The sequence below is a fragment of the Indicator indicator genome, chromosome 25, assembly GCF_027791375.1.
Source record: "Indicator indicator isolate 239-I01 chromosome 25, UM_Iind_1.1, whole genome shotgun sequence".
Taxonomy (NCBI): domain Eukaryota; kingdom Metazoa; phylum Chordata; class Aves; order Piciformes; family Indicatoridae; genus Indicator; species Indicator indicator.
In genome coordinates this window covers 2,329,666-2,607,489 of record NC_072034.1, presented here as the reverse complement: position 1 = coordinate 2,607,489, position 277,824 = coordinate 2,329,666, and the positions used below count along the sequence as shown (strand labels likewise).

The 277,824-nt window shown below is 54.1% G+C and overlaps 4 protein-coding genes across 6 annotated transcripts; 1 reads left to right on the top strand and 3 right to left on the bottom strand.

Moving 5' to 3' along the window:
• The first annotated feature begins 41,664 nt into the window (after positions 1-41,664).
• SLC4A4 (solute carrier family 4 member 4) lies at positions 41,665-162,733 on the top strand. 3 transcript variants are annotated; one of them, XM_054392255.1, is made up of 25 exons: positions 41,665-41,737; positions 58,522-58,701; positions 92,845-92,980; positions 98,670-98,830; positions 106,297-106,476; positions 109,403-109,498; positions 112,071-112,147; positions 116,588-116,745; positions 120,533-120,620; positions 121,348-121,502; positions 122,232-122,345; positions 125,188-125,362; positions 127,381-127,514; positions 133,255-133,526; positions 135,213-135,241; positions 137,087-137,326; positions 139,646-139,759; positions 140,684-140,845; positions 144,357-144,535; positions 146,808-146,880; positions 150,746-150,814; positions 153,700-153,873; positions 155,719-155,880; positions 160,851-160,930; positions 162,628-162,733. In XM_054392255.1, exons 1-25 carry the CDS (start codon positions 41,665-41,667, stop codon positions 162,731-162,733), a joined length of 3,387 nt encoding a protein of 1,128 aa, XP_054248230.1. The 3 variants fall into 3 exon arrangements, with proteins under 3 accessions (XP_054248230.1, XP_054248228.1, XP_054248229.1); XM_054392253.1 differs by lacking the exon at positions 109,403-109,498; XM_054392254.1 differs by lacking the exons at positions 109,403-109,498; positions 162,628-162,733 and adding an exon at positions 159,014-159,110 and having other exon boundaries at positions 160,851-160,894.
• Positions 162,734-169,109: 6,376 nt separating this feature from the next.
• Positions 169,110-177,085, bottom strand: GC (GC vitamin D binding protein). Its single transcript, XM_054392359.1, has 12 exons — positions 177,019-177,085; positions 173,529-173,598; positions 173,045-173,177; positions 172,748-172,959; positions 172,261-172,393; positions 172,051-172,145; positions 171,668-171,797; positions 171,348-171,550; positions 170,469-170,601; positions 170,287-170,384; positions 169,528-169,660; positions 169,110-169,435 (listed from the first exon to the last, which is right to left on the bottom strand). The coding sequence occupies exons 1-12, from the start codon at positions 177,083-177,085 to the stop codon at positions 169,382-169,384; spliced, it is 1,461 nt and encodes a 486-aa protein (XP_054248334.1). The 3' UTR covers positions 169,110-169,381.
• A 3,944-nt stretch (positions 177,086-181,029) lies between these two features.
• On the bottom strand, positions 181,030-184,765 carry NPFFR2 (neuropeptide FF receptor 2). Its single transcript, XM_054392376.1, is given in 4 exon segments — positions 181,030-181,825; positions 183,400-183,499; positions 184,434-184,459; positions 184,461-184,765. Coding segments are annotated over 4 exon segments (1,227 nt in total).
• A 7,991-nt stretch (positions 184,766-192,756) lies between these two features.
• Positions 192,757-260,978, bottom strand: ADAMTS3 (ADAM metallopeptidase with thrombospondin type 1 motif 3). Its single transcript, XM_054392284.1, has 22 exons — positions 260,910-260,978; positions 260,013-260,040; positions 254,238-254,629; positions 232,512-232,668; positions 214,060-214,265; positions 212,793-212,876; positions 211,798-211,954; positions 210,883-210,988; positions 209,426-209,569; positions 208,246-208,378; positions 207,527-207,640; positions 206,687-206,832; positions 206,009-206,184; positions 205,323-205,456; positions 204,007-204,130; positions 202,927-203,007; positions 200,893-201,056; positions 200,014-200,179; positions 198,609-198,741; positions 197,329-197,536; positions 196,311-196,428; positions 192,757-193,337 (listed from the first exon to the last, which is right to left on the bottom strand). The coding sequence occupies exons 1-22, from the start codon at positions 260,976-260,978 to the stop codon at positions 192,757-192,759; spliced, it is 3,621 nt and encodes a 1,206-aa protein (XP_054248259.1).
• Between the last annotated feature and the right edge of the window lie 16,846 nt (positions 260,979-277,824).

Below are 277,824 nucleotides of genomic sequence, written 5' to 3'. Positions count from 1 at the left end.
AGGTGGTGGCCAGGTGGGTTTCAGCATCCCATGCTCTGGTGGGTTCTGTGTAAAGAAGCAGACTTTCTGGAGCTGAACGGAGCTCTGTGTTCTTGGCTCTCACCAGAGGCTGCTTTGGCTCCTGGCCCTCCAGCTTGGACACAACCTGAGGGGGGTGAAGCCAGCTTTCACTGCTCCCCAAAGCTGGGGTGCTCCAGCCACCCCACAGCTCCCTTGCTGCTCACCCCACTCAGAGGGGCTGGGGGGGCTGCTGGTCTGGGGGTCCCTGAGAGAGATTGTGGGGGAGTTGGGGAGGGGGACACTGGTTTCCAGCAGAGGGCCCCCGAGCAGCACCACAGCCTCAGGCAACAAAGCTCCCTGCCTGGAGCTGCTGCTGTGTTTCTGGCCCCGGGGCTCAGGGGCTCCTTGCAAGCCTGCTGCTGCTGCACGGGCTCGGTGTGGTGGTTTCGTGCGTGGAGGAGGTGCTGCTGCTGCTGCTGCTGGAGAGGCAAGGGATGTTTCTGCAAGGAAAGATGAGCCTTGGGGAAGATGCACTGCTGCAGCTAAGAGCCAGGCAGGGCTTGCTTGCAGACCTGTGCAAAGCTCAACCTTCTGTGGCTTCCCAGGCAGGCAGAGCACAGCACTTGCTGCCACAGATCACATGGAGGCATAGAATCACCGAATTGTCAGGGTTGGAAGGGAGCTCAAGGCTCAGCCAGCTCCAACCCCCCTGCCATGGGCAGGGACACCTCACACCACAGCAGGTTGCTCACAGCCACCTCCAGCCTGGCTGCAAAACCCTCCAGGGATGAGGCTTCCACCACCTCCCTGGGCAACCTGTGCCAGTCTCTCACCACCCTCCTGAGGAAGAATTTCTTCCTACCATCCAATCTGAGTCTCCCCACTTCTAGTTTTGTTCCCTTTCTCCTGGTCCTATCATCACCTGACACCCAGAACAGAATGGGAGGGGTTGCAAGGGAGATCACCCAGTCCAACCCCCCTGCCAAGGCAGGGTCACCTGGAGAAGCTCACACAGGAACACAGCCAGGTGGGTTTGGAAGGTCTCCACAGATGGAGACTCCACCACTTCTCTGATCTCCAGCCTTCCAACCTCAAGTAGAAATCTACTGCAAGAGCTCTTGGGGTGGATACAGTGTGCTGTCCCAAAGCATCAAAGTACTGGAAGGTACCAGAAGCAACCACCCCAGACAGTGAAATCCCCATGGCTCTTCTCCTTTTTGATGTGAATGAAGAGACTGTTGTGGCCTAGATGGCTCTCCAAGTGGTCCAGGACTGCTCACTGCTCTCAGGCAGAGCTGATCCATAATTAATGACAAGCACATCAAGCACACATCACAAACAAACCCCTGGAGCCTCCAGCAGTTGATTTTTATCTTACCTCAGCATCTCATGCTCCTCTCTCCTTCACAAGATGAAAGTGGGACCCAGTGCAGGGGAAGGTAGCTGGAATGTGGCAACTGGGGCCATGAGGATGATCAGAGGGCTGGAGGTGTTTAAGGCCAGGCTGGATGAGGCTCTGGCCAGCCTGATGTAGTGTGAGGTGTCCCTGCCCGTGGCAGGGGGGTTGGAACTGGATGATCCTTGTGGTTCCTTCCAACCCTGACTGATTCTATGATTCTAGGAAAACCTCCCCTATAGGGACAGGCTGGGAGAGTTGGGGCTGTTTCAGCCTGGAGAAGAGAGAAGGCTCCAGGGAGACCTTAGAGCCAACCTTCCAGTATCTGAAGGGGCTCCAGGAGAGCTGGGGAGGGACTTTTGACAAGGGCTGGGAATGCCAGGCTGAAGGACAATGGATTTGAGCTGGGAGAGGGGAGATTTAGTCTGGAGATGAGGAAGAAATTCTTGACAATGAGGGTGGGGAGACACTGGAACAGGTTGCCCAGGGAGGTTGTGGATGTTCCATCCCTGGAGGTGTTCAAGGCCAGGTTGGATGAGGTCTTGAGCAAGCTGTGCTGGTGGGAGGTGTCCCTGCCCATGGCAGGGGGTTGGAACTGGATGATCTTTTAGGACCCTTCCAACCCAATCCATCCTATGGTTCTATGAGTTTGCTGCTTCTTGCCCAGGGTGTGGTTTCATGGTGGGAGGGCAGAGAGAGGCATCAGGGGGCTGGACCAGGGCTCTGGGAAGTCAGCTGCCCTCTACATGCTGATGTCACAGCCAAGTGAGGCAGGGCATCTGGAAAAGGCAGAACCTGCTCATCAAGTTCCAAAAGATTCACTTCCCTTAGACCTTTAATAACCAGCTGCTGAGCCACTGAGTTCTGCCTCGATCTCCTGGGATGGAGAGGGATGGACAAGTCCTGATGCTTGGTGCCCTGAACACAGGTAGGTAGGGAGTACCAATCTGAGAGCTGCAGAATTGGTTTGTTGTGGGTGCCCTCAGAGATCAGTGCTCTTAGACTAACTCAGCTGAAGTGTTATGGACTGCAGGGCAGGAGGTTGTTCTGCTGGGTTCAACAGCCAGAATGAGCTGTGTCATGGAACCATAGAATGGGTTGTGGGGGAAGGAAACTTAAAGATCATCCAACCCCCACCAGCACAGCTTGCTCAAGGCCTCATCCAGCCTGGCCTTGAACACCTCCAGGGAGGGGGCATCCACAGCCTCCCTGGGCAACCTGTGCCAGTGTCTCACCACCTTCCCTCTCAAGAATTTCTTCCTCATCTCCAGCCTCAGTCTCTCCTCTCCCAGCTCAAAGCCATTCCCTCTTGTCCTGCCACCAAGCCCTTGTCAAAAGTCCCTCCCCAGCTCTCCTGGAGCCCCTTCAGATACTGGAAGGTTGCTCTTAGGTCTCCCTGGAGCCTTCTCTTTCCCAGGCTGAACATCCTCAGCTCTCTCAGCCTGTCCCCATTGAGGAAGATCTCCAGTCCTCTGATCATCTTTGTGACCTCCTCTTGACCCCTTCCAACAGTTCCATGTCCTCCTTGGTTTGGGGGGGGGGGGGGGCACAGAACTGGGGCCTTTCCCAGCATCCCAGCACAGCTTTGGTTGGCAGAAACCTTTAAGATCATTAACCCAGCACTGTCAGGTCACCACTGAACCACATCCCTCTGCACCACACCAACATCTTCCTGGGGAAGTAGTTTTATCCTCCAAAAGTTCCCAGCTTTGCTGGAATTCCTCCTGACTCCATCCAATACAAACATTTTCTCTCTCAGCAGCCTGCACCGAGCCCTGGAAGTGCAGGAGCTGCCAGTTTCCATCTAGTTCAGCATCTCCCCTGACTGACAGTGCTGTGGTCAGCAGCAGCTTCCGAGGAATCCACCAGAAGTGCTACAAGATGTATTTATGGAACAACCTGCCCAGGGGGGAAAGTTTTCCCCTGCCAGCCCCACTGAGCATGAGCACTTTGTATCCTCTCCTCTTCCCCTTCCTCACTTGGGCTCTGCTCCTCACCCACCAGCATGTCAAACGCTGCCAAGGACAACCAGCCCTGGTGCCACCTCACAGGAAATTAATTCCTGGCTATCAGTGGGCATTCAGGTGGAGGTGGCATCCTGTTGTGTGCCCTTGTGGAGGCAGGGTTTTATGGCCCTGCTGGGGAGCAGGAGGTTGGCTGTGGCTGAGGCTGTGGGCACACCTTGCCTTCACAAAGTCTTTGTGTGCAGGGCTGAAGCCAGCAGACTTGAAAGGCAGGTTTGGAGAGGCAGCCAGAGGCATCCCAAACAAACCCTGCTGTGCTGCCTCCTGTGTGAAGGGAGAGCTAGCAGGGCTCTGGTCCTGAGGGACAGCCCCAGCTCCCTTGGTCCAGTCACACAGGACCAGGGAATCATAGGAAAATGGAAACAGAAAGCACATAGGAAATAGAATCATAGAGGAGGCCACCAAGATGGTCAGAGGGTGGAGAACCTCACCGAGGGGACAGGCTGCAAAAGTTGGAGCTGTTTCAGCCTGGTGAAGAGGAGGATCCAAGGAGACCTTAGAGCAGCCTCCCAGTGCTTAAAGGGGGCTGCAGGAGAGCTGGGGAGGGACTTTGGACAAGGGCTGGGAGTGACAGGAGGAGGGACAATGGCTTTGAGCTGGGAAAAGGGAGACTGAGGCTGGAGATGAGGAAGAAATTCTTGACATTGAGGGTGGTGAGACACTGGCACAGGTTGCCCAGGGAGGCTATGGCTCTCCCCTCCCTGGAGGTGCTCAAGGCCAGGTTGGATGAAGCCTTGAGCAAGCTGTGCTGGTGGGAGGTGTCCCTGCCCATGGCAGGGGGTTGGAACTGGATGAGCTTTCAGGTCCCTTCCAACCCATTCCCTTCCTATGGTTCTACGAATTGCTGCTTCTTGCCTAGGGTGTGGTTTCACAGTGGGTGGGCAGAGAGGCATCAGGGGACTGGTCCAGGGCTTTGGGCAGTCAGCTGCCCTCTGCATGCTGGTATCACAGCCAAGTGAGGCAGGGCATCTGGAAAAGGCAGAACCTGCAGGGGGTTGGAACTGGATGAGCTTTTTAAGGTCCTTTCCAACCCAAGCCATTCCATGATTCTCTGAAGAGGTCCATCCCCACCAGAGGTGGGAGAAGGCAGCTGCAGCAGCTGGGGTTTGCTGTTGTCAGTCACAGTGAGAGGCAGGCTCCTGAGGGCATTTCACCTGGGGGCTTCTCTCTGCAGAGTGCACTCATTCTCCGACCTGGCCCAGGTTCTTGAGTTAAGGACTCCTGCAAATTATTTCCATGGGGTTTTAGGTCATTAAGTAAGTGTAGGGCTGGTGTACTTAAAGGCTTGATGTAAAATTGTGCATCCTGATGTCAAAACGTTTCTCAGGCAGCAAACTGGCTGCAGAGGTTTAAGATGACAGCATTTGGAGTTGCAGTGAGTGGTGAGGAAATGGGATTGGTGTGGGGGTGGTTCAGATTCCTTAGTTTCAACAGCCAGCTGCTGAGGACCTTCCACCAGGGGCTTTCACTGAGGGATTTAAGCACCTGAGGAAGGCTCCTTGGACCCTCATTAGCTGTCTAAGTGGCCAGAAGCAACAGCCATCTGAAGTGGCTAACTTGTCTGTTCCCCAGGAGCTCCCCAGTTCCTTCATGGCTGGATGTGAAACTGAAGGTACAAAGCAACTGGAGTTAAAGCATGGAGAGAGCAATCCCTGACTGAGCCACAGCCTGTGCCTTCCCTGGTGAGATCACAGCTGGAGTGCTGTGTCCAGCTCTGGGCTTCCCAGTTCAGGAGGGACAGGGATATGCTAGAGAGTGTCCAAGGGAGGCTATGAGGATGCTGAAGGGACTGGAACAGCTGTGTGATGAGGAAAGGTTGAGAGGCATGGGGCTGGTTAGTCTGGAGAAGAGCAGCCTGAGAGGGCATCTTATGAATGTTTATAAATATCTGAGGGGTGGGGGGCAAGGAGAAGGGGCCAGACTCTTTTATGTGGTGTCCTGTGACAGGACAAGGGGCAATGGACACAATCTGGAACCCAGGAAGCTTCACCTCAACATGAGGAGAAACTGGAGCAGGTTGGAGCCTTGGAGCAGGCTGCCCAGAGAGGTTGTGGAGTCTCCTCCTCTGGAGACATTTCAAACTGACCTGGACGTGCTCCTGTATGACCTGCCCTGGGTGACCCTGCTCTGGCAGGGGGCTTGGACTGGATGATCTCCAGAGGTCCCTTCCAACCCCTAACAGTCTGTGATTCTATGATTTGGAAGAGGGGAAGGTGTGTGGTTGGTTGGGTTAGGACTTGAGCATCCAGAGCTTCTCCAGTGAGGTAGTGCTTTGCTTTTATTCATAGAGGGGCTGTCATTAGTGCAGGGGAAGCACAGTTCCAAGCCATCCAAGTCATTGCTGTGCTGGCAGCCACCCACTGAACACCAGCTGATGGCTTCACACGAGGTACTTAAAGAATTTCATTTATTAAAGCGAGCAGGGGCGCTCAAACCCTGACCAATTCATGTGCAGCCCATCTGAGAGCTCTCAGGAGATCACTGAACGAGGGGGGGTGAGGGGACAGTGGCTTAAAGACAATTCCCTGTGTCCAGGGGCTGGGGGGGAGGGGGAAGCACAGAGGTGCCAGCAGCCGAAGGGAGAGGGGGAATTCCACTCCTGCAGTGATCTCCCTACAGTCTGCAAGTGCTCTGTGGTTTCTGTCACTGCTGCTGCTGTGCCTGCCCAGTGCATTGTGCTGCAGGACTTGGACGGGTGACAGGAGGGGAGCTCGGTGGCTGAGGAGCAGCTGAGGAGGCAGTTGCCGTGTGGTAACGCTAAACCTCGCTGCAGAAGGGGAGTTCTGCCTCTGCAGAGCCACAATAGCCCCTTTGTTCCCCTGGCTGCTCTGCTGATGGATGGCTGCTCTGCCACCTCCCTGTCAGCCCTTCGTGGAGCCTCAGCCTTAACGATCTCCTATGGACCTCGTGGGGATGCTGAGTGCCAGAGCTCCACCAGAGTCGGGGTATTGGTGGTAGCTCCTATCTGAAAGCATCTTTCTAAAGGGAAATAGTGTGGATAAAAGCGTGTGTGAGAGAGAGAGGGAGGAGAATTAAGCCAAATTAACACCACTCATGGGGGCAGCAAAGGCTGGTTGGTGATAGCTGTGTCCAAGAAGGACATGGAACTGTTGGAGTGGGTCCAGAGGAGGCCACGAGCATGATCAGAGGCTGGAGAACCTCCCCTATAGGAACAGGCTGAGAAAGTCAGGGTTGCTCAGCCTGGGGGAGAGGAGGCTTCAGGGGAGACCTTAGAGCAGCCTTCCAGTACCTGAAGGAGAGCTGAGAAGGGATTGTTTGCAAGAGGTCATAGTAACAGGACAAGAGGGCTTTGAGCTGGAAGAGGGGAGACAGGCTGGAGAGAATGAGGGTAGGGAGACACTGGAGCAGGTTGCCCAGGGAGGTTGTGGATGTCCCCTCCCTGGAGGTGTTCAAGGCCAAGTTGGATGAGGCCTTGAGCAAGCTGTGCTGGTGGGAGGTGTCCATGCCCATGGCAGGGGGTTGGAAGTGGATGATGTGGCCAGCAGGAGTAGGACTTGCTCTGTATTGTGTCCCAAGATGCTCCCCAAGTTGTGTGGTTTCAGTGGTGGGGCTCCTGCCATGTGTTCCCTGTAGGTCTGCAGCCTGCACTGAGATCCTGTGGGGAGCCTGCTGCTCCATCCCCACCGTGACTCCATGATCCTAAAGGTCTTTTCCAACCTAAACCGGTCTGTGGTTCTCTGACATCCCTCTCTGTGTCCCAAGGCAAAGCAGCCACCAGTTTCTTTGCTGGGTGGCAGCTGGGCACCTCCTGTGCTGAGGAAGAGGGTGGCCGTGAGGAAGGATTGTTGGTGCAGGGAGGGGTGGCTGTAAAAACGCAGCCGGCAAGTGAAGAACTGATGGGAAAAGTAACGGGGATAGCTTTGGGGACACCCCAAAGCTTTGCGTCGGCAGAGGACTGGGATGGGGTTCCCAGGGAGCCAATGAGGCAGCTCTGGGGACACCCCTGCGTTGGCAGGGGGGGTGGGATGGGGGTTCCCGGGGAGCTGTGCTGCACCGACCGCTTCTCCTCCGTCCGGGGCTAGCCTCTCCCCTTGCTCCCCCGCACCCCGAGCACCTGCCCTGGTTGGGGCTGGGGGCGGAGAAGCCAGGCGGCCCCACGGCCCCACCAAGCCCCAGGCTCCCCCCTTCTCTAGACTCCTCCTCCGGCCTCCTGGCCCCGTGACGCTGCGAGCGGCGGCCGAGGAGGGGAGCGGGGGATGGGATGGGACGGGATGGGAGCGGGCAAGGGGACGTCCGAGCTTGCGGGCGGCTTTAAATGCGGCGGGACCGGGGCGGGAGCCGCTAGCACAACCCAGCCGCCGCCTCCGCTTCACGCTCGGCCCCACCGCTCCGAAGCCACCGGCCAGGCAGGGCAGAGGCAGGGGGGTGCGTGTGCATCTACGGACAGGTACGGAAAGAGCTGCGGGAGGGCGGCCATGCCCCGCACCGCCCGCTGAAGCCGCCCCCAGCCGCTGCCCCGCCGCCGCCTCTGCCGCCGCTGCTGCTGCTGCTGCTGCTGCCCCGCAGCCCCCGCCCGCCGCCAAGCTGGAGGAACGCCGAAAGCCCGAGCCCCGGAGGTGAGCAGGGGAAGAGGGCTCGATGGGGAAGCGCAGTACCTGCCCGCCCGGCTCCCTCTCTCCCGCCGGCTGCTGCCGCGGAGCCGGGGGTGGGCAGCGGGAGCTGCCTGGGGCGGTGGGGAAGCGCCCGCAGCCCGCACAGCCAGGCAGGTTCCTGCCCCTCTCGTCCCTTCCTGCGGGGTTTGGCTCTTTAGGAGCCCGAGGCTGGTGCTGGTCACTTAGTGGGAACTTCGTAAACGCTTCGAAGTGTTTGAAAACTTTCTGGTTCCAGCCCATCTTCAGTAAGCTGTCACCAGTCCAAGGGAGCAGTCCCTGCTTAACGCGGGGGACAAAATGACCTTCGAGGGTCCCTTGCAACCTGCTGCGTTCTGTGATTCCTCTGTGAAATCTTCATTCCTCCCAAGTTCTTGATGTCCCACCTGGTTAGCGTGGCCACCTAGGGTGTTTTCCCAGCTGAGACCGGGTCCTTGCTGATTGTTTTCCCTCTTGTGAGAGCTTCCTGCTAAGCAATGCTAAGCCCAGAGCTGCTCTACTGCAGAGCACGCATGGAAATGAGAATTTAATCATCCTTTTGTTCCCGTACCTATTTTCAATTTTTTTTTTAATTTTTTGGTGTTTTATTTTTGCGTACAGCAAGGTTAATTATTAATGGATTTCCCCTTGGTTAGGGGTGCATCCTTTTAGTTCTTGGATTCAGCCTACTTGAACATGCCCGGAGCTTCCTGGTATTGCTCAGTGTGGGAAAAGCTGCCGCGGCTCTGTGCTCCGAGGAGAGTGTGGCTGTGCCTTTGCCAGGAGCTCCGTCTGATCCTCCAACCAGGAATATTGCCCAGTGCTCTGATAGTCAAAAGGAAATCACTCATTCGGAGCAAGGTACAGAGGCGTTACTCCCCCTCCCCCCAAAAAAACCAACAACTCCACCACTGAAGGCTCCCAAACCCCAGCTGCTGGTTCATGCCAGGCTTAATTTTGTTGTAAGATGCAGAATGAACGACTGGGGGTTGTTTGTGTGCCTGTTGACGTGCTCCACACGGAGGTGAGCTGGTTCCTCACAGCCTGCACTCTCGCTTCTCTTGTCGGCCGTTCAGTGCTGGAGTGAGAGCTGGAAGACCTCTCCCTGCTAGTGCCTTCTGCTGAGGCAGATGGTGGAGGTCAGCTTCAGCTGGTGGGGTTCTCAGGAGCTTCACCTGGGAGTGTCAGTGTGATCTGGAGGCTGAGTCCTCTTCAACCTGCAGTGATGCTTTCTGACTCCCCACCCTTAAATGCAGACATGAATTAAACCCAGGCTTGGAAGCTTTTAGAGCCAATAGGGGAAGGATTTGCTTGTAACTTACCCTTCACTCCTGCTGGGTGTGAAATTCACAGCTGGAAAAGCAGTAGCTGGGCTTTTAAAGAGGGATGAGGTTTCTCCAAGCTGCCTTTCTAGGCTTCCAAGGAGCTGGCAAGTGTAGAGGAATGACCCACAGCCTAGGAGGAGCTGGCATGTGGTGTGTTGCTGCTGTCCAGAGTTGAAAGTGGGGTGAGAAGGAAATCTAGACCAGCTTTTTCTTTTTTTTTTTTTCCTTTCTCAGCTGAGGGGAGGAGGAGGAGGCATGAAGTTTCCATTTGTGTGCACAGGGCATTCCTAGCAAGTTAACACCCTGTACACATCCCTGTGGCTCCCAGCGAGGTCCAGCAGGTTTTTCTGCAGCTCACAGCTGTGAAGAGTTTCCCTTCAAACTTCCATGGCAGGAAGCTCCTGGAAGCTCCTCTGCAATCAGCCCGGTGTTAAGTTGGGGTGTTCCTCACAGCAGGTTTTTTTGTAGAGTCATAGATTGGTTTGGCTTAGAAGGGACCTTAAAGATGTTCCAGTTTCAACCCCTGCCATGGGCAGGGACACCTCCTGCTAGAGCAGCTTGTTCAAAGCCCAAGGCAACCTGGCCTTGAACACCTGCAGGGAAGGGGCTTCCACAACCCCCTGGACAACCTGCCCCAGGGTCTCAGCATGCTCAGTGTCAATCATTTCTCTTCCTTCTGTCCAGTCTGAGTCTCCCTCCTTGAGTTCAAGCCATCTCCCTTTGTCCTGTCACCACAGGCTGTGTTCAGCAGTCTGTCCCCAGCTTTGTGCTCAGCCTCTTTAAGCACAGAAAGGGCAGCAGAAGGTTTCTCTGGAGCCTTCTCTTCTCCAGGCTGAACAACCTCAAGTCTCTCAGGCTGGCCTCACAGCAGAGGAAGAGTTTGTAGAGGAGCTTTCAAACTGTGCTTTCTGAGCCCTGCTATGGGTGCAGGGCAAATGCTGGTTGGTGATGTGTTAGCTTGATAAGAAAAGGTTGAACTTGTGCAGCAAGTGAAGCAAAAGCATCCCTGTGAGGTGGGCAGACCTGGCAGTGCTTTTGCTTCCTGCCCCACGGGTGCCTTGCTGCTGTGCAGAAGTGTTCTTCCAGCAGTGGTGGAGGAGCCCTTTGTGCTTGTGTCTGAAGGGCTTTTGACTGTGCTGCCTGCTTGGTCACCCCAGTCAGGATGAGGCTGGAAGGTGTTTTGGGTGAGGCTGTGGATGAGGCTTGCTGTGTGAGAAAGGCAAGAGTCAAGCTGTGTGTGTTTTTTCTGCTGAGGCCACAAAGAGCTGTGTTCAGGGGGTGGTTCTTAGAGAGCTGGGGATGGTGTCCTGCCAGAGAGAAGGAATTGCAAAGGGGAGGTGTTGCCTTGCTTGAGCAGAGGTGCAGTGGGTGAAGTTGCTGCTTCAAGGGATGTGTGAGAATGGTCTCAGGCTGTGCCAGGGGAGGGTTAGGTTGGAGATGAGTTAAAACTTTGCTGCAAGCATGGTCAGGGATTGGAAGAGGCTGCCCAGGGAGGTGGCAGAGTCCCCATTCCTGGAGGTGTTCATGAAACATGTGGCCATGGCACTCAGGGACATGGTTTGATGGCCATGGTGGTGTTGGGAGGAAGGTTGGACTGGATGATCTTGGAGGGCTTGGAGTGAGTGTGTGCAAATAGTTTATTGCTGTGAGTAGGAGAAGTGGTGCCTGGGTGCATGCACTTCAGCCACCCCAGCTGCTGAGGGTTTGACAGTCTTCAGATTTTTTGTGCTTTTAATTCTTAGACTGATTCCACTGTTCTACACATCCCTGTCCAAAATGTTCCTGCTTCCTGCTCAAATTCCTCCTTCTGGATTTGGAGCATCAGAGGACTTCAGACTGGGTTTGCTGGGTTGAAACCAGTGAGCATCCTGTCCCCGCTGCTGTGGCATCAGGTCCTCTCCCCTGTGAGGCTGATAAAAACAACTTCATTGCCTCAGATAGCATCCTTGTCACGCTCCACTGACCTGCCTTTCCCATATTTTCTTAGATTTAGAATTTGGACTCTTGCTTTCAGCAAATTAAAAGCTTTCTGATAACTCCTATCAGGTTTGCTTGTACAAAGTCAATTAGCTGCGTCCGGCTTCACATCCATTTAGAGGGCTCAGAAGTGCTCTTTGTGAACCCAGGAATAGCAGCTTGTGGTTCAGGTTGATAAAGGAGCCTGTCTGCATCTCATTGTGCTCCTTCTGGTGGAAGAGAAGTGTGGCTTTTGTGCTCCTTCTAAAGAGCAAACTGGAAAAGGGAGGCAGTTTTTGCTCTTAGCTTCGTTCCAAGCCGCAGTGAGAAATGCCTTGGGAATGTTGCTGGGCTCCCTGCTTTGAGAAGGGCAGGGGAGGGGGTAAAGGGTAAAGCAGAGAGGGAGAAGGACAGCTGGAGAGGGGATAGCAAAGGCTGCAAAGATGCTGAGGGGACTGGGACGGGGCTACAAAGATGCTGAGGGGACTGGGACGGGGCTACAAAGATGCTGAGGGGACTGGAAGAGGGCTACAAAGATGCTGAGGGGACTGGAAGAGGGCTACAAAGAGGCTGGGGGCACTGGAAGAAGGCTACAAAGAGGCTGGGGGCACTGGAAGAGGGCTACAAAGATGCTGAGGGGACTGGAAGAGGGCTACAAAGAGGCTGGGGGCACTGGAAGAGGGCTACAAAGATGCTGAGGGGACTGGAAGAGGGCTACAAAGATGCTGAGGGGACTGGAAGAGGGCTACAAAGATGCTGAGGGGACTGGAAGAGGGCTACAAAGATGCTGAGGGCACTGGAAGAGGGCTACAAAGATGCTGAGGGGACTGGAAGAGGGCTACAAAGATGCTGAGGGCACTGGAAGAGGGCTACAAAGATGCTGAGGGCACTGGAAGAGGGCTACAAAGATGCTGAGGGCACTGGAAGAGGGCTACAAAGATGCTGAGGGCACTGGAAGAGGGCTACAAAGATGCTGAGGGCACTGGAAGAGGGCTACAAAGATGCTGAGGGCACTGGAAGAGGGCTACAAAGATGCTGAGGGCACTGGAAGAGGGCTACAAAGATGCTGAGGGCACTGGAAGATCTCTCTGATGAGGAAAGGCTGAGAGAACTGGGATTTAATAGGCTGGAAAAGAGCAGCCTGAGGGGGATCTCATCAATGCTGATCAATACTTCCAGGGTGGGTGGCAGGAGGATGGCACCAGGCTTGGATCAGTGGTGCCCAGTGACAGGACAAGGGGTGAGGAACATAAATGTGACCATCAGAAGTTCCTTCTGAACATGAGGAGGAACTTCTGTAATGTGAGGATGCTGGAGCCCTGGAGCAGGCTGCCCAGAGAGGTGATGGAGTCTCTATCTCTGGAGACCTTCCAAACCCACCTGGCTGTGTTCCTGTGAGACCTTCTCTAGGCAGTGGGGAGAGGGTTGGTCTGGATGATCTCCAGAGCTCCCTTCCAACCCCTCCCATTCTAAGATGCTGTGATCAGCACTAAAATTATCCAGGTTGTGGTCAAGTCCCACGACCCTCCACAGCAAGGCTCCCTCACCCCTCTCCTTGAGCTTTGGGTTGCAGCAGCATCTCATTTCCCCTGAGTTAGCTCAGGATTGTGTGCAGTGTGTAGCAGTGCTTTTTGTTGCTGTGGGGCAGTGCTGAGGACAATGAGCAGCACCCATAGCTAGTGATGAAGCAGCAGGTGCTGTAAGGAGAAGGCTACAGAGCTTCAAGTTTTGTTGGTGAAATCCATTCTGCAGCTCGCTGGAGTCCTCACTCCTGGGGAGATCTCTACCATCAGCTCTAGACCTCGATGACTCAGTGTCAAAGAGTGGCTCCAAGGAGTGGCCTTAGTCTTTCAGGTCAAAGCTTGCATGGAGATGGAGCTGCCAGATAGCAGGCTGAGGAGGTAACGGGGAGGCCTTGGGAATGAGTGTGTGGTGCTAGTCGTGATGGAAAAGCCTCCTGGGGAGCAGCAGCATTTAGTGCAGCACCACCAGCTGGCCCTTTGGGCTCTAGGAGAAGGCTACCTGAGGACCTGCTGAGTCAGGTAGCCCCATGGTATCAGTTGGCCTCTTGGGTCTCAGTGACCTGATGTCATTAAGTGAAGAGATGGAGGTGTCTGGGAATCCCAGGCTCACAGGATGTTAGGGGTTGGAAGGGAGCTCTGGAGATCCTCCAGTCCAACCCCCGTGCCAGAGCAGGACCAGAGGATCCAGCACAGGTCACACAGGAACACATCCAGATGGGGCTGCTGGAAAGTCTCCAGAGAAGGAGACTCCACAACCCCTCTGGGCAGCCTGCTCCAGTGCTCTGTGAGCCTCCCAGTGAAGAAGTTCCTCCTCATGTTGAGGTGGAACCTCCTGTGCTGGAGTTTCTATCCATTGCCCCTTGTCCTGTCACAGGGTGCAAGTGAGCAGAGCCTGTCCCCTGCCTCTTGACCCCCAGCCTTCAGATATTGATAAACATTGATTAAATGCCCAGTCAGTCTTCTCCTGTGCAGACTGAACAGCCCCAGGGGGCTCTCAGCCTCACCTCATAGGGCAGTGCTCCAGTCCCTCAATCATCCTGCTAGCCCTTCCTTGGACTCTCTTGACTAGATCCCTGCCCTCCTTGAACTGCTTCTTGAATTACTTCCCTGCACATAGTTTCTCCCATAAGGAACTCCTGAAAACAGGTTTTTCTTACCAGAAAAATCAGAAGAGGTGATTAGATGTCCCCCCCAAAAACCAGAATCCTTTGGAGCTGTGGCTCAAAGGAGCTCCCAACGTGTGAATTCCAGGAGTGTGTGCTGGTAGCAGAGCTGACTCTGTTGTAGAAGTGGAATAAAAGGCTGGAGTGGGATGAGTTTTGTTTGCCTGTTTGAAATATGTATTATTTGTATAGATAAATGTGTGTGCAGAGAGAGAGAGGAGGGCTAAAGATGTAATTACTGCTCCTAAGGAAACCCTTTAAGGGTGGGGAATGTTCCAGATCACAGCATTTGAAACCCTGCCTCTCTTATCACCCTTTGTTTATAGGGTCAACAGCTATCTGTCTATTTTGCTACAATCAGAGATTTGCAAAATGCTCTCTATTAAATTCTGACTTGAAATAAGCCTTAATTGCCCTTCCCTGAGCACTGACCCCATACTTCTTTTTTTTTTTTTTTTTTAACAAGGGCTTGTAGTGATGATCTTTCAAGTCCCTTCCAACCCAAACCATTCCATGAATCATCTCCAACTACAAACCTGAAGTTGTTTGGTGCTAATTCTCCAAATGTCTTCTTTTTAAGACTGAGGATCACTAAAATCACTTTATTGTTAATGATAAGAATTAGTATTACTGATAAGAATTATTGTTGGTGATAAGAAGGCTGCAGAGGGACTGTTCCCAAAGGCCTGCAGGGACAGGACAAGGGGCAATGGTTTGAAATGAGAGCAGAGCAGATTGAGATTGGATGTGAGGAACAAGTTCTGTACCAGGAGGGTGGTGGAACACTGGAAGAGGTTGCCCAGGGAGGTGTTTGAAGGCCCATCCCTGGAGGTATTCAAGGTGAGGCTCAGCAGGGCTCTGGGCAGCCTGCTCCAGTTGGAGATGTCCCTGCTGACTGCTGGGGGGTTGGACTGGGTGACCTCTGAGGGTCCCTTCCAACCCACTGCATTCTGTGAGTGTGTAACCTTAAGCCAAAGAGCAGGAGAGGTTTGGGGGTGTCCATCTGTGGAGGTGCTCCTGTGTGACCTTGTCCAGGTGAGCTGCTTTGGCAGGGGGTTGGACTGCATCTCCAGGGCTGCCTTCCACCCCCTGCCATTCTGCATCTCCAGGACTCACCTTCCTTGCCCTGCTGATCCTTTGGCTGTCTTGTGGTGCAGAGGCAGGACCTGCCCTTTGCCACTGATGCACCAACTGCAAGATTTCTTTTTTCTTTTTTTTTTTCCTTTTTTTTTTTTTTGTTGGTCACCTTAAGCTTTACTTTTAACCTTTTTTTTATTCACTGAAGAACCTCTGGAAGGTTTCCTGACCTCTTGAACGTCTCAAGAGGAAGTCTGGAAGGGGTTTAGTGATCTGAGCGTCTCCTTTCAACTCTTAACCTTGAACAGAAGGTTGCAACAGTGAATTGCTTTTATTGTCCCTGTGACTATCTAACACTTCAGGCACATCGTCAGCCCTCCTGCGTAAGCGCCGGAGATCTTTCATCGAGGTCGTTAACGGTGAGGAGCCTCTATGTTTAGAATGGGGTTGGGAAATAGCTGCCGAGTAGCTGAAGGAAAAGTGTTTGAGCACATTAAACCTGCCTCATGGGCCGGGAATGGAGTGAAAGTGGCTTGCTGCCCTGCAGGAGCTGCCTGCACACACGTTGGCTGAGGTCTCAGAGGTGGGGGGCAGTGGATTTTACCCCAGTTGTGTACCACCCAAAACGTGAAGGGTTTACTGTCACCTCCTGGTCTGGCAGTGCTGCAGTTTCCTTCCAACACCCTGTGCACAGCCCTGCTCCTCCCAGAGAGCTCCTGCAGCTTTGTCTGCAGCTCACAGCTGTGAAGAGTTTCCCTTCAAACTTCCATGGCAGGGTTTTAAACCTGGAAGCTCCTCTGCAAACAGCCAGGTGTTAAGTTGGGGTGTTCCTCACAGCAGGTTTTTGTGGATTCATAGATTGGTTTGGCTTGGAAGGGACCTTAAAGATGTTCTAGTTTCAACCCCTGGCCTTGAACACCTGCAGGGAAGGGGCTTCCACAACCCCCTGGACAACCTGCCCCAGGGTCTCAGCATGCTCAGTGTCAATCATTTCTCTTCCTTCTGTCCAGTCTGAGTCTCCCTCCTTGAGTTCAAGCCATCTCCCTTTGTCCTGTCACCACAGGCTGTGTTCAGCAGTCTGTCCCCAGCTTTGTGCTCAGCCTCTTTAAGCACTGAAAGGGCAGCAGAAGGTTTCTCTGGAGCCTTCTCTTCTCCAGGCTGAACAACCTCAAGTCTCTCAGGCTGGCCTCACAGCAGAGGAGGAGTTTGTAGAGGAGCTTTCAAACTGTGCTTTCTGAGCCCTGCTGTGGGTGCAGGGCAAATGCTGGTTGGTGATGTGTTAGCTTGATAAGAAAAGGTTGAACTTGTGCAGCAAGTGAAGCAAAAGCATCCCTGTGAGGTGGGCAGACGTGGCAGTGCTTTTGCTTCCTGCCCCACGGGTGCCTTGCTGCTGTGCAGAAGTGTTCTTCCAGCAGTGGTGGAGGAGCCCTTTGTGCTTGTGTCTGAAGGGCTTTTGACTGTGCTGCCTGCTTGGTCACCCCAGTCAGGATGAGGCTGGAAGGTGTTTTGGGTGAGGCTGTGGATGAGGCTTGCTGTGTGAGAAAGGCAAGAGTCAAGCTGTGTGTGTTTTTTCTGCTGAGGCCACAAAGAGCTGTGTTCAGGGGGTGGTTCTTAGAGAGCTGGGGATGGTGTCCTGCCAGAGAGAAGGAATTGCAAAGGGGAGGTGTTGCCTTGCTTGAGCAGAGGTGCAGTGGGTGAAGTTGCTGCTCCAAGGAAATAGCTGCTGAAGGAAGAGTGTTTGAGCATGTTGAAGCTGCCTGATGGCCCTGGAATGGAGTGGAAGTGGATTGCTGCCATGCAGGGACTGCAGGCACAGAGTTTGCTGAGGTCTCAGAGCTGGTGTCAGTGGATTTTGGCCAAATCCTTCTTAAATGTGCATGGTCTGATATCACCTCCAGGTCTGACAGTTCCTGCATTCAGTGGACAAAGAGCACAGCTAGAGGACAGCAGCCCTGCTCAACAGACCAAGCCTGTGTGTCTCTGCAGGCAGAAACAACAAACAGTGAAAAAATAGATGGGCACTTTGTTCTCTTCTGTGCCCAGCTCCAGAGCCTTAATGGCACAACAATGCAGCCTGCAGTGCCCTGGGAGATGTTCCACAGGGGTTGTTAACATCTCATGATTTCTAAGGCTTGGGGTTGTGAGTAATCACCAAGTTGGAGGAGCATTGTCCTGGGCTCAGCCCGAGGGTGGTGTTGGGCAGAAGCTGTGCCAGGTGCCTTTGTGGTGCCACTGACAGGTCAGCTTAACCAGACACTGAGGTGAAGGGGGCTTCATCTGGAAGTCAGGATCTGTGCCAGGTGGTCTTCACCACTGCTGATGCTGCAGCAGGCTCTGAACTGGTCCCTTGCAGTCTGTCGAGGTTCATTTCTGTGGGGCTGCTGCCTTAACCCTAGCAAGCCCTTTAGCACAGATGACTTCAGGCCTTGAAGCAACTGAACTGATGGACCTTCAAGTCCATGCTGAAGTGCTGGGCTGGTTTGAGTCATGTGTGAGTAGTTCTGCTGAAGGGGAGAAATGCATGGTGAGATAGTAGAGTGAGCGGAGAGAACAGATCAAACAGGGTCGCAGGGGTTAGGAACAAAGTCTAGATTGCAGCCATAAGCTGCTCCTGGGGTGGGGTTGGAAATGAGTGGAAGACCAGTGCAAAGTCTTCAGGGCATCTTTGATAGGGACCTGAAGGGTGGTGTTGGAGAGAGGTGGTAGAGCAGGATATTTATTTAGGATGGAGTATTTCCCTTTGAAGGGATCTACAGCGATCCCTTGGTTGCTTGGAGGTCCTTCAACAGATCCCCAAGGTTCTGTTCAAGCTGAACATCCCAGTTCAGCTGCTTGGGTTGTGTGTTCTGTCACCTTAGCCCTGCCAGGTGGCATCACTGCTTGTGGTGGAAAACCCCCCTGAGCAGGCAGATGTTTAGCAGTGTTGGCTTTCAGTCCTTTCCATTCCAGAGAGAGTTTGTCTCGGGTGTGTTGCTGGCGCGTTCATCCCCAACGTGTGCTTGGAAAGAGAAGTTGCCTCTCTCTTCAGAGCAAGAGGTGATTCTGCAGGCCTGTGATACATGCAGAGATCTTCCCACACCTGTAAAGGCTTCTCAGGGTGCACTTGGTGTTCTCTACCTCTTTATGGAGTGATCAGTTTAGGTATGGGAAGCCCCAGTTGGGTTTTAGAACAAGAGCAGGCTGTCTCCCGTGAGGTGGCCTTCAAGGGTTGGTATGTTCAGGTCAACCATACCTAGGGAAGGGCATTTTCACATCTTCTTTGGGTGCATCAGAGTCCTGAACATGCTCTTCTGTGAGACAGAAGAAGTGTTTCAGTTACTTGAGTGGAGGAAAAGCTGAAGATGTGCCTGTTCTGAAGCTTTAATTTGGCAAAGGCTGCATTCACCTGCCTGATGCTTCACCCTGCTTAATGCAGGGGGCTTGGAAGAAGAGCTAAAATAGAGCTTGAAACATTAAACTGAGAGTGGACCCAGAAAAAAACAAATAGAGTGCTCTTCTAGCTGGTGTGTTGGATGGAGGGAAAGGCCAGACCCATCTGAAGAAGGTTCAGCTAAGCCCTGAATGCAGAGTGAAGGCTCAGGAGATGCCTTGGGTCGCTCAGGTGTGTGACTGACAATGTGTGAGAGCAAAGGCTCAGGAGGGTTGAGAAGGAAAGGAGGGATCTGCCCTGTGCCAAGCTCTCTTTGTCCCTGGCAGTGTCACTCTTGGGTCTGTTGAGTAGGCTTTGGTGTGCAGAGCCTGGTGGCTGAGAGCTTCCCTGGCTCCAAGGCTGGTGGTGTGCCTGGGGAGCATCCATATGCTGTGCTGGGTAAGGGTGGCTTGGGTCTAGCCTGTATGTGGGACCTTGCTGCTGCCCAGTGCCAAGAAGGCTCTGCTGGGCTTTGTGGCAGGACTTGGATTTTCTACCTTAGCAGGGCTCTGAAGCTGAGCCTGAGAGCCTGCTAGTGTGGAAAGAATGTGAGCAAGCCTGGGCTTGAGCACAGACTTGAGCCTGTGCCCCACTGACAATGTAGGCAAGCCCAGGCACCCTTCCTAGACTATTGTGGGCACTCAACTGCAACCATGATGCTCTGACTCCTCAGTTTCCTGCCTTACTCCTCATTGCAGGAGGAGCAGGCACGTAGCTGTGGTCATCACACTCTAGTTTAAGCCAGGATGGGCTCTCTGGAGCTGTGAAGCCGCAGGAGCTGCTGCAACAGAAAAGCCTCCATGCTTCCAAAGTTTGGGTTGGATCACCCATCCCAGCCCTCTGCCAAAAATGGGATGTATCAGTGTGTGTGTGGAAAGGGAATTGCTCTGCAAACCAGCTCCATGGAAACCCCAGCTCTATCTTAACAGCATCAGAATCCTCTCCAGACTCTGCATGAAGGGAGCTCAGGTCTCCAGCTTTTAAATTAATTACTGAAATTAAAGACCAAGCTTGCAGAGCCCAGAGCCAGTGCAGTTGACTGAACACTGATGGGGGGAGGGAGAAGTTAATTTATTAAAAAGCATTTGCAAAACCAACTTGAAGCTCATTGTGCTCCAAATCTATCTCCCAGCAAGTAACCTGGATGCCCTCTGAGCCTTGAGTGGTGGTGAGCTGGGGGTGTGCAGGGATCTTCTGGAGTTCTGTGAACTCTGGAAGTTTCTGTGATCCCTTTCCTCTAGATGAAACCATCTTGTTCAGAGAGCAGGTTGGGTTGGAAGGGACCTTAAAGCTCATCCAGTGCCAACCCCCTGCCATGGGCAGGGACACCTCCCACCAGCCCAGCTTGCTCAAGGCTTCATCCAGCCTGGCCTTGAACACCTCCAGGGAGGGGACATCCACAGCCTCCCTGGGCAACCTGTGCCAGTGTCTCCCCCCCCTCACTGTCAAGAATTTCTTCCTCATCTCCAGTCTACATCTCCCCTTCTGAAGCTTCAATCCATTGCTTCTCATCCTATCACTACAAGCCCTTGTTAGAAGTTCCTTTCTTGAACCTGTATCTGCTTTTTTTTTAATTCTAAATGCTGAATGAGACCTCTTTGGATTAAGGATTCCTGGTGCCATAGCACCTTGGGGACAACCACTCAGCATTTAACTTGGGGATGTGGCTTGATGGCCATGGTGGTGGTAGGCTGAGAGATGGATTTGATGATGTACTCTGCCTTGGTGTGTCCACAGCTGGAGTATTGTGTCCTGTTCTGGGTCCCTCAGTTCAGGAAGGACCTCAGGAATCTGCTTGGTTCTGGGTCCCTCAGTTCAAGAAGGACCTCAGGAATCTGCTTGGTTCTGGGTCCCTCAGTTCAGGAAGGACCTCAGGAATCTGCTTGGTTCTGGGTCCCTCAGTTCAGGAAGGACCTCAGGAATCTGCTTGGTTCTGGGTCCCTCAGTTCCCTCAGGGAGCTGCTTGAAGGAGTCCAGCCAAGAGGCACAGAGGTGGTGAAAGCCGTGGAACATCTCCCTGCTGAGGACAGGCTGAGGCAGCTGGGGCTCTTCAGCTTGGAGAAGAGGAGCCTGAGGGCTGCAAGCTGGAGCAGAGGAGGTGCCAGGGGAACATAAGGAAAAACTTGGTCACTGTGAGGGTGGCAGAGCCCTGGAGCAGGCTGCCCAGAGAGGTTGTGGAGTCTCCTTCTCTGGAGTCTTTCAAGACCCACCTGGATGTGTTCCTGTGTGACCTGCCCTGGGTGCTCCTGCTCTGGCAGGGGGGTTGGACTGGATGATCTCCAGAGGTCCCTTCCAAGCCCTGACATCCTGTGATTCTGAGTGTGTGTGATGAAGGCATCTCCCAGGTCCTGCTCTGAGACCAGAGCATCATCTTGCAGAGCTGTTAGCAGCAGTGCAGCACCCAAACCCCACCTGAATGTACTCCTGTGTGAGCTACTGGAGGTGATGCTGCTCTGGCAGGGGGGGTTGGTCTTGGGTGATCTTTGGAGGTCCCTTCCAACCCCTCTCATTCTGTGATCTGGGAGGCCTTTTCCAACCAAAACACTTCTCTGCTGGTCCTGGGGAGCCTTGACTTGTAACCCAGTGACCCCACAAAGAGGTGAGTGTGCTTCTGGACATGACCTTTCCTTTGAAGTTCTCACTGCTACCTGTGACGTCTTGGGGCTCTGCTATCAGCCCCAACTCTTTTTTTTTTTTTTAATTTTATTATTATTTTTTTTCCTTCTGGCCTCTTCCTGGAGCACTTAGCAATAAAGAAAAATAAAGGCAAGATAGTGGGTGCAGATAAGTGGGGATTTAATCTCCCTCTTACCTTTACACAGCCATGCTGCAATTAGGTCCCTGCTCTTTGTTAACAAGTCTCACCAAGAAATTAGGTGGTGACCTGAAGATTGATGAGCTGGGCTCAGCAGGTAGCTGGGTCTGCCCAGGGCATTAATAATGTGCCAGCAGCTAGGGTTGGGATGCCTGGGACTTGGCCACAGTCACCCCAGGACTTACCTTTTATCTCCCTTGTTTGCTGAGGCCCTTATCAGCCAAAGGACAAAAGGCAGCTTCAGAGCCAAGCTCTGTTGAAGATTAGCTTGAGCTGGCCACCAGTGTACACCTCTGGTGGAATGAGTGAGGTGTCCAGGGGAAGCTGGCAGCCAAGTGAGGGGAAGGGCAGGAGCCAGGAGTGCTGGTGGGGAAGGCTCTCTGCTGAGCTGGGGAGGCTTGGGTTGGGCACAGAATCAGCCAGGGTGGAAGAGACCTCCAACATCATCCAGTCCAACTGATCACCCAACCCTAGCTCATCAACCAGACCCTGGCTCTAAGTGCCTCATCCACAGTGTATCAGAGGTTGGAAGGGACCTCAGGAGATCATTGAGTCCAACCCCCTGCCAGAGCAGGAGCACCCAGAGCAGGCTGCACAGGAACACATCCAGGTGGGGTTGGAAAGGCTCCAGAGAAGGAGACTCCACAACCCCCCTGGGCAGCCTGCTCCAGGGCTCTGTAAACCTCACTGCAAAGAAGTTTCTCCTCATGTTGAGGTGGAACCTTCTCTGTTCAAGCTTGAACCTGGTGTTCCTTGGCATATCACTGTGCAGCACCCAAAAGAGCCTGGCCCCCTCCCCTTGCCCCCCACCCCTCACATATTGATAGACATTGATCAGATCCCTCTCAGCCTTCTCCTCTCCAGACTAAACAGCCCCAGGGCTCTCAGTCTCTCTTCACAGGGGAGATGCTCAACTCCCCTAACCACCCTCCTGGCTCTCCCTTGGACTCTCCAGCAGGTCTCTGTCTCTCTTGAAGTGGGGAGCCCAAAATTGGATACACTTGAACACCTCCAGGGATGTTGACCTCACCACCTCCCTGAGCAGCCCATCCCATGTCAACAGAGTCATCCAGGCCAGCAAGGACCCTTGAGATCATCAAGCCCAGCCATCTCACCAGCTCCACCAAGGCTGTCACCACATCATGACCACCAGGTCTACAGGGAGGGCTTTCAAACATCAGGAGGAAGCTCTTGACAATGAGAGTGGTGGAGTCTCCTTCTCTGGAGGCATTCAGAACCCCCCTGGATGTGTTCCTGCATGACCTCCTCTAGGTGATCCTGCTCTGGCAGGGGGGTTGGATCTCCAGGGGTCCCTTCCAACCCCCAAGGTTCTGTGATTCTGTGGGAAACACTGGAACAGGTTGCCCAGAGATGTGGTGGAGGTCCCATCCCTGGAGACACTCAAGGTCAAACTTGATGGGGCCCTGAGCAACCTGCTGTAGCTGGAGGTGGTAGGGAGGTTGGAGTAGATCATGTCTAAGGTCCCTTCCAACCTAAGCTGTTCTGTGGTTCGATGTTGGTGCTCCCTGCAGGGTGCTTGGACCTCTGAGGGTCCCTTCCAATGCACTCAGTGATTGTAGCAGCTACAGGGAGGCCAAGTGATGACCAAGCTGGGCAGGTCCTGCCTCTTACCTTCCTAGCTTGGCTCTTGTGGACCAGCACACAACAATTTTCATGCTCTGATTAAAATCAGCCTTCATGTGGGGTGTGTAAACATCAACTGTGGCTCTTGAATCACAGAATCAAAGGGTTGTTTCACTTGGAAAAGCCCTCCAAGATCATCCAGTCCAGCCAGCAACCCAACACCACCATGGCCATCAAACCGTGGCCCCAAGTCCCATGGCCACACATTTCTTGAACCCCAGGGATGGGGACTCCACCACCTCCCTGGGCAGCCTGTTCCAACCCCTGACCAAAAGATGCTTTTGAGCTTAGAGTTCCTACAGCAGAATTTGGAGCTCCACAGAGGTCAGGAAGAAGGGCAAAGAACCAGGGAGCTCTTCTGGCAGAGGCACCATTCCTGGAGGTGTTTAAAAGCCATATGGATGAGGAGCTGGGGGAGATGGTCCCCCAGTTGTGTAGGGGGAGATGTTAGGTCATGGTTGGACTCACTGATCCTGAGCTCTCTTCCAGCCAGGCTGTTGTGTGACCTGACTAAGCCTATTTTTGGGCTGCTCTTAAGTGGATGTCATCTGGAGGACAGTCTTGTTAAAACTTGGGAGCTGCCTGCTCAGCAGTTGGGTTGTGTGCTCTTGGCTGTGGTTGGAGGAGACAGTCACTCTGGCCTGAGGGCATCCAGAACCAAATTAAGAACACGACTCTCCCAGGAAGCAAAATGCCAGTCCAGAGGCAAGCTCATTTTGCTGGTGAGGTGAGCTTGAACCTTCCCAAATGGCTCTGGCTGTATGCAGGCTCATGAGCTGCCTGCTTGTGCCACTCTGCTTCTATGCCATGTCATGTTCCTCCTGCCTGCACAAGCACCCAGGTCACTGCTGGTGACTAATGCTCCCAGAACTCAACCATGTGCCCCATGCCTGCTCTGGGCCAGACTCTTGTTGAGGGCTAATTGATAGTCTGCAGGTTCAGTGTAAAGATCAAGGGCTTGGTCTGCTCCTCACTGGCACCAGCTGCTGAAGCCAAGGTGCTAAGTGGGTCAGTGCAGGGCATGGCTCACCTGGCTCTATCAGAGGAGCTCAGGGAAGGGCAGGGAGGAGGAGCTGTGCTCCACATACCAGTGACCTGCTGCTTGACTTGGGGAGTGTGCAGTTGATGATTGATGGCCATGCTGGCTGAACATCAGCCAGCAGTGTGCCCAGGTGGCCAGGGAGGCCATCCTGGCTTGCATCAGCAGGAGTGTGGCCAGCAGGTCCAGGGGTGTGATTGTCCCCCTCTGCTCAGCACTGGTCTCAGGAGGGTTTCTTGCAGTCTTCCCTTGTGTTCACTTGAATCCTGGGTTCAGTTTTGGAGCCTTCACTCCAAGAAGGACATTGAGGGGCTGGAGCATGACCAGAGGTGGACAGCAGAGATGGGGAAGGGTCTGGAGAAGAGGGCTGGGGAGGAACAGCTGAGGACTTGTTTAGCCTGGGGGAGACCTCGTTGGTCTCTACAACTCCCTGAGAGGAGATTGCAGTGAGGTGGGGATTGGGCTTTGCTCCCATGCAGCAAGTGCAGGACAAGAGGAAACAGCCTCAGGTTGTGCCAGGGGAGGCTCAGGTTGGAGATTAGGAACAACTTATTCCCAGCAAGGGTTGTCAGGCACTGGAAGAGGCTGCCCAGGGAGGTGGTGGAGGGGTTTAAAAGAGGCCTGGATGTGGTGCTGAGGTGGCTCAGCAGCAGTGGTGGGGTTGTGAGCTCTGGGTGAGTGGTTGGATTGATGATCTCCACCTTGACAGCTCTGAGATTGCTTCTGTGCTTTCCCTGTAGGTGCTGTCAAGGGAGCAAACGTGTGGGTGGGCTCTTCTGAGTGGCCCTGGCAGTGAGGTCCCCTGGGCTGTCCTTCCTGCCAGTGGCCCCCAGTGCTCCATCACAGCTATTTGCCCTGCCTGTTGATCTTGGCAAACCCACCCAGCAGCCTGCTCCTCTCATTCCATGGCCTGGAACTTGGAGTAGCACAAGAGTCTCCCAGCCTGGAAGGCTGGTTAGTGACAGGCAGGGATCAAACCCAGCTGCTGGTGTCCCACCAGCCTGACCCCAGCCCCCAGAAGGCACCAGCAGGCTCTCCTTCAGCAGGCCTGGGGCTCTGCTGTGCCAGTGCAGCGAGGAATTGTCACCTGCAGTCACCTCCCTGCCCAGTGTCCCTGCTGGGTGGCATCTGTGAGGGGCATGCAGCCCTGTGGGTGCTTTGCTGAGCACTTGGTGTTGTGGAGAGCCAGAGTGGCTCCTGGCTTTGGTGGTGCTGTGGGCTGGCATTGATGTTCTCCTCTTCCTCTGCCTGGAGCTGAAGGTGGTGGAAGTGATGAAATTCTTCTTGGGTTCAGTTTATTCTCAGCTGGCTTTCAAATCACTTGCTTTGGCTTTCCCCTGCCCTCCCTCCTCTTCCCTCTGGAAGTGTTTCTTCATCTTCACTAAACTTGCCCTTGGTTGTTTGTTTTTTTTTTTTTTGTGTGTTTTGTGTTTGTTTGTTTCCCAGCCCCCCCCCCCCCCCCCCCCCCCCCTTCCTTTTGTTGTTGGGGTTTTGGGGTTGTTTTTCTGCCTCCCAGTGCAGCTGTGGTGGAGACCCAGAGTGGGTGTTTGGCTGCAAATGAGTTGTTTGCATTCCTAGCTATCAAGCCTGGCTTAGTTTTGATTGACTATTATTGAATTAGCATTTTCTGCCTGTGCTGGGACTGATGCCCGTGACCTTCAGAAGAGATTTTTGTGTCATCCCCTCCTCCCCCCTTGAGGAGCAGTCGCTCTGAAGCCCTCTGGATGAGCAGTTGCCACTTGAGGGGGAGGTTAGCTTGGAACACTGCAGTCTCTGGAGGCCCTCTGGTTTCCTTGCTTGTCTCATGGGTTGGTTTTTTTTGGAGCAGTTGTCTCTCCTTGCTTTGGATGATGTGCTTGTGCTGACATGGGATGGGGTGGCTGCAGCTGGACAGCACACACTGGAGCTGCAGGAAGGATCCAGAGGGACCTAGGCAGGCTGGAGCAGTGGGCTCAGGAGAACCTCATGAGGCAAAGTCAAAGATCCTGCACATAGGCTGAGGCAATGCTTGTTATCAGTCCAGGCTGGGGGGGGTGAGATTGGGAGCAGCCCTGCAGAGAAGGATTTGGGGTGCTGGTGGGTGAGGAGCTGGACAGGAGCCAGCAATGGGCACCTGCAGCACAGAAGGCCAAGGGCAGCCTGGGCTGCATCCAAAGCAGTGTGGCCAGAGCTGGAGAGAGAGGATCCTGCCCCTCTGCTCTGCTCTGGGGAGACCTCCCCTGCAGCACTGTGTCCAGTTCTGCTGTCCCCCACAGCACAAGAGGGACATGGAGCTGATGGAGAGGGTCCAGAGGAAACCATGAAGATGATCAGAGGGCTGGAGAGCCTCTGCTGTGGGACAGGCTGAGAGAGTTGGGGGTGTTCAGCCTGGAGAGGAGAAGGCTGCAGGGAGACCTTAGAGCAGCATTTCAGTACCTGAAGGGGCTCCAGGAGAGCTGGGGAGGGACTGTTCAGAAGGGGCTGAGGGGTAGGATGAGGGGCAATGGTTTGGAACTGGAGCAGGGCAGTTAGGTTGGACATCAGGAGGAAGTTCTGCACAATGAGGGTGGTGAGGGTGGAACAGGCTGCCCGGGGATGTGGTGGAGACCCCATCCTTGGAGACACTGAAGGTCAGATGTGATGTGGCCCTGAACAACCTGCTCTAATTGCAGATGTCCCTGCTGGCTGCAAGGGGGTTGGTCAAGATGACCTTTGGAGGTCCCTTCCACCCCACTGCACTCTGTGACTGTGTCCTTTAGGTGAGGAGCACACTCCAAGAGGCTGGTGGAACTCCATGCTGTGCTGCTCAGCTGTGCCCCACGTGCAGCCTGAGCCCAGGGTGGGAGCAGATTGCTGAACTCATCCCTGTTAGCAGCAGCCCTTCTGCTGGCTGTGAAACCAGCAGCTCCTGAACCTGCTGAGCACTTGGGAGTGCTGAGAGCTGGCTCAGGATGCTGGGACTGTGCTCCATGAAGTGCTGAAAGTGCATCAGCTCCCTTGGCTGCTTCCATGATGTCCAAAACGTTTCACCCAGCCAGGCTCTCTCTGCCTCTGCCAGTGGAGCTCTGTGCTGGATCAGCTGCTGCCTGTCCTTCTCCCAGAAGGAATCACAGAATGGTCCAGGCTGGAAGGGACCTCCAAGGGTCATCCAGTCTGACCCTCTCACAGTCAGCAGGGACATCCCCAGCTAGACCAGGAAGCCAGCACACATTCTGCACCACGGGCTTGGCTGGGCTCTGCTCCTGCCTCTTGGTGGCCCAGGGTTTTGGGATGCTTTCAGAATGCCTTCAGTATCTCAAGGATACTTGGGAAGGTGGTGGGGAGGTGAAGGTGCAGCTTGAGGAGTTGTGTGTTTGAAAGTAGGAAGTGGTGCCAGAGAAGGGCAGCAGAGCTGGTGGAGGGTCTGGAGAACAGGGCTGGGGAGGAGCAGCTGAGGGAACTGGAGGGGTTCAGCCTGGAGAAGAGGAGGCTGAGGGAGACCTCATTGCTCTCTACAGCTCCCTGAGAGGAGGTTGGAGCCAGGTGAGGGTTGGTCTCTCCTCCCTAATCACAGGTGATAGGAGAGGCAATGGCCTGAAATTGTGCCAGGAGAGGGTTAGGTTGGAGAGGAGGAAAAATTTCTTTGCTGCTAGAGTGGTTAGGGATTGGAAGAGGCTGCCCAGGGAGGTGGTGGAGTCCCCATCCCTGGAGGTGTCCAAGAAATGTTTGGCCATGGCACTTGGGGCCAGGGTTTGATGACCATGGTGGGAGGAAGCTTGGACTCAATGATCTTGGAGGAACTTTTCAAGCAAACCAATTCTGTGATTCAAAGCCAGCAGGGAGGGAAAGGGTCCAGCCTGTAATTCCAGAGGGGAAGCTGAGATCCAGGCTGGTGTGAGGCGTTTTGTGTTGCTGGGGGTGTTGTGGTTGCTGCCCTGCAGGAGGGCCTTTCCCCCAGCAGAGTGGCCTGGGAGGATGAGGGGTGCAGGAGCTGCTTGGTGGGACTGGGAGTGCTGGGCTGTTTTCCCAGGAGCTGAGCAGGTCTGGGTTGCTGGTGGCACTGGGTGTGCTGCCCCACCCCACATTGTACACACTGCCTGTTCTTGTGCTGAGTGGGAAATGGACTTAAACCCAGGAACTCCCAGTCCAGATAACCCTTTTCTTCCAGAGGCAGGCTGGCAGGGCTCAGGCAGCAGCTCACACTCTCCTCTCCCAGTAGCAAACTCTGAGTCAGGGCCATGCTGCCCATAACTTGCTCCTCTGGGGGCAATGTTCAGCAGGTGCTGAAGAGCTTCCCACAGCTGCTGTTTCCTGCTCCAGGTTCATGCATCCCTGTGTGGTTATGTGGCTGTGGGTGCAGATCCCCTGTCTGGCACTCCTGCAGTGCTGGTGGACACCATGAGCCAGCAGTGTGCCCTCATGGCCAAGAAGGCCAATTGCATCCAGGGGAGGATCTAGAAGTCCAAGGGAGGTGCTCCTCCCCTCTGCCGTGCCCCACTGAGGCCACATCTGAAGTATTGAGTCCAGTTCTGGCCTCCCCAGCTCAAGAAGGACAGGGACTTGCTGGAGAGGGGACAGCAAAGGGCTGCAGAGATGCTGAGGGGACTGGAACAGCTCTGATGAGGAGAGACTGAGAGGATTGGGGGTGTTTAGGCTGGAAAAGAGCAGCCTGAGGGGGATCTCATCAATGCTGATCAATACTTCCAGGGTGGGTGGCAGGAGGATGGCACCAGGCTTGGTTCAGTGGTGCCCAGTGACAGGACAAGAGGCAATGGGCACCAGCTTGACCCTCAGAAGTTCCATCTAAACATGAGGAGGAACTTCTGTAATGTGAGGGTGCTGGAGCCCTGGAGCAGGCTGCCCAGAGAGGTGGTGGAGCTCCATCTCTGGAGACATTCCCAACCCACCTGGAGGTGTTCCTGTGTGACCTTCTCTAGGTGACCCTGGCTTGGCAGTGGGGTTGGAGTGGATGATCTCCAGAGGTCCCTTCCAATCCCTACCATTCTGGGATGGATTCTGGGGTTCTGGGATTGACTCTGGGATTCTGGGATTGTGACCTTCTCTAGCTGCCCCTGCCTTGGCAGGGGGAAGTTGGTCTGGATGACCTCCAGAGGTCCCTTCCAACCCTTCCCATTCTTTCCTGCTGTGCTCAGTTGCTTTGGAGGCCTTGTAGCCCTTTCCCAGCCGTGTGCTGAGCTGCTGCAAGCTGCCTGCCTGTGATGCTGCAAGGCTGTGATGCCCAGTCCCATGGCACAGCACAGACCTCTCCCCAAGAGCTCTTCACAGGAGGCTTGGACAAAGAGCAGCAGCTCCTCAATAAAACAGGAGTGGTTTTAAATAGAGCCCAGGCTAGAGGAGGAGCACCTGGAGACAAAGCTCTCCAAAGGGAGCCCTCTGCAGCAGCTTCCTCTGAGCTTTGTTGAGCCTCCAGTCGTGCACTGAATTATAGATCTGTGGTGTGCTGCCTCCTCTGCTTTAAGTGGGGCAGATGTGTGCTGGGCAGGCTTGAAGTCATCTCTTCATGTCAAGCTGCTCCTCTAGTGTGCTCTGCACCACTCCTGCCTCCTGCCTCTTACCCATTTTGGAGCTGCTGTGGGTTTAGGGTCATGGATTGGAGGCTAGGAACAGTTTCTGTACTGCGAGAGAGGTTAGGGTGGACATGAGGGAGAATTGTCTTTGCTGCAAGAGTGGTCAGGTGCTGGAACAGGCTGCCCAGGGGGGTGGTGGAGTCCCCATCCCTGGAGGTGTTCAAGAAGCTGAAGATGTGTAGCTTTAGGCTGTGGTTTAGTGGTGGTGGTGACTGGGTTATGGTTGGACTTGATCTTAAAGGTCTTGTCCAACCTTAATGTTTCTGTGATTCTGTGATAGAATCATAAAGGTTGGAAGAGAACTCTGAGCTCCTCAAGTCCAACCTTCTACCCAACACCTCCAAGACCACTACAGGCCCTGGACTGCCATATCTACTAATTTGTTGCACACCTCCAGGAATGGGGACTCCACCACCTCCCTGGGCAGCCTCTTCCAATCCCTGACCACTCTTGCAGCAAAGAAATTGTTCCTCCTCTCCAACCTAACCCTCCCCTGGCACAATTTCAGGTCATTGCCTCTCCTTCTATCACCTGAGACTAGGGAGAAAAGACCAACCCCTACTTTACCCCAACCTCCTTCCAGGGAGCTGTAGAGAGCAAGGAGGTCTCCCCCAAACTTCTTCTCCAGGCTAAACACCTCCAGCTCCCTCAGCTGCTCCTCCCCAGCCCTGTTCTCCAGACCCTTCCCCAGCTCTGTTGCCCTTCTCTGGACCCACTCCAGCTCCTCAATGTCCTTCTTGGAGTGAGGGGCCCAAACCTGACCCCATCACTGGAGGAGAGTCTTCTGCAGTGCCAAGCACAGGGGGGACAATCCCTTCCTTTGCTTTTTCCAAGCACATTTTGAAGCACATGAAGAATATTTTCATGCCCAAATTGAACTCTGCTCTTCTTTCTTTTTTTTTCCCCCCCTTACCCATTAGCATGCAAAACTGGAGCCCCAAATTAATTGTGGAGATAAGGAAATGAAACACAGACCAGTAAGAAGTTGCCTCTGAAGCATTAACAACTGTCACCAAAAAATCCTGCAGGACAGGAGGTTGTCAGGGGAATAAATAGCAAAAAAAGGCCAACCAGAACCCCTCCCCAGTCAGATCCTGGAGGCTGGCTAGAAATAATGATCTCTCCCTCCTCTCCCTCCTCTCCCTCCTCTCCCTCCTCTCCCTCCTCTCCCTCCTCTCCCTCCTCTCCCTCCTCTCCCTCCTCTCCCTCCTCTCCCTCCTCTCCCTCCTCTCCCTCCTCTCCCTCCTCTCCCTCCTCTCCCTCCTCTCCCTCCTCTCCCTCCTCTCCCTCCTCTCCCTCCTCTCCCTCCTCTCCCTCCTCTCCCTCCTCTCCCTCCTCTCCCTCCTCTCCCTCCTCTCCCTCCTCTCCCTCCTCTCCCTCCCTGCTGAGTGTGGCTTTCAAACCTGACACCATTCTGCCTCTGGAGAAAAGGCATTTTTTGGTGTGTGTGTGATTTATATTTCATGGCTTTGGAGCAAAGGAAGCTACAAAGGTGTCTGGTTTGTGTTGGCCTCAAACAGATAGCTTCAGAACATTTGCAGCCCCACATCACTTCTTCCTGTTGACTTCCACATCTCCTGAAGCTTCTACGTCAGTGCACTCTTGAATTCCTTCCAGAGCAGTCTCTTGACCCTCTCCTGGCTCCTAGCTGCATGCAGCAGGTGTCAGGCATTGGAACAGGCTGCCCAGGGAGTCCCCATCCCTGGAGGTGTTTAGAAGCTGTGGAGATGTGGTGCTTGGGGCTGTGGCTTGGTGGTTTCTTATTTATCCACCACTAAATGCAGGCAAAACCACATCTAGGGTTGAGTGCTCCCTAGTCTCAGGTGACAGAGTGAAAGGCAATGGCCTGAAATTGTGCCAGGGGAGGGTCAGGTTGGAGGTGAGGAAAAATGTCTTTGCTGCAAGAGTGGTCAGAGGCTGCCCAGGGAGGTGGTGGAGTCCCCATCCCTGGAGGGGTTCCAGAACTGCGTGGCCATGGCACTTGGGGCCAGGGTTTGATGGCCGTGGTGGGCTTGGCCTGAAGGTTTCACTGGGTGATCTCAGAAGGCTTTTCCAACCCAAACAGCTCAGGGGTGACCTCATAGTGGGCTTCCAGTACCTGAAGGGGACCTACAAGAAACTGGGAAGGGACGTTTTACAATGGCTTGTAGTGATAGGATGAGAGGGAATGGACTGAAGCTTGAGAAGGAGAGATTCAGGAATGGATTGAAGCTTGAGGAGGAAAGATTGAGGAATGGATTGAAGCTTGAGGAGGAAAGATTGAGGAATGGATTGAAGCTTGAGGAGGAAAGATTGAGGAATGGATTGAAGCTTGAGGAGGAAAGATTGAGGAATGGATTGAAGCTTGAGGAGGAAAGATTGAGGAATGGATTGAAGCTTGAGGAGGAAAGATTGAGGAATGGATTGAAGCTTGAGGAGGAAAGATTGAGGAATGGATTGAAGCTTGAGGAGGAAAGATTGAGGAATGGATTGAAGCTTGAGGAGGAAAGATTGAGGAATGGATTGAAGCTTGAGGAGGAAAGATTGAGGAATGGATTGAAGCTTGAGGAGGAAAGATTGAGGAATGGATTGAAGCTTGAGGAGGAAAGATTGAGGAATGGATTGAAGCTTGAGGAGGAAAGATTGAGGAATGGATTGAAGCTTGAGGAGGAAAGATTGAGGAATGGATTGAAGCTTGAGGAGGAAAGATTGAGGAATGGATTGAAGCTTGAGGAGGAAAGATTGAGGAATGGATTGAAGCTTGAGGAGGAAAGATTGAGGAATGGATTGAAGCTTGAGGAGGAAAGATTGAGGAATGGATTGAAGCTTGAGGAGGAAAGATTGAGGAATGGATTGAAGCTTGAGGAGGAAAGATTGAGGAATGGATTGAAGCTTGAGGAGGAAAGATTGAGGAATGGATTGAAGCTTGAGGAGGAAAGATTGAGGAATGGATTGAAGCTTGAGGAGGAAAGATTGAGGAATGGATTGAAGCTTGAGGAGGAAAGATTGAGGAATGGATTGAAGCTTGAGGAGGAAAGATTGAGGAATGGATTGAAGCTTGAGGAGGAAAGATTGAGGAATGGATTGAAGCTTGAGGAGGAAAGATTGAGGAATGGATTGAAGCTTGAGGAGGAAAGATTGAGGAATGGATTGAAGCTTGAGGAGGAAAGATTGAGGAATGGATTGAAGCTTGAGGAGGAAAGATTCAGGCTTGAGAAGGAGAGATTGAGGAATGGATTGAAGCTTGAGAAGGAAAGATTGAGGAATGGATTGAAGCTTGAGGAGGAAAGATTCAGGAATGGATTGAAGCGTCAGAAGGAAAGATTGAGGAATGGATTGAAGCTTGAGGAGGAAAGATTCAGGCTTGAGAAGGAGAGATTCAGGAATGGATTGAAGCTTGAGAAGGAGAGATTGAGGAATGGATTGAAGCTTGAGGAGGAGAGATTGAGGAATGGATTGAAGCTTGAGGAGGAGAGATTGAGGAATGGATTGAAGCTTGAGGAGGAGAGATTGAGGAATGGATTGAAGCTTGAGGAGGAGAGATTGAGGAATGGATTGAAGCTTGAGGAGGAGAGATTGAGGAATGGATTGAAGCTTGAGGAGGAAAGATTGAGGAATGGATTGAAGCTTGAGGAGGAAAGATTGAGGAATGGATTGAAGCTTGAGGAGGAAAGATTGAGGAATGGATTGAAGCTTGAGGAGGAAAGATTGAGGAATGGATTGAAGCTTGAGGAGGAAAGATTGAGGAATGGATTGAAGCTTGAGGAGGAAAGATTGAGGAATGGATTGAAGCTTGAGGAGGAAAGATTGAGGAATGGATTGAAGCTTGAGGAGGAAAGATTGAGGAATGGATTGAAGCTTGAGGAGGAAAGATTGAGGAATGGATTGAAGCTTGAGGAGGAAAGATTGAGGAATGGATTGAAGCTTGAGGAGGAAAGATTGAGGAATGGATTGAAGCTTGAGGAGGAAAGATTGAGGAATGGATTGAAGCTTGAGGAGGAAAGATTCAGGCTTGAGAAGGAGAGATTCAGGAATGGATTGAAGCGTCAGAAGGAAAGATTGAGGAATGGATTGAAGCTTGAGGAGGAAAGATTCAGGCTTGAGAAGGAGAGATTGAGGAATGGATTGAAGCTTGAGAAGGAAAGATTGAGGAATGGATTGAAGCTTGAGGAGGAAAGATTCAGGCTTGAGAAGGAGAGATTCAGGAATGGATTGAAGCTTGAGAAGGAGAGATTGAGGAATGGATTGAAGCTTGAGGAGGAGAGATTGAGGAATGGATTGAAGCTTGAGGAGGAGAGATTGAGGAATGGATTGAAGCTTGAGGAGGAGAGATTGAGGAATGGATTGAAGCTTGAGGAGGAGAGATTGAGGAATGGATTGAAGCTTGAGGAGGAAAGATTGAGGAATGGATTGAAGCTTGAGGAGGAAAGATTGAGGAATGGATTGAAGCTTGAGGAGGAAAGATTGAGGAATGGATTGAAGCTTGAGGAGGAAAGATTCAGGCTTGAGGAGGAGAGACTGAGACTGGAGAGCAGGAAGAAACTGTTGACAGTAACGGTGCGGGGGAGACCCTGGAACAGGTTGCCCAGGGAGGTTGTGGCTGCCCCTTCCTGGAGGTGCTCAAGGTCAGGTTGGGTGAAGCCCTTGATCAGCCTGGACTGGTGGGAGGTGTCCCTGCCCATGGCAGGGGGCTGGAACTTGATGATCTTGAAGGTCCCTTCCAAGCCAAACCCATTTTACTCTGAATCTCTGAAGCTGTGTGGCAGGTGTTGGGAGCTGGCTGCTCACCTCTGGAGGTTCATCTCTCCAGCACTCAGATGCTCCTGATGGAGCTTGAGGGAAGTGTGGAGCTCTCCATGCTGGGAGGTCTGCAGTTACAGCTCCATGGTTTCCTTTAAGAGAAGGAAATAAACCCAAACTAATGTTATCAGTTTTCTAGAGCTGTGTCATTTTATGGTGGCAATCCAAACACCATAAAACAATGGCTTCAACTGCTACACCTAGCCAGGGGCCAGTGCCAAGGTCCTGCCTTCCATTCCCCTCCCTTTGGGTGATGTTACCTTCTGGTTTGTGCAGAGGAAAGCTCCAGTTTTATTCACTCTTCACTCTTTTCCCTAGGGAGTTATTTCAGTCTTTGTTTGGAACATGAAGAGTTCTCCTGAAGCTGTCAGATTTCACCTGAAATCCAAATGGTGGCACTTCATGTAGGGAAATAGTTCGTTAGCTTGGAAGCTTGAGGAGGGTAGCTTGAGGCTGGAGATGAGGAAGAAATCCTTTGCAGTGAGGGTGGGGAGACACTGGAACAGGTTGCCCAGGGAGGTTGTGGATGTTTCTTCCCTGGAGATGCTCAAGGCCAGGTTGGATGAGGCCTTCAGCAAGCTGGGCTGGTGGGAGGTGTCCTAGGGGGTTGGAACTGGATGATCTTCGAGGTCCCTTCCAATATCAACCATTCTATGAATGAATGGATGAATGAAAACCTTGCCTTGGCTTCAGGAAGGGGCTCCCCAACCTTCACCTGGCATAAACCTCTTGATGCTCAGAGGTCTTGAAGACAAGATTTGGTCAAGAACTGAGACTTTAAAGCCTGTAATGGGGCTTGATGTCAGCCCCTGAAGAGGAGGTGATTTGTGGGGGCTCTTGAGGGGCTCCCCCTCAGCCCCTTGGCTTGCTCCTCCTCAGCCCCTTGGCTTGCTCCTCCTCAGCCCCTTGGCTTGCTCCTCCTCAGCCCCTTGGCTTGCTCCTCCTCAGCCCCTTGGCTTGCTCCTCCTCAGCCCCTTGGCTTGCTCCTCCTCAGCCCCTTGGCTGGCTCCTCCTCTCCTCAAAGCCCCTTCAACAAGTGTCCTTCAGTGTCAATCAATGAAAGTCTGATGTCACTGTCATGCCTGAGAGACAGGAGCCAGCAGTAGCAGCAGGAAATCTTTGACTGTGAGAAGAGGAGCACTCCAGAGCCTGCAGTTGCTCCTGGGTGGGTAGCAAGAGGATAAACTTCCAAAGCTTCCTTGCTTTCTGCCCTCTCCTCATTTCACTACAGCACCTGTGTCATGTTCATCGTGGTCCAGCACCTGCTGGTGGGTCACTGGAGCTGGCAAAAGGATTTGGTGCTGCAGGCAGCCCCAGCACAACCTAACCCAACCCCAGGCTGGGGATGCACTGCCAGGAAGCAAAGGGAGCTTCAGCACCTTGCTTGCACTTCCAGGTTTTTAGCCTTCTGGCATTTGTAGCTGTCTCATGCTTCAGTCCAGCAGGTGATTGGTGTTGCTCTGGGGCGAGGAGGTTCTCCATGCAGATAGAAAGGCTGCAGGGAGGGGGATGAGCTGAGCTGAGTCTGCATCTGCTCTGCTCAGTGGCATCCTGCAAAGCAGGCATCTCAGGGTATTAATTCCCTGTTGATTATCCAGAGTTGTTTTAAGAGAAGCTGGGGTTTATGGTTGGATTTAGGAGCATTAGAGTTGCAAGTTCCCTCTGCAGACAGCAGAGGCTTCTGCCCTCCCCCTGCCTCTGCTGAGCACAACCTTTTGCTGAGGAAGCATGGCAAGCAATGCTGCTTTCCAGCTGACAGGGGAAAAGGCATCCAAGATCAATTTGGCAGCTGGTTCTGCAAGTGCATCAAGCAGAGTGTGGTCAGGAGCTCTTCCTCCTTGTGTGACACAGCCCAGATGTGAGCAAAGCAAAACACATCCAACCCCTGAAAGGAAGTGCTCAGCTTGGGGCTGTTTATTCAAGCCTTTGCTTACAGGCTGGGAGAGCATCAGCTGGGACCAAGGCTCCTTCCCAGGTTCCTGTTTACTTGGCCACTGCCATGGCAATGCCTGAATGCTTCCCAGGTTGCAGAGAAAAGAAAGACTGGCACCTCTGTCACCCTCCAGCCCCTGGCAGAGGAGCCTGTTGAGCTTCTTGACTCCTTCATTGTCTTTGGGATGCATGTGGAGGTGCACTCACACAGGTCTGGCATCTGACTCCAGGTGAGACTCTGAGGACAGGCTGAAAGAATTGGGGCTGGTCAGTCTGGAGAGGAGAAGGCTCCAGGGAGGCCTTAGAGCTGCATTTTGATGTCTGAAGGGGCTATAGGAAGGCTGTGGAGGGACTGTTGAGAAGGGCCTTTGGTGATAGGGTGAGGGGCAATGGTTTGAAGCTGGAGCAGGGCAGGGTTAGGTTGGACATCAGGAAGAAGTTCTGCACAATGAGGGTGGAGGAATCCTGGAACAGGCTGCCCAGGGTTGTGGTTGAGGCTCCATCCCTGGAGACACTCAGGATCAGACTTGATGTGGCCCTGGGCAGCCTGGAGATGTCCCTGCTGCCTGCAGGGGGGTTGGAGGAGATGCCCTTTGAGGGTCCCCTTTCCAACCCAATGCCATCTGTGAAGCTGTAACTTGAGTGGCTTGGTGAGGCACCAGATGCCACCATCAGAGAAGCCTTTGGTGGCTTTTCTCTCTCCTCAGGTCCAAGTGCTGTGAGCTTCCAAGTCTAGCTGGTGGTTGCCTTGCTCCATCTGTGGAAGGCTGGCTGATGCTTGTCTCACACAGTGTTGGTGGGGAAGGACATGTCTCAGTCCCAGGAAGGATGCTGAATACCAGCTTGGTTGTCCTGAGCAGGTCCTTGGTTGTCATCTGAGACCTTGTGTGGAGCTGTGTTCCTTGTGACCCGTGTCATGCTTCCTTCTGCAAGCTCAGGTCATGACACCCAGCAGCAGAAACCCAGCTGATGGGGAGGGGCAGGTGGGACTCTGAGCTTGTTCCTTAGCAGCACAGTGGGGAGCTGCAGAGGTCCAGGATGTCCAGACAGGGGAAGCTGTCAGAGGCTTCTCTATCATGCTCTTGACATGGTGCCAGGCTCTGAGGAGCAGATGTGGGGTTCATTCTGCACACCTAGAAGCTCTTCTTACCTTTGCCTTCCCCACCACTGCCTGCAGGAGCTGGGCAGGGGAAGCTGGCAGGTAAGAGCTGGGGGGCAAGAGATGGGAAGTGAGAGCTGAGGAGCATGAGCTGGGTATCAGGATGTGGGGAGCCAGAGCTGGGTATCAGGGCGTGGGCAGGCTCTGAGTGGCAGTGCAGGCACTCCTGGGGTGTCAGGTTTGACCCTCAGGAGCCTGGTGCTGCTCTGTGACCTCCTGCCCTCCCTGCAGCCACTGAGGTGCTCTGTGCCCTGGCTGTCTGCAGAAAGGTTGCTCTTCAGATGAGACTTTCCCCTGAGCTCCTTGCAGGCACAGAGCTGTCTCTCAGCAGCTATTATTTTTGTTTTTCTTTCTTTTCCTTTCCACCCCTCCTTCAGCCCAGGGTTTGCTGAAGTGTCTTCCTGGTTGCAAAAGACTCCAAATGGGGCAGAATCATAACAGGGCAGCAGCAAGTGAGAGCTCTGCTTGCTTTCTGCAGCCAGCTGCAGGTGTGGCCACGGCAGCCCTGGTGCCTTGCTGAGACACCAGCCTCCAGCTGCCCTCCTCCCTGGGCACCAGTTAGGAAGCTCTGGAAGTGGTGGCAGTGCTGGGTGCCAGGGGTTGGGTGGCCGGGTGGTGGCAGCACTCCATCTCCTGCCAGCCACAGACCTCTCCTCTGCTGCTCTGCTTCCTGCTGTTTCATTTCCTTCACTTCTGCCCCTTTTGTAGGGATTTTTGGCTCCTCTGGGACGTCCACCATCCCTACTGGCATCAAACTGGTCTTGTCCTTCCTGCATGCAAGCCAAACTGCCTGGGACTCTGGTTAGGACACCTCAGACCAGTTCTCAAAGTCATAGAATAGAACCATAGGATGTTCTCAGGTGGAAGAGACCCATGGGGACCATCAGGACCCCAGCTCCTGACTCCTGACAACCTAAACCTCAGCACAACTTGAGGCTGCTTCCTCCTGTCCTACCATTTGTTCCTTGGTTGAACAGACCAACCCCCAACTGGCTCCAACCTCCTTTCAGGGGGCTGTAGAGAGCAACGAGGTCTCCCCTCAGCCTCCTCTTCTGCAGGCTGAACAAGCCCAGGTCCCCCAGCTGCTGCTCCACAATTCCACAGAATGCCAGGATGGGAAGGGACTGCAAGCTGTCCCTGCCCATGGCAGGGGGGTTGGAACTTAGATGCTCCTTGAGGTCCCTTCCAACCCTTCTATGGTCATCTTGGTCCAGCATTATTAGAGAAAAACCCCAAGGGGCTGAAATATTTCTCCCCCCTCCCAGTGCAGGTTCATAAAGGGACGTTTTCCTTGCTGGATTTTTTTTTTTTTTTTTTTTTTTTTTTTGCCTGAAGAAATCCTTGCAGTAATCCGAGAAGGGCAGAAAAGACCAAGTCAAGGGAGGTGGTGCTTGGGAGTCTAATCACTAAAACTCCTCGGGATTAGCGGTGGGGGCACCGTGCCAAGGCGACCCAGGGACCCAGGCTCTATTCCTGGCCCTTTAAACCTCCTCCCCGCCCCCTGCCCCAGCTCCTTGGGATCCACTCCCTGCGTGTGTCAGGGAAGCAGCAGCCCTGGCGATGTGTCCTGGGCAGTTCCCCAGCCCTCTAGCAGCTCCTCGGCACAGCTGCTGATAGTGACAAACGGAGCCGAGGCCGGGAAGGTGTCGCTGGAGGGAGGCTGAGGCCGGGGAGGGGATGGGGGGGAGCCTGGGGTCCGTTCCTGCTGCTGCTCAGCAGCGGGCAGGGTGATGCTGGGAGGCTGCCAGCATCACTCCTCTAGGCTGGAGCAGACACTTCGCTGGGGTGGGAGGCTCGGGTGGATTTGCAGCACTCTGTTCCTCCCAGGTGGTGGAAGCTGCTGCCTCCTTTCTCCTTTTTTCCTCCCTGTCACCTCTCCCTTGAGCCTGCTGCTGCTCAGTGGCTGTGGTCTTGGGCTGGTGCTGGTGGGGTGCAGAAGCTGGCCTCGGGAGGTGGTGCTGACTGCAGGCTGTGTGAAGTGTGGCTTGCACACCCCCATGCTGAGGAGCCTGCCTTTGGTGGTGCCCAGGGCAGGGAGGCAAATGCCAGGCCACGTCAGGAGAGCCTTGGTGGGAGCAATAAAGCTCCTGTGGTCTGTGTCTGGGGCTGCAAATCCAGCCCCCATCTGGTGCAGACGTTTGCAGTTGTGTTTACAGCAGGCAGCTACTGTGCTGCTTTTGAGGAGGAGAAAAGTCAAATAACACAAAGAGTTTGAGTCCTTCCTTCCCAAGCCTGCCTGATGCTCCTGTTTCTAGAAAGCAGTTACTGTGCTGCTTTTGAGGAGGAGAAAAGTCAAATAACACAAAGAGTTTGAGTCCTTCCTTCCCAAGCCTGCCTGATGCTCCTGTTTCTAGCAAGCAGCTACTGTGCTGCTTTTGAGGAGGAGAAAAGTCAAATAACACAAAGAGTTTGAGTCCTTCCTTCCCAAGCCTGCCTGATGCTCCTGTTTCTAGCAAGCAGCTACTGTGCTGCTTTTGGGGGGAGAAAAGTCAAATAACACAAAGAGTTTGAGTCCTTCCTTCCCAAGCCTGCCTGATGCTCCTCTTGATTTTGAGCTCTGGGGCTGTGTTCTTTGCTGCCATCCAATAAGGCAGATCAAAAATGTGTATTTCCAGTTGGGTTGGAATCTGACCTGCTTTGATTTGGCCTTTGGTTTGGTTTGGTTTGTTTTTCATCTGTGACATATTTGAGCTGCAGGCTAAGGGCCAAGGATGAAGGCAGTTGGTAGCGAAGGTGCTTGAGGTGGAGGAAAACTTGGCAAAGGTGGGAGAAATGCTGCTGGGCTGCACCTTCCTGCTGCTTCTCTGTGCTTCTGCTCTTTTTTTTTTTTTTTTAAGTGCTGTTTGTGGTTCAGGTAGGGGTTGCCATGCAGGGTAGAGATCCTGTGACACTCTTGACTCCTTGCTTTTCATCCAGTTTTTATCCTGCTCAGATTTTGAATCTGCCCTTCAAAAAAAAAAAAAAAAAAGACCAACTCCGTGAAGTGTTTGCTGGAGGATCCTGTGGGATCAGGAGTGGTCAGATAGGGATGTGAGGAAGTTCTGAAGGCTTTGGCTCCTTCTGTACTGAGTTTGTCCCTATCCCACCTGGGGAATTGAAGGGAGAGGAAAATTTATTTGTTGCTATTATTTTATGCCTGGGTTTTGACCTCTTTTTTTTTTTTTTTTTTTTTTTTTTCCCCCATTGTTAGGAGAACAGGCACCAGCTTGGTCTGCATCAGAAAGCTTCCACAGTGAGGGTCCAGCAGTGAGCAGCAAGCATGTCCTAAAGCCTCCCAAGTGATAAAAAAGGAGATGTTTTCATCCATCCAGGGTTCTTTTCTTTGTTATTTTATCACTTTGGTACTTGCTTGGCAGAAGGGAGGTTGCAGGTGACCCCTTGGAGCAGGGAGAAGGGACCAGGGACTTGTTGGGTAGGTGAAACCCAGCAGCATGAGGTCTGGGGAGCAGCAGCAGCAGCAGCAGGGGAGGACTCTCTTGGCAGAGGCATGAAATTAGGATTCTCTTCTTTCCTCTGCTGATCAGGGGTGGAGAGAGGAGAGGGGAGGAGGAAGAAGGCAACTCCTAAAAGCCACCCCAAAGTGGATGGATGAATGAGTGAGTGAGTGAATGGGTGACACACAAGTGAGAGGGCTGTGATGGTCTGCCTGACTGTAGCTGGGTCTCTGGGGATAATCCTGGTGTGGCAGCTTTCTGTAAGGCCACCATGTGACACACAGCTTGCCTCCCAGCCCACAAGGGTGCTTTGCTGGTATTAAGGGGCTGGCTGGAGGCTGGTCCCCCCCTCTGCACTCCTCTGGGTGTCTATGTGGAGCCTGCAAGCTCGCTCCTGGATGTGCTTCTCGCAGCCTTGGCCTTTTAGGAGGGCTTGAAACTGGCATTCCACAAACTCCTGCCTCTGTGTAGGCAACCCCAAGCTTGCCTGTGTGCCACTTTTGGAGGGAAGAGGAAAAAAAAAAAAAAAGGAGGAGGAAAACCCCTCCCAAAAGCTAAAGAAGAAGGAGGAAAAAGCCCCAAAGCCTTGTGGCTGGGATTACGTTTCTCACACCTGTCACCACTGATGCCCTCTCAAGGTTAGAAGTGCAGCTCCCTGAGGCCAGCTTCAACCCAAGCCCCACTTGAAAGAAGCTCTATGAAGAAACAGCAGGCACTGGAAGGAAGACAGGAGCACCCCCAGGACCATGAACAACAACAGCTTGCAAGTTAACCTGCCCAGGAGCTGGGCTGGATCCAACAGCTCGCTGCAGGAGAAGTCTGAGCATTCCTTTTTCCTTTTCTATTACTATAGGATGGAGGACGAGGCAGTGCTGGACAGAGGGGCTTCCTTCCTCAAACATGTGTGTGATGAAGAAGAGGTGGAAGGTAAGAGAGCTGCTTGGGCTGCTGGGGAGGGAGGGTGCCTTCAGCAGCCTGCGTTTGCACCCCAAGGTTGGGCACAGCAGAGCAAAAGGAGGGGCAGCCTGGTTCTGCCCAGCAATTAATCCTCAAATGGACTCCAACCCTGATCAGCTCCATCAGGGTGGGACTGAATTTTAAAATAAATCCTCTTTTTTTGGTCACTTCCTCAGCCCAGGTGTGCTGCTGGCACACCTTCCCACCTCCCCCCAGGTCCTCCTTGCTGTGCCTTGCATAGTGGTTGTGAAATCCTGGGGAAAGGGGGGTGGGGGGTTGTGTCGGTGTGAGCTGCAGGGTTTGCTGTCCTATTTGCATGAGGTTTGGGCAGTGCTTGCACTCCTGCAGTGCACTTGGGAAGGGCTGGGATAATGCTGGGCAGGTGTCACAGCTGGAGAAAGGGAGCTGGGAAGTCCAGCAGAATTCCTTGGGGTGGACATCAGGCAGCAAGTAGCTGGTTTGGGGTTTTTTGGTTTTGTTTTGTTTGTTTGTTTTTTTGGTGTTTTGTTTGTTTGTGTTTTTGTTTGGTTGGTTGGTTGTTGTTTTTCTTTTTTTTTTTTTTTTTTTTAGCTTAGAAGACATAAAGATAATTTTATTTATTTATTTTCCCCCCCTCCTTGAAGAAGAACTTTTTAAGAGCAGTTTACTCACTGCTCCTTTTGGAAGTGTGTTGTGGATTTGTTTTGGTTTTTTTTTTTTTTCTTTTTAATTATTTTCTAACTGCAAAGGTTGTGAAACCCCAAAGGTGGGAGGGGAGGGGGAAAAATTCAAGGAGTTTAGTTGAAGGTTTGTTTGTGGAAAAATTTATTCAGCTGATTAGGAATGAATTATTTGCTGCAAATCCTCTTGGTGGATGAGGGATCTGTTGGCTGAGTGCTTGATAAAAGTGTGGGGGAACAGGAGGAAAGGAGGAGAGGGACCTACCCTACCTAGAAGGGAGAGGAAGGCAGCATTTCACCTCCCTGTGCTGGCTGAGGTGATGAGTTCAGTCCCATTTCCTTCTCTGCTGGCTGTGGTGTAGAGTTACAGCTGTGGTGTTGGCAGCCCTGAAGGACTGAGCAGTGTGAAGGGAAATATCTTCCCCCTGCACCCCAAAAAGATGAATCTGAACCCAGCCAGCCACTCACACCAGCCAGTTCCCTGGGGAAAACCTTTGGGCTTTCACTGCCCTGGATGCAGTGCCAACAGCAGCCACACTGCACTGCTTGCAGGCACAAATCCAGGCTGGGGGCAGAGCAGCCCTGAAGAAAGGCTGGGGAGGTGCTGAGCAGCTTCCCAGGAGCCAGCAGTGCCCTCCTGCAGCCCAGCAGGCAGCTGTGTGCTGGGCAGCAGGGCAGGAGAGGGTACTCTGCCCCTGGGCTCTGCTGGAGAGTGCAGAGTCCTGCCCCTGGGAAGGAGGAATGAACTGCAGCAGGACAGGATGGGAGGGAATCTGCTGGAGAGCAGCCCTGTGGGGATGGACCTGGGAGTGCTGGTGGAGAACAAGGGACAGCAATGTGCCCTGGGGGCCAAGAAGGCCAAGGGTGTCCTGGGGGGCATTCAGAGTGTGGCCAGCAGAGCCAGGGAGGTCTCCTCCCCCTCTACTCTGCCCTGCTGAGACCTCATCTCGAGCACTGCCTTCAGTTTTGGGCTCCCCAGTTGAGGAGGGACAGGGACCTGCTGGAGAGGGTCCACCAGAGGGTTAGGAGGATGATGAGGGGAGTGGAGAGGCTGAGGGACCTGGGGCTTTGTAGTCTGGAAAAGAGAAGACTGAGAGGGGATTTGATCAATGTTTATCAATATCTGGGGTCAGGAGGCAGGGGACAGGCTCTGCTCACTTGCTCCCTGGGATGGGACAAGGAGCAATGGATGTAAGCTGCAGCACAGGAGGTTCCACCTCAACACAAGTGGGAAGTTCTTGACTGTCAGGGTCACAGAGCCCTGGAGCAGGCTGCCCAGAGAGGTTGTGGAGTCTCCTTCTCTGGAGACTCTCAAGGCCCCTCTGGATGCATTCCTGTGTGACCTGACCTAGATTGTATGGCCCTGCTCTGGCAGGGGGGCTGGACTTGATGATCTCCTTGGGTCCCTTCCAACCCCTGCCATCCTGTGAGCTGTGATCCTGTGACTCTTCTCTGCTGAGACCCCTCACCTCCTGAAAGGAGGTTGCAGTGAGGTGTGGGTTGGGCTCTTCTCCCTAGTCTCAGGTGACAGAAGGAGAGGCAATGACCTGAAATTGTGCCAGGGGAGGGTTAGGTTGGAGAGGAGGAAAAATTTCTTTGCTGCAAGAGTGGTCAGGGATTGGAAGAGGCTGCCCAGGGAGGTGATGGAGTCCCCATGCCTGGAGGTGTTCCAGAAATCTGTGGCCATGGCACTTGGGGGCAGGGTTTAGTGGCCATGGTGGTGTTGAGTTGAAGGTTGGAGTCAATGATCTTAGAAGGCTTTTCCAACCCAAACCACTCTGTGATTCTATGAGGAAACACCCTCAGTGTCATGAGCTCTTTGGCCTCTCTTGCATCTTCTTTCCATTTCTCTCCCAGCTATTTTTTTTGTTGTGCCTCTCAATCACAGAATGGCAGGGGCTGGAAGGGACCTCTGGAAATCATCAAGTCCAAGTCAAAGGTGGATCAGATTTCTCAGGAAGGCTCTTTTCAAGCTGCTCTGAATTTCCCTAAACCTGTAAGGGGGAGAAAAAAAAAAATCAAAAAGGGCAGCAGAAGGCAGCTGGCAGTGCAGTGTTTGGGCAGTGGGGCTTGAGGAGTTGGCAGAAGAGGATGGGAGATGCTTGGATGCTCTTAGGAGGGAGGCTGCTTCTGTTGCTTGTGGTTGGGTTTGGTTTTCAAACAGATGATGACTGGGTTTGGTTTTCAAACAGCTGAATTCTGCAGTTGTCCCTTTGAGCACCCTTCCTTTGGCCCCTCCTGGAAGAAGGGAGGGAAGGAGGTGGTGTCATTTGATTGGCAAGCTGCTGGTGTGTCTGAGGTGGAGATCAGAGCTCTGAGTTAGGTTGTCCACCCCCTCCTTTGGTTGTGTAAGGGCTGTGGGGCAGAGGGAAGGGCTTTGCTTTTCAAAGGGGGGGTGGTGGGTGGGTTTTAAAATGAGCTTTTCTGGTCACTAGGATGCTGAGACACCAGCTTGGGGCAGCTGTGGGGCATGGGATTGCTGAGGAAGTGTGATGTGAACAGGAACCACACACCTGAGCAAAGCATGGCCTGCCTCCAGAGAGGGCTGAATGCTTCTCCCAAGGTGGCATCTGAGTCTGGTCCTGGGCTGCCCTGTGCAGCTCTGCTTTATTTGTGATAGCAGCTGGGGATGTTTGGAAATTGCTTGGTCCCAGCTCACCTCCCACTGCCCTGATCAGAGAGAGGGCTCACTTGATTCACTCAAGGCATGGGGATTAGGAAGAGCTGCTTTGAAGCCATCCCTGGGCTGGGGCAGTGGGCTGCAAGGGTGCTGAGGGGACCAGAACAGCTCTGATGAGGAGAGACTGAGAGGATTGGGGGTGTTTAGGCTGGAAAAGAGCAGCCTGGGGGGAATCTCATCAATGCTGATCAATACTTCAAGGTGGGTGGCAGGAGGATGGCACCAGGCTTGGTTCAGTGGTGCCCAGTGACAGGACAAGAGGCAATGGACACCAGCTTGACCCTCAGAAGTTCCATCTAAACATGAGGAGGAACTTCTGTAATGTGAGGGTGCTGGAGCCCTGGAGCAGGCTGCCCAGAGAGGTGGTGGATCCTCCATCTCTGGAGACATTCCCAACCCACCTGGCTGTGCTCCTGTGTGACCTTCTCTAGGTGACCCTGGCTTGGCAGTGGGGTTGGAGTGGATGATCTCCAGAGGTCCCTTCCAACCCTTACCATTCTGGGATGGATTCTGGGATTGACTCTGGGATTCTGTGATGGATTCTGGGATTGACTCTGGGATTCTGGGATTGATTCTGGGATTGACTCTGGGATTCTGGGATTGATTCTGGGATTGACTCTGGGATTGATTCTGTGATTGATTCTGGGATTCTGGGATTGATCCTGGGATTGATTCTGTGTTTGACTCTGGGATGCTGTGCTTCTGATACTGCCCAAGATTGACCTGGTGAGGTGAGGGACCTGCCTGGGGCTGGTCTAGAGGATGGAAGGAGAGTGGGAGTGAAGCTGCCAGCTTGCTGGGGGGAGGGAATCAGGCTGAGGCAGTGCCCCAGGCTGCAGCCCCTCTGCCAGAAGTCCATCCCCACCCACAGTGAGCACTGCACCTTCCTTTCCTTGAAGGCAATGCCATCCTTGCTGCCATGCCCCTGCTAGGAGTGCTGCTGTGTGACATAAACACATTACTTAAGAACCAGTTTTGCAAGAGGGGAAAAGCAAAGCTCCACCTTATCCTTTGAGATAAGGTATTCTTGGCTCCCTAAGCAGAACTTCCCCCGGGGCTGGCTGCTGCCCTGACCTCATGCTGGGGAGGAGGATGCTTGATTCCCAGTCTGACAGCTCTGGCTGGAGCACTCTGCCTGCCCTGCCCTGCCTGTGCTGGGAAGCTGGGGGACCAGTGCTTGTGGCAGGTGGTTCTGCCCTGGGTTTCCACACAGCTTCCAGGCTCAAGGGCTTGAGAGTTATCTCCTAGGTAGCACTCTTGTGGGAGTGAACTGAAGGGGGGGTGTGAAAAAAAAAAAAAAAAGTGCTGGGCCAGTGGAAACTTTGCCATGGATCCTGTTCCCATGATGAGATTTACTGCAGGGCTGTTGGAACAACTTTCTGCAGCTACTTTCTTTCCCCCCCCTCCACTCTGTAGCTGCCTGCTTGCTCCTCACACTTTTTTTCCTCCCTCCTCCTTGCTTTCTATTCTTGACCCTGTGGTGTCTCACTCCCAGCTGGGTGATGCCATAAGCCTGAAGATAATCACTGGATGGATCAATGAGGAGAGAGGCTGAGAGGGTCAAGAGAGCTGTGAAAAATCTTTATTAGCAGCAGGCAGGAGAAATGAGCTGTGTTTGCCCAGTTCTTCAGCCTTTTTTTTTTCTTTTTTCCCCCCCCCCCTTTCCACACCCTCTCAGCTTTTGCTCACTGGCTGCAGGCAGACCTTCTCCCCTTGCAGGAGCAACCACAAGCCCTGGTTCCTATCAGCCAGAGTTTCTAATTGCTTCTGAAATAAATGTGATTTAAAAATGAATCAGATGAAGGCTCAGCACAGAGTGTACTTCATTAATGTCCTCTGGTGCCTTTCCTTCCCATGCAGAGAGGGAGAGAGAGAGGCTGGGGGTGTGTTGCTGTGATGAAACTGAGTTTGGTGTTGCTTGTGCAAGAAAAAAAAACCCCAAACAACACAAACCCTAAATGGTGAGGACTCAAAAAGATGAAAAATGACAAATAAAGAGCTTTTTGCCCCTTTTTTTTTTTCCCTGCCACAGCTTGGGGCTGGCAAGCAGAGGCTGGGAGCTGAAGGCTGCCCCACACAGTCAGTTCAACCAGGTTTGGGTCTTCTCAGCTTTGTGAAGTAGCTGGGTGAAAGAGCTGAGATGAGCTTCTCTCCAGCTTTTCCTTCCTCAGGACACATTGGAGGGCACTGCAGTGTGCTGCTGGCTGGGTTGTCAGAAATGGGAAGGTCCAGGGGGGGTGACTGCTGCAGACCTTTCTCACTCATCTCAGGTGATAGAAGGAGAGGCAATGGCCTGGAATTATGTCAGGAGAAGGTTAGGTTGAAGAGGAGGAAAAGTTTCTTTGCTGCAAGAGTGGTTAGGGATTGGAAGAGGCTGCCCAGGGAGGTGGTGGAGTCCCCATCCCTGGAGGTGTTCAAGAAAAGCCTGGCCATGGCCCTTGGGGCCAGGGTTTACTAGCTGTGGGTTGGGTTGCTGGTTGGACTGGATGATCTCAGAGGCCTTTCCCAACCCAAACAATTCCATGCTTCCATGAAAATGGTCCAAGCCTAAGGAAGAATTTGGAGCAGTTGGTGTGCATGGGGGTTAATGAAGTCAGCAGAGCAAAGGCTGTGGGGGCTGTGGCATGTGAATCCCTCACAAAGTGGTTTGCTCAGAGCTTTTGGTCACTGCTATCACTTCTGAGCCAGTGCTGGCTTGATGCAAGGCACTCTGAATGTGCTGCAATTGGATTCCCTGCAGGGGTCTATGTCACAGTCACAGAATGCATTGGGTTGGAAGGGAGCCTCAAAGGTTACCTTGTCCAACCCCTCTGCAGGCAGCAGGGACACCTCCAGCTAGATCAGGCTGCCCAGGGCTCCATCATGTCTTGAATGTCTCCAGGGATGGGGCCTGGACTGCATCCCTGGGCAGCCTGTTCCAGGATTTTCCTACCCTCATTGTGCAGAACTTCCTCCTGATGTCCAGCCTGAATCTGCCCTGCTGCAGGGTCAAACTATTGCCCCTTGTCCTGTCACTAGGACCTCCTCACCATTGCATGGACACTGCAGATGTCTTCCTCCTGCTGTGAGGAAGCAGCATTAGCTTTGGAGGTGCTGGCTGTGTGAGGAGGGGGCTGGTGCTCCCCTGCTCCCAGCTGTGTGAGCCAAGCTGTGCTCCAAGCTGAGAGGATGAGGAGGTGACTCTCCCTGAGGGGGTGAGAGGCTGGCTGTGCAGGCAGCAGAAGGGCAGAAGGTGGTGCAAGGGCAGCTGGGTCAAGCTGTGAGCTGGGTGCCTGCAGCAGAGGGCAGGTGTGGTGTGCTTTGAGGTGGTGGTGAGCTTAGCCCTGGCACATGCTGGGAGTGGAAGGTCCATGGCACTGAAGGGAGTTGTCTCCATCCCAGCCTGGCTTTTCTCTCTCCCTCATCAGTTCAGGACCAGGCATCAGCTCTCTGACCTGCTGCTCACATCAATACTGCTGAGGGCTGTGCTGATGAGGAAGGTGGCCTTCAGGTGGCACCTCTGGTGGGAGCAAATTCTCTGAGGGCATCTTTGTGGTTCCTGGGGCTGCTGGTGCCTGCCCCTGGACATTGCCCAGCAGTCCAGGCACAGAACCACAGACTTGTTTGGCTTGGGAAGCCCTCTAAGGTCTGACTTCAACCTCCAACCCAACCCCACCATGACCACTAAACCCTGGCCCCAAGTGCCCTGGCCACAGGGTTCTGGAACCCCTCCAGGGATGGGGACTCCACCACCTCCCTGGGCAGCCTGTGCCAATCCCTGACAACTCCTGCAGCTTCCCCTGGCTGGGTGTGCTCAGGACAACCACTCCACAAGGATTACTTTTCAAGCCCTCTCCTCTTTTGTGTTGCAGTTTCCTTAGATGCTGCCTGCAGGCAGGTGGTGGAGTTGTGCACCTCCACATGAGGGCTTGGTCCTCTCCTGGGTCATTCCAGTTGGGATTCAAGTCCAGACTGGTTTGATTGTCTTCTCCCACCTGTTGTATGAACCTCCTTCTGCCCAGCAGCTCTTTGTAAAGGTACAAAGAAGAGGAGGAGAGGAGGCTCAGGGGAGACCTCAGTGCTGTCTACAACTACCTGAAGGGAGGTTGTAGCCAGGAGGGGGTTGGTCTCTTCTCCCAGGCAACCAGCAGCAGAACAAGAGGACACAGTCTCAAGCTGTGCCAGGGGGAAGTTTAGGCTGGAGGTGAGGAGGAAGTTCCTCACAGAAAGAGTAATTAGCCATGGGATGTTCTGCCCAGGGAGGTGATGGAGTCCCCATCCCTGGAGGTGTTCCAAAAAAGCTTGGATGTGGCACTTGGAGCCATGAGTTAGTTGTCAGGAGGTGTTAGGTTGGACTTGATGAGCTCTGAGGTCTTTCCCCACCTGGTTGATTCTGTGGTCTGCCCAAGCTTTCAGAAGCTGCTGTGGAAGAGGGCTGCTGGGGTGGGAAGAGCACTGAAAGAGCAGCCAGCTCTCAGTGGTGTCTGCTCTGAAGTTTAGGCTCCAGGTGAGGAGGAAGCTCTTCACAGAAAGAGTAATTAGCCATGGGATGTGCTGCCCAGGGAGGTGGTGGAGTCACCATCCCTGGAGGTGTTCAAAAAAGCATTGGAGGTGGCACTTGGAGCCATGGGTTAGTTAGTCATGAGGTTCTGGGTGATAGGTTAGACTTGATGACCTCTGAGGTCTTTTCCAACCTTGTTGATTCTCTGATTCTACAGCTGTAGTGGATGTGACAGTTGAGGATGGAGGTTGAGGAACCAAACAACTTCTGTTCACCCTTCAGGTGTGAGTCCCACTTACCCTGCCTGATTGTTTGGGTTTGTTTTTTTTGTTGTTCTGGGGTATTGCAAATTCCAAGGTAACACAAAATAGAGTGAGGAGGCCCAGCCTGGGTGCACAAGACTGTGAGAACTTCCTTAACTGTGAGAGGAAGCCTGAGAAGGGACACAGGAAGCTTGGGCACTTCCTTGAAGGAAGTCTTGTGCTGCTGGGGAGGCATCAGGAGGTCTTTGTTGTTTGCATTCCTTCATGGTGCCCCACTGGCAGCAGCTCAGCCTTCTGGCAGCCCCAGATCTGCCTTGCAGAGCACACCATGGCCTCCCCTAGGTTAATTTTAACTGCAGCCTTGGAGTCAAGGTTTGCTTGCAGCAGGGCTCTTCCCATGCTGGTGCAGTGGTGCAGAGCGGTGAGGACTTCCCAGGGGCTGCTTGGCACTGTGCAAGTTAAGGGAAACAGGGTGGGGGCTTAGGGAGAGCTCTGCCAGGCTGGTTGCAGCTGCAGGTGTTGGACTTGGTGGCAGCTGCTGGGCTTGGTGGCAGCTGCTGGGCTTGGTTGCAGCTGCTGGGCTGGTTACAGTTGCAGCTGCAGCTGCTGGGCTTGGTGGCAGCTGCTGGGCTTGGTGGCAGCTGCTGGGCTTGGTGGCAGCTGCTGGACTTGGTGGCAGCTGCTGGGCTTGGTGGCAGCTGCTGGGCTGGTTGCAGTTGCAGCTGCAGCTGCTGGGCTGGTTGCAGTTGCGGTTGCAGCTGCTGGGCTGGTTGCAGTTGCGGTTGCAGCTGCTGGGCTGGGTTGCAGCTGCTGGGCTGGGTTGCAACTGCTGGACTGGGTTGCAGCTGCAGCTGTTGGGCTTGTCCCCCATCCTTTGCTGTTTGTTGTTCAGGCTTTGGACAATGTTCCTGCTCCATGCAGTCAGTGGTGGTGGTGTCCTCAGGCTTTCCCAGGACTGTGGTGTTTGCTCTTGAGTTTAGAGCACAGATTTCAGTGGTGCACCTTCATGTTGCTTGTGCTCAAGCAGCAGCCACCCTCTGGTAGCTAGAAAGCGGTTTTGAGGCTCTTTCCCTGAAATAAGGACAGGAGTTTAGAGGCACTGGAACAGGTTGCACAGGATGCCCCTTGCCTGGAGGTGTTTAAGGCCAGGCTGGATGAGGCCTTGAGCAAGCTGGGCTGGTGGGAGGTGTCCCTGCCCAGGGCAGGGGGTTGGAACTGGCTGGTCTTGAAGGTCCCTTCCAACCCAAGCCATTCTCTGATGCTATGACTTGGCTGCTTTGGTCATTGCAGCACAGCTCATGCTTATATTGGGGAGGGGGTGGTCTAAGACCTACCTGAATCTCTGAACTTGATGGAGCCAAGCTTGGTGTGCATTTAGTCAGCCCTTGGTAATTCCTGAGATGGAAAGATGGAGAAGGAGCTCAAGGTTTCCACCCTGGAGGGGCTGCTTTGGGTGGTCACTGGGGACAGAAGTTTAAAGGAACCCTGCTCAGTGTTTAAAGGAACCCTGCTCAGATGCCAGGAAAGCCAAAGGTGCTCTGCTTGGACTGAAAATTGAGCAGTCCAGCAAGAGTCCTCTCCTCTGCCCTGTTCCCCAGGGCTGTGTGTTTTGGGGGTCTTCCCTTCCTTCCCTGCAACCCAAGCAGTGCTGGCCAGATTAGATCAGATCAGGGCAGGACAGGTTGGGTGGCACCTGTAGAATCACAGAACTGTCAGGGTTGGAAGGGAGCTCAAGGCTCATCCAGTTCCAACCCCCTGCCATGGGCAGGGACACCTCACACCACAGCAGGTTGCTCACAGCCACCTCCAGCCTGGCTGCAAAAACCTCCAGGGATGAGGCTTCCACCACCTCCCTGGGCAACCTCTGCCAGTCTCTCACCACCCTCATAGGGAAGAATTTCTTCCCAAGGTCTGATCTAAACCTGCTCTCCTCTAGCTTGGATCCATTCCCCCCAGTCCCATCACTCCCTGACACCCTCAAAAGTCCCTCCCCAGCTTTCTTGTAGCCCCCTTCAGATACTAGGAGGCCACAAGAAGGTCTCCTGGGAGCCTTCCTTTCTCCAGCCCCAACTCTCCCAGCCTGTCCCCACAGGGGAGGTTCTCCAGCTCTCTGCCCATTCTTGTGGCCCTTCTCTGGACATGTTCCAGCACCTCCATAACCTCTGATGGCTCTGAAGAAGAGAGAAAGAAAAGCAGCTTAAGGTGTTGTGGGTCAGAGCCTGGCAGTGGCTTATATAAAGCTCAGGGAGAGCCCCCAGACACCTTCATGCTTCTGTCCACACCATGTCCACTCCTGAATTCCCTGCCAGTGAAGCTTGAGGAGGGCAGATTGAGACTGGAGATGAGGGAGAAATTCTTGCCAGTGAGGGTGGGGACACCCTGGCACAGGTTGCCCAGGGAGGCTGTGGATGCCCCCTCCTTGGAGGTGTTCAAGGCCAGGCTGGATGAGGCCTTGAGCAAGCTGTGCTGGTGGGAGGTGTCCCTGCCCATGGCAGGGGGGTGGAGCTGGATGAGCTTTAAGGTCCCTTCCAAACCATTCAATGAATCTCTGAACTTCCTTCTGTTTTCCTGCCATGGAGCAGCAGCTTGTAGCTGCCATCAGTCTTCTGAGCTTCATCTCCTGATCCCTTGCCAGCACAGGTGGGTGAGTGGCTTGCCCTGCTCCTTCTTAACAGCCAGGGGTTGTAGGATCTTCAAGAAGTCAAGTGAAGACCTGCTGTCATTTTTTTTGGTCATTTTCTCTCCCTGAAAGCCTTGGCTTTGTGAGCTCCATCTTCTAGAGCCTCCCTGTTCTCCAGGGCACAGTGCTAGCTCCGTGCTCCACTGGAGCAACCTCTGAATCCTGTTAGGAATCTGGCAGTTCAAGCCTGGGTCCTTGGCTGGGAGTGAGCAAGTGGAGGCTTGAAACTGAGAAGTGCACCTTTTGACAGATGTCTGGGGAGACTTTCCTTCTGCTAACTATAGACTTGGTACACAGGAGCCCTTTAAAGGCTGAGAGGTCACTTCATGGAAAGATCTAACTGACCTTCTGAAGGTACTGAGGTCCTAAACCCCTGAGGTTCATAGATTCATAGAATGGTTTTGGGTTGGCAGGTGGATTTTCCTACTGACCTCACAGGAACACCTGGAGAGCATCCCAGGGTTGGAGCACCTCTGCTATGAGGACAGGCTGAGGGAGCTGGGGGTGTGCAGCCTGGAGAAGAGAAGGCTCCAGGCAGACCTTAGAGCTGCCCTCCAGTCCCTGAAGGGGGCTGCAAGGAAGCTGCAGAGGGACTGTTCCCAAAGGCCTGCAGGGATAGGATGAGGAACAATGGATTGAAATAAGAGCAGAGCAGATTGAGATTAGATGTGAGGAAAAAATTCTGCTCCATGAGGCTGCTGGAGCACTGCAACAGATTGCCCAGGGAGAGTGAAATGAGAGCAGAGCAGATTGAGATTGGATGTGAGGAACAAGTTCTGCACCAGGAGGCTGCTGGAGCACTGCAACAGATTGCCCAGGGAGGGAGTTGAGATCCCAGCCCTGGAGATGAATATTTAAGACCAGGCTGGAGAAGGCTGTGAGCAACCTGCTCTAGTGGAGGATGTCCCTGCTGGCTGCAGGGGGCTTGGACTGGGTGAGCTTTGGGGGGTCCCTTCTAACCCAACCCATTCCAGGATTCTGTGAGTCCAACCATAATTGTTGGAGCTCTTTAGCAAGCTGCTTGACCAGAGTGTCCCTCCTTGCTAGCAACTTCAGAACAGTCAGCTGAGCTCCCCAGGGGCTTTGCAAATAACAGACTGCTGAGCTCTGTGCATGGATGGGGCCAGAAGCTTATCAAAATAGCTCTTGCCCTATGCACTTTCCACTGCCTCTCCTCCCCACCACACATGCTCTGCAGCCCAGCAGCACCTCTGAGGTGCACAGATCCCCAGCAGCAGCTCCTCAGGCCAGCAAGCACAGATGACACATCAGAAACGCTGAATTCTGGACTCAGAATGGGTTGAGTTGGAAGGGACCTTGCAGATCATCCAGCTCCAACCCCCCTGCCAAGGGCATGGTTGTTGTGGAGTTGCTGAAGTATATCCCAAAGCACCTGGGAAAGGCTTCTGAAACCCTCCCAAGTTCTCAAAGGCCAACAAAAGGCTGAGGGAAAGGCTCCCTGAGTCAAGTGAGTTACTTTCTAGCCAGCATCATCTAGGCTGAGCTATCAGAGGTTCACACAGGAGCATCTCCTGCTGCCAACAGCTGCCCAGGACAGCACCAGGCACTAATTTGGCATCTCAGGGAGCAAGGAAAAAAACCCAAAACAACCAACAAAGTGAAATCCAGGGTCAAGCAAGGTCCAAAATCAGTGACAGAAGCAAAGGGAGGTGCCTCTGGTGCCTCCAGCCCAGGGAGAAATGGTTCCCACCTCAGAGGGGATGGGCAGAGCCACACAACTGGAGACACAGAATGGCTTGGGTTGGAAGGGACCTTAAAGACCATCCAGTCCCAACCCCCTGCCATGGGCAGGGACACCTCCCACCAGCCCAGCTTGCTCAGGGGATCATCCAACCTGGCCCTGAACACCTCCAGGAAGGGGACATATGATCACAGAATCATTAATGCTGATGGAGAGCTCTAAGATCACATCTGCAAGGAGAGCTCACAGAGCAACCCCTGAAGGGATGAAGGAGCTCTGGAGTGTCAAAGGAAGCAGGAAAGCTGTTCCAGCAGCTGGGAACATCATCTCTAAGGTGGCAGATGGCTGTGTGGGGACAGAGGAGGGGACCCTTCCCTCAGCACAAGCAGGAGGTGCAGGGCAGGGCTGTCCCTGGAGAGGGATTCTTCCAGCCAGGATCACATCCCAAAGGCAGGAGCAACAGGCTGGGGGTGGGTGCAGTGTCTGTGTTCACGCCGGGGCCTCCCCTGAAGCACTCTAATGCTGTGGCCAGCTTGGTAGCAGACACACATGGTGGTAAGCCTGGAGCCTTAATGCTTTAATGTGCTGCCAGCAGAAGTGGGCAATCTGTCTCTAATCTCTCACCCACGTGTGCCCAGGACACATCCTGGAACACGCCACAAAGTTGTATGCAGGCAGGCAAACATCTGCACCACTTAACAGCTTTCCCCCCTCCTGCCAGGGACAGACTTACTTAATGCTGCTTTTTTTTGTTGTTGGTGGTGGTTTTTTTGGGGTGTTTTTGGATGCTCCCCACCCCCTCCAGCTGCCAGCCTGCTGGGGGAAGCCAGGCAAGACCTTTTCCTTTGCTGCAGCCTCGCAGTGCTTGGCAGCTGTTTGCATTGCTGCAGAGGCTGAGAGAAACTTCTAGGCTCCCTTCCCAAGAAGGAAACAATTGACACATACTCTGAATGCCCTGGCTTGCTGAGACACTTCCTCCTCACCAGGGTGGCAGAGCTTTTCCCATGAGAACCACTGCCTGCAACTGGGGATGGCTGAGAAAGTCAGTGTGGTGCAGACTGCTCCCTCAGCATGCAGCTGCTGGGCTGGGGAAAGACCTCCAAGCAGCAACCCAACCCCACCATGGCCACCAAACCCTGGCCCCAAGTGCCATGGCCACAGGTTTCTTGAACCCCTCCAGGGGTGGGGACTCCATCACCTCCCCAGGCAGCCTCTTCCAATGCCATAGAATCATCAGAGAATGCTTTAGGTTGGAAGGGACCTTAAAGGTCATCCAGTTCCAAGCCCCTGCAGGGGGAGTGGGGTTTCTATGATCCTATGTCCCCTCCCTGGAGGTGTTCAAGGCCAGGCTGGATCAGGCCTTGAGCAAGCTGTGCTGGTGGGAGGTGTCCCTGCCCAGGGCTCAGAGCCTCATCCAGCCTGGCCTTGAACACCTCCAGGGAGGGGACATCCACAACCTCCCTGGGCAACCTGTGCCAGTGTCTCCCCACTCTCTCTGTCAAGAATTTCTTCCTCATCTCCAGTCCCAATCTCTCTTTTCCCAGCTCACAGCCATTGCCTCTCATCCTGGCACTACAAGCTCTTGTCATGACCCTGCAGATTCCTCCTGGTAGTCCAACTCCTGCTCAGCCTGAACCCAACATGGGCCAGTTACCAGTTTCCTCCTGGGGTCCGTTTTGGGTGCCCACCAGCCTCCCTGCTCTCCTCCAGGCAAACTGATGAGTTTTGTTATTTTTAAGAGCTGTTTTGGTTGGCCAGGATTTCCCAGCACTCTGGGGGAGCCCTGCAGGTCCAAGTGGCACTCTCTGTGTTGTAAAGGAGAGTGGGATGGATGCTGGCTTCCTTGGGCTTGCTAAAACATTATCCCCTGGAGAGGGGCTTTCCATCAGGGTGTCTAGAGACAGCCCAAGGGGGAATGGTCTGAAGCTGAGAGAGAGCAGGGTCAGACTGGAGCTGAGGAAGAAGTTCTTCAGTATGAGGGTGGTGAGACTCTGGAACAGGCTGCCCAGGGAGGTTGTGGCTGCCTCCTCCCTGGGGGTATGCAAGGCCAGGATGAAGCCCCTCAGTGTGGGATGCAGCTCACCAGGTGCCTTGCCAGCACTGCACAGCTTCCTGGCCAAGAAGGTGGTGTTGGGATTGCAGCCAGATTCTTGCAGGGTGAGTGGCAGCAGGGAGGTGCCTGCCCTTTGGTGTGAGACCCCCAGGCAGCTGGACTGCCCTACAGAGCTGGTGGCCCAGAAGGACAAACAAATCACAGGGATGATCCATTGGAAAGGGGGGATGCTAAAAGTAGCACTAAGCAAGCCCCAAAGTAAGCCCTGCTTAGTTTCAAATCAGCTCAAGAAATAAGAACAAAGGCCAGGCTGTCACATGCCCACTGCCCTCAACTCTCCCTGGGCCCAGGGGGTGGCAGGGGCTGGGGCTGGCACAGCAGCAGGCACAGGACCTCCATCCTGACCAGGCCAGTCATGCACATGGGGCAGGAGGCACAGGCTGTGGACACTTCCCTTCAAGGGATCCTCACAACCATGAAGTTGTGAGGACTCTTCCAGTCCTTCCCACACACTCACAGAACCACAGAGTTGTTTTGGCTGGAGAAGATCTTTAAGACCATCCAGTCCAACCAGCAACCTGAGATCACCACTGCCACCAAACCCTGGCCCCAAGTGCCATGGCCACACCTTGCTGGAACCCCTCCAGGGGTGGGGACTCCACCACCTCCCTGGGCAGCCTCTGCCAATCCCTGACCACTCTTGCAGCAAAGGAATTTTTCCTCCTCTCCAACCTAACCCTCCCCTGGCACAATTTCAGACCATTTCTTCTCTTTCTATCACTTGAGACTAGGGAGAAGAGCCCAACCCTTACCTGGCTCCAACCTCCTCTCAGGGAGCTGCAGAGAGCAATGAGGTCTCCCTCAGCCTCCTCTCCTCCAGGCTGAACCCCCCCCAGCTCCCTCAGCTGCTCCTCCCCAGCCCTGTTCTCCAGACCCTTCCCTGGATACTCCCCAGCTCCTCAGTGTCCTTTTTGGAGTGAGGGACCCAAAACTGAACCCAGGATCCAAGGGAACATGAGGGAAGATGTTTAGCCCAAGGTGGTAGTAGTGCAGAAAAGAAAACATTTTGGTCACAGTCATCATACAGAAGACTTGGGAGGTGTTCAGTTTGAAGTGGAAGTCTTTGTGAAAAGGAGCTGGGAGCAGAGGAGCCTGAGGGGTGACCTTGTTCCTGCTGATAAAGAGGTGCAGGGCAGTGTCAGGAGGATGGAGCCAGGCTCTGCTCAGGGATGTCCAGTGACAGGACAAGGGACACTGGAGGAAAGCTGAAGCAGAGGAGGTGCCAAGGGAACAGGAGGGAGAACTTTGTCACTGTGAGGGTGGCAGAGCCCTGGAGCAGGCTGCCCAGAGAGGTTGTGGAGTCTTCTCTGGAGACATTCCGAACCCACCTGGATGTGTTCCTGTGTGACCTGCTGTGGGGGATGGACTTGATGATCTTTGAGGGTCCCTCCCAACCCCTGACATCCTGTGAGCCTATGATCTGCCTTCCAACCTGAGCCATTCCAGGACTCATGTTGCAGTGGATTTTGGAGGCCTGTAGAGAAGGAGGCTGCACAGCCTCTCCTCACCTGTGACACCTTGCTCAAAGGGATGTCCTTGCATGCTTGCAGTAGGCTGCACACCAAATCTGCAGGAGGGGAGGGTTTGTGCTTTTTTTTTCTCCACAGCCAGCTACAAATATCATCCCAGCAGGTGGAATGCATCTGAAGAGCTGTGTCACCACCAGTGTGGGGACCACCTGTGGGGTGTTTAGCCTGGAGAGGAGGAGGCTCAGGGGAGACCTTATTGCTGTCTACAACTACCTGAAGGGAGGTTGTAGCCAGGTGGGGGTTGGGCTCTTCTCCCAGGCAACCAGTGACAGAAGGAGAGGACACAGTCTCAAGCTGTGCCAGGGCAGGCTTAGGCTGGATGTTAGGAAGAAATTCTTCACAGAAAGAGAGATTGGCCACTGGGATGGGCTGCCCAAGGAGGTGGTGGAGTCACCATCCCTGGAAGTGTTTAAAATAAGACTGGATGAGGAACTTGGTGCCATGGTTTAGTTGATCAGATGATGCTGGGTGATTGGTTGGACTTGGTGATCTCTGAGGTCTTTTCCAAACTGCTTAATTCTGTGATTCTGTGGTCTCCTTTTGGTCTCCTTTTGCTTTCCTTTTGGGCTCCTTTTGGGCTCCTGGTGGCTCAGGAGGACAGAGTAATTCTGCCAGAAGCTGATCTTTGCTGTGCTTGCCTTTCCCTAGGCCACCACACGATCTACATCGGGGTCCACGTGCCCAAGAGCTACCGGAGGAGGAGGCGGCACAGGAGGAGAGCTGGGCACAAAGAAAAGAAGGAAAAGGAGAAGATCTCTGAGAACTACTCAGACAAATCAGATGTGGAAAACGCTGATGAGACCAGCAGCAGCATCCTCAAGCCACTCAGTGAGTACTGCTCCCTTCACTACAATGCTGCTGCTCCCTGGTGATCTGCTCAGGGAGGAGAAACCGGATCCGTCCAAACAGGCATCTCGGGTTGCAGGCTCCCAGTGGCCTCCATCAGGTGCTGCCCAGTGCCTGCTGGGGGCTGGGGCAGACATTTCATCCCTGCCTGTCACCTGAGGTTGCCCCTGAGCTCATGCCAGCCAGGAAGGGGCCAAGTTTTGCAGAGCAATTTGACACTGCCTGTAAAGAGATAGTGTGAGGGAGGTGAGGAGGTGCCTGGGCAGATCTGTTGCAGCTTCAGCCCTGGCTCTCCAGAATTCAGCCACTCTGTGGTTTCAGCTGGAAACAGACTCCTGGGAGGAGGTTGGTGAGAAGCACCAAGACCACTGTGAACTGTTAGGGACAAGTTCTGTACCAGGAAGGTGCTGGAACACTGCAACAGGTTGCCCAGGGAGGTGTTTGAAGGCCCATCCCTGGAGGTATTCAAGGTGAGGCTCAGCAGGGCTCTGGGCAGCCTGCTCCAGTTGGAGATGTCCCTGCTGACTGCAGGGGGGTTGGACTGGGTGACCTCTGAGGGTCCCTTCCAACCCACTGCATTCTGTGAGTGTGTAACCTTAAGCCAAAGAGCAGGAGAGGTTTGGGGGTGTCCATCTGTGGAGGTGCTCCTGTGTGACCTTGTCCAGGTGAGCTGCTTTGGCAGGGGGTTGGACTGCATCTCCAGGGCTGCCTTCCACCCCCTGCCATTCTGCATCTCCAGGACTCACCTTCCTTGCCCTGCTGATCCTTTGGCTGTCTTGTGGTGCAGAGGCAGGACCTGCCCTTTGCCACTGATGCACCAACTGCAAGATTTCTTTGGTCACCTCAAGCTTTAATTTTATTTTTTTTTTTTAAACTGAAGGACCTCTGGAAGGTTTCCTGACCTCTTGAGCATCTCAAGAGGAACTCTGGAAGGGGTTTAGTGATCTGAGTATCTCCTTTCAGCTCTTAACCTTGAAGAGAAGCAGGGTGGGACTGGCTGATCTCTGGAGGTCCCTTCCAGGCTGCCATGTTCTCTGATTCTGTGTGGGTTTTCTCCCTTTCCTTTTGTTCAGCCTTGCTTCTGGCCTGATCCATTTGAGCTGAGGGGTTCAGTGGCATTTTCGTTTCCCCTCTCTTGTTTCTCCAGGCTCAGTGCATTTTTGCCTACTCTGCCTGTAAAAACCCTTCAACCTTTTCACCTCTCTCAGCATTTTCCCCTCCCCTGGTCTTTTCCTCCTCCCTGAGCTCTTTGCACTGATGTAGTGTTGGATGGGGCTCACCTCACTGCCACCCAGCATTGCAGGTGTCCCCTGCATTTCATACTTCTTCATGTGGAGCTTTGCCTGCATTGTTCCCTGTCTCAGGTATCCAGATCCTTTCCCAGCTGTGGGCAGGGACTTGCTGCCCTGTGCTGGTGGCCAGATCCTTTTACAAGCTGCCACAGTTAATTTAGAGCTCTGTAAAGGATAGGACCAGTTCAGGTTGCTGTCCTCAATTTCCCATCTCTGTGTTACCTCATAGCCCCAGGGTGTTTGGTTTTGGGTTTGTTTGTTGTTTGAGGTTTGGTTTGGTTTTTTTTTTTTTCCTTTCTGAAGCTCTTGTCTTCAGAGCTGACCTGGATTGTTTGTTTTCCACCCCTTTTTTTCTTTTGGTTGTTGCTTTTCTTTCCCACTTCTGCCTTGTATAGTAGTGCCAGAAAGTTCTGCTGCTTTGCTTTTGACCTTCTGCATCATTCATAAATGGCTCTTTAGTTCCTCTTCAGTTGGAGGTCTCTTCCAACCTGGTTGATTCTATGATTCTGAGGAGATCTTGCAGCAGCCTTCCAGTACCTCCAGGCATGGGGACTCCACCACCTCCCTGGGCAGCCTCTTCTAATCCCTGACCACTCCTGCACAAAGAAATTTTTCCTCCTCTCCAACCTAACCCTCCCCTGGCACAATTTCAGGCCATTTCTTCTCCATCACCTGAGACTAGGGAGAGCCCAACCCCCACCTCACTGCAACCTCCTTTCAGGGAGCTGTAGAGAGCAATGAGGTCTCCACCACCTTGGCTCTCCCCTAGCCTGCTGTGCAGTTCTTGAAGCCCAAGTGAGTCTCCAAATGAGTTGGGGGCTGTTCAGCCTGCAGAAAAGAAGGGTCTGGGGACCCTCATAGTGGCCTTCCAGTTTCTCAAGGGGCTTCAGGAGAGCTGAGGAGAGACTTTTGATAAGGGCTGGGAGTGACAGGAGGAGGGACAATGGCTTTGAGCTGGGAGAGGGGAGATTGAGGCTGGAGATGAGGAAGAAATTCTTGCCAGCGAGGGTGGGGAGAGACTGGCACAGGTTGCCCAGGCAGGTTGTGGTTGCCCCCTCCCTGGAGGTGTTCAGGGCCAGGCTGGGTGAGCCCTTGAGCAGCCTGGGCTGATGGGAGGTGTCCCTGCCCATGGCAGGGGGTTGGAAGTGGATGAACTTTGAGGTCCCTTCCAACCCACCCTGCTCCATGAATCTCTGAACAAGATGGCTTCATCTGGAGGAAAGGAACCACAGAAACCTCCAGAGTTCACAAAGGATCCCTGCACACCCCCAGCTCACCACCACTCAATGCTCAGAGGACATCCAGGTTGCTTGCTGGAGCTTTAAGGTCCCTTCCAAGCCAACCCAGCCCATGGCTGTGCAGTGACCTCCCTGTGTAAAGCAGCTCTGTCAAAAATGAGGCTTTGGAGCCACCCTGCCTGGGGACTGTTTTCCAAGGCTCTGGCCAGTGCTCTGTGGCTGTGGCTCTGCCTGGGATGAGCTCTTTGGAAACTCTCACTCCATCTCTTGAAGAGCCAGGAAAGAAATTGGATTGGTGAAAAATGCCAACCCCACCGGCAGAAAGAAGGCTTTGGGCACACCCCTGGGCTGTGCTGCATCTGCTCTGCTGAGTAGCTGCCTGGATGCCAGTCCTGAGGCTGGCTCCTGCTATTTATAGCTGCTGGCTTAGTGAACCTTCAGGGTAGACACCAAGCCTGAGCCTTCCTAAACTGATGTTTAAATATCCTTGGTTGAATTAATTCAATCTCATTAGGGATGGGCTGTCCCACAGATGGACTGGCAAGTTCCCCTCCTTGCTGGAAACCAGCTGGCATGTTCCCAGTAACACAGGATCCTTGCCTGCTCCAAGCTGGGAAGCAGTGCCAGGAATTTCATGGATTGGGTTGGGTTGGAAGGGACCTCAGAGATCATCTACTCCAAACACCCCACCATGGGCAGGGACTCCTCTCAACTAGACTCAAGGCCCCATCCAACCTGGCCTAGAACACCTCCAGGACCTCCAACTAGATCAGGTTACTCAGGACCCCATCCAGTCAGACCATCCCTCACTCCCTGCTTCTCTCCCCTCTGCTTTTCAGACCATCCCTCACTCCCTGCTTCTCTCCTCTCTGCTTTTCAGACCATCCCTCACTCCCTGCTTCTCTCCTCTCTGCTTTTCAGACCATCCCTCACTCCCTGCTTCTCTCCCCTCTGCTTTTCAGACCTTCCCTCACTCCCTGCTTCTCTCCCCTCTGCTTTTCAGACCATCCCTCACTCCCTGCTTCTCTCCCCTCTGCTTTTCAGACCTTCCCTCACTCCCTGCTTCTCTCCCCTCTGCTTTTCAGACCATCCCTCACTCCCTGCTTCTCTCCCCTCTGCTTTTCAGACCATCCCTCACTCCCTGCTTCTCTCCCCTCTGCTTTTCAGACCTTCCCTCACTCCCTGCTTCTCTGGGGTAGTGGCTTTGGTGGTGTTGGGTTGATAGTTGGACTGGCTGACCTCAGAGGTCACTAAAAGTCCTCATTCACTTCCTAGAGGTTCTCTCACAAGGTCTGGAGAGGAGGAGGCTTAGAGGTGACCCTTAGCACTCTCTACAGCTACCTGAAAGCAAGTTGTAGTCAGGTGGGGGTCAGGCTCCTCTGCCAGGGCAGGACAAGAGGGCATGGGATGAAGCTGTGCCAGGGCAGGTTTAGGTCAGAGATGAGGAAGCACTTCCTGACAGCAAGGCTGCCCAGGCCCTGGGATGGACTGCCCAGGGAGGTGGTGGAGTCACCAGCACTGGAGGTCCTCAAGCAGGGCTTGGATGTGGCACTTGGTGGCAGGGTTTGGCTGCTGTCATGGTGCCAAGGTCATAGGCTGGTCTAAGAGCTCTTTTCCAGCCTTAGTAATGCTCTGAGGGCTTTCCCAACCCAAACAGTTCTCTGTGAGGCAGCTGGAGCATGCCTTGCTCTGCTCCCTGCTGCTGCAGGCAGCATGTTCAGGGCCCAGGTGAGGCAGCTGCAGGGGCTGAGCCAGCAGTAATTACTGCTGGGGGTGCAGGCATGCCCTCTGCCTGGCTGGGGGCCCCTTGGGAGCAGCTCCTGGGGTGAGTAACCTGGCAGAGGGCCTGGGAAGGTGCTGAGGGGCAGGCAGGCTGTGGGAAGGTGCAGGTGAGGAGGTCAGCAGTGTCTGCTCTCACCCTGCAAAGCCAGGGGTTGCATAATGCAGGGAGAGGCTGCCCATGGCCTGGGCTGGACATCTGACTGCCCAGGGTAGAGCTGGGTTGGGGACCTCCTCCTGGTGGGTCAGGCTCCTCTGGTTAGGAGCCCTTTGACCCCTGGCAGGTTGCCTCACTCTGTGGGGTCAGGGAGCTCTCCTGCCTCTCTCTGTCCTGCAGAGGACACAGAGCTGGAGCTGTGGTGGGGAGGGCATTTGGGGGTTGATGGGGGGTGGGTACAGGGAGGAGGCTGTGACCTCAGGAAGCCCAGAGGGAAGGAAGGTGAGGGGGGAGGTGGTGGCAGGAGAGGCTACCTGAAGACACAGCTGAGAGGACTTCTTGTGGGTGTGGGAGTGACAGGAGAGACAAAAGAAGGTGCTTGAAGCAGCACCAAACCAGCATCCTTTCCCAGGATGTCAGTGTGGCAGGGTTGGAAGGACCTGTGGAGGTCATCCAGTCCAAGCCCCTGCCAAGGCAGGGCCACCTGGAGAAGGTCACCCACTGATCTACTCCAGCTCTGGCTGGGACATGTTCTGGATGATGTTTCTCCTCTTCCTGTGGCTCCATTCCAACTCCAGAGCCTCCCAGCTCCCATGGAAGCACTTGGGTAGGACAAAGGCACGTCATGATCCAAGGTTTGGTCCAGATGTGAGCTGCCACCCCAGGCAAAAGCTTTCTTCTTCTCCTTGGCCTGAGGGGAGGGCTCTTCTCAGACAGCTAATTAAAAAAACTGCTTTCTTTGCAACACCTCTTGCCTGAGTGTTGGCTTCTTTTCCTTTTCAGCTTGATGCTGCTCACACAAAAGGCTTCTCCTGAACACTTTGGTTTGGTTAGAATCATAGAATCATAGAAGGTTTGACCACTTTGCACTTCCTTGCACAAAACATTGAGGTAAAAATCCTCCATGGCTGAAATTGGGCTTGCAGCCCAGAATGGTGAGGACCTGCCTGGTGTGCTCTTGCTTTGCCTTTGCTGTGCAGTCCTCAGAGCTGATCCATGTTTGTGCATCCCTCTTTGGATGCAGCAGAATCCATGGCTCTGAAATCAGAGAGTCCTAGAACAGCTTGGCTTGGGAGGGACCTTAAAGCTCATCCAGTTCCAACCTCCTGCCATGGGCAGGGACACCTCCCACCAGCCCAGCTTGCTCAAGGACTCATCCAACCTGGCCTTGAGCAGCTCCAGGGAGGAGGCAGCCACAACAACCTCCTTGGGCAACCTGTGCCAGTGTCTCCCCACCCTCACTGCAAAGAATTTCTTCCTAATTTCCAGCCTCATCTCCCCTCTCCCAGCCATTGTCCCTCATACTCTCACTCCAAGCCCTTTTTGTCCCTCCCCAGCTCTCCTGGAGCCCCTTCAGGTACTGGCAGGCTGCATTAAGGTCTCCCTGGAGCCTTCTCTTCTCCAGACTGAACAGCCCCAGCTCTCCCAACCTGTCCCCATAGGGGAGGTTCTGCAGCCCTCTGATCATCTTGGTGGGCTCTTCTGGACCTTATTCCAACAGTTCCATGTCCCTCTTGTGCTGGGGGCCCCCAGAGCTGGAGGCAGTGCTGCAGGTGGGGGTCTGAGAGGGACAGTCAGCCTCAGAATGCTTTTGTTTTGTGGTGGGTGTGAGTGATAGAAAACATTTGCACTGCTGGGCACTTCTGCTTTGGCTAGCTCCAGGTTTGCTCAGTTGAGAGTGGTCTTTGCTGGGGTTTCTTCACCAGATTTCTTTACCAGAAGGCCAGATGGGAAGGGGGACCCCCAAGGACCATCTGGTCCAACCTTTCTAGGTGCTAGTGGAGTTGAAATGAGCTGGCCCAGCAGCCTGTCAAGTTGGGGCTTCAAAGTGACCAGTGAAGGGGACTCCACTGCTCCCTTGGGAGGTGATTCCAATGGCTTTATAGCAAAAGCCTCCCTTGGCCAAAGGGGACACCACTGGTGGTGCTGGATGGAGAGGAAAAGACCCCAAATGTACACTTGCTGTTGGCTTTGGAGCCACAGGGCTGCAGAGCTGGTGGATTTCAAAAGCTTCTTCAGCTCCAGCTTTGCAGCTTCTTCAGTTTAAGTGCCAGCAAAAGTGCCTGTGGGAAGTTGGTTTTATTTTTCCCCCTGGGGCTGTCTATCCTTTGCCACTTTGCCTCCTCATGGTTCAGGAGGCACAAAGGCAGGGCCAGTTCCTTCCCAGCCTGGGGAAGACCTTCCAGTGGAAGCTTGCTGTGCTGATCTGCTGTCTTGAACTGATAGCATGTGCTGCTATAATTACCTAAGCCACCTTAATTCTGGGCCTTAAGTCTGTTCCCTGCCTTCACGTGAAACTGCTGAGGGACAGAAAAGGCTCAGGAATTTTACCATGGGGGGGGAATAAAGAGAAAGAAAAAAAAGTCTCATTTAGAAGCAGTTTGATTTTTAAGCCTGAGATATTTCATCTGTAGCTGAGAAGGGCTGAGCTGTGTAGGTGATGGTTGGTGCTGTAAAGCTGCCCTCTGGGGATTAAAGTCCACTCCAATCCCTGGGGACAGTGTGGGAAAAAGCCATGCCAGAGCTCCTGGGTTCCTCCCTGTGTGCATGGCAACAGCAGCTTGGAGCAGTCCAAAGCTTGTGCAGCAGGGCTGGCCCCTGAGCCTGGCAGCTCCTTCAACCTTGCCTTTGTGTCTCATTCCCCCCTTCCCCCCAGGGAGGTTTCTGAGTCATGGCTGGCTTGGGTCAGATGGGGCTCAGCCTCGCTGATGGACAGGCAGAAGGGGGTCCCCAGCAGTGTCAGAGGGATTCTGAGGAGGGATTCTGGAGGTGTAGAATGGAACCAGACAAAGTGCAAGGTCCTGCACCTAGCTCAGGGCAATCCTAGATAGCAGTCCAGGCTGGGGGGGGTGAGATTGGGAGCAGCCCTGCAGAGAAGGATTTGGGGTGCTGGTGGGTGAGAGGCTGGACAGGAGCCAGCAATGGGCACCTGCAGCACAGAAGGCCAAGGGCAGCCTGGGCTGCATCCAAAGCAGTGTGGCCAGAGCTGGAGAGAGAGGATCCTGCCCCTCTGCTCTGCTCTGGGGAGACCTCCCCTGCAGCACTGCATCAAGTTCTGCTGTCCCCCACAGCACAAGATGGACATGGAGGTGAGTCCAGAGGAGGTCCCCAAGATGATCAGAGGGCTGGAGAACCTCTGCTGTGGGGACAGGCTGGAAAAAATTGGGCTGTTCAGCCTGGAGAAGAGAAGGCTCCAGGGTGACCTTAGAGCAACATCTCAATATCTGGAGGAGACCTCCAGGCAGGCTGGGGAGGGACTGTTCAGAAGGGGCTGTGGGGACAGGATGAGGGGCAATGGTTTGGAACTGGAGCAGGGCAGAGTTAGGTTGGACATCAGGAGGAAGCTCTGCACAGTGAGGCTGGGGAGACACTGGAACAGGCTGCCCAGGGAGGTGGCTGAGGCTCCATCCCTGCAGACATTCAAGGCCAGACCTGTGACATCTGACACCAATCAGCTTCATTCTTAGCTGGGCTGGAGGCTCTGGGCCCCCTCTCCTGAAAACACAACCAACACAGCTTCACAGCTTGCTTCAGTTTGGAAGGCACCCTCAAGGGTCATCTTGGCCAACCTCCCTGCAGTCAGCAGGGACACCTCCAACCAGATCAGGTTGCTCAGTTTCACCATGAATGGAGTCCAGGGATGTCTCCATCCCATCCTTGGGAGACCTGCTCCTCTTTGTGCAGAGCTTCCTCCTGATGTCCAACCTACCACCTGGATTTCCTTCTCCAAGCCCTGCTTTGCGTTTCCTGTTGGCCCTTGTGAACCTCCTTGACCTGTTCCTGTGGGACCATTTAGGTACTGCTCCTTGGCTGAGTTCTTCTCAAAGCTGGGGTCCTTTCATTTGCTTTTCCTTCCCAGGCTCTCCAATCTGCTTGTCCTTCCAGCAGAGCTGTTGTTGTAGGTTTGTCTCTAATTTCTGCCTTCTGCACTAGGAAGGGGGCAGGAGGCACTGAAACATAGCTTGCAGCTGAGGTGAGCTGGCAGAGGGTAGGGATGGGCAAAAGAGGGGCTCCCTGAGTGCTTCTGGAGGCATGGAGCCAAGCATCTCTCATCCCAGGAGATGCAGAGAATGATGCCCATGACCTACTAACCTCCTCCTGAGGCTGGGCTCCCGGCTTTGGGAGAGGAGTGCACAGATGGCTGCTCTCTGGAGGGTGGCAGATGCTGCTGCTCTAATGAGGAGGATCAGTGGAGGGTTTAGCAGGATGGTGGTGAGTGGTGTGGGGCTGTCTGCAGAGCTGCAGGGCTGCTCCCTCCTCCCTAGCACCAGGGGCTTCTTGGGCCCTTGCCCTTCTTCTCTTGGCACCCCTCCTTTCCCCCCTCCCATCTCTCTCCTCCTCCAGCTCAGGCTGGCACAGGGGGGAGGGTTAGGATTGCACAAGGAGGCTGGGAGGGAGGGAGATGATTATGAAATGTGTGGAGGGGAGAAGCAGAGATCTTGGGGCCAAAAACCTGTTTTAGTTGGATGCCAGGAGGGGTTGGCATGGCAGAATGGGGGCTGTTAATAACAAGCAAAACCCTTCAGTGGTGTGAGCTGCCTCCTTCCCTCCTGCCTCCCTCCCTCCTGCCTCCCTCCCTCCTGCCTCCCTCCTGCCTCCTTCCCTCCTGCCTCCTTCCCTCCTGCCTCCTTCCCTCCTGCCTCCCTCCCTCCTGCCTCCCTCCCTCCTGCCTCCCTCCCTCCTGCCTCCCTGCCTCCTGCCTCCCTGCCTCCCTCTCTCTTCCCTCCCTCCCTCCTGCCTCCCTCCAGAACATCTCTCCAGGGGCTGCTTGGCTGGGCTCTCAGCTTGCAGATGAACCCTGAAGCATTCACTCTGCCCTTCCAAAGGCTTTGGAGGAAGGAAGGCTCCTCAGGCTGAGGCTTCTGCACCCGTGGGGCTTGTCCAAGGACCCACTCCTGGGTTTGTCTGCCTGTCTGGGTGACTGTAGGGCTGGGGAAGGTGCTTTGAAGCTGCTGGTGGGTTGGAGCAGGTGCTGTGTGGTGGAGGTGTCCATGCCTGGAAGAGACACCAGCTTATCAGGAGGCAAGAAGTGCCTCTCCTTTATCTCTTCTGACTCTTTTATCTCATGGAGTCTCTGATAAGCCAAACTGAACTCTCTTCACCTGTGACCTGAAGGACTGGAAGCCAAAGGGGCACCACCAAAAAGGAAATGGGAATGGGACAGTGCTGGGATTTCAATGTCACACCTCTGAAGAGTGGACAAGCAAGGGTGGGGAAAATGCCTCAGCCCTGGGCCCTCAATCACTGCAAAGGATTCCCTCTCTTCTTTGTCTCAGCCAGGTCCCACACAAATCCTCCCTCTATGGCCTCTGAAGCCAAAGCTCTGAGAGCTCTCAGCTGTTCTGCTCAGCTTTGAATCCTGCCCCAACCTCTGCTCCCCCCAGAGAGAGTCTTTGTGTGGATCTGTTTGCTGATGGCTTTCACCCACTGAGTGACCTTTGGAATGGTGATGCCAAATCCAAATCCATCAGAGTGAGGTGCAGGGAAGAGGCTGGACACAGACTCAGAGAATGGGTTGGGTTGGAAGAGATTCATGGAGCAGGGTCATCCAGTTCCAAGCCCCTGCCATGGGCAGGGACACCTCCCACCAGCACAGCTTGCTCAAGGCTTCATCCAGCCTGGCCCTGAACACCTCCAGGGAGGAGGCATCCACAGCCTCCCTGGGCAACCTGTTCCTGTCTCTCCTTACCCTCACACTCAACAATTTCTTCCTCATCTCCACTCTCAATCTCCCCTCTCCCAGCTCAAATTCATTGTCCCTCCTCCTGTCACTCCCAGCCCTTATCAAAAGTCCCTCCCCAGCCCTCCTGTAGCTCCCTTCAGGTACTGGAAGGCTGCTGCTAAGGTCTCCCTGGAGCCTTCTCTTCTCCAGGCTGAACAGCCCCAGCTCTCTCAGCCTGTCCCCACAGGGGAGGCTCTCCAGCCCTCTGATCATCTTGGTGGCTTCCTCTGGCCCCACTTCAGCAGCTCCACATCCCTCTTGTGCTGTGGGGGACACCAGACCTGGATGATGTGCTGCAGATGGGCAGAATCCCCTCCCTCCTCCTGCTGCTCACAGGGCTTTGGGTGCAGCCCAGGCCAGGCTTCGCCCTCTGGCTGACCAGCAGACATGAAAGCTGAAGTGGGAAGCAGCTGAGGAGTGAGATCTGGAGCGAGTCCTTACAGATGTGTTGGGACTTGTGCCTCCAGGTTTGTGTCTGTGGAAGGCAGATCCCTCCTGCTGCACTTTGCCTTCTGCTTTGTGTGCTCCCTGGAAGGAGGAGTGTAGAGCTGAGCAGTGAGATGGGGAAGCCAAGTGTGTATCAATCAGCAGAACCTTTCCCTCTGCTTGTCAGGAAGCATAGGAATGGACCAGTCCCAACCTGAAGGTGGTGCTGGGCTTGGCTTCAAGTCTTGCTTCCACCTGGAGACCTACCTTGGCATTTAAATACAGCCATGGGAGCTGAGTTCCTCCAGCTGGGGAGGGCTGCTGGGCTTAGCTCTGAGCTGTGGCTCTGGAATACCCTCTGAACTGCATGGCTGTGCAGGACAGGAGAGGTGCTGGGAGCATCCTGCTCTGTGGAGACCTCCAGCAGTTGCCTTCTGTGGTGTTGATGCTCCAAGAGCAGCTTCATGGCAATGTGACTTCCTAAGCTTGGCTTTCAGGTTCTGATGACTAGCCTGGCTTCTCTGTGTTGGCGTGCTGTAGAGGAGGGGTTTTCTTTGCTTGGTGAGGTCTTGTGTCCTTCTTTGGGACTTGGGGAGCCTGGGATCAGCAGCAGAAGGTTGCACTCTTCAGTCTATGGCCAGGGATTGGAACAGGCTGCCCAGGGAGGTGGTGCAGTCCCCATCCTTGGAGGGCTTCCAAAGAATGAGTAGCTGTGGCACTCTGGGACATGGTCTAATGGCTCACACCTGGCTGTTTTCCTGACCCTCTCATGGAGGGCTTGGATAGAAGGTTGGACTTGATGATCTTAGAGGTCCCTTCCAACCTTAGTGATTCCATGGTTCTGATCTGTGCTTTCCCTTCCTCAGAACCAAAGAGTGGTTCTGAGTGGTGAGTGGAAGGATACTGGAGGGTGAAAACAAAGCAGAAAACATAAATGTCCCAGGAAGGTGGTGGAGTCCCCAGCCCTGGAGGTGTTCAGGAAATGTGTGGCCATGGTTTGATGGCCATGGTGGTGTTGGGTTGAAGATGGAACTCGATGATCTTGGAGATCGTTTCCACCTCAAACCATTCTGTGATCTGAGGCTAGGGCAGAGTTGCATGCCTGTGGGAGGATTTCACTGTGTGCCTTTGCCTGCCTGATCCTCAGGCTTCTGCAAGCTTTCTGGGGCATCTTCAGGTGCTGGCAAGAAGGGGAAGCCTGCTTCCTGCTCCCTGCTCCTTGCTTGCAGGCAGGGTGCTGCCGTGGGGATTCCTCGAGAACATGTCTGACCCCGCTCTGCTGGCCTCCCTCTTGTTTGGGTTTCCCTTCAGCTGTCTGGGACTTGTTCTGCCTCCTTTTTGTGCACCAAGGCTTTCCTGTTGCAGCCTGTTCCCACGTAAATGGCTTGGGCTGGGGAGCTGCAGGGGGATGAGCCCAGGGAGAGACAGAAAGGTAGGTCAAGTGGCTTCATTCCAGCTTGCTGCTCCTCGTGGGAATGAGAGCTCAGCCTGCACAGGGGAGGTGCCCACCAGCCAGCAGGGTGAACCTCCTTCAGTGGCAACAATTGTGCCTTTGGCACAGGCTGAGTAAAGCTCTCGTGGGGGGATTAGTCTGGGCTTGGCATTAGAGCTGACCTGAAACATGCTGCACATTCCTGGGGGGCACAGGGCTGGTGCCATCCAGAAGTGGCTTCCTGTCTGCCTCAGGATTAGCTGGGGATGGGGGGTCCAGAGGAGGCCACAGAGATGATCAGAGGGCTGGAGAACCTCCCCTGGTTCAGGGGGACAGGCTGGGAGAGCTGGGGCTGTTCAGCCTGCAGAGGTGAAGGCTGCACTTTTGTTTGTTTCCCCCCAAAGAGACAGGAAATTGTGAGCCAGGAACCTCCAGGGTGGCTTTTCTGGGCTTTGGGAGCTGCCCTCCACTGGAGATTCTCATTTTCCACACATGCTTTGCATAGCTGAAAGAAAAATACCTGACCTTGCTGGGAAGCAAAGCAGTTCTTGCAAAACATTTGCCCTGCCTGCCTGTTGCCCTGCGGGATCTCTCTGGTCTCCTGGAATGAAGAACCCCAAGGCTGACCTGGAGGAGGCTGTTTTGGTGACAGGTTTAGCACTGCCCTTACGTTTCTGAAGCTGTGGGCTTCCAAGAGCTGAGGTGTTCAAAGAAGGATTGGACGTGGCACTTGGAGCCGTGGGTTAGTTAGTCATGAGGTGCAGGGTCATAGGTTGGACTTGGTGATCTCTGAGGTCTTTTCCAGCCTTCTGGAAAAGATTCTATGATCTTCTGCACCAGGGCTGCCTTGGCTGCAGGGGCTTCCTTCCCATCCAGTGTCAGCACAAAGCCACCTCTGCAGTTTGACTTGGAGAAGCTTCCTGTGGTGGAAGAGGACAGTTCAGAATCAGCTGCCAGATGTGCAAGGGGCCACAGAACCTTAGAATGGGTTGGATTGGAAGGGACCTTAAAGATCATCCAGTTCCAACCCCTTGCCATGGGCAGGGACACCTCCCCATCCAGTCCCTTCAGCATCCTGGGAGCCCTCCCTTGGACTCTCTCCAGCAGATCCCTCTCCCTCTTGACCTGGGGAGCCCAGAACTGGATGCAATATTCCAGGTGAGGTCTCAGCAGGGCAGAGTAGAGGGGGAGGAGACCTCCCTGGCTCTGCTGGCCACACTCTGAATGCCCCCCAGGACCCCATTGGCCTTCTTGGCCCCCAGGGCACATTGCTGTCCCATGCAGAACTTCTTGTCCACCAGCACTCCCAGGTCCTTCCCCACAGGGCTGCTCTTCAGCAGATCCCCTCCCAACCTGTCCTGCTGCAGTTCATTCCTCCTTCCCAGGGGCAGGACTCTGCACTTCTCCTTGTTGAACCTCAGGAGGTTCCTCTCTGCCCGGCTCTCAGCCTGTCCAGGTCTCTCTGAACACCCACACAGCCTGCAGGTGAATCAGCCAAGCCTCCCAGCTTACTATCATCCTTAGGCTGATGGCTGGACTGATCTTGGAGGTCTTTTCCAAGCCAAACAGTCCTGTGATTCTGTGTCAGATGAAGCAGCAGACAGCATTCCTGGAAGCTCCAGGCACACATCCCCCTCTTGTGCCCCAGCAGCAGCCCTGCTTGCAGCTCACCAGGCATGCACACCAACATTGCTTCATCTGCTGAGGGCTCTTCCTATCTTCAAAGCCCTGGGCTCTGATTAGAGCAGCCCACATTCCCTTCTGACAAGAGGAATGCACAGGTTCTTCCCCAGAGGGCTGCACCTTCCCTGCTCCCCTCCCCTGCCAAATTCCTTGGCAAACCTGCCCAGAACCAGGGGAACTTTGCTCAGGAGGGCTTCAGCCGCCGCGGGGTGAGGCTGAGGAAAAACTCCTGCAGTGTTTTTCCATTCCCAAACAAGTACAAATTGTGGCACCAGATGACAAACCCAAGGAGCTTAGTCACAGGGCAGTGGTGAGGAGAGGCAAGCCACAAGCCTTAGGTCAGCTGTAGGTGCAGAGAAGCCAAACCAATCCCTGTCCCAACCTCAAACTGTCATCCAGCTGCTTGTGGGGCAAGTCTGCGCCCTTCAAAGCGTTCAGAGTTGTGCCCCTGTGCAGGGCACTGCTGAGCCTGCACCTTGAGTTCTGGCCTCAGACCCTTCACCCAGCTTGGTTGCTCTTCTCTGGGCACTCTCCAGCCCCTCAATGTCCTTCTTGGAGTGATGGGCCCCAAAATGAACCCCGGATTCGAGGTGTGGCCACACCAAGTGTGCTGGGGTACAGGGGCACCTTCAGTTCCCTACCCCTGCTGACCACACTACTGCTGACCCAGGCCAGGGTGCTGGTGGCCTTCCTGGCCACCTGAGCATGAAGCAGCTGTAGTCAAAAGGGTTAGCAGGGTGGCAGTGGCCACCAGCAGCTCCTGCTGGACATTTTCCACCTCCGTCAGCACATGGCCATGACCTGCCAGCAACAGGTGGGAGAAAGCCTGGCTCAGTGGTGGCTCAGGGAGAAGGTCAGCAACTGCATCACCACTCCTGAGAGGAACCCCAGGGTGCTCACCACCCTGACCTGGGCTCCAGAAACATCCCAGCTGACAGCTCACTAGATTTCCCTTCTTCACAACAAGAGGGAGAAGCTAGGAGAACATCTAGCTGGTAGGAAGGCAAGGACAAACAGTAGGGAAAAGGAGTCTGCTCCTCAGGAGTTAGGCTGGGAGAAGAAAGCCCTCTGGATGACTCTGCTTAGAAAGGGAGGCCAGGGTGAGCTATAGAGAGCACACTGGCAGTGTTTCCAGGAAGAGCAAGCCCTGCTCATCCTCCCAGGATCGTTTTACAGCAGCTCTGGCGAGGGGAGAAGCTCCCAGCAGAGAGCCACACTTCTGGAAAGCTGCCCAGCTCCAGGGTCCTGCGGGGTGGTGGGCAGGAGGCAGGCAGAGGGCAGGCAAACCCCAGCCCTGTTTGTGCTCCGCTTCTCCTGCTCGTGAGAGGAAATGCTTCTGTGGTTCTCAGCTCCTGTGGTTGGTAGGAAAAGAGCTGAGGACAAGCTGAGAGGCCAGTGAGAACCTTTCCCACAAATACCACCTGGCAAAGCCCTGCTGCTTGCATCATCCCTGATCCCAAAGTGCTGCTGAAACCCAGCTTGCTCCCAGGCTTCCCCACGTAGAGGGAGCAGCTCCTCTTCTGCAGACTATTGATAGCTGCAGGGAGCTGCAGCAGATGCTCAGCTTTAAATAGGGAGCTGAAGCTCCCTCAGAGCAGCCAGGCTAAATATAAGCTGGGGGTTAAATTTGGTCCTGGTGCTGTCCTGAATCACAGAATGGGAGGGTTGGAAGGGGCCTCATGGAGACCAACCCCCCCACCACCAGCTGCCGTAGCAGGGTCAGCCAGGGCAGGTCACACAGGAACACATCCAGGTGGGCTTGGAAAGGTTCTAGAGAAGGAGACTCCACAGCATCTGGCTGTGCTCCTGTGTGACCTGCCCTAGGTGGTCCTGCTTTGCCAGAGGGGCTGGGACTGGATGATCTCTGGAGACCCCTTCCATCCCCTCCCATTCTGTGATTCTGTGAGATGATCATTTTGTGCTTCTGGCTCAGGTGAAGCAATTTGACTTGTCCTGAAATCTTTGGGATCAAACATGGACTTTTTTTTTTTTTTGCTGTCTATTCAGTCCTTGTGAGTTTATATGTCCTGGGTGGATCGTGGGACAGTTCAGGTCAGTTCAGTTGTTAGTTTTCCAATCAGTTTATTGAAGTATTTAATGAATTTTATGGGAATAAGAACAGCTTTGTTGTCTTGGACAGTGATGGTTTGGTGCCCTGTGCCATGGCAAGTGGTTTGGAAGGGTGTGGAGTCACAGAGTTGTTCTGGTTGGAAAAGGCCTCCAAGATCATTGAGTCCAACCTTCCTCCCAGCACCACCATGGCTACCAAACCCTGGCCCCAAGTGCCATGGCCTCACCTTTCTGGAACCTCTCCAGGCATGGGGACTCCACCACCTCCCTGGGCAGCCTCTTCCAATCCCTGTCCACTCTTGCAGCAAAGAAACTTTTCCTTCATCTCCAACCTAACCCTCCCCTGGCACAATTTCAGGCCGTTGCCTCTCCTTCTATCCCCTGAGACTAGGGAGAAGAGCCCAACCCCCACCTGGCTCCAACCTCCTCTCAGGGAGCTGTAGAGAGCAATGAGGTCTCCCCTCAGCCTCCTCCTCTCCAGCCCCCAGCTCCCTCAGCTGCTCCTCTCCAGCCCTGTTCTCCAGACCCTTCCTCAGCTTGCTTGCCTTGCTCTGGACCTGCTCCACCCCTTCAATGCCCTCCTTGGGGTGAGCTGAGCCCCAGTGTGTGCCAAGCCCATGTCCTGCCTGCTTGCAGACAGCGTGTAGCCACCTTGTGCATGTTGCTGGAACGCTCCAGTTGGTGGCTTGTGCTGGCCTGGCAGAAGCAGATGTCCACACATGATGCTCTGGCTGGTGTTATGTGAGCAGAGGAGCTGCCCTGGCCACAGGCAGTGTCCACAAGCAGGGCCTCTATTAATAGAGCAGGGGAGCAGCTGATTGCTGCTGTTCTGTGAGTGCTGCCTCGGGGGATTATGTGGGGAGGTGTCCTGAGGCAGCAGGAGATCTCCTCTGTGGGATGTGTGTGGTGGCAGGAGAGGTGGGGCTGCAGGAACTCTTCACTGTGAGGGTGCTGGAGCACTGCAGCAGGTTGTCCAGGGAGGTGGTGGAGACACTCAGGGTCAGGCTTGATGGGACCCTGAGCAGCCTGCTCTGGTTGGAGGTGTTCCTGCTGACTGCAGGGGGGTTGGACAAGATGGGCTCTGAGGGTCCCTTCCAACCCACTGCATTCTGTGAGTCTGTGCTTATGGGAGGCTTCATTGTGGAAAGATTCCCATGATTTTAGGGTGACATTTCCCTGGGATTGGCTTGGCAAGCATGGCTTTGACTCCTCTTCTTGCCATAGAAATGGTTGGGTTGGAAGGCACCTTAAAGCTCATCCAGTTCCAACCCCCTGCCATGGGCAGGGACACCTCTCACCAGCCCAGCTTGCTCAAGGTCTCATCCAACCTGGCCTTGAACACCTCCAGGGAGGGGACATCCTGGGCAGCCTATTCCAGACTCCCACCACCCTTGTACTGAAGAACTTCCTCAGATCCAGTCTAAACCTACTCCACAACCTCCCTGTGCAACCTGTTCCAGTGTCTCCCCACCCTCACTGGCAAGAATTTCTTCTTCATCTCCAGTCTCAATCTCCACTCTCCCAGCCTCAATCCATGCAGCTGGGAAGTTTGCCCAGCCCCTCGTTGGCTTTATCCTAGAGGTGCTTTGTGCCTGTGGGAAGCTGGATGTTGGGAAGGGACTGGTTGAGCACATCTTGGGCCACCATGGTTTTTTCTTCAGTGCCATGGCAGATGTCATCTGTTGATAATCCCCACCCCCTCCCTCCCTCCCCCCCCCCAAAAAAGAACTCCAACCCTGTAACTCCTCAGAGGACCTGAAGCCTTTTGTTGGCCTTATTGTGGACAAATTAAGGGAGGTGAGTGACAGGACTCTGAGGAGAGAGGAGAAGAAAATGAGCAATTAACATCCCTTGGGTATTACTGATGGCTTTTATGATTAGCTGGATTTTAAGGTATTAGCCTGGAAAAATAACTCCTAATCCCTTATTAAAGATAAAAGGCAAGGCATTAAAAGGAGAAGGTTGCTGAGAAGCACTGCAGCTATGTCTTGGCTCCAGCACCAAGCTAACCTTGAGAGCCTCTAATTCCACCTTCCTCAGCTTAGTCCTGCTCCTCAGCAAGGGAATTTCTCAACTTTCCCATGTGCTGGGAGGTGGTGGAGGAGGGGGAGGGGGGCACAGGAGACAAAGCCACCCTTGTCACCCCCACTGAGCGCTTGGCACCAGGACAGGGCCCTTTGGATCTGGTGCTGGGACCTGAGCTCCCCACAGCACAGCCCCGGGTGGCTTCTGCAGGGAGCTGTGGGGCTTCAGCTTCACCTTGCTGCCTTCACAGCCATGTCCCTGCGGAGGTCTCACTGGCTTTGTGGCCACCTAGCTGGTTTCATGCTCATCTAACTGGTTTCATGCTCATCTAACTGGTTTCATTCTCATCTAACTGGTTTCATGCTCATCTAGCTGGCTTTGTGTCCATTGAGCTGGTTTCGTGTTCATCTAACTGGTTTTGCAGCCAACTGACTGGTTTTGTGTCCGTCCAGCTGGTTTCACAGCCACCTAACTGGTTTCATGACCATCTAACTGCTTTCATGGCCATCTAACTGGCTTGGTGCACATCTAACTGGTTTCATGACCATCTAACTGGTTTCATGACCATCTAACTGGCTCGGTGGCCATCTGACTGGCTCAGTGGCCATCTAACTGGTTTCATGACCATCTAACTGCTTTCATGGACATCTAACTGCTTTCATGACCATCTAACTGCTTTCATGACCATCTAACTGCTTTCATGACCATCTAACTGGCTGATGGAACATTCTGCCCAGCACAAAACCAAAGCCAAGAAGAACCAATCCATGAAATGCCCACGAGTGGGTACCCAAGAGGGTTGCCACCTACCACAGCAGAGCCAGGGGAGTTCTTTGGGTTGCTTTCCATTCCTTCCTAGACTTTTTGGAGGTCTTCTCCTCCCACTGTCTCCCCCCCAGGCACAAGGTCAGCATGCTATTTTTTTTCTTGCCTCCCATCACTCCAAACCCAGTGGCTCTGAGCTGCCACAGCCTGTTAGGGGCCACTCAAGGCTGCCTGCAGTTCAAAACAAAACCATTAGCAGGCTTCTCAGAACTTCAGCAGAGGGTTTGTTGGTTGGGGTTTCCCCACCCCCCCCCTTCCCTTTCTTTCTTTCTTATAAGCTCCTAAATGCAACTTTAGCACTTCTTGGTTCCTGTAATTGCCTGACATTTAATGTTTACAGCAAGGTTTTACAACTCATTTACATGGAGTTCACTCCCTGCTTTAGGGGTTAATTGGTCTTTTGTCGTGCATTAAGTAGCTCGTTAATTATTAGCCAGCTTGGGAGGGAAAAAACAAGCAGGAGGTCAGCTTGAGGATGGCTGGGACCCAGCAGAATGGCCTTGTGTAATTAGCACAAGGCACAGGGGGGGATTTTTGTGTCAGCATTGACCTTCCAAGGAGCCAACCCCCTGCTTAGCCCCACAGCAGGCAAGCCCTGGGTCAATGGTGTGTAGTGGTGAGGCCACAGATCAAAGACTGGGGTCAGTTTGGGGCCCCCCTCACTCCAAGAAGGGACCTCGAGGGGCTGGAGTGTGTCCAGAGAAGGGTCTGGAGAAGGAGCAGCTGAAGGAACTGGGGTGGTTTAGTGTGGAGAAGAGGAGACCTGAGGGGAGACCTCATTGCTCTCTACAGCTCCCTGAGAGGAGGTTGGAGCCAGGTGTGGGTTGGGCTCTTCATCCTAGTCTCAGGTGAGAGAAGGAGAGGCCATGGCCTGAAATGGTGCCAGGGAAGGGTTAGGTTGGAGATGAAGAACAATTTCTTTGCTGCAAGAGTGGTCAGGGATTGGAAGAGGCTGCCCAGGGAGGTGGTGGAGTCCCCATCCCTGGAGGTGTTCAAGAACTGTGTGGCCATGGCACTTGGGGCCAGGGTTTCATGCCATGGTGGGGTTGGGTTGCTGGTTGGACTGGATGATCTTGGAGGGCTTTTCCAACCCAAGCAATTCTCTGATTCTCTGATGCTATGTCCAAGCTGCCTTTAAAAAAGGTTCAGTGTCTTTCCAGCCACCTCTGGAGAAGTTTCACAGGGAAAGCAAAACCTTTAATCCTCTTAATTGGCTCACTCTGAGGTGGTCCAATTCACCCTCTGCTCTCAGGCTCTTGCTGCTAATGTTCCTAAATAATTCATTGCCCTCTTACTCCTTCTGTGCTTATTCTCCATTTTTGGTTGAATCTTCCTTATTGCTTCACCCTTTCTAGTTTTGCTTTGACCTAGGTTTGTGTTCTTCATGCACCCAGGCTTTTGCTGGACTAAGTCCTTCCTAAATGGGTCCCTGAAGTGGGGTTTGCCTCTTTATTCTGTTTCTTTTCTCTCTTTTTGGGTTTGGTTTTTTTTTTTTCTTGGTGTCCTTCCTGAGTGCTTTGGAGCCTCTTTGTTGCTTCAGTAAAAGCATATCTCTGTGTGGCTCACTTTGCATTCCATAAGCAGTCTCCAAATGTGTCTCTAGACACCAAAATTCTCATATTTCGGGGGGGGGGGGGAAAGGGGTTAGGTTTGTTTGAAGTTGCTTTCTTCCTTCCTCAGTTTTGGCAGTGGCCTTTCCTTGAGTGTTTTGATCTTAATCCCAGTCCAGTCACTTACTGAAAGCTGGCCCATGCCTGGTTTGCCTGGGTAAATACACTGGACAATGACTCATTCTGCTGCTGCTGCTTCTTCTTCTCCCACTTCCTTTTGCTCTTGCAGAGCTGCTTGGAGGCCTTTCCCCAAAGAGGAATTATTTTATGCTTACATTTGCCTGATTGGGTTACAGAGATCTGCTGAAAGCAGCAAAACCTCTTCCAGTCTAGGTGAGTCCTTAGCAAATCAGAGAAAGGGTTGGGTTGGAAGGGACCTCCAAAGCACTCAGCAGGGACATCCTCCACTAGAGCAGGTTGCTCACAGCCTTCTTGAGCCTCACCTTGAATATCTCCAGGGATGGGACCTCAACCACCTCCCTGGGCAACCTGTTGCAGTGTTCCAGCAGCCTCCTGGAGCAGAATTTTTTCCTGACATCCAATCTCAGTCTGCTCTGCTCTCATTTCACCCTCCCTGTGCAACCTGTTGCAGTGTTCCAGCAGCCTCCTGGTGCAGAACTTGTTCCTCACATCCAATCTCAGTCTGCTCTGCTCTCATTTCACCCTCCCTGGGCAACCTGTTGCAGTGCTCCAGCAGCCTCCTGGTGCAGAACTTGTTCCTCACATCCAATCTCAACCTGTTCTGCTCTCATTTCACCCTCCCTGTGCAACCTGTTGCAGTGTACCCACACCCTCCTGGTGCAGAACTTGTTCCTCACATCTAATCTCAATCTGCTCTGCTCTCATTTCAAACCATTGCTCCTCATCCTGTCCCTGCAGGTCTTTGGGAACAGTCCCTCTGCAGCCTTCTTGTAGCCCCCTTCAGGTACTGGGAGGCAGCTGTAAGGTCTGAAACCTTTGTGAACATGGAAGCTGTCACCTTGCCCCAGTCAGTTTTCCATCTGGTACTTCAGATTTGGATGGGAATAGCTCCTTCCTCTTGGCAGACACCAAAGTCAACCACAGAATGTGCTCTACTGGGAGGTGTCCCTGCCCATGGCAGGGAGGTTGGAACAAGATGATCTTTGGGGTCCCTTCCAACACAACCCATTCTGTGGTTCTGTGGATGTGGCCTTGCCCAAGGAAGGGTTCACACTTGCTTGTGGCTGGGCTGAGCTCTTAGCCTCACAGTGCTGGCACTTAGCACATCTTCTTTGGTTACCTTAATCTTCTTTACCCTCAATTTGATGAGGTGCTCCAGCACCTACCCCTTCACCCCTCCCCCCTACCTTATCTCTCTTTGTTTTGACTTCTTGGTCACTTGGAGAACCTGTTGAAGGACTTTTCACCTTTAACTCCTACCTTGGTGCTCATCCTTTTCTCCTTTCATTGCTTTCCTTCCCCAGGGAAGCTGTGGATGCTCTCTCCCTGGAGGTGTTCAAGGCCAGGTTGGATGAAGCCTTGAGCAAGCTGTGCTGGTGGGAGGTGTCCCTTGGAACTGGATGATCCTGAAGCTTCCTTCCAACCCAAATCATTCTCTGATTCTATGAAAGTGGCCAGTGGCCTTGCCCGAGGAAGGGTTTACACTGGAGTCACTTCTCATCAACATTCCCTTGGCTTTGTCTTATGTTCATTTTAACTATTTTTGGGGGGGGGGGTTTTGGTTTTTTTTGGTACAAACTTCTTTCCTCTCCATTCTGTCTTTCTGCTGTTGACATCTGCTGTGTGGTGCCTTGCCAGCTGGCCTCCTTTCTTCTCACTAACAAGCCATCATCTGCCATTTGGGAGCTTAAATAGTGTGGCTCAAGATATGGACCTCTGGGCACCTAGCAGCTGATTGAACTCCACAACCTTCTGAGCTGACTGACTGAGGGATACCCAAGCAGCTGAGTTTTGCTCCTTGGAGGGATGGGTTTGCAGGTCTTGGTCTGTCTGGGGGAGGCAAAGCTCTTGCTGCAGACCTTGTCTGTGAAGCAGTCAGCCTGGGTTTTGGGCTTTTTTTTTTTTTTTTTTCCCCATCAGGATCATGTTCTAGGGTGGTTTGGTGCTGGTGTAGGAGGTGGGGAGTGAGTTTGTGAAGCCAAGAGCAGCAAGGAGGCAGAAGCTTGAACTCTGCTCACCGTTGCAGGGGGAAACCAGTGAAGAGCAGGAGCTGCAGGAATGTCACCAAGCCTTTGAGGACAAGTTGAATCAGGAGTTTCTTTCTGGGAAGCCAGTTGGAAGGAGTGTGCTGCTGGCAGCCTGGAGCCGCTCCGAGCCTGAAGTTAATGGTGGTTAATTTTTAAAGGCAGGAAGGGGCCTGGGCTTTGTGCCTCCCTCTCAATAGGGTCTTTCTGCCACTGCAATGCCATGGCAGGAGCCCTTTTCTGAGTTGTTGTGACTTAGGGAGAGACAGAAAGTGCCCTCTGAGAAGTGATTTATCCGCCAAAGGCTTTGCTTGGCCACGCTGCTGGCAGGCACTGAGGGTTCCCTCCAGGAAGCCCAAAGCACATCCAGGGGTGCCAAGAGAGGGAAGTGCTCAGGACAGGCTTTATTCCCAGGCTCAAACCAGGGAATAAAAGGCTGTCTCCCCAAGTGTGGGGCTGGAGGGATGGCCCTTGCTTTGCTGCAGCCCAAGGGGTGAGGGTAACCAGCATCCCACCCATGGAGCTCACTGGTTTTGTGACCTCTCCGTCGGGCCAAATCCTGCTGCGCTCCGAGTCAATGGGAGCTTTGTCTGAGCTCCCAGGCTGACCTTGCAGCTTTCCAGTGAAGTGGCTGTTAACCTTTCAGAGCCAAAAGGGCCCTTTGCCCCACTCCATGGAGCTTCTCAGAAGGTGAGGGGAGGGAAAAGCAAGAGAAACTGAGCTGCTTTTCCTTTTGCTTTCAAAGCATGCCACGGGAGGCTGCTGCCTTGTGCCTGCTGATACCCAAGGTGAGCTGGCCAGCCCTGCCCATCCTTGTGTGGGAGGCAGTGGAGCAGGCAGACCTCCTTTCTTCAGCTCTCTCTCCTCACCTCTCTCTGCTTGGGAGCCTGGTGGCTGGTGGGACCCTCTGGCATCTTATTCCTACATGATGTTTGAAGCAGGGTCAGGCCAGAGGAGGCCACAAAGATGATCCAAGGGCTGGAGCAGCTCTGCTGTGAGGCCAGGCTGAGGGAGCTGGGGGTGTGCAGCCTGGGGAAGAGAAGGCTCCAGGGGACCTTAGAGCTGCCTTCCAATAGCTGAAGGGATCCTGCAGGGAGGCTGCAGAGAGACTTTTCCTGAGGGTGTCTAGAGCCAGGCCAACGGGGAATGGTTTGAAGCTGAGGGAGAGCAGCGTTAGGAAGTTGTTCTTCAGTATGAGGGTGGTGAGACTCTGGCACAGGCTGACCAGGAAGGTTGTGGCTGCCTCCTCCCTGGAGGTGTTCAAGGCCAGGTTGGATGAGGCCTTGAGCAGCTGAGTCTGGGTGAGAGGTGTCCCTGGGCATGGTGGGGAGGTTGGAGAAGATGATCTCTGAGGTCCCTTCCAACCTGAGCCATTCTATGGAATCACCACCAGCAGCACCTCTCAGAGCCTGGATTCTCCCCTTGCAGACCAGCTGGGCTCCTGCAGTGACTGGGAGGGATAACAAGGCACTGTTCTCCCCCTGCCTGCAGTGCACAGAGGTATTTGGCAACCAGAAACCAGAGCAGGAAGAATGAAAAGAGCTGAAAGCAAAAAGTGTATGGATGCCAGAGACATTCAGTCCTCCTCCAGACGCTGCCTGGCAACGGAGGTGGACTCGGTGTCAGCTGGAGACTCCTGCTGCAAGCAGGCAGGACAAAGGGCTCAGCACACACTGGGGCTCAGCTCACCCCAACAAGGACATGGAGGGGCTGGAGCAGGTCCAGAGAAGGGTAACCAAGCTGGGGAAGGGTCTGGAGAACAGGGCTGGGGAGGAGCAGCTGAGGGAGCTGGGGGGGTTTAGTGTGGAGAAGAGGAGGCTGAGGGAGACCTCATTGTCAGTTGAAAAACAGAGAGCAAGTCATGGGTGTTTGGGATCAGGACCAGCCCAAGTCCTGCATGGCTGGAGACCCAAACTAGGCTCATGTGGTCAGTTGAAAAACAGAGATCAAGTCCTGTGCTGGGCAGACTCAGGACCACCTCCCTGGACAGCCTGTTCCCATCCTTGACCACTCCTGCAGTGTGGGGCTGGAGAGTGTCCAGAGAAGGGGAAGGGTCTGGAGAAGAAGGCTGGGGAGGAGCAGCTGAGGGAGCTGGGGGATTCAGTGTGGAGAAGAGGAGGCTGAGGGGAGACCTCATTGCTCTCTGCAGCTCCCTGAGACAAGGTCACAGTGAGGTTGGTCTCTCCTCCCTAGTCTCAGGTGATAGAAGGAGAGGCAATGACCTGAAACTGTGCCAGGGGAGGGTTAGGTTGGAGAGGAGGAAAAGTTTCTTTGCTGCAAGAGTGGTCAGGGATTGGAAGAGGCTGCCCAGGGAGGTGGTGGAGTCCCCATCCCTGGAGGGGTTCCAGAACTGTGTGACCATGGCACTTGGGGCCAGGGTTTGGTGGCCATGGTGGTGCTGAGCTGAAGGTTGGACTGGGTGATCTTGGAGGTCTCTTCCAACCTTAATGACTGCAGCTCTGTATGGTTGTAGGACTTGATGAAGCTGCAGGAATGAAACTCCAAAATCCATACTCCCGTGCTTGGCTTCCTTCCCCTCTGGGTCATCTCTGTGCTGTCAAGTCCTCACCCAAAGAAGCCTTCTAGAAGTGCTGAAGTGGTCAGAGCTGATGTGGAGATTGATTGAAGGGGACAAATAGACAATGATGAAACCCTGCTTGTGAGAAGAGCTTAATAGGCAGAAAATGGTCTCCTGCAGCCCCAGGGCTGGTTTTAAAGCACAGAGAGGGAAGGGAATTTTCCTCTTGTCATGACAAAATAGCTTAAACTCAGAGAAAGAGCCCAGAGTTGTTGTAGCTGTGTCCTTAGAAATGTCACCATGGCCCCACCACTACCTCAGACAGGGGTGAAGTGAACTAAGAGGTTGGGCAGGAGGGCTTGTGGCTGATGGAAGGAGGTGCCAATCCTTCTGAGGGACTGCAGCACATCAGAGCAGCTTTAAAGCTGGCTGTGAGGGAGCTGCGTTGGTGCTGGAGAAGAACAGGAGATCTTTGCTGCTTTTCCCCTGTGCTGGCTGAGGTCCAGCAGTTGCTGATGCTGGTGGAAGGATGGGAGTTGGGGAAGTTGAGCACCATCACTGCTGTGATTGAGGTGTGGGAGGTGCTGGAATTTGAGCCCAGCAGGAATCCAGAGGGGTGAACAGCACAGGGAGGCTGGGAGGAAAAGAGAGGAAAGGCAAAGGAGAAGAAACATGCTGGGAATTGGGGAGCTGCTAAATGGAGCCTTGGCTCTTGTTGAGGTGCAAGGGAGGTCCTACAACACCTCAACATGAGGAGGAACTTCTTCACTGTGAGGCTCACAGAGCACTGGAGCAGGCTGCTCAGAGGGGTTGTGGAGTCTCCTTCTCTGGAGACTTTCCAGCAGCCCCATCTGGATGCATTCCTGTGTGTGACTTGTGCTGGATTCTATGGTCCTGCTCTGGCAGGAGGTTGGTCTTGATGACCTCTGAAGGTCCCTTCCAACCCCTAACATCCTGTGAGCCTGTGTCCATGTGACAAGAGGAGCTGGTGGGAAGCTCAGGAGCCAGCCAGCTTTTTCTTGAGGTGCTGCTTTCTCCTTAGTAAAGTCTTTTTCTTTTGGCAACCCCTCACTAACAGCTCCTTAAAAATGTGCTGCTGTGGCAGCTCTGCTGATGGCTGACCTCCAGGAGCTGCCAGAAATCACCACTGTCACCCAAAAGGTGGGATGAAAGGCTTGGGATGGGGTGGGGAAGCACTGGAACAGGTTGCCCAGGGAGTTTCAACCCAACCCCACCATGGCCACAGGTTTCTTGAACCCCTCCAGGGATGGGGACTCCACCACCTCCCTGGGCAGCCTCTTCCAATCCCTGACCACTCTTGCAGCAAAGAAATGTTTCCTAATCTCCAACCTAATCCTCCCCTGGCACACTTTCAGGCCAGTTGGCTGCTTCAGTGGTGCTCAAGGATGCTCTCACTTGATGGAGAACTTGGGGGAGTCAGTTCTCAGCTGGGTTGTTATCATCTAATTTGCTCTTATCATCTAATTCTCTGTTCTGTGATAAGAGCATGACCCTAGCTGACCCTGCTTTGGCAGGGGCCTTGGACTGGATGATCTCCAGAGGTCTCTTCCAACCCCTACCATTCCCTGCTTCCAGGAGACTGTGTGCCATGCTGTGATGGGAGCAGTGCTCCAGGAGTGCTGGGCCAGCCTGAGAGGTTGTGCTTTGCCCTGGGCTCAGCTCCCAGGATGCTAGGGGTTGGAAGGGACCTCTGGAGGTCTTGAAGCTGTTCATGGAGCAGGAGGAACTCCCAGATGATGACTTCTAGTGCCTCTCTGTTTTAGGTGTGGCTCTGTTTGTTTAGTCCTTCAGGAAGCTGAGTGATCTGTGAGCCAGGTGGAGCTGGCAGGTCTCAGCTCTCCTTCCCCCAGTCAGATCTGCTTCAGAAGCTTTCCTCAGCAGCTTCTGCCCAAGCTGAGGAACTAAACCAAGCCAGCTGGGTGCAGAGGAGGGATCTCCCCATGAGATCAGGGCAGTGGTGAGCTGTGGCCTTATCAGCCACCTCTGTAATCAGCACTGGTCCAGCTCACTGCTGCTTCTGATGACAGCCCTGTTGTGCAAGGGGATCACGGGGAGGTAGGGAGCGGCCACAGCCTGCCCTGCAGCTGGAAGCTGGATGGAGGGAGAATCCCAGCTGCCCTGAGCTGCAGGGGATGGTTTCAGAGCCATTCAAGTGTTGAGGTTGGAAGGGACCTTTGAGATCATCAGCCCAGCCTCTCACCCAGAGCTCACAACCCCAGCACTGCTGCTGAGCCACTGCCCCTGAGCACCACATCCCTGAGCACCACATCCCTGAGCACCACATCCCTGAGCACCACATCCCTGGGCACCACATCCCTGAGCACCACATCCCTGGGCACCACATCCCTGAGCACCACATCCCTGAGCACCACATCCCTGAGCACCACATCCCTGAGCACCACATCCCTGAGCACCACATCCCTGAGCACCACATCCCTGAGCACCACATCCCTGAGCACCACATCCCTGAGCACCACATCCCTGAGCACCACATCCCTCAGCACCACATCCCTCAGCACCACATCCCTCAGCACCACATCCCTCAGCACCACATCCCTCAGCACCACATCCACACCTCTGACATCCCTCCACCACCTCCCTGGGCAGCTTCTTCCAGTGCCTACACAACCTTTGCTGGGAAGAAATTGTTCCTGATCTCCAAGCTGAACCTCCCCTGGCACAACCTGAGGCTGTTGCCTCTTGTCCTGTCACTTGCTACATGTGAGAAGAGCCCAACCCCCACCTGGCTCCAACCTCCTCTCAGGGAGCTGTAGAGAGCAGTGAGGTCCCTCCTCAGCCTCCTCTTCACCAGGCTATGATTAAACTGTGTGAGGTCTTGTACTGATGCTAGTTAATCAAAATGATGGCCAGAGGGCTGGAGAACCTCTCCTGTGAAGACAGGCTAAGAGAGTTGGGGTTGAAGAGAAGGCTGCAGGGAGACCTCAGAGCTGCACTTCAGTATCTGAAGGAGAGCTGGGGAGGGACTGTTCAGAAGGGGCTGTGAGGGTAGGATGAGGACAAATGGTTTGGAACTGGAGCAGGGCAGAGTCAGGTTGGGCATCAGGAGGAAGTTCTGCACGATGAGGGTGGGGAGACACTGGAACAGGCTGCCCAGGGATGCATTTGAGGCCCCATCCCTGCAGACATTCAAGATCAGACTCAATGTGTCCCTGTGCAGCCTGCTCTAGCTGGAGGTGTCCCTGCTGAGCGCAGGGGGGTTGGCCAAGATGCCCTTTGGAGGTCCCTTCCACCCCAGTGCCATCTGTGAATCTGTTTGGGTTAACAGATGAGTTTTGGAGGTGAAGTCAGCTGAACTGGAAGGAAAAGGAGTTTACAGCTGTGATCAAGTGCAGGTCCTGCACTCGACCCAGCTCACCCTGACCTCAGATGGCTTTGAAGCATGGGAAGGTGATCATCTCCTGCTTGAGTTTGGAAAGCACAGCTGGCAAAGAGCCTCCCTCCCTTGCTAGTGTCACCCCAGGCTTTCAGAAGGATTCACACCAGGCCTCTTGGGGCTTTGTAGCTGCTGATGCTCTCCAGAGTAAGAGAGAACTTTGTGCTGGGTAACCTTGCCTGCCTGAAGCAGTTGACTGAGGTGCAGGATTCAAAGGTGTCTAGAGGTGTCTCTGGGAGCAGCAAGGTGAGAAACCAGGAGGAAAACCATGCTGAGGACTGGAGAAGAGGACTTGTGCATCAGCACAAGGGAGTCCTCTCCATCCCAAGGCAGCATTGTCCACCTGGACAGTTGATGAGGGTGGGGAGGCACTGGAACAGGCTGCCTGGGGAGGTTCTGGACTGGACCAGGTTGTCTGGGGAGGTCACGAACTGCAACAGGTTGCCTGGAGAGGTTCTGGACTGGAACAGGTTGCCCAGGGAGGTCCTGGACTGGACCAGGTTGCCTGGGGAGGTTGTGGAGTAGGTTTAGACTGGATCTGAGGAAGTTCTTCAGCGCAAGGGTGGTGGGAGTCTGGAACAGGATGCCCAGGGAGGCTGTGGATGTCCCCTCCCTGGAGGTGTTCAAGGCCAGGTTGGATGAGGCCTTGAGCAACCTGTGCTGGTGGGAGGTGTCCCTGCCCATGGCAGGGGGTTGGAACTGGCTGAGCTTTAAGGTCCCTTCCAACCCAACTCATTCCATGAATCTAACCGTCTCCCACTCAGGACAAGTGAGGAGGCACTTGGAATTGTGCAGGGAGTGACTTGAGGATACTCAGTGATGCCACAAAGCCTCCTGGCATTTCCATGCATGCCAGCACTGAGCTGGGCAGGGCAGGTCCCAGCAGAGCCAGCCAGAGCAGGAGTTGGGCTGATGTCAGGCTGGCCATGTGGGGTGGCTGTGCCAGGACCTGTCTCTGGCTGTTTCTGAGCTCCCTGAGGTTTGCCTCTGCTGCTGGAGATTGATTTTTGCCTCTGGGGACCCGAGGGGGTGAGTTGTGCTCCTAGCTGGCCTGAGCTGAACCAGGGCAAACTGCTGATGTTCTCCTCTCCTGCAAGGGATCTGCTTTGTAGGCTGCCTCCTGGGCCTCTTGTCACTGAACAGCAGGGTGGGAAAGGGAAGAGGAGGAGCTCAGGGGTGTCACTTAGTAGAGCATCCCAGACTGGTTTGGGTGGGAAGGGGACCTTCAAAGCTCATCCAGTCCAACCTCCAACCCAGTCCAACCAGGGACATCTAGTGTGAGGTGTCCCTGCCCATGGCAGGGGGGTTGGAACTAGATGATCCTTGTGGTCCCTGCCAACCCTGACTGAGTCTATGATTCTGTTCTATGATCTGCAGTGAGAGCAGCTTGCTCAGAGCTCCAGACAACCTCCCTTGGAATGGTTCCAGGGGCGAGGCACCCACCACCTCTCTGAGCAACTCAGGCCAGGGTCTCACCACCCTCAGTGTCAAACATTTCTTCCTTCTTTCTAGTCCAGATCTCCCTCTTTGAGTTCCAACCATCATCCCTTCTCCTGTCACAACAGGCCATGCTCAAACCTCTCTCCCCAGCTTTCTGAGCAGCTCCTTCAATCACTGAAAGGCCACCAGGAGGTCTCCCTGGAGTCTTCTCTTATGCAGGCTGAGCAAAGCCAACTCTCTCAGCCTGGCCACACAGCAGAGAGGTTCCAGCCTTTGCATCATTGTTGTGGCCTCCTCTGGACCTACTCCACCATGCATGGCATGGCCATAGCTCTGTTCAGATGTTGCATTGGAGCAGTTTTGCCAGTTGCAGTTGACACCTTGAGTCCTCTCCGTTCAGGGGGAGATATGATCCCAGCCCTGTGGAGTTGGGTTTTCATAGACTCATGGAATGGTTTGGCTTGGAAAGGACCTTAAAGACCATCCAGTCCCAACCCCCTGCCATGGGCAGGGACACCTCCCACCAGCCCAGCTTGCTCAGGGGATCATCCAACCTGGCCTTGAACACCTCCAGGAAAGGGACATATGATCACAGAATCATTAATGCTGATGGAGAGCTCTAAGATCACATCTGCAAGGAGAGCTCACAGAGCAACCCCTGAAGGGGTGAAGGAGCTCTGGAGTGTCAAAGGAAGCAGGAAAGCTGTTCCAGCAGCTGGGAACATCATCTCTAAGGTGGCAGATGGCTGTGTGGGGACAGAGGAGGGGACCCTTCCCTCAGCACAAGCAGGAGGTGCAGGGCAGGGCTGCCCCTGGAGGACATCCACAACCTCCCTGGGTAAGGTGCTGCGTGTGGCTGTTGATCATCAGGTTGCTCCTTGGAGAAGGCAGGAAGGAAAAACGATTTCAAAGCCTTCCGAGCAGCAGCAGGAGGAGCAGCAGCAGCATCTCCTGAGGCTGGTGGTGCTGGTTGCAGCAGCTGCTGAGCTGTGTGGCTGGGCTGGAAGCGAAGGTGATGGTCACGGCTGGGGCAGGCTGGTGGCGTTGGTGCTCAAAGGTCAGCCAGAGGGAGGTTCTGCAGAGTTCACCCCCACCCTGAGGGCTAATTGCTCAGCCCTCAGCTCCTCAGCTGTCCACCACTGAGCACACAGTGTTCAGGTCCAGAGATTAAGATGAAAATATGTTCCCCTTGCTAAGGAGAGGACATAAACAAGCAGCAGCAACGCCCCATTAACCTACAGCACTAAAGAGCATGTGGCCAGCCCAGCCCCCAGGGACCTCTGACCCAGCATGGGCCTTAATTGGGGTGTTCAACCTTATCAGCTGGCCTAAGTGCACCTAATAGCTCATTAGCCAAAACCAAAAATACCAACAAAGGAGGAAAGACAGCAAGGGTGACGTCTTGTGAGACCCCCCCCTGCCGCCACCTGCAGCACTGCAGCCTCTCCTGGGGCTCCCCACACAAGCAGGGCATGGAGTGGTGTGGTGGGATGAAAATTCACCCCCCTTCTCCCCCCAACATAAAATTGCCAGAGCAGCTCAGTTGGGGCAGGTCCGGAGGAGGCCACCAAGATGATCAGAGGGATGGAGAACCTCCCCTATTGGGGATGGGATGGGAGGGTTGGGGCTGTTCAGCCTGGAGAAGAGGAGGGTCCAGGGAGACCTTAGAGCAGCCTTCCAGTACCTGAAGGTGCTCCAGGAGAGCTGGGGAGGGACTTTGGACAAGGGCTGGGAGTGACAGGATGAGGGACAATGGCTTTGAGGTGGAAGAGGGGAGATTGGGACTGGAAATGAGGAAGAAATTGTTTGCAGTGAGGGAGGGGAGAGACTGGCACAGGTTGCCCAGAGAGGTCATGGATGCCTCCTGCCTGGAGGTGTTCAGGGCCAGGCTGGATGAGTCCTTGAGCAAGCTGTGCTGTGGCCCCATGGCAGGGGGTTGGAACTGTCTGATCTTTAAGGTCCCTTCCCTTCCAAGCCATTGCAGGATTGAGTGTGTGCTGCATGCCCAGGTGTGCTGGGAGCATTTCTGTGATGCCTTTCCTGCTGCAACTCCATGAGTCACAGGCTGGGAGCAGTTGTGGAGTTAATCATCTGATGTGGGGAGCAACCTTCAGGTAACAAACCCACTTCAAGGTGACTGGAAAGGGATCATTCCCCCTGGCCTCCAGCAGCTCTGCAGCCCTTTCTCCTCCAGGCTCCTCCATGCCCCAACTCCTTGCTGAGCTCCACTCTGCTTTTCCAAGTGATCTGCTGGGGATTTCCTGCTCTCCTAACTGTGCTACAGAAATTCTGCTGAGGATGCTGAGGTCTGTTGAGAGCCATCAGCTGCAGGGGACTCACAGAACGACTTAGGTTGGAAGGGGCCTTAAAGATCATCTGGTTCCAAGCTTCTCTGCCAGGCAGAAGTGGAGCTGTGCCTCCTGGTGCTCAGGTGTGTTGGTTTTAGGAGAAGCTGCTGGCACCAGGGGCTGACTGGGGCTGCCCCTAGGAAGCTGAGCTCCGATGTCAACGTTTGTAGGCTTGGTGATTTCCACCCAGGTTTGTTGTAAACGTGGCTTAGGGGCAGGCTTTGAGTCCCAGCTTGCTTTTCATAAGTGCAAGGATGGTTTGCATGCTGGAGGTCAGGAGTTTGCTTGCAGGGGTGTTTTGGAGCTGTGCTGCAAAGTGCAGCTGCTACAGCGCAGCCAAGGCATCCAGCACTCAGTGTGGGATCCTGGGGGGCATTCAGAAGAGTGGGGCCAGCAGATCAAGGGAGGGTCTCCTCTCCCTCTATTCTGCCCTCGTAAGACCTCACCTGGAGTATTGCATCCAGTTATGGGCTCCCCAGTTGAAGAGGGACAGGGATCTGCTGGAGAGAGTCCAAGGGAGGGCTATGAGGATGATGAAGGGACTGGATGCCCTTAGGTCTTGGGATGGTGGCCAGTCGTGTCCTCAGGTTTTAATTTTCAGAGATGTTTTTCTTCACCAAGCAGGGCTCTCTGCTCACGTTTTTTCCCCCTGGAGCTATTGAACTTTGCTTGTGCCTCGATTTCCTTCATCTTAAATGAGCAAAGGAACTTAGCTTGTGCCATGACATGAGATGTTGAGCAGCTCCTGGGCAGAGGAGAAGGCTGAGAGGGGATCTGATCAATGTCTACCAATATCTGAGACAGAGACCTGCTGGAGAGAGTCCAAGGGAGAGCCAGGAGGATGCTTAGGGGAGTTGAGCATCTCCCCTGTGAAGAGAGACTGAGAGCCCTGGGGCTGTTTAGTCTGGAGAAGAGAAGGCTGAGAGGGATCTGATCAATGTCTATCAATAGCTGAGGGGTGGGGGGCAAGGGGAGGGGGCCAGGCTCTTTTGGGTGCTGCACAGTGATAAGCCAAGGAACACCAGGTTCAAGCTGGAACAGAGAAGGTTCCACCTCAACATGAGGAGAAACTTCTTCATTGTGAGGTTGACAGAGCCCTGGAGCAGGCTGCCCAGGGGGGTTGTGGAGTCTCCTTCTCTGGAGACTTTCCAACCCCACCTGGATGCATTCCTGTGCAGACTCCCCTGGGTGCTCCTGCTCTGGCAGGTTGGGCCTGGATCTCTGGAGATCCCTTCCAACCTCTACCATTCTCTGGTTCTGTGATTTCCTTCACCTTACCTGAGCAGTCTTTTCCCACCTGGGTGTGTTGGTTTTTTTTTTTCCCTCCCTCAGTGCATTGATGCCTGACCAAATGTGTTGAGTCACCTTCTCCATGTATAGATGAGACAACCCTTCTGTTAAATATTCCTGGGAAGTATTCCTGGCAGGCCAATGGCAGCCTCAGCCTGGTTGGCAGGGAGGGGTGAAAGAAAAAGCACCCAACAGCCATGGGATGCTTGTGACAGCAACCCCCCCCCCCCCCCAAAATAGCTTGGTTGAGACTGGTTTTATGTCATATAAAAAAGGGGGTGAAGGAGCTGGGCTGAGCAGAGGGCAGGAGGGTCCTGGGCACACAGCAGCCAGCAGTCAGAGCTCAGTGGGGCTTGTGTTGTTGTTGTTGCTCTTTTACAAGGGGCTGCAGACTGCTGTTAGCATAGTTCAGGACTGTAGGAAGAGGCAAGTTCTCCTGAACTTTACTCCCAGCTTGAACTTTGCAGGAGTTAAGTGAGAGGCAAGGAAGGGGAGAGAAGGAGGAGAGAGAGAGAGAGAGAGAGAGACCGACCCTCGCTCACGCCCCACCGCCGGCAGCACCTAGGATGTCAAATGGAAAAGACAGCCAAGAGAAGCAGCTGAATGGCTTTGGGGAGAAGGGGAAGGAGAGGAGCAGCCCCTCCCAGGTCATCCCCCAGGCTGTTAACCGCAGTATTTTCACCTCTGCAGTCTCCCCTGCCGCCGAGCGCATCCGCTTCATCCTGGGAGAGGAGGATGACAGCCCCGCGCCCCCGCAGCTCTTCACCGAGCTGGACGAGCTCCTGGCCGTCGATGGGCAAGAGATGGAGTGGAAGGAGACTGCCAGGTGGGTTGGGGTGGGCTTTGCTCTGGAGGGGAGGGACAGCTGCACAGGTAGAGATCACATCAGGGTGGAAAAGACCCTGGAGGGGTCCTCTTGTCCAGCCCCTGCTGCAGTCAGCAGGGACACCTCCAGCTAGGGCAGACTGCTCAGGGCCACTGCAAGAGGGAGATTGACAGAATGGGTTGGGTTGGAAGGGCCCTTGAAGGGCGTCCAGCTTTAAGGGAGGCTTCCTGGTGGAAAAGTTCTCATGATTTTAGGGTGACACTTCCCTGGGAATGGCTTGGCAAGCATGGCTTTGACTCCTCTTCTTGCCATGGAAATGGGTTGGGTTGGAAGGGATCTTCAAGCTCAGCCAATTCCAACCCCATGCCATGGGCAAGGACACCTCCCACCATCCCAGGCTGCTCAAGGACTCATCCAACCTGACCTTGAACACCTCCAGGGAGAGGGCATCCACAACCTCCCTGGGCATCCTGTGCCAGAGCCTCACCACCCTCACTGTCAAGAATTTCTTCCTCATCTCCAGCCTTAATCTCCCCTCTCCCATTGCCCTCCTCCTGTCACTCCCAGCCCTTGTCAAAAGTCCCTCCCCAGCTCTCTTGCAGCCCCTTCAGGTACTGGAAGGTTGCTGTAAGGTCTCCCTGTACCCTTCTCTTCTCCAGGCTGAACATCCCCAGCTCCCAGCCTGTCCCCATAGGGGAGCTTCTCCAGCCCTCTGATCATCTTGGTGACCTAATAAATAACAATAACACAAAACTATTTGAAATAATAAAAATAATAATTTGCCTGTTCATTTTAAACAGGCAAAAAAAAAAAAGACCCAAAAAACCCCAAACAACCCCAAAACTCTGAAGCTTTCTGCTTTTGAGGAAGTGCTTGAAGGTGTGTGAGAGAGGCTGGCTTGGGTAGTTTCTTGGGTAGGTTCTCTGCCTCCTCCTTTGGTGCTGCTGGTGGTTTGCTCAAAGAACTTTACCCAAAGCACAGTCCCAAGCCCATGCCAGTCCCCTGGCATGTTCATCTGGGATGTAGAGATGATTTCTGAACACCACCAAGAAGTGCCACTGGGTTGGATCCATCACCTCAAGGCTGCTGGTTGCCCTCTAGTCCTTAGGAAGTTAGGAATATTTTGTATACTCTACAAATACTTCCCTTGGGTTTGCCTTAGAAGGTAACTCCCTGATTGCAGTCTGGTGGCTGTGAAGCCTGAAAGGTCTCACCCCAGAGAGCTGCTCTCACCCCCCAGAGCTGCTCACCCCTCAGAGCTGTCCAGGGCTCTTCCTTCCCCATTCCCAACCCCGCTTGCTGAACTCCAGGCTTTTCATTTTCCTTTCTTGTGGCTGGGCTGAGCTCTTTCCCCACCTCCCAGCCTCACAGTGCTGGCACTTAGCACATCTTGTTTGGTTACCTTAATCTTCTTTACCCTCAATTTGATGAGGTGCTCCAGCACCTACCCCTTCACCCCCCACCTTATCTCTCTTTATTTTGACTTCTTGGTCACTTGGAGAACCTGTGGAAGAACTTTTCACCTTTTACTCTTTAACTCCTACCTTGTTGCTCATCCTTTTCCCCTTTTATTGCTTTCCTTCCCCAGGGAGGCTGTGGATGCACCCTCCCTGGAGGTGTTCAAGGCCAGGTTGGATGAAGCCTTGAGCAGGCTGTGCTGGTGGGAGGTGTCCCTTGGAACTGGATGATCCTGAAGATTCCTTCCAACCCAAATCATTCTATAGATCTGTGAATCATTAGCTCAATGCTTCCATTCTGTCCCTTGTCCCACTTCCGGTGACAGCAGAGGATGCTTTGCTTTGTGCATGCTGAGGTCCCTTCCAACCCAACCCTTTCTATGGATCTGTGAATCATCAGCTCTGTGCTTCCACTCTGTCCCACCTCAGCTGGTGACAGCAGCTGATGCTTTGCTCTGTGCATGCTGAGGTCTTTGGGGAGGGGTTGCAATGCCAATGGAAATGATGAGACCCTTGTGTGGCCTTTCTTACCAAGCAGTCTCCTCAGTCTGTCCTTTATACTGTGAATATTGGGAAGCTGTTTTTCCTCCAGTCCACTGATGTCATCCATCCATCAGGAGCTTCACAAAGCTCTGCTGCTTCTTGAAGGATGCCTCAGGAGTGCTCCACTCCTACCTTTCAAAGGAGCTTGGGTGGGACATCATAAAATCACTGAATATTTGGGGGTGGAAGGGACCTCTGGAGATCATCCAGCCTGACCCCCCTGCTAGAGCAGGGTCACCCAGGGCAGGTCATACAGGAACACAGCCAGATGGATCTTGAAAGTCTCCAGAGAAGGAGACTCCACAACCTCTCTGGGCAGCCTGTTCCAGGGCTCCAGCAACATTCCTAAGATCTCCTCGCAGTCTTCTCTTCTCCAGACTAACCAGCCCCAGGGCTCTCAGCCCTTCCTCATCACACAGAGGTTCCAGTCCCTTCATCATCCTCCTAGCCTCTCTTGGACACTCTCCAGCAGATCTCTGTCCCTTTGCAACTTGGGAGCCCAGAGCTGGACTCCATACTCCAGATTTGGTCTCACTAGGGCAGAGCACAGGGGGGGAGGAGAACCTCCCTTGACCTTCTGGCCACACTCTTCTTGATGCCCCCCAGGAGAGCATTGGCCTTGGCCACAAGGGCACATTGCTGTGCTCTTGGTACCTTCAGGTGGCTGTAGAGAGAAAAGGAGGTTCCTCTTCTCTGGCAAACGATTTCTGGCTTTAGGTGTCCTCACAGGTTGCTAGAAGTGCTAGATGGAGCAGGTTCTCCCTCTTTGAAGATACATCTTCATGAAGGTACATGCCATGCTTGAAGCACCATGTTGAGGCACCCAGTGATGCCCAAACTTGACCCAAGCTCCTGGCTGTGGAGCTCTTCTGCTGATAGTGATCTTGCCCAGGTTCAGGATTTTTCAGTACCTTCCTGAAATGACCTCATCTTGCCCAGCCAAACCTGCTGGAAGCTGAGGAGCAGCTCCTGGAGCTGGCCAGCTCTGTGCTTCAGCAGGCAGACCAGCTGCAGCTCTTCACTCCTAGAGCAGTGTGGAAGTGGGGGGAAGGAGAAGGGGATTGGCACTGGAAGGGTCAGGCAGGTGAGGCCACCCCCTCCAGAGCTCTCCTGGGCAGCAGAAAAAATGCCTGCCACAAAATCTCTAGCAAGAGCTCTAAAGCTACTGATCAAAGATGATTGCATCAGGTTGGAAGGGACCCTCAGAGGTCACCTTGGCCAACCCCCCTGCAGGCATCAGGGGCACCTCCAACCAGATCAGGCTGCCCAGGGCCACATCAAGTCTGACCTTGAATGTCTCCAGGGATGGAGCCTCAACCACCTCCCTGGGCAGCCTGTTCCAGTGTCTCCCCACCCTCACTGTGCAGAACTTCCTCCTGATGTCCAACCTAACTCTGCCCTGCTCCACTTTCAAACCATTGTCCCTTGTCCTATCCCCACAGCCCCTTCTGAACAGTCCCTCCCCAGCTCTCCTGGAGCCCCTTTCAGGTACTGGAAGGCTGTTCTAAGGTCTCCCTGCAGCCTTCCCTTCTCCAGGCTGAACACCCCAAGTCTCTCAGCCTGTCCCCAGAGGGGAGGCTCTCCAGCCCTCTGATTATCTTGGTGGCCTCCTCTGGTCCACACTCCATCAGGTCCCTGTCTCTTCTGTGTTGGGAACCCCAGAGCTGGATCCAGTGACGACCTTTAGTTGCCCATGCTGGTTCTTGATGCATGTTCAGCTTCCTGTAGGGCAGCCCCAGGATGAGTGGGCTGTAGCTGGCCCTTTGCCCATGGTGACATTTCTGACAGTAGGTAAAGTCACCCCATGGCCAAGGCTTGAGGATGTCACCTTCCTCTGCCTGGTCCTGGTGCCTGTTGGCACAGAGACCTGCTGGAGAGAGTCCAAGGGGGAGCCAGGAGGATGCTTAGGGCACTTCAGCATCTCTCCTGTGAAGAGAGACTGAGAGCCCTGGGGCTGTTTAGTCTGGAGAGGAGAAGGCTGAGAGGGAGCTGATCAATGTCTATCAATAGCTGAGGGGAGGGGAGCAGGGGGAGGGGGCCAGGCTCTTTTGGGTGCTGCACAGTGATATGCCAAGGAACACCAGGTTCAAGCTTGAACAGAGAAGGTTCCACCTCAACATGAGGAGAGACTTCTTTGCAGTGATGGTGACAGAGCCCTGGAGCAGGCTGCCCAGGGGGGTTGTGGAGTCTCCTTCTCTGGAGCCTTTCCAACCCCACCTGGATGCAGTCCTGTGCAGACTGCCCTGGGTGCTCCTGCTCTGGCAGGGGGTTGGACCTGATGATCTCTGGAGGTCCCTTCCAACCTCTGATGTGATACTGTGAGCCTGTGGTGGTGGTGCTGGGCAAGGACTGACAGTGAAGGTCCAGGGAGGGTCCAGCAGGTTTCCCAGCTGTGACATCAGCAGCAGAGCAGGAAGGGGGCAGGTCTGGTGCTGTGAGAGGTAACCTGAAGCTCTGGGGCACTGGCTGGCTGCCACTGCTGCTGATGGCAAGGGCTTGGAACTAGATGATCCATAAGGTCCCCCCTGCCAGCCAAGCCAAGCCAGCCCTTTGCAGGATGCTCTGATAGCAGTCAGAGGAATGTTCCTTTCCCATCTGTGAGCCAGGGTCTGCAGAGAGGCTCAGCAAGCACTTCTGCTGCCCCTGAGGGGTTGCCACAGCCCCTGCCTGCTGCGGAGCCACGGGCAGGGTCAAGGCTGGAGGTGGGGCTGACACCTCCTGCTTGCTGCTCTTGGGCTGTGGGCTTAGGGCTGTAAAGAGTATTTTGCACAGAGGAGGCTTTGACCTTTGCTCTCCTCTTCAGGCAGAGAGGAGCTTTCTTTGGGGCAGGAGGAGGTTCAGAACCTCTTCTGTTAAATCATTAAACAACAGCCAGAGAGCAGAGGGAACTTGACCATAGGAAGTTCCACCTGAACATGAGGAGGAACTTCTGCACTTGGAGGGTGGTGGAGCACTGGAGAAGGCTGCCCAGGGAGGTGGTGGAGTCTCCATCTCTGGATCTCCATCTCCATCCAAGACCCATCTGGATGTGTTCATGTGTGACCTGCACTGGATCCTATGGTCCTGCTCTGGCAGAGGGTTGGACTGGATGATCTCCAGAGGTCCCTTCCAGCCCCTGACATCCTTTGCTCCTAACATCCTGTGATCTGCTGAGGTCCCTTCCAGCCCCTGACATCCTCTGCTCCTAACATCCTGTGATCTGCTGAGGTCCCTTCCAGCCCCTGACATCCTCTGCTCCTAACATCCTGTGATCTCCAGAGGTCCCTTCCAGCCCCTGACATCCTTTGCTCCTAACATCCTGTGATCTGCTGAGGTCCCTTCCAGCCCCTGACATCCTCTGCTCCTAACATCCTGTGATCTGCTGAGGTCCCTTCCAGCCCCTGACATCCTCTGCTCCTAACATCCTGTGATCTGCTGAGGTCCCTTCCAGCCCCTGACATCCTCTGCTCCTAACATCCTGTGATCTGCTGAGGTCCCTTCCAGCCCCTAACCTCCTGTGCTGCTGTCCCTGCTCAGGTGACCCATGAGACCTTTGCCACTCAACCATGGATTTGTGACCTTGGGGACATGTGGGAAATCCCTTGGCCCTTGTCTGGCTGCTGTGGTGGTTCAGCTGCCTGGCTGCTTCCTGTGTCTTGAAGGAGCCAGCAGCAGCTCTACCAAAGTCTCTGTGCTCTGCCCTTTTGCAGGTGGATCAAGTTTGAGGAGAAGGTAGAGCAAGGTGGGGAGCGATGGAGCAAGCCTCACGTGGCCACCTTGTCCCTGCACAGCTTGTTTGAGTTGAGGACCTGCATAGAGAAGGGCTCCATAATGCTGGATATTGAAGCCTCTTCCCTCCCACAGGTGGTGGGTAAGTGAAAGCTGCCCTGGACCTTGCCCCCCTCAGCTCCTCCCTACCTGTTTTTCATCAAGTCATGGAGTTAGAGAATCATTCTGGTGGGGGAGTCTGGGGCTCCCCAGGTCAAGAGAGACAGAGACCTGGTAGAGAGTCCAAGGGAGAGCCAGGAGGGTGGTTAGGGGACTTGAGCATCTCCCCTGTGAAGAGAGACTGAGAGCCCTGGAGCTGTTTAGTCTGGAGAGGAGAAGGCTGAGAGGGAGCTGATCAATGTCTATCAATAGCTGAGGGGTGGGGGGCAAGGGGAGGGGGCCAGGCTCTTTTGGGTGCTGCACAGTGATATGCCAAGGAACACCAGGTTCAAGCTTGAACAGAGAAGGTTCCACCTCAACATGAGGAGAAACTTCTTCATTGTGAGGTTGACAGAGCCCTGGAGCAGGCTGCCCAGGGGGGTTGTGGAGTCTCCTTCTCTGGAGCCTTTCCAACCCCACCTGGATGCATTCCTGTTCAGACTGCCCTGGGTGCTCCTGCTCTGGCAGGGGGGTTGGACTCAATGATCTCTGGAGGTCCCTTCCAACCTCTACTATACTGTGAAGAGACCTTTAAAATCATGGAGTCCAACCATTGACTGGACACTGTCAGGTCACCACTGAACCATACCCCTCAGCACCATGGCTTTGAAACCCCTCCAGGGGTGGGGACTCCACCACTGCCCTGGGCAACCTATTCCAGTCTCTCACCACCTCACTCTAAACAATTTCCTCCTCACCTGCAGCCTGAATCTCTCCTTCTCAAGCTTCAATCAATTCCTCAATCTTTCCTTCTCAAGCTTCAATCAATTCCTCAATCTTTCCTTCTCAAGCTTCAATCCATTCCTCAATCTTTCCTCCTCAAGCTTCAATCCATTCCTGAATCTCTCCTTCCCAAGCTTCAATCCATTCCTCAATCTTTCCTCCTCAAGCTTCAATCCATTCCTGAATCTCTCCTTCTCAAGCTTCAATCAATTCCTCAATCTTTCCTTCTCAAGCTTCAATCCATTCCTCAATCTTTCCTTCTCAAGCTTCAATCCATTCCTCAATCTTTCCTGCTCAAGCTTCAATCCATTCCTGAATCTTTCCTCCTCAAGCTTCAATCCATTCCTGAATCTTTCCTCCTCAAGCTTCAATCCATTCCTGAATCTTTCCTTCTCAAGCTTCAATCCATTCCTGAATCTTTCCTTCTCAATGAATCTTTCCTTCTCAAGCTTCAATCCATTCCTGAATCTTTCCTCCTCAAGCTTCAATCCATTCCTGAATCTCTCCTTCTCAAGCTTCAATCCATTCCTCAATCTTTCCTCCTCAAGCTTCAATCCATTCCTCAATCTTTCCTCCTCAAGCTTCAATCCATTCCTGAATCTCTCCTTCCCAAGCTTCAATCCATTCCTCAATCTTTCCTCCTCAAGCTTCAATCCATTCCTGAATCTCTCCTTCTCAAGCTTCAATCAATTCCTCAATCTTTCCTTCTCAAGCTTCAATCAATTCCTCAATCTTTCCTTCTCAAGCTTCAATCCATTCCTCAATCTTTCCTTCTCAAGCTTCAATCCATTCCTCAATCTTTCCTCCTCAAGCTTCAATCCATTCCTGAATCTCTCCTTCCCAAGCTTCAATCCATTCCTGAATCTTTCCTCCTCAAGCTTCAATCCATTCCTGAATCTTTCCTTCTCAAGCTTCAATCCATTCCTGAATCTTTCCTTCTCAATGAATCTTTCCTTCTCAAGCTTCAATCCATTCCTGAATCTTTCCTTCTCAATGAATCTTTCCTTCTCAAGCTTCAATCCATTCCTGAATCTTTCCTCCTCAAGCTTCAATCCATTCCTGAATCTCTCCTTCTCAAGCTTCAATCCATTCCTGAATCTTTCCTCCTCAAGCTTCAATCCATTCCTGAATCTTTCCTCCTCAAGCTTCAATCCATTCCTCAATCTTTCCTCCTCAAGCTTCAATCCATTCCTCAATCTTTCCTCCTCAAGCTTCAATCCATTCCTCAATCTTTCCTCCTCAAGCTTCAATCCATTCCTGAATCTTTCCTCCTCAAGCTTCAATCCATTCCTGAATCTTTCCTTCTCAATGAATCTTTCCTTCTCAAGCTTCAATCCATTCCTCAATCTTTCCTCCTCAAGCTTCAATCCATTCCTGAATCTTTCCTCCTCAAGCTTCAATCCATTCCTCAATCTTTCCTCCTCAAGCTTCAATCCATTCCTCAATCTTTCCTTCTCAAGCTTCAATCCATTCCTGAATCTTTCCTCCTCAAGCTTCAATCCATTCCTCAATCTTTCCTCCTCAAGCTTCAATCCATTCCTCAATCTTTCCTCCTCAAGCTTCAATCCATTCCTCAATCTTTCCTCCTCAAGCTTCAATCCATTCCTCAATCTTTCCTCCTCAAGCTTCAATCCATTCCTGAATCTTTCCTTCTCAATGAATCTTTCCTTCTCAAGCTTCAATCCATTCCTCAATCTTTCCTCCTCAAGCTTCAATCCATTCCTGAATCTTTCCTTCTCAATGAATCTTTCCTTCTCAAGCTTCAATCCATTCCTGAATCTTTCCTTCTCAATGAATCTTTCCTCCTCAAGCTTCAATCCATTCCTGAATCTTTCCTCCTCAAGCTTCAATCCATTCCTGAATCTTTCCTTCTCAATGAATCTTTCCTCCTCAAGCTTCAATCCATTCCTCAATCTTTCCTCCTCAAGCTTCAATCCATTCCTGAATCTTTCCTCCTCAAGCTTCAATCCATTCCTGAATCTTTCCTTCTCAATGCAATCTTTCCTCCTCAAGCTTCAATCCATTCCTGAATCTTTCCTCCTCAAGCTTCAATCCATTCCTGAATCTTTCCTTCTCAATGAATCTTTCCTCAGCTCATCATTCCTCAATCTTTCCTCCTCAAGCTTCAATCCATTCCTCAATCTTTCCTCCTCAAGCTTCAATCCATTCCCTCTCATCCTATCACCCCAAGCCCTGTAAAAAGTCCTTCCTCAGCTTTCTTGGGAGGTCCCCTTTGAAGGCCAGGGGTCTCAGGACAGAGGCAGCCTGCAGGTCCCAGCTTGTGCAGGATGCTGAGCTGGCTGCCTGCAGTGAGGTGCCAGGGTGGGCACTGAAGGCAGGGGAGGTTGGGGGGGGTTGGTGCTCGCCTGCAGCCCTGCAGAGTGCAGAGCAGGCAGGGAATGAGCTGCTGCTGCTGAATGCAAAGGCTTTGTGGTCAAAATAGCTGTGGCCTGGGATGACACTTGGTGACATTGCTGAGAGCTACAGCCTGTGTCTGGTGACGTGGGGGAAGCCATCCCAAAATAGAGCTGGGGAGGGAGGCGTGCAGTGGGGGCACAGTTACCCAAGCCATTGACTCCAGGAGCTGTGGTGTGAGGAGAGGTAGAGAGCAGAATAAGCATTGTTGGGTTTGGGGTTTTGGGTTTTCACTGCTGGAGCTGTCAGATGTTGGAAACAGGTTGCCAAGAGAGGCAACCTTGGGAGATGGTGGCCCACAGGAGGGCCCCCAAAATGATCAGAGGGCTGCAGCACCTCTCTTATGAAGGCAGGCTGAGGGGGCTGGAGCTGTTCAGCATGGAGAAGGCTCCAGGGAGACCTTAGAGCAGCCTTCCAGTACTTGAAAGAGGCTGCAGGGGAGCTGGGGAGGGTCTTTTGGCAAAGGCATGGAGTGGCAGGACCAGGGGTGATGGCTTCCAGTTGGAACAGTTTGGATTTAGATGAGACATGAAGAAGAAATTCTTCTCTGTGAGGGTGATGAGACACTGGAAAAGGTTGCCCAGAGAAGTTGTGGAGGCTCCAACCCTGGAAGTGTTCAAAGCCAGCTTGGATGAGGCGTTGAGCAAGAAGCTGGGCTGGTGGGGAGGTGTCCCTGCCCATGGCAGCAGGGGTTGGAACTGGATGAGCTTGAAGGTCCCTTCCAATCCCAAACCACTCCATGGGTCTGTGTTTTTCTGAAGGTGGAGGTTGGTCTCTGCTCCCTAGTCTCAGGTGATAGGAGGAGAGGCAATGGCCTGAAATTGAGCCAGGGGAAGCTTAGGCTGGAGATGAGGAAAAGTTTCTTTGCTGCAAGAGTGGTCAGGGATTGGAAGAGGCTGCCCAGGGAGGTGATGGAGTCCCCATCCCTGGAGGTGTTCAAGAAATGTGTGGCCATGGCACTTGGGGCCAGGGTTTAGTGGCCATGGTGGGGTTGGGTTGCTGGTTGGACTGGATAACCTTGGAGAGCTTTTCCAACCCAAACAATTCTCTAAGTGTCCCCAAAATCACCCAGAACCACCCCCCCAAAACCCCAAAACTTGCAGACCTGCTGTGCAGCCATAGCCCCTGAGTGGGGTGGCAGAAGGAAGCTTCCTTCCCTGGTGCTGATGTTGTGGGGCAGCCCAGGGGAGCTGATCTTCTGCCTGAGTGGGTCAGCAAATGTGCTGCATGCTCTGCCTCTCCTGCCCCTTACAGCTTCTGTTATTAGCACAAATAAAAGCTCCTGGTGGACAAATCAGAGCTGCCACTTGCCCTGGGGGGACAGCTCCTTAGCTGGGGCAATCAAGGGGACAGCTTAATGTGAGGTTTGCTGCACAAAAGAGAGGCTTCACTAATCTGCCTGGGGTTTGGGTTGGGTTGGGGGTTTTTTTGTGTGTGTGTCCCTTCTCCTCTGGGATGAAGGAGTGGAGAGGAGAGGATTGATGGGAAGTGAGCAGCCTAGAGTGGGCTGGGAGCCTTTTTGCTGGTAATTCAGATGAAGGCAAAGCCTGTGACAACTTGGAGCAAGTTCTGCCTTTTGTAGTTGCCATCACTTTGTTCAGAGTCCTGAGGAGTGATTTAATTAAGTCCCTCATCTCCAGGACTTTCTCCTGCCCTTGGATTAGGTTTTATTGGGGGCCTGTGAGGTGAACTCAGCTCTTGCTGCAGCTGATCAAAGTTTGGCTTGGGGATTTTTGGGAGCAAAGTGGAAGCTTGCAGTGTGGTTGGGGGAGGAAGAGGAAAGCTCAGAGAGTAGGGGCAAGCAGGGAGGAAGGACTTGGAGAGCTCTCTTTGGTGTTTTGTGTTCTGCCAGAGAAGAAAGCCTTGCTGGGTGGAGAAGGATAAATTCATGGATTCATGGAATGGGTTGGGTTGGAATGGATCTTAAAGCTCAGCCAGTTCCAACCCCCTGCCATGGGCAGGGACACTTCCCACCAGCCCAGGTTGCTCAAGGCCTCATCCAGCCCTCCAGGGAGGCATCCACAGCCTCCCTGGGCAACCTGTTCCAGTGTCTCCCCACTCTCACTGGCAAGAATTTCTTCCTCATCTCTATCTTAAGGACAGACACAGGCAGGCTCCAAGCCTGGAAGTGTTCCAAGTTAGATTGGATGAGGCTTTGAGTGGGAGGTGTCCCTGCCCATGGCAGGGGGTTGGAACTGGATGAGTTTTAAGATTTCTTCCAACCCAACCCATTCTATGAATCTATGACCCTATGAGAATACAGGGCCAGAGCAGGTTCCCTCTCTGACCTGAGAACCATCTCATCCTGGGTGCAGTTGGTTGGGCTCCATGGTGTGCATGAAGATGCTTCAGGACAGTGTATGAGAATTTAGGACAAGAGGAAATGCGGGCATGAAAAGAGGGAGCAGCCTCAGGTTGCACCAGGGGAGGCTTAGTTGGACATGGGGAACAATTTCTTCCCCAAAACCATTGTCAAGCCCTGGCCCAGGCTGTCCAGGGCAGTGGTGGAGTCCCTGTCCCTGGAGGGGTTTCAAAGCTGTGGAGATGTGGTGCTGAGGGCCATGGCTTAGTGGTGAGCTGGCAGTGCTCCACTGGACTGGACTGATCCTGAAGGTCTCTTCCAACCTGATCCTGTGATTCCTTAGCAGAAGGGAGTCTGGGTGCAGTGGGTACCTGCTGGTGGTATTGCTGGATGGAGATGCTGAAGTTCTGCTATCAAAGGAGCATCTGAGAGAGAGTCTCATCAAAGAAACACCAAATGGTGGTGCTTTTGTGAGGGGCAGGAAATCCTGCTGAAGAGAAAAAGGAGAATGCAGATGATCCAAGCCCCTCCTGGAGTTGTGTGGGGGAGCTGTGTGCTGGATGGTCAGGAGGCACATTAGGAAGGGTGATGAGGGGGCTTGAGCATCTCCCCTGTGAAGAGAGACTGAGAGCCCTGGGGCTGTTTAGTCTGGAGAGGAGAAGGCTGAGAGGGAGCTGATCAATGTCTATCAATAGCTGAGGGGTGGGGGGCAAGGGGAGGGGGCCAGGCTCTTTTGGGTGCTGCACAGTGATATGCCAAGGAACACCAGGTTCAAGCTTGAACAGAGAAGGTTCCACCTCAACATGAGGAGAAACTTCTTCATTGTGAGGTTGACAGAGCCCTGGAGCAGGCTGCCCAGGGGGGTTGTGGAGTCTCCTTCTCTGGAGCCTTTCCAACCCCACCTGGATGTGTTCCTGTGCAGACTCCCCTGGGTGCTCCTGCTCTGGCAGGGAGCTTGGACTCAATGATCTCTGGAGGTCCCTTCCAACTTCTACTGTACTGTGAAGAGATCTTTAAAATCATGGAGTCCAACCATTACCTGGACACTGCCAGGTCACCACTGAATCATATCCGTCAGCACCACACCTCCCTGGCTTTGAAACCCCTCCAGGGGTGGGGACTCCATCTCTGCCCTGGGCATCTGCAACAGGTTGCCCAGAGAAAGTTCTGGAGCCTGTGTTACAAGAAGGATCTGGAGGGGCTAGAAGGTGCCCTGAGAAGGACCACGAGGATGAGCAGAGGGCTGGAGCTGCTCTGCTATGAGGACAGCCTGAGAGAGTTGGGGTTGTTCAGTCTGGAGAAGAGAAGGCTCCCAGGAGACCTTCTTGTAGCCCCTTCCAGTATTTGAAGTGGGGTACAAGAAAGCTGGGGAGGGACTTTTGAGGGTGTCAGGGATTGACAGGACTAGGGGGGATGGAGCAGAACTAGATATGGGGAGATTTAGATTGGATGTTAGGAAGAAATTCTTCCTCATGAGGGTGGTGAGAGCCTGGCAGAGGTTGCCCAGGGGGGTGGTGGAAGCCTCATCCCTGGAGGTTTTTACAGCCAGGCTGGAGGTGGCTGTGAGCAACCTGCTGTGGTGTGAGGTGTCCCTGCCCATGGCAGGGGGGTTGGAGCTGCCTGAGCCTTGAGGTCCCTTCCAGCCCTGACAACAGTTCCATGATTCTATGTGTTTAAGACCAGGTCGGATGAGCCCTTGAGCAACCTGCTCTGGTGTGAGGTGTCCCTGCCCATGGCAGGGGGTTGGATCTGGCTGACCCTCGAGGTCCCTTCCAGCCCTGCCAGTTCTGTGCTTGCAGCTGTGTCCCCCAGCCCCTGTGGCAGCGCTGGGTCAGGGCTCGGACTGGAGGCTCCCCCAGGCGCTCCCTGACTCTCCGCTTAGCCTCCTCTCTCCCTTCCCCCACCCCACACCCTCCCCTTCCTTTTTTTTTTTTTTTTTTTTTTTTTTTTTTGGTGTTTTGCTGTGACAGAAATGATTGTGGACAATCAGATGGAGACAGGGCTGCTGAAATCCGAGCTGAAGGACAAGGTCACCTACACCCTGCTGAGGAAGCACCGGCACCAGACCAAGAAGTCCAACCTGCGCTCCCTGGCCGACATCGGCAAGACCGTCTCCAGTGCAAGTAGGATGTTTACCAACCCTGATAATGGTAATGCAGAGGCTACCTGGCTATGGCCTTCCCCTTCTCAAGCAAACCCTCCTCCCCCCTCCACCACCCCCCACAACTAACTGCGTGGTCCTTGACAATTGCTTCTCTAACCTGTGCCCGGCACAGAGAGACCTGCACTGACCCCCGTGTCAGTGGTGGGCTCTGGAGGCTGCTCTGGCCCTGGCATGCTGCTCTCCCTGTATCTTCACTGGACTGACTGGGGCAGGAGGGGAGGCAGGCAGGCTGCAGGAGGCAGAGGGGAAGGCAGAGAGAAGCTGGTGTGGGAATAAGGATAGGAAAGAGATGTAGGGGGGAAAACATCTGAGCGAGCCTGGACCTAAAATGTTGTCTGCAGCAGGTTGCCCAGAGAAAGTTCTGGAGCCCTTGTTACAAGATGGATCTGGAGGTGCTGGAGGGTGTGCAGAGCAGGGCCACGAGGATGAGCAGAGGGCTGGAGCTGCTCTGCTGTGGGGACAGACTGAGAGAGTTGGGGCTGAGAAGGCTCCCAGGAGACCTCATTGTGGCCTTCCAGTATCTGCAGGGGCTACAAGAAAGCTGGGGAGGGACTTTTGAGGGTGTCAGGGAGTGATAGGACTGGGGGGAATGGAACAAAACTAGAAGTGGGGAGATTCAGATTGGATGTTAGGAAGAAATTCTTCCTCATGAGGGTGGTGAGGGACTGGCAGAGGTTGCCCAGGGAGGTGGTGGAAGCCTCATCCCTGGAGGTTTTTGCAGCCAGGCTGGATGTGGCTGTGAGCAACCTGCTGTAGTGTGAGGTGTCCCTGCCCATGGCAGGGGGTTGGAACTGGCTGAGCCTTGAGGTCCCTTCCAACGCAAAGCATTCCCTGCCCTGCAGCGATGAAGATGAGCTGAAGGCAGAGAGGAAGCTTTCCTGCAGGTTCCATTGCTGCAGCAGATGGTGCCAATGGCACCCCTGGTCACAAAATGACCTGAGAGTAACATCTGGCTTGCATTTTATTGCCATTCAATCATTGTCCAGTGTGGGTAAAGCTGATTCCCATCTTGCTTTGTCCCTCCTAAAGCTGTCTCATGGTGCGTGTCGTGACCGTGTCTCGGTGCCCTTAGAGCCTGCTGTGCTTGTGTGGTGTCCCTCAGTGTGTGTGGTGCATGCAGACAGCTAAGAGAGGCCCTGGCAGTGACCCTGACCCACCCCCACTGGGATTTGCTGTGCTCTTACTGGTGGTAATCAAAGGAAAAAAAAAAAAAAAGAGGAGTTGTAAGCCTATTGTCATGTCTGGGACTCGTGGCAGCTGCCTCCTGCTGCAGTCTGGACATCTGTCCAGAAGTGCCCATTTAAAACACCCAGCAAGCCAAGAAATTGCTTCCTTCTTGGTGCATTTGAGGCCTCTCAGCTCTCTGTGTCCTGCTTCTAAACCAGGCCCTAACCTTCCTCCCTAACCTCTTCTCATCCTTCAATAATATCTTCTCCTCCTCCTCAGCCTTTGGCTTTGGCTGCAGCTCTGTGTGTGTGTGCATGGGCAGAGATTTGTTGCTGCTGGTGGTGCATCCTTGTCCTGTGTGAGTGCCTTGGGGATGCAGCATGGAGAGGACAACACCAAAGTCCTGGAGTATGAAGCCAAAGAACATCCTGGGGGGTCCTCAGCAGGCACCCTGGGTGTTGTGCACAGCTGGGAGTGCCTGTGGAGGGCTGGATCTGAGAGGGGTCCAGCTGAGATGTTGCTCCTCAAGCCCTGCTGCTGGTTTCCCATTCAAGACCTCAAATCTGTAGGAGCCTCAGCTTTATTTTTTGCCCTTCAGCAGCCAAACACTTGAGGTCCCCTCAGGGATGCCTCAGTCATGTCAGGACTGGGCACCCAGTGAGTGATTTGGGTTTGGTTTCACTTGGGATCAAGCAAAAAGAGGAGAAGGCTGCAGGGAGACCTTAGAGCTGCATTTCAATATCTGCAGGGGACCTACAGGAGGGCTGGGGAGGGACTGTTCAGAAGAGGGTAGGACAGGGGGCAGTGGCTTGAAACTGGAGCAGGAGACGTTCAGGTTGGACACCAGGAGGAAGTTCTGTGCAAGGAAGGTGGTGAGACACTGGGACAGGTTGCCCAGGGATGTGGCTGAGGCTCCATCCCTGGAGACATTCAAGATCAGACCTGATGTGGCCCTGAGCAGCCTGCTCTAGTTGGAAGTGTCTCTGCTGTCTGCAGGGGGGTTGGCCAAGATGACCTCTGAGGGTCCCTTCCACCCCAATGCCATCTGTGAGAACAACATTCTCCAAGCCACGGGCCCCAGGGCTTTCTGCTGTGTCCTCTCTGCTGGCAGGGCAGGTGGCTGCTGTCTGCCTCAAGAAGGAAGGAGCAGCAGTAGGTAAAACACAAACCCACTGCCTGGGGAGGTGCCTGGAGCTGTCACTTACCACCTCCATGCCTCCTGCTCTTTCTGGAGCTTTGGGAAGATGCAGAGGTTGGCAAGATTTGAAGCACTGCAGGCTGAGGTGTGCATTTCCAAGCCCAAACTGCTCTGCTTGTGTCTCTGTGTGGCCCAAGCTGGCTCCTTCAGGGACCTGCCCTGATGTTTCTCCAAGAGCACCGTGTGTCTGCTGTCCTCCCTGACCCCACCACAACCTGGGACTGCTCAGCACGGCTGGCACTGCAGCTGCCTGGCTTGAGGGCTTGAAATCCCCTTCTGAGACACCTTGAACTGTAGGCAGCAGGGCTGGAGAGCTGGCTGCAGCCCACTGAAAGGTGGAGCTGCCCTGCCCCAGAGGTGTTGCCTTACAGAAAGGCATCACTGCAGCCAGCCAAACCTTCTGCCTCCTTCCTGCCTTGCTTGTGCAATTTCCTTCCTTACTTACCTCTTGGGTTCTTTTTTTCCTGTTCTTTCCTTTTGACTTTTGCTCTCTTCCTTCTTCCTCCTCCTCTGCTGCTGCTCCTGTCTGCTGCTTGCCCCCTCCAAGCACGCAGCCCCCTGGAGAGCTCCGTGCCCTGCCTGGCCACCCGCACGGCCGACGACGAGGTCCAGGTGCAGCGCAGCCCCAGCGTGGGATGGCTCAGTAAGTGAGGGGCAGGGGGACACCCTGGGGGGGCTGGTGGACATGGCAGGAAGAAGAAGAAAGAAGAAGAAGAAGGGGAAGAAGAAGAGCAAGAGGGAACTGGCACCAACCAGGCTTCTAATGCTTGCTGCTGCATTAACAGTGGGGAGGCTGCAGATGGATGGCTGCTGCTCTGCTCTTCTTCTCCCCTCCCTGCTCTGTTTCATTCTCTTTTGCCTTTTTGGGTTTTTTTTGGGTATTTTTGCTTCATCTGGGATGGAACAGGTAGGTCAGGCTGTGCTCCTCTTCAGGAGACACTTAGGGATGTCCCTTCCCTTGGGCTGTCAAAAGGGCTCCATGAGTTTTGCCACCGGTGCTGCGACTTAAACATTTTCATTGCCCTGGAGGGGGAGGTTTAGGTTGGACAAGGAGGTTGGAGCCAGGTGGGGGTTGGTCTCTTCTCCCAAGGAACAAGTGACAGGACAAGATTTTTAAGGTGAGGATCAATGAGGTCTTGGGCAGCCTGGTCTAGTTGGGGGTGTCCCTGTTGACTGTAGGGACTGGATGACCTTTGAGGTCCCTTCTGGCCCAGACCATTCTGTGATTCTAAGAGGAAACAGCCTCAAGTTGCACGAGAAGAGGTTCAGGTTGGACATGAGGAACAATTTCTTCCCCTAAGAGTTGTCAAGCCCTTGCCCAGGCTGCCCAGGGCAGTGGTGGAGTCCCCATCCCTGGAGGGGTTTCAAAGCTGTGGAGATGTGCTGCTGGGGGCCATGGTTCGGTGGTGAGCTGGCAGTGCTGGGTTAACAGTTGGAGTGGATGGTCTCAAAGGTCTCTTCCACCCAAACCAATTCCATGATTCTATGCAATTCCATACAAGAGGAGAGCTCACCCTTGCTCCCTCACTGACATTCCAGAGCTGGACTTCTCTCTGCCACTCTGCTTCCCGCTGATGATCCTTGGTAGAACATTGCTCCTCAGGAGCCATGCTGACCACAGAGGAGTGTGATGGTGCCCCAGGGAGGCTCAGCTTATTGCACTGATGGCCCCAGGATGTTCTTTGCAGGCCACAGCAACCTGCAGGCCTGGGAGGTTCAGGGTGCTCTCCATGAAGGGGATGGCTGTTAGTAGGGTGAGGTGATACCATGGAGGGCTTTGGACTTCTCACCTCACTTCTTGCACCAGGACTTGCCTGAGCACAGCCAGGGAGAGGCTCACCTCACCTTTCCCAGGCTCACCTCACCTTTCCTGGTTTAGGCTGAATCAGGAAATTCTCCTAAATGAGGAACTTTTCCTCCTCAGTTAGCAAGCTCCACGAGGAGGGTGGCTGTGGCATGCCCAAGGCTCTGGCAGGGGCACCTGTTGGGTCTTGCATTTCTAGCAGGGATTTTGTTCTGATTTTGTTTTTTTTTTTCTTGGCCTTTGCTTGGTGGTCAAGATAAAAATCAAGGATTTGGGGGAAACTTCTAAATGCAGGCTGGGCTGCTGTCAGGTTGCTCAGGTCAGCAAAGCTGGTGGAAGGTGAAGCTTGTGGTTTGCAGTCTGCGTTCTGAGGATGGTCAGAGTGGGGCTAGTCTGAACTTGAGGACCTTGTGAGGGCATCTTCAAAGGATGACCTGCACAGACACCACACTTTGGGGGCAGAACAGTCATGTTATGTGCTTTAGAAGTTTGGGCTGTCAGCAGGAAGTGCAGAAGTTTTGCAAGCAGATGGAGATAGGAATCATCCTCTCAGGGATCACCATCTCAGCCGGTGAGAGCTGTCTTTCAAGTGGGACTTGTCAGATGCTTGCTGCCTCCAGAGAAGAAAGAGAAGGTTGGAAGGTGTTAGGGTTGGTCTCTTAAGGCAAGGCCAAGCTGATGAGGGGGAAAAGGGAGGGGGAGTAAGGTCTGTGTGCTGTGCCAGGTGGTTGGAGTTAGGGCTGGTGTGCTCCCAGCTCTCGGTGGGGATGGCTCTCAGAAAGGAGGGCAGGTGCAGGCTTGCTTCCTCCTCAAACTCAGGTCCTCCTGAGCCTGGCAGGAGCTGTGTCACTGACTGAAGCAGGAGTGCTGGCACACTCCAGAGGAAGTGTCAGAGAAGGGAACATTCTCCTCTGACCTGCTCCAGTGTGCCAGCAGGAGCTTCCTGAGAGCCCTTTGCCTGAAGCTTGCAGGTGCCTTCTGCACAGGAGAGCTGAGGTGAGGGCTTTGCAGGCTGGGATGACCATGAGGGCCCCAGCTGTGTTGAGGGCTGGGTTTGTGGCTAGGTCCTGGGCAACCTGGCAGCATCAGGGTCTGTCCCAGCTGAAAGCAGGACAGCGTTGTGTTGCTGCTTTGGTTTTGTCTCCCACAGGTAGGGATTATGGAAAGTCCTTGGACTCTGTGCTGTCCTCAGAGCCGTGGGGACGCTGTGGGTCAGAGATGACCGAGTGCTAGAACATCTTCCTGTCCCATGTGCCATGTGAAGTCACAGAAAGCAGCCTGCCAGGGTCTGAAATTGCCCACATCAACCCCCCTTGGTCAAGGAAGGGTGTTGCTGTAGCCTGAGCCTCTGTGTTCTTCTGGCTGGCTGGAGGCAGGAGCTTTAACTGGTGTGCTGCCATTGTTCTTGCAGGCAGCCCAGCCATGGCTCACAGAAACCTCACTTCCACCAGCCTCAACGACATCTCTGACAAGCCTGAGAAGGATCAGGTAAGCTTCAGACTCAGCCTTTGCTGGGGGATGTCTGCCTGGGTTAGGAGCTGCATGTTGGGGACCACAGAAGTGAAGCAGGAAAAAAGGTGAGCAGGGCATGGCTGGGTCCTGAGGCTGCCTCCTGTGCACGGTCTGAGCAGCAGCCCTTGAAAACAGTAGGTGACACCCAGGAGAAAGGAGGGAGAAGATCCATGGATGTGATTTGGATCCTCCTCCTGCTGAGGAGGTCTGCAGGGGGGAGACAGCAGGGAGCTCAGGTCCTGCAGCCCTCTGGGGGTGTGCAGATCAGGAGCTTTAAGGGATAAAGCATCCCCACGACAGCAGCTGGGGGCATGGCAGAGGCTACCTGTGCACCACCTCAGCAAGGCAGCTCTGCTGGCAAGTAACCATGGAAGAGCAGCTCCAAAACAGAGAGCAGTAACTAAAACTGCCCTCCAGTGCCAATGGGACCAAGTCCTTAGCCTAGGGAGATGTTCTTTGTCCTTTCTGGGAGCTGAAGACTGAGTTTGGTTCAACTGGTGTCTGAATGAGGGCTCTGTGCAGAGTCCAAAAAAACCTTTGTCTTGCCTCAAAAAGTGTTGGGTTGTTGTTTGGTTTGTTTTTTCTTTTAACTCAAAGCCTGACTGTTTCTTTTGGAGAATCTCTTCCCCGCCACCTCCCCAAGCCTTTCAGTGTTCTCTAGCCCCATGGTTGCTCTGAATGCCAATGAGAGTTCCTTTGGAAAAGCATTTTGAGTAGCTGGCCATGACTCTGGTCCTTCAAATGATGCCTGGCTGGGGGCTTCTGTAAGGGCAGCTCAGCCTTAAAGGCACCCAGCAGCAGCAGCAGTGTAGGAAAATGAGTTCAGAGTCATTAAAAGCATCCCAGAATGGATTGGAATGGGCCCTCTGGAGGGCATCCAGTCCAACCCCTTTGCCAAGCAGAGTTACCTAGAGAAGGTCACACAGGAACATATCCAGGTGGGTTTGGAATGTCTCCAGAGATGGGGTCCTGGGGGGCAGTCAGAGGAGTGTGGCCAGCAGATGGAGGGAGATTCTCCTCCCCCTCTACTCTGCCCTGCTGAGACCTCACCTGGAATCTTGCATCCAGTTCTGGGCTCCCCAGGTCAAGAGGGACAGGGATCTGCTGGGGAGAGTCCAAGGGAGGGCTCCAAGGATGCTGAGGGGGGTGAGGAGAGGCTGAGAGCCCTGGGGGTGGTTAGTCTGGAGAACACTGAGAGGGGATTTGATAATAAATATCTGAGGGCTGGGGGTCAAGAGGCAGGGGACAGGCTCTGCTCACTTGCACCCTGTGACAGGACAAGGAGCAATGGATAGAAACTCCAGCACAGGAGGTTCCACCTCAACATGAGGAGGAACTTCTTCACTGGGAGGCTCACAGAGCACTGGAGCAGGCTGCTCAGAGGGGTTGTGGAGTCTCCTTCTCTGGAGACTATCCAGCAGCTCCATCTGGATGTGTTCCTGTGTGACCTGTGCTGGATCCTCTGGTCCTGCTCTGGCAGGGGGGTTGGACTGGAAGATCTCCAGAGGTCCCTTCCAGCCCCTAACATCCTGTGTGGTCTGTGTGATGGAGGCTCCACCACCTCTCTGGGCATCGTGATCCCTTCTTTAGCAGGGGGTTTGGACTGGGTGATCTCCAGAGGTCCCTTCCTCACCTTTCTCTGCTGGTGTGCCAGCCTCAGCTGTCCCTCCTGCTGAGGTACCTCTGGGTGGCTGTCAGGTTTCCAGTGTAGACTTGGGTGCAAACCCAGCTGCTGTGGGGCTGCCCCTGATGAAATCCATCAGTGAAGCCAGCTTGGAAGCATGCTCCAAGGTTTTCAGCTTCCAGAGCAGTCAGTGCCTGCCTGCTTGTAGTGAAACCCATTACTGGAAAGCAAACTGGTTCCAACAAGCCTCTTGGTTAATTAGCCCATGTCCTGCTGATGAACTTTGCACAATGGAGCCCTTGTGCTGCCTGCCTTTCCATGCCAGCCTGAGAAATCACCCCAGATCTCACTGCTGGTTACTGATTGACTGCAGCCTCTGTCTTGCTGGAGCTGGGGGAGATGCCTGGCACCTTTCTGGAGCACAGCTTTGCTTGCCATGGAGGAGGTGAGGGGATAACCCAGGCTGTAAGGAGAGCAGGAGCTGGACAGGGAACAGATTTCCCCACCTGGACGTTATTTGCAGGCTGGGACATCTGCCACTAGAGCAGGTTGCTGAGAGCCCCAACCAACCTGACCTGGAAGAGCTCCAGGGATGGGGCAGCCCCCACCTCCCTGGGCAGCCTGGGCCAGGCTCTCACCACCCTCATGCTAAATTTCTTCAGCTTCTCTCATGTTTGGGCTGAGCTGTACCTCTGACCACCTGCCTTGGAGTTTCACTCTGCCTTATCCCATGGGAGACATCTCAAACCACACTGTGCCCTTCCTCCTTTGAGCAGCCCTCTGGGCAGGACAAGTTTTGAATCCTTTGGTTGTCATTGATGGTGTCAGAGCCAAGTCAGCTCTCAGTTGACTTAGTCTTGCTGATGGGACAGTATTCCAGCTTGTTTCCAGCTTTGGCTGTGACCAAAAGTGGTTGAGGAGAGTCAAGGGCAGCCTTTAGCAGCCTGTAGGAAGCTGGGGAAGCTCCTGCTGCTCTTCCCACTCCTGTCCCCCACCTCCTCCTGTGAGGAGTCCTTTGGTTGTGCTCTGTTCAGATGTCCTTGGCAGCTGCCAGTGGCTGCATTGCCAGGACTTGTGTGAAACAAAAGGGGCATGGGAAGGAAATGGCTTTATCAGGGAGCTGGCTTGCTGAGCTGATGCAGAGGCATCTGGAAGGTGAGGAGATGTTGGGAGAAGGGGAGTTTCCTCACCTGCTGTTATCTCCTCTTTGCGCGTGGGACAAAGCCCAGCGGGTCAGTCAGAGAGAGGCACAGAAGCCTCCTCCTGCTGCTGCTGCTGGTGGTGTGTCACTGTTTGTGTTCACATTGGTGTCTCCATACCCACAGGGAAACCCTGCCAAAGCCAGCTCTGAAGTTCAGGCAGAACTTGGCCCTGTTGAGAGAAGCCCTCCTGCCTTCCCCCAGGATGGGAAGGGTGCTGGGGGGGGGGGAATCCCAGTGCTTGGAACAAAGTCCTGTGATTGCTGGTGGGAGTGATTCACTGCTTTTGCTGCTTGAACATCTCCTCAGCTCCAGGGTCAGGGGCAGACATTCCTCACTGGGAGGTCTGTCAGCCTGCATGACCCAGCTTGAAATGCACTGGGGATGTCCTCCAGCACAGATCCTGCCACCAGCCTGAGGGGAGGGAGAGCTTCAGGGAGTTTGGGTAGCTGGGAGTTCATTCACTTTGGCTTTTGACTTCCAGCTTCTGGGAACCTGCCCAGTTTGTGGCTGCTCCCTGCCCGGGGTGGTTGTGGCTGCTCCCTGCCCGGGGTGGTTGTGGCTGCTCCCTGCCCGGGATGGTTGTGGCTGCTCCCTGCCCGGGGTGGTTGTGGCTGCTCGCTGCCCGGGATGGTTGTGGCTGCTCCCTGCCCAGGGTGGTTGTGGCTGCTCCCTGCCCGGGATGGTTGTGGCTGCTCCCTGCCCAGGGTGGTTGTGGCTGCTCCCTGCCCGGGATGGTTGTGGCTGCTCCCTGCCCGGGATGGTTGTGGCTGCTCCCTGCCCAGGGTGGTTGTGGCTGCTCCCTGCCCGGGATGGTTGTGGCTGCTCCCTGCCCGGGGTGGTTGTGGCTGCTCCCTGCCCCGGGTGGTTGTGGCTGCTCCCTGCCCCGGGTGGTTGTGGCTGCTCCCTGCCCCGGGTGGTTGTGGCTGCTCCCTGCCCCGGGTGGTTGTGGCTGCTCCCTGCCCCGGGTGGTTGTGGCTGCTCCCTGCCCCGGGTGGTTGTGGCTGCTCGCTGCCCGGGGTGGTTGTGGCTGCTCCCTGCCCAGGGTGGTTGTGGCTGCTCCCTGCCCCGGGGTGGTTGTGGCTGCTCCCTGCCCGGGGTGGTTGTGGCTGCTCCCTGCCCGGGGTGGTTGTGGCTGCTCCCTCCCTGGCATTGTTCAAAGCCAGGCTGGATGGAGCCCAGACCAAGCTGGGCTGGAGGAAGGTGTCCCTGCCCATGGCAGGGGTTTGGGACTGGATGACCTTCAAGGTCCCTCCCAACCCAACCCATTCTAGGATTCTACCCTTGCCACGCTCCAGGCTTGGGGCAGAGGGGCTGGAAAGTTGCCTGGCAGGAAAGCACCTGGGGTGCTGGTGGACAGCAGTTGAACATGAGCCAACTGCATGCTCAGGTGGCCAAGGAGGCCACCAGCATCCTGAGCTGGATTGTTCCCCTGGGGCTCACCTTGGCAGTGTCTGTGTGTGAGCAGGCTGAGGGTGGGGGGATGCTGCCTGTGGGCCGCTGGTGTCTTCTGCCCGAGGAGGAGACCTGGGCAGGTTGTATTCCACCTTCCTAAGGAGAATGGCTTTTCTTGTCCCTCTCTCACTGCTGCAGCTGAAGAACAAATTCATGAAGAAGCTGCCTCGAGATGCTGAGGCCTCCAACGTGCTGGTTGGGGAGGTGGACTTCCTGGAGAGCCCTTTCATTGCCTTCGTCCGGCTGCAGCAGGCGGTCATGCTGGGGGCTCTGACTGAGGTCCCTGTGCCCACCAGGTGAGAGACTTCAGCCCCCAGGCAGGGCCACAAGGGCTGAGAACTGTGTTCAGAACAAAGGCAGCAGGCCAGGAGGTGCCATTCTCCATGGGTGTCCATCGTGGGCCATGCACAGCCATCAGGATTCTTGGGTTAAAGTAAGAGAAGTCACCCTCCTGCTCCAGGAGGTTCAGAGCCTGGGTTGGGCTGTAAGGTACAAGGTGTAAGCCATGCAGACATCAGGCAAGTCCTTCTGCAGCTGCAGAAGAGAAGGTTCTGGGGAGACCCTAGAGCAGCCTTCCAGTTCCTGAAGGGGAGTGCTGCAAGAGGGACTATCCAGAAGGGGCTGTGGGGATAGGATGAGGAGCAATGGTTTGAAAATGGAGCAGGGCAGAGTTAGGTTGGACATCAGGAAGGAATTCTGGACACTGGAACAGGTTGCCCAGGGATGTGGTTGAGGCTCCATCCCTGGAGACATTCAAGATCAGACTGGATGTGGCCCTGATCTGGTTGGAGGTCTCCCTGCTGCCTGCAGGGCTGTTGGACAAGATGACCTTTGGAGGTCCCTTCCAACCCAAACCATTCTATGTGGGCAGACCTCATCCCCCTCTACAAGTCCCTCAGAGGTGGTTGGAGCCAGGTGGAGGTTGGTCTCTTCTCACATGCGTGTGCCCTGTCCCACCTCAGGTGGTGACAGCAGAGGATGCTTTTCTCTGCCCATGCTGAGGTCCCTTCCAACCCATCCCCTTCCATGAACCTGTGAGTCTGTTTGGGTTGGTTTGGGGTTTTTTTTAAGCAGATGGACAGCAGGCAGTGTTTGTTTTGGTACTGGGAGCCAGGAAGCTCTATCTGGGGCTGCTGAACAACCTCATTACTCCGCAGCATTAATCAAGTTGTGTCCTTCCATGCCAACAGGGCTGCTTTTCCCTCCCCCCTCCTCTCCAGGAAACAATATTGTCCATTTGCTGTCCTCCCAACCAAGCACTGGCCCTAATCAGGGCAGAGAGGCTCATTAGGTGGCACCCAGGAGGGATGAAGAAGCCATTTGCAAAGGCTGCATCCTGTGAAATTCAATCAGGGAAATCCCAGACCAGCCCTGGGCAGGCATCTCCTCACTCAGCACTGAGCCTTGGCCATCTCCTCTTCCTCTTGTGGTTGTGCACTTCACAGCCCACAGGCTCCACAAGATGCTGGAGCCTTCCAGCTGCTCTCCTCCAGGGCTTCTCTCTTTATTCTGTTAAATGATCAATTGGCCAAAGCAGGCTCTGCAAGAGCCAGGCAGTGCAAAACCATCTGGGGGGGTTCTAGAGGAGCTTCAGCTGATGCTTTAGGGCTGGGGATTGCTGCAGGGCAATCATGGAGTCAGAGGATAGTAGGGCTTGGAAGGCACCTCTGGAGATTATTGAGTCCAGCCCCCCCTGCCAGAGCAGGGTCAGCCAGGGCAGGTCACACAGGAACACATCCAGGTGGGTCTGGAAAGTCTGCAGAGGAGGAGACTCCACAACCTCTCTGGGTAGCCTGCTCCAGGGCTCCAGCAGCCTCACAGTTTCTCCTCCTGTTGAGGTGGAAGTTGGCAGTGGTGATCCAGGTTTGTTGAGTAGCCACAGGATGATCTGCATCTGTCTCTGTCAGGTTGGTGTGAGGGTTGAACACCCCTGGGGTGGGCACAGGGCTGAAGGGGAGGTGACCTTTCGTGGCCATCTCTTCCCTTGGTGCCAGTTGATGCTTCAGGTGGGCTGTGGAGGTCAAAATCCTGTGCACTTGAGCAGCTAGAGATCCAGTTGCAGACAGCTGTCCCAGGGCTGAGGGCTGGCAGCACTGCCTGGAAGCTGTTGCCCAGGAGAAACCATTGTATGAGGTGAAACATCTCAGGCAGTGCCAGAGCATTCAGGTCCTTCTGGCAGTCCCTGGAAGGGAGCCAGCTGCTGGAATGATTTCTCACCCCCCTGGAAAACCAGGAGAGTGCTGAGCAGCAGCTTCTGGAGCTGTGAAGCTGCTTGCTATTAATTAATGCCTCTGGGTGATTTGCACCTCTGAAAGAGTTGCCTGGGGAGCAGTTTGTCTTCAGCTTCATTTTAGAAGAACTTGTGGGACACAAGGGAAAGTTGCAGGAGGTAGGAGGAGAGCAGAGGGCATGACCTGGGCGTGTATGGCTCAGTCCATGTGAACCTGAAGTGAAAGCCTTGAAGAAGTCAGCTGGGAAGTGTTGCTGTTAGTAAAGCCCTTTGCTAGGTCTTCGTGGATCCTGTCCCACTGCCCTGATGCCTTATGGTATGAGAATTTCAGACCCCTTGAGCAGAAAGGGCTTCTCCTGGGCAAAACCTCATGGTAGACCTTTTCCTGCACCTGAGCAGTTGAGGCATGAAGCCCTCAGAAGGGTGGGAGGGCTCTGGTGGGTGGGGGATACTCAGAGCAGAGATTCAGGGCTGCCTTATTTATTGATTCATTGATTGCTGAGCCATGGTTGGGAGCCACATGGGAGGTGCTGAACCCTCAATGAGAGCTGAGCCCCAGCAGAGCATTAGCAAGCAGGTGGAGTCCCAGCTGATAGCCTGGAGGGGCCATGTGGCTTCCAGGGAGCAAGCTGGGGGGCTGAGAGCATCTCCTCTCTGTGCCCACTGCTCTGCTGGCCCTCCTGCCTCCACTCAGGACTGCAGCACCTCCCTCATGGGGACAGGCTGGGAGAGTTGGGGCTCTTCAGCCTGGAGAAGAGAAGGGATCTGGGGAGACCTTAGAGCAACCTTCCAGTACCTGAAGGGAGCTCCAGGAGAGCTGGGAAGGGACTTTTGACAAGGGCTTGGGAGCGCCAGGACAGAGGACAATGGCTTTGAGCTGCAGAAGGGAGATTGAGACTGCAGATGAGGAAGAAATTGTTTGCAGTGAGGGTGGGGAGACACTGGAGCAGGTTGCCCAGGGAGGCTGTGGATGCTCCCTCCCTGGAGGTGTTGGATGAGGCCTTGAGCAGCCTGTGCTGGTGGGAGGTGTCCCTGCCCATGGCAGGGGGTTGGAACTGGATGAGCTTGAAGGTCCCTTCCAACCCAACCCATTGTAGGAGTCTCCTGGCAGCAGCCAAGGCAGGATGGAGTGGGCAGGCTCTGAGTCTCCTGCTCTGCCCAGCTTGGAGTTATCTCCTGGTCAGTGCTGTTGAGTTTGAACAGGGCTGGGCCATCACAGAGTGCAGTGGGTTGGAAGGGACCCTCCAAGGTCATCTTGCCTGAGACTAGATGACCTTTCAGGTCCCTTCCAACTCAAGCCATTCTCTGATCCTGTGCCAGAGGACACTCAGGTGTGTCCCTGCCCTTGCAGCTGTGTGGGGCAAGCACCCTTCAGTCTTCTCCTGTCCCCTCAGGCAAAGGAGAGTGGAACAGCACCAGGGGTTAGCACAGGTGTCTTACACAAGGAGCTTGAGCTTAGACACAGGACCAGAGAGCTGCCCATGGAGGGGGAAGAGCTTTCTGTGGTGCACAGGCTGTGGCTTCCTGACCACTCTGTGCTTGAGCTGCATCCATCATGGTGGTGGGCATTGGAAGAAGGTCCTTCCTTCCCCTCATCCTGCAGTCTGGCTTCTTGGATGGTGCTGACACCTGTGCAGGGCTCTGAGAGCACCTGGCCATGGTGGTGGTCTCAAGCCTTGTCCCAGACACCCTGGTGGGCTGCAGGCTGCGACCTCCACTCCCGAGTTGTTGGGAGGCCAACTGCCAGCCTCTGGATCTCTAACAAAGCTCTTCCAGGCTGGATTTCTGCCCAGATCTTCTGCCAGTGGTACTTGTGGTGATCCTAAATGGGGGTAACCTGTTTGTCTTCTCAGGTTCCTCTTCATCCTGCTGGGACCGAAGGGCAAAGCCAAGTCCTACCATGAGATCGGGCGAGCCATCGCCACCCTGATGTCAGATGAGGTGAGTGCCATCACATCTCCTCTCTCAGGGGGCTTCTCCCAAGCTTCACTTCATCAGCTTTCCTTCCATGCTGGGAAGGGGCATCCCCATCCTCAGTGTCACCTCCTCCTCCTGCAAAGGCTGCAGAGATGCCTGAGGGGGATTTGGGACAGCTCTGGTGGGGAGAGACTGAGAGAAGTGAAGCTTTTGGGGTTGGAAAAGAGCAGCCTGAGGGGGATCTCATCAATGCTGAGCAATACTTCCAGGGTGGGTGGCAGGAAGATGGCACCAGGCTTGGTTCAGTGGTGCCCAGTGTCAGGGCAAGGCATAGCAGGCACCAACCTGACCATCAGAAGTTCCATCAAGACTGTGATGTGAGGAGGAAGAAGTGAGGTGGAACTTCTGTAATGTCAGGGGCAGGCTGCCCAGGGAGGTGGTGGAGTTTCCATCCCTGGTGACATCCCAGAGCCACCTGGCTGTTCTCTGTGTGACCTTCTCTAGGACCTCTGGAGATCATCCACTCCAACCAAGGCAGGGGGGTTGGAGTGGATGATCTCCAGAGGTCCCTTCCAACCCCTCCTGTGGTGTGATTCCAGCTGTCCACAGAGCTCTTTTACCTGGCTTCGTGCTGCCCTGCTGCTGAAAATTGGCTGTGTGGACCAAAAGGCCTTGCAGGGGCTGCCTGTGGAGCCTGGGCTGCAGGGAGCACAAGCGTTTCTCCTAGCTGGAGCCTCCCTTTTCCTGCCAGGTTTTCCATGACATTGCCTACAAAGCCAAGGACCGGCAGGACCTGATCGCTGGCATCGATGAGTTTCTGGATGAGGTCATTGTGCTCCCCCCTGGAGAATGGGATCCAGCCATCAGGATAGAGCCCCCCAAGTCCCTGCCTTCTTCAGAGAAAAGGTACAGGCAGGAGGCAAGGCAGTGGAGAGTTGGTGGGAAGGGCAAGGTGCTTTGGGAAGCTCAGGTTCCTGCAGCTCTATCCATTTAGAGATCTTTCCAGGGCTTCCTGGCTGGCTGGAGGAAGTCCCTGCAGCTTTGTAGCCTCTGAGGTGATGCTGCAGGCACCTGGTGACATGCACAGACCCCTTGAGGGTCTGCTTGGTCTTCCCAGCATTGCACTGTGGCTGTTGGCAGGTCAGCCTTTGAGGCTCCTCTGTACCACCTGGCTTCAGGAAAGGTTGTGGAGCACTTCTCTGGAGGGAGCATGGGTGGAGGATGTGGGGGGACTGTCCCTAGGGGGGGTCTAGAGGCAGGACAAGGTTGGACTGGATGATCTGGGAGGTCTCTTCCAACCTGGGTTGATTCTATGATTCTAAGGGGGAATGAAGCTGAGGGAGAGCAGGGTTAGAGTGGAGCTTAGGAAGAAGTTCTTCAGTGTGAGGGTGCTGAGATTCTGGAACAGGCTGCCCAGGGAGGCTGTGGATTCCTCCTCCCTGGAGGTGTTCAAGGCCAGGTTGGATGAAGCCTTGAGCATCCTGGGCTGGTGGGAGGTGTCCCTGTCCATGGCAGTGAGGTTGGAGCAGATCATCTCTGAGGTCCCTTCCAACCTGAGCCACTCCAGGATTCTGTGGTTCTGTGGTGTGGAGCCCTCTGGCTGTGAGCTTCTGTTTGGTTTGCTTTCTTGCCCAGGAAAAACATGTACTCTGGTGGGGAGAACCTGCAGATGAATGGAGACACTCCTCATGATGGAGGGCATGGAGGGGGTGGCCATGGGGACTGTGAGGAGCTGCAGAGAACTGGCAGGTGAGTGACACACTGCTCAGAGGGAGGCAAGGGGACAAGGTCTCTCTCTCTCTCTCTCGCAGAACTGTTTTGCCCTCTTCAGCTTTCCGTTCCTGGAGGTGTTCAAGAAGCCTGCAGATGTGGAGCTTCAGTTTAGTGGTCATGGGAGTTGGGCTGGACTTGATGAATTTAAAGGTCTTTTCCAACCTTAGTGACTCTTCTTTTCCAACCTTAGTGACTCTTCTTTTCCAACCTTAGTGCCTCTTCTTTTCCAACCTTAGTGCCTCTTCCTTTGCAACCTTAGTGCCTCTTCTTTTCCAACCTTAGTGCCTCTTCTTTTCCAACCTTAGTGCCTCTTCCTTTGCAACCTTAGTGCCTCTTCCTTTGCAACCTTAGTGCCTCTTCCTTTGCAACCTTAGTGCCTCTTCCTTTGCAACCTTAGTGCCTCTTCCTTTTCCAACCTTAGTGCCTCTTCCTTTCCAACCTTAGTGCCTCTTCCTTTCCAACCTTAGTGCCTCTTCTTTTCCAACCTTAGTGCCTCTTCCTTTCCAACCTTAGTGCCTCTTCCTTTCCAACCTTAGTGCCTCTTCCTTTCCAACCTTAGTGCCTCTTCCTTTCCAACCTTAGTGCCTCTTCCTTTCCAACCTCAGTGCCTCTTCCTTTCCAACCTTAGTGCCTCTTCCTTTGCCAACCTCAGTGCCTCTTCCTTTGCCAACCTCAGTGCCTCTTCCTTTCCAACCTTAGTGCCTCTTCCTTTCCAACCTCAGTGCCTCTTCCTTTCCAACCTTAGTGACTCTTCTTTTCCAACCTTAGTGACTCTTCTTTTCCAACCTTAGTGCCTCTTCCTTTCCAACCTTAGTGCCTCTTCCTTTCCAACCTCAGTGCCTCTTCCTTTCCAACCTCAGTGCCTCTTCTTTTCCAACCTTAGTGCCTCTTCCTTTCCAACCTTAGTGCCTCTTCCTTTCCAACCTTAGTGCCTCTTCCTTTCCAACCTTAGTGCCTCTTCCTTTCCAACCTTAGTGCCTCTTCCTTTCCAACCTTAGTGCCTCTTCTTTTCCAACCTTAGTGCCTCTTCCTTTCCAACCTTAGTGCCTCTTCCTTTCCAACCTTAGTGCCTCTTCCTTTCCAACCTCAGTGCCTCTTCCTTTCCAACCTTAGTGCCTCTTCCTTTGCAACCTTAGTGCCTCTTCCTTTGCAACCTTAGTGCCTCTTCCTTTGCAACCTTAGTGCCTCTTCCTTTCCAACCTCAGTGCCTCTTCCTTTCCAACCTCAGTGCCTCTTCCTTTCCAACCTTAGTGCCTCTTCCTTTGCAACCTTAGTGCCTCTTCCTTTCCAACCTTAGTGCCTCTTCCTTTCCAACCTTAGTGCCTCTTCCTTTCCAACCTTAGTGCCTCTTCTTTTCCAACCTTAGTGACTCTTCTTTTCCAACCTTAGTGCCTCTTCTTTTCCAACCTTAGTGCCTCTTCTTTTCCAACCTCAGTGCCTCTTCCTTTGCAACCTCAGTGCCTCTTCCTTTGCAACCTTAGTGCCTCTTCCTTTGCAACCTCAGTGCCTCTTCCTTTGCAACCTCAGTGCCTCTTCCTTTGCAACCTCAGTGCCTCTTCCTTTGCAACCTCAGTGCCTCTTCTTTTCCAACCTTAGTGCCTCTTCTTTTCCAACCTTAGTGCCTCTTCTTTTCCAACCTTAGTGCCTCTTCTTTTCCAACCTTAGTGCCTCTTCTTTTCCAACCTTAGTGCCTCTTCCTTTGCAACCTCAGTGCCTCTTCCTTTGCAACCTCAGTGCCTCTTCCTTTGCAACCTCAGTGCCTCTTCTTTTCCAACCTCAGTGCCTCTTCTTTTCCAACCTTAGTGCCTCTTCCTTTGCAACCTTAGTGCCTCTTCTTTTCCAACCTTAGTGCCTCTTCCTTTGCAACCTTAGTGCCTCTTCCTTTGCAACCTTAGTGCCTCTTCCTTTGCAACCTTAGTGCCTCTTCCTTTGCAACCTTAGTGCCTCTTCCTTTGCAACCTTAGTGCCTCTTCCTTTGCAACCTTAGTGCCTCTTCCTTTGCAACCTTAGTGCCTCTTCCTTTGCAACCTTAGTGCCTCTTCCTTTGCAACCTTAGTGCCTCTTCCTTTGCAACCTTAGTGCCTCTTCCTTTGCAACCTTAGTGACTCTCTGCTGGCTGTCTGGGTTGGGCTGTGACCCACAGAAAGTGTCCTTGGGATTTTAGTGCCCAGCTTGGGACCATCTAAAGGGTTCTGAGCATCCAGCCTCAGCAAGTTACAAAACTGTGAGGCACCTGAGAGTGAAAGATGCTGCAGGTGGGGGTTGGATGACCCATAGGGGACGTAAGGGTGGCAGGTCCAGCCACAGGTTCCATCTGGCTTGCTGGGGGTGCTGTAGCCCAAGGGCTGAGAGCTTCCCTTTTGCAGACATTCCTGCTGTGGTTTTTTTCCTCAGCTGAAGGCTCTTTTGGGACAGCAACACAGAAGGTGACCAAAGTGTGCTCAGGATTCACTGACCCCAGCGTGGGGGTGGGGGTCAGAAGGGACCTCCGAAGCTCATCCAGTCCAACCCCCCTGCAGCCAGCAGGGACAGCCTCCACCAGGTGGTTGGACTGGGTGAGCTTGGAGGTCTCTTCCAACCTGGTTCACTCTGTGATAGATCAGGCTGCCCAGAGCCTTGTTGAGCCTAACCTTGAAGGTCTGCAGGGATGGGACCTCAACCCCCTCCCAGTGCCACCCGGGAGCCATCCCTGCTGTGATGTGATGACCTGACTCCTTTCAGATAACTACTGCCCCTTTGGCAAGGCTTCTGCTGGCTCCCTTGGGTTCCCAGCAGTGTCAGGCATTCAGCAGGAGCCTCCCCTTGCTTGTGCCTGCAGGTTCTGTGGTGGCTTGATCAAAGACATCAAGAGGAAAGCTCCCTTCTTCGCCAGCGACTTCCTGGACGCTTTGAACATCCAGGCCCTCTCAGCCATCCTCTTCATCTACCTGGCCACAGTCACCAATGCCATCACCTTTGGAGGGCTGCTGGGGGATGCTACAGAGAACATGCAGGTTAGCAAGAGCCTCCTGAAGCTGCAGGTCTGGATTTGGCCAGGGAGGTGCTGGAGCACCGAGGAAGTTTGGGTTCTGGGGGCAGATGGTGGAGTCATGGAATGGTGGTGGATGGAGAGGATCTCCAGGGACCTCCAAGGGTCATCTACTTCCAACCACCCTGCAGTGAGCAGGGATGTCCCCAGCTAGACCAGAGTGCTCTGAGCCCCATCAAGCCTGGCCTTGAATGTCTGCAGGGATGAGGCATCCACAGCCTCCTTGTTCCAGTCTCTCCCCACCCTCATTCTCAAACAATTTCTTCCTCATCTCCAGTCTCAGTCTCCCCTCTCCCAGCTCAAAGCCATTTCCCCTTATCCTGTCACCACAAAAGTCCCTCCCCAGCTTTCCTGTAGCCCCCTTCAGGTACTGGGAGCTTTCTCTACTGGAAGTCTCCCCAGAGCCTTCTCTTCTCCAGGCTGAACAGCCCCAGCTCTCTCAACCTGTCCCCACAGGGGAGGTTTTCCCACCCTCTGATCAGCTTGGTGGCCTCCTCTGGAGCTGCTCCAATAGTTCCATGTCCTTTTTGAGTTGGGGGCACCAGAACTGGACACAGTCCCCAGGTGCCATGGCCACAGGTTCCTGGTGACTCCATCCCCTTGCTGGGCAGCCTGACCCCTCTTTGGTACAGAAAGGATGCCTCTGAGGGGCAGGTGAGGCTGAGACAGCTGCTCTTGGGCAGGCAAGGAGTGATGCTGAGCCCCTCTGCTCCTCCTGCATTACTCATGGAGGGGGCCCTGGTGGCCAGCACCTCTGGAACCTCTTCCATGTGTCTGTAGCTAAGAACAGTGACTCTTAGAAACTCAACCCTCTGAAGGCAGCTTTGAAAGAGGCAGGGCAGGCTGGGATGAGGGATTTTCAGTGCCTGACCCAGCAGCAGTCACTCAATCCTTGACAAGAAACAAGAAGTGGGACCCCTGATGTGGTAGCCCCCAAAAGCAGTGTGGCCAGAGATGGAGAGAGGGGATCCTGCCCCTCTGCTCTGCTCACCTGCAGGGCTGTCAGTAGCTGTGGAGCCCCCAACACAGACAGGCTGATGGAGAGGGTCCAGAGGAGGTCACGAAGATGATCAGGGGGTAGAGAACCTCTGCTACAAGCACAGGGAGCTGGGGGTGTTCAGCCTAGAGAAGAAAAGGCTGCAGGGAGACCTTAGAGCTACAGTTCAGTATCTGAGGGGGAGCTCCAGGAGGGCTGGGGAGGGACTGTTCAGAAGGGGCTGTGGGGATAGGACAAGAGGCAATGGTTTGGAACTGGAGCAGGGCAGAGTCAGGTTGGACATCAGGAGGAAGATCTGCACAGTGAGGCTGGGGAGACACTGGAACAGGCTGCCCAAGGATGCATTTGAGACCCCACCCCTGGAGACATTCAAGATCAGACTGGATGTGGCCCTGGTCTGGTTGGAGGTGTCCCTGCTGCCTGCAGGGTTGTTGGACAAGATGACCTTTGGAGGTCCCTTCCAACCCAAACCATTCTATGTGGGGAGACCTCATCCCCCTCTACAAGTCCCTCAGAGGTGGTTGGAGCCAGGTGGAGGTTGGTCTCTTCTCACATGCAACAAGAGGAAATGGCCTCAAGTTGCACCATGGAGGTTCAGGTTGGATGTGAGGAACAATTCCTTCCCAGCAAGGGTTGTCAGGCTCTGGAAGAGGCTGCCCAGGGAGGTGGTGGAGTCCCCATCCCTGGAGGGATGTCAGAGGTGTGGATGTGGTGCTGAGGGATGTGGTTCAGTGGCAGTGGCTCAGCAGCAGTGCTGGGGTTGTGAGCTCTGGGTGAGAGGCTGGGCTTGAAGACCCCAAATCCTCTTCCAGCCTGCACAGCTGTGTGGTTCCAGGTGCTTGTCCCACCCCACTGACAGTTACTCAGGACAAGCAGCTCATTCTGCAGGAGAGGGCTGGGCACTGATTCATCTCCTCCTTCCTTTGCCCCAGTGCTGGAGGAAAGGGAGCTGCAGCAGAAGTGACTTCTGTCCCCTGTCTCCCCAGGGTGTGCTGGAGAGCTTCCTGGGCACAGCAGTCACTGGTGCCATCTTCTGCCTTTTTGCTGGCCAGCCCCTCACCATCCTAAGCAGCACAGGACCTGTCCTGGTCTTTGAAAGACTCCTCTTCAACTTCAGCAAGTAAGTGTGGGGCTAATACCCCCCTCTGATGGCAGGCTGGCTGCTGGCAGGGATGGGGAGCTCAAACATCTCCTTTGGGGAGGCTTCAACCACAGCAGGGATTGTCCCAGGGTCTCCCTGGGGGCCTCCTGGCCCAGCCTTGTCCTTGATGAGATGTTTGCAGGCACTGTGCTCTTCCTGCCCAGCTGCTGCAGAGGGGTGCCCAGGGTGCTGGCCAAGTCCCATTCTGGGATTGGCCAGGAGGTCATTTTGGATGATACAGAAACCAGCCCAAGCCTCTCCATTCTGGATGCTCTTTTGCAAGGGGGTTCTTGGGGAATACACAAAACCCCACCCCAAACCCCTTGGTTTGCCAGGAGGTCATTTTAGGTTCTGCAGAAACCACCCCAAACCCCTTGGTTTTGGATGGTGGTTTGCAAGGAGATCATTTGAGGTGGCAGAAACCCCACCCCAAACCCCTTGGTTTGCCAGGAGATCATTTTAGGTTCTGCAGAAAGCACCCCAAACCCCTTGATTTTGGATGGTGCTTTTGCCAGGAGATCATTTTAGGTTGCACAACCCCCACCCCAAACCCCTTGATTTGCCAGGAGATCATTTTAGGTTCTGCAGAAACCATCCCAAATGCCTTGGTTTGCCAGGAGATCATTTTAGGTTCTCCAGAAACCCCATCCCAAACCTCTTGATTTACCAGGAGATCATTTCAGGTTGCACAAACCCCATCCCAATTCCCTTGCTTTGCCAGGAGACCATTTTAGGTTCTCCAGGAGATCATTTTAGGTGGCACAAACCCCACCCCAAACCCCTTGGTTTGCCAGGAGACCATTCTAGGTTCTCCAGAACCACCCCCCAAATACCTTGCAGCCCTCTCCCTCTTTCCCCACCAGGCAAAGGTTCCCAACCCCAGGAGCTGCTGGAGCTGAGGCACCCCTGGGCTGTGTGCCCAAAGGCTGTGGCCAGGGTGTGGAGCAGCTCTGGGGCCACTGCTGGCTGCTGTCAGAGAAGGTCTCTTGAATTATTCAGCTGGAGGTGGCTGTGGCTTGCAGTCAGGCAGGAGCCATGGTGGGGAGGCGTGGGGTTGGGGTTTAATCGTGTCTCCTGAACCTCATTATGGTTCATCTCCATGGGGAGTTAGTCAGAAATGATTGAGAAGATGTCATCAGGGCTCTGCTGTGAAGGCCACATGTGGTGGAGGAGGTCTTGGGAGCTAGAGAGCTGCTGCTAAGGCAGACAGGGGTGTCTCCAGGGGATCTCACCCACACACTTGGGCTGGCTGAGCTCCAGGGGGTCCTGGGCTGGCTGAGCTCCAGGGGGTCCTGATCTAGCTGATCTCCAGGAGTTCCTGGTCTATGTGATCTCCAGGAGTTCCTTCCAACCCCCACCATGCTGGGATTCTGGTATTTTGGCCATTTCATGGATCCTGGGATGCATGCTGTGAGCAGCAGGATGAGGGAGGGGATTCTGCTCCTCTGCTCTGCTGAGACCCCACCTGCAGCACTGCCTCCAGTTCTGGGGTCCCCAGCATAAGAGGGACATGGAGCTGCTGGAGCAGGTCCAGATGAGGCCACCAAGATGATCAGAGGGCTGCAGAACCTCCCCTGTGGGGACAGGCTGGGAGAGTTGGGGCTGTTCAGCCTGGAGAAGAGAAGGCTGCAGGGAGACCTTAGAGCAGCCTTCCAGTACCTGAAGGGGCTCCAGGAGAGCTGGGGAGGGAAAAAAAAGGGCTTGGAGTGCCAGGATGAGGGACAATGGCTGGGAGAGGGGAGGTTGGGACTGGAGATGAGGAAGAAATTGTTTGCAGTGAGGGTGGGGAGAGACTGGCACAGGTTGCCCAGGGAGGTTGTGGATGTCCCCTCCCTGGAGGTGTTCAAGGCCAGGCTGGATGAGGCCCTGAGCAGCCTGGGCTGGTGGGAGGTGTCCCTGGATGGTCTTGAAGGTCCCTTCCAACCCAAGCCATTGTAGGAGTCTCTTGGCACTAGTCAAGGCAGGGTGAAGTGGGCAGGCTCTGGGTCTCCTGCTGCTCTGCCCAGCTTGGAGTTGTGTTCTGGTCAGTGCTGCTGAGTTTGAAGCCTGCATGACCTCACACTGCACCCTGCTGTTAGACAGAGCTCTGCTCATGCCAAGCTGAGCAGAAGTTCATCTTCACCTCCCTGCCAGTGTTCAAAGCCAGGCTGGATGGGGCTCTGAGCAACCTGATCTCGAGGTCCCTGCCCATGGCAAGGGGATTGGAAAAAGATGATCTTTAAGATGCCTTCCAACCCAAACCATTCTGTGATTCCCTGGGGCTGGAGTCACAGATGCCATGGAGAGGTGACCTGCACCTTCACATGCAGTGCAGTCCCCTCCTGCCTGGCCCTGGCACTGCTGATCTCAGCGCTGCCCTCTCAGGCCTGCCAAAGAGAGGCAGAGGAGATTGACTTTGAGCACAGGCAGAGAGGGATGGGAGCTGGAAAAGAAATGGACAGGAAATTAAAGCAGCCTGGGGAAGGAACCTGGAAGCTGCCAGCTGGTGAGAGCTGCAGAGCAAGAGCAAGGTGAGGACAACTTTTCCTTCCCCTCTTTGACTGGAATAGATTCCTAGTTTCATAGAATGCTTTGGGTTGGAAGGGACCTTAAAGCTCATCCAGTTCCAAGCCCCTTGCCATGGGCAGGGACACCTCCCACCAGCCCAGCTTGCTCAAGGCCTTGAACACCTCCAGGGAAGGGGCATCCAGGAGCTCCCTGGGCAACCTGTTGCAGTTAAATGGATGGCACCAGGAGTGGCTGTGCTGGAGCTGCTGGCAGGCAGGGCAGAGCCCAGGGGCAGCACACAGAAGGGGAAAAGCAAGATGGAAGCTCACTTTTTTGGGGGGCTTGGGGAAGGAGGAGGTGGTGCTAAAAGCCATTGTGCTAACCACTGCCAGAGCAGGAGGGCAGGGCTTTTCCAGGGAGCCTTTCTCAGAAGGAAATGGGAAGCTAGTGCTGTGATTTTTATTGTGTTTTGTTTTTTTTTTTTTTTCCCCCAATTCGTGGTTGTCGATGTTGACAGCAGCCTGGACCCTGCTGGCAGCACAATTAGAGAGCATTCCCAGCTGCCAGATGGTTTCGAGTCTGACTCTGTGTCTGCAGAGAGTTCTGGAAAAGCCTCCAGTCCCCAGCCAGGCTTCTGGTTCTGGGGGCCTGCAGAGCAGGGTCGATGCTGCAGCTCAGCCCGGGGCAGCTCCCAGCCTCTGCTGGCTCGTTGGTGTGGAGTGCTCTCCAGGCATGCGGTGAGGAGCTGTGTGTGCCGGCTGGGCCTTAGAAGTGGATTCAATGGATGGGGAACACTGGGAAGGCTTTGATTGAAAATCAAAAGTGATGTAAGGAGGAGTCATAGGGAGGAGAGAAGGGGAGAGGAGAAGGAGGGGATGTACAGGAGGAGGGAGAAGGAGGCGAAGGCGAGGAGGAGGAGGGGACAGGGAGAGGAGGAGAGAGAAGAGAAGAGAGGAGGGTACGGGGGGGGAGGAGGAGTAGGGGAGAGACAGGAGGAGGAGAAGGGGAGAGAAGGAGGAGGAGAAGAAGAGAGAAGAGGTGAGAAGGAAAGGAAGAGAAAAGAAGGAGAAGGAAAATGTAAGAGAAAAGAGGAGAAGGAAAAGAAGAGAAATGAAGGAGAAGACACAGAAGAGAAAAGAAGGAGAGGAAAAAGAAGAGAAAAGAAGGAGAAGGACAAGAGAAGGCAAAGAAGGGAAGAAAGAAGGAGAGTAAGTTAGGAACGGAGTTGGTAAAAGAAGTCTATCGGAACAGAAGGTGAAGAGAACGAATAGAAGGAGAAGGAGCAGGACAAGCAAGAAGTAAAAGACAGTAGACGGAACACGAAGCGAAAAGAAGGAGAAGGAAAAGCAGCGAAAAGATAGGAGCGGAAACGAAGCTGCAGAAGACTGGGGAAGGACAAAAGTAGGGAAAAGAAGGCGTAGATGATGACACCGATCAGAATACGCAGGAGGAGGACCAGGTAAGAGCAGACAAAGAAGGAGAAGGCAGCTAGAAGCGGAAAAGAAGGTCGAACGGACAAGACGAGACAATCGACTGAGAATGATAAAAGTAGTGCACAAGCAAGAGAGGACACAGAAGCGTCCAAGAAGGGAGAAGGCCAAGAATCAGAGATAGAACGCCGGGCGTCCAGGCTAAGCTGCAGAAAAAGAACTGCAGCCGCGCATTGAAAAGGAGCCCAGAAGTGAGCTGGCCACTCCGCGACCACGCAGAGCGCTTATAGTATACACGCAAGGCGATACCTCACGGGGAGTCCTTCTCTTACATCCTCCGCGCCCCCCGAATGGCACTACATCTCCCCACGTTCCCTAGTTGAGCCCTTAAGGCGAGTCCCTCGCTCGCTCCCTAGCCGGCGCACGTCCCCATCTCGTGCGCCATCGGCTTCATCCTCCCCTCCTCTCCCCTCCTTCTCCTTCCACTCCTCATGCACCCTCCTTGCTCCATCCACCCTTCCTCTGCCCAGCCATTCGTCTGCCCATCTTCCCCCTCCATTCATCATTCCCTCCTCTCCCGCCATGCAACACCTACCTCCATCACCTACACTACCGCTCACCCTCCTGCTCCTTCCCATGCCTCTACAACAACGTCCAACACCATTCCCCACGTCACCAAACCTCACCTCCAACTCAACCCACACTTCGCCGGACCATCCTCCTCTCCCACAAGCTGTCTCACCACAGTCCACCTCCGTTCACAGCCTTCCATTCACCCATCTCTCCCTCCTAACTCTTGCCTCTAAACTAACCGCTACCTTTCTCCTTCTCCTGACACGCCCGTCATCTCTTCCCTCCTCTCCCCTCCGTTCCATCCCACCTATCCCCTTCATGTCGCCGTCCCCTCCGTCATCCACTCTTTCTTCGGCCACCTGCGCCCTCCAAACTTGCCGGTCGACCCGCCTTTCCTTCACCTCCGCGCCCCTCCGTCGCACTTGCCCCTCCTCTCCCCTCATTCTCCCATTCCCCTCCTCTCCCCCCCGCCTTCGCAGGTTCCCCTACTCGATCCTCCTTTCCCTATCACCCCTCCTCTCCCCTCCTTCTCCTCCCCCTCCTCTCCCCTCCTTCTCCTCCCCCTCCTCTCCCCTCCTTCTCCTCCCCCTCCTCTCCCCTCCTTCTCCTCCCCCTCCTCTCCCCTCCTTCTCCTCCCCCTCCTCTCCCCTCCTTCTCCTCCCCCTCCTCTCCCCTCCTTCTCCTCCCCCTCCTCTCCCCTCCTTCTCCTCCCCCTCCTCTCCCCTCCTTCTCCTCCCCCTCCTCTCCCCTCCTTCTCCTCCCCCTCCTCTCCCCTCCTTCTCCTCCCCCTCCTCTCCCCTCCTTCTCCTCCCCCTCCTCTCCCCTCCTTCTCCTCCCCCTCCTCTCCCCTCCTTCTCCTCCCCCTCCTCTCCCCTCCTTCTCCTCCCCCTCCTCTCCCCTCCTTCTCCTCCCCCTCCTCTCCCCTCCTTCTCCTCCCCCTCCTCTCCCCTCCTTCTCCTCCTTCCTCTCTCTTTGACTCTCTCTTTTTCTTCCTCTCTCTCCTTGTTCCTTGCTTGCCCTAGGGGAAGGGGAGCAGGGACACCTCCCAGCAGCCCATGCTGCTGGAGTCCTCCCCCATCCTGGCCCTGAACTCCTGCAGGGATCAGACATCCACGACCTCCCCGGGCTCCCCGCTGCAGGTCCGCGAGGCTGTGGGTGGGAAGTCAGATCCTGGCGTGGATCCGTCTGAGTCCATCTCCTCCCTGCCCTCCCTCCCTGTCCTGCTGCAGGGACAATGACTTTGACTACCTGGAGTTCCGCCTGTGGATTGGCCTCTGGTCAGCCTTGCAGTGTCTCATCCTGGTGGCCACTGATGCCAGCTTCCTGGTCAAGTACTTCACCCGCTTCACCGAGGAGGGCTTCTCCTCCCTCATCAGCTTCATCTTCATTTATGATGCTTTCAAGAAGATGATCAAGCTGGCAGATCATTACCCCATCAACTCCCAGTTCAAGGTGGACTACATCACACACTACTCTTGTGCCTGTGAGCCATTAGACCCAGGTAAGAGGCCCTGTGGGTGGCTCTCCCAGGTTGGCAGCTAAGAGATGCCATTTGTTTGCTTTGTGCTGTTGTGCTGCAGCCCAGGTAAGGACCAGGGAGATAAATCCCTGTCAGTCATCCTCAGATAGCTTATCTCAGCCTTGCTGGGAAGCTAAGGGCTGAAGTTCACCCTCTGCTCCAACCATCTAGAGCCAACCTTCTAGTGGCTTCTCACCATTTACCAGTGGAGAAGCTGTCTCCATACCCTTAGAATGGGTTGGGTTGGAAGGGACTCCATCAACTGGCTGCAATCTCTGCTCAAGGGAAGTGTTTAAGGCCAGGCTGGATGGGACCTTGAGCAAGCTGGGCTAGTGGGAGGTGTCCCTGCCCATGGCATGGAGTTGAAACTGGCTGATCCAGAAGGTCCCTTCCAACCCAGCCCATCCTATGAGTCCATGAATGAAAAAGTGTTTCAGAGTGACTCAAAAGAATCACAGAATGGTTTGGTTTGGAAAGGACCTCAAAGATCATCCAGTTCCAACCAACCCCCCTGCCATGGACAGGGACACCTCCCACTAGACCTTGTCTCCTAGCATCTCTGTGGCCTTTAGTTCTGAAGGACATTCCTCTGAAAGGTCTGTGAAGGGGCAGGGGGTGGTGGCCACGGTGCTCAGGTCACTCCTGCTATGCTTGGTGCTGTTGTGGAGCTGGATTTGTTCAGGGTGTTGCCCAAACATGGGTGGTTTCCATCCGCTGGAGGAGTGGAAAAGCACCAACAGCTCCTTGCTTGAGCATGAGGGAATTCTGGCCAGCAGCTCAGCCTGGCACTGGAGTGTGGGCTGCCAGGTAGCTAGAGCCAGCAGACCTCTAGATCTGGCAACACAACCAGGAACAAATGCTTGCAAGAGCTCAAAGGCAAACAGAAGTTCTTTGCCTCATGCCAGTTGGGAAGCTGTGGCCACTCCTAGGATCCTGCAAACAATGAGGAGTGAGTAAGAGACTTGGTTTGGGCTCAAAGTAAACTGGAGGTTATCTCAACATACCTGGCCAACAGGAAGAGCTCCTGGCTGCTGCTTGGCTCTGTGCAAAGGGTGCTGCCAACTGGAGCCCTGGCAGCTGTGTGCTTGGGGGGGGGTGTGAAACGTGGGAGCTCTGCAGGCTCTTGGGTGTTGGTTTAGTTCTGCTCCATCTGAAGGGCAGCTGAGGGGCTCCATGTCCTGCATGCTTTTAAAGCCCTCTGTAAGATGGCAGAGCAGAGGCAGACCATCATCCTTATGCTCCTGGGGGGTCTGCTGGCTGCTGTGGGGTGATGGAACTCTTGGGGCTGGAAGAGACCTTTGAGATCTTCAACCTTGGCTTTGTCACTGAGAAAAAAAGCAGGAAGAAATTCTTGACAGTGAGGGTGGGGAGACACTGGAACAGGTTGCCCAGGGAGGTTGTGGATGCCCCCTCCCTGGAGGTGTTCAAGGTTGGATGAAGCCTTGAGCAGCCTGGGCTGGTGGGAAGTGTCCCTGCCCATGGCAGGGGCTTGGAACTGGATGATCTCGAAGGTCCCTTCCAACGCTTTTGAGTCTGAAGCAGCACTTGGGACTCACCTCACTTGAGCAGAGGCTGCAGGCAGGGTTCAGAAAGGGTTTAGGGGTCGAAATTCCTTTCCCTTCCCAGCTCCCCCACTCTTGGCATGGCCCTCTCTGTCCTCTCTTGCAGTCAATGGCTCCTTATTCAATGGGACCACGGTGCCCTCGGACACGGAGCTGCCCTACCCCCCTGAGCTGGTGAGTGCCCCTCAGCAGGGCAGGGCCTGAGTGGGCTTGGAAGTGTCCCAAGTGTCATCAGCTGCTGCTGGGCCATGCCAGCAGACCAGGAGTAGCTCCCATGAGCAAAACCCTCATACTAACTCCCTGGTGTTGCCCATGACCTTGTGAAGATGTGAGCCAGGTCCTTGCATCCAGGGCTGGACTGGCAGAAGGGTGTTGTGGCCACCAGGTCCTGTGGAAGGTCCTTTTTCATCCCCTTCTGTAGCTGGCTTTGCCACAGCTCACTCCCTTGGTGAGCTTTGGCTGCTGAGGAGCATGCTGGAGTTGGATAGGTTTGTGTTGGGTGCAGAACACCAGCTCTGAGCTGAAGAACACAGATCCCACTTCTCTGGGCTTCCTGTCACCTGGGGGGCACCAAGTGGCCCAGCAGAAGGCTTTCTGCTTCACCACCCAGCACTGGGAAGCAGGTTTTCCTCAGCTCCCAGGCTGTCCTCACCTCCCAGGTTTTCCTCAGCTCCCAGGCTGCCCTCAGCTCCCAGGTTTTCCTCAGCTCCCAGGCTGTCCTCACCTCCCAGGCTGCCCTCAGCTCCCAGGTTGTCCTCAGCTCCCAGGTTTTCCTCAGCTCCCAGGCTGTCCTCAGCTCCCAGGCTGTCCTCAGCTCCCAGGTTGTCCTCAGCTCCCAGACTGTCCTCAGCTCCCAGGTTTTCCTCAGCTCCCAGACTGTCCTCAGCTCCCAGGTTGTCCTCAGCTCCCAGGTTGTCCTCAGCTCCCAGGTTGTCCTCAGCTCCCAGGCTTTCCTCAGCTCCCAGACTGTCCTCAGCTCCCAGGCTGTCCTCAGCTCCCAGGCTGTCCTCAGCTCCCAGACTGTCCTCAGCTCCCAGGCTGTCCTCAGCTCCCAGGCTGTCCTCAGCTCCCAGACTGTCCTCAGCTCCCAGGTTGTCCTCAGCTCCCAGGTTGTCCTCAGCTCCCAGGCTGCCCTCAGCTCCCAGGCTGCCCTCAGCTCCCAGGCTGTCCTCAGCTCCCAGGCTGTCCTCAGCTCCCAGGTTTTCCTCAGCTCCCAGGCTGTCCTCAGCTCCCAGGCTGTCCTCAGCTCCCAGGTTGTCCTCAGCTCCCAGGCTGTCCTCAGCTCCCAGGCTGTCCTCAGCTCCCAGGCTGTCCTCAGCTCCCAGGTTGTCCTCAGCTCCCAGGCTGTCCTCAGCTCCCAGGCTGTCCTCAGCTCCCAGGCTGTCCTCAGCTCCCAGGCTGTCCTCAGCTCCCAGGCTGTCCTCAGCTCCCAGGCTGTCCTCAGCTCCCAGGCTGTCCTCAGCTCCCAGGCTGTCCTCAGCTCCCAGGTTGTCCTCAGCTCCCAGGTTTTCCTCAGCTCCCAGGCTGTCCTCAGCTCCCAGGCTGTCCTCAGCTCCCAGGCTGCCCTCAGCTCCCAGGTTGTCCTCAGCTCCCAGACTGTCCTCAGCTCCCAGGTTGTCCTCAGCTCCCAGACTGTCCTCAGCTCCCAGGTTGTCCTCTGCTCCCAGGCTGCCCTCAGCTCCCAGGCTGCCCTCAGCTCCCAGACTGTCCTCAGCTCCCAGGCTGCCCTCAGCTCCCAGGCTGCCCTCAGCTCCCAGGCTGTCCTCAGCTCCCAGGCTGCCCTCAGCTCCCAGGCTGCCCTCAGCTCCCAGGCTGCCCTCAGCTCCCAGGCTGCCCTCAGCTCCCAGGCTGCCCTCAGCTCCCAGGCTGCCCTCAGCTCCCAGGCTGCCCTCAGCTCCCAGGTCATGTCCTCCCCTTTCTGTGCTGCCTGCACACAGGGCTCTGCTCCTGCCTGCCTTGGCCTCCCCGATCTTTCCCCAGTGCCCTCTCCCCTTGCTGTGCCCCTCCATGGCTGCCTGTGCTTGCCTGCAGGACAACTCCACCCTCGACTGGGCATCTCTGACAGCCAAGGAGTGCTTGAAATACGGAGGGCAGCTGGTGGGCAACAACTGCCACTACGTCCCTGACATCACCCTCATGTCCTTCATCCTCTTCTTTGGCACTTACACCTGCTCCATGGCCCTGAAGAAGTTCAAGACCAGTCGCTATTTCCCAACCACTGTGAGTATCTGCTGGCACCCCTGCAGCTGGCTTTGCCCCCTGCCCAGAGCCCCCAGGGCAGCCCTGCTCCTGCTCTTGGCACAGGTGCAGAGGGAGGCACCTCCTGCAGGGAAGAGAGGGCAGGCTCATGGAATGGGTTGGGTTGGGAAAAGCCCTCCAGGATCACCCAGTCCAACCAGCAGCCCAGCACCACCATAGCCACCAAACCCTGGCCCCAAGTGCCATGGCCACAGGTTTCTTGCGCCCCTCTAGGGATGGGGACTCCACCACCTCCCTGGCAGCCTCTGCCAATCCCTGACCACTCTTGCAGCAAAAAAAATTTTCCTCCTCTCCAACCTAACCCTTCCCTGGCACAATTTCAGGTCATTGTCTCTCCTTCTATCACCTGAGACTAGGGAGAAGAGACCAAACCCCAGCTCACTGCAACCTTCTCTCAGGAGCTGTAGAGAGCAATGAGGTCTCCCTCAGCCTCTTCTCCACACTAAACACACCCAGCTTCCTCAGCTGTTCCTCCCCAGCCCTGTTCTCCAGACCCTTCCCCACCTCTGTTGCCCTTCCCTGGACACACTGCAGCCTCTCAGAGCTCTGTTTGCTGGCAGCAATCCCTCTGCTTTCTGTTCAAGTCAACCTGAACAGCCAGGAAAGACAAACTGAGGTTCTCAGCTAAATCATCAGCATGCCCTAAGACTTCAACTCTCCTCAAGCCACTACAGAGTGGTCAGGGATTGGGAGAGGCTGCCCAGGCAGGTGGTGGAGTCCCCATCCCTGGAGGTGTTCAAGAAACCTGTGGCCATGGCACCTGGGGCCATGGTGGTGTTGGGTTGCTGGTGGGACTGGATGGTCTTGGAGGTCTCTTCCAACCCTAATGATTCTGTGGTTCCATGAATAGGGCAACTTCAAGCTGGCACTGGTCAGACCCCCAAAGCTGACCTGGGTTGGAGTTGTGCTGGTCTGTAGCTGTGGGATCTGTTCAGAGCTGTTGTTCCTCCCAGGTTTCCTGGGTTCCCATGGTTACAGATCACTTGAGCTGCATTCCAGCCTGGATGGAATTTGTTTCCTTTTCATTAAAAATAAAAGAGTTTCAACTGCACCACAGAGGAGCAGTAAACATCCCTGCAGGAGAAATCCCTGCCTGTCACAGTGCCAACCACAGGGGGCAGGTGCCTAGGGGAGAGAAGAAAAGGCTTTGGTACAGCTGGAAGCCACCAGCTCACACACACCTGAAGCCAGGGTGACTTCAGCTGGGGAGGTAGAACCAAGCAAGTGCACCCCAGAGATGCCTGCAAGCTGGCCCTGGGCAGCCTGAGCCAGTTGGAGGTGTCCCTGCTGGCTGCAGGGGGTTGGAGGAGATGATCTTTGAGGGTCCCTTCCAATGCACTCTGTGCAGCTGGTCCTGACAAGTCTCCATAGCTGGGTGGAGGTTATTGGCTGCTGCCAACTCATCAATGGCTGCTGGTACCCAAACTGGCAAAAGCACTTCCCTCCAGCCTGAAGCTTATTCTCCTGCTTCCATTTAGGCTTTCCTGGGTTTCCAGGAAGGTACCAGGGGATGTGTAGGCAAATGGCACCAGACATGGAATTGGATCTGTTGGAGAAGCTCTCCAAGATCATTGAGTCCAACTTTCTGCCCAACCCCACCATGGCCACCAAACCCTGGCCCCACCTGCCATGGCCACAGGTTTCTGGAACCCCTCCAGGGATGGGGACTCCACCACCTCCCTGGGCAGCCTCTTCCAATCCCTGACCACTCTTGCAGCAAAGAAATTTTTCCTCCCCTCCAACCTAACCCTCCCCTGGCACAATTTCAGGCCATTGCTTCTCCTTCTGTCCCCTGAGACTAGGGAGAAGAGCCCAACCCCCACCTCACTGGGGACTGGAGAGAGCAAAACACCTGCAGATGTCCAGCACTTGCAGGGCAGGACACTGAGCACCTTTGCTCCCAGGAAGGAGGAGCTTTGATTGCCACCAAACTCAGCCCCACAGAAAGCAGAGCTCCATGAGGTGGTGTCCCAGGGGTGCTTATCATCTCCCCTTCTCTTCCAGACCCCTGTGTTCTGTTTCTTGAACCCCTCCAGGGATGGGGACTCCACCACCACCCTGGGTAGCCTCTTCCAGTCCCTCACCACTCTTGCAGCAAAGAAATTTTCCCTCCTCTCCAACCTAAACACTTGCAGATGTCCAGCACTTGCAGGGCAGGACCTTTGCTCCCAGGAAGGAGGAAGGATGAGCTTTGGTTGCCACCAGACTCCAGCCCCAAAGGAAGCAGAGCTCCATGAGGTGGTGTCCCAGGGGTGCTTATCATCTCCCCTCCTGTTCCAGGCCAGGAAGCTCATCAGTGACTTTGCCATCATCTTGTCCATTCTGATTTTCTGTGGAATAGATGCCCTGGTGGGTGTGGACACCCCAAAACTCCTGGTGCCAAGTGAATTCAAGGTATGTCTTTGCCAGCTGCTCTGGTTGGCCTTTGGAAGAGGTTCCCTTTTTTTTCCACCCACCCCCATCTTTTGCCTTGACACCCTGAGAGCAGGAGAGCAGTCAGGGGACCATTTCACTCAGAGGTGATCCTGTTTAGGGTCATAGAAGGATTGTTAGGGTTGGAAGGGGCCTCAAGGGTCATCTTTTGGTAGCCTCTGGGCTGGCTGATTTTAGGAGACTGTAATTAGTCTGATAATGAATTTCAGTCAGTACAAGAATTCAGTGAAGGGCAACAGAGGCAATAATTCAGTGAAAACTTAACACCTAACCTCTACCTGCTTGAGTCATCCATGTTCTGAGCCAGGACAATGCCCAAAATCGTTGTGTGGGATTGCTCTGTGGCCAGTGGATCTGTGGCCAGTGGATCTGTGGCCAGGATCTCCAGGGGGCTACAAGAAAGCTGGGGAGGGACTTTGGAGGGTGTCAGGGACTGATAGGACTGGGGGGAATGGGACAAAACTGGAAGTGGGGAGATTCAGATTGGATGTTAGGAAGAAATTCTTCCCCAGGAGGGTGGTGAGAGACTGGCACAGGTTGCCCAGGGAGGTGGTGGAAGCCTCATCCCTGGAGGTTTTTGCAGCCAGGCTGGATGTGGCTGTGAGCAACCTGCTGTAGTGTGAGGTGTCCCTGCCCATGGCAGGGGGGTTGGAGCTGGCTGAGCCTTGAGGTCCCTTCCCAGCCCTACCAATTCTGTGATTCTGTGGATGATGTCTTAAATGGATGATTTATCTCCTGCCTCCATGCTTTGCACCTCCTGTTGGCTGTTCAGGGGCAGGATGAAGCCCCCCAGTGTCTCCCAGCAGCCCCAGTGCTGTGTGGGGGCTGTCATGGCTCCTAGACCCCAACTCTAACACCAGCTTTTCCTCTTCTTGCCTTTTGAAGCCAACCAGTCCTGAGAGGGGTTGGTTTATCCCCCCTTTTGGAGGGAACCCGTGGTGGGTGTACCTGGCAGCAGCCATCCCTGCACTACTGGTGACCATCCTCATCTTCATGGACCAGCAGATCACAGCTGTCATTGTCAACAGGAAGGAGCACAAGCTCAAGGTGGGTGTGCTTCATCTCCTGCAGGAGTGCAGAGGGGTGCTGGAGCTGGAGGAGGCCCTCTGGCAGTGTTGAAGGTCCCTCAGAAAGCTCCCTGCTGGTACTTAACCCCAGTGTTTGTTCACTGGGGTAGAGTTCTGGCCAGGAAAAAAAGGCTGATTGCATTGAGAATCTCCAGCATTGCACAAGGATCTGAAGCAGGAGCCCTGGGCAGGGCCAGCTGGTGATGACTCCAGGTCTGGAGGTGCTGGAAGGTGTCCAGAGAAAGGCCACAGGGATGAGCAGAGGGCTGGAGCTGCTCTGCTATGAGGACAGACTGAGAGAGTTGGGGTTGTGCAGTCTGGAGAAGAGAAGGCTCCCAGGAGACCTTCTTGTGGCCTTGCAGTATCTGAAGGGGGCTGAAAGAAAGCTGGGGAGGGACTTTTGAGGGTGTCAGGGAGTGATAGGAGTGGGGGGAATGGAGCAAAACTGGAAGTGGGGAGATTCAGACTGGATGTTAGGAAGAAGTTCTTCCCCATGAGGGTGGTGAGAGACTGGCAGAGGTTGCCCAGGGAGGTGGTGGAAGCCTCATCCCTGGAGGTTTTTGCAGCCAGGCTGGATGTGGCTGTGAGCAACCTGCTGTAGTGTGAGGTGTCCCTGCCCATGGCAGGGGGGTTGGAGCTGGCTGAGCCTTGAGCTCCCTTCCAACCCTGACAATTCTGTGATTAGAAGAGGAAAGAGGCTGCACATCAGTGCATGGAGATGGAGACCTTTGCTTGCCTCCTGGCTCATCCTTCTGGCATGCTCTGGCCATCAGGAGGTGGGGACTGGTTAAACACAGTCAAAAGGTGGCTCCCCAGGCTCTGAGTCTCTAGAGAAACTAGTCCCAGACTCAAGTCCAGCTAAGCCAAGCCTCTCCTCTGCCATCAAATGACTCTGAACATCTCTTGGAGCAAGCCCAGAGGAGGCCACAAAGATGATCCAAGGGCTGGAGCACCTCTGCTGTGAGGACAGGCTGAGGGAGCTGGGGGTGTGCAGCCTGGAGAAGACTCTGGGAGGGCCTTAGAGCTGCCTTCCAAAGTGCCTCTGCTCTTGTCAAGCCCCTTTAGGTGGTTTATCGTGCAAGGTGATCACCACCAGCAGAACAAGGTCTCACTGAGTCATGGCCAGTGGCTGCCAGCCCTTCTGAACAAGGTTTTTGGGGTGCCAAAGCCATCCCAGCCCCCCACCTATGGCCAGAGGTGGCCCAGGTCTGGCAGCTGTGTTGGCTGTGAGATGGAAGCAATGAGCTGGAGAGCTCTGGGACACAGCAAGGGCACAGCCCCAGCTGGATGTTATTTCAGGAGAGCTTTCCAACCCCAGAGACAGGAGAGCCTGGGCTGGAGGCATTGTTATTAAAATAAACTCTGCAGCCCAGTGCTGTGCAGGTTCTTCATGCCTGCAGGGTTGTGGGTTTGGGTTTGTGGTTTTTTTTTTTTCCCCTTTCCCTGCATGGTCATTTTGATGGAAAAATATTAAATTCCTGGAAAAGAAGCCTCTCCCTTCCTGCTGGCAGGAGAGGACTCAAGTGGTCTGACCCTGAGGGTGAAGGCATGGGCAAGGCTGGGGTCTTCTTGGAGATTCATAGAGTGGGTTGGGCTGGAAGGGGCCTTAAAAGCTCATCCAGTTCCAAACCCCTGCATCCCCAGCCTCCCAGGGCAACCTGTTGCAGTGTCTCCCCCACCCTCACTGTCCAGATCTGCTTCTCAGTACATGGAGAGGTGTTGCAGATGTGGGAGTGGAGCTCTCCTGGAAGCAGAGGAGGAGGTTTCCATTCAGAGGGTCCAACCTGGAGGAGAAGGAGTGAAAGGTGAAGGTTTTGTTGTGCACAGTGCTGAGTGGTGGCTGATGGTCTGACAAAGAACCCCCTCAGAACATCACTCTTGGCCAGCTGCATCTGGGCACATCTGCTGATCTGAGGCCTTGGACAAGCAAGTCTGGTGGAGAGGTGTCCCTGCCCATGCCAGGGGGTTGGAAGAGATGACCTCTGAGGTCCCTTCCAAGCTGAGCCATTCTGGGATTCTGTTGTGTCCCTGCCCAGGGCAGGGGGTTGGGATTAGATGATCTTTAAGGTCCCTTCCAACCCCCAACCCATTCTGTGGCTCAACACTGTGCCCACATCTTCCCTGGGGGAAGCTCATTGAGCATGAGCTCAGCCTCAGGCCCATCTCCTGGACCTCAGGAAGCAGACCAACCATTTTCTTCATGTCTGGGAGGATGCAGGCACTACTCTCCCCCCAGGAAGCAGCAGCCAAGGATGGGAGGGTTTCTTTTCCCCTGCTGCAGCATGGGCAGGGTGTCAGTGAGTGCCCATCCCACCACTGCTGGCCAGCCAAAGCAAGCAGCACAGCTGGGAGGAGCCCAGGGAGGACTATTCAAGACAAGCTGGAGCTGCTTTCCCTGCTGGGTCACCAGTAGGTCCAGGTCCTTTGTTCTGTCCAATAAAATCAAACAGAGCAGGATTAGGGGGAAAAAAGAAAGAAAGAAAAAGAAAGAAGTGACTCTTCTCTAAAATATCAAACCTCAGGGATTTCTCTGGTGTGCTTCTGAAGGTTCCCTTTCTTTGGTGGCTCCTGGGTTCCTTCACATCTCCTCTGGATTTCCTGTGGTAGTTCATGAAAGGATTTAAACCCCAGAAGCTCAGAGGTCTTTAAAAAGGAGCAAAGCAAGAGGAGAGCTGTCCCTTAGCCACAGAGTATGAGCCCACCAGCTGTCCTGCACTCTTGTGAGGAGCAGCTGAGGGACCTGGAGAGGAGGAGGCTGAGGGGAGACCTCATTGCACTCTCCAGCTCCCTGAGAGGAGGTTGGTACCAGGTGGGGATTGGTCTCTGCTCCCTAGTCTCAGGTGATTGAATGAAAGGAACTGGCCTGAAATGGTGCCAGGAGGGGAGGAACAATTTTTTTGCTGCAAGAGTGGTCAGGGATTGGCAGAGGCTGCCCAGGGAGGTGATGGAGTCCCCATCCCTGGAAGGGCTCCAGAAACCTGTGGCCTTGGCACTTGGGGCCAGGGTTTGGTGGTCATGGTGGGGTTGGGTTGCTGGTTGGACTGGGTGATCTTGGAGGGCTTTCCCACCAAAACAATTCTGTGATTCTCTGAAATATTTTTGGTCAAGGTGGAGCTCTCTGATCATCTTTAACTCATGACCTGCTGTGCCAAGTACCTCTGTGAAAAGCCACTGGGGTAGTTGTGAGGCTTGGCTTTGGACACAGGCTGCTTGGTCTGCTTCAAGTTCTCCTATGCTTCCTCCATCCCTTTGCTCTCAGAGCTTCCAGAGCTGCCCCCCTTACCTGTTCTCCCTGCAGGAGCAGCTCCTTCATCCTTTAAGGAGCATTTTTGCCCTACTCTATGCCTTCTTGTGGCAGTTTCTGTTGGCCAGAAGATATCCTAGAAGGAGCTGCTGCTTGTTGGTGCGCCTCAACCCCCAGGCTAGAGCCTTTGGCTGTTCTGGAGGTGTTTGGGCTCCTGAGACTGAAGGTTGTTTGTCTTCCTTCCCAGAAAGGTGCTGGTTACCATCTGGACCTGTTCTGGGTGGCCATTCTGATGATTGTTTGCTCCTTCATGGGCCTGCCCTGGTACGTGGCTGCCACTGTCATCTCCATCGCTCACATTGACAGCTTGAAGATGGAGACAGAGACCTCAGCCCCTGGGGAGCAGCCCAAGTTTTTGGGAGTCAGGTATGAACCACCAGAAAAGACCTCAACTGCCAGGGGTGCCCAGGGAGGTGGTGGAGTCCCCATCTCTGGAGGTGTTGAAGGACTGCGTGGCCATGGTGCTTGGGGCTGTGGTTTGATGGCCATGGTGGGGGTGGGGTTGGGCTGCTGCTTGGACTGGATGAGCTTAAAGGTCCCTTCCAAACTGAAACATTCCAAACCCACCTGGATGTGCTCTTGGGTGACCTTTGAGAGAGTCCAAGGGAGGGCTCCAAGGATGCTGAAGGGACTGGAGCACTGCCTGGTGAGGAGAGGCTGAGAGCCCTGGGGGTGGTGAGTCTGGAGAGGAGAAGACTGAGAGGGGATTTGATCAATGGTTATCAATATCTGAGGGCTGGGGGTCAAGAGGCAGGGGACAGGCTCTGCTCACTTGCACCCTGTGACAGGACAAGGGGCAATGGATAGAAACTACAGCTCAGGATAGAAACTGCCTCAACATGAGGAGGAACTTCTTCACTGGGAGGGTCCCAGAGCACTGGAACAGGCTGCCCAGAGGGGTTGTGGAGTCTCCTTCTCTGGAGACTTTCCAGCAGCCCCTCTGGATGCATTCCTGTGTGACCTGTGCTGGATCTTCTGGTCCTGCTCTGGCAGGGGGCTTGGTCTGGAGGATCTCCAGAGGTCCCTTCCAACTCCTAACATCCTCTGAGCCTGGGATTCTCTAGGTGACCCTGCCTTGGAAGCAAGGTTGAACTGGATGACCTCCAGAGGTCCCTTCCCACCCCTGCCACTACAGAGGAAACTTCCCACCAGAGCTTAGAGCAGTCCTGGGTGCTTTGAGCACTCATGTTGAGGTCTCCTCCAAACCCACAAAGCTTGACAGGGATCCCCCTCCAAACCACAAAGCTTGACAGGGATCCCCCTCCAAACCACAAAGCTTGACGGGGATCCCCCTCCAAACCCACAAAGCTTGACAGGGATCCCCCTCCAAACCACAAAGCTTGACGGGGATCCCCCTCCAAACCCACAAGGCTTGACAGGGATCCCCCTCCAAACCCACAAAGCTTTACAGAGCAAGCTCTGGTGGCCATGGGACACCACAAAGTTCTCCTGGAGAATTTCCTGCTGCTCTCTCTTCATATTTATGAGATTGAGCAGCACAGATCTTTGGTAATTCCTTGGACAAACCTTCCCCCCTGTAGCAGCTCCTCAGAAGTTTATTTAGCCAGGTCAGAGAGGGTTTCCCAGGGCTGGAGGAGATAATTTACTGCAGCTTGCTGTATCCATGGAAATTGGGGATTTGTCAGCAAACAGAGTGGGGGAAAATGAAACCTGTCAGGCCTGGAGCAATCATCTTGACTCAACCAAGCCATTTGGAGTTTGGTTGCCTTAATTAAGTGCTGTGAAGTGCCTTCAGTGGGGGCCATCAGGGCCACTTGTTTAGGTGATGAAGTGGAAGTGGAATGAGCTGACTTGCAGTGCTCTGAAGGATGCCTGGCAGAAGGGTTTGGGGGTGTTGGGGAGCAGCTGTGGGTGCTGGGGACACCCCATGGACCATTTATCCTCGCTGCTGAGGGACTGTGAGGGGCACTCAGGATGCACAAGTGACCTGAAGAGTGGGGAGCTGGTGAGCCATGGCCTGTTGGCATGCTGTAAACCCTGCCCTGCAGCCAGCTGGGGGGGCTGGGGAAGGCTGCACACAGTCACTTTGGTTGGAAGAGACCTCTGAGAGCATCCAGCCCATTTCAGGTCACCTCTCAACCCTGGCCCTCAGCACCACCTCTAGAAGCAGAGAATTGTTTGGCTCGGAGAAGCCCTCTAAGGTCACTGAGTCCAACCATCCACCCAACACCACCATGGCCACTAAGCCATGTCCCAAAGTGTCCTCTCCCCAGCTTGGAAACCCCTCCAGGGATGAAGACTCCACTGGCCAACCCTTTTGGGGAAGAAATTATTCCTCACATCCAACCTAACCCTCCCCTGGGGCAACTTGAGGCCCCTCCTTTCACCATGGGAGATGAAACCAACCCCCACCTTGCTCCAACCTCCTCTCAGGGAGTTGTAGAGAGCCAGAAGGTGTCCCCTGAGGAAAAACCCCAAAGCTGCTTCTGATGTTGAAGGTGTAAGCACTGCTCCTCACTCTGCTGAGCCACAAGGGGCAAACCTAGAGCAGCAAACCCAAGCTGGGCTGGTGTTTGAAGTGGGAGGTTGTTTGAGGCTTCCTCCAGACACCTGCTGGCTTGGTGCTGTTGGTGTGAGAGCTGAAGCCACCCTGCTTCCCCCACTGATGTTGTTGCAGGGAGCAAAGAGTCACTGGGATCATCGTTTTCATCCTGACTGGTGTGTCTGTCTTCATGGCTCCCATCCTGAAGGTAAGGACAACATCATCCTCATCACCATCACCTTCTCTGCTTCCTCCTGCTCTCAGCCAAAGCAGGGCCACAGCAGCTGCTTTGCTGCTGCTGGAAGAGCTCAGCACTGAAGTGTGGCAAAAGGAGGTGAGGAGAATTTCTTGCTGCAGCCTCCACCATGCTCTGAGAGCTTCAGTGCAAACCTCCTGGGAGCTAAAAATGGCCTTGTCCTGGTGTGCCAGATGGTGACAGTGGCAGAGCTTGGGAGCTGGTGGTCTAGGGGGGGCTGAGTTTTTGTTGGGGTTTTTTTTTCACTTCAAGATTTTCCTGCCATGTTTGCCTGAAGTTGCCTTTTATTTTGCACTCTTCTCTTTCTGCTGTGCCTGGGTGTCATGGACAGTTGTGCATAAGGCTTGAGAGCTGCTTCTCTCTCTTCTGTCCTTCTGCTGTGCCCAGTTGTGCCCATGGACAGTTGTGGATACAGCTTGAGAGCTTCTCTCTCTTCTGTCCTTCTGCTGTGCCTGTGTTTCATGGACAGTTGTGGATAAGGCTTGAGAGCTTTTTCTCTCTTTTCTGTTCTTCTGCTGTGTCCGTGTTTCATGGACAAGACACTGAGCATAAGGCTTGAGAGTTGCTTCTCTCTCCTGTTCTGCTGTGCTTGTGTTTCATGGACAGTTGTGGCTACAGCTTGACAGCTTCTCTCTCTTCTATTCTTCTGCTGTGTCCATGTTTCATGTTCCATGGCTGCATGCCAACAAGCTGCAGGTCTTGGACAATCCCTCCTTACCTAGAAGAAGTGGTGGATCAGCAGCACATCTGCCCAGAGCTTTGGCTAAACTCAGGGGCAAACTAATTCAGGAGATGAAGAAATCAGCTTGATTTGTGCTGCTGCCTCCAGAAGCACGTTGTCCATGCTGCTGAGCTGGGCCTGGCTCCTGGGTGAGAAGGGCTGTGCTGGTTTAGGAGTGGAAATGTGCCCTGGGGACATGGACCACTTGCACCAGCTGCAGGTCCTGCTCCTTGCCACCAGTTCTGGGTGTTCTCTCCTGCTCCCAGTGGCACCAAATGAAGAGCCCCAGGTGTGTGTGAGATGTGTGCATGCTCAGGTGAATGCAAGAGACGTTTACACCTCTGCATCTTCACCTTTTCACCTGCACCTTCCCCCCAGCACCTCTCCTGCCTGGCCAACCACCTTGCCTTCAGCCACCAGCAGGCTCTCAAGCTGTATCCATTGCCCTTCTCTGGATGTGCTCTGACAGATGGGAGCCTGGCAGTGAGCTGCAGAGGATGGGAAGGTGGCTTCCCAAAGTCCCTGTGTGCCTGCCCTGGCTTTCTGGGGCTGTTTTCACAGCTAGGAAACGTTTGTGCCTGGGTAACAGTTTCCTGCCCTGCACCACCAGGGCATTTCCGTGCCCTTCGCTCCCTGCCCGCTGGGACTCATCCTGTTTGGTGGTTGGTGTGACCTTTCCCTGCCAGCTCTCTCTTCCTCTGTCCCACTGGGCTCTATTATTTGCCCTGCAGTGTTGCTTCATTCATCAGCCAGTCCCTGGGCTGTGCTCCCCCCAGTGTGGGGAAGATGCTGGTGGGAGGACGCCTGAGGATAAGCCGGCACGCTCCCGGCCCACGTGCCAGCCAGGGCCTGGCAGCCTTTCAGGACCTTTCACAAACTCTGGTGGCAAGGTCTCCTGCTCCAGAGAGCTGCTCTGCTAATGCAGGGCAGAGCAGCAAAGCCTCCTCCTGCCAGCAGCAGCCTCAGCACTGACAAACCCAAGTGCAACAAGCAGGCGATCTGCAGAGTCATCTCCTCCTGCTCTGGGGGGGCTTGGGGTGGTGGTGCTGGGCTGGGCTGGCACTGATGCTCCTGCTCACTTAGGGCAGATCTCCCCTCAAGTGTCCTCAGCCCCCTGAGGACAATGAGAGGCACTTTCCTATCAATGCATAGACTCGTGGGCACCTTTGACATCATCCAGTCCAACCTTTAGCCCAGCACTGCCAGCTCACCACTGAGCCATGGCCCTCAGCACCACATCTACAGGGCTTGGAGAGCCCTCCAGGGATGGGGACTTCACCACTGCCCTGGACAGTGTCCTCATGTCCAACCTAAACCTCCCCTGGGGCAACTTGAGGCCATTTCCTCTTCTCCTGTCACTTGTTCCTTGGGAGAAGAGCCCAACCCCACCTCACTGCAACCTCCTCTCAGTGACTTGTAGAGAGCAGTGAGGTCTCCCCTCGGCCTCCTCTTCTCCAGGCTGAACACCCCCAGTTCCCTTAGCTGCTCCTCACCAGCCCTGCTCTCCAGAATCTTCAGAGCTTTGTTGCCCTTCTCTAGACACTTTCCAGCCCCTCAGTGTCCCTCTTGGAGTGAGGGCCCCAAAACTAACCCCAGGACTCAGGATGTGGCCTCACCAGTGCCCAGCACAGGGGCACAATCACTTCCCTACCCCTGCTGGCCACACCATTGCAGCTCCAGGCCAGGCTGCTGGTGGCTTTCTTGGCCACCTGGGCACACTGCTGGCTTATCTTCAACCACTGCCAGCCACCACCCCCAGGTTTTTTTCTGCCATGCAACTTCTCAGCCACTCTGCTCCAAGCCTGGAGCATCCCTGGGGTTGGTGTGGCCCAAGTGCAGCCAGCTCAAGGAAGCAGGGAAATTCAGTGGAAGGAGAAGCTGGAAATCCAGGAGCTGACAGGAGAGGGAAGGGAGGAACGTAGGCAGGGCAGCTTTGGCCACGGGTGGCACACGGCTTTGGTGCCCCTGTGCCCCAGGTGAGAGCCACGGAGTGGGGCTCCAGGCCTCCAGGGCTAGGAAGGATGAATGCTGTGGTGGGAAGGTGGTCAAACACTGAGTCCCCACCGCAGGGTTCGCAGGTTGGAGGCAAAGGCTGCTCCAGCAGCAGGTCGGTGGAGCCTTGGCTGAGCTGCGGCTGCCGTTCAGTGGCAGCCTCCTGGCACTGCACCGAGCTGGCCTTGGGGACAGAGCCCTTTCCATCCTCCTCGCTCCCAACAGCCACACAAAGGCTGTTATTCAGCTCCCGTGGGTGGTCCCTGCCGACTATTCCCGGGCCGGTCACGCCACGCTGGCTGCACGCAGGGGTGAGGAGCATCTCCCCCCCGCCCCGGCCTGGCTGCTCCCCAGGGGATTTTTGCAGTTGGGGCAGAGCTTTGTGCTGCAGGGTGGGGGGACAGATGCTGCTGGGAAGCGTGGGGGCTGTGGCCATGCACCTCCTTCCCTTCTGAAGGGAGGTGTCCCCAGGGGCAGGCGCAGTGGTGGAGGAAGGGGTGGCAGCGAACGCTGAAGGTGGCAGAAGTTGGGGTGGGAAAGGAGAGGTCCTGGCAGTGCAGAAAGCAACTGGTGGTCCTCTCCTTGTGAGAAGCTGTGGGTTGGGGTGAGCCAAAGCAGGGGGAGGTCAGGATGTGGTTGGCATCACCCAGGTGGGATGCAGGACCGGGCCCAGCTTGCTGAGCTGGAGGTACCCCAGGATCATGCTGCCTCCTCTTCCTCTCTGCCCTCTGCTTTCAGTCTGGCCACAAACCAAGAGGTGCAAAGCACTCTGGAGCTTAGCTGGGACATCTTTACCCCACCTCTTCCTTCATCTGCTGTCTGACTGGCCCTGGCTGGCTTCCTGCCATGTGGCTCCTGGAGAGATGTCCAAGTCCCAGGTGCAGTGAGGGAGCCCAGGGCTCGTTTGGTCCCTGCCCTGCTGGGCACCAGCGTGAGGGCACAAACGTTCTTGCAGCCCTCAAAGCCCAGCAGAAGGCTTTCTTGCTTGCTTTGTGGCTCCACTCAGAGATGCAATCTGAGTCTCCCAGGACACCAGGGGTGGTGCCAGCACAATGGGGTGTGGGCAGGTTCCTCACTGAGTTTCTCCTGCTCTTCCTCCTGCAGTTCATTCCCATGCCGGTGCTCTACGGCGTCTTCCTCTACATGGGAGTCGCTTCCCTCAACGGGGTGCAGGTGAGTCCCCTCTGGGTCTTCTCCACAGGCTGCAAACCATTAACCAGCACTGGGTTTCCTTCACAACCCACCCTCCCAACTCCCCTCCCCCCTTTCCCTTCAAATCACAGAATGGTTTTGGTAGGAAAAGACCTTTAAGGTCATCCAGTCCAAGCACTGCCAGCTCACCACCAAACCATGGCCCTCAGCACCACATCTACAGAGCTCTGAAACCCCTCCAGGGATGGGGACTCCACCACTGCCCTGGGCCAGGGCTTGACAACCTTTGGCCTGAAGAAATAGTTCCTCATGTCCAACTTAAACCTCCCCTGGGGCAACTTGAGACCATTTCCTCTTCTCCTATCTCTTGTTCCTTGGGAGAGAGCAACCTCCTTGCAGGGAGCTGCAGAGAGCAATGAGGGCTCCCTTCAGCTTCCTCTTCTCCACACCAAACACCCCCAGCTCCCTCAGCTGTTCCTCCCCAGCCCTGTTCTCCAGCCCCTTCCCCAGCTTGGTTGCCCTTCTCTGAACACTCTCCAGCCCCTCAATGTCTTTGTTGGAGTGAGTGCCCCAAAAGTGCCCCCAGTATTCAAAGTGTGGCCTCACCCATGCCCAGCACTTCCCTACCCCTGCTGGTCACACCAGGCTGCTGGTGGCCTTCTTGGCCACCTGGGCACACCCTGGTTCATCTTCAGCTGCTGTCAACCACCTTGCCCAGGTCCTTTTCCACAGGGCAGTTTCCAGCCACTCTGCCCCAAGCCTGGAGCATTGCCTGGGGTTCTTGTGACCTCTTCTCCTTCCCCACCTCCTTTGCTTCCTCAAGAAGCCCCAGGAGGGGTGGCCATTGTTTACAAACATTGCCTCAGGCTGGCTGTTCCCAGAGGGAGACCAAAGGGCAGTGATCTGCTCAGCAGGCCAGCAGCCAGGGCTGGGTCCTGCAAGCAATGGGGGAGAGCTTTGGGTTGTGCCAGGGTCCACCTTCCCCCACCCAGCTCAGCACCACGAAGGCTTGCAGAGTCCCCAGGCTTGCTGCTGGGGTGGCTTGGGGCAGCTGTCACAGAGGGAAGGAAAAGAAGGGGAGGGGACTGGGGGCAGCAGGATCACTGCACCAGGCTGAGGAGCAGGAACATTGCTGCTTGCCAGGGAGGGGGAGCCAAGGCCCTTGGCTGGGAGGCTGAGGAGCCCTTATGTAAGGAAGCCTTTCTCCCAGCACAGAGCCTCTGGCTGGCCCCAGGAAGCTGGGATTGTGCTTTCTGGCACCCCTTTAATTGTGGCCTTTCTTCAGTTGTGCTCTGATGGGCAGAGACTGCCTGGCCCTGAGCACCATGAGAACTTCCTCAGCTGTTCTTTCAAACCTCCCCAGCTTGCATTCACTTGGGGTGGGTTCAGCCTGCTCTCAGCAGCAGGCAGCAAGCCCATGTTTGCCTGGGGGACAAGGAGGGGATTGTCCTCTTCACCCCAGGGGTTGGTTCTTCCTGGAGGGGATTTCCCCTCCTTCCCAGCCCAGGTTTGCTGGGGCAGTGGGCAGCTTATTTTCCTCAGAGCAAGGATGTTTTTCCACTAAAAAACCCCCAAACCCTCAATTTTGGGTAAACTCCAAGGCCATCCAGGCCAGCACAAGGGGTGCTGGTAGAAAAGCTGCCTGCCTGTTGTCCCCACCCCTCAGCTGGGGACTTTTCTGTTCTCTGGTAATGTGCTGTCTGCCCTCACCTCTGGTGAATTCTGCATCCAATTAATTTGGGGGGTGGAGGGAAGCCTTTGAAGCCTTTTTTTTTTTTTGTAAGTGCTGAATGTCTTCCCTTGGCAGGAACAGGGCAGGGGAGGGTGGCAGAAGTGCCCCAGGGTTTGATGCTGACCACAGCTTGAGCACTCCTCTTGCTGTCTCTGGTTTGTGGGTGAGGGACTCAGAGATCTCAAAGGTCTCTCCCAACCTCAACAGTTCTGGGGCTCAAGGATTCCAATGAAGTGATCCCTTTGAGAGGAAGTTGAAGTGATCCCTTTGAGAGGAAGTTGAAGTGATCCCTTTGAGAGGAAGGTGAAGTGATCCCTTTGAGAGGAAGTTGAAGTGATCCCTTTGAGAGGAAGTTGAAGTGATCCCTTTGAGAGGAAGGTGAAGTGATCCCTTTGAGAGGAAGGTGAAGTGATCCCTTTGAGAGGAAGGTTGAAGTGATCCCTTTGAGAGGAAGGTGAAGTGATCCCTTTGAGAGGAAGGTGAAGTGATCCCTTTGAGAGGAAGGTGAAGTGATCCCTTTGAGAGGAAGGTGAAGTGATCCCTTTGAGAGGAAGGTGAAGTGATCCCTTTGAGAGGAAGGTGAAGTGATCCCTTTGAGAGGAAGGTGAAGTGATCCCTTTGAGAGGAAGTTGAAGTGATCCCTTTGAGAGGAAACTGCTTTGCTTCAAAGCCTGATGTGCTGTGGCACCCAGGATCCCCTCAGTGTCGGCACACTGATCCCAGGATCCCCTCAGTGTCGGCACACTGATCCCAGGATCCCCTCAGTGTTTGGCACACTGAGGCAAATGGATCTAAACACAGCACTCCCTCAGCATGAGCAGGAACTTCTTCACTGTGAGGCTCACAGAGTACTGGAGCAGGCTGCTCAGAGGGGTTGTGGAGTCTCCTTCTCTGGAGACTTTCCAGCCCCATCTGGATGTGTTCCTGTGTGACCTGTGCTGGGTTCTGCTCTGGCAGAGGGGTTGGGCTGGATGATCTCTGGAGGTCCCTTCCAACCCCTAGCATCCTGTGGTGCTGTGACAAGCAGAGGAGCTGGGCTGGCTTTCCTACTGGCTTGCTTTCATGGGAGGAAACCAAGCTGATCCAAGACCTCATTCCATGGTGCAGCAACATTGGTGGGGTTGTTTTGTCTCTGGTTTACCTGCCTGGGGCCTCATTTCTCTTTCTTGCCCAGTTCATGGACCGCCTGAAGCTGCTCCTGATGCCCCTGAAGCACCAGCCTGACTTCATCTACCTGCGCCACGTCCCGCTGCGCAGGGTCCATCTCTTCACCTTCCTGCAGGTGGTGTGCCTGGCCCTCCTCTGGATCCTCAAGTCCACCGTGGCTGCTATCATATTCCCTGTCATGGTAGGGGATCTTCTCCTTCACCTCTCCCCTTTCTCAGCCTCCTCCATTCCACCTGTGGTCCTAGGCTCCCAGAAATGACCACACCTGCGATGCTGTGTCCAGTGTTGGGCTCCCCAGGTCAGGAAAGACAGAGACCCCCTGGAAAGAGTCCAAGGGAGAGCCAGGAGGGTGGTTAGGGGAGTTGAGCATCTTCCCTGTGAAGAGAGGCTGAGAGCCCTGGGGCTGTTTAGTGTGGAGAGGAGAAGGCTGAGAGGGATCTGATCAATGTCTATCAATAGCTGAGGGGTGGGGGGCAAGGGGAGGGGGCCAGGCTCTTTTGAGTGCTGCACAGTGATAAGCCAAGGAACACCAGGTTCAAGCTTGAACAGAGAAGGTTCCACCTCAACATGAGGAGAGACTTCTTTGCAGTGATGGTGACAGAGCCCTGGAGCAGGCTGCCCAGTGGGGTTGTGGAGTCTCCTTCTCTGGAGACTTTCCAACCCCACCTGGATGTGTTCCTGTGCAGACTGCCCTGGGTGCTCCTGCTCTGGCAGGGGGGTTGGACTGGGTTGAGGTCCCTTCCAACCTCTAATGTACTGTGAACGGGGGCAAACCAAGCTGTCCATGCCCAGCCAGCAGCTCAGGGCTCTGTGCCACTGCTGTAGGGCTGCATGGGTTCAGCCTTGCCATGGCTGCCTTCACATAAATCCTCTGGAGGGAAACCAGCCTGGCAAGTTAATTTTTTTCCCAGCAAGGTGTAGTTTGCTTTGACCCTTCCTGGCTGCCAAGGTTAGGTTCAGCCTGGTTTCTTCTTGAGCTGCATGAACTAATGAGAGGGGCAGGGTCCTTTATTTTTTTTTTTTTCAGTCCACACAGAAAATGTCTCCCTGGCTTTTAGATAACGCAAAAGTGACAAAGCCAAGAGTGAGGCTCAGTTCTATGAGGTGTTCCAAGGGGAGGGAAAGGATTAACTTGAGCAAGAGCAAGAAAGAGAGTTCTTTTTCCTTGAACTTGGGTGGAAAGGTAATGGTGTTGATGCTTCTGATTCACATCAGAGGGTGGCATGGGAGTGTGGTGGCATGGAAGTCTGATAATATGGAGCTTGGGTGGCATGGAAGTTTGATGATATGGAAGTTTGGTGGCATGAAGTTTTGATGATAAGGAAGTTTGGTGGCATGTAGGTCTGATGACATCTAAGCTTGATGATAGGTAGGTTTGGTGGCATGGAAGTTTGGTGGCATGGAAGTTTGGTGGCATGGAAGTTTGGTGGCATGGAAGCTTGGTATGTAGGTTTGCTGACAAGGAAGTTTGGTGGCATGAAAATTAGTTTGGTGGCATGGAAGTTTCCTATGTAGGTTTGCTGACAAGGAAGTTTGGTGGCATGGAAGTTTGGTGGCATGGAAGCTTGGTATGTAGGTTTGCTGACAAGGAAGTTTGGTGACATGGAAGTTTGGTATGTAGGTTTGGTGGCGTGGAAGGTTGGTGGCATGGAAGTTTGCTGTGTTGGTTTGCTGACAAGGAAGTTTGGTGGCATGGAACCCCAAGTCTGCAGAAGTTTGGCCTGATGGTGGAAGCTCAGTGCAGGAACAGTCCCAACTTGGACCTGCTGACAAAAGCTCCATGATTTATGCTCATGCCCACTGTGAGGAGGCAGTGATGAGAACACTTTGCCTGTGCCTTGTCCATCCTGACATGAAGCAGTCACAGCTCAGTCTTCAAGGCTGCTAAAGCCATCCCAGGTGTCCACCTTCTTCTCTCTCTGTTCCTTTACAACCAGAATGGAAATGTTGGGGGATTTAGGAAGCAGCATGCAGAGGAATGCTGCCAGTCCAAGCTCAGAGAAGTCCTCCCTCTCTGCCCTTGCAGATCCTGGCCCTGGTAGCAGTCAGAAAAGCCATGGACTACCTCTTCTCCCAGCATGACTTAAGCTTCCTTGATGACGTCATTCCAGAAAAGGACAAGAAGAAGAAAGAGGATGAGAAGAAGAAGAAGAAGAAGAAGGGCAGCATGGACAGTGACAATGATGATGTAAGGAGCTTCCTGCTCTTGGCATTTCTAGCTAAGCTGAGCCTGGGGATGCTCCCTGCTCCTCCCCAGCTCTGGGGCTGGCTGTTTCCCAGCCTCTTTTGGAGCTGAGCAGCTTTTGGGGGGTTGGTTTGGGTTTTGGTGGGGGTTTGGTTTTGTTTTGTTTTGTGGGGGTTGGTTTGTTGGTTTGGTTTGGGTTGGGTTTTATTATGGTTTTGGTGTTTTGTTTTGTTTTGTTTTTTTTTTCTTTTTTTAGTTTGTTGGTTTTGGTTATGGTTTTTGGTTTTGGTTTGCTGCTGCAGCAAATCAGCCCCAACCAAAACCTCTTTTGCACACTGCCTTCCCTTTTGCAGAGGGCAGCAGCCCAGGCTGGGTGGTGCTTGCCTTGCCAAAAGTGAGGTCACCCTTTGCACAAGGTACCTGCTGAGATGTCCTGGGTGCCCTCTGCTAGAGCAGCCTTCATCACCCTGCCCTGCTCAGCCTTCCCTCCTCTGCCTTTCTCCCCCATCCTTGTCTTTTTTTTAGGAGGAGAGTGGTTCTCAGCAAGAGCAGCAGCAGCTCTCTTTCTCCTGACTCTCTCCTGCCTGATGTGTTTGGGCTTTAATGGCTCTTCTGACAAAGCCCCAGGATGAGACCTGTGGTGGCTGCTGCTGGTGACCTCAGGACTTTCAAAGCACCCCTCCCCTTCTGCAGTGTCCTCTTGGCTTGCAGCATGCCCTGGACCAGCACAAGCATCCCTGCTGGTGCCACTGCTAAGGGTGGGGACCTGCGTAGGCCAGCCCCACCTGCCTGAGGCTGCTCTGCCTTCTGCTACACCTGAAAGAAGAAGAATTGTGCTCCTTGTGCCTTTCAGCATTCTCCCCTCCAGCTTTAAACCCAAGTTCTAAACCCAACTTTATCCTGAACCCAGGTTTAAACCCCAAGTTTATACTGAACCCAGGTTTAAACCCCAACTTTATATTGAATCCAGGTTTAAACCCCAAGTTTGTATTGAACCCAGGTTTAAACCCCAAGTTTATACTGAACCCAGGTTTAAACCCCAACTTTATATTGAATCCAGGTTTAAACCCCAAGTTTCTATTGCAGCCAGGTTTGAACCTCAAGTTTATATTGAACCCAGGTTTAAACCCCAAGTTTATGTTTAATCCAGCAGCATCACACCTGAGCCACAGCTCCTGTGTCTCTGGTGGGCTTTGAGCTGTCTCCTCTCTTCTCCAGCTTTTGGTGAATTTCAGGTTCAGGAGTTGACCTCCTGGGTAAGGGAATGGATGCTACAAGTTGATCCTTACCTCTTCTCAGGTCGTTTCTTTTGCAGCACTTTGGCTTTTTCCAGCTTCCTGAACTGGGTGCTCACTGCTTTGATTGTTTTCACCTTTTCCCTTCCAGAACTACGTCCCCAGCAAGTCAGTGCTGTGGGGTTTGGTGGGATCAGAGCTCAGCACAGGGCAGTGCTGGGTCTTAACTAAAGCAGGTGGGCTTGGAATGAGCAGGGCAGAACCTGGTGTGGGTGCTCAGCACGAGTTAGGACTTGCCAAAAGCTCCCACTGGGGTTTGCTGGTGATGAAGGGCAGCAAAGCAGGAGCTGCCATAAAGGGTTTTTTTCACTCATTTCACCATTTTCCCCTCCAGCTTGCTTTAGCAAGTAGGAATTAGTGCAGTTAATTGCTGCTGAGTGAAATCTGCTCCAGGAAAACCCAAGCCCCTTGGGTTTCTCTCCCATTTGGTGTCAAAAAGAGTCAGGATCCAAGCCAGGCCAGACAACATTTTGGACTGTGAGCCATTAGCTTCAATTTCTTTTCTCTTTGGGATAATTTGTTCCTTTTCAGAGTCTGAAGTGCTGTGCAAGGGACTCTACTCCCCTTTGGGGGTATTCTGGCCAGCTGCAGGCAGGTTCTCTGTGCCCTGGTTCATTTCAGATGGCAAAGCTTAAAGAGGAGCAGCAGCAGTGCAGGACTTGCAGTGCAGGTCCAAGAGCTGAGGCTCTTGCACTCAGCTTAGAGGTGGCCCCAGCCAGTGAGGATTTGGGGGTGGCTCTTACTGCTTCAGTGCCCTTCTGCAGAACCATCTTCAGATGAGTGGTGCTTCTCCCACAGCCTCCTAAACACACTCCTGAGGGAACAGTTTGCTGTTGGAGTGTGAAATGGGAGTGTGATGGTGATCCAGGGAGAGCCATTCTCTGGCCACTCTAACATTTTCCTGCCCTGACTTAAGGTCACCCCAGCACTATGCCTGCTGCTCTGTCTGCTTCTCTCCAGGACCAAAGACGTGCTCACCTTCTGGCAAACATCTCCTGACTTCCTTTGCCAGGCTTTGCAGTATCAGCCTTGCCTTGCTTGGGAGGTGCAAAAATAATTCCAAGTATCCTCTACTGAGCAAGAGCAGGTGGAGACCCCAGGAGAGCCCTGAACAGCCCTTCTCCCTCCCCCTTCTCCCTCCCCCTTCTCCCTCCCCCTTCTCCCTCCCCCTTCTCCCTCCCCCTTCTCCCTCCCCCTTCTCCCTCCCCCTTCTCCCTCCCCCTTCTCCCTCCCCCTTCTCCCTCCCCCTTCTCCCTCCCCCTTCTCCCTCCCCCTCCTCCCTCCCCCTCCTCCCTCCCCCTCTCCCTCCCCCTTCTCCCTCCCCCTTCTCCCTCCCCCTTCTCCCTCCCCCTAGGTTGGACTCAACTCTAACAGGAGTTGAGACAGCCCAGCTTGAGGAACCTCTGCACATCAGGTCTGGCCCTTGTAAAATTGAGAAGAAACCCTGGGGTTTAGATAAATCACAGCAGGCTAAGATGTCTTGGTGAGCTTCTCAGAAGCCAACCCTCTTCTCTTTCTGCTTCAGCTGAGCTTCCATTGGTACTTCCTGCAGCCAACTCCAAGCTGGACTGGGTGGTGTCTTAAAAAGTGGTGGGAAAGGAGCTGGTGAGAGGGGAAGCTAAGTGGCACAAGATCATCCTTCCAACCTGTTTTCCTTCCCAAGTGTGAAGGACAAGGGAGGGTGGGGTGCAGTGGGGAACCAGCTAAGCTGGCTGCTGCTTCTTCAAGTTTCTTCCCTTCTTTTCTTCTCCTCCTTCCTCCAGAACCCTCTCTGAAGGCTGATTTGACTTTGTGGCAGACCATGAAAACGTTCTAAGACCTTTTACACGTTTCTTTCACAGTCTGACTGCCCTTACTCAGAAAAAGTCCCAAGTATTAAAATCCCAATGGACATCATGGAGCAGGAACCTTTCCTAAGTGATAGCAAACCTGCTGACAGTGAGTAGAACCAACCTCTTGCATGCCTGCTTGACTCTGACTTGCACTCCCAACATAGAGACCTCTTTTAGTGATGGCTTTTGGAGATCTGCTTTCTCTCTTGGGGGTTTTGGGGTTGGGCTTTTCTCTTTTGTGTTTTTTTTTTCTTTCTTCCTTTTTTTATTTTTTTAACTCCAGGCCTCTGATTTAGGACAGGTTTGGGGGGAGGGGGTTGTGAGTTTGGGTTTTTTTTTTTTTTTTGTTTTGTTTCTTTCCTCATTACCAATTTGATGTTGTTCCTTCTGGTGCCTTTTAACCAGCTACTAACAGGTCCCTGGGCCACTGTGCTCCTTCCCCTCTTGTCTTAACCCCACTGATGGTTCCACTGATTGAATTTTTTGTTTGTTTTTCCTCTGAGCAGCAGGTCCAAAGCCCCCACCCCTCCCCACCCCACTGTCCCCTTGCTGTTTGTTTCCTTAGGTGCCAAGCAGCCACACAACCCCGCGCTTAAAAGAAGTCCTTAAGCGCATCCTTGATCATCATCAGTTGACCATTAACCTATTTCCCTTCTTAGGTGATTGGCTTTTGTGCTACTCTGCTTCCTTTCAATTCCTCAATCAATACCCAGAATTGATGATTGTCACCTTAACTTTCAGCCCTTTTCACTTGCCATGTGATTAAACCTTTTAAGTGAGGACGAGCGACCAGCTCCAGTATGTTGAAACAGGAGGAGTAGTTTACATAAAGACTCAGGTTTGGCAGGGAATGATGGAATTGTTTGGGTTGGGAAAGACCTCCCAGATCATGGAGTCCAACCATTGACCCAGCACCATCATGGTCATTAGACCATAGAATGGTTTGGATTGGAAAAGCCTTCTAAGATCATCCAGTCCAGCCATCAACCCAACAGCACCATGGCCATTAGACCATAGAATTGTTTGGGTTGGAAAGGCCTTCTAAGATCATTGAGTCCAACCATTGACCCAACAGCACCATGGCCATTAGACTATAGAATTGTTTGGGTTAGAAAAGCCTTCTAAGATCATCCAGTCCAACATTTGACCCAGCACCATCATGGCCACTAAACCATAGAATCACAGAATTTTGGGGGTTGGAAAAGACCTCCAAGATTGCTGAGTCCAAACTTTGACCCAATACCACCATGGTCTTACAGTTGTTTGGGTTGGAAAAGCCCTTTAAGGTCACCCAGACCAACCAACAACCCAACACCGCCATGGCCAGTTGCCATGGCCACATGTTTTTTGAACACCTCCAGGGATGGAGTCTCCACCACCTCCATTCCAATGCCTGACCTTGACAGGCCAGGTGGGACAGCGAGGTTAACAGTGAGGACATGTCCCCAGAGTGGGTCAGGAGAGGAAAGCCATTAGAGGCAGCAAGCCACCTCTTTTTCTCACCAAGAGAGGTTGGCTGTGACAGTGATGAGCTCAGGGTAGCTACAGTGGTGTAGGTACAAGGTAAGTGGCCAGACCTGAAGGTGGTGAAGTGCTGGGAAATGAGACTTTGGTCCTGTGGGGTTTGATCTTGGAGGAAAAAGAGAGAGAGAGAGGGAGAGGAGTGGAGTGGAGTATTGTGACTTCCAAGCTGGGAAGTCCACCTGGCAGGCAGCCAGCAGTCAAAAAAACCCAAAAGTTTTGCCAAGTAGATGAGACCATGCTGAGAAGTGGAGGCTGGGCTTGAGGAGCCCACCAGGTGCTGCCAGGCAGTGACAAACCAAACTTCTCTTTCCCTCCCCACCAGGAGAAAAATCACCAACATTCCTTGAGCGCCATACGTCGTGCTGATGCAATTCCTTTCCTCCAGTCACACACCATGCCAAGGTAGGCACCCAGCACTGCCCTGGCTGATGGCTTCCTCCAGAGCATCTCAGCTACTTCACAGCACCCTGAAGGTCCTGTCCCCTTGTAGGAAAACTCTGGAAGTGTGCTTGGAGAAGATCTGTTTCCCCACATCCGTGGTAGGAAATAAATAGGAGCGGCAAGGAAGGGGGTGAGGAGCAAGTTCTCAGAGCTCAGCCACTTTGGGTGGGGACCACCTTGGACCTCCCAGTGTCAAGAGTTGGATCTAAACCGAGGCAGCAATAATCCTCTGAGATGTCAAAGCAGTGTCCTGCACTTCTAGGTGCTGGAGAGCCTGTGAGGTTCATCCCAATGGCCATGAGCAGATGAATTCCAAGGCAGCTCAGGGGGCTTGCCACAGCTCGGTGAGAAGCTCAAGTGCTGGGCACTTGGAGCCTCCTGAGGGGATGGAATTAGTGGAGTTACCTCCTGACAGGTGCAGGGCTCAGGCCATGGAATGGTGGCTTGAGATCATGAGTGTATGAGGTGAACACTGCTCAGGTCAACTCCTGGAAGTGCTCTGATGTGATGTGTGGGCCAGAGCTGAAGACCACCAGGGTGTCAGCTTGAGAATGCTGCACTGGGTGAGCTAATGCAAAGAGCCCAGACTGGGAGCTGAGGGGTCTGGTCCATCTCAGCTGTCCATTGAGTGTCCCAGCAAGCCCCAGGATCTGCAGTTCTCCCAGCTGACACCAGCTGCCTGTTTTGTTGGCAAGGTGCTGGGTTTCTCCTGCAAGCTGTGAAGCATTGGTGTGTGTCAGGCCTGGGTCACAGGGAGGCTGTGCTAGCAGGAATCCCAAGCACAGCAGACCACATTAGGAGCTGGAGGTGGTCCCTGCATTGTAGAAGCTGGAGGTGCTGCCTGTGTTGTAGGAGCTGGAGGTGCTGCCTGCGTTGTAGGAGCTGGAGGTGCTGCCTGCGTTGTAGGAGCTGGAGGTGCTGCCTGCGTTGTAGGAGCTGGAGGTGCTGCCTGTGTTGTAGGAGCTGGAGGTGCTGCCTGCGTTGTAGGAGCTGGAGGTGGCTGCCTGCATTGTAGGAGCTGGAGGTGCTGCCTGCGTTGTAGGAGCTGGAGGTGCTGCCTGCGTTGTAGGAGCTGGAGGTGCTGCCTGCGTTGTAGGAGCTGGAGGTGGAGGTGCTGCCTGCGTTGTAGGAGCTGGAGGTGGAGGTGCTGCCTGCGTTGTAGGAGCTGGAGGTGGAGGTGCTGCCTGCGTTGTAGGAGCTGGAGGTGGAGGTGCTGCCTGCGTTGTAGGAGCTGGAGGTGGTGCCTGCGTTGTAGGAGCTGGAGGTGGTCCCTGCGTTGCAGGAGCTGGAGGTGCTGCCTGCATTGTAGGAGCTGGAGGTGGTCCCTGCATTGTAGGAGCTGGAGGTGGTCCCTGCATTGTAGGAGCTGGAGGTGGTCCCTGCGTTGTAGGAGCTGGAGGTGCTGCCTGCGTTGCAGGAGCTGGAGGTGCTGCCTGCGTTGTAGGAGCTGGAGGTGGAGGTGCTCCCTGCGTTGTAGGAGCTGGAGGTGGAGGTGCTCCCTGCGTTGTAGGAGCTGGAGGTGGAGGTGCTCCCTGCGTTGTAGGAGCTGGAGGTGGAGGTGCTCCCTGCGTTGTAGGAGCTGGAGGTGGAGGTGCTCCCTGTGTTGTAGGAGCTGGAGGTAGTCCCCACCCTGACCTGGTCTTTCTTTTTGTCCACAGCCCTCCACGACCTCCAGTCAAAGTTGTGCCTCAAATTAGAATAGAAGTGGAGCCTGCAGACCGTGGTTACTTCTGGAGGAGCAAGGGAACAGAAACCACTTTGTAATTTGTCTGTCCAACCTGGCCTGGGCTTTCTTCTGCCATTAGCCAAACGCTCACCTGCTCCCCGTGCTGCCCCTCACCCCTCTTCACCCCACCTTCTGACCAAGACTCCTTTGGGCCTTCTCTATGGCTCCAGAGAGGCGTGGAGGGGTGTCCCCCCCTCACCACCACCAGCCCCCCACCCTACCCCAGCGGCAGGAGCCGGCATCGTGGCATCACCCTTTGGGATCCAGCAGAACCGAAGCGACCTCCAGGATGGAAGCTGCTGGAAGGAAAAGTGCTGCTGACAAGTTGGCTCCTGAAGGCCAGGCTTGGAGTTGAGGCAGGAAGGAAGAGGAGAAGGTTCCCCTTCCCTCCCAGAGCAGACAGAGCCCTGCCATCAGACCTCCCTTTCCTATGCAATGTGTTGGGTTTTGGGGTTGGGTTTGGGTTATTTTTTTGGTTAAGGAAACAACTTAAATGGACTTAAATCTGTCAGGTACCTTGAAGAGTGTTATTATTATTTTTTTCCCTAGTTTATTTTGTTTAAATTATGGGGAGCCTAACCTACAAATTTTGGGGCTTTTTTTTTTCCTTTTTTGGTCAAATTTTTAACTTTTTTTTAATTACTGTAAAGAAAAAGACAAAAAAAAGGACAACAACAACAAAAAAAGAAAACATACAAAAAAAAAAAAACCAACCACAATTTTTTTTTTCCTGCAGCAGGAAATTTATAGAGTTCTGAGTAGTTCTACCTCTTATTTCTAGATGCCAGGCTTTCTGTAAAAAAAAAAAAAAGAAAAAAGAAGGAAAAAAGGAAAAAGAAAAAAAGAAAAAGGAAAAGGAAGAAAAAAAGAAAAAGGAAGGAAAAATAAAAAGAAGGAAAAAAGAAAAAAGAAGAAAAAAGGGGAAAAAGAAAAAAGAAGGAAAAAAGAAAAAGGAAAAAAATGGAGGAAAAAAGAAAAAAGGAGGAAAAAAAGGGAAAAAGAAGAAAAAGGAAAAAGAAGGAAAAAAGAAAAAATGAGAAAGAAGAGGAAAAAAGGAGAAAAAAGAAGAAAAAGAGGAAAAAAGAAAAAAGGAAAAAAGAAGAAAAAGGAAAAAGAAGGAAAAAGAAAAATGAGAAAGAAGAGGAAAAAAGGAGAAAAAAGAAGAAAAAGAGGAAAAAGAAAAAAGGAAAAAAGAAGAAAAAGGAAAAAGAAGGAAAAAAGAAAAAATGAGAAAGAAGATGAAAAAAGGAGAAAAAAGAAGAAAAAGAGGAAAAAAGAAAAAAGGAAAAAAGAAGAAAAAGGAAAAAGAAGGAAAAAAGAAAAAATGAGAAAGAAGAGGAAAAAAGGAGAAAAAAGAAGAAAAAGAGGAAAAAAGAAAAAAGGAAAAAAGAAGAAAAAGGAAAAGAAGGAAAAAGAAAAATGAGAAGAAGGAAAAAAGGAGAAAAAGAAGAAAAAGAGGAAAAAAGAAAAAGGAAAAAAGAAGAAAAAGGAAAAAGAAGGAAAAAAGAAAAAATGAGAAAGAAGAGGAAAAAAGGAGAAAAAAGAAGAAAAAGAGGAAAAAAGAAAAAAGGAAAAAAGAAGGAAAAAAAAAAGAAAAAAGGGGAAAAATAAAAAAGAAGGAAAAAGGAAAAAAAAAGAAGAAAAAACCCCAACAACAAGAAAGGAGAAGAAGAAGAAAAAAAAAATCAATGTCTTGTACCACCTAAAAATGTGATTTTGACTTTTGTTTTTAACAGCCACCCAAGCCACAAAGCTCCACCACACAACCTCCTCCAGGCTGTGGCACGAGGCTGGAGCAGGTTTGATGGACACCTTCTGCTCTGAAAGCTTTGCTTTGGGTTGTGTTGTGTTCTCTTTATTGGTTTTTGGTTTGGGGTTTTTGGGTTTGGGGTTTTGGGGGATTTTTTTGTGGTTTTTATTTTTGGTCATTGATCTGGACTTGGTGATGAAGGAGATGGAGTGGGACTGAAGGACTTTTAGGAGCTAGGAAGTCTGAGGTGTAAGTGTCAGGTTGGGAGGCCACCACCAAGGGCAGTGGGCAGAGGGTGGTGGTAACTCAGGTTGTTGATGGTGGTGGTGGAGTTAGCTGGTGTGAAACAGGACTTGGGTGTGAGAAGATCCTCAGATGTTCCTCAGGCACGATGGAGGAGGAGAAAAGGCAGCTGAGGAAGGCCAGCTGGGGTGTTCCTCAGGCTCAAAACATCTGCATCCTCCAGCATCCTACTTCTACATCTACAGAATCTCCTTCTGTGGGGACTTTCAAGACCCAGCTGGATGCATTCCTGTGGGACCTCCTCTGGCAGGGGGGGTTGGGCTCAATCTCCAGAGGTGCCTTTCAACCCCTAGCATTCTGTGATTCACCCTCAGTGTGGTCCTGGAGCCATCCATCTGTACCTGGTGATGCATCCAAAACCAAGCAGGCAAGGACTGGGCATGGCCAGGTGTTGGTTTCAAAGCAAGTGAGGAGACAGCACCTTGGAAGGAATGGTGGAGGTCCTCTCTGGAGCACATCTCCCAAGGTACTTGTGTGCACCTTTGGGAAATGGGCTTCACCAAGACATTTCTGTGGTGGAAGGTGAGGGCTACAGTGACTACATCTAACCCACTAAAAACTTCACCCAGCAGAGAAGAAAACGAAGCCCAGCTGCAGGAGCTAAGGTCCCCAAGGAGAAGAATCCCACCACAGAGAACAGGCAGGTGGCTGCTGCTCTCATCCCTGCAGAACTGAAGTCCACACTGGTTAAGCAAATGGAGGTCCATGATGGTACTGAGACCTTCACCAGCATCTCCTCACTTGGAGGAGTCATATCAGCAGTAGGGTGTTGGACCAGATGAGCCTTGAGGTCCCTTCCAACCTGGTATTCCATGATCTTCTGAGCAGGAGCAGCTGGCCACCTCCCTTCCCTTGTGGTTCAAGGAGAAGCTGATAGACACCATGGTGGTCTGAGCTTGGTCTGCTGCAGATGGTTGCTGGTGCAGAAGGATGGTGGAGGTGCACCTCCCTCCATTCCCCCACTCCTCCAGGGCTCTTCCATGGAATGTGTGGACTCAGACTGGTAGCATGGGAAAGGCTGGGGAGAGGTTGGAAAGAGCCAGAAAAGGAGCAGCTGGGTGATCCCTGCCACTCTCCAGAGGATGGACAACCTGGGATGTGCATTGCCAACCTTCAACCAATGGTCTCCATCCCTTGGTGAACACAAGGCCTTGGTATGGACTCCAGCATCACCTGTGGAGGACTTGGGAGCTGATTTTTGTAGGGATCTCAAGAGCTGATGGAGGAAAGATCAAGCCAGAGGAGTGGAGAAGCAGCTTTCCTCCTTCCAGGTAGGCTCCACGGGTAGGACACTGCACCCACATCCCGTGGGCACCTTCCCATCTGGTCAAGTGTCCCCCAGAACGAGGTCTTCCACTTCTGAACTGTGTTAAATGTACTTGAAATGTGTTGACTGCTGATCCAGGAGCTTTCTTCTCCCTTTCTTCTCCACTGGAACCCGAGGGAGCTGTAGAACAGAGGGTGGTGTTGGGACAAAGGTTTCCCATGAAGAGCACATAGCTCTGGTGAGAAGAGCTGGAGATGTTTCCTGGTACCTGATGCTGACACTTGGGTGGTGGTTGTGTCTCTCCTGTTGGGTTTTCCTTTGAAGAAAAGCAAAACAAAACAGCAAACCCAACAGCAAGAGAGCAGCCAAGAGCTGGCACCAGGAGAAGAGGCACAAGGACAGTCCCACTGCACTTCACTTGGACAAGAAAGCTTCTCCTTGACCAGGATTGGGTGGTTTGATGGGGAAAAGCTGAGCCACTGCTTCTGGGGAAGAGGTGTGGAGGCTGCCCCAAAAGCCCTCTGAGGTGGCCATCAAAGGGATAAACATCCCAGAGCAGAACAAAGGCAGGTCCCACATCACAGTGGGACCGTGGGGTAGCTACCCAAGTGAGACTTCAGGGCAGCCACCCAGGTGGGACCAACATGACAGCCACCCTGGTGGGACCCCAGAACAACCACCCTGGTGGGACCCCAGAACAACCACCCTGGTGGGACCCCAGCTGCAAGCCAGCTTTGTCCCAGCCCCCTGGAGCACGGTGGCCAAGATGTGTGTAGCCCACACTTGGCTGTCCCAGTGGCAGATAAATCTTTTTTTGGTCTTATTTTGTGGGGGTTTGGTTTGGTTTGATTTATTTTTTGGAATCATCAGGCACTTTCAGCTACTTCTTTTTTTTTTCCCCCTTATTATTATTTTTAATTCTTCACAAGTTCTGCTTCGGAAGAAAGAAGAAAGGAAAAGTAAAAAACAAAACAAAACCACAATTTGGGTGGAAAATTGAAATGGTGGAATAATAATAATAAAAACACCCAAAAAAAAAAAGAAAAAAATTAAAAACAAACAAAAAGGCAGAAAACATTTCAATAATATTAAAATGATTTTGGTTTATTTTATTTTTATTGTATTTTATTGTTTTATTTTTTATTTTATTGTATTTTATTTTGTGTTTTATTTTATTTTTTATTTTATTTTGTTTTATTTTATTGTGTTTTGGTTTATTTTATTTTCTTGTATTTTATTTTATTGTGTTTTTTATTTTATTTTATTGTGGTTTATTTTATTGTGTTTTATTTTACTTTATTATTTTATTTTACTTTATTTTATTTTTTGGGGGGGAGGTTGTTTTGGGTTTGGTTTTGGTTTTTTGGTGGTTTTTTTTTTTTTGCTTTTTTTTTCCCAAGTAATATAAACCACAAAATTCCTGATAACCTCTTAGTCTTTTACAGTTTTCTGAAGCTTTCTATTTGTGACTTTTATGGAATCAAAAAAAAGAAAAAAAAGAAAAAAAAAGAGATGAAGATGATGAAGATATTTTAGCATTTCTATTTTTCAAAATTCAATGTATACTGAAAAAAAAAAGAAAAAAAAAGAAATAAAAGTAACTTTATGCACTTAGTGGGGAGCTGCTTCTCTTTCTTTCTCTTTAGGCAGGGGTAGAATGGGTTGGGTTGGAAGGGACCTCCAAAGGTCTTCCCCTTCCCATGGTCCTGTCTGATTGACTCCACATCTTCCATGACTCTTTCATAGAGCCATTCATGGAATGGGTTGGAAGGGACCTCCAGAGGTCCCCCCTGCAAGGTTCTAGACTCAGACCTGTCTGATTCTACCTCCTCCATAACTCTTTCATAGAGTCATTCATGGAATGAGTTGGAGGAGACCCCCAAAGGTCCTCCCCTTCCCATGGTCCTGTCTGATTGGCTCCACATCATTCCTCACTCTTTCATAGATTCATTCATGGAATAGGTTGAAAGGGACCTCCAGAGGTTTCCCCCCTGCGAGGTTCTAGACTCAGCCCTGGCTGGTTCTACCTCCTCCTTAACTCTTTCATAGTCATGCATGGAATGGGTTGGAAGGGACCTCCAGAGGTTCCCCCCTTGCAAGGTTCTCGACTCAGCCCTGTCTGATTCTACCTCCTCCATCACTCTTCCGTTGATTCATTTGTAGAATGGGTTGGGTTCCTTTGCCTCCTGCTGCTTTATCTCAGCAGCTTGGCCAAAGATGTGCAAGGGGTGAGGAGGTCTTTGCTTAGGAAAAGAACCATCCTTGGTTGCTGACAGCCAGCAGACCTCAGCCTCTTCTTCTCCAGACCGAATACCCCCAGTTCCCTCAGCTGCTCCTCCCCAGCCCTGTTCTCCAGACCCTTCCCCAGCTCTGTTGCCCTTCTCTGGATACTCTCCAGCCCCTTACGATGTGCAGGGTGAGTGGTGCCCTGCAGTGCACTCCTGCCTGGCTCTCTGCTCCCTTGGGGGGCTGCTGCTGGCCCTGAGCTCTGCTGGAGCTTTCCGTGGGCTTGGTGTCTTCCAGCACAGCTCCTGGAAACAGCCAACCAGCATAGGAGATGTTCTGGGCTGGTTTCCTTGTGAGTGTCCAGCTCTTGCTGGAAACACAGAAGGTCACTGTGAGGAAGAGCCACCAAGGTGAGCAGATGCTGGAGAACCTCCCCTGTGGGGACAGACTGGAAGAGTTGGGGCTGTTCAGCATGGAGAAGGCTGCAGGGAGACCTTAGAGCAGCCTTCCAGTACCTGAAGGGGCTCCAGGAGAGCTGGGGAGGGACAAAAAGGGCTTGGAGTGAGAGGATGAGGGACAATGGCTGTGAGCTGGGAGACTGAGACTGGAGATGAGGAAGAAATTGTTGCCAGTGAGGGTGGGGAGAGACTGGCACAGGTTGCCCAGGGGGATTGTGGATGTCCCCTCCCTGGAGGTGTTCAAGGCCAGGCTGGATGAGGCCCTGAAGCACCTGGGCTGGTGGGAGGTGTCTGGCAGGGAGTTGGAACTGGATGAGCTTTAAGGTCCCCTCCAACCCAACCCATTCTATGATTCCCAGTCTCCCCAGGGTGCAGAAAGCCTCTTCAGCAGCACTGAGGATGCGTTTTGAAGTCTTTATTGCAGGAAGCCATCGATGGTGATGGTGGTGGGGAGCAGCAGGCTTGGGGGCACCTTCCTCTCCAGGTGCAAGGAGAAGTATCCCCCTGTGGAGCATCCTCCAGCCCAGTTCCTTCTTGCTCCACTTCGAGGTCCTGCTTCCCCGTGTGCCCCACAGAGCTCAGCCACACTTCCCAGCCCCTTCTCTCCCTCTTCCCATCATCTATGACCAGAGAAGTGGTCCCTGGCACCAGACCCCCACTCTGGCTGCTCAGCTCTGGGCACCTAACCCAGGAGGCAGGACCCTCCAGCACACAACTCTCCCAGCTGCGAGCTCACCTGCAGAGGGGAAGAACGAGCCAAAGGGCAGCCCAAAGTAAGGAGCTGGCCACCAGTGTGGCATGGGGCTGGGGTGGGGGCCATGTCCTTACCTTGGAGGAGCAGTAGAGGGGAGGTGAGTTGTGGGGGCAGCAGGTGGAGGCGAAGTCAGCTCGCTGCTCCACCAGCTGCCCCAGCAGCTCCGCGCTGGCCTTGGGCACTGCCTCTGCCAAGCTCTCCTGCAGCCTGCAGGGAGGACACCAGGAGGCTTCAGGGTCAGGGAATCAGTAAAGGTTGGAAAATACTGGGGGGACAGGTTGTGCAGAGCTCTGCTGGAGGCCCCATCCCTGCAGACATTCAAGGTCAAACTGGAGGTGGCCCTGGGCAGCCTGCTCTGGTTGGCAGTGTCCCTGCCCTTGGACAAGGTGCCCTTGGAGGGAGCCTTTCCAATTCTGGGGTGTCACTGTCCCCTCTGCTTTCATTGCTGCCTCACCCAGCCAGCATCTTTAATCACGGAATGCTTTGAGTTGCAAAAGCTTTCTAAGATAACATAAGAGTCCAACCTTCAGCCCAACACCACCATGGCCGCCAAACCATGGCCCCAAGAGCCATGGCCACAGGTTTCTTGAACCTCTGCAGGGATGGGGACTCCACCACCTCCCTGGGCAGCCTGTTCCAGTGCTTGAAATGGGGGGCCCAGGGGTGGTGGGGGTGAGAAGCACATGTGGGTGGCAGCAGGAGCAGGGTGGGATGCCCTGCAAGGGCATTTTGCTGGTCTTTAGGCTCAAACCAACCTTTTTATCCTTGGTTTGGGCCAAATTTGGACTGATTTCAGTTTCAGGGGGGTGGGGTGGGGATGGTCCAAGGCTCACCTCTTCTTGAAGTCAAGGAAAGTTAACTGGGTGTACTGGTCACAGAGCTGGTTGGCCTTCTCCAGGAAGAGAGGAAGCTTTTCCCCCATCTGCTGGCGCTGGGTGGCAGAGGAACGGTGTCACTGGGCTGGGAACAGCCCCTGGGGGATGCAGAAGCCCTGGGGGATGTTCCCACTGCTCACCTTGGCATGCAGGCAGCTGGAGGGGTCCTTGGCAGAGCAGCATTCCTCCCTGGCTTTGGTATAAGCATCGTAGAGCATGCTGAGGGCAGCCTCGGGGAGGCTGGGCTGCCTCCGTGCCAGCTCAAACAGGTACCTGCAGCAAGGAGGAGGTTTCCTCACTGGTGCTGCTCAGTGTGGGCTGGGGGCTGTGCCTCACATCTCTCTGCAGGCTCTGGGAGTTGGGGGGGAAGGGGGGAATAGCCCTGAGGGAAGAGCGTGGGGGTGGGGTGGGGGGCTTCCCACCTTCTCCTAACAATCACCGAACCATACAGTGAAGGCAAGGGGAGAACCAAAGAGCTGCTGAGGTTGGAAGAGACCTTTGAGATCATCAATCCAACCTCTCACCCAGAGCTCACAACCCCAGCACTGCTGCTGAGCCACTGCCACTGAACCACATCCCTCAGCACCACATCCACACTCTGACTCCCTCCAGGGATGGGGACTCCACCACCTCCCTGGGCAGCCTCTTCCAGTACCTGACTACCCTTGTTGGGAAGGAATAGTTCCTAATCTCCAATCTGAACCTCCCCTGGCACAAGCTGAGGCTGTTTCCTCTTGTCCTGTCACCTGTTGCAGGTGCCCAGCCCCCACCTTGCTGCAACCTCCTTTCAGGCAGCAGTAGAGAGCAATGAGATCTCCCTCAGCCTCCTCTTCTCCACACTGAACACCCCCAGCTCCCTCAGCTGCTCCTCCCCAGCCCTGTTCTCCAGACCCTTCCCCAGCTTGGTTGCCCTTCTCTGGACCTGCTCCGGCCTCTCAATGTCCTTGTTGGAGTGAGGAGCCCACAGCTGAATGCAGTCCTCAGAGTGTGGTATCCCCAGCACCATGGGCACTGCTCACCTCTTGGCGTGGCCTGCCCCCTCCTCACCACACAGCTGCTTGTCCAGAGGCTTGGGCACCTCGGGCAGCTTGGGGGCGGGTGCTGGTGGCAAAGCAGAGATGCAGAAGTAGTTCTCCATGAGGTTCTTGCCCTTGCAGCAGTTGGCAACCCTCTCGTCTCGAGCCGACAGCGCACCGCAGGCTTTGGCTGTGTGCTCCGACAGCTGGGGAGAGGAGCAGCACAGGGGGGGAGGGACCCCTCACCGCGGGTGGGCTTCACTCCCTGAGCCCCTGTTGGGACCCAAGAGGTGGTTTTGGGGTGGGCTCCTGGCTCACCCTACCTTTCTCTGCATGCAGTCCTCGGCCACCGAGTCGCAGCACTGGGAGAACACCTCAGCAGCATCTTCTGCCAGGGGGAAGAGGTCCTCAAAGGAAGCTGCAGGCATCTTCTGAGCCAGTGAGGTGAGGAAGCTGGGCAGCACAGGGGGAACAGGGGCTTAGGGAGCACAGCCCCCCCTGACCTCACCACCAGCTCCAGGCAGGGGGTCTTGGGAGGGAGGTGATGAGGAGCCCCGGGGCTTGCTCTGCATCTCCACCCTGCACAGACTCTTCCCACCACGGCTGGGGTTGCACCTGGGTTAGCTTTGTGCATGCTGCCTGCCAGTAGCTCAAAAGAGGACCCTGCTGCCAGCTGATGGGCACAAAAAGCCAGTGTCCCCCTTACCTGAGGGTGACCTTGTCCTTGCCATAGGCACTGAAGCGGGAGCAGCCCCGGTTGGACAGCAGGGTCAGCAGGGACAGGGTTTTCCTTGCCAGTTTCTGTCACACACCAAGAGGGTGGAGGTGGCCCAGGGAAGCAGAAGGAGCCCTCTCCAGCCACCTCTCCTTCAGGCCACCCTGCACGGTACTCTCCCAGCAATCTGAAGGACCTCACCTCCTTCAGGAAGCAGGCAGTGGGCACAGGGGAGATGCAGCAGGTGGAGACCATGGAGAGGAAGCTCCTGGTGGAGCCCAGGAGCACGGGCAGGGGAGCCTGGCCATAGCTGCTGGCATACTCGTAGAGGAACCTGTGACAGAGGTGGGCTGAGGAGGTCCAGCAGCCCAGGGCTGGGTGCTCAGGTGCAGGAGGTGTGGGGCTCGGGGGTGTTGGGGCTGTGCAGGGATAGAAGCCCACTCCAGATACCACCCTGTGCTGCCAGCTTATCACACCAAGCCGTGGAGTGGGCTGCTGGCCCCTCCCCATGCACCTGCACTCCTCACCCCTCTGCTCAGATGCTGCCCTGTGCAGGACACCCCAACCTTTGAGGCCACAGCAGGCACGGCAGAGAGGTGAGACGAGGAAGGCTTTGCTTGGAGGGGCACCTTGGCCAGCAGGGTCTTGGCTCAGCTGGGACTTCTCCACCACCCCCAGCCCCACTCACCGGTCTGCAAAGTCCTTGGGGTCCTTCTTGAAGGCCTGGCAGAGCTCCTGGTTGGAGGGCTGGAGGTAGCGTGGCAGCTGCTGCGGGGGGTGCCGCAGGGCTGCCAGGCACAGCTTCCGCTCCAGCCCCTCCTGCCTGCAGCAGCCGGCGGTGCCCGGGTGGAAGGGGAAGGGAGAGGTCCCGCTGCAGGACTTGGCTGACAGAGCTGAGGACTGCAGCAGAAGGGAGAAGGGAGGGAGGTTAGGATGCTGGGGGCCAGCCCGGTCCCTCCACCTCCGCTTTTGGGGTCAGCCTCACCCCAGCGTCGTAGCAGGAGGGGTCGGCAGTGTCTGCGCAGCAGGTGGCAGCTAGGGAGACGATCTCCTGCACCAGGTGCTGGATCTCCTCAAAGGTGGCGTTGGAGAACTTCCTGCTCTTGGCTATGATGTTCCTGGCAGCGGGGAGCAAGGAGAGGATGAGCTGGTGGCAAGTTCCTGTCCCTGAAGCAAGGAGAGGGTGAGCTGGTGGCAAGTTCCTGTGCTTTAGGCAGGGAGAGGGTGAGCTGGTGGCAAGTTCCTGTGCTTTAGGCAGGGAGAGGGTGAGCTGGTGGCAAGTTCCTGTCCCTGAAGCACGGAGAGGATGATCTGGTGTCATTGTCCTCTTTCTTAAACCCATCCCCTCCCATTGTTCTTCCAAATGGGGCTTAAGGCCTCCCATTTTTAAGTTGATTTTTGTTCTTCTTTTGGGGGTTATGGGCTGGGTTGAGGTGCTGGGGTGCCCTGGGAGGGCAGGAGGTACCTACAGGGTCCGGAATTCCTCCTTCCCCAGGGTGTTGAACTCCTGGCAGACCTTGTCCCGGATGTAAGCTTTGCCTGGAAGAGTAGAAAAAGGAGGATTTGTGAGCAGGATTTGTGTCTTGGGTCACTTGAGTGCAACCAAGCTGGTGTCTGGGATAGCCAGGACCTGGTGATGTGCTGGGGCTGGGCTCTGGGACACCTCCAGCTTTGCTCTCCCCTCCTGTGTCCTTCTCTTTGGGGGGGCAACAGAGCTGATTTCCAGCACCTTTCCACCTTGCAGCCAGACAGAAACCTTCCAAGGCAGCCTGGCTCTGCTCCACTGAGTTCCTACGGGAAATAACTCCAATCTTCTGCTTTTGCCAGGGAAAATGATCCCTTGGGGACTAACCTGTCCCCACCTGACCTCCTGCTTTGCTCTCACTCTCCCAGCAGCAGCAGCAGAGTGGGAGTGAGGGGTGCTACAGCTCCACAAAATCCATCCAAAGGCTGTGGAGCTCTGGGTTTATTTCCTTGAGGATTGCTCCTTCCTGCTATTCTCTCAAGTCAGAGGTGGTGGTGATCCTGGGAGATGCTGGGCTTGGAGGAACATCTCTGGTACCCAGGCTGCTTGGGTCAGAGGAAGGGAAAAGGGGAAAACTCCTCTCTGAGCTAGGAGAGCTACAGGGCAATCATCAGGACCTTCACTCCAAGAAGGACACTGAGAGGCTGGAGCAGGTCCAGAGAAGGGCAACCAGGCTGGGGAAGGGTCTGGAGAACAGGGCTGGGGAGGAGCAGCTGAGGGAGCTGGAGAAGGCTGAGACTGGAGCCAGGTGAGGGTTGGTCTCCTCTCCCTAGTCTCAGGTGATAGAAGGAGAGGTAATGGCCTGAACTTGTGCCAGGGGAAGGTTAGGTTGGAGATGAGGAAAAATTTCTTTGCTGCAAGAGTGGTCAGGGATTGGAAGAGGCTGCCCAGGGAGGTGGTGGAAGCCTCATCCCTGGAGGTGTTTAAGGCCAGGCTGGATGTGGCTGTGAGCAACCTGCTCCAGTGTGAGGTGTCCCTGCCCATGGCAGGGGGGTTGGAGCTGGCTGAGCCTTGAGGTCCCTTCCAACCCTGGCAATTCCATGATTCCTGAGGAGCTGCCCAGCTCCACTCCTTCCCCCAAGAGGACTGGTTTGTGCCCTGGCTGCTTGCAGCAAGGCTCCCTGCTGCAGCTGCAAGGGAGCAGTCAGTGCCTGGCTATGCTGCTGGCTGGCTGGGCACTGCAGGAGGCTTAGGTTGGAGATGAGGAACAATTTCATTGCTGCAAGAGTGGTCAGGGATTGGAAGAGGCTGCCCAGGGAGGTGGTGGAGTCCCCATGCCTGGAGGTGTTGAAGAAAGGTGTGGCCATGGCACCTGGGGCCATGGTGGTGTTGGGTTGATGGTGGGACTGGATCTCAGAGGGCTTTTCCAACCTAACTATGCCATGATTCTATCAGGTGCCTTCACCCCTGGTCCAAAGGGACATTTCTCTGCATTTGAAATGTGTCCTGTTGTTTTTTCTGGCAGGGTTTGGAGATCCTGGAGCTCTGGAGACAGGACCATGGAGATCAGGAGCAGCCAGAAGTGAAGCCATCCTGGGTGACTGTCTCCTGGGTCACTTTTTGCAGAAGCAGGGTTGGTTAGACTTTGGTCCCAGCAGGTAAACACTGATAGCACTGTTTGCTGGTCACCTCCCCAAAACCAGGGGCTTGCTCCTGGTACACCCAAGGTCACCTTGGCCAGTGGGAAAGGAAGGCTGAGGGCTGAAGTGGTGGAGTCTCCATCTCTGCAGGCATTCCAAACCCACCTGGACATGTCCCTGTGTGACCTTCTCTGGGTCACCCTGCCTTGGTATAGGGGTTGGACTGGATGATCTCCAGAGGTCCCTTCCAACCTCTCTGTGGGCTCTGCTAGTCTGGTAACAGTGGGGAAAGGAGGAGGCAGTGGGGAAAGGAGGAGGCAGTGGGGAAAGGAGGAGGCAGTGAGGAAAGGAGGAGGCTGTGGGGAAGGGAGGAGGCAGTGGGGAAGGGAGGAGGCAGTGAGGAAAGGAGGAGGCTGTGGGGAAAGGAGGAGGCAGTGAGGAAAGGAGGAGGCTGTGGGGAAAGGAGGAGGCTGTGGGGAAAGGAGGAGGCAGTGGGGAAGGGAGGAGGCAGTGAGGAAAGGAGGAGGCTGTGGGGAAAGGAGGAGGCTGTGGGGAAAGGATGAGGCAGTGGGGAAGGGAGGAGGCTGTGGGGAAAGGAGGAGGCAGTGAGGAAAGGAGGAGGCAGTGAGGAAAGGAGGAGGCTGTGGGGAAAGGAGGAGGCAGTGAGGAAAGGAGGAGGCAGTGAGGAAAGGAGGAGGCTGTGGGGAAAGGAGGAGGCAGTGAGGAAAGGAGGAGGCAGTGAGGAAAGGAGGAGGCTGTGGGGAAAGGAGGAGGCTGTGGGGAAGGGAGGAGGCTGTGGGGAAAGGAGGAGGCAGTGGGGAAGGGAGGAGGCAGTGGGGAAGGGAGGAGGCTGTGGGGAAAGGAGGAGGCAGTGGGGAAGGGAGGAGGCTGTGGGGAAAGGAGGAGGCTGTGAGGAAAGGAGGAGGCTGTGGGGAAGGGAGGAGGCTGTGGGGAAGGGAGGAGGCTGTGGGGAAGGGAGGAGGCTGTGGGGAAAGGAGGAGGCTGTGGGGAAGGGAGGAGGCTGTGAGGAAAGGAGGAGGCTGTGGGGAAGGGAGGAGGCAGTGGGGAAGGGAGGAGGCTGTGGGGAAGGGAGGAGGCTGTGGGGAAGGGAGGAGGCAGTGAGGAAAGGAGGAGGCTGTGGGGAAGGAGGAGGCAGTGGGGAAGGGAGGAGGCAGTGGGGAAGGGAGGAGGCTGTGGGGAAAGGAGGAGGCTGTGGGGAAGGGAGGAGGCTGTGAGGAAAGGAGGAGGCTGTGAGGAAAGGAGGAGGCTGTGGGGAAAGGAGGAGGCAGTGGGGAAGGGAGGAGGCTGTGGGGAAGGGAGGAGGCTGTGGGGAAAGGAGGAGGCTGTGGGGAAAGAATGTCCTCTCCTGGAGGGAACAGAGGCTGTGGATCAGAGATTGCATTGGCCTGGAAGGGACCCTCAAAGGTCATCTTGTCCACCCCCCACCCCTGCACTCAGCAGGGACATCAAGTCTAATCTTGAATGTCTCCAGGGATGGGACCTCAACTGGTTCCAGTGTCTCACCATCCTGATGTGAAGAACTTCCTCCTGCTGTCCAACCCAGTTCTGCTTCCCAGGCACACCTCCCACCAGCCCAGCTTGCTCAAGGTCTCATCCAGCTTGCCCTTGAACACCTCCAGGGAGAGGACACCCAGGACCTCCCTGGGCAACCTGTTCCAGTGCCTCCCCACCCTCACTCTAAAGAGTTTCTTCTTCAGCTCCAGTCTAAATCCCACACCTTTCCCTTTCCTCTCTCTGGTTCCAGCTCAGCCACTGGGATGGGGAGAGGGAGGACCACCCACAGCTGCTCCCTGGGGTGGAGCAAAGCCCCCAGCAGCCACCAAAGGTCCTTACCTCGGTGCATGGCACCAGCACTGGCTAAAAGCAGCAGCAGCAGCAGCAGGGGGAGAGCTGCCCTCATCTTGGGGCTGGGTTTTGCCTCTTCTGCCCCAAAAAAATGAGGCCTGGAAACCCATCCTGGTGTTTATAGGGAGGGAGGCCTCCTTGCTGAGTCAATCATTAATCCCAGAGGCTGAGCATCCTTGGCCTGCCTGCCATAGCTTGGTGTCCAGCACCTCCAATATCAGCCCAGCTTTAATCATTAACTCAGCAACAAAGGGGAGGTGTTGCTGCAGGACCTCAAGCAGGGTCCTCCTGCCCAGGATGGGTGATGGGCACAAGTCAGGCACTGGAAGAGGCTGCCCAGGGAGGTGGTGGAGTCCCCATCTCTGGGGGTGTTCAAGAAACCTGTGGCCATGGCACCTGGGCACAGGGTTTGGTGACCATGGTGGTGCTGGGTCGATGGTTGGACTGGATGATCTTGGAGGGCTTTGCCAGCCCAAACAATTCTAGGATTGTGTGAACCACAAGAAATGTGGCAAGGAAAGTGTCCTCTGCACACCAAATGCTCCCAGAGCGGGGATTTTTAGGTGGGACAACTGCACTGTGCAGGATGGGGACCTGATGTGGTGCCCTGCTCTGCTGTGACCAGTGCTGGGTCAGCCTGACAGCCCCCTGGGATGACCCATGGCCTGGTGCCATCCCCAAAGCAGGTGCTGCCTCAGAAGGGGAGCAGGGCCAGGGGAATGAAGGATGGAAATCCAACCACTGCTCAGTGCCCCAGACCCTTAAGAGCAGATGTTCCCCTCAAGTGGTTGGACTTGGTCACAGAGCAGTCTAGATTGGAAGGGACCTTAGAGATCATCCAGTTCCAATCCCCAGCCATGGGCAGGGACATCTTCCACCAGCCCAGGTTACTCAAGGGCCTCATCCAGCCTGGTCTTGAACAACTCCAGGGAGGGGACATCCACATCAGTGTGCCAGAGTCTCCCACCCCTCACTGTACAGAATGATCCCAGATGATCTGAGAGGTCTCTTCCAACCTCAACAGCTCTGTGTTCCCCCTGAAGACCAGATGGCTGAGGTGTTGAAGGCACTTTCTGCTTCCATGCTGCTCCTCACCTGGGGGGGGGTCAACTTTTCCACCCAAAAGGACAGGTGGAGGTGAAGATCTGGGAGGATGCAGGTGAGTGGCTGCAGCTGGGACAGAAGGTGGTGAAAGCAGCAGTTTCTTCAGCAGGAAGGTGGAATGGAGCTCTGGGTTAGTGTGCAACTGGGAGGCTCATGAGCCATTTACTGGTGCCCAGGTCCCAGCACCTATTTGGAACTGCAGCTGGGGACCACGTCCTGCAAACCCTGACCTGATGTCTGCAGCCTGTGACTGCTCTGTGCTCCTGGCACGTTTATTGTCCCCTGCTCTGCACATGCAGCACCAACAACTTTATGTTCTGCAGAGCTCTGGGAGGAGATAATGGTGTCTTGGGTTATGCGGGCAACCCCCTCGGTCTTCTCCTGTAGGGAGGGAGGGATGAATGGATGAATAGCTGGGTGGAGGGAGGAAGGAACTGAGGGAAGAAGGGAAGGAGGGAGGGAAGAAGGAAAGAAGGGATGGATGAATAGATGAATAGTGGGATGGATGGATGGAGGAAGGGAGGAAAGAAGGGAAGGAGAGAGGGAGGGAAGGAGGGAAGGAGGGAGGGAGGGAGGGAGGGAAGGAGGGAAGGAGGGAAGGAGGGAGGGAGGGAAGGAGGGAAGGAGGGAAGGAGGGAAGGAGGGAAGGAGGGAAGGAGGGAGGGAGGGAAGGAGGGAGGGAGGGAAGGAGGGAGGGAGGGAGGGAAGGAGGGAAGGAGGGAGGAAGGGAGGAAGGGAAGGAGGGAAGGAGGGAAGGAGGGAAGAAAGCAGGGAAGGAGGGAGGGAAGAAAGCAGGGAAGGAGGGAGGGAAGAAAGAAGGGAAGGAGGGAGGGGTGTCCCAGCCATCGACTGCCACTGCCCTGGGAAGCGACAGATGGAGCTGGCAGGGCTGCGCGGTGGGGGCTCCAAACTGGGCTCATGGGGCCAGTTTGGGAACAGAGAGGAGCAGAGGAAGTTTGAGCCTCGGCGGCCACCGTCCCTTCCCGTCGCTGTTCGTTCTCTCTCGATAAAGCCGCTCGCAGCCCCGGGCTGCACACGGCAGCTCTGTCGAGGCAGATGAGGTGCTCGGCGAGGAGAAAATCTGCGCCCCAGAGCCACAGGACCCGCCCGGTACCTCCGTCCCGGTACTGGCGTAGTCGCGGTTCTGCCTGTCCCATGTGCACGGAACGAAGCCGCACAGCTCCTGCGCGGAGCGGAGGCAGTTTGAGCCCCGTGGCCGCCGTCGTTCCGTCTCCGTTCTCTCCCGGTAAGCCGCCCGCGGTTCCATGATGGCAGCAGCCGGGCTGGACGCACCTGTGGCGGGGCGAGATGAGGTGCGGGGGGCTCGGTCGGGGGGAAATCTGCTCCCCAGGGGCTCGTTAGGGCTTCGAGGGATCGTTAAGGCTTTATAGGCTCGCTAAGGCTTCAGGGAAATCTCACACCAGCGGCTGGGCCCCGACCCACCGCTGGCCAATCAGCGGTCGCAGAGAACAGCCAATAGCGAGGAGGGGCTGGAGCAGCAGTGGCGCCGTCTGGCGGAGAAGAGGCGACAGCGCAGGAGCTTGGCCCCAAATGTCCCAAATCCCCGGGCTGTGCCCTAGAGAAGTGGGTGGCAGTGCCAGTCCCAGAGCCCAGCGCAGCCCCTCTGTCCTGAGGCCTCCCGACAGCCCCAGATGGCGCCGCTCACCCTGCTGCAGGTCCTGGCAGTGACGGACTCGATTCCCTGGTAATGAATGGTAAACCGGGAGCAGGGTCCCTGTGTCGTCCCTGGCAGTGCTGGGCTCCCCAGTTCTAAGGGACAGGGAGCTACTGGAGAGGCTATAAAGATGGTGAGGGACCTGGAGCATCTCTAGGAAGCAAAGGCTGAAAGCCCTGGGGCTGCTGAGCTGGAGAAGAGCAGCCCCAGAGGGGATCTGAGCAATGCTCAAGAGCTAAAGGTGCCAGGCTCTTGTCAGTAGTGCCCAGGGACAGGACAAGGGGCAAGGGGCACAAACTTGACCATAACAAGTTCCATCTAAACATGAGGAGGAACTTAATGTAAGGGTGCTGGAGCCCCAGAGCAGGGTGCTCAGAGAGGTGGTGGAGTCTCCTTCTCTGGAGACATTCCAAACCCCTCCTGGCTCTGTTCCTGTGTGCCCTTGTCTAGGTGACTCTGCCTTGGCAGGGGGGTTGGATTGGATGATTTCCAGAGATCCTTTCCAGCCATTCTGTGTGTTTGTATCCTGGTCACCAACCCCAGTTCCCTTTCTTTCTTGTGTCCCAGTCAAGGGAAGGTCAGCCCATGGCAGTCACACCTTTGCTCCAGCCCAGTTCAAGAGCAGCAGTCATCGCTGACCGCAGGGCAGGGCAGCAGCCACTGCTTTCACTTGGGGGCACAAAGAGCTGGTTTGGATTTCCTGCTTACATCAAACATTCAGGTATGATGGGCAGGCCCTTGAGCAACCTGGGCTGGTGGGAGGTGTCCCTGCCAGTGGCAGGGGCTTGAAAATGGATGATCTTGAAGGTCCCTTCCAACCCAAACCATTCTATGATACCAGTTGCTGATCTCCTTCAACACAGAAACACTTTGACTTCATTTTGTCAGCAGGGGCTAGCAGAGCCTGGGTTTCCCCACACAACAAAGCAGCTCTGCTAGGCACAAGGTCACAGAATCACAGAACAGCAGGTTGGAAGGGAGCCCAAGGATCATCTGGTCCAGCCTTTCTAGGTGATAGTGGAGTCGACAGGTGTCCAGCTTAAATCTGTCCAGTGTAGGGGAATCCACTGCTTCCCTCAGGAGATGACTCCAGTGTCTCACTGTGCTGATGGTGAAAAGCTTTCTTCTGGATTCCAACCAGAATCTCCCCAGCAGTAACTTGTCTCCATCACCCCTTGCCTTCTCCTTGTCAAAAGGGAGCCTGCATCCTCCTCCCCCCCTCACTTGATCCCCTCGGTGCAGGGCTCTTCGAGATCCTCCATCACCAGCTCCTGCTGGTTGTTCACCCAGTTGCCTTTCCTAACTCTCTTCCTCTCCCCCTCAGCGCTGTGGCAGGTCTGCTGCCCTGCTGCCTGGCAGTTGGCAGCTGGCAGGACAGCTTTGCCCGGGCCTGGCTGCCAGCAGCCCTCCTGGTGGAAGTTGTGGTTGAAGAAGCCGTAGATGATGGGGTTGATGCTGCTGTTGAAGAAGGCCAACCAGTGAGCCAGGGGGTAGATGTAAATGTTGATGACCTGCAGCTGGAGATCTGAGAGCTTGGCATAGTCTGAGAGCATCATCAGAGTCCAGAGAGGCAGCCAGGAGAGGGTGAAAAGCACAGCCACCACGATCAGCATCTTGATGACCTTCTGCTTCTTCCTGCTGCCCACCAGCCCCTGCTGCTGCTGCTGCTGCTGGCCAGGCTTGCCCAGCACAGGCAGAGCTGGGCTGGAGAGGGCCATGCTGATCCTGGCATACATCAGGACGATGAGGGAGAGGGGAGCCAGGTAGATGTTGGTGAACAGCACGGTGGTGTAGATCCTCCTCATGCCCGGCCGGGGCCAGTCCTCCCGGCACCAGTAGACACGGCGGGTGGCATTGCCCCGGCCCAGGATCACCCTGAAGTGCTTCTCCTCTTGGATCTGCAGCATGACAGCAGAAGGACACATGATGGCCACGGCCAGGAGCCAGATGAGGGCGATGACAGCCACGGCGGCGGTGCTCAGCTTCTGCCGCAAGGGGCGCACGACGCAGCGGAACCTGCGCAAGTACAGAGGCACAGTGCGGGCCCCGGCCCGGGGAGGGCACACAGGGCGGGCACAGAGGGGCAACCAGGCTGCTGGGGGGGCTGGAAGGGGGCTAGGAAGGGTGCCCAAGGTGGTGGAGTGGATGGAAGGGGTCTGAGAAGGGTGCCCAAGGTGGTGGAGTGGATGGAAGGGGTCTGAGAAGGGTGCCCAAGGTGGTGGAGTGGATGGAAGGGGTCTAGGAAGGGTGCCCAAGGTGGTGGAGTGGATGGAAGGGGTCTGAGAAGGGTGCCCAAGGTGGTGGAGTGGATGGAAGGGGTCTAGAGAAGGGTGCCCAAGGTGGTGGAGTGGATGGAAGGGGTCTGAGAAGGGTGCCCAAGGTGGTGGAGTGGATGGAAGGGGTCTGAGAAGGGTGCCCAAGGTGGTGGAGTGGATGGAAGGGGTCTGAGAAGGGTGCCCAAGGTGGTGGAGTGGATGGAAGGGGTCTGAGAAGGGTGCCCAAGGTGGTGGAGTGGATGGAAGGGGTCTGAGAAGGGTGCCCAAGGTGGTGGAGTGGATGGAAGGGGTCTGAGAAGGGTGCCCAAGGTGGTGGAGTGGATGGAAGGGGTCTGAGAAGGGTGCCCAAGGTGGTGGAGGGGCTGGAGAACAGGGCTGGGGAAGGGCAGCTGAGGGGGGAGAAGGCTGAGAGGTTGCTCTCTACAGCTCCCTGAGAGGAGCCTGCAGTGAGGTGGGGGTTGGTCTCTTCTCCCCACAAAACAAGCAAGAGGATGAGGAAATGGCCTGAAGTTTGCCCCAGGGGAGGTGGAAGTTCCTGGGTTCCAGTTGCTGTCCATTGGCCCTCGTCCTATAGACTGGCCCCTTCTTGACACCCACCACCGAGGCACCCATGTAGTAATTGGGTGTCCAACACCAGCAGAGGCTGGAAGAGCCACTCTGAGGAGAGAACAGCAGGAAAACTGGGGGAGAGTCCATTCCAGGAGGACTTTTGTTAAGCTTTTCTGCTTAAGAAGCTCTTCTTTGGCTGATTTTTTTTTCCTTTCCTCTTTCCTAGGCCTCCTTACAAATGAAGTCTCCTGCTAGAGAAAGCTCTTGGTCCTTCTCTCTGTGGTCTCCAACCCAACCCATTCTATGAATCTGTGAAAAAGAAAACAACTTCTCAGTCAGAAGTCACATTTGCTGTTGAAGTTTCCTCATCTTGCTCTGGCTCTGCCAAGCTGCTGCTGCTGCCACTTCAGGTAACCAAAGCTGCTGCAAGGTTCTGAGCTTTGCTGCCTGGCTGGGTGGGTGAGGAGCAGACCAAGCCTAGGTGCACCTAGCTGCAGGAGGTAGCAGTGGAGGAGCAAGTGGCTGTGGCTGGTCCTAATTTAGGCCTGGCCAGGTTTTGTTTGGCTTAATTACCTTAGGAGGTACATTGCAAGTAATGATTGGCAGTGGTGAGTGAGGAACCTGGGCTGCTGGAAGGTGTGACAGGGAGATTGGAACTGGAGGATCTTCAAAGTCCCTTCCAACCCAAACCATCTTGTGGATGTATGGTCAGGGGGCCAGAGGGGGAAGCTTTAAAGCCACAGTTTAGTCTCTGCCTCTTCTTACCTGTCTACAGCAATAGCAACCAGAGTGAAGACTGAGGCAGAAACTGAGATTCCTTGGACCATCCCACTCAGCTTGCAAACCAGGCTCCCAAATGGCCATCCTGGAAGGAAAGGAGGAGGTTGAGGTTGCCACCACTCACTGCAGCAGGATGTTTCTAGCATAAAGTGTCACTTTCACCCCAGGACTAAGCCATTCCTTTTGTCAGGCCACAGCAGGGGTTAGGGAGGAAGAGGTTGTGGAGGGAAAACACCCTGGGAGTGGTTCTGATGTCCCAAGAAACAGCAAAGGAGACATTTTGGGGTTTGTCATCCCTTCAAAAGGACAAGAGGGCTGGAGCTCCTCTCCTGTGGGGACAGGCTGGGAGAGTTGGGGATGTTCAGTTTGCAGAGGAGAAGGCTCCTAGGAGACCTTCTTGTGGCCTTCCAGTGTCTGAAGGGGGCTACAAGAAAGCTGGGGAGGGGCTTTTAGAGTGTCAGGGAGTGATAGGACTGGGGAAAATGGAGCAAAACTGGAAGTGGGGGGATTCAGATTGGATGTTAGGAAGAAATTCTTCCCCCTGAGGGTGGTGAGGGACTGGCAGAGGTTGCCCAGGGAGGTGGTGGAAGCCTCATCCCTGGAGGTCTTTGCAGCCAGGCTGGAGGTGGCTGTGAGCAACCTGCTGTGGTGTGAGGTGTCCCTGCCCATGGCAGGGGGTTGGGACTGGCTGAGCCTTGAGGTCCCTTCCAACCCTGCCAGTTCTGTGACTCTTAAGAAAGGGTCTTGACCCACTGCAGCTGGTTCTCTGCAGCTGGCTCATAGCATCCACCAAGTCTTAAACACTTGAGAACTGGGTGGTGGGAGAATCCCTTCCTGAAGAGAAGGGCTGTGGCAGCCAGCCCAGCAGCAGCTGGGTTAGAGCCTTGGGTTCCTCACCCCAAGACTTCCAGGGGCTTGAAACGCTGCAGAGCCTGCGCAGCAAAAAAGCTCTCAGAGCCCCTAGGGGAGGCCATCAGCCCCTCAAAACCCCCCTTGGAGCTCTTTCCACCCCCTCCTACCTGCAATGATGTTGTCCAGGAGGGGGTGGAAAGATGCCCCAGAAGATGCCCACCAGCAGGTCACTGACGGCCAGGTTGAGGATGAAGAGGTTGGTGACGGTGCGCATGTGCCGGCTCCTGAGGCCGGTGAAGCAAACCCCTCCGTTGCCAAGCATGCAGAGGAGGAAGATGAGGAGGTAGGAGATGATGAAGACAGCTACCACGGAGGGCTGGTGAAGGTAGAAGTCCACGTAGGAGACATTGCCATCCGGCTGGAGGCCCTCCTGCCCCCCACTGTAATTTGGCACCGGAGGCCAAGTGAAGGAGGAGTTGGAGCCCAGCTGCCTGCTCATGGTGTGTGGCCTGCCCTGAAAGCTCATGTCAAGAAGGTCATCTCAGAGGGCTTCAGTCTGGAGGTGCTGTGAGCTGGAGCACCTGCCAAGCTGCTGTCTACTCACCCTGCCAGGGCTGGGCTGAGCCTAGCAGCCACAGAATCATCAGACAATCAACCAGGCTGGAAAAAGAAGTCCTCAAGTCCAACCTATCACCCAGCACCTCCTGACTGACTAAACCATGGCTCCAAGTGCCAGGCCCAATCCTTTTTTGAACACCTCCAGGGATGGTGACTCCACCACCTCATGGAATCAGTCAGGGTTGGAAGGGACCACAAGGACCATCTAGTTCCAACCCCCCTGCCATGGGCAGGGACACCTCACACTCACACACCTCCCTGGGCAGCACATTCCAGTGGCAAATTACTCTTCATGTGAAGAACCTCCTCCTCACCTGGAGCCTAAACTTCCCCTGGTGCAGCTTAAAACTGTGTTCTCTTGTTCTGTTTTTTTTTTCTCCCCTCCCTCCCTTCCTCCCCCTTCCTCCCTCCCTTCCTTCCCCTTCCTCCCTCCCTTCCTTCCCCTTCCTCCCTCCCTTCCTCCCCCTTCCTCCCTCCCTTCCTCCCCCTTCCTCCCTCCCTTCCTCCCCCTTCCTCCCTCCCTTCCTCCCCCTTCCTCCCTCCCTTCCTTCCCCTTCCTCCCTCCCTTCCTTCCCCTTCCTCCCTCCCTTCCTTCCCCTTCCTCCCTCCCTTCCTTCCTTCCCCTTCCAGGTGGTGGCACAAGTGTGTGGAGCTTCATTATCTTGAGGCTGAGGTGAGGTGGAGAGGCACTGTCTGGAAGAGAACTGAAGGCTGTGCCTGGTGTTTTCAGCAGGTATCCAGCAGCTCAGGCAGGCAGTGATCAATAAGCAGGAGGGGCCCAGGAGGCAGAAACATGAACCATGGATGGGAAAGGGTGGGTGGGTGAGGAAATAATGCAATGCATTAATAGCAGGAGATGATAAATAAAAGCAATTTGCTTCCCAATGGGCATGGCCTCCCCTCCTTCACTTAATACACCAGGGCAAAATCCTGCCAAGAAGCAAAGCAGGAGGAAGGAAGGGAGGAGAGGAGGGAAGGGAGGGGAGAGGGAAGGGAGGGGACAGGGAAGGGAAGGGAGGGAGGGGACAGGGAAGGGAAGGGACAGGGAAGGGAAGGGAAGGGAGGAGGGAAGGGAAGGGAGGAGGGAAGGGAAGGGAGGGAGGAGGGAAGGGAAGGGAGGGAGGAGGGAAGGGAGGGAGGGGACAGGGAAGGGAAGGGACAGGGAAGGGAAGGGAAGGGAGGAGGGAAGGGAGGGAGGGGACAGGGAAGGGAAGGGACAGGGAAGGGAAGGGAAGGGAGGAGGGAAGGGAAGGGAGGAGGGAAGGGAAGGGAGGGAGGAGGGAAGGGAAGGGAGGGAGGAGGGAAGGGAAGGGAGGGAGGAGGGAAGGGAAGGGAGGGAGGAGGGAAGGAAGGGAGGGAGGAGGGAAGGAAGGGAGGGAGGAGGGAAGGAAGGGAGGGAGGAGGGAAGGGAGGGAGGAGGGAAGGGAAGGGAGGGAGGGGGGAAGGGAAGGGAGGGAGGAGGGAAGGGAAGGGAGGGAGGGGGGAAGGGAAGGGAGGGAGGAGGGAAGGGAGGGAGGGGGGAAGGGAAGGGAGGAGGAGGGAAGGGAGGGAGGGGGGAAGGGAAGGGAGGGAGGAGGGAAGGGAGGGAGGGGGAAGGGGAGGGAGGGGGAAGGGAGGGAGGGGGGAAGGGAAGGGAGGGAGGGGGGAAGGGAGGGAGGGGGAAGGGAAGGGAGGGAGGAGGGAAGGGAGGGAGGGGGAAGGGAAGGGAGGGAGGAGGGAAGGGAGGGAGGGGGGAAGGGAAGGGAGGGAGGAGGGAAGGGAGGGAGGGGGAAGGGAAGGGAGGGAGGAAGGAAGGGAAGGGAGGGAGGAAGGAAGGGAAGGGAGGGAGGAAGGAAGGGAAGGGAGGGAGGAAGGAAGGGAAGGGAGGGAGGAAGGAAGGGAAGGGAGGGAGGAAGGAAGGGAAGGGAGGGAGGAAGGAAGGGAGAGGGGAGGGAGAGGGAGGGAGGGAGAGGGAGAGGGAGAGGGAGGGAGGGGAGGGAAGGAGAGGGAGAGGGAGGGAGGGAGAGGAGGGAGGAAGAGGAGGGAGGAAGGAGAGAGGGAGGGGAGGGAGGGAGAGGGAGAGGGAGAGGGAGGGAGAGGGAGGGAGAGGGAGGGAGAGGGAGGGAGGGAGAGGAGGGAGAGGGAGGGAGAGGGAGGGAGAGGGAGGGAGAGGGAGGGAGAGGGAGGGAGAGGGAGGGAGAGGGAGGAGGAGAGGGAGGGAGGAGGAGAGGGGAGAGGGAGGGAGGAGGAGAGGGAGGGAGAGGGAGGGAGGAAGGAGAGGGAGGGAGGAGGAGAGGGAGGAAGGAGAGGGAGGGAGGAAGGAGAGGGAGGGAGGAAGGAGGGACACAGTGGAGTCTGCTGGACACACTGGAGTCTGCTGGACACACTGGAGCAGGTTGCCCAGGGAGGGAGTTGAGGCCCCATCCCTGGAGATCTTCAAGGTGAGGCTGGAGAAGGCTCTGAGCAACCTGCTCTAGTGGAGGATGTCCCTGCTGACTGCACGGGGGTTGGACTGGGTGAGCTTTGGGGGCTTGAAAGATAAGGAAACTTCAGAGCCATGAAGAACAGAAGCATGCCAGTGTAGGAAAAATAGAAGTGAGTGTGGTGAGTGCTACGTAAAGAGCTTCTTCCCTTGTCCTGTGCTGTCTGCTCAGTTATGGATCAAGCACAGCAATGCCCTGGAGACCTTTGGGAGATCAGAAAACCCTGCTTGCAAAAGGCAGCCACTCAGGGAGGGCCAAAAAAATAGCAGCTCCTCACTCTGTAAGTGCCTTAGAAACCAGGAAGGGACAGATGGGTGACTTGCAAAAGGCAGCCACTGAGGGATGGCCAAAACAGCAAAGAAAATAAAGCTCCCCACTCTCTAAGTGCCTTAGAAACCAGGAGGGGACACATGAGTGATTCCTCTTGGGAGGCAGTGAAGCAGGTGAAGCTGGTGAGCAAGGCAAGGGGTTCTTGCCTAAAAATATGAGTGGGGAAACACCCCCCCCCAAGAGCCAGACGTTTAATATCTCCAGGGATGGGGCCCCAGCCACCTCCCTGGGCAACTTCAGCTCTCAGCCCTGGAACCAAGCTCTCAGCTTTCAGACTTCAGCTCTCAACTCTGGAACCAAGCTCTCAGCTTTCAGCCCTGGAAGGGACCTTCAAGCTCATCCAGTTCCACCCCCCTGCCCTGGGCAGGGACACCTCCCCTCAGCCCAAGTTGCTCAAGGTCTCATCCAGCCTGGCCTTGAACGCCTCCAGGGAGAGGACATCCACAGCCTCCCTGTTCCAGTGCCACCCTCACTGCCATGAATTTCTCTCTCATGCACCTGCCAGGTGCCAGCCTGCAGTCATGCTTCTCCTTTGGAGAGCTGCAGTCCATTCCTTAATTTCCTTTTCTCCTCCAGGCAAACTCTGGAAATGGATCCCACTGCCTTTTACACTTTGCAGCCCCCAGGCATGGGCAAGATTTAGAGAGCATTTTTTTTGCTGTCAGACAAAAGGCACTTCCAGCTGCAGGTAGTTTGCTCTGCTGGAGGCAGGTTGCTGTTGATACAAACCCCCAAAATAAAAGCATGCAAAACTTCGGTCACCCCAGGGGGAGAAAAAATGATCAGATCACTCCTTGGGGAGCCTTCCTGATCAAAATGAGTGCTTCAGTGGAATAAAGAGGGATTGTTCTTCCCCTAAAGCAGCCCAAACGTGCCTTGAATGAGAGCTGCAATGCAGATTCCCTTGGAAAGCAGAATATTAAAGGGTAAAAATAAAGCCAGGCTGAGTTCTGCTCTGCACACCTTGAGTGTTAGACATCAGCCTTGCTAGCAGCAGCTGATACTGGGAGGGGTGGTGGTGGTGGTGGGTCTAGCAGAGGTAGAACCAACACAAAACTGCCTCCAAAATCCTGCCCTGGGCTTCCCACACCTCCACTCACAACAAACCCAAACAGAACTCAGAGGTTTCCCAGGCTCAGCAGGGAAATGGTCTCCACCAGCAGCAAGGGACTCTTCTTGAAGCTTGATTCCAGCCCCTCCAACTCAGCAGCCATCTGTGGAGTCCACCAGGGCAGAGCAGGTTGCACATCCAGGGCTCAGCTCAGCACCACCAGCTTGCCTGCACCAAGCCCAGAGCTCTGCAGAGCTTGGGGTGGGGGCTAAGCAGCCAGCCCCCTTAGCCTGGCACTTCCAGCAGCACAGAGATGCTTTTGCCTCTCACCCCAGGGGTCCCTACTGGCCACACAGCTGCTGGGAGGGGGGCAAGAGTTGTCCTCTGTGTGTGTGTGTGTGTCCCCAGCAGCCCTCTGAACCACAAAGCCATTGGGGCAGAAGCAGCTGCTGCCAGCCCCTGGCCTTCCCCTCTTCCCCAGGACTGGAATTGCAGACTTGCACCCCCCGGGACCACCTTAAGCAGCATGCAGGGGGGTGGGGAAGTTCCATGCTGACCAGAAGACACCAGCAGGAGCTCCAGGCAGGCAGTGTGATGTCCCCAGGTAAATTGGGGCACTGTCCCCAACCCCAGCTGGAGCAGCAGAGCCCCCAATTCCCCCAGCCACACCAACCTGATGCTAACAAAGCCTCAGCAGTTTCATCTCAGCAGAGGAGCAGGGAAGAGCCCAACCCAAGGACAAAGCAGCCCCAGAGACAAGGAACATCTCACCCCCAGCTCATAGAGCCCCCCCAGAGACAAGGAACATCTCACCCCCAGCTCATAGAGCCCCCCCAGACACAAGGAACATCTCACCCCCATCAGCTCCCTCTGCACCCCACTCCCCCAGCCCCCCCCCTTACAGGTCCCAGAGCTCCACAGCACAGCTCCAGCTTGTTCGTGCAGCAAGGAGGCAAAGCTGCAGCCCCAGGCACAGCAGAGAGCCAAGAGAGCCTGCAGCTCCCAGCTGATGCAGGGGGGAGGGAGAGGAGGAGGAGGAAGGAGGGACTGGATACAACAGCCCAAAGGCAATCTGCTAACCTCTGAGGCCAGAGAGCTGTCCTGGGATGGAGGGGGATGCCTGAGTGCACATCAGGGCTGGGGTCCTCTCACAGCCCCCCTCCCCCACCAGCCTGCTCTCTTTGGGGCACCCTTTTGCCTTAGGGAGTCTGTGTGTCAGCAGGGTGTGAGTCACCTCCAGGGGGTGCCAGCCCCCCAGCCCTGAAGAGCTGCGGGGGAGCAGCCTCAGCACAGCAAACCCTTGGCAGCCTCTGCTCCTGCATGCTGAGTGCAGCACTTAGCTGCAGTCTGTGTGGCAGGAGGGGTGGCTGCAACCCAGCAGCAGCGGGCAGGGGAAGAGAGCAGCCTGGGTGGCACAGCTTGGCCCAGCTGGCCCTGCTGCCTGGCAGCTGCTTCTGCCTCCCCCAAACTCCAGGCAGGAGGGTGGAATGATTGTGTCCTGCTGCAGCTGCTCAGCACCCTTCTGGTAGCTGGGCTACCTGTGGGGAAGAGCAGAGCTGCCCCCATGAGTGCCCTGCCAGCCCTCAGCCCTCCTGTGCCAAAGGCCCTGGGCCAGGAGTCATCCCTGGGCTCTCACCCTGGTGGCTCCACACATGGCTCCAGTGGCTGCAGGCCAGCTGCTGCCAGCTCCCTGCTGCCAGCTCCCTGCTGCCAGCTCCCTGCTCAGGCTGCTGCTGCTACTGGAGGAAAGGCTTTGGCTGCAGCTCTGCCTGCAGCTTTGGCCAAGGCTCCCTCAGGAGATGAGGCTGTGGGTGGAGCAGGTCTTGGGCTCCAGCTTTGGCAGGATAGGTTCCATCTCTGGTGGGATGGGATCCACCTGTGGCTACTCCAGTGGCTGACCATGGCCTGGGCCTGCTGGGGACCCTGCTGCTGGGGGAATTGTGATGGCAGCACGGTGGGTGCTGACATCAGAGTGGTGGTGGTGCTGCAAGGGGCAGCCACCCACCCCCCACGGAGTTGTTTTGAGTGGAGGAGACCTTCAAGATTGAGTCCAACCATCAACCTAAGGCCATCATGGCCATCAAACCATGTCCCCAAGTGCCACATCCACAGTAGGGAGGGGGGCAGCCAAGACTTGCATCTTCAAGAGGCCATGCAGAAACTCCAGATGCTGGGAATAAAACCTCTTGTGGTGGGTTGGGTTTTGTTTGTTTGTAAAGAGCAAGAGCCACGTCCCCTCTGCAGCAGTTCAGCAGCTTCAGCTCCTGCCCTGTCCACCTGGCAGAGGGTGAGCAGGTGCCAGTTGACACCTCCCTGGTCCCTCCTGGCAAAGAGGAGAGCCAGCTGCCCTCAGAGGCAGTGTTTAGCAGATCAAAGACCATCAAGAACTCAGCTCTCAATAAATATCTTTAGTTCTCCATCCTATGTACAAGCACTTTACAGCAACAGGGCAGAGGGAGGAGGTAAGGGGGGCTGGGGGCAGGAGAGGGGAGAACATCAGTGACACAAGTGGAGTGTGGAGGTTTGGAGGAGAAGCCTGCTCACAAAGCCATCCCTTGCCTTCACAGCAACACTTCCAACAGGGAAAACCAGCTCAGCCCAGCCCTGCCCTGCCCTGCCACAGCTGCCTCTGGGCAGCACCTGGCCCACCCCCAGGAGACTTTTCCAGGGTCAGTGATGACAGATGGGGCATAGGGGAGCAGGGCTTGTGGTGACATCTGACCATGACAGCACTGCCAGGGTCTGTCTGTGTCTCTTGGCATGGTCTGAGCTCCTTGGCTGCAGAAGACCCACAGGATGGTGATGCTGTGCCCGAGATGGAGTGATGCCAGCTCCAAATCAACCCCAAACGTTGGCCAGCATCTCACCAGTACCTGAAATCATGTCTCCAGCCCATCACTGGAGTGACACCAGAAGTCCCACACCAGCCTGGGACTGGAGTGACCCCAAAGGTCCCACACCAGCCTGTGATTGGAGTGACCCCAAAGGTCCTACACCAGCCTGTGACTGGAGTGACCCCAAAGGTCCCACACCAGCCTGTGATTGGAGTGACCCCAAAGGTCCTACACCAGCCTGTGACTGGAGTGACCCCAAAGGTCCCACACCAGCCTGTGATTGGAGTGACCCCAAAGGTCCTACACCAGCCTGTGACTGGAGTGACCCCAAAGGTCCCACACCAGCCTGTGACTGGAGTGACCCCAAAGGTCCTACACCAGCCTGGGACTGGAGTGACCCCAAAGGTCCCACACCAGCTCTCACTGGAGAGGTGGCTGTAGGGAGCCTTGGCCCTTCAGAGCTACACTTCAAGTCCGTTTCAAAGGGAGCCCTCTGGCTGTTGATGCCCCAGAGGCCCTTTCCTGGTCAGCAGAAGGGATTGCCACGGACACGGAAGTCCTCCTCGTAGGACAGCGCTGCTCTGAGCCCAGCGCTGGGAATGGAGCTAAGGCAGCTGGGGGTGTGAGAGCACAGAGCTCCTGCCCATCACACCACCCTCTGACCTCCAGTCTCCAGGACGTACACAACAGCTGCCAGTGCCCCTGGGCAACATCTGTCTGTGGAGGGACAGCAGCAGGACAAGTCCTGTGGCTCCAGCTGTGATCTGGGTTGCCTCTCGGCGTGGGGGCATCCTTCTGCCTGTGAGTGTTTGATGCCAGGACTAAGGAGGAGAGTGCTGAGGCCAGGAGGGGCCACTTCTCTCTGCCAGAGCTTGGCTGATGCCCTCAGCCACTCCAGCTTCCTAGCCAGGAAGGTTCTTTGGTGCTTTCCTCCAACACGCCGTTCAAGCCAGCCAGGTGAGGTGGAGGAGAGAGTAGAAAGTGAACCAGCACTTCTTGTCCTTCTTATCCACAAGGAACATCAGCTGAGGGCCTCACTGTCCTGCCAGGGGGAAGCAGCATGTGCCAGAGGCATCAGCTGAGGGCCTCGGTGTCCTGGCCTGGGGGCAAGCAGCAGGTGCCAGGGTGTCCAGGAGTGGCCCAAAGCGCCACACCAAGCCTCCTTCAAGGGCTCTCCTCCAGCAGCTGCCCACCTTCATCTTTCCACCGTGGAGGACCCTGAGGGCCACCTCTTCTCAACGTGCTTCTGGCTCTTCTGGGAGGTTCTCCTCGATGGAGAAGGAGCACCTGCAGTGGTGTTCTGGGCTGGCACCGCCGGGACCGGCGCCAGGGCACGGTGGGCACCCAGGCTGCTGCTGCTGCCGTTGGCAGGCGGCTGGTGGAGCGAGGCAGACAGCCTGGAAGCCTTCCTCACCTGAGGAGCTCTCCACGGAAGGATCTCAGCACCTCTGGGCTTGGTGCTGGAGGGGGAGATGTGCGTTTCTGTGTCCTCTTCCACAGAGGGAAGCCTGCCCAGAGGCCTCCTCCCGGGCAGGAGCTGCGGGTGGTGGGGCACTGGTGGCGTTGGCACCAGCAGAGCCCTGGGCAGGAGGCTGCCGGCGCCCAGCTGGGCCTGCTGGGTGTCGGCGGCGTGGGTGAGGAAGGGAGGTGGCAGGGTGCTGCTGCGCCTGCTGCTGCAGGACTCACAGCACAGCTTGTGGTAGCCAGGGATGGAGCAGTATCTGGCCAGCACTTCCATCTGGCAGAAGATGGATTTGTCTCCCAGGCAGGGCTCATCTGCAACACAGACGGAGAGCTTGAGTCGTCTGAACCTCACCAAGACTCTGCCTAGGGCCTTCAAGGCCAAGGAACTCCCAGAGGATCACCAACCCAGAGGAAGAAAGGAAGGAAGGGCTGGGTGGTCATCAAGTTCTGCCTACATTCCATAAGCCACCAGAGGCAGCCTGAGATGCTTCATCTCAGGAACACTGGAAGAGGTTGCCCAGGGAGGTGGTGGAATGCCCATCCCTGGAGGTGTTCAAAGAAATGTGTGGCCATGGCTCTTGGGGACATGGTTTGCTGGCCATGGTGGTGTTGGGTTGATGGTTGGATTGGATGATCTTAGAGGTCTTAGAGGGTCCAATGATGATCACTGAGGACTCAATGATCTTAGAGGGTCCAATGGTGATCATGGAGGACTCTACAATTTTAGAGGGTCCAGTGATGAACATGGAGGACTCTATGACCTTAGATGTCCAATGATGATCACGGAGGACTCTATGACCTTAGATGTCCAATGATGATCGTGGAGGACTCTATGATCTTAGATGTCCAATGATGATCACGGAGGACTCTATGATCTTAGATGTCCAATGATGATCACGGAGGACTCTATGATCTTAGATGTCCAATGATGATCACGGAGGACTCTATGATCTTAGATGTCCAATGATGATCACGGAGGACTCTATGATCTTAGATGTCCAATGATGATCACGGAGGACTCTATGATCTTAGATGTCCAATGATGATCACGGAGGACTCTATGATCTTAGATGTCCAATGATGATCACGGAGGACTCTATGATCTTAGATGTCCAATGATGATCACGGAGGACTCTATGATCTTAGATGTCCAATGATGATCACGGAGGACTCTATGATCTTAGATGTCCAATGATGATCACGGAGGACTCTATGATCTTAGATGTCCAATGATGATCACGGAGGACTCTATGATCTTAGATGTCCAATGATGATCACGGAGGACTCTATGATCTTAGATGTCCAATGATGATCACGGAGGACTCTATGATCTTAGATGTCCAATGATGATCACGGAGGACTCTATGATCTTAGATGTCCAATGATGATCACGGAGGACTCTATGATCTTAGATGTCCAATGATGATCACGGAGGACTCTATGATCTTAGATGTCCAATGATGATCACGGAGGACTCTATGATCTTAGATGTCCAATGATGATCACGGAGGACTCTATGATCTTAGATGTCCAATGATGATCACGGAGGACTCTATGATCTTAGATGTCCAATGATGATCACGGAGGACTCTATGATCTTAGATGTCCAATGATGATCACGGAGGACTCTATGATCTTAGATGTCCAATGATGATCACGGAGGACTCTATGATCTTAGATGTCCAATGATGATCACGGAGGACTCTATGATCTTAGATGTCAATGATGATCACGGAGGACTCTATGATCTTAGATGTCCAATGATGATCACGGAGGACTCTATGATCTTAGATGTCCAATGATGATCACGGAGGACTCTATGATCTTAGATGTCCAATGATGATCACGGAGGACTCTATGATCTTAGATGTCCAATGATGATCACGGAGGACTCTATGATCTTAGATGTCCAATGATGATCACGGAGGACTCTATGATCTTAGATGTCCAATGATGATCACGGAGGACTCTGTGATCTTAGATGTCCAATGATCAGGAGGACTCTTGATCTAGATGTCCAATGATGATCACGGAGGACTCTATGATCTTAGATGTCCAATGATGATCACGGAGGACTCTATGATCTTAGATGTCCAATGATGATCACGGAGGACTCTATGATCTTAGATGTCCAATGATGATCACGGAGGACTCTATGATCTTAGATGTCCAATGATGATCACGGAGGACTCTATGATCTTAGATGTCCAATGATGATCACGGAGGACTCTATGATCTTAGATGTCCAATGATGATCACGGAGGACTCTATGATCTTAGATGTCCAATGATGATCACGGAGGACTCTATGATCTTAGATGTCCAATGATGATCACGGAGGACTCTGTGATCTTAGATGTCCAATGATGATCACGGAGGACTCTATGATCTTAGATGTCCAATGATGATCACGGAGGACTCTATGATCTTAGATGTCCAATGATGATCACGGAGGACTCTGTGATCTTAGATGTCCAATGATGATCATGGAGGACTCTGTGATCTTAGATGTCCAATGATGATCATGGAGGACTCTATGATCTTAGATGTCCAATGACGATCACGGAGGACTCTGTGATCTTAGATGTCCAATGATGATCATGGAGGACTCTGTGATCTTAGATGTCCAATGATGATCATGGAGGACTCTGTGATCTTAGATGTCCAATGATGATCATGGAGGACTCTATGATCTTAGATGTCAATGATGATCATGGAGGACTCTGTGATCTTAGATGTCCAATGATGATCATGGAGGACTCTGTGATCTTAGATGTCCAATGATGATCATGGAGGACTCTATGATCTTAGATGTCCAATGATGATCACGGAGGACTCTATGATCTTAGATGTCCAATGATGATCACGGAGGACTCTATGATCTTAGATGTCCAATGATGATCACGGAGGACTCTGTGATCTTAGATGTCCAATGATGATCACGGAGGACTCTGTGATCTTAGATGTCCAATGATGATCACGGAGGACTCTATGATCTTAGATGTCCAATGATGATCACGGAGGACTCTGTGATCTTAGATGTCCAATGATGATCATGGAGGACTCTATGATCTTAGAGGGTCCAGTGATGAACATGGAGGACTCTATGATCTTAGATGTCAAATGATGAACATGGAGGACTCTATGATCTTAGATGTCCAATGACGATCACGGAGGACTCTGTGATCTTAGAAGCACAACCCCAACAACTCTGTATCTGACACCTCCACCCTGCCCTGTACCAGGACTTGTCCCCTTCATCAGGTGGTGGAAGATGTTCCCTTACCACTGCAGGGAGCCAGCTTGCAGACCCTGACTGCCTCAGGCTTCTCTCCGTCGCAGCGGTCCCCGGCGCGGCAGGTCAGCTGCCGCCTCTCCGTTCCCTCCCCGCAGGTCACCGAGCACTGGGGGACAGACAGGAGACAGTTGAGGAGGTTCAGCTTCCACAGCCATGGGCCAAACGTTCACTACAACAGCTCCAGGCTGGCTTTCAGGTCAGGCTGCACCTTCCAGTGGGTTGGAAGTGCAGAGCAGGGACATCTGCAACTAGAGAAGGTTGCTCAGAGTCCCAACCAACCTGACCCGGGAAGGTGCCAGGGGTAGGGCACCTCACACCTCTCTGGGCAACCTGGGCCAGGGCCTCACCACCATCAAACATTTCTTCCTTCTCTCCAGTCTGAGTCTCCCTCTTTTAGTTCAGACCATCACCCTTTGTCCTGTCACAACAGACCCTGGCCAAAAGTCTGTCCCCAGCTCTGCTCTGATGAGACCTCACCTGGACTGCTGTGTCCAGCTGTAGGAACCTCAACACAAGAGAGACAGGGATCTGCTGGAGTGGGACTACAGGAGGTCACCAAGATGACCAGAGGGTTGGAGAGCCTCTAGATTATGAAGACAGGCTGGGAGAGTTGGGACTGTTCAGCCTGGAAAAGAGAGGGCTGCCGGGTGACCTTAGAGCTGCATTTCAATATCTGCAGGAGACCTCCAGGAAGGCTGGGGAGGGACTGTTCAGAAGGGCCTGTGGGGATAGGATGAGGAACAATGGTTTGGAACGGGAGCAGGGCAGAGTCAGGTTGGGCATCAGGAGGAAGTTCTGCACAATGAGGGTGGGGAGACACTGGAACAGGCTGCCCAGGGATGCATTTGAGACCCCATCCCTGCAGACATTCAAGCTCTGACCTGATGTGTCCCTGGGCAGCCTGCTCTAGCTGGAGGTGTCCCTGCTGGGGGGGGTGGCCACGACGACCCCCGAGGATCCCTTCCACCCCAGTGTGAAGGTGTCTGTGCCCGGTGCTGGTGCCCACCTCAGACCAGGGTCCTGCTCTCCAGGGGGCCGGGCAGGGCAGGCGGTTGCAGGGCCGGCGGCTGTCGGGGCGCTGCCCGGCGCAGTGCTTGGCGTGCACCGAACGGTTGGCACCGTCCCGCAGCGGCTGCAGGCACCGCACCGTCCGCAGCTGGTAGCCAGAGCTCCCACAGGTCTTGGTGCAGTGCTCCCACTCCTCTGCTGCCCAGCTGCCAAGCCAAGAGGGAGAGGATCCCATCACAACTTCTTACCTGCCAGCCCAGGTTGCCCTTCCTGCCACCTCAGGCAGCCCTTCCCTTCCTGCCACCTCAGGCAGCCCTTCCCTCCCTGCCAGCCCAGGCAGCCCTTCCTGCCACCTCAGGCAGCCCTTCCCTCCCTGCCAGCCCCAGGCAGCCCTTCCCTCCCTGCCAGCCCCAGGCAGCCCTTTGCCATGGAACCTCTCCGTGAGATCAGTGATGGCTCTGACCCATCCACACCTCTGGAGCTGCAGCCCAGAGAGCTGTCAGCATGGCTGGGGTGAACTTCCCCACTCATGGCATGGAGCAATCATCCCTGCCTCAACCCAAGCATCTCTGCCCTCAGGCAGCTCCACAGAGAAAGACCTTGGAGTGCTGGTGGGCAGCAAGTTCTGCATGGGACAGAAATGAGCCCTTGTGGCCAGGAGAGCCAATGGGATCCTGGGGTGCAGCAAGAAAAGTGTGGCCAGCAGGGCTAGGGAAGTTCTGCTCCCCCTCTGCCCTGCCCTGCTGAGACCACACCTTGACTATTGTGTCCAGTCTTGGGCTCCCCAGTTCAAGAGAGACAGAGACCTGCTGGAGAGTCCAAGGGAGAGCCAGGAGGGTGGTTAGGGGAGTTGAGCATCTCCCCTGTGAAGAGAGACTGAGAGCCCTGGGGCTGTTTAGTCTGGAGAGGAGAAGGCTGAGAGGGATCTGATCAATGTCTATCAATAGCTGAGGGGTGGGGGGCAAGGGGAGGGGGCCAGGCTCTTTTGGGTGCTGCACAGTGATATGCCAAGGAACACCAGGTTCAAGCTTGAACAGAGAAGGTTCCACCTCAACATGAGGAGAAACTTCTTCATTGTGAGGTTGACAGAGCCCTGGCACAGGCTGCCCAGGGGGGTTGTGGAGTCTCCTTCTCTGGAGCCTTTCCAACCCCACCTGGATGCATTCCTGTGCAGACTGCCCTGGGTGCTCCTGCTCTGGCAGGGGGGTTGGACTCAATGATCTCTGGAGGTCCCTTCCACTGTGCTACTGCGAAACTGTGCCCCCCAGGTGTACTCACAGGGGCTGGGTGCATTCCTGAAGGTTGCACATCCTACGGATGGGCTTTGGCTTTTTGCTGGCTTCACAGAAGCTGCGATGAACCATTTTGTTGTCACTCTTCCTCCGGCACCCATACTTGGTGTACTGAGACCCTGCAAGGCAAAACAGGTGCTGGAGAGAATTGTTGGGTCAGATCTAAGGTTTAAGGACAGGAGGGAACAGTTTTGGCCCCTTGGTCCCACAGAGGGATCATCCACTTTGGGTCACTTGTCATTCCTTGTCCAGGTTCGGCAGAGTCTGGAGCAACCTGGGCTACCAGAAGGTGTCCCTGCCCATGGCAGGGGGGTTGGAACCAGAGGAGATCTTTAAGGTCCCTTCCCAAACAGAACCCTCTGGCACAACACTGGAACAGGCTGCCCAGGGGTCTGTGGAGTCTCCTTCTTTGGAGATATTCAAGACCTACTTTGGCCTTAAGGGGGCTACAAGAAAGTTGGGGAGGGACTTTTTAGGGTGTCAGGGAGTTGGAAACCAGGTTGGAAAAGACCTTTGAGATCATCAAGTCCAACCTGTCACCCAGCACCATCTAATCAGCTGCACCATGGCACTGAGTAGGCAGAGTCCTGCTGCATAGCCTGTGTTTATTACTCCAGATCTGGCACTGGAGGTGCTGGGGAGAAGGTTGCACTTGGTGATGATCTTAGAGGTCTTTTCCAACCTGGATGATGCTAGGAGTCCATATTTGCACCTCTGTGCTACTGCAGGGTCGCAAGCTGGAACTTTCTTCTAGACCTAGAGAGTTGGGGTTGTTCAGCCTGGAGAAGAGAAGGCTCCCAGGAGACCTTCTTGTGGCCTTCCAGGATCTGAAGGGGGCGGCAAGAAAGCTGGGGAGGGACTTTTGAGGGTGTCAGGGAGTGATAGGACTGGGAGGAATGCAACAAAACTAGAAATGGGGAGATTGAGATTGGATGTTAGGAAGAAATTCTTCCTCATGAGGGTGGTGAGGGACTGGCACAGGTTGCCCAGGGAGGTGGTGGAAGCCTCATCCCTGGAGGTTTTTGCAGCCAGGCTGGAGGTGGCTGTGAGCAACCTGCTGTGGTGTGAGGTGTCCCTGCCCATGGCAGGGGGTTGGAACTGGCTGAGCCTTGAGATCCCTTCCAACCCTGACAGTTCTGTGATTCTCAGTGTTCCTGTGGGACCTGCTCTAGGTGATGCTGCTCTGGCAGGAGGGTTGGACTGGATTATCTCTTGAGGTCCCTTCCAACCCTGACAATTCTGTGATTCTCAGTGTTCCTGTGGGACCTGCTCTAGGTGATGCTACTCGGGCAGGGGGGTTGGACTGGATGATCTCTCGAGGTCCCTTCCAGCCCCTAACGTTCTGTGACTCTGTGCAACCCAAACCATTCCATGCTACATCATCTGCTCACCTCCACCACAGGGCTTGGAGCACTGGGACCAGCTCTTCAAGGCCCACTCAAAGGTGTCAAGGTCTTCCTGCAGGACGTTGTTGCTGTTGATGGTCGGCACGGAGTCCTCGTGGATGATGTATTTGTAGGTCAGGCTGCAGCGGGTGTCGTTCTCCCGGGGGATGATCTGGGGGTGGGCAAATGAAATCACAGCTGCCAGGGGGGCCTTGGCAAAGGCAGCAGAGAGGTGAGCAGAGGAGAAGGAGGGGAAAGAGAAGGAGAGGGGGAAAGAGACAGAGAAGGGGAAAGAGAAGGAGAGGGGGAAAGAGACAGAGAAGGGGAAAGAGAAGGGAGAGGGAGAGAAGGAGGGGGAGAAGGAGAAGGGAGAAGGAGGGGGAGAAGGAGGGGGAGAAGGAGGGGGAGAAGGAGGGGGAGAAGGAGGGGGAGAAGGAGGGGGAGAAGGAGGGGGAGAAGGAGGGGGAGAAGGAGGGGGAGAAGGAGGGGGAGAAGGAGGGGGAGAAGGAGGGGGAGAAGGAGGGGGAGAAGGAGGGGGACAAGGAGGGGGACAAGGAGGGGGACAAGGAGGGGGACAAGGAGGGGGACAAGGAGGGGGACAAGGAGGGGGACAAGGAGGGGGACAAGGAGGGGGACAAGGAGGGGGACAAGGAGGGGGACAAGGAGGGGGACAAGGATGAGGGAAATGGGAAAAGGAAAAAATAAGAAGGGAAAGGAAAATAAGAGAGGAGAGAGAAGAAAGGCAAGAGAAAGGCTGTGGGCCACCAGCCCCTCCTCAGCACGTGTCCCTCGGAGAGGCAAAAGCAGGGCTGGACCCCAGCCCAGCGCCACACTAGCCACAGGCTGGCAGCACAACCCCCACCAGCTGCCTGCCGCGGGACCTACCAGCACCACCACAGCGTCGTGCAGGGGCCCGGCCGTGTGCAGGGTCTCCGTCTCCTCCTCCATGCTGTACTCCCACTCCACGCCCAGGTCGATGAAGGACCGGGACCTGGCCTCCTCCCCCTTCCCATTCAGGAGGTAGTGTCCTGTCGCCTGGTTCTTTATTGCTGGGAGGGGGGACAACATGCCAGTGGTGCTTCCATTCCACCACAAGGCACCTCAGCATCTCCTGCCTCCCTCCCCTTGCCGAAGGGAAGCTTTTCCACCCCATCTTGGCTTCTCTGTTGGCTACAAATGCACACAGCAGGTCAGCAAGGAAGGAGCTGAGGAACCTCAACCCCTGAGGGTCTGCCTGGGGTTGGGTCCTTGACCACACTTCAGAGGCATGTTCATGGATTCATAGAATGGGGTGGGTTGGAAGGGACCTTCAAGATCATCCAGTTCCAACACCTATTATTATTATTATTATTATCATCATCATCATCACTATTACCATTACTATTATTATCATCATTATCATTATTAATATCATTATCATTATCAGCATTATTATGGTCATTATAATTATCATTATTATTATGACCATTATATAATTATTATTAATTAAATAATAGTAATTTAATATTATTAATATTGTTGCTATATTATTAAATTAATATTATTTAATAACACCTATTGTTTTTAGTCTTATTAAGTTATCCTTAATTATTCTTATTTAATTATTATTATCATTATTGTCATTGTTATTATTATTACTACTACTACTATTACTACTACTACTATCACTATTACTCTACTACTATCATTCTTCTGCTCTAATTAGAAGCCAGCTGATCAGAAATCTGAAAGATGGACTCTCAGGTTTCCTTCTGCACAGCTTCTCCCACTGCACCACAAAACACCATCCAAAAACTCTGCAGACCTTCTCCAAGTCCCCATCACTGGAGCAATCCAGGTGCAGCAGCAGCTCTGCAGCCTTGGAGGGCAGCTCCATGAAGCCATTTGCTGCCAAAGCAAAGTTCTGCTCCTCACAGAGGAGCTGCTCATGGGCCAGCACGGAGCTCTTGGACCTCCACAGCCAGGTCTCTCCCTTTGACCTCAGCACAGTTGGCACAATTTCTACTTTTTCTTCTTTCCTGCTCCTGCATCTTTTCAGTGACCAAGCCAAGGGCTGGAAGGATCTGGAAGATCTCACCCTTAATCCCTCCAGCCTCAGAAAGTGCTAAGAGGTAGGACACAAAGCACAATTTCTGCTTTTTCTGCTTTTCTGTTCCTGCATCTTTTCAGTGACCAAGCCAAGAGCTGGGAGCTCAGACACTGCTCCAGCACTCGAGGAGCTGGAAGACCAAGCCCTTAATCCCTCCAGCCTCAGAAAGTGCTGAGAGGTAGGACACAAAGCACAATTTCTGCTTTTTCTGCTTTTCTGCTCCTGCATCTTTTCAGTGACCAAGCCAAGGGCTGGGAGCTCCAGCACTCAAGGATCTGGAAGATCTCACCCTTAATCCCTCCAGCCTCAGAAAGTGCTGAGAGGTAGGATCCACAGTGACTGACACCAGCACGAGCTGAGCAAAACCTGCCATGAAATGGGCTGCAAAGACCCCACCAGCTCCTCACTCCCCTTGCCAGCACAACAGACTCTGAGTCTTGAGCAACCTGCTCTAGTGGGAGGTGTCCCTGCCCATGGCAGGAGGGTTAGGGCTGGATGATCTTTCAGGTCCCTTCCAACCCAACCCACTCTATGAATCTATGACCTTTCCATCTTTAGCCACTGGATTTGATCCCCACCCAGCTCTCACCCTGCTCAGAGGTGGGTGGTGACAACCTCCTGTTAGTCCTCATGCACAGTGGGGAGCAGTTTAAGAGCCCTGAAGAACTCAAATGAGAAGCAAACGTTTGGCTGCTGAGAGCCTTCTGCTGCAGGACTCAGCCCTCACCCCGTGCAGGTTTGGATGCAGGAATCTGCCTGGGAGGCTTTGGTTTGGTTCTCTCAGGTTCTCCTACCTCCAACCAACCCCCCCCCCCAGGAGAAACACTTACCAAGAACGTGAGGAGAGGCCTCATCTTCTTGGATGAACACATGTCGAGCACCAGGAGGGATGTCAAACATCTTCAGGTACCCTTTGGCATGTGCAGCAGCAGTGGAGAAAAGGGGAGATGGGGAGAAAAAACAACAGCCATGGTTAGGAGGGTATGACACAGCCCAGCTGCCTCTTGCAGGAGAGGGCAACCAGTGCCAGCAGGGGTAAACTGAGCAAACCATTTGTAGTGGATCTGAGAGGACCCCCTGGTGTCTGCCCTCCCTCAGGCAGGGGGAGAGGAGAAACCAGTTACAAAGCTGTTTGTCCCTGGATGAGCTGCAGGGCCACAGCCCATCTCCAGAAACCACCTCCCTCCCTGCTCCTCAGCACACCAGGGCAAAGCAGGAGGCTCCCAGGGTGCTTTGTCCAGGTCAGTCCTCAGCCCAGCTGTTGGGTTTGAGCTCCCTCCCTGTCAGCTCAGGTGTCTGAGACTCCAGTCATGAGGGAAGGTGGCTGTGGTGCAGAGCCTGCAGAAAAGCCCCACCTTGGGCTGTGGGCAGTCAGCCCAAGCCACCTACCACCCAGAGTGTCACATACAGAGATTAAGTCACTGCTGCTGAAGCGCTGAGGTGGCCAAGGAGGCCAACAGCATCCTAGCTTGTATCAGGAATAGTGTGGCCAGCAGGGTCAGGAGAGTGATGGTCACCCTCTGCTTGGCACTGGTGAGGCCACACCTCAAATCCTGAGGTCAGGTTTGGGACCCTCGCTCCAAGGACATTGAGAGGCTGGAGTGGGTCCAGAGAAGGGCAACTAAGCTGGGGAAGGGTCTGGAGAAGAGGGCTAGTGAGGAGCAGCTGAGGGAGCTGGGGGGGGTTGGAAGAGACCTCAGGAAAACACTTAAGCCCAGCAGGCTGCAGGGGCAGTGCCCTGTCAGATCTCTCCACACCACCCAGCAACTGCAACCATTCCACTGCTCCCAGTTCTGGGTGCACAGCAGCTGGCAGCTTGCGTTGTGCCACCTCAGAGCAGCCTGCAGGTGTGACAGAAACACCAGAGGCAAGAGACAGCAGAGGCAGAGAGGCAGAGCTGTGCTTCCTACCAAGCTTCTTGGGCGTGCGGGTGAAGGTTCCCTTCACCGTCCGGCAGTGGGAGTTGTCCCCGCCGCAGACACCACACTTGTCCTCCACCTTGTTGGAGCCAATCTCCTTGTCACAGCCCACTTTCTGCAGAGGGGAGAGCAGGAAACACACAGAGAGAAGGGGTTTGTCCTTGGTGCTCAGCTGGAGTTATGGCAGGACCTCCACTGCACGGTCATGGAACCACGGAATGGGTTGGGTTGGAAGGGAGCTTAAAGAAGGCTTCCAGTCAGGGGTGGGAAAGAAAGGAGCTGGGAAAGAAAATCCACACTCAGAGCAGCAAGTTGCAACAAAAATGGCTTTTGGTTGGTTGGTTGGTTGGTTTTTTACTGACATCTCCTTTCAGGAAGAGAAACAAGGATAAAATAAGAAGCAAATTCCAAGCTGCTCCTGGAATGGGCAATCCCAGGGAGAGCAGCAGGCTGGAAGCTGCATGCAGAGCTCTTCTGAATCATAGAATCCTACAATGGGTTGGCTTGGAAGGGACCTTAAAGCTCATCCAGCTCCAATCCCCTGCCATGGGCAGGGACACCTCCCACCAGCACAGCTTGCTCGAGGACTCATCCAGCCTGGCCTTGAACACCTCCAGGGAGGGGACATCCACAGCCTCCCTGGGCAACCTGTGCCAGTGTCTCCCCACTCTCACTGGCAAGAATTTCTTCCTCATCTCCAGATCAATCAATCAATGCAGGGAAGAAGTCACCAGCCCAGCGCTGAGCATTTCAATTCCAACACAAATCATCTGCACATCTCCATGGGAAGAACAGGAAGTGATTCCTGCTGTGTGCCCACTTCAACACTCTGAGTTGTTCTGATTGAGGTGGGCTTGGTTTCTTTTCCCAAGGACAGGAGGAAACAGCCTCAAGTTGCCCTAAGGGAGGTTTAGGTTGGACATGAGGAACAATTCCTTCCCCTAAAAGGATTGTCAAGGCCTGGCCCAGGCTGCCCAGGGCAGTGGTGGGGTCCTGTGGTGGGCTGAAAATTTCTCCCCAACATTAAATTTGCCAGACCAGCTCAGGTGGAAGCAAATGAAAGCTGAATTTACAAGCAAAACTACAGCCTGCAATGGAATGCAAATGCATACAACTACCACAAGTCCCCATCCCTGGAGGGGTTTTAAAAGCTGTGGAGATGTGGTGCTGAGGGCCATGGCTTAGGGGTAACTTGCTGATCCTAAGAGCCTTTTCCCAACCTCAGCCACTGCATGGCTGCCAGCAGAGCTGGCCTGGCACACAGCACAGCCCCAGCCCCCTGCTGAGCCCAGGGCGCTGTCACTCACCACACACTCCCCACGGACACAGATGCTGTAGGGATCTCTGTAGGAGCAGCGAGTGCCATCGTGTGCCAGCTGCTTCATGTAGGCAACATCTCCAGTTTCTTTGGACTGGCAGTACAGGTGGCATCTCTTGTTGGCTGTGGGGCAAGTAGAGAGAAGTAGATGCATCAGTTAACAGCAGTCACAGCATGGGAGGGACCTGTGGAGGTCACCCAGTCCAAACCTCCCCTGCCAAAGCAGGGTCACCTAGAGAAGGTCACACAGCAACACAGCCAGGTGGGGTTGGAATGGCTCCAGAGATGGAGACTCCACCACCACTCTAGGCAGCCTGCTCCTTAATTTAATTAAGAAGTTCCTAAATTAAAGAAGTTCCTCCTCCTGTAGAGATGCTTCAGAAGAGCATGCCACTCCAGGAGGGAGGGGAGCATGACAGTCTCTGTGCTTGCCCCTGCAGGTCTGCTGGGCTAGGTCACAGTATCACAGTACCACAGTACATTAGTGGTTGGAAGGGACCTCCAGAGATTATCCAGTCCAACCCAGAACAGGATCACCCTAGGGCAGCCCGCACAGGAATGCATCCAGGGGGGTTTGGAATGTCTCCAGAGAAGGAGACTCCACAACCTCTCTGGGGAGGATGGACAGAGCCAGGAGCAGGAGCTGTGGGAGGGGCAGGGCAGGGCAGGACGTACGGTCAGGGTGCTCATAGGGCAGCCAGTGGTGCTTGCTGCTCTGGTGCTCGAAGTGGGCATTGCGCTGCTGGCACTGCTGTGCCCTGAAGTCCTCAAAGTGCTTGGGACACTCCTCAGGGTTGCACAGCTGGAACTCAAAATTGACCCCAGCACAGTCCTCACCTCCATTGATGGGCCTGTGGAGAGAAGAATGTTCAGGGGAGTCTAAAACCCTTTGGGACATGAGCTCAGGGGGTCCTTCCCCTCAGTTTATCCTGCAGCTCGTTGAGCTCCCACCCCCCACCCCATGCTCTTTGCTCTCCCACACATCAGTTGCAGCCCTGGGATGGTGCTCCACAGGCTTTGCACTGGAAATTCACAGAATTGTCAGGGTTGGAAGGGACCTCAAGGATCATCCAGTTCCAACCCCCCTGCCACGGCCAGGGACACCTCACACCACAGCAGGTTGCTCACAGCCACCTCCAGCCTGGCTGCAAAAACCTCCAGGGATGAGGCTTCCACCACCTCCCTGGGCAACCTGTGCCAGTCTCTCACCACCCTCACAGTGAAGAACTTCTTCCTAACATCCAATCTGAATCCACCCACTTCTAGATACTCCCAAAATGCTCCTGGCTGCCATGGGCTTCACCCAAAACTGAGTGCCCCCCTGGAAGCCTCCCCATCCGGCTGGAGACCTACATTGGGTTGTTGCACTGGCGCGTGCGGAAGCGAACTCCGGTCCCGCAGGTCCGGGAGCAGGAGCCAAACTTGGTCCAGGCTCCCCAGTTGCCATCTTGCTTCAGCTGGTTGGCATTCTTCCACATGCAGTGACCTTTGTAGCACCACTGAGAGACACCAAGCCAAGCCAGGAACAGGGATGAGAACAGGAACAAAACCCAACCCAGGTGTAAACCGCGGTGGAAGGGACAGCGTCCAGAGGGGAGCTGCTGGGGTGAGAAGGGAGCTCCTGGAGGACAGACTGCAAGCAGAGACCTTCAGACATGAGAAGCTCAGCACAGAATGGCTCAGGTTGGAAGGGACCTCAGAGATCAGAAGAGATCAGTGACTCCAACTCCCTTCCATGGGCAGGGGCACCTCTCACCCAGACTCAGCTGCTCAAGGCCTCACCCAACCTGGCCTTGCATACCCCCAGGGAGGAGGCAGCCACAGCCTCCCTGGACAGCCTGTTCCAGAGTCTCACCACTCTCATACTGAAGAACTTCCTCAGCTGCAGTCTAACCCTGCTCTCTCTCAGCTTCAAACCATTCCCCCTTGGCCTGGCTCTAGACACCCTCAGGGAAAGTCCCTCTGCAGCCTTCCTGCAGGATCCTTACAGGCACTGGAAGGCAGCTCTAAGGTCCTCCTGGCTGCACACCCCCAGCTCCCTCAGCCTGGCCTCACAGCAGATCTGCTCCAGACCTTGGATCATCTTTGTGGCCTCCTCTGGACTCGCTCCAACAGCTCTGTGTCCTTCTGCTGGGGACACCAGAACTGCTGGGTGGTTTTTCCCTAGCCACAGAGGGAAGACACAGCACTCACTTTCCCAGGGGCACACTCTGTCCCATCCAGTGGAGGTCCTTTCTTTGTCTTACAGAAGTAGGGGTTGTCTGGGTGGCTGCACCAGAGCTGCTTGCAGGGGTCAAAGGTTCGGAACTGAAATGAAGAGGAGGTGAGATGGAGCTCAAGGTTAGATCACAGAACCACAGAGTCACAGCATGGCTGGGCTGGAAAAGTCCTCCAAGGGCACAACCACCAACCCAACACCACCATGGCCATCAAACCATGGCCACAGGTTTCTTAAATACCTCCAGGGATGGGGACTCCACCACCTCCCTGGGCAGCCTCTTCCAATCCCTGACCACTCTTGCAGCAAAGAAATTTTTCCTCCTCTCCAACCTAACCCTCCCCTGGCACAATTTCAGGCTCCTTCTGTCACCTGAGACTATGGAGAAGAGCCCAACCCCCAGCTCACTGCAACCTCCTCTCAGGGAGCTGTAGAGAGCAGTGAGGTCTCCCCTCAGCCTCCTGTTCTCCACACTAACCATCCCCAGCTCCCTCAGCTGCTCCTCATCAGATTTATTCTCCACGAAAGGCTGAGGTGGCAGCACATGGCACTTGACCATCAACCCAGGGGACTAGGTTTCACTCATAGATCTCCCTCTCCTCTCTACAGGGTATCTTGAGCTGCTCTTCAAGTCAGGAGAAGAGGAGGACACTGCAGCTGTGCTGGCCAAGGCCAGGCCCAGCTGAGGACTCACTGCTGTGCACATCCTGTAGCCCACACCGAAGTCGAAGCGGCATTGCTCGTCCATGGAGTAGTTGATGCCTGGCAGCTCGGGCAGCTTGGGCCAGTCATGCTCAAAAGGGTCATCCAGAAGGCAGTCATAAGAGCTGTGGAAATGGTACAAAGGCACCAAACATCAGCAGATGCTTCTCCAGCCTGTTTCTGTCCTCTTGACACAGCATCGTGCAGGATGGCAGGGGCTGGAAGGGACCTCTGGAGATCATCCAGTCCAACCCCCCTGCAGGACCATAGAAGCTAGCACAGGGAGGTAGTGATTGCTCCCAAAGCACAGAGACACAGTTGTTTGGGCTGGAAAAGGCCTCTAAGATCATCAGGTCCAACCATCAACCCACAGCCATCAAACCATGTCCCCAAGTGCCATGGCCACACCTCCAGGGATGGGGACTCCACAACCTCCCCGGGTGGCTGCACAGATGGTCCCTGCTGTAGGAACTCTGCAGGGCTGAGCACCCCATGGGAAGACTCTACAGCAAAACACCTGCATCTGTTGGGGGTGTGGAGAGGCATCTCCAGCCCCTCCCTGCCCTGGTGAGACCTGCACTTTGCTTTCTTGTCCCCAGAGGTAGAAACCAAGCCCTCCTCCCCTCCCAGTGCCAAAGGCAACATCTCAACATGCTTTGACCTGGCTTCCACTGACTTCATGGAGCCCTGAAGCAGGACACACAACCCCACCACTGCTACTATGATCCACATCCCTTGGCACCACATCCATGTGTCCTCTAAATCCCACCAGGGATGGGGACACCACCGCCTCCCTGGGCAGCCTGTTCCAAGACTTGATAACCCTTTCTGTGCAGAAATTGTTCCTGATCTCCAACCTAAGCCTCCCCTGGCACAACCTGAGGCTGCCAGATGCACAGAGTTACCCTCCAGAAACCAAAGGCCCCTGGAAACCACCAGCTACTTGATGCCAAGCCTGCCAGGGAAGCTCCTGCAGAAGATGCCATGGGCTTGGAGCACAGCCCTCGACTGAGGCTCTCCTGGGTTAGAGCTTTTCAGGTCTGGATTGGAAGGGGAAAAAGGGAATGGCCAAAAAGTGATGAGAAAGGGTTGCACCAGAGGAGGCCAGGAGTGGAGAGGGTGAGGAACTTCTGTTGCCTCCACTAAAGCCAGGAGGGCTGCTGGGTGCTTACTGGATGTATCTTCGGAGCTCCTGGCCGCTGCACCTGGACCAGTGGTAGCGGTGGAAGGCAGCCTGCACCAGGGGAGCCATGACACTGCCCATGGCTGTCTCATCTCCACACCTGTTCCCTTGCCCATCGTGCTCCATCCCCAGCCTGCAACACAGAACCAACATCAGGGCCCAGGCAGCTCCCACCCCTCAGCAGCTAAAGCCATGGGAAGGCAGACAGCTCTCCGTGCAGCCATGCCAAGGGGACCTGCATCTCAGACTGATCTCTCACACCACAACATGAGGACTCCCTGAATGCTCTTCCACTTCTACTTTGTTTTTTTTTCAGCCCAGGAATCAAACTAACTAGATGGTGGTGACCTCCTGTGGTTCAGATGAAGGAAAGCAAGAGTTCTGCTCACTCAGACACTGAACTGTTGGTGGTTGTACCCTCACTTATCAGAAGTTCCATCTCCAGAGAGCTAGCATTTTCCACCTCCAGAGAGCTGCCATGGTTAGCATGTTCCATCTCCAGAGAGCTGCCATGGTTAGCATGTTCTACCTCCAGACAGCTGCCATGGTTAGCATGTTCCACCTCCAGAGAGCTGCCAAGGCCAGCACATTCATATCTCCAACTTGCACCTCATCCAGTGTAATTTGCAGGTGGTCATCTCCAGGTGTGTTAAACTCTTCCCAGTGAGCTGAACCAACACCCAACAGTGCTTAAGGAGGACAAACATCAGATCATAGAATCACAGAATTGTCAGGGTTGGAAAGGACCTCAAGGCTCAGCCAGCTCCAACCCCCCTGCCATGGGCAGGGACACCTCACACCACAGCAGGTTGCTCACAGCCACATCCAGCCTGGCTGCAAAAACCCTCCAGGGATGAGGCTTCCACCACCTCCCTGGGCAACCTGTGCCAGTCTCTCACCACCCTCATGGGGAAGAATTTCTTCCTAACATCCAATATGAGTCCACCCATTTCCAGTTTTGTTCCATCCCCCCTAGTCCTATCATTACCTGACACCCTAAAAAGTCCCTCCCCAGCTTTCTTGCAGCCCCCTTCAGATCCTGGAAGGCCACAAGAAGGGTTTGATGTTCACTCATCCACCCAGCCAGCAGAGCCCTTGGCTCGGTTACTCCCAGCCCAGCACTCCTGAGGGGGTGCCAAACCTAACAAATCACCACTCAGTGAGGAGAAAGAAGTGAAGGATGTTTGACAAGCTGCTGCCTGCACTGCCTGAGCCTTCCAGCTTCCACTCTTCTCCTCACCTAGAGAAGGTCTCCCCTCTCCCTTCCCCATCCCTTCTCCCTCCCACTTTTCTCTTCACTGCTGCGCCCACTGTGGGATCCTGAGGGGAGGGAGGGAAACGCAGGGAGAGCTTTCAGGTGGAGCCATCCAAACCAAAGCAGTGGAAGCAAAGCAGGGGAAGCAGCACCACGTTGTGTTGGCCATCTGGTGGTGGGGGCAGACTTACACATGCCCAGTTTCATGAGCCACCACAAAGGCTGAAGAGAAGCCATCCTCGTGGTTGAGGGTGCAGCTGCGGACCGGGTGGCACATGCCAGTCACAGGAGCATAGCCTGCAGAGAGACAGCACAGCACAGGGCTGCAGCAGCATGGAGGCACTGAGCACACACACCCCCACCTCTGGCACATCTCCAGCTTGACAGCCAGCACATGGCTTCACCCAGACTCTGTATCTGCACGATATAACCCACACAGCATCACAGGATGTTAGGTGTTGGAAGGGACCTCCAAAGATCATCAAGTCCAAGCCCCCTGCCAGAGCAGGACCAGAGGATCCAGCACAGGTCACACAGGAACACATCCAGATGGAGCTGCTGGAAAGTCTCCAGAGAAGGAGACTCCACAACCCCTCTGAGCAGCCTGCTCCAGTGCTCTGTGAGCCTCACAGTGAAGAAGTTCCTCCTTATGTTGAGGTGGAACCTCCTGTGCTGGAGTTTCTATCCATTGCTCCTTGTCCTATCCCAGGGTGCAAGTGAGCAGAGCCTGTCCCCTGCCTCTTGACCCCCAGCCCTCACATTTATCAACATTGATGAAATCCCCTCTTAGTCTTCTCCTCTCCAGACTAACCACCCCCAGGGCTCTCAGCCTCTCCTCATGGGGCAGTGCTCCAGTCCCTTCAGCATCCTTGGAGCCCTCCCTTGAACTCTCTCCAGCAGACCCCTGTCCCTCTTGACCTGGGGAGTCCAAAACTGGATGCAATATTCCAGGTGAGAACATGTGGTGGGTTTACTCCCCAGGGTCAGTCCCCTGGGCTGCCAAGATGAGCGTGGGGGTGACAGCTGCTGGGGCGACATCTCCTAACAAAGCCATCCCCAAGGGAACCCCAGGCTCAGAGAGCTGTGCTCCAGCTCAGCTGCATTACCTTGCATGCCAGCAGGCCCAAAGTCTTGCCTGGTTAAGAAGATGGCATGGTCGTGGTGCTGGGCGTGGCTGGGGTCTGCCTTCTGCTGCTGATACGCCCAGCGACAGACGTTCTCCAGGCTCCTCGAGGGGTTGCCCCTCTCGATCAGGCTGATGGACTGAAAGGGCAAGAGGTCAGGGCCAGGGGCTCCTGCCTCAAGACAGAGCACTCACACGAGGTTTGCCTCACTCCCCCTTTCTCTGCTCCCACTACCCTAACAGAATGGAATCCTTGAACTGTTTGGGTTGGAAAACGACCTCCAAGATCATTGACTCCAACCAGCAACCCAGCCCCACCATGGTCATCAAACCCTGGCCCCAAGTGCCATGGCCACAGGTTTCTTGCACACCTCCAGGGATGGGGACTCCATCACCTCCCTGGGCAGCCTCTTCCAATCCTTGACCACTCTTGCAGCAAAGAAATTTTTCCTCCTCTCCAACCTAACCCTCCCCTGGCACAATTTCAGGTCACTGCCTCTCCTTCTATCACCTGAGACTATGGAGAAGAGCCCAACCCACACCTCACTGCAACCTCCTTTCAGGGAGCTGTAGAGAGCAATGAGGTCTCTCCTCAGCCTCTTCTCCACACTAAACACCCCCAGGTCCCTCAGCTGCTCCTCCCCAGCCCTGTTCTCCAGACCCTTCATGCTCTAGTACCTCAATCTCTGCAGTTGGTAATATTCACCCCACCATTATCACCAGGAGCCTTCTCCCACCTCAGATAGCTAAAGGGGATCTCAGGAAGCCACTAAGTGCTCCAGGCACAGCTTACATCCCAGCCAGATGTTCCATCAACTGACACTGAGGAGAACTCTTCACACTTTAGAGAAGGAGCAAGCAGGGCAGTGCTTCTCCCCTGCATCCTCAGGCCTGTTCCACAGCCCCTTGTGGAATCCAGGTGGACCACAGGTACAAAGAAGACGAAGGTGAAGGAGTGGTTCAGAGTGCTCAGCTCACCTTTGCATACCCCAGCATGATCATCCGGACCAGCACGACGTTGATGTGAACCCCCAGGGACTCATCATGGTAGATTTCATTCACCTGAGGGGGGAAAAAGAAACAGAGGTTACAAAGGGCACCTCCAAGGCTGTGGAGATGTCATCTGCATAGAGTCATAGAATGGGTTGGGTTGGAAGGAACCTTAAAGACCATCCAGCTCCAATCCCCTTGCCATGGGCAGGGACACCTCCAAGGCCATGGAGATGTCATTTGCCTAGATTCACAGAATGGGTTGGGTTGGAAGGAACCTTAAAGACCATCAGTTCCAATTCCCCTGCCATGGGCAGGAGCACCTCCCACTACAGCAGGTTAGTGAAGGCCTCAAACCACATTTCAAGTGCTCACACCACCACTAGAATCTTCTCAGAAGGGTCTCAAGTCAATTCTATGAAGCAAGGAATGCAGATGACACTCCCCATCACCACATAGCCCTCAGGCAGAATGTTCTGAGGCTGAGGGTGTTTAATCTGGGGAAGAGGAGGCTCAGGGGTGACCTCATTGCTGCCTACAACTACCTGAGGGGAGGCTGTAGACAGATGGGGGTCAGTCTCTTCTCCCAGGCAACCAGCAGCAGAATGAGGGGACACAGTCTCAAGTTGTGCCAGGGGAGTTACAGGCTGGATGTTAGGAGGAAGTTCTTCACAGAGAGAGCGATTGCCCATTGGAATGGGCTGCCCAGGGAGGTGGTGGAAATGTTCAAGAAAAGCCTGGATAAGGCACTTAGTGCCATGATCCAGTTGATTGGATAGGGCTGGGTGATAGGTTGGACTGGAGGATCTTGGAGGTCTCTTCCAACCTGATTGATGATTCTATGATTCTACCTGCCCAAGGCTCCTCTCAAGTTCAGTGGCCTTTAGATGAGGGCCAGCAGAAGGAGTGACTGGGGAATAAAAGAGACTTCAAGTAGAGGTAGGTTGGAGCAGGGAGGTGGTGGAAGCCTCATCCCTGGAGGTTTTTGCAGCAAGGCTGGAGGTGGCTGTGAGCAACCTGCTGTGGTGTGAGGTGTCCCTGAGGGGGGGCATTGGGACTGGCTGATCCTTGAGGTCCCTTCCAACCCTAAATTATTCTATGATCTCAATGTCCTCCTTGAACTCAGGAGCCCAGAACTCCTCCTTCCCGTTCAAGACCCACGGAAGATTTAAAAGGGTGCAGCCTGAAGCTACCCCATCCAGGCAGGGCTGGGAGAGCTGAGGAGGGACTGCTGGTGGTGGTGGAGGGCACTCACGATGTTCATGAGGGTGAGGAGGTAGTTCTGCACATGCTCCTTGCCGTGGAAGCGCACCACGGAGTCGTCCACGCCCAGCAGCACCTCGATGTTGTAGTCGTCCTCGTCCCCACCGGCGTGCCTGCGGCGCCGCAGGGGCTCCCGCAGCTGCCGCTCCAGCCCGCGGGACAGGGAGCTCAGCTCCCCCGGGCCGTCCGGGAACGGCTCTGCAAGAAACAGGGAGACGTCAGCCGCTGCCGGGGGATAGCCCTGCCTGCAGGACAGGGAGCTCAGCTCCCCCGGGAAAGGCTCTACAAGAAACAGGGAGACGTCAGCCGCTGCCGGGGGATAGCCCTGCCTGCAGGACAGGGAGCTCAGCTCCCCCGGGAAAGGCTCTACAAGAAACAGGGAGACGTCAGCCGCTGCCGGGGGATAGCCCTGCCTGCAGGACAGGGAGCTCAGCTCCCCCGGGAAAGGCTCTGCAAGAAACAGGGAGACGTCAGCCGCTGCCAGGGGGCAGTCCTGCCCGCGGCGGGGGACTGCAGATGGATGGATGTTGAAGGTCCCTTCCGGCCGGCTCAAGCCGTCCTGTCATCTGCTCCACAGGATCACAGCCTAAGAGGGATTGGGAGGGACCTCTGGAGAGCTTCCAGTCCAACCCCCCCTGCCAGAGCAGGACCTAGAATCCAACACAGGTCACACAGGAAAACATCTTAGGGGTTGGGAGGGATCTCCAGAGATCATCGAGTCCAACCCCCCCTGCCAGAGCAGGACCAGAGGATCCAGCACAGGTCACACAGTAACACATCCAAATGGGGCTGCTGGATAGTCTCCAGAGAAGGAGACTCCACAACCTCCCTGGGCAGCCTGCTCCAGTGCTCTGTGAGCCTCACAGTGCAGAAGTTCCTCCTCATGTTGAGGTGGAACCTCCTGTGCTGGAGTTTCTATCCATTGCCCCTTGTCCTGTCCCAGGGAGCAAGTGAGCAGAGCCTGTCCCCTGCCTCTTGACCCCCAGCCCTCACATTTATCAACATTGATCAAATCCCTTCTCAGTCTTCTCCTCTCCAGACTCACCACCCCCAGGGCTCTCAGCCTCTCCTCATGGGGCAGTGCTCCAATCCCTTCAGCATCCTTGGAGCCCTCCCTTGGACTCTCCCCAGTATATCCCTGTCCCTCTTGAACTGGAGAGCCCAGCACTGGATTCCACTCCTGCAGCTGCAGGGCTGAAAAGCACCAGATTCAGCAGGCAGGGCTGCCTGGGCTTGGTGGGGCCCTCTTGGTGGGGCCTCCAGCGTTAGGAGCACTGCTCTCAGCAGGAATGCTGTGGTGCTGCCTCCTGGAAGAAGCTCAAAGGGAGAAGAAGGAATTGCACTTGAGGAGGCTGGGAGAGTGGTGGCTGTGTCCCTGCTCTGCCCTGCTGCTGCTGCAGGCCACACAGGCAGGCTTTCCAGGAGCAGGATGATGTCACCCAAGCTTGAGTTCCCTTTTGGCAAAGGATTCTGACCCAAGTTGAGGAGCAGCAAGCTCCTTAAGCCTCCTCCTGAAAACCCAGCTGGGCAGCAGCATCTGGGGAGGCTCCACAGCTTCACTAACCCAACAGCAACACCACCAGAAACAGGACCAGACTGGGAGCAATGTCCATCCCTCCTTCACGAGCCTGCTAATGGAGGGAAGGAGCAGCTGGATGCTGCAGTGAACCCAGGCAGTTCCACCTCAGGTGTGGGACCTGTGCTGGATTCTATGGCTCTGCTCTGCTGGGGGGGTTGGACTGGAACACCTCCAGAGGTCCCTTCAGCATGCCTTGAAGCAAGGACACCAGGCCAACCCCTAGAGTCACTCCTGCCCCTCCAGCAGCCTGGGGAAGCCCCTGGTCTCTGTTGCTTATTTTGAAGAGGGCCTTTTGGCAAGCCAGGGTAGAAAAGAGCCACAGCACCATAGAATGTCTTGGGTTGGAAGGGACCTTTAGAGTCCATCTAGTCCAGACCCCCTGCAGTGAGTCAGTGACACCTTGAAGAGGTCAGGTTGCTCAGAGCCCCAATCCAACCTGGCATTGAATGTTTCCAGGGATGGGGACTCCACCACCTCCCTGGGCAGCCTCTTCCAATCCCTGACCACTCCTGCAGCAAAGAAATTTTTGCTCCTCTCCAACCTAAGCCTCCCCTGGCACAATTTCAGGCCATTGCCTCTCCTTCTACCCCCCGAGACTAGGGAGAAGAGCCCAACCCTTACCTCAGCTGGTCCTTTTAGGGAGCTGTAGAGAGCAAGGAGGTTCTGGGATGTACTGGAACTTGTGTGCTTTGACCTGTGTTGGAGCAGATATCTCTAAGGTCCCTTCCAACCTCAGCCACCCAATGATTCTATGAACCCAATGAAGATGACAACCTTGCTTCCTTATCTTTCTCAGCAGGCTCAGCCCTAGCTCCACTTCCACAGTAGCTGAACCCCCACACTGAGGAATTAGAGAGACAAATGCCTGTGCCTTGACCTGCAGCCCAGCTCTCTTCCACCCTCTTGAGATGATTAAGCAAATTCCAGCTCTGTTTATGTTCTCCTCAGTGGGACCCTCGGAGTGACAGTGGCTGGTGGAAGGACAAACAAAGAGGGATTAAGGGAAGGTCTGGATCTCTGGGTTGCAAGATCATGCCTTGAATGCACGAACTCAGCAGGCCACACCACAAACATCATCTTCCTTTGTTGTTAGACTTCAAAGAGAAAAGAAAATGCTCTGGGGTGCTGACTGCTTCCACAAAAATCTTTGCTTGCCTGGTAGCTCAGCAATTCCAGCTGCAGAAGGATGCTGGGGGCGGGGGGAAGAGCTCCTGCACTGCATTCCTGGTTGGCTCTGCAGAGCCAGCTGTGCTCTGACTCTTCCCCGCACCACCAGCAGAAGTCCTCAGCACTCCACTGTATGGAATGGGGATGCCATGGGCATCCAGCAGGCAATGGACACAGGCTGGAACCCAGGGAGTTCCACCTCAGCAGCAGCAGAAACTTCTGTTCTGTGAGGGTGCTGGAGCCCTGGAGCAGGCTGCCCAGAGAGGCTGTGTCAAGACCTACCTGGATGTGTTCCTGTTTGCCCTGTCCTAGCTGACCCTGCTCTGGCAGGGGGGGTTGGACTTTGATGCTCTCCAGAGGTCCTTTCCAACCCCCACCATGCTCTGATTCCATGACTTCACTCAGATGTTCTCTCCACAGCTGCTTAGTTTTAAGCACTGTGAAATGTTTCTAAGCTTGTGGGCCCTGTCAGCAGGGTAGGTAAAGGTCTACCAGGAGGAGCTTGTGCTCACCTCCATCTCCACACCCAAGCCAGAACCCTCAGCCAGCCTTCCTGTCAGCAGCAATTAGGCTCCAAGCATGGCTTGACCTGCCTTAAGCCCCTGAGAGGCTGCAGAGCCTCCTGCAGTGCCCAGCAGGACAGCCAGGCACCATCTGCTCCCTTGCAGCTGCAGCAGGGAGCCTTGCTGCAAGCAGCCAGGGCACAAACCAGTCCTCTTGGGGGAAGGTGTGGAGCTGGGCAGCTCCTCAGGAATCATGGAATTGTCAGGGTTGGAAGGGACCTCAAGGCTCAGCCAGCTCCAACCCCCCTGCCATGGGCAGGGACACCTCACACTGGAGCAGGTTGCTCACAGCCACATCCAGCCTGGCCTTAAACACCTCCAGGGCTGGGGACTCCATCACCTCCCTGGGCAGCCTCTTCCAATCCCTGACCACTCTTGCAGCAAAGAAATTTTTACTCAACTCCAACCTAACCCTTCCCTGGCACAATTTCAGGCCATTCCCTCTCCTTCTATCACCTGAGACTAGGGAGAGGAGACCAACCCTCACCTCACTGCCACCTCCTCTCAGGAGCTGTAGAGAGCAATGAGATCTCCCTCAGCCTCCTCTCCTCCACACTAAACACCCCCAGGTCCCTCAGCTGCTCCTCCCCAGCCCTGTTCTCCAGACCCTTCCCCAGCTTGGTTGCCCTTCTCTGGACCTGCTCCAGCCCCTCCATGTCCTTGTTGGAGTGAGGGGCCCATAAGTAACCCCAATATTCATCTCCCACAGCTGCCTGGTGCAGAGCTCCACCTCAGGGAGTGTTTTCCAGAGGAGGTTTCAGAGGACAGCTCTCACTTTGGGCCTCCAAGCTGCTTTCCTCCCTTGGCCACCAGCACAGACCAAAGCCCAGGGGGTGACCATGAGGGACAGCCCCAGCTGTTGGGTGGCTTCTGCAGAGATGAGCATTCAGGGGAGGCAGCAGAATGGAATTCCCAGGACTCAGTGACATAAAAGGAATAACTGAGTGTGTAAAAGCTGGGGGGGTACGGGGTGGAAATGTGGCAGAATCTTTCTGCAGCCCAAACAAAGAGAACTTCAAACACCCTTCCAACCACTGGCCTGAGTCACAGAGCAAGGGGGTGCTGGACAATGGCTCATTTCCTTCCACTGTCTTACTATGGAGTTACTCCTTAATGTAGCTGAAAGCATAATTGTGCTGAATTGTTCAGTTGGCACTAAGTGGATTCCAACCTTCTGACAAGACAAAGCCCAACAGCTGCTTTTTGGGGGCTGGCCCTCCCAGGAGCCCTCACACCTGCAGCCACTCAGACCCCAGGCCAAAGCTTGGGCTCCTCCACCACCACCAACCAACTGCCCAGCAGCAGCAGGAGACACCTGGGTGCAGATAAAAGCCTGCATGCATGACAGGCTGCTGAAGGACACAAAGCTCTCAGCCTGCACCCCAACAGATGGCAACTGAGCAGGAGCTTGGCAAAGTTCTCCTGGCAGCTGCCAAGCTGCTCCTCAGATCTGTTCTCTGCAGTGAGGGTGGGGAGGCACTGGGACAGGTTGCCCTGGGAGGTTGTGGATGCTCCCTCCCTGGAGGTGCTGAAAGCCTTGAGCAGCCTGGACCAGTGGGAGGTGTCCCTGCCCGTGGCAGGGGGTTGGGACTGGATGATCTTGAAGGTCCCTTCCAACCCAGGGTGCTGTGTTCAGTCTGGAGGGTGGCAAGTCCCCAGCTGGGCTGGGCAAATGTGCAAGAGGAGGAATCTCACCTAAAGCCTGGGCAGGGACACCTCCCACCAGCCCAGGCTGCTCCAGGGCTCATCCAACCTGGCCTTCAACACCTCCAGGGAGAGCACATCCACAGCCTCCCTGGGCAACCTGTACCAGTCTCTCCCCACTCTCACTGGGAAGAATTTCTCCCTCATCCCCACTCTCAATCTTCCCTCTTCCCGTTCAAAACCACTGCCAATCTCCATCTCTGGAGAGGTTCCAAACCCACCTGGAGGTTGTGATCCTGGACAACCTGCTGTGGGTGATCTCCTTAGCAGGAGGGTTGGAGCAGATGATTCCCAGAGGTCATCTTCTCACCCCCACCATGCTGGGATCCTGTGACTTCCCCCCAGGTTGATCTCAAGGCTGACAGACCCCTGAACTGCCAACATTCCAACCCGTTTGAGGACAACCCTTGAGCATGACTGATAGAACCTCCCCACCAACAAGGAAACATCCTCACTGCCATGTCACTGTGGGATGACATTCCCAGCAGGATTTTGGGGCCTCTTCACTATGAAGGTGCTCCTGGCAGCCAAGGAATTTCCCTGTTGGGAGGAGACTTTGCCAACTTTCCCTCTTTGGCAAGCAGGTTCCCATTCTTGTGCCTCTCTCCATTTCCTGCCCTGCGTGCTTTAATGAGCCCTGCAGGCTGGGGGAAAGCTAACAAAGATGGTGAAAAAAAATAAGTCATGAAGAAAAAAAATAAAATAAAAAAAAAATCAAAGGAATAACTTGGGGTGGGAGAAGGTTTAGGAAGAATTTTTTCCATGGAATATACAATGGAGCCATAAATAGGGACAGAGAGTTGCAGCCCTCCCCAAAAGGTGGATTTCAGTGCTGGAGGGGAAACAGCCTGAGGTGGTGAGACAGGTGAGGATGAAAAAAAGGAAGAAAAGCACCCAGGAGAGGACAAGAATCATGGAATCACAGAACTCTGGAGGTTGGAAGAGACCTTTGGGATCTTCAAGCCCAACCTCTCACCCAGAGCTCACAACCCCAGCACTGCTGCTGAGCCACTGCCACTGAACCACATCCCTCAGCACCACATCCACACCTCTGAAATCCCTCCAGGGATGGGGACTCCACCACCTCCCTGGGCAGCCTCTTCCAGAGCCTGACAACCCTTGCTGGGAAGGAATTGTTCCTAATCTCCCACCTGAACCTCCCCTGGCACAACCTGAGGCTGTTGCCTCTTGTCCTGTCCCTAAAGGAACTGTTGGTTCTATCAATAATGACCCAAACCTGCAGACTTCAGCTTGGATTCAGTCCCTAACTCACAGGAGCTGAGCTTAGCCCTGCTCTGGGCTGGGCTGAGCTGGTGTGGTGGCACTGGCCAGGGTCCCCAGGGAACAATGGCAGTGGTGGTGATGTAAGGGAGACCACTGAAGCTGGAAGAACAGTTTGAGATGACCATGGAATCCTAGAATGGTTGGAGTGGGAAGGGACCTTAAAGCTCATCCAGTTCCAACCCCCTGCCATGGGCAGGGACACCTCCCATCAGCCCAGGCTGCTCAAGGGCTCACCCAGCCTGGCCTTGAACACCTCCAGGGAGGAGACATCCACAGCCTCCCTGGACAACCTGTGCCAGTCTCTCCTCACCCTCACTGGCAACAATTTCTTCCTTATTTCCAGTCCCAATCTCCCCTCTCCCAGCTCAAAGCCATTGTCCCTCATCCTGGCACTCCCAGCCCTTGTCCAAAGTCCCTCCCCAGCTCTCCTGGAGCCCCTTTCAGGTACTGGAAGGCTGCTCTAAGGTCTCCTCAGAGCCTTCTTTTCTCCATGACCAGGCAGCAGGAGCAGAAGCATGGAAGGAGCCTGACAGCAAATGACACCAAGGCCTTAATCCCAAGGGAACAACCTCTCTCCTGCCACAGGGAATCTCAGCCATGCTTCCAAAGCTGAAGGGAAGGCTCTGGCTATAAACTCTGGGTGAATGCTGCTGGACTCAGGTCCTGCTTTTCATCCACGAAACGCACTGGAGGTCAACATTCCAAGAGCAACAAACATCTCCCAGATCCAAAGCTATTTCCAAACAGCACATGGACCATGATAGCATCCAAGATAAAGGGGGGAGGGAAAGTTATGGAGGGAGCCAACCCCCTCTGACACCACATCAAAAGAGGATTGGGGGGGGGAGGATGCTTGAAAGCACCACCAGAACATGCTGAGCTATACAAACAAGCTCAGGGCTTTCAACAACAAACAGCTGCCATAAAACAACTGCAGAAAAAGAGGAAGGGAGGAAAAAGAGGAAGGGAGGAAAAAGAGGAAGGGAGGAAAAAGAGGAAGGGAGGAAAAAGAGGAAGGGAGGAAAAAGAGGAAGGGAGGAAAAAGAGGAAGGGAGGAAAAAGAGGAAGGGAGGAAAAAGAGGAAGGGAGGAAAAAGAGGAAGGGAGGAAAAAGAGGAAGGGAGGAAAAAGAGGAAGGGAGGAAAAAGAGGAAGGGAGGAAAAAGAGGAAGGGAGGAAAAAGAGGAAGGGAGGAAAAAGAGGAAGGGAGGAAAAAGAGGAAGGGAGGAAAAAGAGGAAGGGAGGAAAAAGAGGAAGGGAGGAAAAAGAGGAAGGGAGGAAAAAGAGGAAGGGAGGAAAAAGAGGAAGGGAGGAAAAAGAGGAAGGGAGGAAAAAGAGGAAGGGAGGAAAAAGAGGAAGGGAGGAAAAAGAGGAAGGGAGGAAAAAGAGGAAGGGAGGAAAAAGAGGAAGGGAGGAAAAAGAGGAAGGGAGGAAAAAGAGGAAGGGAGGAAAAAGAGGAAGGGAGGAAAAAGAGGAAGGGAGGAAAAAGAGGAAGGGAGGAAAAAGAGGAAGGGAGGAAAAAGAGGAAGGGAGGAAAAAGAGGAAGGGAGGAAAAAGAGGAAGGGAGGAAAAAGAGGAAGGGAGGAAAAAGAGGAAGGGAGGAAAAAGAGGAAGGGAGGAAAAAGAGGAAGGGAGGAAAAAGAGGAAGGGAGGAAAAAGAGGAAGGGAGGAAAAAGAGGAAGGGAGGAAAAAGAGGAAGGGAGGAAAAAGAGGAAGGAGGAAAAGAGGAGGGAGGAAAAAGAGGAAGGGAGGAAAAAGAGGAAGGGAGGAAAAAGAGGAAGGGAGGAAAAAGAGGAAGGGAGGAAAAAGAGGAAGGGAGGAAAAAGAGGAAGGGAGGAAAAAGAGGAAGGGAGGAAAAAGAGGAAGGGAGGAAAAAGAGGAAGGGAGGAAAAAGAGGAAGGGAGGAAAAAGAGGAAGGGAGGAAAAAGAGGAAGGGAGGAAAAAGAGGAAGGGAGGAAAAAGAGGAAGGGAGGAAAAAGAGGAAGGGAGGAAAAAGAGGAAGGGAGGAAAAAGAGGAAGGGAGGAAAAAGAGGAAGGGAGGAAAAAGAGGAAGAGAGGAAAAGAGGAAGAAAGAAAAAAGAAAAAGAGAAAAAAAGAGAGAAAAAGAGAGAAAAATAAAAAATAATAAAAAAAAGCTCCTCCTGAGCTGCAGAGCAAAGCTCCAAAGGCAGCTTGCAGCACAGCCATCACAGAGGAGGAACCTGCCTGGGGAGCTCAGAGCTGCTGTCAAACCATGCCAACCCTGCAGGCACTGAAGGGCAAACAAGAGGGGGCCCTGAGAGGGGATTTGATCAATGGTTATCAATATCTGAGGGCTGGGGGTCAAGAGGCAGGGGCAGGCTCTGCTCACTTGCACCTTGTGACAGGACAAGGGGCAATGGATAGAAACTCCAGCACAGGAGGTTCCACCTCAACATGAGGAGGAACTTCTTCACTGGGAGGCTCACAGAGCACTGGAGCAGGCTGCCCAGGGAGTCTCCTTCTCTGGAGACTTTCAGTCCCCATCTGGATGTGTTCCTGTGCGACCTGTGCTGGATTCTATACTCCTGCTCTTTGCACTCAAAGACCTCCAGAGGTCTCTTCCAAGCCCTAACATCCTGAGAGCCTGCAACCTGATCCAGTTAAAGATTGGGTTGGCCATTAGGAACAAACTCTTTGCTGCAAGAGTGCTCAGGGCATTGGCACAGGCTGCCCAGGTGGAGTCACCATCCCTGGAGGTGTTCAAGGCCAGGTTGGATGAGGCCAGGGGTGGTGGGAGGTGTCCCTGCTCATGGCAGGGGGGTTGGAACTGGCTTTTAGCTCAGCCAGTTCCAACCCCCCTGCCATGGGCAGAGACACCTTCTACCAGCCCAGGATGCTCAAGACTACATCCAGCCTGGCCTTGAACACCTCTAGGAGGGGACATCCACAACCTCCCTGGGCAACCTGTCCCAGTGTCTCCCCACCCTCACTCTCAAGAATTTCTCCCTCACCTCCAGTCTCAATCAATCAATGCAGAGAAGAAGTCACCACCTTGTTGCTCCCTGTTAAAGAGCAACTGATCACTAAAGGGAGACCCAAACCATTCTGTGACTCTTCTGTCTTCTAGTAGTAAAAGTTCTGGGCATCAGAAACTTGGAAGGTTGGAAGTGCTGGAAGCCTTGCAGAGATGTTGTTACTTATTCTTGGCAGGGAAACCTCTGCAGACTGATGAAGAGAAAGGGACTTGAAATAAATCAGGCAACCAGGGCTCAACCCCATGGAGGCCAATTGAGCAATACCATTAAAATAGCAAAGCAGAGCCTCAAATGCATCTGTTTGCAAATCCACTTGTGTTCAGGGATTAAAATAAAAATAAAAAACCCCAAACCCAACATTTCCTTGGCTGTGGAAGAAGCTGAGCTGAGCCCAGATCTGTGCTGGTGAGGTTTAAGGAGAAATTCTTCACAGGAATTAGCAAAATGAATGATTTGGGTCCTGGATGCTCGCTGTGGGTTCAGTCTGAGCATTTTTCAGCTGAGGTAACAAATTCTTTTGTGAGCTGGGATTTCTCTGCATGGAATGGGTTGGGCTGGAAGGGACCTTGCAAGATCAGCCAGTTCTGACCTCTCTGCTGTGGGCAGGGACACCTCTCACCAGCCCAGGCTGCTCAAGGTCTCATCCAACCTGGCCTTGAACACCTCCAGGGAGGGTGCAGAGAGAAAGAGAAAACATTTGCCAGAAGAAAACAAGGTGTGAGACTGGACCAGGATGAAGAACAAGGGTGCTCTAGATGACCCATGGGGTATGGAGCAGGTTGGGAACAGCCCTGCTCCTGCACACAAGGGTCATGGTGCAAACTGAGCAACAGAGACTTCTGTAGAGTCTGGGGAAAATCCACCAAGATGATCAGAGGGCTGCAGAACCTCCCCTCTGGGGACAGGCTGAGGGAGTTGGGGCTGCTCAGCCTGGAGAAGGGAAGGCTGCAGGGAGACCTTAGAGCAGCCTTCCAGTACCTGAAAGGGGCTCCAGGAGAGCTGGGGAGGGACTGTTCAGAAGGGGCTGTGGGGATAGGACAAGAGGCAATGGTTTGAAAGTGGAGCAGGGCAGAGTTAGGTTGGACATCAGGAGGAAGTTCTGCACAGTGAGGGTGGGGAGACACTGGAACAGGCTGCCCAGGGAGGTGGTTGAGGCTCCATCCCTGGAGACATTCAGACTCAATGTGTCCCTGGGCAGCCTGATCCAGTTGGAGATGTCCCTGCTGCCTGCAGGGGGGTTGGAGGAGATGACCTCTGAGGGTCCCTTCTGACCTGCTACATTCCTTGACACAGCAGAAAGGGATCTGAGCCACACTCCCAAGGCTTCCCTTGGCCACTCCTAAAGGTCAGAGCCAGCACAGCTCTCCCTCACTGCCTGGCTTTCCTTTCCAAACCACACGGTGTTTGCCAGCCTGACCCTGCTTTCCCACAGGCCAGGAGCAGCCAGCTTCCCTCAGACACCAATTCACTTTCTTCCAACCCAAACTGCAGGCTCAGCCTGGTGTGTGTCTCCTCCTAACCTCCAGGATCCCAACCATCTTGCCCATCTCATCCCACGGCAGGAGGACACTCCAAGGAACGCTGAGGGCCAAGCCCTCTGGCAGAACCCTGCTGTTTGCAGAGCAAACAACAGCTGGGCCATGCTGTTACTCCATGGTGGTTTTTTCTACCACTGCCCTTTGGAAGGATTTATGCACTTTGGTAACCCAGCAAGTAGAGCTGAAGGAACTTGGTCCCCTGGGAGCAGAGCTAAGAGCGAGGCTGAAGTTCTCCTGTGAGTCATCTCCAGGCATGCTCCAGTTCTGCCCAACAGCACTTTACTCCCCCCTTAGCATCTCAGAGGGACAAAAGGAATGGCCCTGGCAGAAGGAAAGTGCCACCAAGAGAGAGCCCAGCCTGCCAGGCAACCACTGCAAGCATCCAGATCCCTCGTTCAGAGCACCCAGCAGCGGTTAGGTAGCCCAGGGAGCTGGTGGATGCTCCGGGAGTGCACTGCAGGTCAGCATTCCAACAGCAACAAACAGCTCCAGAGCCAAGCAGTTTCCAGACACCACATGGACCATGAAAGCAGCCAAGATAACACCTCCCTGGAGGTGTTCAAGGCAAGGTTGGATGAGGCCTTCAGCAAGCTGGGCTGGTGGGAGCTGTCCCTGCCCATGGCAGGGGGTTGGAACTGGATGAGCTTTAAGGTCCCTTCCAACCCAACCCATGTTGTGAATCTTGGAATTTCCATTCTACACATGGCTACAGAGATGCTGAGGGGACTGGAACAGCTCTGATGAGGAGAGACTGAGAGGATTGGGGTTGCTTAGGCTGGAAAAGAGCAGCCTGAGGGGAATCTCATCAATGCTGATCAATACTTCCAGGGTGGGTGGCAGGAGGATGGCACCAGGCTTGGTTCAGTGGTGCCCAGTGACAGGACAAGGGGCAATGGGCACCAGCTTGACCCTCAGAAGTTCCTTCTGAACATGAGGAGGAACTTCTGTAATGTGAGGGTGCTGGAGCCCTGGAGCAGGCTGCCCAGAGAGGTGGTGGAGCCTCCATCTCTGGAGACATTCCCAACCCACCTGGAGGTCTTCCTGTGTGACCTTCTCTAGGTGACCCTGGCTTGGCAGTGGGGTTGGAGTGGATGATCTTCAGAGGTCCCTTCCAACCCCTACCAGATTGTGATTCTTCCCTATAGAATCATAGAATCAGTCAGGGTTGGAAGGGACCACAAGGATCAGCCAGTTCCAACCCCCCTGCCATGGGCAGGGACACCTCACACTACATCAGGCTGGCCAGAGCCTCATCCAGCCTGGCCTTAAACACCTCCAGGGATGGGGCCTCAACCACCTCCCTGGACAACCCATTCCAGGCTCTCACCACTCTCATGGGGAAGAACTTCTTTCTCACATCCAGTTTGAATCTCCCCACTTCTGATAAAGCAGAGCTGATGCCACCACATCCAGACCCCTCCAGAGACACAAACTGAACTCAGCTGCCCCCTACCCCCTCCAGTTGGACCCTTGCCTGTTCCTACATTTCTCAAATCCTCCTCCAAACCCACAGAGCAACAAACCCACTAAAAGCAGGAGGGCTTGCCCAGGTGTCCCACCACCTAAAATCCAGGGGGAGAACATCCCCCACCCCTTGGAGGGGCTGAACATCCCCACGCTGTGCTGTGACACACACTGCCAGCTGCTTCATTCATTTTTCCCAGCAAGGACAGGCTAAAAAGGTCAACTGCAGCATGGAGATTGCCTCCAAAATGAGGCTTTTGCCTTTTTTCCCCTTCCAGGGAGGCTCTGGGTGCTTTCACAGCCTCCCATTTCCGCCCCAGCTCTGCATGATGCAGATGTAAAAGACATAACCAAGCAGCAGCCCACACCAGCTGTGGGAGGACTCATTTCCTCCTGCTCCTGACCTCTCCTTCTCATGAGTTCAGCTCCATCAGGCAGCTCCTCTGCTTCCAGTCAGCATCTCCTCCTGCTTCCCCCCTCTGCTTTACAAGCAGGGTGAGGAAGGGCAAGGCTGAAGGCTGACTGGAGCCTGCACAGAAGGATCAGCCCTGGACACACCACTGGGTGACACACCACTGGGTACCACCCCCTGCTCCCCCTGCTTTCATTGCTGCCTCACCCAGCCAGCTTCAAAGCATCTTTAATCAAAGAACCACAGAATAGTCTGGGTTGGAACAGCCCTCCAAGATCACCCAGTCCAACCAGCAACCCTACCCCACCATGGCCACTAAGCCATGGCCCCAAGTGCCATGGCCACAGGATTCTGGAACACCTCCAGGGATGGGGACTCTACCACCTCCCTGGGCAGCCTCTTCCAGTGCCTGACCAACAGCTCTCCCCCACTCTGCAGAGCACCCATGCCACAGAGACACCACCATGGCCTTGAGCCCTGCTCTGGTCCTTGCCAAAAGGAATTGTTCTCCTTATCCATCAGAGACAGGAGTGGTTCCCCTGGGATGCTCCTCCCTGACATGACACTGGGACTGTCCATTAGGGTAGACATAGAAGGTCACAAAGGGAGCTCCTGACTTCAGCAGATCCTCAGCTCTTAGGAGATCACAGCCTCACAGTATATCAGAGGTTGGAAGGGACCTCAAGAGATCATCAGGTCCAACCCCCCTGCCAGAGCAGCATCACTGAGGGTAGCTAACTTTAAGGACATCAGCTGATGACAACAGAGGCTCCCTGCACATGGGCACAACTGCTTACAGAGTCAGCATAAGGCTGGGGAGACACTGGCACAGGCTGCCCAGGGAGGCTGTGGATGTCCCCTGCTTGGAGGTGCTCAAGGCCAGGCTGGATGAGCCCTTGAGCAGCCTGTGCTGGTGGGAGGTGTCCCTGCCCATGGCAGGAGGGGCTGGGACTGGCTGAGCTTTGAGGTCCAAGCCAAGCCATTGTAGGATGCTGTGGATCACCACTGTTCCCTGCCAGTCTTCCTCTTGCCAGGCAGTTCAGGGGCACAAGGAGTTTCTACTGGGCAGCTGTCTAAAGCATGGCTGCAAGCTGCATGTTCTGCTCTGCCTCCATGTGCTCCCCTTCCCCTCAGACAGGTTTCTGTGTGTTTCACTGCTCTGGCTTGGGATGCCTGCACTTGGAATCAGGCCTTCAGCCCTGCTTTCACTTCAGAATCATTTTCCTTTGTTGTTGCCAAGACCTGAAGATGACTTAAACAGATGGATGTCCCCAGTGCCATCACCAGGAGGCAGGAGGTGAGCACAACCTCCCCCCAGCACAGGCAGGGTGCTTCAGTCACCTTCTAGAACTTTTTGGATCCATTCCTGCTCAAATTCCTTTCTTCCTTAAGAAAACCTGAGAAGCCTTTTCCTCTGAGGTCTGAGGTTTCTTTTACTTTATCAGAACAAACAGCACTCATTGGTGGACATGAGTGGGGACAAGGGAAATGTCCAATTAGGTAAAAGGGGAGCAAACAGCCTAATGAGGGTCATCAGACACTGGAAGAGGAGCCCAGAGAGGTTGGGGGAATCTCCATCCTTGGAAACAGTGAAGCCACCACTGCTGAGTTCCTGTGGGGCTTTGACTCTGGAGCCACAGAAAGCCAAACAGAGAGGAGGACCAAAGGGAGCAGAGCTGCCCAAGACGACAGAGGGACTGGACTAGATGACCTATAAAGGTCTCTTCTGACCCCCAACATTCTGTGATTATGTGTCAGGATCTAATCCACAGCCTACAGGCAAGCACCCTGATGCCCCTCCACTCACTGATGCTGGGGGAAGAACTGGGTTGGATTTGGAAGCTGGGTGGAACCAGCTGCCCACAGGAGAAGCTCCCAACATTCATCCCAGAGGTCTGGCAACTCATTGCTGCAGTGCACTGCACTGCACTGCACTGCCCCCACCTCGGTGGCAATATGAGACATGGGGGAGAAACCCTTCCCCAAGCCAACTCCCCACCCAACTGTCCAGCCTCCCTCTGGTGACAGAAAAAGAGAGGAGAGACAACACTAAACCAAAGGCAATACCCAGCCATGAGATGAAGCCCAAACTCCACCTGAGGACAAGTGAGCCAAGCCCAGCTCTGACCTCTGAGGGCAAAGAGAGCTGCTCTGAAACCCACTGATGGGACAGCCCTCAGTACAGTGCATGGTGCCCCTGGGCCATGCTCACCAGGAGACATTCTGATTGAGACCACACCAAGAGTGGCTCTGTAGAGCCCAGCTCTGTGCTAATCACTTCACTCCAAGCTGAGAGCCAAGCAAGGGAGGTTCCATCCAGTGCAGGTCATGCCTGAGCAGGCTGAGGGCACACTGCTGTGGTTGCACACACAGACCCCAGCCCTTGCATTGCACTCAGAGATGTTAAGCACCTGCTTCCACTTCTGCAAGTGTTTGATGGGTTTCTCACTATTTTTCCCTCCCACTTCTCCTCCTCCTTAGCCCCTTTCCTTTCTTCCTTGTCCCTCTGTGTATTGCAAACACATCCAGCACCACTTACTCCTTTTCCTTGGCACCACACTGGTCCTGTTTGAAAAGCCACTTGCTGACCACCTTGCCTGGCACTCAGCAAGCTGCTACCTCAAAACCAAGAGTAGAAAACCTAACACCCCAAAATCCAACAAATATCCCATCCAGACCCACCTTGCCTGGCACTCAGCAGGCTACTACCTCAAAACCAAGAGTAGAAAACCTAACACCCCAAAATCCAACAAATATCCCATCCAGAACCACCTTGCCTGGCACTCAGCAAGCTGCTACCTCAAAACCAAGAGTAGAAAACCTAACACCCCAAAATCCAACAAATATCCCATCCAGAACCACCTTGCCTGGCACTCAACAAGCTGCTACCTGAAAACCAAGAGTAGAGAACCTAACACCCCACCAGCAAATATTCCATGCAGAATTTCAAGGAACCCTATCAAGTTTCACTTTTAGAGGGGAAAATAAACAAACAAACAAACAAAAAAAAATCTGATTTTTTTTTTTTACAAGGCCAAACCAGCAGGCTGGATGAAGAGGCAGGATGTCATCAGCTGAGTAATGTGCAGTGTCTAAAATACCCTCCTTCAGCACACAGGTCATGAGAAATTCTGGTGAGAAAGAGTTCAGACACCTTCTGGCAATGACCACGTCTCCAAGAAACACTGAAGTGCCTTGGGAAGTGCTGAGGGAGGTCTCCAAAGCAGGCAAAAGTCTTCCCATTCTCCCACCTTCTATTCCAGGCTTTCATTCCCAGGCAACCAGGAGCAATTCCCAAATCATTTCTTCCTCCTACATGTTTCCCACCTGGGACAAAGACACTGGAAGCCAGCTCCATGGCAACCCCATCAGCCACAGAAGCACTTGGGTCCTTTGGGGAAAATGAGAAGGCTGAAAGGAAGCTGGGAGATAAAGGCTCCTGCTCCTTGTTTCCCACTGCTAGGAAGCAATTAGAAAGAGGCTTGGATCTGAAGCACTCTCTCTGGGGGGAAGAGGTTGTCACTTAAAACCACACCATGATGGGGAGGGAAGATGAAACAGGAGAAGGCTGAGTGCATTAAGATGCTGTGGAACCTCCAAGCTTGGTCATCATCCCACCACACCAAAAGGAAGTGGATGGAAAGACATCAGGACTGAGAGAGGAGGAGGAGAGACAACCCAAGCTCTGTGGTCAGCTCAAGCAGAGCACGACCCAAGCCCTGCCTCATCAGCCCACTGACCCCCAGCTGAGCCTTCCCACCGACTCCACTGCCCTTGGAGCAGGCTTTCACATCCCTGAGAAATGCAGTTGGGGTTTCCTTTCACCACACTCCTGAGCCTGAGTCAGCAGAACTTGCAAAGAAGGTCTCCAGGGTGCAGCTTTGCCTCTCAGCTCCACGGTTCCCACCGTTTCTCCTGGGCTTTGGAGGACTAAGGTTAAGGATCAGGCAACCTGGAGCTGCTTGGCAGCTCATCAGCAAAGCAGAGCAGATTCTTTTCATCCCACCCAGACAGGATGATATCATCAGGAGACTTTCAAACCCTTCCAGCTGAGCCTTTCTTTCCCTTCCCAAGTGGAAAGCTGGTTTGGTGATAAGATCTTAAAGTTCCATCTCAATGATGTTTTAATGGGAACAGCCTCATCCATTCTCCATTTTTTTTTTGCCTCAGCTCCCCTCTCTCTGCCCTCCAGAGCCTTTTGATCTTTGTTTCTTTTTGCCCCTCAGAATACCTCTTTATTTCTCTTCAGCAGCTGTTATTTGGGTACAAGAGCCCCAAGGTGAGCACCAATCCTTACTCCTTGCAGCACACAGGTCTTTGGTGTCTTGAAGACCAAGACCTGAATTCCTGGGGAAGCTGAGCTTGCAGAAGTGTCTTCCCAGGGCAAAGCTGATGTGGGAAAGCTGTTAGGGAACAACCATGCACATCAGCATCAGTGAGGAGCTCTAGAGATCATCCTGCTCTGGGATGGGGCTCCCAGACTCTACCTGAGCAGAGGATTCAGAGACCATCACCTTCCCACCATCTACACACTGCACTGCAAGAAGGAAACTGCAGATTAATGGAATGGGTTGGGTTGGAAGGGACCTTAAAGATCATCTAGTGCCTGCCACAGGCAGGGACACCTTCCACTAGCCCAGGCTGCTCAAGGCCTCATGCAGCTTGGCCTTGAACACCTGCTGGGCAACCTAATATCTTCAGAAAGAGCCTTGCAGAAACTGTCTCTATGGATAGAGCAGCAGACACCTTGTTGGGGTACCCAAACCAAGCACCTTTGCCAGCAGGTTGGGGTCTCAGAGGTTCCTCTCTGTTTAAAACTTGCACCTAATTCTAGCTCCCTGTGCTGTGTGCAGCTGCTTCTGCTCTTCTCAAAGCCTTTTCACAGCTCCAGGAGCCAGTGAACACCAAGTCCAGAGAGGAATCTGAGAAGCTGAGAGATGTTGAGAGGAAGGCAGAGCATGGAAGGGGAGTGGAGCTGCTCTTTCACCCTCAGCCCACAGTGTCAAACCCCTCAGCCTCCACTATGTGACCTCCAAAGCTCACCCAGTCCAACCCCCCTGCAGTCAGCAGGGACATCCTCCACTAGAGCAGCTCACAGCCTTCTTGAGCCTCACCTTGAATATCTCCAGGGATGGGACCTCAACCACCTCCCTGGGCAACCTGTTGCAGTGTTCCAGCAGCCTCCTGGTACAGAACTTGTTCCTCACATCCAATCTCAATCTGCTCTGCTCTCATTTCAAACCATTGCTCCTTGTCCTGTCCCTGCAGGCCTTTGGGAACAGTCCCTCTGCAGCTTCCTTGCAGCCCCCTTCAGGGACTGAAATGCAGGTCCAAGGTCTGCCTGGAGCCTTCTCCTCTCCAGGCTGAACACCCCCAGCTCCCCCAGCCTGTCCCATAACAGAGGTGCTCCAACCCCCTGATCATCTTCCTGGCCCTCCTCTGGAACCCCTCCATCAGGTCCATGCCCTTCCTGTGTTGGGGTCCCCCCAGCTGGATGGACATAGCCCTGCAGGTGAGGTCTCAGCAGAGCAGAGCAGAGCAGAGGGGCAGAATGTCCTCTCCCCTTCTGCTGGCCACACTGCTTGGGATGCAGCTCTCTTTTCAAATGGCTCAGGGGACAAAACAAAAAAAAAACAAAAGAAAGCCAAAAAAAAAAAAAAAAAAAAAGAGACAAAAGCCACCAGAGGCTTGAGCTGAGTGGAAGAGATTGGTAAAAGCAAGGAAGACAAAGTACTGTACCTTCTGTGTGGACATCAGGGAGGGAGTCAGTGGAGTGTGGCACTGCAGCTGACCTCCTGTAGACCAGGTGGATCCTTCCCTTCTCCTCCTCCATCTGCTTCCCCCGTTCCAAAGGCTCAATGAAGTATTCATCCTCATCAGTTCTTATCATGCCAGCCTGGGCAGGAAGAGAGAGAGAGAGAAAGACAGGAGGTCAATTGAGTGCTGGAGGACCTGGCCTAGGGCTTCAAACACCAGGGGGGAAAATAAGAAAAAATAAGAAAAAGGGGGGGGGAAATAAGAAAAAGGGGGGTGGGGAAATAAGAAAAAGGGGGGGGGGAAATAAGAAAAAGGGGGGAAGAGTAAGAAAAAGAAATAATAAAAAGAAAAGGTCTGGAGAAGAGGGCTGGGGAGGAGCAGCTGAGGGAGCTGGGGGTGTTTGGTGTGGAGGAGGCTGAGGGAGACCTCATTGCTCTCTACAGCTCCCTGAAAGGAGGTTGCAGTGAGGAGGGGGTTGGGCTCTTCTCCATAGTCTCAGGTGATAGAAGGAGAGGCAATGACCTGAAATTGTGCCAGGGGAGGGTTAGGTTGGAAAGGAGGAAAAATTTCTTTGCTGCAAGAGTGGTTAGGGATTGGAAGAGGCTGCCCAGGAAGGTGGTGGAGTCCCCATGCCTGGAGGGACTCTTGGCATGGCAGCTGGGGCCATGGTTTGGTGGCCATGGTGGTGCTGGGTTGATGGACACTATCCCAGGTGTGGTCTCACCAGGGCAGAGTAGAAGGAGAGAAGAACCTCCTGAGACCTGCTGGCCACACTTCCCTTAAACGCAAGAAGAGGCTGACAACAATGAGGGAGCTACAAACAGCATAAAGGTACCCTCCAAGGGCAGGTTAAAGGAAGGAATCACCTCCTGAGCCAAGATCAACATCACTTGGGGAGGAACAGGAGCCCACATAAATATTCATGGGGCACTAGCTGCTGGAGAGGAAAGAGGCATCCATTGAGAGAGCACAACAGAGACCTGTGGAGTGCCCAGGAAGAATGCAGACATTTAACTCCAACCCTGGGGTCACCAGCATGGGTGGGATTGTCAGAAAGTATTTTAGGAAGTGAAAAGCCTCATTTCTAGGGCAGGGCCTTGAATTCTCTGGGGGGTGGGGGGAGGTTCAAACACCCACCTTCAAACCTGAGGGAGTGAAAGGGGTTTGTGGAGCCAGGAGGCAGAGTGCCACTGGTGGCCATCATCAAGCCAAGTGCTGCTTGGAGAGCTGCTGGGCTTGGGGCAGCCTGCAGCACTTTGATTTTACAGAAGCAGCCTGCAGGAGGACATGTCTCCATCCCACCCAGCATCTGGTGTTCCTGGCATGGAGGTGAGAAGAGCTCTCAGCTTTGGGGGCCAGGCTCCACTGTCCTCCTCCAGCCCAAGTCCTGAGGATCTTCACCCTCTGACACCTCTGGATGTGGTGTCCCCAGCCATGGAGCAGCTTTTCCTCATGCACCAAGCACTCTTTTGCCTAACCTTAAAGGTTACCAGAGGGAGAAGTTCTCCACTCTTGTGGTTATAGAATGGAGCCATAGAATGGGTTGGGTTGGAAGGGACCTTCAAGATCATCCTGTTCCAATCCCCTGCCATGGGCAGGGACACTTCCTACCAGCCCAGGTTGCTCAAAGCTTCATCCAGCCTGGCCTTGAGCACCCCAAGGGAGGAGGCATCCACAGCCTCCTTGGGCAACCTGTTCCAGAGTCTCACCACCCTCATATTGAAGAACTTCTCCCTCAACTCCAGTCTAACTCTGCTCTCCCTCTTCAAACTATTCCCCCTTGGCCTGTCTCCAGAGACCATCTGCACCCTTCCAGGAGGATCCCTTCTGGTGCTGGAAGGCAGCTCTAAGGTCCCCCTGGAGTCTTCTCCTCCCCAGGCTGCACATCCCCAGCTCCCTCAGCCTGGCCTCACAGCAGAGCTGCTCCAGCCCTTGGACCAGGGGTGTTCAGTCTGGAGAAGAGAAGATCCTGGGGGGGATCTTAGAGCTGCCTTCCAACAGCTGAAGGGATCCTGCAGGAAGGCTGCAGAGGGACTAAAAAACGTCAGTCAGCCAACCCAGGCTTGATGACACCACACCAAGAAGGTGCAGGAGCCACAGAGCTTCACCACCTCCCCCTCCAGGAGGACCTTCATTTGTATTCCAGACTCTTTTACCCAGCTTCAGCCAGGGACTCCCCTCTGTCACACACAGAATAATCTGGAGGATGTGCAATTGGGGAGATTAAAAGCCTGGGGGGAAAAACACAAAACAAAACAAGACCAAAATGGAAAGCTAACATCACACTCAAGGCTCCATGCCCATCATCTCCAGATGGCTGTCAAGAACACAAGGAGCAGATTAAAAAGCAGGCTGGAGTCTGCCCAGCAGCAGGAGGTTGTCTGGATGAGGCCAAGCTGCAGTAATTGTCCTTGGTGAAAAGAAAAATAATTTAAAAACAACCACAATTAGCAACAAGTACAGGGAGCTGAGGAGTCCAACATCACCTCCTGGACCTTAGAATCACAGAATTGTCAGGGCTGGAAGGGACCTCAAGGCTCAGCCAGTCCCAACCCCCTGCCATGGGCTGGGACACCTCACACCACAGCAGGTTGCTCACAGCCACATCCAGCCTGGCTGCAAAAACCTCCAGGGATGAGGCTTCCACCACCTCCCTGGGCAACCTCTGCCAGTCCCTCACCACCCTCCTGGGGAAGAATTTCTTCCTAACATCCAATCTCAATCTCCCCACTTCCAGTTTTGTCCCATTCCCCCCAGTCCTACCACTCCCTCCAAAGTCCCTCCCCAGCTTTCTTGCCGCCCCCTTCAGATCCTGGAAGGCCACAAGAAGGTCTCCTGGGAGCCTTCTCTTCTCCAGGCTGAACAACCCCAACTCTCTAGGTCTAGAAGAAAGTTCCAGCTTGCGACCCTGCAGTAGCACAGAGGTGCAAATATGGACTCCTAGCATCATCCAGGTTGGAAAAGACCTCTAAGATCATCACCAAGTGCAACCTTCTCCCCAACACCTCCAGTGCCAGATCTGGAGTAATAAACACAGGCTATGCAGCAGGACTCTGCCTACTCAGTGCCATGGTGCAGCTGATTAGATGGTGCTGGGTGACAGGCTGGACTTGATGATCTCAAAGGTCTTTTCCAAGCTGGTTAATTCTGTGATTAATCCATCACCAGGTGGCTCTTAAAAATGGCAGGCAGGAGTATGAGCAGCAGTGGCAGACCTGGGCTGTCACTTCAGGACATGGTTTAATGGCCATGGTTGGACTGGATGCCCTTAGAGGGCTTTTCCAACCAAAACAATTCTATGCCTGAAATCTCTTCCCACTCTGGCACACAAACCACTTCCATGGCTTGGTAACAAAACCTCCTAGAAGATCCTCCATGCATGACCAAGTGAAGTAAGAAAGTTGGGTGACAAAGAGCTCAGAAAAGATTTGTCCTGCATGGTAAGTTTAGAACTTTGGGCCATGGTTGCACTCAGGTTGCCCAGGGAGGTGGTGGAAGCCTCATCCATGGAGGTTTTTGCAGCCAGGCTGGAGGTGGCTGTGAGCAACCTGATCTGGTGTGAGGTGTCCCTGCCCATGGCAGGGGGTTGGAACTGGCTGAGCCCTTCCAACCCTAACAATTCTATGGTCTCAGAGGGCCTTTCCCAACCCCAACAGTGCTGTGGTTCTAAGCAAGCTGGGTGCCAGAAGTCTCATAAAAAGATCTGCCCTGCATGGCAAGTTAAAACAAGACCTGTGGGAGATGGTTTCATGGCCGTGCTTGGGCTCGGTGGGCTCAGAGGTCTTTCCCAACCCAAACAATTCTTTGATTCTTTGGGTGGCAAAAGTCTCATAAAAAAAGATTCTCCATGCAGGCCAAGTGGAAAGAAGCAAGCTGCTGGTGCTGACCTGGCTGGTTTCAGCAGCAGACTTTATTTCACCTACCACAAAGCTCCCAGAACCTTTCTTCTGACCATTCTAGGGATGCAACTAGAAAATGCTTCCCTGTAGCCCTCTGATTCCTCCTTTTTTTTTTTTTTTTTTTTTTTTTTTTTTCCCTGCTGGACAATCAGAGGTGGCCCCCAGCTCTCTCCTGCAGCTCCCTCAATAGCAGCCCTGTTGAACAGCATCAAGAGCTCTGTGTTCCCTCCAGTTAGCATCCCAGCAGCAGCCCAGCAGACACCACATCCTGCCAAGACAAACACATGGGGCCTGGGTGCAGGGGAAAAGAGGGGGAGCTTCTGGAGACAGCCCTCTGCAGTCTGAACTTCTTCAGGAGGTGGATATAAACCTGCTTTTATAAAAAAGAAGGTGCTGCCTGCCCTCAAACACACAGAGTGAGGGCAAAAATAAAAACACTGCAAGCTTTCAGCCCCTCTGTTGGCCCAAGGTGTGTGCAGCTCCATGGCTGTGCAGGACCTGCGTCACTGCTACCTGCTGCCTGCTTCCCTCCTCCACACAGCAGCACTTTGGGGAGCCTCACTGAACACTGCTTGATTTCTTGGAAGGAAGAGGGGAGTGGAATAAAAAAAAAATGCAGCAGAGCAAAGCCAAGAAGGTTGCTTTGCCCTGCAGCATGTTTCCCTTCTCCTGCCTCCACCAAAATCCAGCCACAGAGGGAAAGAAAGAAGTTTCCTGCCTGTGTATGTGGCTCCAGGCTTGCACCTTCACTCCCTGGGGTGGGTTTTTGTCTCTCAGATACGGTCAAGCATCCACTGGTTCTCCAGGTTTTTTCTCCACCAGCTATTCTGGAAGCTTCTGAAGCTGCAGAGTTGTAGAGTTTGCCCCATGATCAGAGGATCAGAGGGGTCGGGTTGGAAGGGATCTTTAAAGGTCACCTTCTCCATCCCCACCCTGCTGCCTGGCTCCTTCAGCACCACTGCCTTCAAGCTGCTCCTAGCAGAGCAAGCAGGAATTCCAAGCTCCTTTTGCCTGCTTGGAGGGTCAAGGATGGAGCAAAGAAGCTCAGGAATGCATCCTGGCCTGTGTCAGCAATGGTGTGGCCAGCACCACCAGGGCAGGGATCATGCCCCTGTACCCCATACAGGGGCACTGGTGGGGCCACTTCTCAAATACTGGGATCAGTTTGGGGCCCTGCACTTCAAGAAGGACATTGAGAGGCTGAAGCAGATCCAGAGAAGGGCAACAAAGCTGGGGAAGGGTCTGGAGAACAGGGCTGGGGAGCAGAAGCTGAGGGAGCTGGGGGTGTTCAGTCTGAGGAGAGGACACTGAGGGGAGACCTCATTGCTCTCTACAGTTCCCTGAAAGGAGGCTGCAGTGAGGTGGGGCTTGGTCTCCTCTCCCCTAGTCTCAGGTGATAGAAGGAAAGGCAATGGCCTGAACTTGTGCCAGGGAAGGGTTAGGCTGGAGATTAAGGAAAATTTCTTTGCTGCAAGAGTGGTCAGGGATTGGAACAGGCTGCCCAGAGAGGTGGTGGAGTCCCCATCCCTGGAGGTGTTCAAGAAACCTGTGGCCATGGTGGGGTTGGGTAGAAGGTTGGACTGGATGGTCTTGGAGGTCTTCCCCAACCCAAACCATTCTGTGATAATGAGACATAAAATCCATGTCCTGTCACACAATTTATCTCCTGCAGAACTCCTGGCAAGGCACTGCAGAGTTACAAGCACAGAGCTCCTGCATCATTTGAGACTCCCTTCTGCAAGGCTGCTGGAGGCAGGCAGCACAGAGCAGCACTGGGAGCCTCCTCATGAAGTGCTAGAAGGGAGGCAGCAAGCATTTAAAAACATCAGCCCCAGTTCTGACCCAATCAAACATTCCAGCCCTGCACAGTGCCCAGCCTTGCACAGCCTGCTCCAGTATGCACAGCTCTGGGGCTAATCACCTGGTACCAGAGCTTGCAAACAAAAGAGAACAAAACCTGCTGCTGCTTAAGGGAAAATGGGGATTGTGCCACTGAGGAGCAGGATGGAGACTGAGAAACAGGAGTCAAAACACAGGGATGTTTCATAGCCTCTTCCAAACTAAGGACAGAACAAAACCTGCTGCAGCTACAAGGGAAAATGGGGATTGTGCCACTGAGGAGCAGGATGGAGACTGAGACACAGGAATGTTTCCTATCCTCTTCCAAACTAGGGACATGATTTAGGAATAAGAAGCTCAGACACACTGGTGTCAAGCTGACCAGAAACAAGACACTCATTTCCTTAACTAAAGGGAGCTCTTCCTGGGGCTCAAACTCATCCCAAACACAACCATGTGGCTCCTTTTAAGCACACCCAGCACACAGTTGGTGTCCTCAGGGGAATTAAAACCTTGCTGGGAGGCTGCTCACCTCGCACAAGGCTGTGAAAAGAGACTTAATCCAGAGCCACACACCCCAAGCTGCACCCCCAGCTCAAGTGGGCACTGCTGAGAATCAAAACCACTCCCTGATTGATCCATGGGTCCCATGTGGGAACAGAAAAATCAAATCCACTCCTCATTAATCCATGGATCCAAAGGAGAGTAGAAAAATCAAAGCCACTCCTCATTAATCCACGGATCCAATGTGGGAGCAGAAAATCAAAGCCACTCCTCATTAATCCACAGATCCAAAGGAGAGTAGAAAAATCAAAGCCACTCCTCATTAATCCACGGATCCAAAGGGAGAACAGAAAATCAAAGCCACTCCTCATTAATCCATGGATCCAAAGGGAGAACAGCAAATCAAAGCCACTCCTCATTAATCCATGGATCCAAAGGGAGAACAGCAAATCAAAGCCACTCCTCATTAATCCATGGATCCAAAGGGAGAACAGCAAATCAAAGCCACTCCTCATTAATCCATGGATCCAAAGGGAGAACAGAAAATCAAAGCCACTCCTCATTAATCCATGGATCCCATGTGGGAACAAAAAAATCAAAGCCACTCCTCATTCATCCATGGATCCAAAGGGAGAACAGCAAATCAAAGCCACTCCTCATTAATCCATGGATCCAAAGGGAGAGCAGAAAATCAAAGCCACTCCTCATTAATCCATGGATCCAAAGGGAGAGCAGAAAATCAAACCCAGTCCTCACTGATCCATGGATCCCATGTGGGAACAGAATCCCTTCTCACCATCCCAACCTCCTCCTCCAAGGAATCCAAGCCATCCCCATGCACTAATTGCTGCCCCACTTCAAGGTGCCAAAGGCTCTCAGAAGCAGCCACCAAGCTAACCCCAGCTCTGCTGGATTTGCACAGGAGAGAAGGAAGATCAACGTTTGTCTGGGTCAGGAAGAAAATGACAACTTCTTTCTGGGTCACTTCTGTGCAAAACTGAAAGGAAAGCTTTTTAGCCCCACAGAAAATTCCTTTCTGGTGAAATTTCTCTTGCTTGGTTTTAATCCAAATCTTGGGTTTCTCTTCTCTTCTCCTCTTTCTCTTCTCTTCTCCTCTTTCTCTTCTCTTCTCCTCTTTCTCTTCTCTTCTCCTCTTTCTCTTCTCTTCTCCTCTTTCTCTTCTCTTCTCCTCTTTCTCTTCTCTTCTCCTCTTTCTCTTCTCTTCTCCTCTTTCTCTTCTCTTCTCCTCTTTCTCTTCTCTTCTCCTCTTTCTCTTCTCTTCTCCTCTTTCTCTTCTCTTCTCCTCTTTCTCTTCTCTTCTCCTCTTTCTCTTCTCTTCTCCTCTTTCTCTTCTCTTCTCCTCTTTCTCTTCTCTTCTCCTCTTTCTCTTCTCTTCTCCTCTTTCTCTTCTCTTCTCCTCTTTCTCTTCTCTTCTCCTCTTTCTCTTCTCTTCTCCTCTTTCTCTTCTCTTCTCCTCTTTCTCTTCTCTTCTCCTCTTTCTCTTCTCTTCTCTTTCTCTTCTCTTCTCCTCTTTCTCTTCTCTTCTCCTCTTTCTCTTCTCTTCTCCTCTTTCTCTTCTCTTCTCCTCTTTCTCTTCTCTTCTCCTCTTTCTCTTCTCTTCTCCTCTTTCTCTTCTCTTCTCCTCTTTCTCTTCTCTTCTCCTCTTTCTCTTCTCTTCTCCTCTTCTCTTCTGCTCTTCTCTTCTCCTCTTCTCTTCTGCTCTTCTCTTCTCCTCTTCTCTTCTGCTCTTCTCTTCTCCTCTTCTCTTCTGCTCTTCTCTTCTCCTCTTCTCCTCTCTTCCCTTCTCCTATCATCTTTTCTCTTCTCTCCTGTCTTTTCCCCTCCCTTTCAGAAAGTCTAAGAAAACTCAATGGAGCCCCTTAAAAAGTTATAGGAAACAAAAAGCAAAACCCAAAGCTTAATTTTTTTTATGGTGGAAAAAATGTCTCACTTTTTTTTTTTTTTTTTTTTTTTTTTTTTTTTTTTTGGTGTGTGTGTGTTCTTGGAAAAGCTACAGAGCCTCAATTTTGACAGCAGAGCTGGCACCAGAAAGGCTTTGTCCTTAAAGAAGGAGTTGTGGGTTTAAAAATCTCAGTTATTAAAAAGTGAAAAGTATTCCTGGAACGTGCTCAGTGCAGGCAAGCAGCTCCCTGAGCCCAGCCTCCCCTCTCTGCCAAAGTATCTCCTCCTGGCTTGGTGGCAGCCCCAGGAGCTCTGTGCCAGGGCCTCTTGGAGGGTGAAAAGGCAAAACTTGCTGCCCTGAGAAAGGAGCCTGAAGTGGGTGCATGATAAATGGCACTCAGGGCTGCCAGTTCTGGCAGTGTTTTCCCAGTTCCTGGAGACATAGGGATTCCAGGAGAGTCACTGCTTCCTCTGGAAAGTGGAGAGGCAAACCAAACCAAAACAAAACAGCCAGGACACTCCATAGCCTTCGAAGAAAGAAAAACAGCAGCTTCAGATCCAGGGCCTGAGCGCTCCAAAGGCAAACAAAACAATCCCCAGCCACCAACAGGAGCAGGGAGAAGGGGACACCCGAGGTCAGCAGCCCTGTGCCTGTGCTGGTGGCACACAAAACAGTGTTTCATCTGCTGCCCAGGCATGGACGCTGCCACGGAGCCCTCCCAGCTGCCAGCCACTGCCTGCGCTCAGCACAGCTCTGCAGCCTGCTCTGCCCATGCAGCACCCCTCAGCTGCCTGGCCAGCTCCCAGCTGCCACCTCCTCAGGGAGGCAAGGAGAGTGGCCAGCACAGGGTGCTCCAACACCACCAGCAGCCCATTCCATAGAGCCATGGGGACCTGCAGTCCTAGCAGCCAGCCAGGGTGCCACCTCCAACACAGAATCATACAACTGTCAGGGTTGGAAGGCACCTCAAGGATCATCCAGTTCCAACCCCCATGCCATGGGCAGGGACACCTCACCTGGCATCCATCAGGAAGATTCTCCAGATGACCTTTCAGGATCTTTGGACTCTGCTGTATTTATCAAGTGGGAATTCCTTGTTTCTTTTTGCATCATCTTTGCATTCAGAGATTCATGGAATGGGTTGGCTTGGAAGGGACCTCAAAGCTCATCCAGTTCCAACCCCCTGCCATGGGCAGAGACACCTCCCACCAGCCCAGGATGCTCAAGGCCTCATTCAGCCTGGCTTTGAGCACCTCCAGGTGCACATCCACAACCTCCCTGGGCAACCTGTTGCAGTTCATCTTTTGCATCCCCCAGGCTAAGAAGCAAGCAGGCTACTATAAGGACCTCCCTGTTAGCTGCTCCCTCCACTGTTGCTTGCATCCTTTCTCTTCCCATGGAACTTCTCCCATAGGTCCCTTTCACAAAGAAGTACAAGGAGACTACCAAGTGTGACCACTCATGTTCCTGAGAAACCAGCAGACACCAACCTGCTGAGCTCAACCTTAAGCACAGCCCATTCCCACCAGTCCCAGCTTAAAGGGAATGCCTGATTCATGTTGTGAGGAGCACACAAAGCAGCTCTGCAAAGCACATGGCCCTCCCCCATGGCTGGAAGGGCTGCACTCCCCTTTGCCACCCCAGACTTCATGCTGTGGGCAAGCCACCAATGGAGTTAAGGATGTCCCTTGCTTAAAAGACCTTGCAAGGTAATAGAAAATGCAGTCAAAACTAAAAGGTGAAAGCCAGCTGTCCTCTAAGCTGCAAGCTGGAGGAGAACCACCACCCTGACATGTGTGGGGAAACATTCTGTGGGTCTACAGCTCAGAAACACCACTTCAAAGCACTTGAAATGCCCAAACTTGGGACTCTTTAGAGCAGCCTCATGCTTTGAAATTGCTCCCACCTCTCAGGCACAGGGCGGGCAAGAAAATTCATGGTTAAACCTCTGAGGGGGGAAGAGCAGTTTTAGACACCCAGTGACTCCAGGCAGGAGTAAACCAAGAGAAGCAAAGGACAGGATGATTTGTGTGAGGTCAGGAAGGTCATTTGCTGTTGCATGGTTGAGCTTTTAAGGCAGAAAAGTCAAAGTAATTCATTAAAGTCCTCAGCCAAGTGGCAAGAGTACTGCAGGAAAGGGAAGGATTAGTTTAAAACCCCACTGAAAGCAAGTATTTCACCCCATGAGAGGAACAAAGGGCTGCAGCTTTCTCCAGCATGGCCAGAAATAGGAGGTCAGGAGGTCAAATGGACTTTGATTTCCATAACTCTTTCAGGGAGGTGGTTGGAGCTGAGTCACAGATTCTGGCTGGAAGAGATCTTTCAGATCACTGAGTTCAAGCCTTAACCCAGCACTGCCAGTGGACCACTAAAACCATGGTCCTCAGCACCACACCTACACAGCTCTGGAACCCCTCCAGGGATGGGGACTCCACCACTGCCCTGGGCAGCCTCTTCCATGCCTTTGCCCCCTCCCTGGAGGTGTTCAAAGCCTTGAGCAACCTGGGCTGGTGGGAGGTGTCCCTGCCCATGGCAAGGGATTGGAACTGAGTGGTCTTTAAGGTCCCTTCCAACCCAAACCACTGTGCTTGTATGAAACCCCCTTTTCCTTGTCACCTGGGAGAAGAGTGACACTCCAACCTCTTTTCAGGGAGCTGTAGAGAGCCAGAACCCCTGCAGTGTGACCCCCCCAAAAGCCATGCAGATGATGGGCTCCTCCAACAAATCTTCTCTACCTTCTGCTCTTCCCTTTCCCCTCCCTCACCCTGCATGGTGCTTTCACTGAATCCCACAACAGGTTGGCTTGGAAGGGACCTTCAAGATCAGCCAGTTCCAAGCCCCTGCCATGGGCAGGGACACCTCCCACCAGCCCAGGCTGCTCAAGGACTCATCCAGCCTGGCTTTGAGCACCTCCAGGGAGGGGGCAACCACAACCTCCCTGGGCAGCCTGTGCCAGTGTCTCCCCACCCTTATGCTTACTCTCTAAGCAGCTGTGCCCATGTGCAGGGAGCCTCTGTTGTTAGCAGCTGATGTTCTTCAAGTCATCTCCTACGAGCTGAGGACCTGCTGAGGTCAGGAGCTCCCTTTGTGACCTTCTGTGTCTACCCTAATGGACAATCCCAGTGTCTCCTCACCCTCACTCAAGAATTTCTTCCTCACCTCCACTCTCAATCTGCCCTCTCCCAGCTCAAATCCATTGTCCCTCCTCCTGGCACTCCCAGCCCTTCTCCAAAGTCTCTCTCCAGCTCTCCTGCAGCCCTCTTCAGGCACTGGCAGGCTGCTCTGAGCTCTCCACTCTCAATCTGCCCTCTCCCAGCTCAAAGCCATTCCCTCTTGTCCTGTCACCCCCAGCCCTTGTTCAAAGTCCCTCCCCAGCTCTCCTGCAGCCCACTTCAGGCACTGGCAGGCTGCTCTGAGCTCTCCACTCTCAATCTGCCCTCTCCCAGCCCCTCATCCTATCTTTTCTGTCCAGCCTTGCTCCTCGTGCCCTGCTCTGCAAACCTCATCCCAGGCAGCTCTGAGGGCCAGCTCCAGCTGGAGAGCCAAGGAGAGTGCTGAATGAACAAGGGACATCAAAGAGGGCAGTGCTGAATGTGGCTTCTGTGTCTCCAAGCCGCCAGCAGGCAGCTTGGGATCAGCGCAGGCTCCGCAGCCTCAATGAGAACCTTGAGAGAGGTCACCCGGGGGGGAGCTGGGAGAACATTGCCTGCTTCAGTTGTCTATTTACCTTCTGTGAGAGACAAACTTTGCCACGTGTGAGCCAGCTTGAGGGGCACTGGGAGCTTCAGCAAGGCTCCACAGAAGGTCACAATCTGGAGGTTATTAGCCCCAAAATGAGAGGGGAAACAACAACAACAACAAAAAAGAAAAGGGCTCTGCTGGGTCACTTTAATGAGCTGGGAGAAGTTCCTAAGCTGTTAGCTGGGAGCCTCCAGGAGGTCAAGAATTTCAGCAGCTTTGGGAACAACAACAACAAAAAAATCATAGAACCAGTCAGGGTTGGAAGGCACCACAAGGATCAGCCAGTTCCAACCCCCCTGCCATGGGCAGGGACACCTCACACCAGATCAGGCTGGCCAGAGCCTCATCCAGCCTGGCCTTAAACACCTCCAGGGATGGGGCCTCAACCACCTAAACAAATCAAAAGCAAGCAAAAAGAAATCCAGAAAGGAAAGGATTTGTCCAACTGCTTCCAAGCCTCCCTTGGGTGCCAGTGCATGGCCAAGGCCAAGAGGTATGGTTTGCCCACAGGTATCCAGAGCAGCACCCAGCCACCAGCAAGGTGCTGCAGGCCACTCTGAACCACCCACACTAAGGACAGCAGCATAGAACCAGAGAATTGTTTGGGTTGGAAAAGCCTTCTAAGATCATCCAGTCCAACCATCAACCCAGCACCACCATGGCCATTAGACCATAGAATGGGTTGGAAAAGCCTTCTAAGATCATCCAATCCAACCATCAACCCAGCACCACCATGGCCACTAAACCATAGAATGGGTTGGAAAAGCCTTCTAAGATCATCCAATCCAACCATCAACCCAGCACCACCATGGCCATTAGACCATAGAATGGGTTGGAAAAGCCTTCTAAGATCATCCAATCCAACCATCAACCCAGCACCACCATGGCCATTAGACCATAGAATGGGTTGGAAAAGCCTTCTAAGATCATCCAATCCAACCATCAACCCAGCACCACCATGGCCATTAGACCATAGAATTGTTTGGGTTGGAAAAGCCTTCTAAGATCATCCAGTCCAACCATCAACCCAGCACCACCATGGCCATTAGACCATAGAATTGTTTGGGTTGGAAAAGCCTTCTAAGATCATCCAGTCCAATATCAACTCAGCACCACCACGGCCATTAGACCATAGAATGGGTTGGAAAAGCTCCCTGAGATCATCCAGTGCAACCATCAACCCAGCATCACCATGGCCATTAGACTATAGAATGGTTTGGGTTGGAAAAGCTCTCTGGGATCATCCAGTCCAACCATCAACCCAACCCCACCATGGCCACTAAACCCTGGCCCCAAGCACCATGGCCACACATTTCTTGAACACCTCCAGGGATGGTGACTCCACCACCTCCCTGGGCAGCCTGTTGCAATGCCTGACCACTCTTGCAGCAAAGAAATTTTCCCTCCTCTCCAACCTACCCCTCCCCTGGCACAACTTCAGGCCAGCTGGCTGCTCCAGTGGTGCTCAAGGATGCTTTCACTTGATGGAGAACTTGGGGGAGTCAGCTCCCCACCCCTCTGCAGATCACCCACACCACAGACACACCACCATGGCCTTGAGCAACCTGGGCTGGTGGGAGGTGTCCCTGCCCATGGCAGGGGGGGTTGGAACTGGATGACCTTTAAGACCCCTTCCATGAACCTCTGGGTGTGCTCTGCACGCAGGGACAAAGCTTAGCAGAGTTTATTTTCCTTCCAGATTAGCTGAAGAAGGGCTGCCAACCCCACAACTGTCCTGCAAGGACATTTTTCTGCTGGCCCACAAAGCCCTGCAGGAGAGATGTTTGTTTTCACATGTTCCTAAGCCATCAACAAGTCTGCCTTTCATCACCTTCTCACCTCTGGAAGCTACTCCAGCAGTGGCATGAAGGGTGAGTCAAGAAGGGAGGTGTGAACACAGCCATCTCTTAAGTGCTTTCTAAGACACCCAACACCCTCTGCCAGGGGATGTGTGGACCTAAAACATCCTCCTTGACACAGGCTTCCTTTCCTTAAAATGCACCACAAGAGGACACACTTGGAAAATACCCCATAGAGAGAGGGAAATAAAAACAACCAACCAACCAAGAAATGCTATTTGGAAGTGTGGCTGCTGCACCACCCTCCACAGGAGCAAAAGAATTCTCCTTAGGAACCATTCCCATCTTCAAATACAGCCTCAGGTGCCCACACAGGCACCCTCAGCCACCAGAGTGGGCACCTAGAAGAGAGCAGGCACCAGGGAATCACTGGAGCAGGGTGGGGAAGGGATTTAAGGGCAAGTTAAAGCACACACACACACACCTCCCCCAGAATGGTTCAGTAGGTTTGGAGTTTAAATCACTGAATTATTGAAGCTGGAAAAGACCTCTGAGATCATCAAGTCCATCCTATGACCTTAGCATCATGACATCAACTAAACCATCATCAAGATCTTCGTGATCTTGGCATCACCAAGAGCCACATCCAAGCTTTTCTTAAAGACCTCCAGGGATGTTTTCTTTTCTAGTATCATAGAATCCTAGAAGGGTTTGGGTTGGGAGGGACCTTCAAGATCATCCAGTTCCAGAGGCAGGGACACTTCCCATCAGCCCAGCTTGCTCAAGGCTTCATCCAGCCTGGCCTTGAACACCTCCAGGGAGGGGACAGCCACAACCTCCCTGGACAATTTGGACCAGGAGCAATGGCTTTGGGCTGGAAAAAGGGAGATTTAGAGTGGAGATTAGGAAGAAATTCTTTAGGGTGAGGGTGGGAAGACACTGGAACAGGTTGCCCAGGGAGGTTGTGGATCACACCTGGGGAAGGCTCCCAGAGAGAAGGAGAAAAAAAAGTCTCCAAATTGACCTTGAGTCCTTTTCTCAGAAGGGATCTTCTTGGTCCTGAGTCATACTCCAAGGGCCAAGAGATCTCTTTCAGTCTGGAGAAGAGAAGGCTGAGAGGGGATCTTAGGAATGCTTATAAATCTCCGCACGGTGGGGGGCAAGAAGCAGGGGCCAGGCTCTTTGCAGTGGTGTCCTGTGACAGGACAAGGGGCAATGGACACAAACTGGAACCCAGAGAAGTTCATTCTCAACATGAGGAGCAATTTCCTTGCTCTGAGGGTGCTGGAGCCCTGGAACAGGCTGCCCAGAGGGGTTGTGGAGTCTCCTTCTCTCTGGAGACTTTCAAGATCCATCTGGCTGTGTTCCTATGTGACCTGATCTGGCAGGGGGGCTGGACCAGATGATCTTCAGAGGTCCCTTCCAACCCTCCACCGTTCTAGGATTCTATGGTTCCAGCCCCTCTGCTGATGCCCTCTTTGCCATGGTCCCTCAACAGTCAGAGAGGCAAGGCCCATGGTGTGCTGGTGTGTGAGGTCCTTCACCTTATTTAGTCAACCAAATCAAAGCTCACCCCCAGTTTTTCCTTACCCAGGGCTCTTCTCAGCACCTTCTGCAAAGGGGAAGCAGCAGCAGCAGCAGGCAGGGCTGCTGCATTCCTGCCCAGGCAGGAGGAGAACAGCTCCTGCAGGAGGGATCTCTTCAGGTCAGGGAGCCCCACCAGCCCTTTTTTGCTGATGTGCTCCATTCAAAAAAAAAAAAAAAAATCATCTTTTTTCCACCTGGAAAACCTCTTACCCAAACTGCTTGGATATTTCCATGCTATGAAAGGAATTTGTGTGGCTCCTTCTTCTCTTGGCCCAGTTTGGTCTCTCCACTCAGCCCAGGGCAGCTCTGCTGCACAGCTCTTCACTTTTTCCTATGACCACGCAGTCCTTGGAACAAGGGGAGAGGGAGGTGCAGCCCATAGGAAAATCAGCACTTCAGAAGAGATCCAACCAACCTTGCAAACATCAAGTGGAGAACCAAGTGGAAACTTTGAGCACCAACCCTTTGTACTACTTCCTACTCCATACCCTAAGCAGAGAGCAAGGAGGTTCTCCCCATTCCCCACCCCTGCCCAGGCAAGCCAGAGGTTGGTGTGAGCACCTGCTGAAGCCAAGAGGCTCTCCCTGCACCTTTGAGAAAGGGCTTCTGGTTTAACTCGGTTTAATCTTACTTTGCTCATAGGATGAGGGTCCCTGAGGAACAGGGCAGGAGGCAGGGAGAGACAAGAATTGAGCTGGGACTTGAGCTGGGACTTGGAAGGGCTCAGATCTTCTACAAGGCTCATATCAACTTCTGCAAATAAAAAGGACATGCAGTGACAAGAGGAGGGACAATGGCTTGGAGCTGGGAGAGGGCAGATTGAGGCTGGAGATGAGTTGATTAGATAGGGTTGGTTAGATAGGGATCTTGGAGATCTCTTCCAACCAGGCTGATTCTGTGATTAAGAAGAAATGCTGGCCAGTGAGGGTGGGGAGACACTGGCACAGGTTGCCCAGGGAGGTTGTGGATGTCCCCTCCCTGGAGGTGCTCAAGGCCAGGCTGGATGAGGCTCTGAGCAACCTGGGCTGGTGGGAGGTGTCCCTGCCCATGGCAGGGGGTTGGAGCTGAATGATCTTGGGGGTCTCTTCCAACCCAACCCTTTCTGTGCATCCATGAATCTATGAAATGTTCCCCAAGCAGCTGATGCAGCCACAACCTCTTTGGCATTTTACTGTGACACAGAAAACTTCACAACAATGAGTCTGGAAGAGAGCTGTGGAAGAAAAGGGAGGGCTGGTAGGGGAAAGGGTGAGAATGGGAGAGAGGCAAGGCAGGAGGAGAGAAGGAGACACAAGGGCCAGCAACGAGGCACATCCATCACGAGCCCAGCTCTGGGCGTGTTAGAAGAACTTCCTGAAACAAAGAAGTCAAACAGAGCTTGAGCAGCCCTCTGCAGGAGCTCTGACTGCACCACACAAAGCAAGGATGGAGCATCTGCTTGCTCTGAGTGACTCCTTCAAGGAGAAGCCAACCAGGCAAAGAGTTTCTCCATTCTATTATCTTACACCACACTGACACTTTAGTCACCACCTCCTCCCCTCACCATGCTCCTTCTACAGGAGGAGCCTGAAGTCCTGAAGAGGTGGTGGCAGGATGCCACTGCATTCTAACAACTTCTGGAGCTTCTGAACTTTGAGAAACCTCTTTGCTATGGATTAGGACAGCTGCAGGAAGTGCTCTGTCCCAGAGAGGTGACAGGGATGAAGTCCAAGCCCAGCCTGAGAGTGACCAGAGGCTGCTCAGTCAAAGGGGGAGGACAGGCTGAGGCTCCCAGATGGGCTCTGTCCATCCAAACAAGGCAGCTGCAGCCCATCAAACCCAGTTAATAAGTCCCAGGAGCTGCCAAGAACAGCAGAGTGCAAGTGGCAGGAGCAGGCACAAGGGGTTAAGGGAGTTCACTGGGAGGCTGGAATTCCTGTGGGAAACACACAGCAGGGCAGGGGAAGACAAATTCAGGAATGCTAAATGAGTCTGAGCCACTGCTGCCTGCCAGGTGGACATCATTCTGATTTAGGAGGCTGGGATTAACCTCCTAGAGAGCTTCCCATGTGCTACAACCAGGCCCTCAGCAGCAGCTCCAGTGCTTGACTGCAGACTGCTGTTCTGATCCTACAATGGGTTGGCTTGGAAGGGACCTCCAAGCTCAGCCAGTTCCAACCCCCTGCCATGGGCAGGGACACCTCCCACCAGCCCAGCTTGCTCAAGGCTTCATCCAACCTGGCCCTGAACACCTCTAGGCAGGGCACATCTAAAACCTCCCTGGGCAACCTGTGCCAGTGCCTCCCCACCCTCACTGCCAAGAATTCCTTCCCAATCTCCAGTCTCACTCTCACCACAACCACACACCCAACAGAGAAACCCCAAACCAGCTGGAATTCAGCCATCCCCAAGTACACCTTGGAACCGTTTTGCTCCACTACCTGTCTTACAAAATCAGGATTAAAAATGAAACTGTTGAGGCTTTTTTGCTAAATGCTCTTTTTTTGTTCCTCTTCCTTCTCAACCCTCTTTTAGAAGCTTTAGGGAGTGAATTGCCACCATGGGGATTCTTTTTGCTTTCTGGAGACACTGGAGAGGGTCTAAATCCCTTTGAAGTCAAAGAAGAAATCCTCCCAACAGACACATGGCCCTGGGATTTCTCACTCTTGCTCCAGTTTCTGTTGAGCCACGCTATCTCACTCTGCCCATCATTAGGATACACCAAGGACCAAATGGTCAGGGTAGATGTAGGTTGGACATCATCAGGAGGAAGTTCTTCAGGGTAGATGTAGGTTGGACATCATCAGGAGGAAGTTCTTCAGGGTAGATGTAGGTTGGACATCATCAGGAGAAAGTTCTTCAGGGTAGATGTAGGTTGGACATCATCAGGAGGAAGTTCTTCAGGGTGGATCTAGGTTGGACATCATCAGGAGAAAGTTCTTCAGGGTAGATGTAGGTTGGACATCATCAGGAGGAAGTTCTTCAGGGTGGATCTAGGTTGGACATCATCAGGAGGAAGTTCTTCAGGGTGGATCTAGGTTGGACATCATCAGGAGAAAGTTCTTCAGGGTGGATCTAGGTTGGACATCATCAGGAGGAAGTTCTTCAGGGTGGATCTAGGTTGGACATCATCAGGAGGAAGTTCTTCAGGGTGGATCTAGGTTGGACATCATCAGGAGGAAGTTCTTCAGGGTGGATCTAGGTTGGACATCATCAGGAGGAAGTTCTTCAGGGTGGATCTAGGTTGGACATCATCAGGAGGAAGTTCTTCAGGGTGGATCTAGGTTGGACATCATCAGGAGGAAGTTCTTCAGGGTGGATCTAGGTTGGACATCATCAGGAGGAAGTTCTTCAGGGTGGATCTAGGTTGGACATCATCAGGAGGAAGTTCTTCAGGGTGGATCTAGGTTGGACATCATCAGGAGGAAGTTCTTCAGGGTGGATCTAGGTTGGACATCATCAGGAGGAAGTTCTTCAGGGTGGATCTAGGTTGGACATCATCAGGAGAAAGTTCTTCAGGGTAGATGTAGGTTGGACATCACCAGGAGGAAGTTCTTCAGGGTAGATCTAGGTTGGACATCATCAGGAGGAAGTTCTTCAGGGTGGATCTAGGTTGGACATCATCAGGAAGAAGTTCTTCAGGGTGGATCTAGGTTGGACATCATCAGGAGAAAGTTCTTCAGGGTGGATCTAGGTTGGACATCATCAGGAGAATGTTCTTCAGGGTGGATCTAGGTTGGACATCATCAGGAGAAAGTTCTTCAGGGTGGATCTAGGTTGGACATCATCAGGAGAAAGTTCTTCAGGGTAGATCTAGGTTGGACATCATTAGGAGGAAGTTCTTCAGGGTGGATCTAGGTTGGACACCAGGAGGAAGTTCTCCACAATGAGAGTGGGGGAACACTGAAACAGGTTGCCCAGGGATGTGGTTGAGACCCCATCCCTGGAGACATGAAGGTCAAACTTGATGTGTCCCTGGGCAGCCTGCTCTAGCTGGAGGTGTCCCTCTGCTGAGTGCAGGGGGGTTGGAGAAGATGAGCTTCAAGGGTCCCCTCCAACCTGATGCATTGTGTGATTCTAGCATGGTTGATGGAGAGATGCAGAGCACAGCAAGAGAGACACCAGAAATGCTCAGTTCAGGTCACCTCTGCCTTGGAGCTGGCAGGAGGAAAAGCTAAACGAGTTTGGAATCCCCTCAGCATCCTTCATCTCACACTCACTTAGGCTGTTGCAAGAGCAACATCAGGCAAGCAAGGCACAGTGCTCCAAAAGGTGGATCCCAACCCTGCCACAATGGTTCAGGGCCTTGAAGATGCCCCTCAAAGACTAGAGGAGACAGCTTGGGTTGAGGTGAATCCAGACAAGAGTGACTCAGGAGCATTCCCTCACTCTCCTGCTCAAACTAAGAGCACAGGCCCTGCTGGGCCAGGCTCTGTAAAACCATGGAAAGCACCTGAAGGGCTTCTCCTGCTGTGAGAAAAGAGGGGCAATAAGCCACACAACCCAGGCACCTCCTGCTCCCCACTCAGGACCCCTTTGGCATCTGCTGCCTTCTGCTGCTGGTGAAGGCAGCAATTGCTTCACTGCAGTTCAGTGCCAGCACAGCAGGAGCAGCCTGGCAGCCACATGGCCGCACATGCTGAAGCTGCTGCACTCCTTAAGCTCATTGCAGTTACAATCCAATTGCTTTGCCTTCATCTGCTGCCTCACTTCACAGAACTTCATTCAGGACAGCTGCCCACAGACAGCTCTCACCCAAAGGTCTCCCTCACTGCAAGGAGCACACCTGAAGCTCTGTCCATCCAGGGAGACTCATGGAATGAGTTGGGTTGGAAGGGACCTTCAAGATCAGCCAGTTCCAACCCCCTGCCATGGGCCCCTAGGGACACCTCCCACCAACCCAGCTTGCTCAAGGTCTCATCCAACCTGGCCCTGAACACCTCCAGGGAGGGGAGAGCCACAGCCTCCCTGGGCAACTTGTTCCAGAGCCTCCCCACCCTCACTGGCAAGGATTTCTTCCTCACCTCCAGTCTCAATCTCCCTTCTCCCAGCTCAAAGCCATTTTCCTTTGTCCTGTCACTCCCAGCCCTTGTCCAAAGTCCCTCCTCAGCTCTCCTGGAGCCCCCTTCAGGTACTGGAAGGCTGCTCTAAGGTCTCCCTGGAGTCTTCTCATCCCCAGGAAACAGAACCCAGGTTTGATTTCTGTCTCTCACAGCAGTGACACGAAGGCCTTTGCTCATCAAACTCAAAGAGATCATCCCTGAAGAAAGCAGCAGGACTGCCTCTGGATGCCACCCTGGGCAACCTGCTCTAGGTGACCCCTAGACCAGATGACCTAGTCGGGACCAGATGATCTCCAGAGGTTCCTTCCAACCCCACCATGCTGGGATTCTGCAGGACTCTGAATATGTACCCGAGGAGGTGTGCAAGAAACCTGTGGAGATGGCACCTGAGGCTGTGGTTTGGTGGCCACGGTGGTGCTGGGTTGATGGTTGGACTGGATGATCTCAGAGAGCTTTGCCAGCCCAAATCATTCCCTGGTTCTAGGATTTTTTCCAAGGGATTTAAGAAGCACTTTTAAGTCTTTAAAAGACACCAGGAGCAATGTGTGCAGTTGAAACAGCACCCAAGGGCAGCTTGGAGGCCTCCAACCACACACCAGTGGCACGTGGCAAACCAGACACCAGTGGCCAAACCAGACATCAATGCCATAGGCCAAACCAGGTATCATCAATGCCGGGGCCAAACCAGACATCAATGTCATGGGTCAAACCAGACATTTGATGGCCAAACCAGACACTTGGTGGCCAAACCAGACTTCATCAATGCCATGGGTCTAACCAGACATCCCCAATGCCATGGGCCAAACCAGACTTCATCAATGCCATGGGTCAAACCAGACATTTGGTGGCCAAACCAGACACTTGGTGGCCAAACCAGACTTCATCAATGCCATGGGTCTAACCAGACATCCCCAATGCCATGGGCCAAACCAGACTTCATCAATGACATTTGGTGGTTAAACCAGACTTCATCAATGTCATGGGTCAAACCAGACACTTGGTGGTTAAACCAGACTTCATCAATGTCATGGGTCAAACCAGACATTTGGTGGCCAAACCAGACTTCATCAATGTCATGGGTCAAACCAGACACTTGGTGGCCAAACCAGACTTCATCAATGTCATGGGTCAAACCAGACACTTGGTGGCCAAACCAGACTTCATCAATGTCATGGGTCAAACCAGACACTTGGTGGCCAAACCAGACTTCATCAATGTCATGGGTCAAACCAGACATTTGGTGGCCAAACCAGACATCAATGCCAGGGGTCAAACCAGAGACTTGGTGGCCAAAGCAGACATTTGATGGCCAGAGCAGACACGAACACCACGTGCCAAAGCAGCCAGCTGGTGGCCAAAGCAGCCATCAGCAGTGCCACTGGCAGAAGCCTTACCAGCCCATCACAATTGCTGATGGCCACGGAGGCGCCGGGGACGTCGGTGATGTCTCCCACGTAGGCGCAGTCGGTCCAGAGGGGCTCTGTCCTGCGGGAGCCGCGGGCGGCGGCCGTGGCCTGACTCCGGTTGGCAGCGGCGCCCAGGGAGCCCTCGGACCACTCGAGGGTGGCGCCGGGAGCCAGCAGGCGCGCGTTGGGCTGCAGGCGGAGGTGGAGCTGCCTGCCGAAGGCGGTGACGTTGAAGTAGAGCTGCCTGGGGCCGTGGGAGGCCTCCCGGGGGGACCTCCTCTGGCGGCTGGCGGAGAGGACGTTGGAAACGTAGCTGCCATCGGCGCCGGTGCTGATGGGGATGACGAAGCCGTAGGGCTTGGCCCTGCTGCTCCCAAGCTCTGCCGAGAGAAGCAGCGTGGCACAGCGGGTTTAGGCTGTGCCTAGGAAGGCTTTCCAGGGATGGGGTAGGAAAGGTCAAGGCATTACCATTGAGTGCAAAAGGGGAAACAAGGATAAGGTGCAAACAAGCATAGAAGCATACTGCTGAGCACTCAGGATGCTGGATGTGAACTGCCACTGAATTGATCAGGCTGGAAGGGACCCTCCGAGGGCATCTTGCCCACCCCCTCCATGCAGTCACACCTCCAACTAGATCAGGTTGCTCAGTCAGCAGGGACACCTCCAAGTAGATCAGGTTGCTCAGGCCCCCACCAAGTTTGCCCTGGAATATCTGCAGGGATGTGGCCTCAGCCTCCTCCCAGGGCAGCTTGGTGCAGTGTCTCATGGTGCTCAGCTTCCTCCACTGGCTCTTGACTTTTTTACTAAATACACAGGTTCTGCGTAAATCAATATTTAGTTTTTCTAGGTATCATGGAATCGCAGAACTGTTGTCAGGGTTGGAAGGGAGCTCAAGGCTCAGCCAGCTCCAACCCCCTGCCATGGGCAGGGACACCTCACACCACAGCAGGTTGCTCACAGCCACATCCAGCCTGGCTGCAAAAACCTCCAGGGATGAGGCTTCCACCACCTCCCTGGGCAACCTATGCCAGTGTCTCACCACCCTCATGGGGAAGAATTTCTTCCTAACAGCCAATCTGAATCTCCCCACTTCTAGTTTTGTTCCATTCCCCCTAGTCCCATCACTCTCTGACACCCTCAAAAGTCCCTCCCCAGCTTTCTTTCAGCCCCCTTCAGATTTTGTAAAGCCCAGCTTCATAGAAGGGCTTGGGTTGAAAGGGACCTTCAAGATCCTCCAGTTCCAGCCCCCCTGTCACACCTTCCAGTAGCCCAGGTTGCTCACTCTGCACTGCAATAATTAGTTGGAATTTGCTCCTAAGGTAATTAGAAGAATCACAGAATGGTTGAAAGGGACTTTAGGGATCATCTACTCCAACCTCCCTGCCATGGGCAGGGTTGCCTTGCAAATAGACTCAGTTGCTGGAGGCCTCAAAGACCCCCAGGGAGGAGGTATCCACAGTCCACAGCATGGGCAACCTCTTCCAGAGTCTCACCACCCTCATACTGAAGAACTTCTTCCCAAGATCCAGTCTAAACCCACTCTCCCTCCACTTAAAACCATTCCCTCTTGTCCTAGTTCTAGACCCCCTGATGGAAAGTCCCTCTGCAGCCTTCCTGTGGGATGCCTTCAGCTACTGAAAGGCAGCTCCTGAATTAAGCCAAACAAAACCTGGCCAGGCCTAAATTAGGACCAGCCACAGCCACTTGCTCCTCCACTGCTACCTCCTGCAGCTAGGTGCACCTAGGCTTGGTCTGCTCCTCACCCACCCAGCCAGGCAGCAAAGCTCAGAACCTTGCAGCAGCTTTGGTTAACTGAAGTGGCAGCTCAGGAAATTCGTTGTAGTCTCTTGACAGCCTCTGCTGAGCTGCAGATGAAGGGTTTTTTTTATCTGAGCTAAGGGTTGGGAGGGGAGTTGGGGGGACAGCTTGGCCCTGCTGCTCTGCAGGTCACACATCCCAGAGGTAGAAGCAAGCAGCAATGAAGCTGTGCTGCTGTGGGAGGCTGAGGCAGGAGTAGGCACAGCATCACCTCAAAGGCCAGTAGCTTCAGGTTTACTATTTCATGAGTGACAAGGGGATGATTCCCCCCTGACAGCTTGCAGGCACTTGCAGTGCATTATTCATTAAGGCAGTTAATTAAGCCTGGGTAACTCCCCATCTCTAATACATTCCTCACTGATAGCTAAATTAAAAAACAAAAAAACAAAAAATCAAAAACAAACACCCAACCTAACCCCTCTGTGGTTTAATTTGTCCTAAGTGACTTTCCAGGCTAGGAGAAAAGATTAGCTGCTGACAGCAGCCAGCCCTGGGCGAAATCAAAACCTACACCCCCGATGCAAAGTGACACTTCATAGGGACTTGAAAGTAGGACAGCCCTTTTGGAGGCCATCCTGGCCCAGGCTTTGCTGCCACTGAACCTCCAGGCTCTGAGCAAGCCACCCTTTGTGCAGCACAGCTCACAGCACAGCTCACAGCAGCGAGCAGTGCTTAACTCTGAGCAGTTTAAAGCCATCAGGAGCAGGGCAAATCCCACCCAGCAGCTGTCCCTGCTCTGACAATATGGATTGCCCCTCAACAAACACCATCGATCTCTGCCAGCCACAGCCACTCACTGCTGGCCTTGGGAAGCCAACAGACACCCAGTTCTGACCCAAAGCCCTCTGAGATACTCTCTGCTCGTGCTGAGAAGCCCCAGGTGAGCCATCAGCTTGCCTCACTGGGCACCAGTCACAGAATCACAGAATGGGTTGGGTTGGAAAGGACCTTCAAGACCATCCAGTGCCACCCCCTGCCATGGGCAGGGACACCTCCCACCAGCCCAGGTTGCTCAAAACCTCATCCAACCTGGTCTTGAACACCTCCAGAGAGGGGACATCCACAGCCTCCCTGGGCAACCTGTGCCAGTGTCTCCCCACCCTCACTCTCAAGAAGTTTTCCCTCATCTCCACTCTCAATCTCCCCTCTCCCAGCTCAAAGCCATTGTCCCTCCTCCTGTCACTCCCAGCCCTTGTCCAAAGTCCCTCCCCAGCTCTCCTGGAGCCCCTTCAGGTACTGGAAGGCTGCTCTAAGGTCTCCCTGGAGCCTTCTCTTCTCCAGACTGAACAGCCCCAGCTCTCAGTCTGTCCCCACAGGGGAGGTTCTCCAGCCCTCTCATAATCTTTGTGGCTTCCTTTGGACCCTCTCCAGCAGCTCCATGTCCTTGTGCTGGGGGCCCCAGAACTGGAGGCAGTCCTCCAAGTGGGGTCTCAGCAGACCAAAGCAGAGGGACAGAATCCCCTCCCTCACCCTGCTGCTCACATCATAAAAGGCCACCAAATTTGTCAGGCAACCAAGCAGCACCAAGTTCCATCCCCAGAAGGTCCTGCACTGCCCAGCTGCACATTGCCCTGCACTGCTCACAGGTTCCCCTACACTGGACAGTTTTCAGCCTCAGCTTGGCAGGGTGCTGGGCCAGCTCAGTTCAACCACACCATCACCTAGAAAGGTTGGAGCAGATGATCCCAGGTCGGGGGGGGGGTGTCCTTCCAACCTGGCATTCTGGGATTCTGTGACTTGGGACCACAGACTCACAGATCTGTGAATGGACAAACCTACCAGCCAACATCCTCTTCACCTCCCACCTTCTCCTTCACAGGTAAGGGAAAGCAAGATGAAATCAGCTGCCAAAGCTACCAAGGTACCACCAGAACCTGTCCCACACCAATCCAGTCCTGGGGGCTTTGTGTGAGGTGCCCAATCCCCACCCCCCCACACACCTCTGCCATACTAGCAGCATCCCTCTTGCAGTTCCTGTGCCTCAAATGTTCCTGACTACAGCAGCTCTGGGGCCGTGAAGGGAAGGAAAAAGCTGAAGGACACAAAGTTCTTTCCCAGCTGAAGGCATCCTGCCTGCTGCAGCCTGTGATTTGCAGACACATTCCTGTATAGCTTATGGTTTCTGAAATTCAAATACAATATATTTCTCCTGGAAACAACCCGAAATAAAGCCCAGGCTCAGCATACCACTGGAAAAGGACTCTGCTTGCCAGGGAGGTTTAAATGCACCTCGCTGTCTCAGCTCCCATTATTCACCCAGCGCAGTGGAAACCAACCTAAGCCCAGGAGGACCTGCTGCCAGGACTGAAACTGAGACAAGACCTCCAAAATTCAGAGAAAATGCTTGAAATTTTTCTCTGTGCACAGCCTCAGCTCAAAACCCCCACCAAAACCTCACAACTGCAGGGCTGAGGGCAACTGGAAATAGAACTGCCGGGGGTCTGGTCCCAGCACTGCTGCTTCTCTGCTTGGAAAGCTCCCCCCAGGCACACTCCCAAGGAGCAGATGCTCCACAGCCAGCTCTGCAAAGGCTCCTCTCACATCCAGCTTGGCTAAGGAGTGTGTGAGAGCACACAGCCTTGCACCAGCACCCTGGGAGAGAGAACACCAGCTCCCACAGCCTCTTCCATCCCACAGAGATCCCTCCATAACCTCCTACATCCCACGGAGAGCCTTCCATAACCTCCTGCATCCCACAGAGATCCCTCCACAACCTCCTGCATCCCACAGAGATCCCTCCATAACTTTTTCTGTCCCACAGAAACCCCTCCACAGCCTCTGCCATCTCACAGAGATCCCTCCACAGCTTCTTCCATTCCACAGAGATCCCTCCTCAGCCTCTTCCATCCCACAGAGATCCCTCCTCAGCCTCCTCCATCCCACAGAGATCCCTCCTCAGCCTCCTCCATCCCACAGAGATCCCTCCACAACCTCCTCCATCCCACAGAGATCCCTCCATAACTTTTTCTATCCCACAGCGATCCCTCCACAGCCTCTTCCATCCCATGGAGCACTAACTTATGTTAGAAACTAAACTGTGCTCACATCCTGCTGACCAAACAAAGCTTCCTATCTTTAGAGAAGAGTTGGAGAGGCTTCAGCTTCACCATGAAGCACCCAGGGGCACCACAAGCACCTCGCCCAGCAGACCCCAGCCTTGCTGCACTGCACTTTCCTCTCCCCAAGAGCACCACCTAAGACTCATCAAGAGGCACACAGCCACACAAGGTGCCATCCATGGCACAGCAAGAGGCCTTGGCATTAGATGTGGTTTTTCCAGCTCAAAGACAAGGTTGAGCCCCCTCCAATACAGAAGAAAAATGGGATGAAGGCCCCAGCCAAACAGGGTAGAAACTCAGAATTGTTTGGGTTGGAAAAGACCTCCAAGATCAGCCAACCCAACCATTAGCCCACCACCACCACCACAGCCACCAAACCGTGGCCCCAAGTGTCATGGCCACAGATTCCACCACTTCCCTGGGCAGCCTCTTCCAATCCCTGACCACTCTTGCAGCAAAGGAATTGTTCCTCCTCTCCAACCTAACCCTCCCCTGGCACAATTTCAGGCCCCATTCAGGGGAAGCATTTCCTCCTCGATCCAGAACTGAGGACAAAGTGTCTGACCCAGATTTGCTGTCATATTCCAGGCTTGATTTGCCATCCCATTCAGAGGGGCATGCTGCAATTTTAACCTCCTCTTGCTTTCTGTTTTCAGCAGGGCAGCCCAAACCCGTGGGGGATGTAGAAATGCACAAAGAGAGGGCTTGCAAATTCAAGTCATGCCACATCACAATGCTCCTGGGTGGCACTGGTGTGGTGGGGGGGTACAGGAGGGAGGGCTGGCCTGCATACAGATCATTCTGCCAGCAAATGAGCCACTTTGTGGACTTTCCTTCTCCTATTCCCCATTTTGGCAGCAGCAGTAAGAGTTGAAAAAGCCCTTACCTGTTTGGATCTGCTGTTCTTTGTCAGCCTGGAAAAAAAGAGAGAGAAAAGAAACACATGTAGGAAGTTGCTGGGGGGATTAGTGTGCACTGTGTGACAGTAGTGAGCTTCCAGGAGGCTGGAAAATGACTTGTTCTGTATTGCACCATTCTTTACATCTCTGGTATTTGGTTTCTGGGGGTGGCACTTTTCCCTAAGTGAACAAACAGCTGCTCCCACGCCTGTACTATCAGAGTGAAGCCCAGCAGCAAGGGAGCTGCAGGGAGATCCTCCTTCTGAGCACCCTGTTCCACACATCTCTTGCACCAGAAAGGAGCTTCAGTGGCCAGAGAGAGGCCATCCGAGTGATGGGTGCCGTGAAGCACAGGGCCACGCGTGGGGACCAACTTCTGGTTCGTCTCCATGCTGAGGAGCTGGAAAGGGAACTGACCCTTCCAAGCGGCAGCAAGGACAGCGCTGGCGGCAGCTGGCTGCCAACGCCAGCTCATCACCACCGTGGCACCAGCGCGGCTGGGGCTACGGGACCAGACCCGGCAGCGGGGATGCTGCACGCCCGGTAACTGCAGCTCCGAGCTCGGTGCCGGAGAGGTGAAAGCCGGACGCTGAGATCTGCAAAGGGAGAGAGGGACAGACACCCACCCTCGGGACCCTGCCCACGGGAGCCTACCCCCAGCCGCGGGCCGCCGTGTCCCGGCTCTTCCAGCCGAGCTCCGGGGACAGCCGCAGCTCCCCTGGCCGGGGACCGAGGGAAGGTGTTCGGCGACAGCTCCGGCAGCCTCCCGGGCCCGCTGGCAGAGGGACCGGCGGGGAGGCGAAGGTGGGGCAGGACCCGGTGCGTGTGTGTCCCCCACCCCGCCACCCCCGCTGCCGCCCCGCTTGCCCGCTTGCCTCACTCACCTGCCGTCCGGCGGCGGCGCGGAGCCCCAGGAGCGCGGCTGCCACTACCCACAGGGGCAGGAGCAGCATCACGGGGACCGCCGCCCAGCCTCACCGCACGCTGCCGGCCCCCGCCGCGCTCCTCCTCGGCCCTTCCGCCGCCTCCTCTCCCGTCCGCCGCCGCTGCTTCAGCCGCGCGCCCCCCCCACCCCGCCTCCCCTCCCCTCCCCGGGGAGTCCCGGGGCCGGCGGCCGGGCCGGGCGGAGGCGGCAGCGGCGGGCAGTGAGCGTCCGCGCCGCCTCCTGTTGCTCGCTGCGCCCCTGCCTGGGCCGCGCATCGCGACCTGCGGCGTTAATAAAGCCGGTGCGGCCCCCGGGCGCGGCCCCGCCTTCGGCACCGTCCACGTCAGGGGCCGGCGCGACTCGGCTCGGCACGGCTCCGGTCGGGGGTGGGGGTTGGACGGGATCACGCCCCCTGCACGCCGGGGAGAGCTTCGGCCACCGGCAGCGAAGGGACAGAGGTGAAAAGTTACACACGGAGAAATGAGTTCCCTGGGGAGAGCAAAGAACGAAGGCTGGACAGAAAGTTGTAGGAGAGCAAAAAGATGCTAGAACGAGATGGCTCGGCAGCTGTTTCTCATAGGGAACAAGGCTGGAGCAAAGGGAAATCATCAGGTCGAGGAAGGTGATTCTCCCCCTCTACTCCACTCTGGTGAGACCCCACCTGGAGTACTGTGGCCACTTCTGGAGTCCCTATTACAAGAAGGATCTGGAGGTGCTGGAACATGTCCAGAGAAGGGTCGCAAGGATGAGCAGAGGGCTGGAGCTCCTCTCCTAGGAGGACAGACTGAGAAGGTTGGGGCTGTTCAGTCTGGAGAAGAGAAGGCTCTGAAGAGACCTTATTGTGGCCTTCCAGTATCTGCAGGGGGCTATAAGAAAGCTGGGAAGGGACTTTTTAGGGTGTCAGGTAATTATAGGACTGGAGGGAATAGAAGAAAACTAGAAGTGGGAAGATTCAGACTGGACATTAGGAAGAAATTCTTCCCCATGAGGGTGGTGAGGGACTGGCACAGGTTGCCCAGGGAGGTGGTGGAAGCCTCATCCCTGGAGGTTTTTGCAGCCAGGCTGGATGTGGCTGTGAGCAGCCTGCTCTGGTGTGAGGTGTCCCTGCTCATGGCAGAGGGGTTGGAGCTGGCTGAGCCTTGAGGTCCCTTCCAACCCTAACACTTCTGTGATTCTATGATAGGCCAAGTAAAGCCATTCCTCATCCAACAGCCAAGCCTGGCCCTGCTTCCATCAGTCACTGTGGTCTGCAAGTCTGCTACAGACACATGTCCTCACCCATGCCATGTCTCTGTATCTGTTGAAAACCTGGTCCATGTTTGCAGCTCCAACGTTATCTAACACATCAGATGGGCTTTCTGCATCTCAGCAGCCTCTGCTGATGCTCTAGGCTGGCAGCTTACAAATATTTGATGAACCTGAGGTTAGGCCCTGAAGCAAAGAGGCACTGAAAGCCTCCAGGGATTTACACAGGGTTGAATTCTGGAGCCATGGATTAAAACAAACAAAAAACCCCCAAACCCTTCATGGCAAGAAGAATACTTCTGGGAGTCAGCACTGCAGTAAAATGGGGCATTACCTGATGGCAGAGGCTTTGGAAGGTGGTCCTGGTGGAATCTCACCTCGTGCCACAGCAGAAGTAGCTGCAAGGACAGAACAAAATTCAAAGCCAATGTTAGTTGGAACAAGAATTCGAACCAAAAAGCTTTCAAGACTGTTCCCTTTGTGGAGCCAGGGGAAGTGAAGTGCCCAGCAGGTTTGGCAATGCTTAGTGCAGCCAAACTGTCAAATAATAAAGTGTTTTGGGTTTTGGGGTTTTTTTGAGCCAAGTCCCTGGTGACCTTCACTCTAACATCTAGGAATTGATATCTAGAGTCCAGACAGTCTGCACCAAGCACTCACACACTTGGCTCTGCAATGACATTTCCTGAGGTTTAGGGGCTCAGGAGAATTCACTGAGCTGCTGAGCTACCAGGTTCTTTGCTCACCTGCATTTGAGGAGCTCTCCCTCTTAACTGTGGCCAGTTTGGAGAGCATCAGTCCTGTTCCAATGCTGCAATTTAGCCAGGGGCCAACCAAGCTGCCTGCTGGAGATGGCAGAGCCACCCCCTTGGAGCACCTGCTTTAGGAAACTAAAAATAGCTTCTAAGCATCATGTAGAGGGTTGCCTGTTTTCAGGACAAGACCAGGGGTAATGGGCACAAACTTGACCATCAGAAGTTCCATCTAAACATAGGGTATTAAAGCCCTGGAGCAGGCTGCCCAGAGAGGTGGTGGAGTCTCCATCTGTGGAGATGCCTCCACCTGGGTGTGTTCCTGCCCTAAGTGACCCTGCCTTGGCAGGGGGGTTGGACTGGGCTGCCCAGGGAGGTGGTGGAGTCCCCACCCCTGGAGGTGTTCAAGAAATGTGTGGACATGGCATTTTGGGACGTGGTTTAATAGCCATGGTGGTGTTTGGTTGGACTTGATGACCTTGGAGGTCTCTTCCAGCTGAATCAGTTCTATGATTCTATGACTGGATGATCTCCAGAGGTCCTTTCCAACCCCTACCCATTCTGTGATTCTGTGAAAGGAACTGCTGTGGGCCATGGAGGACCTGTCTCCTGAAGAAAACCAATGCAGGCTGCTTCAGAGAAAGGTACAAGGAAGCCCAGAGAAGCTACCTTGGGCTTCTATCTTCTTCCTTCCCCCCCCTCCCCCCCGTCTCTTAATCTTTCCCATTAAAGCCACAGCCTGTTACTCATCTCATCTCTGCTGAAATTTGGCTCTGGTGTCCTAGCTGGACTTCCTTGAATAACTAACACTCTAGGCTTCAGCTTTTCCTTCTGCCCGAAGCATATCCTGAGCACAAAGGCAGCCGAGAGGCAGGGACAGCAGGGCCGCGGGGCTCGTTGCGGTGAAGGCAGCGCCGGTGCCCACGACCTGGTCGGGTTTCCAGCCTGCCAACCCATGCCTGCAGGGGGGAAAAGGAGAAGCGTTTGTTATCCCGAGCGATTGGAGCCGCCTGCGGCGGGAGGGCCGAACCTGAAGGACCGTCAGCCGGCCTTTTAGCACCGCATCCGTCTGAAAAGAGAAATTTGTTTCTCTTTGCCTTTCTGCGATGCCTGGAGGGCCCATTCAGGGGCTGCAGCCCCGTTGTGGTGGGCATTGTGAGCACACACAATAGACAGGCCAGGCACAAAGACCTTTCCCTTGGAGGGCTGAAGTCAGGCTACAAAACACCCCCTCCAAACCACCCAAAGCCCAAGAGCCTGGACAGGCAAGAACCAAACTGTTATGTTCCTGATGAATCCCCATCCCTGCCTGCCTGCCCCTAGCTGGGCAATTCTCCTCGCTGCAGCCAGAGTGTCACTGCTCTCCTGGCAGTTTGTCACCATCACAGCTAACAAAGGTGCCACCAGCAGCCCCACACCTTGTCACAGAATCATAGAATCAGTCAGGGTTGGAAGGCACCACAAGGATCATCCAGTTCCAACCCCCCTGCCATGGGCAGGGACACCTCACACCAGATCAGGCTGGCCAGAGCCTCATCCAGCCTGGCCTTAAACACCTCCAGGGATGGGGCCTCAACCACCTAAACAAATCAAAAGCAAGCAAAAAGAAATCCAGAAAGGAAAGGATTTGTCCAACTGCTTCCAAGCCTCCCTTGGGTGCCAGTGCATGGCCAAGGCCAAGAGATATGGTTTGCCCACAGGTATCCAGAGCAGCACCCAGCCACCAGCAAGGTGCTGCAGGCCACTCTGAACCACCCACACTAAGGACAGCAGCATAGAACCAGAGAATTGTTTGGGTTGGAAAAGCCTTCTAAGATCATCCAGTCCAACCATCAACCCAGCACCACCATGGCCATTAGACCATAGAATTGTTTGGGTTGGAAAAGCCTTCTAAGATCATCCACCTCCCTGGACAACCCATTCCAGGGTCTCACCACTCTCATGGTGAAGAACTTCTTCCTTAAGTCCAGCCTGAATCTCCCCACTTCCAGCTTTGTTCCTACCAGCACAACCCCAAAGATGACCTCCTCTCCCCAGCTGCACTATGGGACATCTCAAGTTCCACAGTTCCAAAGCTACAAAAGCCTTTTCCCCCCCCCCTTTTTTGCCAAAATGCCATGTTTTTACCTTTATTTGCCATCTGATGGCTTCTGTCACTTGATTTCCAAACCTGCTCAAGAAGGTTTGGCTTTGTTTTGATGTTACCCTTCCCATGTGTCTACCACCTGGTGACAAGTGGTGTTCCTCAGGACTCATTGCTGGGGCTGGTCCTGTTTAAAATCTCTATCAATAATCTAGACAAGGGAACTGAGTGCACCCTCAGTAAGGTTACAGGCAACACAAAACTAAGCAGGAGTGTTGATCTGAAGGGTAGGAAGGCTCTGCAGAGAGATCTGGAGAGGTTGGACCAATGGGCTAAAGTCACTTGCATGAGGTTTAATAAGGCCAAGAGCTGGGTCCTGCACTTGGGTCACACCAACCCCATGCAAAGCTCCAGGCTTGGGGCAGAGTGGCTGGGAAAGTGGCCAGCAGAAAAGAACCTGGGGGGGCTGGTTGACAGCTGGCTGAATATGAGCCAGCAGTGTGCCCAGGTGGCCAAGAAGGCCACCAGCATCCTGGCTGAAGAAGTGCTGTGACCAGCAGGAGTAGGGAAGTGCCCAGACCCCTGTACTGGGCACTGGGGTGAGGCTGCACCAGTTTGGGGAACCACAGCATAGGAAAGATATTGAGGGGCTGGAGCAGGTCCAGAGAAGGGCAACAGAGCTGGGGAAGGGTTTGAAGGGAGCACGGTGGAGAGGAGCAGCTGAGGGAACTGGGAGTGTTTAGTCTGGAGAAGAGGAGGCTGAGAGGAGACCTCATTGCTCTCTAAGTCCCTGAGAGGAGGCTGGAGTGAGGTAGGGGTTGGCCTGTAAGGACAGGACCAGAGGCAATGTCCTCAAGTTGCACCAGGGGAGGGTTAGGTTGGAGATGAGGAAAAATTTCTTTGCTGCAAGAGTGGTCAGGGATTGGAAGAGGCTGCCCAGGGAGGTGGTGGAGTCCCCTTCCCTGGGGGTGTTCAGCAGATGTGGCCCTTGGAGACATGGTCTGGTGGTCATGGAGGGGTTGGGTAGAAGGTTGGACTTGCAACCTTAATGATTCTATGATCTGTATGGTGGGAGGAGATCTCAGCACCAGGGTGTCCAGCAGGAGCTGCCAGGCAGCGCTCTAGAAATGAAAGTGGCTCCTGTTTCTCCTCCTCCTGCTGCATTGCACCTGGGGATATTTAACCACACTCCCCAATTTAATCATTTGAAGGACACTATTAATCTTGCAGCTTGTTAAATGAAGAAGCAGAGCAGACCCTATTAATTTTTTTTTCTTTTTAACAAAGCAGCCTGAAGATTTATGGTCGAGATCTAACCACAGGACGTAGGAAACTGGAGGGGAAAAATGCAAGACATGAAAATTGCAGCTGCAAAAAATAAAACAACCAAAAAAAAAACCCCAAAACAACAACAAAAAACCCTTCTGGAAAGCCAAGAGCCATGGAGAGTTCTTGGGATCATTTAGTCTGAGAGATCCACTCTATAAAGCTGGGCCTGTTTGAAGGTGGTCAGTTCTGAAAGGCTGCCTGCCAAATCAAGATGAACTTGAACAAACACAGCCCCAGAAAGCCTCCTAAAAATAAGCTGCAGGCAGACCAAGCCTTCAGCAGCTCCTGGTGCTGATACAGGAGTCTGTGGTTCTCGTGTTGCAAGAGGTTCCTGGAACTGCTGAGGCAGCCTCCCTGATGTGCTGCAGGGCTCCAAGCAGCATCCCAAGGCTCTCTGAAGTGCTGGTGCTTACCTGAAGCCTCCTGAAGAGGGACAACACCTTCCTCATCCTGCAGAGCCCCAGAGAGCTGCCTCTGTGAGAGGGGCAGACACAAATCACAGCATCATAGAGTCACACAATGGGTTGGCTTGGAAGGGACCTTCAAGCTCATCCAGTTCCAACCCCCTGCCATGGGCAGGGACACCTCCCACCAGCACAGCTTGCTCAAGGCCTCATCCAGCCTGGCCTTGAACCCCTCCAGGGAAGGGGCATCCACAACCTCCCTGGGCAACCTGTCTCAGTGCCTCAGCAGAAGCTGCTGGGTGCTATCCATGCTTCATTTTGCTGTCATCTTTCTGGCTGTCAAAATCCCCCATTGCCAGCTTGCCAAGCACCTCCTGGATGGTGGAGAGCTGGGCAAGCTCCTTGATACCCAGGCAGATGATCATAGAACCATGGGACTGTTGAGGTTGGTTGGAAAGAGACCTCTGAGACCATCATGTCCAAGAAACCCTTCCCATCAGGGCAGCCAACCAGGCCAGGGGAATTGGGTTTCAGCAACTTTTCCTTCCCAGGCTCTCCTAACCAAAGCAGGGCAGAAGTACTGGAAGCATGACAGAAGTCCTTGCTCCTGCCCTCAGATGACAGCTCAGGCACAAATGTTTCTCACTTCTGTGGCCAAGTTCTGCCTAGCCAGACCCCCATGGAAGTGCTGCACCACCAGAACTGTTCAGCAAAGGTGCTCAGCCACACTTCACAGAGCACAGAAAACAGTGGGGAGGAGAGGGAAGGGATTCTCAGAGTGCTATAGCAGGGCAAAGGGACTCTTGTCCTAAGGAGAGAGGGGACAGACAGGACCAAGAGATCACCAAGTCTGAAGACCCCTGTCAGAATTCTCCTAGGAAAAGCAGGGCCACCCATCTTAGCTTGCTCCAGAGGAAAAGGACACTGAGAAATCGGGGAATCACAGAATGGGTTGGGCTGGAAGGGACTTTCAAGATGATTCAGTTCCAACCCCCTGCCGTGGGCAGGGACACCTCCCACCAGCACAGGTTGCTCAAGGCTTCATCCAACCTGGCCTTGAACACCTCCAGGGAGGGGACATCCACAGCCTCCCTGGGGCAGCCTGCTCCAGTGTCTCCCCACCCTCACTGGCCAGAATGTCTTCCTGAAATGTTTGGGTTTGTTCCCAGTGAAGCAGGCTGGGAACATCCCACATCCTACCCTGGCAACTGACTGGCTGCAGCTTCTCCTTTTCCACAGCTTCTCCTTCCCTGCAGCTGCTTCTGCATCATCTGTGGCCACCAGTGCAACCTCTGCCTTGAGCCACCCTACCCCAAGGCACATGCTGTGAACATTTCAACCTGGGGTAGCCTACACAGGCTGCTGATTGGCACCAAAGCTGCTGCAAAGTCTGCTCCCAAAGGCCATGCCCTGCAAGAAGCAGCTTGATTCATAGGTCATCTCATAAAGGAGTAAGGTTAGACAGAAGATAGTGTGAACCAGAGCAGCATCTTGCCCTCTGGCATGGACACCTTCACCAGCTCCACACTTTTCCTTCCATAGAACCATAGAACTCCTGAGATTGGAAGAGACCTTTGGGATCTTCAAGCCCAACCTCTCACCCAGAGCTCACAACCCCAGCACTGCTGCTGAGCCACTGCCACTGAACCACATCCCTCCAGGGATGGGGACTCCACCACCTGCCTGGGCAGCCTCTTCCAGAGCCTGACAACCCTTGCTGGGAAGGAATTGCTCCTAATCTCCAACCTGAACCTCCCTTGGCACAACTTTTCCCTTGTCTTGTCACTTGTTGCATGTGAGAGGAGGCTGTCCCCACCTCACTCCAGCCTCCTCTGAGGTGGTTGTAGAAGGCAATAACCCTTGGTTTCACTCACATTCCTACAGAAACTTCCAAGGAGAGGGTAACATCAGAGTGAGGAGGGGAATATATTTTTTTTTCAGTGCTCTGATGCCTCTTCTGCCAGGGATTCATAAAAAACAAAACAAAACAAAAAGACAAGAAGTTTCTGTAAGGGGAGAGGGAAGGAAGGAGGGAGGGTGGTTGCATACTTCAGCATTCCCTTACCTCTCTCAGACCTAATGAAAATCAGCCACCCTGGCTCAGCTCCCTGAAGCAGGGAAGAGCAAAGCTGCAGCACAGAGCTGAGAATTGAACTGTAGAAATCAGAAATATCCTGCTGAAAGGCTGCTCCTGCAGCAGCCCAGGGAGCACGCCTGGGGCTGCTCCAGCTCCAGGCTGCCTGCTCCAAAGGTTCTGATGCTGTCTGCTTACCTCACAGAACACACCAGGGCCAGCATCTCAGCAGCTGTTGTCACTCCCATCTCCTTGGCTCTGTTCCCAAAGGCAACCCTGTGTCACAAGAATAAAAGCAGCCAGGGGAGGATGGCTGCCAGGTGTCCCTGCTGGAAGCATTTCAGTACTGACCATGGTTGGAACCCCAGAGGCAGCCCTGTTCCTGCACACTGCCAGCAGCTCCAAGGACATCCTAGCCAGGCTCAAGCTGCAGGCTGTGTCCCACCCCCTAGACATCATCATTTGCATTATGTTGTGCCAGGGGATGTCATGAAAGACTCAAAGAATCACAGAATATCTCTGGCTGGAAGAGACCTTCAAGATGATCCAGCCCAGCCTTTGACTCAGCACTGCAAGGTCACCACTAAACCATGTCCCTGAGCACCAGCTCCACAGGCTGCTTAACCACCTGCAGGGATGGTGACTCCACCACTGCCCTGACCAGGACAAAAGGGCAAACAGCTTCTGACACTGTCTTGGCATTAAATACAGGCTGGCACAAGCATAGGCTGGCCATGGAGTGGCTGCAGAGCAGCCCTCAGGAGAAGGACTTGGAGGTGTAAGTCAGTGACAAACTCCCCAGGAGCCGGCAATGGTCCCTGGCAGCCCAGCAGGCAGCTGTGTGCTGAGCTGCATCCAGAGCAGGGAGAGCAGCAGCACAGGGAGGGGATTCTGCCCCTCTGCTCTGCTCAGACCCCACCTGCAGCACTGCCTCCAGTTCTGGGGTTCAGCTTAAGAGGGATGTGGAGCTGCTGGAGCAGGTCCAGAGGCAGCCACAAAGATGATCAGAGGCTAGAGAACCTCCCCTGTGGGGACAGGCTGGGAGAGTTGGGGCTCTTCAGCTTGGAGAAGACTCCAGGGAGATCTTAGAGCAACCTTCCAGTACCTGAAGGGGCTCCAGGAGAGCTGGGGAGGGAATTTGGACAACGGCTGGAAGTGACAGGATGATGGCTGTGAGCTGGAAGAAGGGAGATTGAGACTGGAGATGAGGAAGAAATTGTTTGCAGTGAGGGTGGGGAGACACTGGCACAGGTTGCCCAGGGAGGCTGTGGATGTCCTCTCCCTGGAGGTGTTCCAGGCCAGGCTGGATGAACCCTTGAGCAAGGTGGGCTGGTGGGAGGTGTCCCTGCCCATGGCAGGGGGTTGGAAGTGGCTGATCTTGAAGGTCCTGTAGATGTAGACATTGGTCCTGAGTTGGCCCAGGGGGTGAAGTCAAGCTCTAGCACCATCAGTTCTGTTTTGCCAAACAGTTCCCTGCACAGCCCCCTCCACTCCAGGTGCACCCCAAAGGGGAGCACAAACAGGAGTGGCAGAGGAGATGCAAGAGCTTTGACCTGAGGCTCATTTAAGTGCCATACCCAGTTAAGTGCATCAGCACAGAGACACTGAGCTTTCTCAGGTCCTCCTGAAGCTGCCAGGCAGGAGCTTCCTCCTCTCACAGAGCTCATCCAAACCCACCCAGGAAGGACACCAGCAGCCAGGTCTCAGCACTCCGGCTTGGATTTGCTGGGACACTTCCAAATCACTTCCATTTCCAGCAGGAATTAAAACAGGTGCTTTGTCCCTGCAAAGCAGCTTAAGCTAAAGTCCTGACACTGCTTCCTGCTCTCACTTGGGGTCATGGTAGTTAAATATTGAAGGCAAAAGAACAATAAATTGAGATGTGAGAGCAGCAATGTTCAGCAGACAAGCCTCTGCCTCTCCTGACTCCACTTCTCCCCACTTGCTCCCTCTGAGGATCCCATCTGCTTCAGGAGATCAAGATAACCACAGAATACAACCCCAAACACTGTTCAAAAACCAGAAGCTTAAAAAGAAAAGGAGAACTGAGCTTCTGACCTTACCTAGGGTCATCCTATCACGTCAAGGCTGGGGTTATTTCCAGGGCAGCATGGGAGAGCTTTCACTGCAGCTGCCTGGACAGCACTTTGCCTGTGGATTAATGGAGGGCTTGGGGCTTCTCATTCTTCCCAGCCTTTACAATGCAGGAGGACAACACAGAGGAGCTCTTCTGAAGCAGCTGAAGGCACAGAAAAGACAAAAAAGGAAGCTAACCTCCTGACCTGGAAAGCAACCTTGTGGAGAAATCCATTCAGCAGAGCTGCTGCCTGCTTCTGGGCAGGGGAAAAAGGAAAAGAAGGGGTTTGTGAGAGAGGAGGACAAGAATTGTGTGCTGGGGAAGAGGGGAAGCTACCACAGCTGCCTGGCTGTGGTGGAGCAGAGGGGAGAGTAACTCCAACCAGGAGCAAGCAGCAATAAAGAGTCACAAGCTCTAAAGCTGTGGACTTGCACTGCTCTTGCTGGCATGGGCAGCAGGGAGACATTGCAGTGAGGTGGGGAAGCAGCTGTTGAGAAGAGAAACCTCTTCCTTCAGCAGCAGCTCTCTGCTCTCAAACCTCTGTCCTAGCAGGAATTTTTGACTTGCAGGAGTTCCAAGCCAACAGGAAGCTTGGAGTGAGGTCTGCTCCAGGTTGCTAGGAAAAGCAGAGCTCCCTGTGCAGTCAAAGGGCCTGAGCCTGGTGGCTGCTGAGGGATGTCATGGAGAAGAAACTGGAGATCCTATGCCCTGGCAAGGTGAGGGGGACATGGTGCCACATGCAGCCAGAAAGGGGGAGATGAGGCTGTGGCCACAGGAGGACAGCCAAGCAGAATGGCCACTGGGCAAATTCACCTGAAGGGAGCTGTGGAGAGCTCCGTGGCTGCTTCCCACTTACCAAGGAGCTTTAGCACATCCCATCTCCACCTGCCTTCCACACAGCCCCTCCACTCAGCTGCAGCAAATGGCTTGGCTTCCAGGCCAGGCCCCAAGGCAATGAAGTTATGGTCTGGCATGGAGAGAAGCAGTGAGGATTCAAAGCCTGCAGGAACACGGTCTCCCTCCGGCCAGCACTGAAAATATCCTCAAACACTCAGGACTCACAATCACTTTGGGCCAATAAAATATTTGTCTTTTTGCCCCCAAAGAGCATCTAAATTAGCTGCCTTTCTCCCCAGACCCTGGAAGCAAAAGGGAGTCCACTTAGTGGGCCCAGTCCAAGGACCACAGCAGGCAACTGGAGGCTGTTGGCTCCCCTGGGCTTCCCCTTAGCTCCCTGGGTCGCTTTGAAGTGCTGACAGCGCAAGGAGATGTTTTATTCTCCTTTTGATTTCTTCTCTAATATCATTCACAGCCCTTCTCCTGCCCCAGCCCAGCATCCTCACTTGTTTTTCATCCAGGCTTTCCCTGATGTTATCCATCTGCACTCTGGTTTGCATCCAGCTGGCCCAAGCTAACTGGAGCTGCCCACCCGGCGTGAGTCAGCAGCTCGGCACTCGCCTCCTGCTCCACTTCAGATGACTTCCCCAAGCACCACTGGAGTGCTTGGGGTGCCTCCTGCTCTACCTACACCAAAGCACTCACAGATTTTTGTCCAGGGACACAAGAGAAGGTCCTCAGTGTAGTTCCTTAGGTTGCTAGCAGGAGAGCAGCCAGCCTTACGGAGGTGTCGGTACATCAGAGAGGTGTACCCTAGAAGAAGGTTGGAGTGAGGTGGGGATCAGTCTCCAATCAGGTGATAGTTGATGATCTTAAAGGTCTTCTCTTCAGTCTTGGATCCTAAAGGGTCTGGAGAGCAGGGCTGGGGAGGAGCAGCTGTGCAGAAGTGGAGGCTGAGACCTCATTGCTCTCTGCAGCTCCCCAGGAGGAGGCTGCAGTGAGGTGGGGCTTGGGCTCTTCCCCCCAGAATCAGGTGATAGAAAGAGAAGCAATGGCCTGAAATTGTGCCAGGGGAGGGTTAGGTTGGAGAGGAGGAAAAATTTCTTTGCTGCAAGAATGGTCAGGGATTGGAAGAGGCTGCCCAGGGAGGTGGTGGAGTCCCCATCCCTGGAGGTGTCCAAGAAACCTGTGGGGATGGCACTTGGGGCCATGGTTTGATGGCCATGGTGGGGTTGGGTTGCTGGTTGGGATGAATGACCTTAGAGGTCTTTTCCAGCCCAGACAGTTCTGTGACTAATCAAGGATGTTTGTGCAGCAAGAAGAAAGAAAGAGAAGAGGAGCCCAGTGAAAAGAAGTGTGGCAGGAAAGAAGACTTCCTGACAGCTGGAAAAGCCTTCTGGAAAACCTTCTGCTGACTGGAGCAACCCCTTAGTAAAAGACTCTTTGCCTTCCTGGTCTCAGCTGAGCAGCCTTTCCCTTCGTATTTCAAAGGCTCTCTCTTCACAGGAGCTCCCCTGGCAGTTCAGAACAACCCAAGGTGTCTTCTTCTGGAAGTCCTAGAGCAGAGCCTGAGCCTCTCCTGCTCTCTCAGGCTTGCCTTCAGCCCACCACCATCTGTCCTTAATAGACAAAAGCTCTCTGTTTGTTTGGCTTTTTAACAAGAAAAAGGCAGACTTGCTAGAGTCCTCTAAAATGAGTTCTTGCTCTAGGAATATATTTTACAACCAGGACAATATTAATATCTAGGAAAACATTTTTCCACTATCTCTCAGTGACTGGGAAACCTCAAAACACATGTCCTGAAGCCCCAGAGCTCCAGCATGTGTCCAAGTTAGCAGTTTCTGCCTTCAGCCTCTTGTAAGGGGGAAGGTTCCTTGTGCTGATGCTCTCTGTCTCACATTAAGGGTGGCTGCTCTTGAATTCCTCTTCATCTCTTTCCATACACCCTTGCCAGCATCCATCCTCCATTCCTTCTCCACTGCATTTCACACTCCTCTGGGCTCTTCCATGGGCATTCAGCCTGGACAAAGCCCAGGCACACAAAATGCTTCTCTGGATATTTTCTTCTCTTTAATTGGAGTCTTCAGAGCAGACTGGCATCATGCAGGAGCAGCTGGAAGCCAGCTAGCAGAGGTCACTCAGGCACTAAAACCCCTCCCTAATGCTTTGGTGCTCCACCAAAGCCTCAGAAGCTCTGCAGTGTGAGGAGGCAAGGGGACTCTGAAAGGGAAGCAGCAGCCCTGCACACCGTGGCCACTAAACCATGGCCCCCACATTTCTTGAGCCCCTCTAAGGATGGGGACTCCACCACCTCCCTGGGCAGCCTCTTCCAATCCCTAACCACTCTTGCAGCAAAGAAATTTTTCCTCATCTCCAACCTAACCCTCCCCTGGCACAATTTCAGGCCATTGCCTCTCCTTCTATCCCCTGAGACTAGGGAGCAGAGCCCAACCTACACCTGGCTCCAACCTCCTCTCAGGGAGCTGCAGAGAGCAATGAGGTCTCCATCAGCCTCCTCCTCTCCACACCAAACACCCTCAGCTCCCTCAGCTGCTCCTCCCCAGCCCTGTTCTCCAGAGCCTTCAGCAGCAAAGGTCCTTCTTGAGCCCTGAAGAGAGTTCAGCTGCGTTGCTGTTCTGCCCTGCTCCACTGCAGTCAGTGGGCTGCTGCAGGTAGCCAGGGTGACCAAAACACCAAAGCCAGGGCAAAGCCTGCTCTAAAAGCAGGATGCTTTGGCTGCTGACACTAACACACCCAGCTGTTGCTCTCAGATGTGATCCTGGCTGTGTACAGCATCTCTTTGTTACTGTTTTAACTGTGGTTTGCTGCTTGGAGCTGGGAAGTGGCTGGCTGTGGGAGAAGGGAGCCCCAGCTGAAGAACTCTGCATTTTGAGTGGCTGTTTGTGTTTGGAGAGCTAAAGCTGCAGCAAATCAGGCAAGTCCCATCGTGGAGAAGCACTTATCAAATGGCTGCATTGATTAGACTGCAGCAGGAGGGAGCAGCCCAGCTGAAAATAGCCCAAAGACAGAGTAAACATGAAACCTCTTTGGACTGTTTGACATTGTGGTCTGGTCCTGGAGCCAGTTAATAAACCCAGGGGCTGGGAAAGCATTATCCAAACCCTGACCCCAGCTAAATATAATTATCTGAACAATACCAACTGGAAAGGGAGCCAATCTGAGAGAGTTTTGCATGAGGTAAAGAGGGATTTGTAGAATCACAGGATGGCAGGGCTTGGAAGGGAGCCCTGAAGGTTAGCAAGACCAAGCCACTGCTAGAGGAGGAGCACCCAGAGTAAACCACCACACAGGAACACTGCTTTGAATGCCTCCAGAGAAGGAGAATCCATCAGCAGCATGGTCTCAATGCTCTGCCACCCTCCAAGTGGAGAATTTTTTCCCCTCCTGTTTGCATGGAACCTCCTGTGCTCCAGGTTTGTGTCCATCACCCCTTGTCCTGTCACTGGACACCACTGAGCACTCTGGATGCTGGATGTGAACTTCCACTGAATTGATCAGGCTGGAAGGGACCCTCAGAGGGCATCTTGCCCACCCCCTCCATGCAGTCAGCAGGGACACCTCCAAGTAGATCAGGTTGCTCAGGCCCCCACCAAGTTTGCCCTGGAATATCTGCAGGGATGTGGCCCCAGCCTCCTCCCAGGGCAGCTTGGTGCAGTGTCTCATGGTGCTCAGCTTCCTCCACTGGCTCTTGACTTTTTTACCAAATACACAGGTTCTGTATAAATCAATATTTAGTTTTTCTAGGTATCATGGAATCACAGAACTGTTGTCAGGGTTGGAAGGGAGCTCAAGGCTCAGCCAGTTCCAACCCCCTGCCATGGGCAGGGACACCTCACACCACAGCAGGTTGCTCACAGCCACCTCCAGCCTGGCTGCAAACACCTCCAGGGATGAGGCTTCCACCACCTCCCTGGGCAACCTATGCCAGTGTCTCACCACCCTCCTGGGGAAGAATTTCTTCCTAACATCCAATCTGAATCTCCCCACTTCTAGTTTTGCTCCATTCCCCCTAGTCCCATCACTCCCTGACACCCTGAAAAGTCCCTCCCCAGCTTTCTTTCAGCCCCCTTCAGATGTTGTAAAGCCACAAGAAGGTCTCCTGGGAGCCTTCTCTTCTCCAGGCTGAACAGCCCCAACTCTCCCAGCTGTCCCCACAGGTGAGGTTCTCCAGCCTTCTGATCACCTTGGTGGCCTCCTCTGGAGCCTCTCCACCACAAGGTGCCACAAATGGTCAAATACTGCAGCCTTCAAGAGCAGTGCACCCAAGGAGTTAATCAATTCACTGCTGCCCCTCAGCTACCAGAGGTGCAGGCAAGTGAATGGAGATGTTAGTCCAGGGAAGAAAAAAAGGTAAATATTTACTTTACTGTAGCTATTGTGCAGAAATATTATTCTTTAGTAGCAAAACAAAAGGGCACAAACAAAAGAAATGTAACTAATGGAGTAGCCTTCAACAAGGGTCTGCTACCTGAGCCTAGCTTCAGACAAAAATAAAGCCTGGCTACCACCCAAAAAGCTTGGAGGAGTTGCATCAAGTCAAAGCAACCCCCAAGCTGGAAAAGCAGAAGCATAAAACCTGTGGAATTCTAAGACAGACAGACAGAAAGACAGAGAGACAGAAAGACAGACAGACAGACAGAAAGACAGAGAGACAGAAAGACAGACAGACAGACAGAAAGACAGAGAGACAGAAAGACAGACAGACAGACAGAAAGACAGAAAGACAGAAAGACAGTCAGAGAGACAGACAGAAAGACAGATAGAAAGACAGACAGAAAGACAGAAAGACAGACAGACAGAAAGACAGACAGAAAGACAGACAGAAAGACAGACAGACAGAAAGACAGACAGACAGACAGACAGAAAGACAGACAGACAGAAAGACAGACAGACAAAGACAGACAGACAAAGACAGACAGACAAAGACAGAGAGACAGAAAGACAGTCAGAGAGACAGAAAGACAGTCAGAGAGAAAGACAGAAAGACAGAAAGACAGACAGAAAGACAGACAGAAAGACAGACAGAAAGACAGACAGACAGACAGACAGACAGAAAGACAGACAGAAAGACAGAAAGACAGACAGAAAGACAGACAGAAAGACAGACAGACAGACAGACAGAAAGACAGACAGACAGACAGAAAGACAGACAGAAAGACAGACAGACAGAAAGAAAGAGAAAGACAGACAGACAGAAAGAGAAAGACAGACAGAAAGAGAAAGAAAGACAGAAAGAGAAAGAAAGACAGAAAGAGAAAGAAAGACAGAAAGAGAAAGAAAGACAGAAAGAAAGAAAGAAAGAAAGAAGCAAGCCAGAGTGGGATGCACAGAGATCATAGATTCACAGAATGGTGTGGACCGGAAAAGCCCTCCAGGATCTTCCAGCCAGCAACCCAGCACCACCATGGCCACCAAACCATGGCCCCAAGAGCCATGGCCACACCTTTCCTGAACACCTCTGCTCTGCCCTGCTGAGACCTCACCTGGAATCTTGCATCCAGTTCTGGGCTCCCCAGGTCAAGAGGGAGAGGGATCTGCTGGAGAGAGTCCAAGGGAGGGCTCCAAGGATGCTGAAGGGATTGGAGCACTGCCCCATGAGGAGAGGCTGAGAGCCCTGGGGGTGGTTAGTCTGGAGAGAAGACTGAGAGGGGATTTGATCAATGTTTGTCAATATCTGAGGGCTGGGGGTCAAGAGGCAGGGGACAGGCTCTGCTCACTTGCACCCTGTGACAGGACAAGGGGCAATGGATAGAAACTCCAGCACAGGAGGTTCCACCTCAACATGAGGAGGAACTTCTTCACTGGGAGGGTCACAGAGCACTGGAGCAGGCTGCCCAGAGGGGTTGTGGAGTCTCCTTCTCTGGAGACTTTCCAGCAGCCCCTCTGGATGCATTCCTGTGTGACCTGTGCTGGATCCTCTGGTCCTGCTCTGGCAGGGGGCTTGGACTCACAGAATCACAGAATCTATCATGTTGGAAAAGACCTCAAAGATCTCCAAGTCCAACCTATTACCTAATCCCTAACACCTCCTGACAACTAAACCATGGCTCCAAGT

Excerpts from the sequence above, each read along its gene's own strand:
- ADAMTS3 (XM_054392284.1), bottom strand. The coding sequence starts at position 260,978 with ATGCTGCTCCTGCCCCTGTGGGTAGTGGCAGCCGCGCTCCTGGGGCTC. Across the intron at positions 232,669-254,237 it reads TCAGCAATTGTGATGGGCTG|GCTGGCATGATAAGAACTGA; the intron begins GTAAGGCTTCTG and ends CTTCCTGCCCAG. Across the intron at positions 201,057-202,926 it reads GGCCTCTCCTCACGTTCTTG|CAATAAAGAACCAGGCGACA; the intron begins GTAAGTGTTTCT and ends CCCCCCTCCCAG.
- GC (XM_054392359.1), bottom strand. The coding sequence starts at position 177,085 with ATGAGGGCAGCTCTCCCCCTGCTGCTGCTGCTGCTGCTTTTAGCCAGT. Across the intron at positions 171,551-171,667 it reads AGGACTGCATGCAGAGAAAG|CTGTCGGAGCACACAGCCAA; the intron begins GTAGGGTGAGCC and ends TCCTCTCCCCAG. Across the intron at positions 169,661-170,286 it reads TTCCTTGACTTCAAGAAGAG|GCTGCAGGAGAGCTTGGCAG; the intron begins GTGAGCCTTGGA and ends TCCTCCCTGCAG.
- SLC4A4 (XM_054392255.1), top strand. The coding sequence starts at position 41,665 with ATGGAGGACGAGGCAGTGCTGGACAGAGGGGCTTCCTTCCTCAAACAT. Across the intron at positions 112,148-116,587 it reads ACAAGCCTGAGAAGGATCAG|CTGAAGAACAAATTCATGAA; the intron begins GTAAGCTTCAGA and ends TCACTGCTGCAG. Across the intron at positions 122,346-125,187 it reads GAGCTGCAGAGAACTGGCAG|GTTCTGTGGTGGCTTGATCA; the intron begins GTGAGTGACACA and ends TTGTGCCTGCAG.